General features: G+C 48.1%; 1 protein-coding gene across 1 annotated transcript; it reads right to left on the bottom strand.

Moving 5' to 3' along the window:
• Positions 1–5,376: 5,376 nt before the first annotated feature.
• LOC146776372 (B-cadherin-like) lies at positions 5,377–239,716 on the bottom strand. The gene is made up of 26 exons (XM_085639278.1): positions 239,420–239,716; positions 222,796–222,910; positions 166,535–166,743; positions 159,289–159,438; positions 157,607–157,762; positions 148,928–149,072; positions 139,826–140,001; positions 139,534–139,662; positions 133,440–133,589; positions 131,758–131,913; positions 116,488–116,632; positions 107,635–107,810; positions 107,340–107,468; positions 98,063–98,212; positions 96,359–96,514; positions 93,612–93,756; positions 84,361–84,536; positions 84,059–84,187; positions 62,380–62,565; positions 61,028–61,272; positions 37,246–37,391; positions 13,225–13,449; positions 11,824–12,042; positions 10,935–11,068; positions 9,324–9,473; positions 5,377–6,926 (listed from the first exon to the last, which is right to left on the bottom strand). The coding sequence occupies exons 1-26, from the start codon at positions 239,480–239,482 to the stop codon at positions 6,720–6,722; spliced, it is 4,167 nt and encodes a 1,388-aa protein (XP_085495404.1). The 5' UTR covers positions 239,483–239,716; the 3' UTR covers positions 5,377–6,719.
• Positions 239,717–288,358: the final 48,642 nt, after the last annotated feature.

Raw genomic sequence — 288,358 nt, forward strand, 5'->3', positions numbered from 1 at the left:
GCAGACCGTGGTGGTGCACGTCGCATCAGCAGGAGTAGCTGCTGCGTTTATATCCCTGACCACGCCCCTTCTGTTTTTGATGCAATTTCCAAGATGCATAGAATAGCCACTGAAATCCACCAGGATTCAGGAACATGGACTTTGCCTGGATGGCTATGGAACATGTTTACTGCATGGGGCTGGAAACATATCAGCCCTATATATAATGTTTGCTATTCTTTTCCCTTGTTGCTTATGTTTTCAATGTGGCCCAATGCTTTGTTCCCTATGTGTTTCTACTTGCACCTCATGTATACCAACTAAACAGAATGTTAATGTAAATGCCTGCCAAGCAATAGATCAAGAAATTAGTGAAATTATGAAGATTTATGTCCACGATATTTTTTGTACTCCTTCGAAAGCATAGGAAGGGGTCTTCAGTTTACGCTAAAAGGGTAGTCTGTGGAAATCTGAAATAATTTCCGTTAGCATAAGCTGAAGCCATCTTGGTTGTGGCATCCATTTTGTTAGCTATGTCATTTCTGTCTTCACTGTTGCTTGCTCTTCTATTCCGCTTGTGTCATCAGCTTTAGTTAACTCCTTCTGTACTGAGTCAAAGCAATGTACGTGCTGAGAAAAGGCCTGTAGCTGCTAAAATGCACCTGGTTAAAGATGTAACTGTCAATCATTTGTGCTGTTGTACACAGTCCTGTTCTGCCTCCCACTTTGCTAAGTGATTACCCATCTGCCCATGTCTGGCTGTAACTATTCCTGTGTAGGCTTGTACCTTCCATTTGTAACTACATGCTTACTCTGCAACAAACTGTATATAAGCACCATGGTCTGTGTATTCAATGTACTACCTCAGGCAGCACGAGAATGCTGTGTGGACGTAGTCCCACTCAGGAGTGATTAATAAACTTATTTGAATTCCAGCTTCAGTGCCAATCTCTATTTTGTTAGTCTACGGACCCGTGGACCAAGAAGGATGACCCCTGCACCGATGTGCTTATTAAAAGGCACATTTCCACAAGGCGTGCCTCCTGAGGGTTGTGCCTCTTCCGATGTGCTTGCTGGCCGGGTTTGCTGCATCCAGTGTGGAATGGAGGAAGGAATTTTAGATGTCCTTGCCCTCTTGGACGAGTGCCTTGGATCTCTTCTTAAAATTCTCCAGAAGGTGTTGCAGAATACCATACATTTCATCTGACTGCTGATGGCTTATAGTGGTTGAGGAGTGTGTTAGTGCCGGCAATGCTCCATTACATAGTTGCTTCCCTTTCATTCTTTCAGATCACAGGGTCAATCCTCTTGTTTTTCCTGTGGATTGTGCACTGTTCCTTTTCCTGGTTGTTGCCACGATAATGGAATCTGCAGGAACATATCCCTTGATGTACTGAGGGCCTTGTGGGGGGTGCTTATATTTATTTTACACATGGGCATTGCCAACCTTACTGTGGCTAGTTCTCTGAATGCTTCCTTACCCTGGTCCAGGATGCTGGGCAGCATAGGCAGATGCAGGTTTGCATTCTACGATGGAATGAGTGATTTAGAGGAGCAACCAAATCCTTCCTCTCCATGAAGATGGACCCCAGATGTTTCCATTGTACATGGACAGATCTGGTAGAGGGGTAGTTGGACACCCACAAGTGATTCAGGGTTGAGATTCTGCCACATGTCGATGAGTTGGACCTAATCCTTAAGTGTAGAGGATTCAACTTCATTGTATTCCAAGAAAACATCCTGCTCCTCCATGTCGTTCAGGCATCAAGGATTTCTCAATGTCCGGTTGGCAGGTCTCCATATCGCTCTGCTCCGAGGTTTACGGTGGGATGTGAAAACCCCTTAAGAACGTGAACTCCTTTATTTGCAGTGGTTCTGAAGTTTTGGCTTAGAGTCAGCGTTTCTTGCACTACCACGAGTGTTCATTGTTCGGCTTCAGCCAAAGACTGCTTTCTTTTAGAAGCCGGCAGTTATTTAGCCTTCAGCTCCCGGTCCTTGGCCACTTCTTGTGTGCCTGCTGTCGTAGAGGGTTGACTAAAAGTTTTGCCCCATTGGTGTACTTTGGGTTGGACCCCATGTGGTTTTGTTTGTGACTACCTTTGGTCGTCAAGTGTTTTGATGTCAACGCAGCGGTAACCTTCAAGGACATAGAGTCCGTGTCTTTTGCCAGCTCACCTTTTCTATTTAGCGTCTCTTCCCACCCTCCAGCCTTTCGGCATCTATGACTCATTCCTCAACGTCTGAGGCTCTGCCTCTTTGATGCTCTTGTTCTCTGGAGAGGCCTAGGTCATTCAGGGACTCCAGTGTCCTCTGGGCATGGTGTGGTGTGCCAAATGATGTTAGAGTCCTGCTTACATTGTCTTCGTGACAAAATTGGCACAGGCTTCAGAGTCTTCTGTGCTGTGATCCTTAGTAAGAGAAGTTGCAAGCCTCATGAGGGTCTCTGTGCAAACTTGTGGTGGCATATGGGGCAGAAAATGAACAGTGTATTCTCCATGTCTCTGCATTCTCAAACCACATTGTGTTCACTAGTGGGGTCCCCAGTCGGGACTGAAGGCTCCACTTCATCTTTTGATTTTTTGTGTCTTCAATTGATCTTTGGAATTTGTTGGGGAAAACGTTGCTGTTTGTCTTTTTGAAGAATTCTTCAAAGATCCTCCATCGTGCTGCGAGACCCACGGGTGGACAAAAGAATCTGAAGATGGTGACAGGGGTGCATGTCTGACTTCACACAGGGGATGGACTTCCCACCAAATGGTAGACAATGACACCCCAACATCGAGGAAAGAGAAGCAACACTATTCTGGACCCAACCACTAGATGGCAGAATAGATGCACAGCATGTGAATCAAGAGAATTCATAACTTCCCAATTGTAACATGCGCCATCAAGTCAGATTACAACAATCTCACAAATTTACAACATTTGAGCCAAAGTTGAAGGTCTCCAGTAGAAGAAACAAATCATCCCATCTTCGCAAATCACATTTTCAAAATGGGCCAGGAATTGAATCTGCAAAGGCCAGAGCATTGAAAATATGTAATATTGTGCCCAATGGCACATTTCTGCATAAAACCGGGTTATTCATCCGAGACCATTGAATTAAGGACCTTGGATAAGCCATTTGCTAGGGGTTGTGATTATTTTGACTTCCACGTTTAACAAGGAAATTGAATGATGTGAAGCACAGCAGTCAAGCGGGTGCTCAGGCTTGTGGCTAGTTGGCCTTCCATTGATGGGGCAGACGTTTCCCCACTCCCCAGGGCCTCAAAAATCAACCCCAGCAACTGACCAATGAGCTGTGAAGCTGGAAGAACTCACCAGGGAATTCATAGGGTCCAGGGGTTTTCCAGGGCTAAGTTGATGGAAGATCTCGGTGAGCTCTTCTTTGAAGTCCCCTTCCAGTAGGTCCTTACCAACTGCTAGTGTTCTATGAGCGAGGTCTCAAACAAACTTATCAGGTCATTAATTTCTGGTGATTGCCCCACAGAGTACAGATTCTCATAATCTGATGCGAACTCTCAAGCTTTGTTCAGATTCCCCTCCTAACCCCTTGTCTATAAGGGAAGCTATGAGTCATATCAGGATGGGTTAGTACATAGCCAATTAATAATTTTGCAAGCTATTTTTCTCCATTGATAAACTGAAGTGGCAAGCCGCGCCCCTCTCCTTAAAGCAACTACAGATGAATGAAGGACACTAGTATACAGGATGTTCAGAATTGTGGCTGGAGAAGAAGCAGCCAAGTGTAGTGCCTGAAGTTCCAATATTCTCTTAGAGCTCTACAGCATCCTTCTGGTTCCTCGGTCATTCACCCACATATTTGCTAATGAGATTTGCCTTGCATTGAGGCATTAAACACTTCTCCCAGGAAATTACAGGGAGTCTACAGGCTCGGTGAACAGGGTATCAATTGCATCTACAATGTATTTATTGTAGTCCGGATTAGTCAACCACCAGGCATCTAGCCAAGACGCTCTTGCACCGCCTGGGCCCACTCACCATCTCAGCTCAAGCGGAAAATGGTCATAGAGGCTCACAGTCAGTATTTAGACTAACTACTCTACGCATTTCAGTGTTTGGCACCAGGAAATAATCAAGGCGGGAGAATGCCTCCATGGGCCCCAGAGTAATATGTAAAACCTGTTCCCCTTAGGTAGAGTGTCCTTCGGCATCTTATGCCAAAATACTGAATACTTCTTGATAGGGAGAGTGGCTTTACAGCTTCAAACCTTAAGTGGGAACAGTTCTTTCCGCATGAAAATTCATTTATGGATCAAGATGGAAAACTTGGAATAGTCACTGAAGTCCAGAAATGGCAGCGATGGCCAGTAAAGAGGCAGACGTGGTGGCCCTTTAAAAAACGATGGGTGCAGAAGTGAACAAGAGCCACCTTTTTGCGAGATTTCACAAATCGACATAACAGCAGGTATAGCTGTGCTCAAGTCTTGAAAGACCAGAGATAACTGGGGTCCACATGTGGCTGCAGCAGCTTAAGGAGCTAGTGAATATTAGAAGCCCTAGCTTGGCAAGTAACACAAAGAAACACATTGAATGATACACTTCCATTCACTAGGACCACTTGACTGTGTTGGACTCAAATAGCACCTTGTCATTGCAGCTCAAAATTAAGTAGTGGGGAAAAAAAAAAAGTATCGATTGCATTCTGCCGCACCTCGGATTGAACCCTCGTTATTTAGATCTTGATGGTATTCCAAGAGTGGGTACCAGTGTTTAGGTGTAAAATGCCCCTTGAAACAGTCCCATGTAAAGGTACTTCAAAGCTGCCACGTCTCGGTCACTTCTTGATTTTTCTGAGCAAACTGTACAGGAAATGGTCTTGTACTTGAAAGGCAGGGAAGTGGGAAAAGAACTGTTACGGCAATGGATTGACACCTGCAAGTTTCTATATTGAATTTGCTTGGATGCGGAAAACCTTGGGTGTGAGGCTTAAGTACTATTGTCTACCAGATTTGTCAGACAAGAGTCCAAAGCACCGCAGACACCATCTGCGCGAGATAGATCCTGGAACTGTGACTGGCAGAGATGGAATACACTGAAACCAGTTTGAAGTGTAATCGGGAGCAAGATTTGTGGAAGAAAAAGTTCTCACAACTGCCTGTGCATTTAAAAGAAATGCCCAGCTCTCTTAAGCAGATCAAAAGGGCAGATATTTGTGGTTATATGCAGTACAAAAACTATTGTGGTACTCTGCACTTAAGGCATCTTTTCTGTAGGCGAAAATATTCACGAGTATTTGAAACTGGTCTTCCACATTTAAAGCCTTGAACGCGATCTTACTGCAAGCAAAACAAAAATGAACACCTACTTGTCACTCCAAACGTCAAAGCAATAATTAAAGACTTAACTGGTCAAAAAGCAAAACACACAAACGTATTAAGTACAAAACAAGTGGCATCATGCTCCTTTAATAAGTTCCATTAGGCACTTCACATAAGTTTATTTCTATTATCTCAATATTCTTCATAGCATACAATAAAACACAATATTCCCTATAAATAAACCATGGAGAAAAAGCAAGATATATATAAAACGTCAAGTTTTGCTAGACTGTCTAGCAATAAGAACAAATTTAAAGATTGACATGAACAGGTGATGATAGTATGGCTCTGTGTTCCACATACCACTTCGGGGATACTGGCGTATTCACAGAGAGCGGATGCCCTCGGCTATTCTTCACACACCTTTGCATCCTGCAAGCGCCACTGCACGCTCACAAGAGCTCTACAACTTTGCATACCATTCATGGGCAGACTTGTAAAATCCGTGAGTGTACCAAGATTCACAGCTCTGTTGTGTAGGACAGAGCCATTCCTGAAAACAGAATGGCTGCCTTCCCATTCAAGAGCATAAACCAGCACACTGTTCAGGTGGACTAAGCTATGTGGAGGCTTTCACAGCGCACAAATTGATTTTTAAACACATTTAATACGACTGAACTCCTATGCCAATGTAAAGAATGACGAAAATTGTGTGAGTGAAGAGGCAGGGAGCTGCCTTTGTGTTTTTTTGCCAAATTAAATCAGTTTGTGTGGCCGAACAAATCAAAGTAACAACTTCACACCCATCTCTGCTAAAATCATCAATGTTCTAGTACTAAAAACATGTTACTCAATGGTTAAATAGACTGACATTCCACGTCACAAAAAGTCCAGAGAAGTCCTCGCATGACCTGGACAATGCAACAAAGAGACCATCAAAGCAACTTCTTGCAGACATAAGGAGGTCCCCTAGACGGAAATGTACTGCCTGTAATAGCTAGGACAACCCCCTTGCTTACGGCCAGGCAATGGTCACTTTTATATTACAAAAATTACCAGCAATTTCTCGATCCAGGAGCAGTCACAGCTTTGATACATGAAACACCAGAAGCTGTTTGGACCAGAGACCACGAAAATGTCCACATAGATAGTAAGAGCATGATCAGCTTCTTTCAAGTGAGGACCGAGATAAGAAAAAAAAAATGGCAAAAAAATATTCCGAAGTTTTAAGAGAAATGCAATAAACTGGTGATGACAGCTTGCACGACATAACCAAAATTCATTAAAACTGTAGTCAAAAATAAGTCACGGTTGAAATAAGGACAAACGCCTCTAGATCTTGCTCCGGAGGATAACATTGCTCAGTTATCGATCATTCAACATTGTCTCCAGTGGAAATAAAGGCACCTGCTAAAAGTTGAGGGGCAAAATTAAAGTACCAAGGCATGCACCCTCCAACTAGTCCTCCTCTCCTGCGTACATGTCAGCCAGTTTGCGGAAACGTGGTCCCCAGTCATTCATGCAGTCGTAATCTTGGTCCTCATCGGAATTGGAGGAGTTCAGGGAGCTGAGGGACGCCGCCTCTGAGCAGCTGCCCTCATAGTCAAACACCAGCAGGGAGTCGTACGGTGGGGCAGTGGGGTCATTATCCGTAGTCCTTCGGTTCTAGATGGGTAAAAAAAAAGACAGGGATCACTGTTAAAACCTACAGCTCCAAATCTTGGTGGTAATTTATTCTAGTTGTAAAATAACATCTTTATTATCTTTCCTTCACATGAAATAGAGATTAGCAATAAAGTACATTTAGCCAGAAGCAAAACAAAGCACATCACCGATATGCCTTAAATGGAGGTCACAGAGCCTCGAGTGCACTAAATTAGAACATTACCTCCTACAGTAGACCATTCAGCCGACTCTGCACAAGACCAGCACAGACCTGCCATATAAGTGAGGGCCAATATGGTCACAACAGTTCCACCACCCACCATGAAGACAGAATCCTGAGCATACATATGAAGGCATCCAACAGCACTGACCACCACCAGCTACCCGATACATTTGCCAAACAATGGACATGCCTGCCAAATGAGAAAATATGTAACTTATTTGGATGCTCGAACACCACAACCCGTAATGAAGCCTCACAACTGTAAAACCAACATTCATCCTTCTGAACACATCTCTGCAAAATGCCACATGGGACCCGAATGTGTGATGGAAAGATTTCGAAGTTCAGACTACTTAAAGGTACTGTGATGCTATTATATGGCACCACTTAACAATACACTGCTCATAATGTTTAGCCACCGTTTCAAGCAGGTCTTTTTTTTACTCTTCCTTGTAGTATGTATATAGCTGATTTTAAGTAATTGATACAAACAATAAACACAACCATAAAAACAAAAAACTGAAGTAGAAATCAAAAATGAAAACAAATGCCCAGTTGGTGAATTTCTCATGGTTTAAAGCCAGCGAAGAGGCTGTTGTGTATGAGAAAAAGGAGGGCGGGGGAAACTGAGCAAATATGAAGAGTGCGAAACACTAGACTTTTCACTTCTCGAAAGGATGGGGGCACTGTCAGAAAACTGGTGTTCTGGGTATGTTGGATGTGTGCAGCTACACCTCACCCATTCTGCAAAGTTAGAGGTTTGTGCTGGTCCGCGTCAAGGGCTTCCTGCATCTAGGAAGGGGGCGATGCCACTGGGGGACACCTAAACCGTGGCAGGAAAGATTAAGGCCCAAGCCCATTCCAAACCCGCTTGGCAGCATGACCGAGGTGTAGCCCCACGAGTGCATTAAAGCACAAGGGATTAGTGAACTCCCTCGAGCATTAGACCGCTGCATTAGCCTGTTAATGCAGAGACACCATTTACCAGGAGCAAGCAATTTCTACTGTAATGGTGGAAACACAATCCATTAGAAGGCATCTCTCCGCTCTTACCAGTCACTCATTCCAGGAGCCTGATTGCTCATGAGGCTGCTTGTAATGGGCTCGGTCCATTTACAGGAACCTAATCTAAACTCTCCTCCCCCTCACGCAAGCTTTAGTGTAGATCATTAAAATATCCGATTATTTTCATTCTTTCGGGTTTTCCAGCATTTAAAACCCAGCCCTACCCCCACAGCCCTGTTCATCCTTATCCCTCATCTGTACCAATGCATTCCACAGTAGTGAGCCCTGCTCATCTTCTCAAGACACACCCACTGAGCCACGCCGCCCATATTTACATGGATGAATGGAGGAGTCAAGAATGGAAGTATGGATGGGCTGCTGGTGGAACCAAACAGGGTGACCCGCTACAGTGACTGGGTGGCTGCACCATCTTAAAAGAAGAGCATTCAACTTCTAGATTTATAAAAGAAATGAACCGTCCTGCGTTACTAGATGCACTGGCCACTTTGGGGCAAACTGCAAATACAACCTGGAGGAAGGTAAATATATGGGGCAGTAGATTGTGGCGAGCTGAAACCGGAAGTGCCATCCCTCTACTTAAAACTATCCGTTACCTTCGGCAAGGACATTGTTGCAAGGATCTTGTTGAATGAAATCCACTTTCATTTGCTTTATATTTTTAGCTGAGAAAGGAGGAGCGGGATTAGAGGAGAACACTGCCCTCTTAGGAAGCCCCACAAAATAAGCCCGGTGGAAGAAAAACAGAAGTACAAGTGATGGCTGCAAAATTGTGCAAGTTAAGTAAGCAAACAAGGTTCAGACTGAGATAACCTGGTTCCAATTCAAGCTATTACTTGACTACTCTCCATCCACCTTACCAACCAACCAGGACATGCAGACCCAAGCAGGCCACGCCTCCTTGGAACCTTCGTCCCTTCAGTCAGCCAAGCGGGGTTAAAACAGCTCTGCCCCGGCCAGATACCTGCCTGTGTCTCGAGTGCAGATAGAAGCTCCACAAGCGGGAGAACATTTCTGAAAGGGAGGATGCCGACTCCATTTTCTAACAAGGTTCCAAAGAGACATGTCCGAGTAAGACCATGGTTTTCTTGCACGCTTTTACTGGCTTCCAAATTGGTTAACCCGACCACCCTCTGGAGTACTCTACTCACCTCCTCAATGAAATCACCAATGTCACGAATGTTTCCAAATTCAGTGGGCGGACGGCGGGCCTGACCAGCAGGCATGACGATAGGGACATCAGTGCGCAGGATCTGAGGACGCGCATCAAGGCCTTGGTGGAGCTGGCTGAGGTCATAGTCCTTCAAGAAAGCAAAGCAAATTCAGCACAAGTAAGGCATAATACACAATATTTAGAGTTGGATGCATGTAAACTAAGCACCTTCATTTATAAATAAGTGTCAAAGGCTGTGAATTAAAAAGCAGCACGGGAGAATAAACGTGGTCTCCGTAAAGACCGCACCAACAAACATCAAGATTAGTTCATATTCACAAGAATCAGTCCTCCAAAAACCCTCAGTTTTAAAAGAAAAGTTGAAAATCCAACTAAAATCATTCACTGTTGCCCGCCCCAAGTTTTCCCCCTGAAGTTTCACAGCCAGCCTCCACTTTCACATTGCCCTTTCAGATTCCGCGTGATTCGAAGGCAGATGTCCAAATAAAGTTCTGTTAACTACATTTACATCTGACGAGGTCCTGTCAATCCAGAAGATGGATCATAACCAACCTCTACATCTCTGCCCAGTAATCAAGATTTTCAATAATAAGACGTTCGCTTTGTACACAAGTGTTAAGTCTGTAAATATTTAAAAGCAAAGACCAGGAACGCAGGCTAAATCCGCTCGAGCCACTTTTGCTGCTCCTTGTGTGTCTGTTTAAACCCCACAACCCCTCCAGATGCTAGAGAGCTCCAGACATTCGCCAACTTCCCTGTGAACCTTTATGTAAATCTTCACTTATTGAAAGCCTAAGCTCCTCTTCACTGCACTCATATCATGGGATGCCATTTATTCCTTTAATTTTTACCAGGGTCCAGGCCTCCATATAGACATAATACATATCAGCCACCGTGACAGGCTGCAATTGCCACCAACCCACCAACACTCGCTTAACACAAATGCCTGCCACCAAGCCAAGAAATCAGTCATACAAAAGCCTCTATCTTAAAGGGAGACAGCAAAAGCAGCATGGAGGAAGGAAGGCATGCGGTTTTGCTCCTTCACACAAGGACAGCCAAGGAGTTAGACTGCCCTCCAACCTCCTTATGCAACCAGACTCTACGCCCACAGTCTTCTTGAAATGCCACCAACTGGATTGAGTCCGAAGCCAAGAGCCAATATTGGTTTCAAGACACATTCAGGGCATCCAGAGGCCCCAGCCAGTGAGGAGTTTTACACCAGACAGCTGCAGCAAAAACTCTGAAGTCACTCAGAGTTTGTAGGAATTTACTGGAGGAGTGGGCAACGTTGGTCCACTAGGCTGAGCTGGATGAACGATGGGTTGCATGCAGATTTACCCTTCATGAACATCCTTTCTGGCGTGGCTCAGGCAGAAGTAAACCAAGATATGGCAATCTTAAAGCAAATTGAAAGCCAAATGAATCACAATGATAAAAATAACAGGATTAAAGTGATTAAAACAAATATTCCCATGTTAAAGATGAAAAGGACAGTACTTATCAAGTGCCTCTAACCACTGAGAAGCCAACAAGCAGCCATTTCCAAGTGCCCGCATCATGCTCTAGGCCGTAGTCTGTGGCTCACCTGGTCTTCTTCTCCACCACCTTCTTCTGCATAATAGAAAATGTTGTCCCTGGTGTCGTCCTCGGGTAACAAAGGCGGATCCTTCCTCACATTCTTTTTCTTTCTCAGGAACAATAAAAGGAGCAGGAGAAGGACTGCAGAGAGAAAGACCATGCTTAAAGAGCATTCTCCTATTAAACACTTTAGGAGATGCTTCATGGAATGCCTCTTAAACGTTGGACCGATTACAGGGAGTAGATTGAGCCGTGCGCACCGTACCATGTACTCCGATACTATGCGCATCTAAAGATCCCTCAATGAACTTAGCCTTTGGAAGCAAATCACACGAGGACCCTTTGCAAGCACCAAAGAACAGCCAAATGCAGTTTGTTTCAGCTCTTTTAGTGAAGTTAGGCACACCACTCATTGATAAGGCAGAATCGTGAACATCTAATACAAGTGCATGCAGGTCTTCCATGTGATCTAGGACAAGTATGCTTTATTTAAAGAGCGCAATTCAGAAAAGTTACTCAGTAGAGCGGCTCTTTGACAAAGGCTGAGGAACAGTTCTCAAACACTCATAAAATTTGCCTTTGGCCAAGAGAGCTTTCTGGCCTGATTCGAGGATTATGATCATCCCAATAACCCTTATGCCTGGTTTACTCTAAAATGATTGAAACCTTTCTATTCCTTGGCGTCACTATATAGAGCCCTTTTGCACCATACCGCTTTTATCATGAGCTGACGCAATGCTGAGCTTCAATCCTCGATACAAGTACTTGCTAAAACAGGCCACAAAGTTACTGCTTCAGCTTTTTTTTTCCCCCCCTCTATAAGTCATGGCTCCCTGGTGGGCACCATTACCTATGCACGCAGCGTAAACAGATCATTTTTTTTAATTCTTACTTACTCAGTAGTCCTAGAACAGACCCCAAGATTACGAGAATGATGGGCAGGCCAAATGCAGCTTCTCTCTTCCCAGCACACTTCCTGGTGCTACCACTACAGACGCACGCCGTTGCGTTGACTACCGTCAGCTGGTCCTTATTCTGGTTGTCATACAGCCGGAGAAAAATGTGGTAGTATCCTTCGTTTAAATCTATTGTTGGCTTCAGCACTACTGCAGTTCCTGTGATATTTAGATGCCGAGGGATCAAGGTGAAAGAGAAAAAACGCAAATAAGACTTAATTCCTTGATAAAGTCATGTGCACTAGATTCAAAACCGTGAGAGCTTTGTAAACCCTCTCCAAACCAGACCGAAAAGATTACCTATCCCGGCATCAGACACAGAGAAAAGGAACATCACAACAGCACATTTGCCCGTAGGGCTTAAAATGATTTGCAGGACTACCTCATAAGTTAAGCTAGGCATTCCTGTACAACCAAACCTTAAAGTGGCGATTTAGCTTTTTAAGAAATAAATACAATTTAAATATAAAATGAGCCACTGCAACTCATTGTCTTCCAAATAAGAGAAGCTGGGTCAAAGCACGCCAGAAGGAATTTCACTAAATTCTGAATTACCAATTATCTGAAAATATATAGCTGGACTAATTTCCACCAATACATTACGGAGGGATGCCCACTAATAGCATGTTTTATAGCAATCTACAGCATTATTGGACACTTCGGAACTACACATTTCAAAAATACTCCCCACACAGACCTATTCAGAACACCTTTCTACCAATACGAAATGAGTAGCTACCTCTTCACCACCCAAAAAGCACTAGGAGGCCTCGTGAGGGGTTAAATTCATGCTGTACAAACACTACTATACGAGTTACATAGACTAGGAGCAGATCTGCATCCTGCAATTGTATGTGCTAGGCAATGGCAAATTAGCCCAGTGGGATGGTTGTTCAGCTAGAAACTCCACAGCAGCAAAATACATAAAGGATGGAGAAAGGTGAAATGGCCATTTTGTGGTAGAATCCCCTTGCGCAATAACATGGACGAATGATCAGTTTTGCAAAACACCAGTAAAGGGTCAGTTTGCTTTAACAGGAGTATCCATATATACACCAACATGGCGACGAGGTTACAAATCGAAGAAGCAAACAAACAAGAAGAAATGGATCGTTACAATGGACAGTGTCCGAGGCCATGTGCTACTTCAATTACTAACAGTTTAGTGATTCACTTTGGTAGCTGCAAAGTATTTTTGCAATACAAGTACCCGAAGAGAGAAAAAAGGAAAGCATACAAACCTACTCCTTCAATAAAAGATAATGAATACTATCCACCTTGCTTCACTGACTCCGACCTTCGCTATACCTTGCCCACCCACTTCCGACAGTTCACAAATACCTTTCTCGTTCATGTGCACGTCCCAGGTTGCTGCAGACTCGTGCGTTAGTTCAACTCGAAATGGAGAGGTGTTTGGGGGTTTGTCCAGGTCAATGATATTCAGCATCTGAGCCTCTGCGTTCTCAGTGCAGACGGTGAACATGCGAGGATCGGGCTCCGGTCCATGGTCGTTCACATCAAGAAGGCGCAGCACAACAGTGAGCATGCCTGTTCCAGGTGGAAACCCTGCAGGAAACAAAGAATACCACTGATACACAAGGCAAAGTCAGCAGCTGCACACAATGCTGGAGGTTTACATGCACAACCAAAGCAATATAATACTTGGATCTGGAAAACACATCTTTCACGTACACTGCACCCTGCCCAAGGGGCTACCTTAGGGGTGACTTGCATGAAATAAAAGGTTTGTGCCTTGCAAGTGGGTATACCTGCCAGGTCGACATGGCAGTTTAAAACTGCAATTGATGACAATGAGGTGGAGGGCCCAAGACAAGTTTACAGGGCTACTCATGTGGGTGGCACAATCAATGCTGCAGGACCTGGGCACACACAGTGCACTTTACTAGGGACTTCCTTATAAATCAAATAGGCCAATCATGGATAACCAACCACAATTTACACAGGAAGCACTTGCACTTTAGCACTGATTAGCAGTGCTAAAGTGCCCAGAGCTCCAAAACCAAATGCAGCACAGTCAAAAATAGGAGGTCAGGGGAAAAACAAAGATGCCAGGTCTAACAGTAACCTCTTCTTGGCAGTATAGAGCAAGTACTTGCCTATATAACGATATGCCAAGTAGTAATGTCCACCTCGGTTATGTAGAAGCCCTTTTTTTTTTAATCTTATCTCCATCATCCCCACAACCCCCTCGCCAAATCCACATTACTGAATGATAAATGAGAAGCAAGTTCTGCGCAACAGCTCCCCCCGCCTCTGGACATGTAGGGCTAAAGTAACTCACTAGCTCATAGATGTGGATGGGTGGGTTGAGGCAAGAAACGAGATAAAAAAAAATGGCAAAGTAAATAAGTCTCGCCTTTTGAACCTATCGGCTTTGCCAAAGTGCCACTGGTCATGCAGATTTCTAGACGCATGCATGCGTCAAACAGGCACATGCCTATGGAATAACAGGATGACTTTGATCCAAGATGGAAAGATGGATCAGTAAATTAAAAAAGTTATTTCACTAGTGCGTACGCACTTTGATTTTTTTCAACACCTTGGGGGCTTGAGAGTGACTGGGATAAAAGCTTTAGCAATTTGCTAAAAAGTTAAAAAAGTTTTTTTAAAAGCTGGAAAACCCAAGCACTCATGAAGTGTAACCAAAAAGAAAAGTAGTTCCCTACAAGTAGGAAGAGGAAGTTTACAAATCAGCCAGTCAAAACTATGATGAAGAGTCCATGCTCCAGAGGAAGAAATGAAAAAAAAAAAAAAAGGCAAATCATCAAATAAGAAGCAAGCAAATAAGAGTGACAAAGTCAACCAATTGGCAGGCTGTAAACTACTGCAGAATTTTTTTGTAGGCTTACAACCAGTTGTCTGGTTGGCGCGATCTAAAAAAGGATTCCAAGTACTAGTCTTTATCTACCAATTAACATAGTGCCAGGGCGTTTCATACAATAGCCGCTTGCTTCACACTGTAACCGGGTAAGCAGTCGATATCACACTGTGTACACAAAATTAACTTGAAACCCCCTGAAGAGAGCAGACCTCCAGCAACTGTTTGGAGGCTCTCTGCAGAGGTCTATTCCTGGGCGTGAATCCTGCATTGTGCATGGGCTCAAAGGGTGGTTTTTATGAGCGGCATTTGCACAAGTTTAGATTATACATTGGTGTGGGGATGGACCTTGGTAGTGCTATCCTGTTCGCCCCTTCCAGAAATCTGATGACCGGTGCATCAAAGACACTTCTTCCTAAGACTTCCTCAGTGTATAGATCAATATAGCAGACAGTTGTATTTAAGTGAGGCACTGTAAGGTACCTCATAGCAACTTGGAAACCGTAGTGTCTTGTGTCCAGCTTTCTGAAGTCTTTCGGTTACACCAATATACAAACATATTTCACTATGTGGTGAAACACTTTGTGGTTGGCTTTCTGGCGTCTTTTCGGAGCTCCATGGTCCTTCGAGGTAACTTGTGTTTTAACCCCTGACCTCTGTCTGGGAGGGGTAGTGACTTGGATGAGCACTCGTGTAGCCTGGGGAGCCCAGGGGAGGCCTCGCGCGCTGGCAGCGTAATGGACACCACACAGTTTGCTAGTTGGGCGCGAACTGCTGTTCGTCCGCCCGTTCATTATTTAGAACACGCGCTCACGTCGACGTGAGCGCAACCTGCGCGCGTTGGGCAGCGCTCTAGCGGAAACGCTAGAGCGCTAACTGTAACATCCCTTCTCAACTCAGTCCTTGACAACAGTTCTTTTATTACTTTGCTGCGTCACTCACTTGGCACGCAAAGTCTCTCAGCCGACTGCTGGGCCTGGGGTTCTCCCTCAGCTCATACCTGGTGGCCCTTCGGGCGCCTGGGGCCTATGTTTCTGGTGGTACTTCTTGCCTTGGTCCACCTCCGGTGCCGTCGGCGCCACCTGGCTCAGAGTCTGTGTTGCTCCGTGGGTCGGAGCAGGATGTGTCCCCTGAGTCGTCTCCCACGTCGAGATCTGCTGTCTCGGGGTTTTCTGCGGGCCTCCTCACCACCTTGAACCACGATATGTTCCGGGTGACCAGGTCTCTCCCTCGATGCGCTGTCATCATGGTCCCTCGGCGGTGGACCACTCTCCAGTATCCTTTTTCATATAGAGTTTTAAACTTTCCTCCTGGCCGGCGCTCTTTGAGGACCACTGTGTCACCTGCTTGAACTTCTCGGGTTACGGCCCTCCGAGCCTCACTGACTGTCGTTTCGCCTTTGACGCCTTCGGAATGCTTCTTCCTCGCTGAAGGGTGGTGCTACCCAGCCTGGGGCTACTGGTAGCCCGTCCCTGCGAGCTCCTTGGAACATCAACGCCCAAGGGGCTTGTCGGGTGGAGCAGTGGGGAGTACTGCGGTATTCCCCTAGGAATCGCTGTAGTTCTTGCTCTGGGTCTAGTTGTTCGGACACAGCGATGCGTAGTTCCTTATTGATGGTGCGCATAAAACGCTCCACCTCCCCGTTGGCTTGGGGCCAATGCGGGGTGATGCGCCTGTGTCCGACGCCGTGTGTCTTCAAGAGTTCTTCGAACTCGTGCCCTTGGAACGGGGGTCCATTGTCACTCCGCAGTTCCTCGGGGTACCCGAACATCCCGAATACCTTCTCCAGGGCAGGTTTCACATGGACAAACGCGGTGGACGGTAGAGCTTCTGCAATGGGGTACTTCGAATAGCTGTCCATCATGATGAGGGTGACTCTCCCATCAGGTAGGCTCCCAAAGTCCACGCTGATCTTCTCCCAGGGGGCGTGCCCGTGCTCTTCAGTTATGATGGGCACCAGTGGTTGGGCTTCCCCTGTTAGCTGGCATGACTGGCAGCAGTGGACTGTGTCAGTGACGTAGTCGTCCATACCCGGGAACCAGACTTTCTCCCTCATCCGGGCCTTCATCTTCTCTGTACCTCGATGCCCCTTGGGTGCTAACTGGGTCGCTCTTGTCCGGAGTGCTCCTGGAATGACGATTCGGGAACCTCTTAGGAGTCCCCCTCTGGTCACGCTCAGCTTGTGTCGTACCCTCCACATGTGCTGAAGATCCTCTCGGTCTCCACTGGCCCACGAGTTCGCCGTTTGTAGGAACGATCGCCAGTCTCCCTCGAGGATGGTATTCTTGACCTTGCATATCACAGGGTTTTGGTCGGCTACCTCTGAGTTCTCCAAGCGTAATGGGGCACGTCAATGTCGCCACCATGTCGGTGTTCCTCGGCGTCGTCCTCAGTGTCCCTGTGCTCGGGTGCACGGTCGTGTTCTGGGTGGCGGGACAGGAAGTCTGCCGGGTTTTTGGCCCCTGGCCGGTATACTACATTCATGTGATATTGTTGCAGACCGATGGCCCATCGCTCTATGCGTGGGGGCGGGTGTGGAGCTGTTCCCCGGAACAACGGCACCAGCGGCTGATGGTCCGTCACCACTGTGAATGGATGCCCGCACACATAAAGATGGAAATGGCGGCAGCCCCACCGGATCGCCAGTGCTTCCCGCTCGATCTGGGAATATCGCCTCTGTGTCAGTGAGGGCCTTACTAGCGTACGCCAAAGTTGCCCAGTGTCCGGATTCCTGTTCTTGTGTTAGGACTGCCCCTAGCCCTACGGGGCTGGCATCCAAGAGGATTTCGGTTTTCTTGGTCGGGTCAAAGTAGACCAGTGTTGTCTGGTCCAGAAGTGCTTCTTTGATCGCTTCGAATGCTCGCTCTTCGGCGTCCGTCCACTGCCACGCCTGTCTTGGTGAGGCGTCTCAGAGGCTCAGCTAGGGTGGCCAGATTCGGGACGAACCTTCCGCAGTATGTGGCCATCCCTCGGAAACTGCGTACCTCCGCCATTGACGCGGGGGCCGCGGCTGTTTTGATGGCTAGTGACTTTAGAGGGTCTACTTGGATGCCTTCCTTGGTAAAAACGTAGCCAAAGAACTCTATCTTCTGCTGGAACAGCAGGCACTTCTCCCGGTGTAGGGTAACTCAGTGTTCTTGGAGGCGCATGAGGGTGGCCCGGACGTGTCGGTAGTGCTCCTCGACTGTTTGAGTAGATGAGGATGTCACTCACGTTCAGGACACCAGGCAGTCCGACCAGGATGTCTCTAATCGTGTTCTGAAAGATTTCGGCCGCCGACGAAATCCCAAAATTAAGGCGCTTGTATCGCCGTAGTCCCAAATGTGTGCTGAAGGTGGTAATGTACCGGCTCTCCTTCGCTAGGGTGAGTTGGTTCTCGAAACTGGACTTCATGCGGGGTACCACCATCGGGCACCGTTCAGGTCGGAGACAATGTCATCCATGGTCGGCGTGATGTGCCTCTCCCTGGTGATGGCCTTGTTCGGGAGGCGCATGTCGATGGTTTCTCGGCTAGGACCATTGGTGACACCCAGGGTGTGGGCACCATAACCTTTTCTATAATGCCTTGTTCCTCCAGCCGTCGGAGTTCCTCCTCTACTAATGGGTGTAGGTGAAACGGGATGCGCCTGTGCCGGAGGGCTGTTGGTTGCACAGCGGTGTCTATATGAAGTCGTACTGGTGGCCTCTTGATCTTGCCTAGGGCTGAGAAAAGGCCCTGAAATTCTCCCAGTAAGTCGTCGACTTGTCGGTCTTGGACCACTCTGAGGAATGAGATCAGTCCTAGATCTTCGGCCGCTGAGAAGTGTCTACTTCCTGGTTGATGACATTAAGGTCGATGACAATTTCCGCCTTCTGACTGTACTGCGACCCTCATCTTGCCCTTCAGCGGAAGCGGCGTGTCGCTTCCATAAGCGAAGATCTTGGCCTTCGACGGGCGGAGCTCCGGCCATGGTCTGAGGCCATTGTATTGCTGCACCCCCATTACGGTCACTGACGCTCCGGTATCTATCACAGCGTTCACCTCCGATCCGGCAATCAATATGTCGCAGCGCGGCTGAGGTCGCCGTGTGCTTTTGAGGGCTCTGGTAAACGATACGAGGTACGTTTCTCCCTCATCGTCGGACTCAGTGTCTGATTCTGGGTATTCCCTGACTGGTTCTCTTGGGCTGTGGCTGCGACGATAAGGATGTGTGAGATAGTTGCCGTACTAGCTTCCTCATCGGTTTGTCCCGCTTGTGGCTGCTCCGTTGCATCTTCCTGCGGCAGACGGACGCGAAGTGGTTGTCGATGCCACAGTTGGTGCATGTTTTCCCACTGGCTGGACACGCCTTGGGGGGGTGTTCGTCGTATCCGCAGTATCCACATGGCCTGGCTGGATCGGGGGCCCGTCGGTCGTGGGGCTTAGGTGGTCGCTCTTTCTTCCGGACTGCGTCCGCTTTCTCCACTTTGACCTCCACCTTGCTGGCAGCTCCTTTCACTAGGGCTAGATCCATTTCCTCTGCACCTGCTGCCGATAGGTCGTGGGTCCGGGCCAGGACGAGGCGGTCGTTCGTGATGTTCAGTTTGCGAAGTATCATGCCTCGTAGCGTCTTACTCCTGATCCCCAAAATCAGCTGCGCTCTGATTTCCTCTTTGGCCCGGTCGCCGACCAGGTGCGTGTCCGCAAGGACCCTCAGCCTTGCGTGGAACGCGTCAACCGACTCCCCCTCGCGCTGTTTCGCTTGGCGAAGCTTGAAGTGTTCGTAATCAGGGTTGACCTGGGGGTCAAAGTGTGCGTTCAAGGCCGCAACCGCTGCTGCGTAGTCAGTCGGGGGACCCGTGTCAGGCAGGTGCTTGAACAGGAGGTAGATCTCTTCCCCGCGTAGTGGAGTAGGAGAGAGCGTTTCACCGTTCCATCCGTCTCTCGGGACCCAATGAAGTAGTTTACCAGCCTCCCCAGCCATGTCTGCCACCTCGGTCGTGGGGTCTGCGACTTCGCTAAATGGAGGTAATACTCCGGACGCGGGGTGATGGGGCAGTGTCCCTGCTGGGCCAGGCGTCTCATCACCCATCGTGGCGTCAAAATCCCTGGTATGTGACCAGGAGTAGTCGTTCACTCACTTGGTGGGTCGGTCGCCGCACGTGGGCAGGTGCAGCGCGCTGCGCTGTCAGGCGAGACCTCTGTTGCTGTTCTGCCTAGCAGCAGGAGTTTCAGGGGGTTCAGAGGTCACCCCTCGTCGCCAGTGTTGTGTTTTAACCCCTGACCTGTCTGGGAGGGGTAGCGCCTTGGATGAGCACTCGTGTAGCCTGGGGAGGCCTTGCGCGCTGGCAGCGTAATGAGGGACCACACACAGTTTGCTAGTTGGGCGCGAACTGCCGTTCGTCCGCCTGTTTATTATTTATATCACGCGCTCACGTCCGACGTGAGCCCAACCTGCGCGCGTTGGGCAGCGCTCTAGCGGAAACGCTAGAGCGCTAACTAACAGTAACCACAGGTGACTAAACTCTAGGTCTTCAGGAGCAATGACACTAGGCTAAGAGTGGCTGATTTTAATGGTATACCTGACCCCCTACTATAGTCAACAAGTCCTGATGGGCTGGTTGACTCATAACTGTCCTGTGCCATCTCCACCAGACCAGAGAACAAGGTTTGTCTAGTCCATTGGGATATTATCAGGATAAAAGTTGTGTGCTTGCTTGTATTCCTCGAGCACTAGTATTAGGGGGGGGTCCCAGGCAATCGAGATCCTCCTAAGCAAATTTCCCCCTTCAGTGCTTTTCAGGTCACCCTCATGTTTTTGATCTGTTTCTCCAGTGTTGGTTACTTCCTCGAAAACACTGCCTTCTTCTCTTGGGTCTGGACACAGCTGAGAGCTCCAGATACAAATGGTAGATAAAACTATCTTAAGCCGGTGATCACGCTGCAGGGGCTTCCAGGAAGTCAGTCTATGTTAGACACAGCATCAAATAGTCGACAACTCATTGCCCCCCCCCCCACCCCAAAAGATTTAAATACAAAAATAAAAAAAAGAAAGAAAAGACAATTCCAGACCCAATCACTAGATGGCGGAATAATGTACAGAATGTGAATCCAGAAAATGATTTATGCTGCAAAACGAAGTCAGACATTTTGTGCACTCCTGCTAGCTGTCCAGGAGGGTGCCTACTTGACTCATAATTTTTGTGTAGAGAGAATGACCACTTTGTGTAAGAAAGTGGGGTGTGGAAAGGAATAGTCAATATCCTTTGTCCCAAGAACACCAAGGGGGGGCATTTTCTGCAATTGCGAACAGGTCCATCTATAGGGATTGTCCCCCCCCCCCCCCCCCCCCCTTGGGAAAGTAGCGGAGGACGACTTGTGGGTGCATGTCCCACTCGTGGACTTGTTTCTGCATACTGCAGACATCAGAAAAATAGTTGCCCATCCCTGGAAGGTATACCGCTAACAAATGGATTTTGTGGCAGAAAGTCCAACGCCAAACGGTTCGGGATAGACGAGACAGCTGTGGAGTGTGTCTCCCCCCCTCCCTTGTTTCTGAAGGGAATACATGGCTGTCATACTGTCTGGACAAGAACACTTTGCCAATCAGGTGAGATAAGAAAGCTTTCAATGCTAGGTAAGCAGCTAGAAGTTTCAGGTATTCGATGTGGAGGCCCTGGTACTTGGTCTCCCACTGACCCTGTACAGTAACATTCTGAAAATGTGCACCACACCCTGTTTAAGTGTCAGTTGTAATAATCTTCTGCGGAACAGGTCGAGGAAAGGCTGCCCCTTCAACAGGTTGTTGGTGTTCCACCACTGCAGAGACTGATGTGTGGCGGCCGATCAACAATAGATCATCCCAATGACCCTCCGTCTGAGACCACTGCTTCACTAAACATTCTTGCAACTGATGTATGTGAAGACTGACATGATGTACTATGGCAATGCAGAAAGCAAACCCTAGGAGGTGAATGACTATTAAGACTTGAATTGTTTATTTGGTTTGAACAAGGAAAGCAGTGCCCGATGGGATTGGATCCTGCCAGGATTTGGATAGGCTATGCCTACCTCCGAGTTGAGAATAGCCCCCCAAGTAAGATTGGATCTGGAGAGGTTGGCTGTGCTTTTTTGGGGTGTGGATGGTAAACCCCAAGCGATGAAGCAGATCTATTGTGGCCTGTGTGCGTTCATTGCACGGCTGGCGGGTGGCACTTTTGATAAGTCAATGGTCGATATATGGGACAACATGGATGCCGCAGGTGTGCACCCACCACCACAAGGCACTTGAGCACCCAAGGTACGTAGGGGAGCAGTATAAACTGGCAATACCAGCTGTGGACCACAAATCTGAGATACCAGCGATGAACTAGATGTATTGGTATGAGATTATGGGCATCCATGTGGCAATAAAAGTACCACTGATGGAGAAGCGGTTTGACATCCTGAAAAGTTACCATGTGAAAATGCTCTGAAAGATTGTATTCGTCAAAGGGCCCGAGGTCCAGAAAGGGCCTGAGGGACTAGCCTTTTTTGGATATTAGGAAGTACAGAGAGTACACTCCAGTACCCCGCTGATGACGAGGGATAGGAACAGGCACACGAAAAGTGAGGTATGAGGCAATTCTATCTGCACCTATTAAATTTGGTCAAAGGTTTTTTGTTAAGCTTGTTTAGGGTGCTAAGGATCTGAGATTCAATACCCCTAAATCTCCAATGAAATCATGAACAAATAATATGATCCAGCACACCATAGAATTTATATACAGTACAATTTAGTAGATTCCAACAAGAGTAAGTCCAATCAGCAGGTTCCGTTTAAAAATCCTTTAATTCTTCTTTAAAATCTGCGTAGCCAACGAGTTTCGTCCTTACGGACTTCAGGGCAAAATTCTTATTTCAAATTCTTCTTTATATGTTCCCACAAGTCTTTAGTCAAGGTAAGCTCTTTCTTATATGGACCAGAGTAGTTTGTAATAGTTGTGTCCTTTTATGGTATTCTCAATATCAGAATTTTTTCAAGGTTTTCAAGGTTTTGTGGTGGGTGTAGCTCCTTTTGGGGAGCTACCCTTGCCTCTGGCACGGTTGCCCCTATAGGAGCCTCTGAAATAATACCTGGGGGAGATTTGCTGACCCTGGGTGTGCTGATTGGACGAGGAGGTGATCTTTGAGCCTCCACAGTAAGGGGTGCAGCGAAAGGATCGGCAGGAAGCTGGTGTTTGCAGTAACCCTCCCTAGCTTCGGCTGTCTCTGTATCCTTTTTGATCTTTTCTAAAGCTTGGTGCACCTGTAGACCAAAGAGTAGATCACCATCAAAGAGAAATTCAGGCTTAAAGCCGGAGCTACGGAGGCATGCGTGTCAGTGTAGCAGAATGCTAGAATGACCCCTCTGGCAGGGGTGGCGGCTATGTCTACGGCACAGCGGAAAGAGGTGTTAGTTTGATGGCAAGCTCATATCCATCTCATACCTTTTTACCCATGCTCTTCATGGGGGATATAGGAGGAGCTCCTCCATTCCGTCCCAATGGACCCAATCGTATCATGCAAGAAATCCAACAGAATTAGCTATGCCTAGTGGTTGGCTGATTGCAGTCACCGGTTTACTTGCAGCATCTAAGCATTTGCTTTCCTTTTCTCGTGGTGTAGCATCCCCAGTGGTCTAGGAGCAGGCTCACTTACAAGCAGTGGCGATTACCAGAGTCTAGCAGGAGCTGACCGACAGTATAAATTGGGTCAGAAGGGGAGGTTTTTATTTTTATCCTCCCTAGGAGTTATAACTCTAGCCTGGACAGGCGTGTGAAGTAATATACCCTTGAGCATGGGAAGATACAGACTGTAGGAGAGGGTTTCAAAGAGAAAGTCCTCCAAGGGCTCTGTGTAGAGTTCCACCTTGTGAAAGGAGGGGGTCCTACCAATAAGTTCCTAAAAGATAAGGAATCATCCGGCGGGAAGGTTAATGGTAAAGAGTCTGCATCCCCCTGGAGGGTCTACATCTTAGGAGTCCCTTGGATCACCATGTGGAGTAGTGTCAAATGAGTCATCACGCCCACCCGTGTCAGATTGTGGAGAGCCAAGGTGCGATGTCAAGGGTGTCCCCTTAATGAGCAGAGAGGGCTGAGAACGGGGACAGGTGATGGTGGTGCAAGTGGTAAGGGACTGGTAGCCTTATCTGCTTTCTTGCCTGGTTTAACTGGAATCTGAATGTCCAAGGCCACTTCGAAGAACTGATGTTTCTTGGTTGGAGCAGCAGGACCCATAGTGCGTGCAAGGATGTGGCCCATATGGGGGTGAATAATCAGGTGTTTCTGCCTCAAGTCGAGCTGCTCCTGCACCTAGGGAGAATTGGCTCAACTGTGCTGGTGTCGGACTTGCTGGTCGACACCAATGACTTAGACCCAGAGGATGCCTTAGTTTATTTTTGGCACCAAGGTTCGGAAGGAACGGAGACTGATTGCTGCAGAGGGTCCGCTTGGTGCTGGTGTCGGGGTGGCCAGAGCCGAAGCAGTCAATCTCAAAGACTTTTTCAAGGCAGAGCAGGTCACGACGGGCAAGGCCCAAGAGGGGCTGTGGTCGACAGATCCCACTCGAGCCAAGTAATAAGAAGTCTACTCGCGATTGAGAGAAAGGGAGACATGATTGAAGTAGAATACCGACTGAGGGAAGGAATCGTGCGAACAGAAAGCAGCACCGCACCAGTGTTGACCCAGAGCACAGAAGTACAAGTCGGACCCCCAACAGCGGAAAGAAAAATCTGACAATGGAGTCAATGACCATGCACATTAGCAAGCGGAGTCACAGTATGAATATGCTACTTACCAGTATGCATCTGTTCTTGGCATGTAGGGCTGCTGACATTCATATCTGTGCATAGATCGCCGCCTAGTGTTGGGTCCGGATGTTTGCACGTTGTTGTCCTGGAAGAGTCTTCGAAGTATCACGAGATAGGTGACTCCTCCCCTGGACCACAGTGCGCATGGGCCTCCTCTCCATCCTTACATTGTTTTTCGCCATTGTGGCAGTGATGGAGTAGATACAGTAAGTGATGACCATGCTATACAGTAATTCTGAGAGCTGCAGCTGCTACAGGCGCCGGGGAGGAGGGAGGGCAATATGAATGTCAGCAGCCCTACATGCCAAGAACAGATGCATACTGGTAAGTAGCATATTCAGTTCGAGGCATGTGGGCTGCTGAATTCATATCTGTGCATAGATTACATAGCAGTACCTCCTATTAGCGGCGGCTACCAGTGCCAGCTGCAGCAGTCTGAAAAAGAGTTTTGAGAACAGCCTGTCCTACAGCTGCCTGCTGTTTTGAGTGTACATCTACACAGTAGTGTTTGGTAAATGTATGTATAGTGGACCATGTGGCTGCTCTACATATTTCCTGTAAAGGAATGTTTCCCAGGAAAGCCATGGACGCCCCTAACTTTCGTGTTGAGTGGGCTCGTGGGGGAATCGTTAATGTGCGTTTAGCCTTTTGATAGCAAATTTGAATACATTTAACGATCCATCTGGCTATACCTGCTTTGGAAATGGCGTTGCCCTTGTGTTGTGGAGAAAAGGCAACGAAAAGTTGTTTTGTTTTCCTAAAGTCCTTAGTTCTGTCTATATAGTACATGAGGGCCCTCTTTACATCTAGTGTATGGAGCATTCTCAGCGACATTTTGTGGATTTTGAAAGAACAGGCAGTTCAATAGTTTGATTCATGTGGAACTGCGATATTACTTTAGGCATGAATTTGGGGTTGGTACGTAGTACGACCCTGTTTGCGTGAACCTGTATGAATGGCTCTTGAATGGTTAGTGCCTGGAGTTCACTAACTCTTCTCAACGAAGTGATTGCCACTAAGAAAGCTACTTTCCAGGTGAGGAATTGAATCTCACATGAGTGGAGAGGTTCGAAGGGTGGACCCATCAGTCTGGTGAGGACCAAGTTGAGGTTCCACACCGGTGCTGGTGGGTGTCTTGGGGGAATTACTCGTTTAAGTCCCTCCAAGAAGGCTTTGATGGCAGGCACTCTGAATAAAGAGAGGTGCTGCCTGTTTGAGATAGGCTGCTATTGCGGTCAAATGGATACATATTGAGGTGTATGCCAGATTGCATCGGTATAGGTGTAAGAGGTAAGAGATTAGGTTTCGAATGGATGCGTCTAGCGGGTTAATGTCATTGTTGTTGCAGTAAATGACAAACCTCTTCCATTTAGCTGCATAGCAAGCTCTGGTAGTGGGTCTCCTGGCCTCCTTGATAATCTCCATACAGTCAGTTGGCAGGTTTAGGTAGCCAAACTCTAAGACTTCAGGAGCCAGATTGCCAGGTTCAGCTGTTGCGGATCTGGGTGCTGAAGGAACGCGTTACTTACCTGTAACTGCGGTTATCCAGTATTGGTATCTTTCATAGATTCACATGCCTGAATCATTCCCCGTCGTCGGGAATGGGAGTCACCGGTAAATAACAAAGTAATGTCCAGAAGACATAAGACAGTCATAGGCCTCAGAGGCCTTAGCTTAGTAAGCTATCCACGTCCTTATGTAAAAAGGACCAAATTTTGGCCAGAGCCAATCAGCTAACACCACCCTCTAGAACCTTCCTGGTAGGAGCTCTAGTCCCTCAGATTTTCGTGAGCACAGTGCTAAGCAGCTGTATACTGAGAGATCCGAGAGAGCCCTTCCAGGGGAGGCGGGTGGGTTGCATGTGAATCTATGAAAGATACCAATACTGGATAACCGCAGTTACAGGTAAGTAACGCGTTCCTTATCCAGTATTAGGGTATCTTTCATAGATTCACATGCCTGAATCAGAGTAGCAAGCAGTGAATAAAGCACATTTCGAAAGATATGGATAACATACAGGTATTAAATAACCACATCTATCCGAGATAAACAACAGTGCTACCGTAAAGCAATGAATAAGTAAAGCATACATTATAGTGCGAAATGTGCATAAACTGAGGATGGTGGGATGAAAGAAAGGGCTCACCTCTATTTAAAAAGATGACGTAGTACCGCTTGACCCACTGACGCATCCTTCATGATCTCCGCATCCAGGCAGTAATGCTTGGTGAAGGTATGCGGCGTCTTCCATGTGGCCGCTCTACAAATGTCCACAATGGGCACCCCAGCAAAAAGAGCCATGGAAGTAGACATGGCCCTTGTGGAGTGGGCACGGACCGTTGTTCTCAACGGACGTCCTGCCTGTTGGTGACAGAAAGAAATGGCCGAAGAAATCCAGCGGGAAATGCTCTGTTTTGTGAGCGGAAGCCCTCGTCGAGGTCTGCTGTAGGCTATGAATAGCGGATTTGATTTTCGAAAAGATTTCGTTCTCTCAATGTAAAATTTCAAGCAACGTTGAATGTCTAGTGAATGTAGAGTTCGTTCCGCCACTGTTTGTGGATTTGGGAAGAATGATTGTAAAACAATAGGTTCGTTGAGGTGGAAGTGAGATGGAACCTTGGGGATGAAAGCTGGATTTGTGCGGAGAAGGACTCTATCCTTTTTGAATTGCAGGAATGGGTCCTGGATAGAGAATGCTTGGAGCTCTCCCACTCGCCTTGCCGAGGTAAGAGCTAGTAGAAGTGCCACCTTCCAGGAAACAAATTTAAGGTCAGCTCTGTGGATGGGCTCAAACGGGTGCTTCATTAGTTGAGCTAGAACTATGTTAAGGTGCCAGGCCGGTGGAACAGGCTTTACTGGAGGGAATGTGCGAAACAGTCCTTTCATGAATTGCTTGATGAGTCTATGAGACCATAAAGAGGGGCCGGAAGAAGATCTTCTGAAACGTGAGATTGCAGCTAGGTGAACTTTAATGGAGGCATGAGCAAGACCAGATTCTGCTAGATGTAAAAGGTAGGGTAAGACTTGTCCTGGGGTGGAAGAGAAAGGATGCAACTTATTCGTCTTACACCAGATACAGAATCTTTTCCACTTGAGTGAATAGGTCTTGTTGGTACTATCTGCTCGAGCCCGAGCTAGAATTCGCCTGCAGTCTGGAGGAATGTCTAGGCCCCGAAACTCTCTGAACTCAGGAGCCAAGCTGATAACCTGAGAGAGGCTAGATCCGGATGTTGAATCTGCTGATCGCTGAGCGTCAGAAGAGATGGAAACGTTTTCAGCCTGATCGGAGGTTCCTGGGAGAGGAGGTGAAGTTCCGAGAACCAGTGTTGGCGTGGCCAAGCTGGGGCTACCAATATCAAAGTGCAAGGCTCCGCCTTCATCTTCCATAGTACCCTGGGGATCAGGGGAAATGGCGGAAAGGCGTATGCAAAGACGTTGCACCATGCTATCGAAAAGGCATTCCCCAGGGATCCTGGTTGGGGATGCCAGCTTGCAAAGTATTGGCATTTGGCGTTGCGTTGGGTGGCGAATAGGTCCAGCTGAGGTGTGCCCCATTGGGCGAAGATATTGTTGAGGACCTGCTGATCCAGCTCCCACTCGTGGCACGCTGCCTGCCTCCTGCTTAGATAATCTGCCAACACATTGTGGGTGCCTGGAACATAATCTGCTCGGAGAGAGATGTTGTGGCGGAGCAGCCAGTTCCAGATTTTCTGCGATTCGCGCGAAAGTGTCAGTGAACGAGTCCCTCCCTGCTTGTTCAGGTAGTGCATTGTCGTGGTGTTGTCTGTCCGGACAAGCACTACTGAGTTCTTTATCCTCGGGAGGAAAGCCACTAGAGCTAGGTAGACTGCTCGGAGCTCTAAAAGGTTGATATGAAGCATTTTTTCCGCAAGGGACCACTTTCCGCTTATCTGTAGCTCCTGAAGGAAAGCTCCCCAGCCTTCTAAGGAAGCGTCCGTGGTGATTATATGAGGAGTAGCAGGAAGCAAGAAAGGCAAGCCTTGCGAAAGGTTCTTGGGGCAAACCCACCATTGCAGAGCCTGTTTGATCGCCGGGGTTACTTGGATGACGTCGTCGAAAGACCCTGTACACTGGATCCACTGGTTCGACAGAGCCTCTTGTAGGGGTCGCATCCGCAAGCGGCAATGTGGGATTAACAGAATGCAGGAGGACATCATCCCGAGGAGGGATTTGAAGAGGCGCACCGAGAGTGTCTTTCTTGTCATTACCTGGAGTGCCAGAGATTGAAGTTTGTCCTGGCGTTCCTGTGACGGGAATGCTTTCCTGTGGATGGTGTCTAGTGTGGCTCCCAAAAATTGCATGCATTGGGATGGTTGCAGGACAGATTTGTCGTGGTTGAGAGTGAGCCCCAGTGACTCGAAGAGTGTCAGACAAGCGTTGGAAGAACTTATCACGCCTTCTTGTGATGGGGACTTGATAAGCCAGTCGTCTAAATACGGGAAGACTTGGTGGTGGAACCGGCGTAGGTACGCCGCCACTGGTGCTAGGCATTTGGTGAAAATGCGTGGCGCCGATTTGAGCCCAAATGGCAGAACCCGAAACTGGTAATGCCTGCCCGCCACCATGAAACGCAGGAACTTCTTGTGGTTGCGGTGTATTGGGACATGAAAATAGGCGTCTTGAAGGTCCACCGACACCATGTAGTCGTTTGCGTTGAGTAAATGCAAAACCTCCTGTATGGTAATCATTCGAAACGACTGTTTTTTCAGAAATTTGTTGAGATTTGAGGTCCAATATGGGTCTCCATTTCTTCTCTTTCTTTCGGATGAGAAAGAAATGGGAGTAGAACCCTCTCCCTCGTTGGCTGAGGGGAACTTTTTCTATAGCTCCCTTTAGAAGCATAATCTTTATTTCTTGGAGTAATGGGCGTAGGTTTTTGTGAGCCCTTTGGCGGGGAGGAGTTTGAGGAGGAATTTGTGTGAATTCCAGGGAATGGCCGAATTGTATTAATTGAAGGACCCATCGGTCCGTAGTTATCGTTTGCCAATTTTTGAGAAAATGGGAGATTTTTCCGCCAATCTTGTAGGGTGGAGACAAGTTTGAGCCCGGCTGCATCTGGAAGTCATTGCCGCCGCGCGGCACCTTTTTGTCTTCCTCCTCTGTTACGAAAGGAAGTTTTGTGGTAAGACGACTGTTGTCGCTGCTGAGATTGTGGACGGTACTGCTGGGAAGAGGAGAAAGAGGAACGCTGTTGAAAGTCTCCTCTGGAGGAAGTCTGGCCTCTTCCTCTTGACCCACGAAAGGAAGGGTTCCGAGATTGCAGAGACCCCAGGGCTCTGGCAGTGTCTGTATCTTTTTTGATACCTTGCAATGCCTCGTCAATAAGAGAACCGAATAGAAACTGGCCATCATAAGGCATGTCCAGGACTTTTGTCTGGACCTCCGGCCTGAAAGAAGTTGCCTTGAGCCAACCCTGGCGCCGGAGAGCAGCCGCACCAGCCAGCTGTCTAAAGCCTGTGGAAGCAATATCCATTGCACAGTCTATCAGTTCCGTGGCAGATCGCTCCCCCTCCAACAGAATCTTCTTTGCCTCTTCTTTTAAGTCAGAAGGCAAATCCGCTAGATATGGGGCAATGTCCGCCCACATTTGTCGGTTGTACCGTCCCAATAGTGCAGTAGCGTTGGAGGCACGCACTGTCAAGGCTGACATAGAGGAGAAACGTTTCCCTATGTTATCCATACGTCGCCCTTCTTTATCCGGCGGAGCTGTCAACAGCGCAGCTGGGTTGTTTGACCTCCTCTGCGCAGCCTGAGTGATAACCAAGTCCGGCTTTGGATGGCCTGTAAGACAAACCGGAGCAGTGTCCGGAGCTTTATACTTCTTGTCCAGGCGTGGTAGAACCGGTGGCATTGATGAAGGGTTCTGCATTATCTTTATGCCCTGGTCCCAAATATAATCTATTATCGGAATTGCCCGGACGGTCTTCTTGAAGGGTTCCTTAAAGTCATATAAGAAACAGTCCTGTTGATGCGAAGGCATCGGGATCTGGAAGCGCTGGGCCGCCCTTTCAATGATGTTGTGGAAACCGCCGATGTCGTCGGGCGGTGAGTCGGCTGTGGTAGGGACAGGCGAAACAGGAGCCGGAAGGATGTAATCGTCCCATTCATCTTGTTGGGATTGGACGTCCTGGAGTTCTCCTTCCTCAGGTTCCTCCTCCTCCTCCTCCTCCTCGTCGTCGTCCGTGGCGGGCCGAGGCGGAGGTGCCGTCCTCTCCAAACGCAGTGGAGGCGGTCGTGGCCGTGTAGCCTCCTTGGAAGGTCCCGCAGGCATCGGTGGAGGTGCCGGAGTCGGAAAACGCTGCTTATAGTCCGTTATTAAGAGCTGAAGGTCTGTGACCAAGGTTGCCGGTAGACACACCATGGAAGGTGGAGGCGGCATGTATTCTCGATGAGGAACCTCCTCATAATCCTGGGGATTGTCTTCGTAATCCGAGACATCCTGGTACTTCACATGGAGTTGTGATGGACTAGTCGCCGCAGGAAAGAGACTAGCGTCGTCCGAATCCTCCTCTTCAAAGAGGTGAGTGGGAGGCAAGGTTGAGACCTTACTGGGCGAAGTGAGGGCCGGAGTCAATGCACGCTTGGTTATTTGTACATGCACAAATGTACTCTGGTCGTCCGTGTCCATACTCCTCAAGGGGCTCGATGGTATAGCTGTAACCGACGTTACAGGTATCAATGCCGTCGACGGGATCGTCGTCGGGGTAGTCGTCAACGACGAGGATGATGAAGACGGTCTCCTCGTCGACGATGACGTCGACGACGGCGTCGTCGGTGATATTCTCGTCGACGGTGTCTTCGTCGACGACGGTGTCTTCGTCGACGACGGTGTCTTCGTCGTTGATAGCTTCGTCGACGATGTTGACGTCGGCGATGATGAAGCTCTCGTCGACGGTGTCGTCGTCGTCGACGCTCCCGTCGACAGCTTACTCGACGACGCCTTTTTTATGGCTAACGTCGACGGGATTGACTTGCCTGCCGTCGACGATGGAGTTGTCGTCGTCGAGGACATGGAATGGGATGTCGTCGTCGATAGAGTCGTCGTCGACGATGTAACTGAAATCGCTGTCGAAGGAGATTTTCTCGTCGACGCTACTGTCGACATTGTTGTCGACGAGGTGGCAATAGGCTTTTTGAAGGTGTGGGGCATCACCTTAGGAGACGAGCTCCCTGGAACAGGCGAATCCTGGACCTCTGAAGACTTTTTCTGCGTCTTCTTTTGAGGTGGCTGCGACGAAGGGCCCGGCGATGCCACCCTTGGTCTTTTAGATGAGGAGTGAGACGCAACTGAAGAACTCTCACTCTCCTCAGAGGCCACATCCTCCTTGTCCTTTAGCCTTTGCAGCCAGATTAAAAGGCGCCCCTCTCGGTCTTTCAAGGTCTTAGATGAGAAAGTCCGACATACCTTGCAGTCCTTAGAACTGTGACTGGGATAGAGACAATACAAGCAGTCCTTGTGTTGGTCGTCGATATGTAGCCTCTTTTTTCCACAAGAGGCGCAGGGCCTGAATAAACCCTTCTTAGGTGTATCAGCCATGCTGAAAATCCAGAATGTTGAGAAGAAATGCTGTCAAATCCAAAGAAATGAGCAGAGCTCAGTGGAGACTCCCTTAGCACGACGTGCGGTAGAAAATCTGAGGGACTAGAGCTCCTACCAGGAAGGTTCTAGAGGGTGGTGTTAGCTGATTGGCTCTGGCCAAAATTTGGTCCTTTTTACATAAGGACGTGGATAGCTTACTAAGCTAAGGCCTCTGAGGCCTATGACTGTCTTATGTCTTCTGGACATTACTTTGTTATTTACCGGTGACTCCCATTCCCGACGACGGGGAATGATTCAGGCATGTGAATCTATGAAAGATACCCTAATACTGGATAATTGCCATGGTTCTGCGTTAAGAGTGCAGGTTTGATCCGCAGCCTTTGATGCGGCACCACGGAAAGTTCTAGAAAGGTGGTGTACCATGGCTGGCACGCCCATGTGGGAGCAACTAGGATGAGTGTCAGTGAGTGCTGTTGCAGTTTGCGTGCCACCAGCGGTATTAATGGTGCTGGGGGGAAAGCGTACGCAAATCTGCCTGACCAGTTCATCCATATCGCATTGCCCTGCGACTGGATGTGGGAACCTGGCGGCAAAGCTCCGGCATTTTGCGTTTGTGGCGAATAGGTCTATCTCTGGATGACCCCACTGTTGGAAGTACTGTTTGAGAACGGACGGATGTAGTTCCCACTCATGCATCTGGTGGCTGTGTCTGCTGAGCAGATCCGCCATCTGGTTGTCCTTGCCGGGGAGGTGTTCCGCCATGAGGAATGTTCCTCTGAATGGCCCACTTCCACATGCTCTGAGCCAGATGAGACAACTGTGGAGAGTGTGTTCCTCCCTGCTTCTGTATGTAGCACATGGCAGTCATGTGGTCCGTCCGGATCAACACGACTTTGTTGCACAGGTGTACTTTGAATGCCTTCATGGCTAGGAAGATTGCCATCAGTTCCAGAAGGTTGATGTGCATCTTCTTTTGTTGCGTCGTCCATAGTCCCTGCACTGTATAATTGAGTACATGAGCTCCCCATCCCTGGAGAGAGGCGTCCGCCGTCAGTATTATTTGTGGAACAGGCTCTTGGAACGGTCGGCCCTTGCAAAGGTTTTGTGGATTCCACCAATGCAGAGAGTTGTATGCCCGACCGCTCACCAACACTAGGTCTTTTAATTGCCCGTGAGCCCGATTCCATTGACGTGCCAAGCACTCCTGAAGCGGGCGCATATGTAGTCTCGCGTGCGGGACTATGAAAATGCAGGAGGCCATCATGCCTATCAACTGCATGAACACTCGCGCAGGAAGGGAGTGTTGAGGTTTGAACTTTGAGATCAGCAGTTGCATGCTGTTGATCCTCACTAAATTTGGCTGAGCTGTGGCTGCCAGAGTGTTTATGGTCGCGCCCAGGTACTGTCGTAAGTGTGCGGGTTGGAGATGTGATTTTGGGTAATTTAGTGAGAATCCCAGACTGTGAAGGAGGATGGTGAGGGACATGTGGTTGGCGCATTGCTGGGCTGACTTTGCTTGAACAAGGCAGTCGTCCAGGCAAGGGTAGACGTGAATGTGTTGTCTCCGTAGCTGTGCAGCCACTGTAGCTAGGCACTTGGTGAAAACCCTGGGTGCGGTTGTCACGCCGAAAGGGAGGACTTTGAATTGATAGTGCTGTCCCTGAATAGTGAACCTGAGATATTTCCTGTGTGATGGGTGTATGGGTATGTGGAAGTACGCATCTTTGAGGTCTAGTGTGGCTAGGAAGTCTCCCTGGCTGAGCAGCGGGAGAACCTGCTGTAGGGTGAGCATATGGAAATGCTCTGACAGAATGTAGTGGTTGAGGGGTCTCAGGTCTAGTATAGGTCTGAGCGAACCGTCCTTTTTGGGATTAAGAAGTACAGAGAGTACACCCCTGTCCCCTGCTGGTTGACTGGCACGACCTCTATTGCACCCTTTTGCAGCACACTTAGCACTTCCTGCTGCAATAATGCTAAGTGCTCTACGGACATAGGACGGTGCTTTGGCGGCATGTTGGGTGGAGTGGAGGTTAATTCGAGACAGTAACCGTGCTGGATAATGTCCCTGACCCACCCGTCTGTGGTGATGGTTTTCCACGTGGACAGGAACCGCTGGAGTCTCTTTCCCTCCCCCCTCCCCCCCCCCCCCGACAGGTGTTAAGTGGTCGGGGGGGAAGGGAGAGGGCGTCACGGTTTGTTTTTGGGTGAGGACCTGGTGTTGCCGTAACCACGCCCTCTGCCCTTGGTGCTGGAGCCACGATATCCACCTTTGTTGGTTTTATCGTAGGTACTCTGTGTGCCCCCTTTAGTGTATTGCTGCTGTGACCCCTGGCCTCTAGCTGCTCCTCTATTCCCGGGGCGACGAAAGGAGCCACTACGAAATTGCTGCGTTTGCAGAGCCCCCATTGACTTCGCAGTGTCCGTGTCTCTTTATTTTTTCTAAGGTGGTGTCAACTTCTGGGCCGAATAAGTAGTCGGGGTTGACTGGTGGTTTGAATCCTGAGATTCTTAAGCAAGCGTGTCGGCGTAACATGACGCTGGTGTTAATTGCCCTTGCTGCTGTGTCGGCAGCATCCAGTGCGCACTTAATGGATGCGTTGGAGTTGTCCCTCTCTGATGAGGAGCTCCGCTGCCTCTTTGTATTCATCTGGCAGATGCTGGAGTAGCGATTCTAGCGTGTCGTAGTGTGAACGATCATAGCGGGCCAGGATTGGCCATGCGCCAGATGTTTGCTGCTTGAGCTGCAATTCTTTTGCCTGAGGTCTCCAGCACCTTGGACTCCTTGTCTGGGGGAGGAGCATCACCTGTTTGCGAGTGTGCTCGTTTGCGAGCGTTAGCAACCACCATGGAGTCCAGAGGTAACTGACCTCTAATGTAAATAGGGTCTCCGGGCGCAGGCTTATATTTTTCAATCCTGGGGTTTAGCACCAGTGCCCTGGTTGTTTCTTTGAAAATGTCCTTTGCAGGTTTGAGAACACCTTTCAACATGGGCAAAGTTTTGATAGTTCTCTCGGAGGAGGCGAAAGTGTCCACTAAAGTCTTCAACAGTGTCAGAGTGGAGTTGTACTCTATGATTGGCACCAGCACGTTCTATGAGGGCATTGAAGGCAGCAGTGTCCTCTGTGGGAGATGTTTTGGCGCTGTAAAGCTGCGTGTCCTGGGTATCTGGCGCGGTACCCTGGTCTGTAGGGTCATCCCATGCTTGATCTGGGTCCTGCTGCTCATCAGGATTGACATCCCCAGGGTAGGTGGTATCATCACCCATGTAGTCCTCCACTGCGTCTGTGTCGGAAGGCGTAGGAAAAAAGGACTGGGGATCCTGATAGGAGGTTTGCAAGCGTTCATACAGAACCGGTTCCGACTGCTGGCAGTCCAAGCCCTTCTCTGGCTTGAACTTCCGTTTGCGGAGCATCAGTCTGCCAGTGTCGGCGTCGATGAATTGTGGCTGTGAAGGCTCAGAAGGCAAGTGTCCAGTAGAGGGGGACTGTCTGGCGGACACGTGTTCGGATCTCGAACATCTTCGGCACCGTGGATGGCGGCAAACCAAAAGTGATGTTGGTTGGCGCCGAGGGTGCGTTTGGAGCCTTGTTCGTGTCGGGGCCCAACGTGGATCGGAGGGCTGCCCGTTCCCTGATGCGTTGCAACGACGCCGCGACTTGTCGCACCGAGAACGCCGAAGGTTCTTTGGTGCCGGTCGGTACTGTGGAGGTAGGAGTCGACTGCTTTGGAGCCACAGGGTCATCGATCCGAAGAGGTATCAGCAGTCGTCGGAGTCGATGACTTGGCGTGTGCCGCCGTTTTCGAAGTGGACGCAGATGGAGCGGCCATTTTTACTTTGGTGGTCGGGGCCGACTGCTTCGGTGCCAGGGGCCGAGGCGCTTTGGTGGGACCGAGGGCCTTCCTTTTCAGGTTGGTACAGATATCCGCTGCAGTGAGTTTGGCGCCGAAATCCCTCTTAGTGCGTTCGGAGCAGACGGTCTTTGTTGGCATCGAAGGAGTGGAGGTCTTCGAGGGCTTCGAGCCGATCACGGCCAGTTTCACTTTTGGTTTCGGTGGAACTGGTGCGACGATTGGTTTCGGTTTCGTAGAAGGGAATCCAGTCGTCTTTGGTAATGATGGCTCGTGCTGGATGTTCGAGGCCGGGGCCGAAGAACTTTGGGATTGATCTCAGGTAAGGCCCGGAGGCGATCCCTCGACCCGAGCCGTAGAATGACGCACTTTGACGGCCTCCGTATCGACGGGTAGGCCTGGCTCTTCGCTAGAGCTATCTTCTTCGGCCCCAAAGGCCTCATCGTAGTCTACCTCATCGATGGCTTCTTCCCTGTGAAAAAGCACTTCATTGGCGTCTTCCGATCGGGAATCGTGTTCGGAAGTGGGGCTGGAGTTTACTTCTTCCACGCTCTACATCCTCGTCCTCGGTGCTGAAGATGTTGGCCGGGGTAGGCGCAGATTGCTGCGCCTCTAATCTCACTGCCCGTCGATTCCGGAGAGTCTTCTTCGATCGGAATGGGGCACAGGCCATATATTTCGATTCGTCGTGATCCGGTGAGAGACATTTGTTGCATACCGGGTGGACGTCGATGTGTGGGTATTTGGCGTGGCATACATGACACCGTTTGAATGGGGTCCTCGATTCCATCGTTGATGTAAGGTCGATGTTCGGATCAAACGGATCCGAAAGGCTGGAAGAAGTTTCTAAACTAATCAAGAAAGCAGTCGATACCGAACGGGAACAGTACCGACGAAAACTAAAGGCCTTTTGGCCTAAAACTAAATTTTCCTAACTTGAGCTAAGATAAGCACATCCGAACCCAATGGCAGAAAAAAACAATGTAAGGATGGAGAGTATGCCCATGCGCACTGTGGTCCAGGGGAGGAGTCACCTATCTAGTGATACTTCGAAGACTCTTCCAGGACAACAACGTGCAAACATCCGGACCCAACACTAGGCGGCGATCTATGCACATATATGAATTCAGCAGCCCACATGCCTCAAACCCTACGGACTCAAAAAGTCTCCTTTGAAGGAAACAACTTGTACACATCATGTGCATCTACAGCCATACATGCCTTGAATGTAACTTTAACTTCTGTTTTAATTGTATGACCTATGTAGTAACCGAAGACTGCTTTTAAAAACATGTGCAGAAGCCCCTGTGCCAACAAAATCATACCATTATCCATAGCCAGAATTTCGACGGTGTACGTGTCATTGTTCACATATCTTTTGTCCTCGCGATCCAGGTTACCGTTTCCAGTTAGGATGCCCGTTTCTGGATCAATGGACATCCATTTGGCAGGGTCATTACCCATGATGTATCTGAATAGAAAAACAGACTGAATTAATCATTTGACAATAGTGCAAGGATTATCTAGAACAAGTTTAACACCACACATACACCGCTTCTTTAAGTTTGGGCAACACTTTATACTAACACAAAAAAACGAATTTGAGCCTTTTTTCCATGGCAGAAGATGCGGTGGGGAGTAATTAAATTTGCTTCACAAATCAAATTAAAAAAGCAACACGATTTAAGCCACAATGGCACTTCCTTATGGCTATATATCACTATAATGTAGATGAAATATCAAACGTCAAATGTAGCATCCACTATCCTGTAGTTCATTGTGCTCTACAATACATTTGTTATATTTATCAATTTCTCATCCAGGGGATACTCCTCAATAGTCATAATCTATGAATAATCCCCGCCCATGTGCGGGATCCTGGAGCATATAGAAAATACATATATGCATATGTGAAAACATACATGCAGCCTAAAAATGTTTCAAACATGGCAAGGCTGTAAATTACATAGGTTTGTATTGTAGTACCCCCTAACCCACAAGGAAAAGGAAGCACCAAGCCAATTGTCACACAACAATGCTTTGCCATAAAGCAAACCTGTAATTGCAGGCATTTGCCTGTAGGCTGCAGTAGAGTATCAAGAAACAAAGAAAACTGACACCTTGCCTTTAAGGCATTAGAGTAGGGGGACCGTGCCTTTAAGACCTGCAGGAGATCCCCTGCTCCCATGATGCACTACAGGTGGCAGTTGGGCCAGTTCTTTTTTCCGGCTCCTTCTGTGAGGATCCTAGAGCTTGAGCTAGTCAGTTTTTTGACTGAAAGTTTGGTAATTCAGATTTTTCTGATTGATATTTTCTGTCTCCTGAAGGTGTATTCTGCTGGTTTCCTGAAGAAATTACTAATTTTTTCCAGCAGAATGCCTGCTTTATTCAGGAAAAGCCCTTCCTGTGGCAATAAGATTGCACTGACGGATCCACACTGTATTGTGTGTTTGCCAACTTCACACAAGCCTGATCGGTGCCCCCACTGCCAGAAGTTTTCCAAGCGCACTCTGCGAGATAAAGAGCGCATTAAGCTACATGCCCAGCTGGAGAAGGAGGAGCCGTCGTGAAGGCGACCATTCATCCTCAAGACCACCTTCTTCAGCTTCCCAATCTCAAAAACGGCGACATACCACTCCTGACTACAGGAAGACCAAGGTTGGAGGAGATTGGCCGTCGACGGTACCATCGAAGAAGCAGATGACGACTTCTGCGTCGAGGGATTCATCTCGACGTCAAGATTCTCCGCCGCGAAGAAGTAAGTCGGCGTCGAGGCGCAGCCCTTCGGGCTCGAAGGCTGTTAGTCCAGTGAGATCTGGACTGTCTCCGTCGACACTCTCCGCCTCCCGAGGGGGTCGGCGTCGAGAGATGCGGAGACGTACGTCTCGCCGCGAGTGGGTCGTTCAACGTTAAGACAAACCCCCACTCGGCGACATGCAAGGTAGACGAGGTCACCAGGTCGACGTCGTGGACGGTCGACGTCGAAGTCGCCAGTGCGACGTCAGGAGAGATCGAAGTCGAGATCGCCAGGTCGCCGTCGTGAGAGGTCGACGTCATCAGGGCGACCTCAGGCACCTATTCAGCGACAGAGGTTGACGTCTATGTCTCTGCAACGCCGTAGGCGCTCGGCGTAGAGACCGCCGTCAAGGACTGAACGCCAGTCTTAGCAATTGGCACCAATGGTGACGCAAACGTCATAGACGTCGAGGGGTTCAACGGCGAAGGATCCAGCTGCAGTGGTAACGGAGAGAAGAGTCAGATCTAGATCTTTTGGGGATCGATCATCTCCAGGCCTGCATATCGTGCTCTGCCTGCCTCCTTGCCTGCCCGACCTCGGATCCCCGGCGCCCCAGCCGCCGCCCACCAAGCCCGCATAGGTTTTCCTGCCGTTCCCTGCCGCGACCCCACCCCCCCCCCCGCCTGCCGATCGACCCCGCGCTCCCCGCCTCCCAGCAGACCCTCCATCCTGGCTCCCTTCTTATGACACCCCCTGAGCGACCGCGCAGCGGGAGCACCGAAGGTGCGCCAAAGGTAAGCCCGTCTACGCCCGTCCGCGCCTGGACCGCACCAGGACCCCTGGCACACGCAGACCCCAGCCCACCAGCCGGACTTACGACGCCGCCACCCTCAACGCACTCAACACCGGCCGAATCCCAGGATGCTACCGAGCCACCCCGAGACGCACCCACTGACCCTTCAGCTGCCACTCCTGCAAGTTCACCTGCATGCGGACCTGCACTGCACCAACACTCACCAAGCCGAACACCAGCAGCAACCACCTGAAGTGCATCCTGCTCAACACCCGCTCCGTCCACAGACACGCCGTCCAACTCTGGAACCTCCGAGACCACAGCTCCCGACGTCGCCTTCCTCACGGAAACATGGATGAATGCCTCCTCAGCGCCCGACATCGCCATCCCAGAGCGCTACAAGATCACCCAGAGGGACCGCGGCAACCAGACCGGAGGAGGCATCGCCATCATCCACAGGAACACCATCCGCATCACTACCAACACAGACGACACCCTGACAACCGCCGAACACCTGCACTTCCAGATCCACACCGACCACAAGACCACCCTCAGAGGCACCCTGATCTACCGACCCCCGGGACCCCGCACACCATTCAGCGAAGACATCGCCGACTTCATCAGCCCGCACGCCCTCCCCTCCGCTGACTACATCCTCCTCGGGGACCTCAACTTCCACCTGGAGAACGACAACGACCGCAACACCACCACCCTGCTGGACAACCTCGGACTCAAGCAGCTGGTGACCACCCCCACCCACCTCACCGGACACACACTCGACGCAGTCTTCTCATCCAGCAAGGACATAGTCTTCAGCCACGCCACCGGACTCCACTGGACGGACCACAGCTGCATCCACTTCAGCTTCAGAAGGACCACGATCCACCACCAGCCACAGGTTGCACGAAGAAGCTGGAACAAGATCACAGCCGACCAACTCGCCGCATCCCTGAGCCAGCACCCTCCCGCCAGCTCAGCGAACCCCAGCCAGGCCGCCGACAACCTCACGAAGTGGATCAGCAACTGCGCGGACGAACTCGCCCCTCTGAGGACCACGCCCAGCAGACCCGGCAGCAAGAAGGCCCCTTGGTTCACCAACGAACTCAAATGCTCCAAGAAGAACTGCCGAGCCCTCGAGAAAGCCTGGAGAAGAGACCCAACACCGGACAACATGACTACCCTCAAGCTCGCCACCCGAAAGCACCATCAACTGATCCACGCCACCAAGAAAACAGCATTCAAGGACCGCCTGGACAACAACGCACACAACAGCAAGGAACTCTTCATCTTGAAAGAGCTCTCCAACCCCAACGCCGGAAACAACGACATCACCCCATCGCAAGACCTCTGCAACTCCCTCGCCTCGTACTTCCACAACAAGATCGCCGACATACACAACAGCTTCAGCACACAAACAACGCCCCCCACGACCGCACCAACGCCCCCCACCACCACCCTCAGCGCCTGGACACCGATCAACACCGAAGACACCATCCGCACGATGAACTCCATCCGCTCCGGATCCCCAACTGACCCCTGCCCTCACCACGTCTTCAACAAGGCAGACGCTGTCATCGCACACCACCTGCGGGACATCATTAACACCTCCTTCGACACCGCCACCTTCCCGGAGAGCTGGAAGCACGCCGATCTCAGCGCTCTAAAGAAACCAACAGCGGACCCCACTGAACTCAAGAACTACCGCCCCATCTCGCTCCTCCCATTTCCAGCCAAAGTCATCGAGAAGACAGTCAACAAGCAGCTGGCCGCCTTCCTCGAGACGAACGGATCCCTCGACCCCTCACAGTCTGGCTTCCGGGCCAACCACAGCACCGAAACCGCCCTCATCGCTGCCACCGATGACATCCGAGCCCTGCTGGACAACGGAGAAACAGCTGCCCTCATCCTCCTAGACCTCTCCGCGGCATTCGACACAGTCCGCCACCGCACCCTAGTGCAGCGCCTCAACAACGTCAGAATCCAGGAGAAGGCACTGGATTGGATCATCTCCTTCCTCGTTGGAAGGACACAGTTCGCCTACCCCCGTTCAGATATGCAGCAACAGAAGTCATCTGCGGCGTTCCCCAAGGCTCCTCGCTCAGCCCCACCCTCTTCAATGTCTACATGAGCCCCCTTGTGGCCATCGCACGCCAACACAACCTCAACATCATCTCCTACGCCGACGACACAGCTGATCCTCTCCCTCACCAACGACCCCGCCACCGCCAGAGCCAACCTACACCAAGGGATGAAAGACGTAGCCAAATGGATGAAGAACAGCCGCCTGAAACCGAACTCGGATAAGACGGAAGTCCTCATCCTGGGCTCCTCGCCCTCCGCCTGGGACGACTCCTGGTGGCCCCCCGCCCTGGGCACCGCACCCAAACCGACAGACCACGCACGCAACCTGGGCTTCATCCTGGACTCCTCCCTCTCCATGACCAGACAAGTCAACGCCGTCTCCTCGTCATGCTTCAACATCCTGCGCATGCTACGCAAGATCTTCTGGTGGATCCCCACCGAGACCAGGAAGACGGTCACCCAGGCCCTCGTCACCAGCCGTCTGGACTACGGCAACGCCCTCTACGCCGGAACCACCGCTAAGCTCCAGAACGCCTCAGCGAGCCTCATCCTCGACATCCCCAGACACAGCCACATCTCCAGACACCTGAGACCTGCACTGGCTCCCGGTCAACAAGAGAATTACCTTCCGGCTCCTCACCCACGCACACAAAGCCCTACACAACCAAGGCCCGAGTTACCTCAGCCGCCTCAACTTCTACGCTCCCAAACGCCATCTCCGATCGACCAGTCACGCCCTCGCCGCCGTCCCCCGCATCCGAAGAGCGACAACAGGAGGAAGGTCCTTCTCCCACCTGGCCGCCAAGACCTGGAACTCCCTCCCTCCCTCCCTCCCTACGCCTGACCCAAGACCACCTCTCCTTCAGGAAGAAGCTCAAGACCTGGCTGTTCGAACAGTAGCGGACACCCCCCCCCCCCCCCCCCCCAAGCGCCTTGAGACCCTCCGGGTGAGTAGTGCGCGTTATAAATGCCTTTGATTGATCTCTCCGGACGGCTCCCCTAAGGCACCAGAGAAGTTTGGACTTTCTCCTTGCTGGTTGGAGGGTGTGGGTCCAGGTGACTGCAGAAGTCCGGGCTCGGACTTTTCCCGCACGTACTCTCCCTCCAGGATCTCTCCACACAGGAGCAAGTCTCCTCAGGGTACTCGAAGGCCTCCTTCCCCACGCCGGTCTCGATCCAGGGACCGCTCATCTTCACGCAGAAGGCCCATATCTCCGTCAAAGCACAGATCAGGGTCCAGGGCTCGCCACAGCGACCGCCCCCTCAAGAGGCGGCACACCAGATCTCCCACCCGGTCTTCGTCCACAAGGTCTTCGGTCCGGGACTACTCAGACCTTCTCTTCTACACCACCGTCACGAGTGTCCCCAGTTGATGACATTACTCTGACGTCCTGGGTAGAGGTGCGCAGAAACTGAATCACGCTGCACACCCCTCTGGCATCCACTTCAATCATTTTTGATACATTGCATCACCGGTCAGCACCCAGACCTTTGCTACCCTTGGTGCCAGGATTGTTGTAGCCAGCTATGACCACATTTCTCACCCCTGCTACGGTGGGCTCTGTGCCCTCAAGAATAGCCAAAAAGTATAAGGCTCCGACTGAGGATCCTTTCTTTCTGAGGGCGGACCCGCCAGCGGACTCCGTGATCGTGGCTGCTGCCATGAAGTCCCATTCTGCCTCCGTGTCGTCTTCTGTTCCCCCGGAGAAGGACAGCAAGCAAATGGACTCGTATGGCAGAAGGATGTGCAACACTTCCGCCTCCCACATGAAAGTGGCTAGTGCTTCAGCCCTGCTACGGCGGTATGATCATTCCCTGTGGGACTCCCTCTCCAGATTTGTCAAAAAACTGCCAAGAGAAGACCGGCAGGATTTTACGGAAATCCTCCAGGAAGGTGGGCTTGTCGCCTATCAAATCAGTGCGGCTACTGATGCTTCAGATTGCCGCACATGGCTATTCACATGGCATATGCTCTCGACGCTCAGCCTGGCTAAGGCCGACGGGCCTCAAACCTGATGCGCAGAAGATCCTTAATCTGCCATTTAACGGGTCATCCTTGTTTGGGGCTCACGCGGATGATCAAATGACCAAAATGAAGGCGGAGTTGGACACTTAAAGCTGTGGGGCTGGAAAAGCGCAAGCGCTTTCGGCAGGGCGACAAGCGTGCTTTTCATCAGCACGTTCAAACACCTCAATGGTACTCTCAAAATCAACAGAGGTCCCAGTTTCAGCAACGGGGCCGTGGCAGAGGAAGGTGGTGCAAAGCAGCAACAGTCCTCCACCAAACAGCCCTCAAAGCAGTGAGATCTTACTTCCTCCGCGCTCGTTCGCCACTCCGGTAGGAGGAAGTATCAGTGTTCACCTGGCAGAGTGGGAAGCTATTACAAAAGACAGATGGGTGCTGAATATTGTGCAGCATGGCTACTTGCCGAGGTTCAAGTCTCCCCCTCCGCAGGTATCCCCACGGAGGCAGTACCTTCCTCAAATCCAAAAAAGACTTACTGGACGAAGTAGCCACTCTCCTCTCCAAAAAGGCCATAGAGGAGGTTCCACACCGGCAGAGAAATCAAGGAGTGTACTCCCGGTACTTTCTTGTTCAAAAACGAGGAGTGGTCAACGAGTACAGACCCATCCTTGACCTCCGTCTGCTCAACGGATTTGTCAAAAGAGAAAAGTTCAGGATGCTGGCTCTCCATCAGATCTTCCCACATCTTCACCAAGGGGACTGGATGTGTGCCATCGATCTACAGGATGCCTACTTCCATATTCCTGTCTCAGTGAAACACCGAAAATTTCTCAGGTTTCAGATCTCTCGTCGGCACTATCAGTACAGAGTCCTGCCATTCGGGCTCAAATCTGCCCCACGGACGTTCTCAAAGTGTATGGCGGTGGTAGCTGCCTTCCTCCGCAAACAGAAGATATTCGTCTACCCGTATCTGGACTGGCTCCTCAAGAGTTCCACTCCCGCTCTACTCCAGAGCCATCTCTCGTTTTGCCTCCATCTCCTACACTCGCTGGGATTACAGGTCAATTACAAGAAGTCGGTCCTCAATCCCACTCAGCGGATTCACTACCTGGGCGCCTCTCTGGACTCCGCAAAGGCAAGCGTGTGTCCTTCGGAGGAGAGGTTTTCATCCATGCTTCAGAAATGTCACATGCTTCTCACCGCTGCATTTCCCACAGCCAGGCAAGGGTCTTCACTTCTGGGGTCGATGGCTTCGTGCATTTACATTGTACCCAATGCACGTCTTCACATGCGACCTCTGCAACAAGAACTAGAGGATCAATGGTCGCAGAGGTCCGGCCGCTGGGAGGATCGCATTTGTCTTCACCAAGCTGCCAAAGACTCCATCAGATGGTGGATGAAACGCTCCCATCTACTTCATGGCGTTCCCTTCCATCAGGCGCCTCCGACACAGACAGTGGTCACAGATGCCTCCATGCAGGGCTGGGGGGGCTCATATGGGCCAGCTTCAAGTACAAGGTCTCTGGTCCAATACCGAACAGAGTTGTCACATCAACTTCTTGGAGCTGCGAGCAGTCCATCTAGCTCTCAAATCCTTGTATCTGTCCCTCCAAACCAACCACGTGCAGATTCAGACAGACAACACAACAACTATGTACTATCTGAACAAGCAAGGAGGCACCAGATCATGAGTCCTGTCCCTGGAAGCTCAGTCCATCTGGCGATGGCTTCTGGCGAGAAACCTGTCCATCATTGCTGTTCACCTGCCAGGGACCCTCAACGTGCAGGCAGACGGCCTCAGCAGAGACTTCGTCGAAGCGCACAACTGGGTGCTCAACGAAGACGTCGCTCAAGAGATCTTCCAGTTGTGGGGAGTACCGGACATAGATCTCTTTGCAGACGCGGCAAACAAAAAATGCCCCGTCTTCGCCTCCAGGTTCACCCAACGGGGATCTCAGGGGAACGCACTTTTGATCAGCTGGTCACGGAAATTGCTGTACGCTTTTCCTCCTCTCCCTCTCATCCCAGCTGTAATCCATAAATTCTACAGGACCAAAGCTCGGATGATCCTCATTGTACCGGAGTGGCCCCGTCAGTGGTGGTATCCGGATCTACTCCAACTGTCGGAGGTGCCACACCGGAGGTTGCCTTGCCTACCGAACTAGCTGACCAAGGACCAGGGGAGAGTGTTACATCCCAACCTCCCCTCTCTTCGCTTGACGGCATGGCTCCTGAATTCATCCAGTACGAACACTTGGATCTTCCAGCGGACTGTATGAACATCCTCCGGGAGGCTAAGAGACCCTCCACGAGGAAGTCTTATGCCTTCAAGTGGAAGAGGTTCTGCATTTGGTGCAGAGATAACGAATAGTTTACCTGTCGGTGTAGTTTTGTAGCTTGAAGATCTTTCTGGATTCACTATGCTGTGCATTATTCCGCGATCTTGTGGTTGGGTCCGGATTCGTAGTCTTTTTTTTTTTTTCGTAGCCCAGGTGGGCGTCGACGTACACCATTTGGTGCACCTCCCGTGACGTAGTCGTGCTTCCTGCGGAAGTCCCACCTTTGGGGCGCCATCTTCGGGTTCTTTTTTCCTTTCCTCTTTTTTTTTTTTTTTTAACCCTAGGCGATTGATTAATCCTTCTTGTCCCTTTATCTGTATGTTTGTATTTGTTTGATCTTTTCCATTTTACCCCCTCTTCCTCCAGCCTCATCTTCCTGGCGGAGGTGGGTGGGTTCGCTAGTGAATCCAAAAAGATCAAGCTGCAAAACTACACCGACAGGTAAGAAACTATTCGTTTTGAAGCGTGAATCTTTCTGGATTCACTATGCTGTGCATCGATTTTGTAGCGGTTTTCCTAGTTCTGTGGCGGCTGGGTGGTAGATGAGCGTTGGTCGTTGAAAATGTGCTGAAGCACCTTCTGTCCAACCTGTGCTTCCTTGTTCATCTGAATGTCCACGCAGTAGTGTTTCGTGAACGTGTGCACAGATGCCCAAGTTGCCGCGAGGCATATGTCCTGGATGGGCGTGTTCGCCAGGAAGGCCACGGTGGCCCCTTTCTTCCTTGTGGAGTGAGCCTGCGGCCCTTCCGCTAGCTCCTGTCCAGCCTGTTTGTGGCAGAATTGAATAGTGAGGGCAATCCACCTTGCGATGGTGCCCTTAGTCACTGGTCTACCCAAGAAGCTAGTAGCAAAGGACACAAACAGCTGTTTCGACTTCCTGAGTTCCTTGGTTCTCTCAATGTAGTGCATCACCGCTCTTCTGGCATCGAGGGTGTGCAGTGCCTTTTCTGCGTTTGTAGTCGGGTTTTGGAAGAAACTTGGTATCTGGATAGCCTGATTTATGTGGAACGCCGACACTACCTTGGGCATGAATTGTGGGTCAGTTCTCAGGACTATTCTATCTTTGTGAATCTGAATGTAGGGTTCCTGCAGCGTTAGTGCTTGAAGCTCGCTCACCCTGCGTAGTGAGGTTATGGCCACCAGAAAGGCGGTTTTCATAGTCAACGTCTGCAGTGTTGCCTTGTGAATGGGTTCAAACGGTGCCTTCATGAGCTCCGTCAGGACCACATTCAGATTCCATGCCGGCGGCGGCAACCTTTTCGGGGGGGGCCATCCTTTTGGCTCCCTCCATGAATCTCCTCACCACCTGCGAGCTGAAGAAACTTCCACCTTTTTCACCTCTGGTGTAGGCCACGATGGCCGCTAGGTGTACCCTTAGTGAGCTCGAGCAGAGGTTACTCTTTAGAAGGTGTGTGAGGTACCTCAGTACTGGAGTCTCTTGTCATTCTGTTTTGCAGGCCCTTTTTCCGGCACCACACAGTGAACCTCTTCCATTTTGCGCTGTAGCATTTTCGTGTAGTTGGTTTCCTCGCCTCCCGTAGCACTCGCATCGTGCTCGGCGGCAATCTTAGGTGTGCGAACTCTAGGTCTTCAGGAGCCATGCCGCCAGGTTGAGGGTCTCTGGCTCTGGGTGCAGGACCTCTCCGTTTTGCATTGAGAGCAGGTCCTTCCTCCTCGCGAACCTGTATGGGTCGCCTTGTGCCATTTCTTGAATTTGTGAGAACCATGTCTGCCTCGCCCACTGGGGAGCCACCAGGATCAGGGTCATGTTGCTGGTTCTGCACTTGTCGAGCACTCTGTGCAACAGGGGTATCGGTGGAAAGGCGTAGGCAAATGTCCTCGACCAGCTTATCCATAGGGCATTTCCCTTGGATAGCTGATCTGGTTGCCTGGACGCGAAGCTTTGGCATTTTGCATTGTGGCGTGTTGCAAAAAGGTCTATTGTGGGAGTCCCCCATCTCCGGAAGATTTTCTCCGTCTCCTGGCCATTGAGCTCCCACTCGTGTGATGCTGAGGTCTGCCTGTGGTGTTGTCTGTTTGGACCAACACCTTCTTGTTGAACAGGTGCCTCTGGAATGCCTTCAGGGCTAGCAGGATTGTTTTCAACTCGAGGTAGTTGATATGGCGGACCGCATCTGCTGGGGCCCATAGACCCCTCACTCTGAGGTTGTCCATGTGCGCTCCCCATCCCTTCTGCGATGCGTCCGTGGTAATGGTCACTGTTGGGATTGGTGGTGTCAGGCTTCTCCCTGCTGTTATGTTGCCTCTGTTCCACCAAGTTATCTCCTCCTGCACTGCGTGCGCAACAACCACTAGATCCTCCCAGCTTCCGTTTGCTTGTGACCATTGTTGTTGTAGCCATTCCTGGAATGGTCTCATGTGCAGGCGTACATTCGGCACCAGCTGGATACAGGACGCCATCATCCCCATCATTTTGCTCACAGCCCTCACTGTCAGAGCTCGCCCCTTCTGGTAGAGCTTCGCCTCCTTCAGTAGAGCCTCTGTCCTCCTCTCGCTGGGCACTACTGTACTGTTGCGGGCGTTGATCTTTGCCCCCAGGAAAATCTTCACCTGCTCCGGTTCCATCGATGATTTTCCCCAGTGGATCGAGAATCCCAGTTTTGTGAGGGTGTCTGTTACGCGTTTTGCGTGCCTCTCGCACTTTCCGCGTGAGTTTGCCTTGACCAGCCAGTCGTCCAAGTAGGGGTAGACATGTATTCCCTGCCTTCGTAGGTGCGCCGCTACCGCCGACAGGCATTTTGTAAAGACCCTTGGTGCTGACTTTAATCCGAAGGCCAGGGTCTTGAACTGGTAGTGTTCTTGTTCGATGTTGAATCTCAGAAGGCCCTTGTGCCTTCTGTTTATTGGGATGTGAAGGTAGGCATCCTTGAGGTCCACGGTGACCATGAAGTCCCCTTCTCTTATCTGTGGCAGAACCTCCTGCAGTGAAGTCATTTTGAACCTTTGCGTTCTGATGAACTTGTTTAGGTAACGGAGGTCTAGTATGGGTCTGAGGTCTCCGTCTACCTTCGGGACCACAAAGTAGTTTGAGTAGACCCCTTTGTTGCGTTCTCTGAACGGCACTGTCTCTATGGCTCCCTTTTGCAGGAGTTTCCGCGTTTCTTCTGAGTATTGCCAGTTCTTGGGCCGATCTCAGTCTTCCCCTTGGTTTCCTGTTTGGAGGTCTTTTCTCCAAATCTACGCAGTACCCGTACTGCACAACGTTCCGTATCCACTTGTCTGTGGTTATACGCCGCCACTCCTGAAGGTAGAACCTCAGTCTTCCGCCTACTGGTGTCGTATGCTCGTAGGCTCTTGAATTTTCTCCTCCCCCTGATGACACTTTTTTGCGCCTCACCCTTGGGGTCCTGACGAGGGTAGGCGTCCTCTTGCGTGCTGAGTCACTTTGTCGAGGGCTGTTCGCCCCCTCTCCTCCTTTGGCCACGTCCGTTCCCTCTCCCGCGAAAGGACTGGCCCCGAGGTGGATATTGCCAGTTTTGCTTCTGTTGACCTTGTCCGTGACCTTCACCCTGCTGACCTTGTTGGAACGCCTGGTGCGACGTCCCCTGCTGGCTTCCTCCCCTACCGTAGGGTCTTCGAGGGATTTCCTCGCCTCATTCCCCTCAGCTGTAGGGCCCCCATGGACCTCGCAGTCTCGTTTTCTTTTTTCAGCTGGGTGAGCTTGTCGTCCACTGTTGCTCCGAACAGTGTCTCCATTGAAGGGGGTGCCAAGGATGTTGTTCTGCACTTCCGGTTTGAATCCCGAGATTCTTAGCCATGCATGCCTCCTCTCTGTGACCCCTATGGCCATGAGTCTTGCTGAAGTCTCTGCCCCATCCAACGCCGTCTTTATACAGGAGTTGGCGATGTTTTTGCCTTCATCTATCAGGTGAGAGGCTCTCTGCCGGAATTCTTCTGGGAGGTGCTTGACTAACTCCCCCATCTCATCCCAGTGCTGGTACTGGTGTCTATTGAGGAGTGCATTTGAATTCGCCATGCGCCAGTGCATTGCGGCGTTCCTCTCGACCTTTCTTCCTGTGAGGTCAATCCTCCTGCTCTCCTTATCCGGGGGTGGGCCCGAAGTTGCTGGTACGTTGGCCCTTCTCCTGGCCGTGGAGGCTATGATGGAGTCCGCGGTCACGCTACCCTTGATGTAAGGGGGGGTCCAGGGAGGAGTGCTTATATTTCTTCTCTGTCCTGGGCGTGATCGACCGGCAGGTTGCAGGTTCCTTGAAGGCTTCTCTCCCCTGATTCATCACGCTTTGTAGCATGGGGAGGAACTGGCTCCTTGTCTGGATGGGGAGCAGTGTCTCGACGAGAAAATCGGCTTCTCCTAGTCGAGTTTGACGCCGAAGGCCATTGCTGCGCTCCTGACCACCATATTGTAGACCCCGATGTCGTCGGGTGGCGAAGGCCTCGAAGGGTACGTGTCCACGGGCTCCTCCGGGTTTTCGGTGTCGAGATCGTGCCATTCGACGTCGTTGCTGGTAGATGCCGCCGATTCGTAGAACGACCGTTGGTCTTCTTCCTCGGCTTCTCCCTCATAATAGGGCTCTTCCTCTTAGAGTTCCCTTGTCAGCCCTTCGGCATCGAACTCGTCTTCGACCTCCTCGACGTCCGCTGATGGAACCGTTGGAATCTTGAATTCCTTCATTCTGGCGTCGAACTCCTTTCTTTGAAGGATGTTCTCCATTTCGGCCTCGAGCCGCCTCTTCTTCTCCATCTCGGAGATGCTTTCGGCGTCGACCGCGGGTCTTTTCGATGAACCTTGCGTCGACGTCGAACGTTCTTTCTGCGTCGATCGGCCCGTTTCATGGGATGATTTCGACGACCCTTGCCTTTCGGCGTCTTTCGGCACCGGGGAGTCCTTATCTAAGGATCCGCTCGGCCTCTTGTCCGTGGTTCCCCCTTTGGACGTCGAAGTTTTCGGCGCCGGGGCTCCCTTCGTGGACTTTGACTCAGATTTTCCTCGAGTCACCCTCGTGTTGTCGAGGTACTTTTTGTTTTGCGCTCGACGATTCTCTTACCTAGTCTTCTTTTTTCTCGTCGGTCTCTACGACCGTGAAGTTTTCGGCTGTCTCGGCGACGTTGTCCTCGTCGTCTGAGGAGAGGCCCAGAGCGTAGAGCGTCGGGGGCTTCCCCTTGCCGTCCATGCTGGCGTTGGCCCTTCTCTGCCGCTCTCTCACCCTGAGTGTCTTCGGCGCGAAGGCTGAGCAGGCGTTGGTCGATACTCTGGTGATCGACCGGTAGGCAGAGGTTGCAGACCGGATGCTGGTCTCTCTGCGCGAACTTGTGGTGGCAGTTTGGGCAGAACTTGAATGGCGTCTTGTCCATTGCGCTCAGGGTCTGAGCGTGCATTCTCCAAGGCCGTCGAAGAAAAGGGCGCTGGTCCTCCTTTCTTCGCGCTCCTGATGAAATCTTTTCCTTTCCTGATATCTTCGTGTTTCTATCGACGAAACTCGCTTTTCTTCCTTCGAGTGTAATTCTGGAGCTTCCCGATGACGATCCAGACCCAACGGCGGAAAAAAGAATCTGAAGATGGCGCCCCAAAGGTGGGACTTCCGCAGGAAGCACGACGACGTCACGGGAGGTGCACCAAATGGTGTACGTAGACGCCCACCTGGGCTACGAAAAAAAAAAAAAAAAAAACAAAGAAAAGACTACGAATCCGGACCCAACCACAAGATCGCGGAATAATGCACAGCATAGTGAATCCAGAAAGATTCACGCTGCAAAACACCCTTGATCCTATCCGGGGTCAAGAACAGGTTATTCTCCCCTACTTGTTGTACTTGGCAAAGTCTGGGTTGAAGTATGCTTCCATCAGAGTCCACTTAGCTGCTATCACAGCTTATAGAAATCTCCTACCCAGGTCTCATTCTTCCAGATGCCGGTAGTCAAAGATTTCTTAGAAGGGCTTAAGAAAGTATTTCCATCAGTGAGGTCTCCTTCCCCTTCCTGGGAACTCAACATTGTTCTCTCCAAGTTGATGGGAGCCCCTTTTGAACCGATTCACAAGGCCTCCTTGCAGCATCTGACCTGGAAGGCTGCCTTCTTAGTAGCCATCACTTCTGCCCACAGGGTGAGTGAAATTCAGGCCCTCTGCTGCAAGGACCCTTACACTGTTTTCCATGCTAATACAGTGGTGCTGCGTACTCATCCGAGCTTCCTGTCCAAGGTGGTTTCGGACTTCCACATTAACCAGGTGATCACGCTGCCCACCTTTTTTCCTCAGCCAACCACTCCCCGGAGAGCTTAACATTCTCTTGACCTCCGGAGGGTATTGAAGTTTTATCTTGCTAGGACCCCGTCGCATAGAAAGTCCGACAGGCTTTGTCAATTACGGTCCCACGAATACCGGGCTGGCTGCCTCCAAGAGGTCCATTTCTAGATGGATTGTCTCATGTATAGCCTTGTCTTATCAACTGTCTCACAAGGTTTTGCAGGGTAGACCAAAAGCACACTACTCGAGGGAAAGCTTCAACTGTAGCTCTCCTTCGCAACGTTCCCATGTCTGAAATTTGCAAAGCGGCTACATGGCGCTCAGTACATACATTTACGCGCCATTATTGCCTAGATTCAGACGCACAGGCCGACGCCCAGGTGTTTGCATAACTGCTATGCTAATGTGATATTAATGCATGTTCTAAATGCTATACTGCTAGTCCGCGAAACTGGGTATGGGGTTGCTACTCTATTCATAGATGACTATTGATGAGTATCCCCTAGATGAGAAGGATTAGTTACTTACCTGTAATCCTAGTTCTCATCCAGGGGTATACTCAAAGTCATAAGCGACCCACCCACCTCCCCGACGAGCATTTTTTTCTCATTAACTTGTTGTTGCAGATCTACTCAGGTGCAAGTGCACCGTCAAATAGAACTGGCCCAACTGCCACCTGTAGTGCATCATGGGAGCAGGGGGTCTCCTGCAGGTCTTAAAGGCACGGTCCCCCTACTCTAATGCCTTAAAGGCAAGGTGTCAGTTTTCTTTGTTTCTTGATACTCTACTGCAGCCTACAGGCAAATGCCTGCAATTACAGGTTTGCTTTATGGCAATAAAGCATGGTTGTGCGACAATTGGCTTGGTGCTTCCTTTTCCTTATGGGTTAGGGGTACTACAATGCAAACCCATGTAATTTACAGCTTTGCCATGTTTGAAACATGTTTAGGCTGCATGTATGTTTTCACATAAGCATATATATGCATTTTCTATATGCTCCGGGATCCCGCACATGGGCGGGGGATTATTCATAGATTATGACTGATGAGTATACCCCTGGATGAGAACTAGGATTACAGGTAAGTAACTAATCCTTACTGTAACAAAGTAAAACAAGCATGCATTATAGTCCACAGCCCATAGCAGTTACAAGTCTCACTGTTGCTTTGTAAGTGTGTCAAGAAAAAGGGAAATTAACCCTCCTGACTTCTAGTATATATACACCATTTGTCGTTTACTTCTTGCATACAAGGCCAGATTACTCATGTTTGTACCCTAGTACATTGCTCTCCTAACCTAGATCTTCAGGTTTCTGGGAAGGCCATGTTTACTATGTCCCCAACCCCCACCCAGTCCTCTATTAATGCATACAGCGCCCTCCCCCCCCCCCCCTTTTAGATAATCTACTGCATTTTCATCTCTACTGGTCACGCTCACCCTCAAGAGGCTCCCCTGCCAATGCACATTCAGAAACATAATGCAGGTGCTTCGTGGGGCCACAAAGATAAAGCCAGGTAAGAAAAATTAGTTTTGCAAGAACTAGTCCCAGTTATGCAAATGTATATGGTGTCCTACCTCTTATTTTAGAATAATTCTCCATTGGCACTGCTTGGGGAGGAGGGGGGGGGGGGGGGGGGGGGAGATCTCTATACGGCTTCATGCCACCGTTACCTGTTGTGAAATTCCATGTAAGATGCATGAGGGGTCAGTCTAAAGTGTCTAGGGTAGGCTGAAGACCTCACAGGGTAGATTTTTCAGTTTTGGTGGCGTCAGATGTGTAATGCAGGAAGTTAAGGTGGGTATTAGAGGAAATGCCTTTAAACAAGGTGCATTCCACTATCCCATTCCCAGACTCTTAGCTTTTACCCCAAATCTTCTTCCAATAATCGTCTAGCTTTCAATATTTTTTTGTTGCCCTTTGGGCTTGGGATGTCAATTTGTGTCTCATTTGGACAGTTGTAATATTCACTCATGGGTATAAGTGGTAGATCATATGCATTTGGAAAGTCTGACCATTTCTCACAAGTTGATCTAGCTAATTTAGTATATTGCAAGAGCTATACTGGGCAGAGTGTTAAAGTCCCCAATGCCTCCCGAAAAGATATCTTGGTAGGCTAAAGGTCTCCCAACAGGTTGCATCTCCCCCCTCCCCCAGTGCATTTTTCGCACGCCCTGTGCTACATTCCAAAAGGGCTGCAATGCCCATAATCCCAGGTCTCTCTAGAACAGGAGTCTCCCATATTTTGTGCACATGCCCAATGACAAAGGAAGCTAGTCAGCATGCCACCTCCTCACGAGTAGGCCCAGAAGTAGCTTGTCCTTATAAGTTCCCATCATTCTTCTTTCCTCATTCTCTTACAAACAGCACTGCATAACATGTTGTAAGTGAGCACCTATGTAGTACAATTCCAAGGACCAGCAAACCCCAGCCCCCTTCCTTATGATAAAGTTTCAATATGCTCCAGGATGCACTACACTTCCTGGCCCACAATAGATGTTTGTGTTGACAGTGAGCACATACTATTTTGAATCATATATAGGTAGCATGGTAGGAGGATAATTTCCCTATGGCAACTCTACCCATAACAGGGAGCGAGAATGTATGACAAAACAGTAACTTTTCAAATTCTTCTGCTTATATCGTTTCTCGTGGGTATGTGCTATCATCATTCTTAAGTATCTACATTTTCCCTTTTCTAATTTAGTCAGATTCTGTAGATTTATAAAGGAAATATTCGACAAGGCTCCAAGTGGGAAAAATACAAATGCTCTCAGGCATGATATGTTGAAGAGGTTATTGAATTAATAAGGGGGCTACCGATGTTCTGGACTGCTTCAGGTATATTAATGCATCACCAGTGTAGTATCGCTCTCCCATTGCAGAGTGTGCTTCTAATTTTTATTGCTAGAGGTTCTACCACAAGGAAAAAAAGCCAACGAGGAAAATCCATGACTGGTACCACCTCTTCAAAATCAGCACACAAGTCTGATTTGGTGGATTGGAGTCAACATAACTAGCAAACCCAAAAAGTATAGGCCCAAGCACATTCATTTTAACACAGCCCTTAAGTAAGCCCAGTTTAGCGTAACAATGGCTTTTCCAATACCTAGGGTCACCAGTGAAGATTCCTCACTACATAGGCTCGTAGAGTGCATCACATGTATGAGCCTACAGATGTTCAGTAATGCATGGCAACCCGAAACCCACCCACATTGCTCTTCATGACCAAGGTACTTACAACCTTCAGTAATCCTTTAGAATCTTGGGTGTCTAAATTGATTACCATGAGGGGGCTATAAATTGAAGGGCCCCCAAAACCCTGATCAGGTTTTGAGATCATAACAGTTATACCTTCTCTCCTGGTATTCTTTCCAGTTGTCTGGTCTCAGTGAAAGCCTGTTTCTCAGACAGCGCAAATGTTTGAAAGAGCTCTACTGGAAAGTCATGTCTACCAGATGCTTTTTCTTTTGCCATTGACTGTCCAGTCTCCTTCAATTCACCCAACTGTAGCTTTATTTCCAGTTACTCTCACATCCATTGTCCTTTTATCTTTTAGATTGACCTTTAGAGGCCATGATCCCCAAACCTAGGTTTTTATGTGGGTGTTCAAAGTGTTGCTTTAGGAGTTTATTTATACCTGCTTGTGTAGTCACTGTATAGCCTGCTGATGTCAGAGCTACTACTGGGAGGTATTGAATCCTCTCTCCAATTATCAGACTAGAAATTTAACAGATTTGTCCCCCTCCCTATGAAGTATTTGCCTGTACTCTTTTTTTAAACTTTATTGGTTTCAGTCATAGCCATACATGCATGATTGTTGATAATTTTGAACATGTCGTCCAAACAGTCAAGCAGACATTTAATTCCTTTGTTCATATTAAACATTTCCTGCAGAACCCACCTGCCTATGCATCTCCATTTCGAAAACAGGCGACACATAGATCCCCACGATATTTATTCCAATGTGACCATTTCGAATCCCATTTCTTGGGACATCCCCTAGCCTTTAACACCTCAGTTTCTGCCAACATGCATCTGCCTATTTCTTTGGCCCACTAAGTTGCGAGTGGTGGGCCACTCCCCACCCCCCCACCCTCTAGCCAGCTCGTTTCACCAGCGTGAAGCCAGTGTGGTGAATTGCTGTTCAACTCCGTCAGATCAGTCTCTCACCATATGTTCAACAATCCCAGTTGCGGTGTTAATACTATGTCCTTCCCCAAAGCTTTGCGCAGGTGGTCTGAAGCTCCCTCCCAAAGGGTAAGTCCATAAGGTACGGTAAAATGTAGCCTGCCCTCCACATCCCTTAATACAACGACCGTCAGGTCTGGCTCCTATTGTCGCCAAAACTTTCCCTGCAATGTATGATCGATGGAGTATCCAAAGTTGAATCAGCCAGAATCTGTGTGATAGCCGCTTCTCGGGGGGGGGGGGGGGGGGGAGGGGGACATAAGTGCTGCCTGCCAGTCCTCGTCGTCTAGGGGACCAATGTCAGCCTGCCACCTCTCCCAGAGCTTCGAAAAGGTGTCCGGCAGATTATCGCTCAACTTCTTATAAGTTAGAGATATTGCATTCGAACTGAGGGGCCCTTCTAGTAAGCGATCCTCCAATGGTGACGATTCCGGTAGATCTTTGAGATGGAAACGCTGACTGGATCGCATGTCTGATCTGTAGATACCTGTACATTTCACCTTGTGCCAAATGATAATGGTCCTGGAGGTCACGAAAGGTGAGTATTGCACCCTTCTTAACCAGGTCCTTCACCGCCGATATCCAGATGAGGACCCATTTATAGAATCCAGGCTGATAGCACAGCATACCTAGCTTTCGGGTAACCCACAATGGCATGGCCTTCGAGAAGACGCCCGTCCATCCCATCCTGGAAGTAACTGTACGCCAAATTTCCAATGTATGTTGGGTAGTGCCAAATAATTTCCTCCTGTTTCCTACCAGTAGTGTACAGGGCCCCCAGATATCCTGAGAGGTCAGTTTGGCACCGATCAAGGGCATGTGCTGGATCATCCAGGGGATGATTTATCCAATGGTTGACAGTCACCAATTGCGCCGCCCAGTAGTAACGTATGTCGGAGTGCTATGCCCCCCGTCATATCAGCCTTTCGTCAATTTTCGCTGTGCTATTCTGGGGGCCCTGCCACCCCACAGCAGTGTGCAAATCTTCCCCTCAAATGCTTTAAAATACGAATCTGGGACCCTGTGGGGGCAATTTTGCAGTATATAGCAAAAACGAAGAATGGCCAGCATTTTAAAAAGTGCCGCCCTCCCCACCAACGTCAAAGGCAGTGTCCTCCAGTGTTTCACGTCCACTCGTAACCGAGCCAAAAGGTGGGGCCAGGTTGGAGCTGTAAAAAAGAGGCCGGATCAGACGTGACAAATATCCCCAAATAGCGAAACCCCTCCGTTGCGATTGCAACAGCGCATTCTGCCGGCAGGCGGGGAGCTTCACCCCTCAACATAAACAAGACAGACTTGCGCCAGTTGATCACGTATACCGAATATTTATCAAAGTTCGTAAATATGTCTAGAACTACTCTGATCAATTTGTATGGGGACGCTAGGTATAAGAGTATAAAGGGAGATTCGATCTTCCACTCCCTCTGTCCAGCGCAACCCACGTATCACGTCTCTACGGACCCAGTCTGCGAGGGGCTCCAGCATTAGGGAGAATATCAGCGGGGAGAACGGGCACCCCCGTCTAGTGCCTCTCCGCAACTCGAACGTCCTAGATGTGAAACCATTAACTCACCTGTCCCAGTAACCTAGTATACAGAAGCCTTACCCAGGCTATGAATTTGGGGCCCAGTCCCACCCTTCCCAGGACCTCGAACAGATATGGCCACTCTAGAGTCAAATGCCATGTTAGCGCCGAGAGAGCACCGCCGCATCCTCTTCAATATATTGCCTACGATCCATCACATTATGAAGACACCGTATATTAAGTGCCGTATTTCTCCCTGGCATAAAGCCAGATTGGTCTGGGTGGACCAAAGATGTAATAGCGGTCCCCAATCTATTTGCCAGGACTTTGCCAACACCCATGTCTCCACGTTAATCAGCGAAATTGGCCTAAAGGAGCCACATTCATCTGGTGGCTTACCCAGTTTATGGATGAAAAGGACGGTGGCTAGTTGCTGGTCTGCTGGTCTACTGGTCAACTACCCCCCTCTAGACTTTCTTCATACATGGCTCTCCGGTGTGGCACAATCCGAGGCCGTGGCTTTCAAAAACAGGATGCAGTTAGGCCCCATTGCCTTACCTGACTTAATCTGCCCTAGGGCCTTGCTGATTTCATTGTTCGAAAGGTCGGCCTCCAGGGTCTCTCGTTCCACATCCGAGAGGCTCGGCACCCAGCTATCGAGGAGAAGCAGACGAGTCCACCGTGTAGCATGTGGATGGGGAGTACACAGTTTCAAAATAATCCGCGAACTTCTCCGCTGTGTCTTAGAGATGAAACACTACCTCACCTCTGCGTCGTCAGTTTTTGTACCCATCTATTCCCCTGCTCGCGCCTTTCCAGCCACGCCAGTGTCCTGCCGGCCCTATCCCCAAGTTCACAGAGTCTACATTGGGTGGCATTGTGTTTAGCCACCATCTGTTCCCTTGTTTTTATCCTGTATTCATCTTGCTTCAGTAGGAGTCTGAGTTGTCCAGTGAGGGATCTTGTGAATGCTCCCGCTCTAGTTCAAGGAGGTCGGACTATACCTGGGCCAAGAGTTCGCGCTTCTTGGTGATATAGCCAGTCTTTAATGACACAGCTTGCCCCTTAAGAACCACTTTGTACGCTTCCTAGATTATTTGCGTGGAATCAGAGCCCACATTTTCAGTAAAATAGTTCTGTTTGCGTGCGGAGTCCTGATATCTGGTATGCGTAGGAGCCATGGATTAAGGACAATGGTGGTGCGTGCTGTTTGTTCCCAATGCATATATTCCATCCAGACCGGGGAATGGTCCGAGATGCCCCTGGGTAGAACTTTATACTGGGTGATGTTACCTATAGATGGCAGGTGTGTGAGGAAGTAGTCAAGTGATAAGCTACGGTGAACACTAGAGTAATACATGAATAATTTTCCCGTCGGGTGGAGCGCGCAACCTACATCCATCAAACCCAGTGCCCGTACAAAGTCAGCCATTAGGTCATTCGATTTCTCCCTAGATTTCGGTGGGTGGCGATCTACAGTGTCATCTAAGGTCATGTTGTAATCAATCCCCATAATAAGTGTGCCCTCTCGGAGTCTAGTCGGCCTCCTCCCCAGTTCCTCCAATGCCAGCTTACCCAGAGCAGGCGGTAAATACACAGAGGATGTTAATGTTCTTTCCCTCCCATTGGGCCTTGGCCCCCACGAAGCGTCCTCCTGTATCCGCCCATGTCTTATGTACAATGAGGCCTGTACTCTTTCAATGCGAATAAATCCTATCATCTTTCTCCTACAACCATTTTAACCTACACTACTTCTGCGTTCACTTAGGGGGAAGCAAGTTGTTTTTTGCAACTAAACTACTTTGTCCTCCTCCTGCAACTCAATCTGTATCTGCCTCCTTAAACCGCATACCTTGCATATCCATTCCCCGCCTTAAAACAGCCTTTATAGCTTCTTGTTAGTTTAGCCTTTAAGTCTAGGGGATGTTGTGCATGCACTGGCAAGGCAAGTGAGGTCTCAGAGTATCACAGGATTAATTTTCCAAATGGGAATTCGGCCGCTACTTCTACCATGGCCATACCAAACTTAAATCGGGGGAGTGATCTGACAGATAACTGCTTAAATGACTGGCTGCCTGCATTTGTGACATTAAAATAGTCGTAACCAAAATGCAGTCCAGTCCACTATGTGTTTTATGTGTAATTGAGAAGCAACAGTCCACTGTCCATTGAAGGCATTACTCTTCATATCGAGACAGCCCGTGTTATCCACAAAATGAGCCAAGGCATTTATCATGCTTGGCTTTGTGTTCTGGTTTTGGGGGGTATCAGAGCGCTTTACATAGTTGGCAGAATAGAAGTTACACAAGTTACATATAGGGAAGAATTACAGGTGGTGTGCATAGATATTTAGCAATTGTGCACAGGAAGAACAGAAGCAGTTGCATGACTTCCATATGGGTTGTGTACAATTGTATAAGTGTAAACAGATACATTGCAATATATACCAGAGAAAAACGATGGATAGTAGGAAATGTTAACAAAAAGTTTGGCGATAGTTACGTTTAATTGTTTTTGCGGTTTTAGGCTTTGCATTATGGCCAAACATTCTGAAAAGGTAGGAGTTAATTTAGTCATCTGTTCTTGCAATATCAAAAATCAGGCAATGAGCATGGAAGCATTCATTAATAAAAACCTAGATGCTGACCCAAACCAATACGAGTAAAAACGTAGGGGGATCTATCAGTTTGCCCCATCTAATACAGTATTTCGTACTGTCTGACCTCCAAACTAGAGTCCAATCTAATGCCTGAAGAGGGGGTAGTGGGGTCAGTATCCACACACCGCCCCGTCAATCCCAGAGAGGACCACGGCAACCACAAACTAGACACTCCTGGGCTGCCCAACGTATCTGGATATGGTCAATCTACTCAAAAAGGGGCAGTTAAATAATCATACTTGGGTATAGAGTTACTATTAACTCAACACCAACCTACCTCTATGAGATAGAGGTTATGTTCTTTTGTAGCTTGATATTTCGACCTTCATATAGTGGTAACATTTTCCTTACCGAGTAAGCAGCTAAATATGTGAACCAACAAGCTATCACTGAAAAGAACTTCCCTTAAATGTAGTGGTTAAAGGTGATCTCTTTCAAACCAGACCGACTCTTTCCTGAAGGAAGTGAATCATAATTATACCTGACCAACAACCAGAAGACAAAGGCTTGTCCAAAGTAGACAAACATACCCAGAAGGTTTCTATTGTACAATCCAAAGCACCAGGAATCAAAGTTACTTCTTGGTCTTCTTACCGAATTTTCTGGTTCTGCTTTGTGTCTGGGTCCTGCGCTCTAACGGTGGCTATCCTCTGTCCCAATTTCAAGTCTTCAGCGGCTTCAACATTCATGATAGGTGGATCAAAGAATGGTGGCTCGTTGGCATCCTGTACATTCACAGTGACCGTGGCAGTGGATGTCTGCACACCAGGAACAAAGGGGACCTCGTTCTCTGCAGTGATGAAGAGCACATGCTGCTCCTTTCCCTCGAAATCCAGTCCCTGCAAAGGGGTAAGGTTTGCATGAAATGATATGGCCTGCTTCTGCAGGACAGCTTGGAGATGGGGGAAGAACACAAAATGACAGCTGGTGGAGTAAGTTGTAACAGGTGAAGGACCAAGGGAAAACGACAAACGGGTTCAATGATGTAAAGTTGAATATGTTAAACAGAAACTGAATTAGTAGGTGGAATAGTGTCACAGAATACCACAATCAAGCCACAAATTTACAGACCTGGTTGATATGCCCAACTGCAAACGTAAATACATTAAAATAAAATTTATTTAGAAATGTATTTCTTTTTTTTTTAAAACACGCTGTCTTGCACACATTTGTTAGGAGAACCAAGCACTTTACAGTTCATCAAAAACAAATCAAGTTTGCTGAGTAATAACGTTATCATTTTGCGAAGGATAGGTAAAAACTACCTTCAAGCTATAATTATACAAGCTTGAACTTTACATGCAAACCCCTACCCTTTAAAGAGATGCAAGCGATTTCCATTTTTAGAAGTAGGATTCTATAATTTTCAGATAGATTTTTTGGGCACTCCCAAGAAGCAGGTTAACTTCAAGGATAGTACCTATCACTTTATCAAGGTAAGATTCAGATGGAGAACCAAATGCACTCAAACAATGCGCACTACATCAATTTTCTCAAACCAAAATTTAACTGAACATATTGCAGGTGTCCCATAACAGCACAAAGGCAGATCATCCAGTGTAAAGCTAAGGATCTCAAACCACAACTGTTACATAGGAGATTAAGCTCGTATTTCTCAACACATCTGTGTGCTCACCTCGAACTTGGTTGCAAAGGAAATAATCACACGTTTGCACTTAAACAGTCAGTCTTAAGTCATTAACAGCCGACTGGTTACACATTCCCCAATTATTCACAACACAGACTTCATTCAGTTAGTGTGCACAAATCCAATATCCCTTTAAGTGTCCTCTAACTGTGTGAGCAGATTGAATATTCTTTACACTGCATGCAACCCACAAGTATATACAGTAGGAGAACCCAACACTATTATTAACTGGAAGGTCTACAAATTAATCAGCATTCTCTCCATCAATCAATGATGTTTGTTTCCTTAGTATCAATACCTTTGCCGTTGTCAAGATTCCATCGTTGGTTGCTGGATCAGTTGTGATCTGAAAAAATCCACCCTCGTTTCCTTTTACAATTTTGTAGACTGCGTTCGATGTTTTAGTGTTAGCTTCATCGTTATCACTCACTGTGAGCCTTTGAACTTCAAACTCTTGCTCGTTCTCTGGGACAGTTGCTACGTACTGCGACAAAAAACGGGTTTAACAGATCATTACGCTTTCAGGAAGAAATATAATTGCACATAGCAAACAGGCAAGAACCTTGCTGCATAGTCCAATTTAAAAAGATTTATTCAGTTCTGCAGTATGTACCATCGACGAGCAACACTAACCAGTTTCAGAACAAATTCTGAAATCACATTTACGTCAGCTAGTGCAAGAGAAGCCAATATGCAGCAAATGTGGCATCTTGATCAGGCAAACAAAATAATAGTTCCTACTTGGACTGCAGCTACTCGATGTACATGCTAATGCTAAGACCTCGGAGGGTGGCTGCTACCAATATACCAAAAAAAAGGAAATTGCCCAAGATTACTCTAGGAACCAGATTAGGCCATGGTGTAAGTTGGGTTTTAAGACTTACCGATTAGAGCACCAGGGGAGAAACTTGAGGCAGTGGACAAACGCAATACTTTAGGAGTGTAAGGACCGTTGCAGGCATGAACTATACAATTAGAATAGAAAGTACTCATGGGAGGGTGCGGAGGGACAGCTGGAGTCAAGGGATTTGAACTCAGCACTTCTCTGAATCCAACAGGCAGTTAATAGCTCCTACCCCTTTTCTATAAGAGGTTCCACCCGAAAGCCTGCATTGGTCTGACCACAGCAGCCCAAAAATACACTGCGAGTAATAATCCCAGCTCCCTCCATTGCTCAAGAATAGGTTGTACATTAACTGGCAGACACTAGACAAGAACCCTACCTGTTGGGACTACATAAGTCAGACGTGATGTGCTCAGAGCCAACTTAATGCTGCAGCACACCAACTCAGACATACTTGCATAAAAAAAAAAAAATCACCCACTAGCTTCGAGCCCCATGCACAAAAACGGACGACAAAAGATATAGCAATTTTGCAGCATCCACCAAACGAGGCAACTTAACTACACATTTCAAGAGGCTCATGGCCACAAAGAATCACAAAACTTGAAGCCAGTTATTTTCAATAGATGCTTCCTAACTATGGTCTAACCCGGAAACCCACGGACCTGGACAAATTCAAAACACACCTCTTAGCTAGAACTAGTCTATATATAAAAATGAAAATGTGTGAAACTGTTTTTTTAAGTGCACTAAAATGTCATTCAATCTCACTTAGTGGTCTTGTTTCCCCAGAAACAGTCAGATCTAAATCTTTTATTATAGGTCTTAACATGGTAAAATATTCCAAGACGTTCTAGGCCATTAACGGTGTTACCACATCTAACAAAATAGAGAAACCATATTGGAGTGAAATGAACACCAGTCTTGAGAACCTGCGAGTGTTGGTCAGGATAATTGGGTTTACATGGAAAATCGACAGCAACAAGGACATATGAGATAAAATGAATGATCAGTGACAGCATATTCATAAGAAGCCAAGTATGCCCGTTTCTAAGGACTACTGGGGAAAGAATGATGAAGTCGACCATAGTAACTTCTAGACGATCAGGCCAGCAGTATGTGGAAGGGAGGCCACAGCCTTCAAGCCTATGACAATGGATAGAAATAAAGTACCGTAGAAGAAACGTTATTTACCATGAAAGCATCTATTCTGACATGCAGTACTGTAGATTCACATGCTGTGCATACTCCTGCTATCTAGTGTTGGGCCTGGATGGGTGCAGGTTATTTTTCTTCCAAGAAGTCTCCTCAAGTCACAAAGAGCAGTGACTCAACCTACTGCTTGTAATACGCATGGGCATCACCTCCATGGTTAGCTTGTTTTTACCACAGCAGGGGAGGATGGAAATTGAGCATAGAGATACAGAATAAAAGAGATAACCATGCAGACCAAATTAAAGAAGAAAAGTCTGCAACATCGAAAGGAGTCGGGGAAGATGGGTGGGGGGGCATGCGAATCAACAGCACTACGTGCCATTAAGAGGTGCTTAGACGGTAAGTAACATTTTCCGTTTGAGGAATGCGTGGCTATAGATACACATGCTGTGCAAAGACTGTAAAGCAGCCCTCCTAAGCAGTGACTAGCCTGAGGGTGTAACAGAGGACTGAAAAAGTATATGCAGTACAGCCTGGCCCACATTAGTTTGTTGGCATACTAATACATCTACACAATAATGTTTTGTGAAAGTGTGTAGTGTAGACCAGGTGGCTGCTTTGCAGACAGCCATGGGAATGTTCCCTAGGAAAGCTAAAGAGGTTTTTGAATAAAACTTTTAGCTACATTGCACTATCCACCCAGTTATGCCATGTTTTGACAGAGCTAGCCCCTTGTGGAGCTTTGAAAAGGCAACAGAGTTGTGGAGTCCTTTGTTCCAGCATATAGTGCATTAGAGCTCGCTTGACATCTAGAGTAAGAGTAGTCCGGTCCGCAACAGAGTCGAGTTGGGGAAAGAAGACTGGCTGCTCTATGGACTGGATAAGGTGAAGGAAAGACCACCTTATAAAGGAACTTAGGGTTAGTAGGACAACACTGTCCCGTGAAGGTGAAAAGAAGGTTCTTCCAACATTAAAGCCTGGAGTTCGCTGACCAGTCAGAGGAGATTGTGACAGGAATGGCCACCTACCACAAGACGAATTGAAGGTGGCACGAACAGACTGGCTCAAGGCTAGGATTCTTAGGTTTAGGGAAAACAATGTTGAAATTCCACACTGGGTTGATTCGAGGACCCGTGGCGGAATGACTTTCAAACCCTTCATAAAAGCTTGGATAACAAGGATCTTGAAAAGGGACACATGTTACCTCTTTTGAAGGTAGGCAGCTACTGTGGAAGTGTATGCTGGCCCACAGGTTTGAGTGTAGGTCATAGACTATTACCTGGACACTGGCTGCCAAAGGGCCAATTTGGTGTACAAGGCAATAGTGGGTGAAACGCTTCCACTTTGCAGCGTAGCAGGTGTGGAAAAGTAGGTCTGTTATCTTGCCATTCACTCCGCCATTTTGTGCTACACCCTTCATGACTGACCTTCTTTCACGATCACTCTGGAGCTCCACTTTTGACCTCCCACATTCCTGCACGGACGCTCACACCCTGTTTGTGCTTTGACCTGCCACAAACTGACCAGCCCATGCTCAACCAGTCGGACGGAGTTTTCCAGATGTTTATCGTCCTCACCCTGCACACTACGCCCTGCAGGCGTCCAACAGCTACCATCTGCAGGCCTATCAGATTGACCTCTGCTTGTTGTGTAATCATTTCTCGCCTGTGCCCTGCAGGGGTCCAACTACCATCTGCGGACTTATCTGATCGAGCTTGACTTGCCGTATAAACATGCTTTTCGCCTACACCCTGCAGGGGCCTCACCGCTACCATCTGTGAACTTATCAGATTAACCTTTGACATATCATGCCTTTTTCACCTATGCCCTGCAGGGGCCAAACAGCCACCACCTGCTGATAGTATCATAACTGACCATTGCTTGTCTGTAAATTATTGGTGTCTTATTGTTCACCTAGCACGCATAGGGTGGGGATGAAGGGTATAGAAGGTGCAGAAGCAAAGCACTCAGGAGATTGCCTCCTCAGACAAGCTGCGGGTGTCTGTTGCCGATGCTCTCCCCATCTCATGATTGTAATAAATATCCTTTCTCTCGGCGCTCCAGTGTTGGTCTCAGTTTGTATCCCGGACCCGTGGACGAAGGGTGGACCCTGCACCTTTGGGTGGTCCCCCAAAAGACCCCCAAATCCACAACTGCCACCAAACGTGAGGCCCGATCAGCGACATGGCTGCCCGGTCGAGGGGTCCTGACGAGGAAGTTGAACGGACGGTGGTGGGGGATGCCTACGCGAAAAAGACTCGTCCTCGTAGCCACCACCCGACCTTCACTACATTCAAAAAGACCCCTGCAAGTGGCTCCGGTCCTGACTCGGGCCCCCGATAGACTTGGACGATCTTTGCAGTAAAGAGACCGCCTGGAGAACGAGAAAGGATTCTGGTAGGGTCGCTGTTAGCGACACCTTTGTTATTTGTTTGGTTAGCTGGTTTTCTTCGGTAAGAAGTCACTCTTTGCAAAGAGTGATACTGGGCAGGTAATGTGGACTTTTGTCCGAACTAGAAATTGGTAGAGACGTTTAACATAGAAAAATATGTCCGCGTTTAGTAAATTTGCACGATGGTTTGATTGTTGTAGATCTCGATCGAGGGTGTTGGTAGATAGTCAGCCGGCTCCCCTGGAAGGTACCTCAAGTAAGGAGATGTACATAAAATATGTTATTTCTCCCATAATGTATAATTCATTATGGCATAAATACACGTCCAAGGATAAAGAGACTCCGTGGCCCATATATGGTTCTTTTGAATCTCACAAAATTGAGGCTGTAGAAATACAGCTCTTCAGACGAAGGTCGCAACAAGCTATGCTTGACGCCCTGGGCCAACGGAAAAAGGAGGGAGCTGAAGGAACGCGTTACTTACCTGCAACTGCGGTTATCCAGTATTGGTATCTTTCATAGATTCACATGCCTGAATCATTCCCAGTCGTCGGGATGGGAGTCACCGGTAAATAACAAAGCAATGTCTTAGAAGACATAGAGTAACAGGCCCCAAAAGGCCTTAGCTTAGCAAGCTATCCACGTCCTTATGTAAAAAGGACCAAAGTTTGGCCAGTAGCCAATCAGCTAGCACCACCCTCTAGAACCCTCCTGGAAGGAGCTCTAGTCCCTCAGATTTTCGTAAGCACAGTGCCAAGTAGTTGCATCACAGAGATCCAAGAGAGCCCTTCCAGGGGAGGTGGGTGGGTTGCATGTGAATCTATGAAAGATACCAATACTGGATAACTGCAGTTACTGGTAACGCGTTCCTTATCCAGTATTGGGGTATCTTTCATAGATTCACATGCCTGAATCAGAGTAGTAAGCAATAAGCACATTGACAGGTACAGTAAATATACAGTCACTAGATAATAACATCTCCATGTGAAAGATAAAGTAGCAGAGAACCATGACTCAGGTAATGTAAACATTACAGTGCGAAATGTGCGTAAAGAGACCAGGATGGTGGGATGAAAAAGGAAAGGGCTCACCTCTATTGAAATAGATGACAGAGTACCGCTTGACCCACTGCAGCATCCTTCATGATCTCCGTGTCCAGGCAGTAATGCTTGGTGAATGTATGCGGCTTCTTCCACGTGGCTGCTCTACAAATGTCCACAATGGGCACCCCTGCAAACAGTGCCATGGAAGTACACATCGCCCTTGTGGAATGGGCACGAACTGCTGATTGCAGTGGACATCCTGCCTGCTGGTGACAGTAGGTGATGGCTGAAGAAATCCAGCGGGAGATACTGTTTGGTGATCGGTAGCCCTTTTCTAGGCCTACTGTACGCCACAAAAAGTTGATTAGACTTTCGAAATGTTTTAGTTCTATCAATGTAAAACTTGAGGCAGTGCTTAACATCTAATGAATTAAGAGTCCTTTCTGCCACTGTTTGTGGATTCGGGAAGAATGAACGTAGTATGATCGGTTCATTGAGGTGGAACTGAGTCGGAACCTTAGGAATAAACTTCAGATTTGTTTGAAGAATGACTCGGTCCTGTTTGAACTGAAGGAAAGGGTCTTGGATTGAGAACGCCTGGAGTTCTCCCACTCGTCTTGCCGAGGTAAGGACCAGTAGGAGCGCAATCTTCCAGGATACATACTTAAGGTCTGCTATGTGGATTGGCTCGAACGGGTGCTTCATCAGCTGAGCCAAAACCGTGTTAAGATGCCAAGCCGGTGGTACAGGCTTTACTGGAGGAATTGTTCTAAACAGTCCTTTAAGGAATTGTTTGATAAGTCTATGAGACCACAAAGATGGACCTGTAGAGGATCTCCTAAAGCGAGATATTGCCGCTAGGTGTACTTTGATGGAGGCATGAGCTAGACCAGATTTTGCCAGGTGCAGGAGGTACGGTAAAATCTGTTCCGGGGTGGAAGAAAGAGGGTGTAACCTGTTTGTTCTGCACCAGATACAGAATCTTTTCCATTTCAATGAATGTTTTGTTGGTACTATCCGCTCGAGCCAGAGCTAGGATTTGTCTGCAATCCGGAGGAATGTCTAAGCCCTGGAACTCTGAACTCAGGAGCCATGCAGATAACGAGAGATGCCGGATCCGGATGCTGAACCTGTTGATTGTGGAGCATTAGCAGAGATGTAAACGGCTTCAGTTTGATTGGAGGTTCTAGGGAGAGGAGGTGAAGCTCCATGAACCTGTGCTGGCGTGGCCAAGCTGGGGCTATCAATATCAGCGTGCAGGGCTCCGCTTTCATCTTCCGTAGCACCCTGGGAATCAGGGGAAACGGCGGAAAGGCGTACGCAAAGACGTAGCACCATGCTATTGAAAAGGCATTCCCCAGAGACCCTTGTTGGGGATGCCAGCTTGTAAAGTGTTAGCATTTGGCGTTCTGGGTGGCGAATAGGTCCAGAAGAGGGGTGCCCCATTGATCGAAGATGCTGCTGAGGACTTGCTGGTCCAGTTCCCACTCGTGGCATGTTGTCTGCCTTCTGCTCAGGGAATCTGCCAACACGTTGTGGGCGCCTGGAACATAATCTGCTCGAAGAGAGATGTTGTGACTGAGTAGCCAGCTCCAAATTTTTTGTGACTCGCGAGAGAGTGTCAGCGAGCGCCAGCGAGCGCGTTCCTCCCCGTTTGTTCAAATAGTGCATTGTCGTCGTGTTGTCTGTTCTGACAAGCACCATGGAGTTTGATTCTTGGGATGAAGGCCACCAGAGCCAGATAGACTGCGTGTAGCTCTAGGAGATTGATATGAAGAGCCCTCTCAGAAGGGGACCATTTCCCGCGTATCTGAAGTTCCTGAAGGAAAGCCCCCCAGCCCTCCAGGGAAGCATCCGTGGTGATTATGTGAGGTGCTGCAGGAAGCAAGAAAGGCAAGCCTTTTGAAAGGTTCTGGGGATACACCCACCATCGAAGAGCTTTCCTGATCACAGGGGTGACCTGGATGACGAAGGACCCTGTACACTGATCCGACAGTTCTTCTTGAAGGGGTCGCATATGAAGACGACAATGCGGGACCAATAGAATGCAAGAAGACATCATCCCGAGAAGGGATTTGAAGAGACGCACTGACAGTGTCTTTTCAGACATTATCCAGAGAGCTAATGACTGAAGCTTGTCTTTGCGTTCCTGCGATGGGGCTTTCCGCAGTACAGTGTCTAGTGTAGCGCCCAGAAAATTCATGTGCTGAGATGGCTGAAGGACGGACTTCGTGATTGAGAGTTAGTCCTAGTGAATCAAAGAGCGTCAGACAAGCGTTGGAAGACCTGGATGCGCCCTGTAGAGATGGAGATTTGACAAGCCAGTCGTCTAGATAAGGGAAGACCTGATTGCGATTATGGCGTAGGTAGGCCGCCACTGGAACTAGAAATTGGTGAAACTGGTAATGTCTGCCAGCCACCATGAATCGTAGGAATTTGTGGTTGCGATGTATTGGTATATGAAAGTAGGAGTCTTGCAGGTCTAACGACACCATGTAGTCGTTCGCATTGAGTAGATTTAATACCTCCTGAATGGTGACCATACGAAACGACTGCTGTTTCAGATATTTGTTTAGATTTCTTAAGTCCAATATTGGTCTCCATTTTTTCTCCTTTTTCCGGATGAGGAAGAAGCGGGAGTAGAACCCCTTTCCCCTTTGATTTGGGGGGGGGGGGGGGACACTAAAGTTCCTTTTGGGAGCATAACCTTCACCTCCAAAAGTAACAGACGTAGGTTTTTGTGAAGCATTGGGTGGGGAGGGGTTTGAGGAGGGATTTGTATGAATTCTAGAGAATGGCCGAATTGTACTAATTGTAGGACCCAACGGTCCGTAGTTATTCTTTGCCAGTTTGGGAGAAAGTGGGAAATTTTTCCGCCAATCTTGGAGGGTGGCGAGAAGGTTGAGACCGGCCGTAGTTGAGAGTCATTGCTGTTGGGCAGCTCCCTTTTGTCTTCCTCCTTTACCACGAAAGGAGGATTTAGTGTATGCGGTGTGCTGTCGCTGTTGATATTGTGGACGGTATTGCTGGGAGGAAGAGAATGAAGAACGTTGTTGAATTCTCCCCTACTGGAAGATTGACCTCTTCCCCTGGAACCCCGAAAGGAAGGGTTCCAAAATTGCAAGGTACCTAACGCTCTGGCAGTATCCGTGTCTTTCTTAATCCCCTGTAATGCCTCATCAATATGGGTGCCAAAAAGAAGTTGGCCGTTGTACGGCATGTCCAGCACTTTGGTTTGGACTTCCGGTCTGAAGGAGGTTGCCTTTAGCCAAGCCTGGCGTCGGAGAACTGCTGCACCCGCTAGTTGTCGGAATCCGGTCGAAGCAATATCCATTGCACAGTCTATGATTTCAGAGGCAGGATCTTTCCCCCTCTAGCAAGATCTTCTTTGCGTTCTCTTTGGACTCCTCTGGTAAGTCGGCCATGTATGGCGCAATGTCCGCCCACATTGGACGATTGTAACGCCCCAAAAGTGCTAGGGCGTTGGAGGCCCGCACTGTTAAGGCAGACATTGAAGAAAAGCATTTGCCTATGTTCTCTAAGCGCCTACCCTCCTTATCTGGTGGAGCTGTCAATAGAGCAGCCGGGTTGCTTGACCTCCTCTGTGCGGCCTGCATAATGACAGAGTCCGGCTTTGGATGGCCTGTGAGACAAGCCGGAGCAGTGTCTGGCGCTTTATATTTTTTGTCGAAGCGTTGTAACACTGGAGGGACTGAGGAAGGATTTTGCATAATTTTTATACCTTGTTCCCAAATGTAGTCTATAAGTGGAATTGCCCGTACAGACTTATTAAAGGGTTCCTTAAAATCATAAAGGAAACAGTCTTGTTGGTGCGAGGGCATTGGAATTTGAAAGCGCTGGGCCGCTCTCTATGAGGTTATGGAAGCCGCCAATATCCTCTGGAGGCGAGTCGGCTGTGGTAGGGGCAGGAGAAGTCGGGCAGGGAAGGATGTAATCATCCCATTCGTCATGGTGAGATTGGACCTCCTGAAGCTCTCCTTCAGGCTCCTCATCTGTTGTGGGAGGAAGTGGCGTTGTAGCAGCCTCTGATTGCAGTACCAATGGAGGTAGTCTTGGCCTTGGTGTTGGTGGCGCAACTGGCATCGGGGGAGGTGCCGGCGTCAGAAACCGTTGTTTGTAGTCCGAGATCAGGAATTGGAGATCCATGACCAGTGATGCAGGCAAGCAAACCATGGAAGGTGGTGGCTGCACGTATTCTGGAGGTGGAACCTGTTGATATTCCTGGTCAATGTCCTCATAGTCTGAGATCTTGGTATTTCACATGTAGCTGTGAAGGGCTTGTCGCAGCCGGGAACATACTGCCGTTCTCTGAATCTTCCTCAAAAAGTTGAGCAGGCAGCAAGGTGGAGACCCTACTGGGCAATGTAAGAGCCGGAGTTAGTGCACATATGTACTTTGCGTCTGAGTCTATATCCGTCGACGGGCCAGTCGATGGTAGAATTGTAGGCGGTGTAATAGACATTTAAGACAGCGTCGACGAGGTCATAGTCGATGGTGTCGTCGTCAGTGAGGAAGAGAAGTTGTTTCTTTGTCGACGACGGTCTCGTCGACAGTGTTCTCATCGATGTGGACGTCGATGATGGCGCGGTTGTCGACGGACCCGCCGTCAACGAGGTAGTCGGCGGCTTAGCCGACGACTTCCTGATTTTCAGCGTCGACGAGATAGTTTTACCTGACGTCAACGATGGAGTAGTCGATGTAGTCATTGATTGGGATGTGACAGTAGATATCGTTGCCGAGGTAACAAAGACTGCAGTCGATGGAGATCTTTGTCAGTGAAGCCACCGTCGTCTAGGTTGTCGTCGGCAACAGGGTGGAAACTGGTTTTTTAAAGGTAATTTGGACATCCTGAGGAGAAGCAATTCCTGGCGGAGGCAAGGCCAGGACCTCTGAAGACCTTTTGTGCGTCTTCTTTAGGAGGTGGCTGCGACGAAGGGCCCGGAGATGACGCCCTTGGTCTTTTACGTGAGGAGTGAGAAGAAATGATAGAACTCTCACTCTCCTCAGAGGACACTACCGAGTCCTTGTCCTTCAGCCTTTGCAGCCAAATTAAAAGGCGCCCTTCTCGGTCCTTCAGGGTCTTAGATGAAAAGGTACGACATAGCTTGCAGTCTTTTGAGCTGTGGCTGGGGTACAGACAATAAAGACAGTCTTTATGCTGATCATCCACGTGAAGCCTCTTCTTCCCACAGGAAGCACAGGATCTGAATAGTCCTTTCTTAGGAGTATCAGCCATGACAAAATCAAGAATGTTGTGAGTAGAAAACACTGGAGATCTAGAAGCAATGAGCAAAGCTCAGTGGAGACTCCCTTAGCACGACGTGCGGTAGAAAATCTGAGGGACTAGAGCTCCTTCCAGGAGGGTTCTAGAGGGTGGTGCTAGCTGATTGGCTACTGGCCAAACTTTGGTCCTTTTTACACAAGGACGTGGATAGCTTGCTAAGCTAAGGCTTTTTGGGGCCTGTTACTCTATATGTCTAAGACATTGCTTTGTTCTTTACCGGTGACTCCCATCCCGACGACGGGGAATGATTCAGGCATGTGAATCTATGAAAGATACCCCAATACTGGATAAAGAGAGAAGGGCTCAGGCGAGGCTACAGAAAGGCTCGAAAGAGCACTAAACAGACATTAATAGAATTACAGCAGGAAAAAGTTGCATCCAATCTTGCGTGCATAGACAGCACACAGGTTGAATGTGTCTGGTCAGTATCCTGTGCGTCATACACCACTAGCGCAAGCAGACCCCCATGAAGAGGAGCTTCTCCTCCATCCATTGTCACGACCGTATCAGGTCCCTCCCCATCCTATCCCACGGCCGGCGGAAACGTACCCTCCGAAAATGCACAACCCCTGCCTCCCGATCCCACTGCCCCTCCCGCTCAATATGACCCAGAGACCACATCTTCTGCTCGATCCCACACTCCCCGCATTACATCCGCACAGAAACAGGCCTTGGATGGTCTAGTTCGCACCTGCCTGGAGGATCTTTTCACCTCTAGCCAAGTCCGTGCTAACTAGGAGGCCTATGCACCACCTCAAAAGGGCTACTTCCTACAACAATTTGCTTATGAGTATTCTCTTTATGAGAAACGCCACAAAGTGACACCAGCAGACCATGTTAGAGGATTGTATCGTAAGTTGACAGAGGGGAGAGGAAGTGCTGAGGAAAGCAACAGTTTGGTAGCACTCACGCTACAAATGATGGAGGGTCTAAGGAAAGACCAGGAGGAAGAGGAAAAGCCACTAGTAATGAATATGCTACTTACCAGTATGCATCTGTTCTTGGCATGTAGTGCTGCTGACATTCATATCTGTGCATAGATCGCCGCCTAGTGTTGGGTCCGGATGTTTGCACGTTGTTGTCCTGGAAGAGTCTTCGAAGTATCCTGGGATAGGTGACTCCTCCCCTGGACTACAGTGCGCATGGGCATCCTCTCCATCCTCAGATTTTCGCCATTGTGGCAGTGATGGAGTAGATACAGAAAGTGATGACCATGCTTGCAGTAATTGAGAGCTGCAGCTGCTACAGGCGCCAGGGAGGAGGGAGGGCGATATGAATGTCAGCAGCCCTACATGACAAGAACAGATGCATACTGGTAAGTAGCATATTCAGTTCGAGGCATGTGGGCTGCTGAATTCATATCTGTGCATAGAATACATAGCAGTACCTCCTATTAGCGGCGGCTACCAGTGCCAGCTGCAGCAGTCTGAAAAAGAGTTTTGAGAACAGCCTGTCCTACAGCTGCCTGCTGTTTTGATTGCACATCTACACAATAGTGTTTGGTAAATGTGTGTGTAGTGGACCAGGTGGCTGCTCTACAGACATCATGCAAAGGGATGTTTCCTAGGAAAGCCATGGAGGCCCCTAACTTACGTGTTGAGTGGGCTCGTGGGGGAATTGTTAATGTGCGTTTAGCCTTTTGATAGCAAATTTGAATACATTTAACGATCCATCTGGCTATACCTGCTTTGGAGATAGCGTTACCTTTGTGGTGTGGGGCAAAGGCAACGAAAAGTTGCTAAAGATCTTAGTCCTGTCGATATAGTACATGAGGGCTCTCTTCACATCTAGTGTATGGAGTGCTCTTTCTGCGACAGTTTGTGGGTTTTGAAAGAAAACAGGCAGTTCAATAGTTTGATTCATGTGGAACTGCGATATCACCTTGGGCATGAATTTGGGGTTGGTACGTAGTACGACCCTGTTGGCGTGAACCTGTATAAATGGCTCTTGAACGGTTAGTGCCTGGAGTTCACTAACTCTTCTTAAAGAAGTGATCGCTACTAGGAAAGCTACTTTCCAGGTAAGGAATTGAATCTCGCATGAGTGTAGAGGTTCAAAGGGTGGACCCATCAGGCGTGTGAGGACCAAGTTGAGGTTCCACATTGGAGCCGGTGGGTGGCTTGGAGGAATTACTAGTTTGAGTCCTTCCAAGAATGCTTTGATGGCAGGCACTTTGAATAAGGATAGGTGTTGCCTGTTCTGGAGATAGGCTGATATTGCGGTCAAATGGACACGTATAGAGGTGTACGCCAGATTGCATCGGTATAGGTGTAAGAGGTAACAAATTATGTTTTGGATAGATGCGTCTAGCGGGTTAATGTCATTATTATTGCAATAAATGACGAACCTTTTCCATTTGGCTGCATAGCAAGCTCTGGTAGTGGGACTTCTAGCTTCCTTAATGATGTCCATACAGTCAGGTGGCAGGTTTAGGTAGCCAAACTCTAGGACTTCAGGAGCCAGATCGCCAGGTTCAGCTGTTGCGGATCTGGGTGCTGAATCTCTCCATGGTTCTGCGTGAAATGCGCGGGTTTGATCTGCAGCCGTTGATGCGGCACCACGGAAAGTTCGAGAAAAGTGGTGTACCATGGCTGGCGTGCCCACGTTGGAGCAACCAGGACGATTGTTAGTGAGTGTTGTCTGAGTTTGCGAGCCACCAGCAGTATCAACGGCGCTGGGGGAAAAGCGTACGCAAATCTGCCGGACCAGTTCATCCATATCGCATTGCCCTGCGGATGTGGGAACCTGGCGGCAAAGCTTTGGCATTTTGCGTTTTCGCTTGTGGCGAATAGGTCTATCTCTAGATGACCCCATTGTTGGAAGTACGGTTGGAGTACTGATGGGTGTAACTCCCACTCGTGCATCTGGTGGCTGTGTCTGCTGAGCAGATCCGCCATCTGGTTGTCCTTGCCGGGGAGGTGTTCCGCCATGAGGAACATGTTCCTCTGAATGGCCCACTTCCACATGCTCTGAGCCAGATGAGACAACTGTGGAGAGTGTGTTCCTCCCTGCTTCTGTATGTAGTACATGGCGGTCATGTTGTCCGTCCGGAACACGACTTTGTTGCACAGGTGTACTTTGAATGCTTTCATAGCCAGGAAGATTGCCATCAGTTCCAGAAGGTTGATGTGCATCTTCTTTTGTTGTGTTGTCCATAGTCCCTGCACTGTGTAGTTGAGTACATGAGCTCCCCATCCCTGGAGAGACGCGTCCGCTGTCAGTATTATTTGTGGAACAGGCTCTTGGAACGGTCGGCCCTTGCAAAGGTTTTGTGGATTCCACCAATGCAGAGAGTTGTATGCCCGACCGCTCACCAACACTAGGTCTTTCAACTGTCCTTGAGCCTGATTCCACTGACGTGCTAAGCACTCCTGAAGCAGGCGCATATGTAGTCTCGCGTGTGGGACTATGAAAATGCAGGAGGCCATCATGCCTATCAACTGCATGAACACTCGCGCAGGAAGGGAGTGTTGTGGTTTGAACTTGGAAATCAGCATTTGCATGCTGTTGATTCTCACTAAATTTGGCTGAGCTGTGGCCGCCAGAGTGTCTATAGTCGCACGTAGGTACTGTTGTACGTGTGCGGGTTGGAGATGGGATTTTGGGTAATTTAGTGAGAACCCCAGACTGTGAAGGAGGTGAATGGTGCGGGACATGTGGCTGGCACATTGCTGGGCTGACTTTGCTTGAACAAGCCAGTCGTCCAGGTAAGGGTAGACGTGTATGTGCTGCCTCCGTAGATGTGCAGCCACAGTAGCTAGGCACTTTGTGAAAACTCTGGGTGCTGTTGTCACGCCGAAGGGAAGGACTTTGAATTTGTAGTGCTGCCCCTGAACTGTGAACCTGAGGTATTTTTTGTGTGAGGGGTGAATGGGTATGTGGAAATACGCATCTTTGAGGTCTAGCGTGGCTAGGAAGTCTCCCTGTTTGAGCAGTGGGAGGACTTGTTGTAGGGTGAGCATGTGGAAATGCTCTGAGAGAATGTAGCGGTTGAGGGGTCTCAGGTCTAGTATAGGTCTGAGTGACCCGTCCTTTTTCGGTATTAAAAAGTACAGGGAGTACACCCCCGTGCCTTGCTCGTGGACGGGTACGACCTCCATTGCGCCTTTTAGTAGCATACTTAGCACTTCCTGCTGTAAGAGCGTTAAGTGCTCTGAGGACATAGGACGGTGTTTTGGAGGTATTGTGGGTGGAGTTGAGGTTAATTCTAGGCAGTGACCGTGTTTGACAATATCTTTGACCCACCTGTCCGTGGTGATGGAGTTCCACGTGGACAGGAACCTTTGTAGCCTTCCCGACAGGTGTGGTCGGGAGGAAGGGAGAGGGCGTCACTGTTTGTTCTTGGGGGAGGACCTGGTGTTGCCGTATCCGCGTCCTCTGCCCTTTGTGCTTGAGCCACGATAACCACCCCGGGTGTTTTATCGTAGGAACGGTGTGATTCCTTTGTTGTAGGTTTGCTGTGACCCCTGTCCTCTACCTGCTCCTCTATTTCCGGGGCGACGAAAGGAGCCGCTCCGAAAGGACTGCGTTTGGAGAGCCCCCATGGACTTTGCAGTGTCTGTCCTTTTTTATTTTCTCTAGGGTGGTGTCAACTTCTGGCCCGAATAAGTAGTCGGGGTTGACAGGCTGGTTGAGGATGTTATTTTGTACCTCAGGTTTGAATCCGGAGATTCGTAACCAGGCGTGTCGTCGCAACATGACGCTAGTGTTTATGGCTCTGGCAGCTGTATCCGCGGCATCCAGTGCACACTTAATGGATGCGTTTGTGAGGAGTTGCCCCTCCCTGATGAGGATCTCTGCTCCCTCTTTGAATTGGTCAGGGAGATGTTGGAGTAATTGTTCTAATGTGTCGTAGTGTGCTCGATCGTAGCGAGCGAGGAGCGCCTGAGTATTGGCAATGCGCCATATGTTAGCTGCCTGGGCCGCAACCCGTTTGCCGGAGGTCTCTAGCACCTTGGACTCTTTGTCCGGGGGAGGAGCATCACCTGTTTGCGAGTGTGCCCGTTTGCGAGCATTCGCAACTACTATGGAATCCAGAGGTAACTGGCCTCTAATGTAGGTAGGATCCTCAGGCGCTGACCTGTATTTGTCGATCCTGGGGTTTATTACTCTTGCCCTGGTGGGTTCCTTGAAGATGTCCTTTGCTGGTTTGAGGACACCCTTCAACATGGGTAGAGTTTTTATATTCCTCTGAGGATGCGAACGTATCCATGAGAAAGTCGTCCGACGGTGTCAGAGTGGAGTTGCACACCATGATTGGCCGCAGCACGTTCAATGAGGGCGTTGAATGCGGCAGTGTCCTCTGTGGGAGACGTTTTTGCTCCATAGAGTTGCGGGTCCTGTGTATCCATAGGTGCACCAGAGTCTACAGGGTCATCCCAAGCTTGGTCAGGGCACTGTTGGCCTTCAGATCCATCTCTCCGGGGTAGGGGACGTGGTCACCTAGGTAGTCCTCCAAAACGTCTGTTTCGAAGTGTGGGAGAGAAGGACTGGATCTTGGTAAGAGGAATGGAGAGGTTCGTAAAGAACTGGTTCCGAAGCCACTGGCAGTTTTTTCTTAAGCGGGATCCGGCGGGAGTCCAAAGCTGGCTCGGAAGTTATTCTCCTCTTGTGGAGCATCATCCTGCCGGTGTCGATGTGTGATGGTGACATCTCTGCAGGAGAGCGTTCTGCAGGCGTGATCGTGGTGTGGGTGACCCGTGTTCGGATTTGGAACAGTTTCGGGGCCGTGGCACGTGGCCTGCTGCAACACCCACACAGATCTGGACTATGGCCCAATATTATGAACATCTGCAGAATAAGATCGGAGGAAAAAGATAAGAAAAGAACTTAAAGCAAAAGTAATGCTTTATCAAATAAGCATCAGCGGGGGAGGAAACTGTAGAGGTCCACAGTATAATTATACGCCCGCAACTACTGGAACACACCCACCCCCACGTCAACTGTCCCAGGACCAATACGCAAATTGTAAGGAAACCGGCCACTGGCACGCAGATTGTCCTCTTTTACAGCGAAATACAATGGGTCGGGGAAGGGGACTGGGTAGAGGAAGAGTCCCACCCTCCAACGGACAACGCCCCAATGTCTTCGATAACAATAGACAGGCTTTTGCACACGATTTTTCTGGTGACCACTTCCCTGACAATGAATTTGCATGAGACAGCCATGGACAGGGAAAGGAGCCAGCGGAACTTCCAGTTGATCAATCAGGGCCCTAGGTCACAGCTTCAGTGGTTGGAACTCAGAACAAATTCTTGGTCGACACAGGGGCCCCTAGAAGTGCCCTCACATAAGCTGAGTCCTAGGGCGCCCCTGTCTGGCTCATAGGTCACATCTGTAGGATGACGACACGCCTTCCACCAACCCCCTTTCTACTGAGGTGCCCCTGGACATACAGGGGAACGCAGTGATTGCCTCTTTTCTGCTCTCCCCAAACTGCCCAGACAATTTGATGGGCATTGATCTTTTAAAGCATTTCGGAGCCACCATTCGCTGTTCTCCTCAGAATGTCAGAGTCACTGTTTGATAATGATTGCCCCCTTGGTTATGAATCCTGCCTTTGTCTCACTGATCCCGAACAGCAGGATTTGTCCCAGTTACCGGACAGCCCGTGGGCCATCATGGACACCGACGTGGGGGGAGATTTTGATGGATCCTGTCCACATAACCGTAAAACAGAATGGACCTCTCGCCTCCCTCAGTATAAAATTTCTGCAGAAGGCTAAAAGGCTCTCATGACTATAGTACAGGATTTGATTGCAGCTGGGGTAGTTGAGGAAGTTCAGTCTAACATTTGCAATAGCCCCATCCTTCGAGTTTTGAAACTTACATCCACTTCTGAGAAAATATACCGTTTTGTCATGGACCTCCGCGCAATTAACTAAATAGTTTGTCCCACAATATCCTGTGGTCTCCGACATAACTATATTGACAATGATCCCCTCAACTGCTACTACCTTCACAGTAATAGATCTCAAAAATGCCTTTTTCTCCATACCAATACAGCCTGAGTCACGCTATCTTTTTGGTTTCACCATAAAAAAAAAAACAGATCATACAGATTCTGTCGGGCTCCTCAAGGGTATACCGAAAGCCCTAGCATCTACAGCCAGGCCCTTGAACAGCTCGACCAAATACAGTTACCACCCGGCGCTGTTCTCATCCAATAGGTCGATGACATTCTGTTGGCTGCAGACACTACGGCCCTGGCTTGTACTGCCTCTTACTACACTGCGCTTTTTGGCATCACAAGGCCATAAGGTATCCAAGAATAAGCTACAGTATTGTAGACAGCAGGTGACCTACCTCGGCCATCTGCGGTCTAAGGAGGGATGTACTCGGACACCTGACCGTATCCAAACAATACTACACCTTTCCTCTCCCACCACCCAAAGAGATGTTTGTGCACTAATTGGTCTGAGGATGAGAAGAGGGCAATGCTGGTATTTGACTACCAGTAGAATATGCTTCTCCAGCTTCAAAGCAAGGACACCCGCCAAGCGGACCCCACCGCTAGCTGTTCGCATTCCAGGACTAATGTGTATCAGAGGCTTAGGTATGGAGTACGTTGGGGACAGCTCGTGTCGTGACAACAACTCTGAATATCACATCTCCACCGCCCCTTGTTGCCTCCCCAAACACGTACTTCGTGTGTGGAACAAAGGCCTACACTTGCCTTCTAGAGAACTGGGGAGGCACATATTATAGCTTTCCTCCTTCCCCCCCCCCCCGTCTACATTGCTTCTCTTCATCATCGCACCCACCGCAGCAACAATGTGGGTGAACAAACAGACACAATCTCTCAACAGTTCCTGGATGCCATGAAGGGCATCCTTCCCTTCTGGGGACCAATGGCAAACAGCGGAGCCATTCGCCACCTCACCAGAGTCATGTAAGCCAGTCAACATCACAGCTGGTATTTTGGCCAACAACGCTGCGGAGCTACAAGCGGTACGCCTCGCCACTCTACAAAATCGCATGGTCCTTGATGTCATCCTAGCGGACCGCTGGGGAGCATGTCGCATCATCGGCACCAGCTGTTGCGTGTATGTTCCGGATCATTCATCATCTGTCTACGAGGCTATTTCAACACTCCATCAAATAGCCTCTGACCTCCATCAAGATACAGACCCATGGTCCCTTGGTTCTTGGATATGGCAACTTCTGCTGACATGGGGATGGAAGGTTCTAATGATCATCCCGATACCTCTTGCCCTGGTTCTCTTTTGTGGTCTTTGCCTTCAATGTGGTCCTCCACTCTGTGGCCTCTGCGCAAATGCCATCAAATCAGTCCCCGTAAATGCACAGGTCAAGAACGATAAAATAAGGACTTACGTGAGACACCGCTATTGATGAACATTGTAATTGACAAGACAAAAAAATTAAAAAAATGAATATGGTTTCGCTTATGGCAAAAGGAGGGACTGTGGCAAAGTAGGTCTGTTACCTTGCCATTCACTCCACCATTTTGTGCTACACCCTTCATGACGGACCTCTTTCACGATCACTCTGGAGCTCCACTTTTGACCTCCCACATTCCTGCATGGACGCTCACACCCTGTTCGTGCTTTGACCTGCCACAAACTGACCAGCCCATGCTCAACCAGTTGGACAGGGAGTTTTCCAGATGTTTATCGTCCTCACCCTGCACACTATGCCCTGCAGGCGTCCAACAGCTACCATCTGCAGGCCTATCAGATTGACCTCTGCTTGCTGTGTAATCATTTCTCTCGCCTGTGCCCTGCAGGGGTCCAACAACTACCATCTGCAGACTTATCTGATCGAACTTTACTTGTCGTATAAACATGCTTTTCGCCTACACCCTGCAGAGGCCTCACCGCTACCATCTGTGAACTTATCAGATTAACCTTGGACATATCATGCCTTTCACCTATGCCCTGCAGGGGCCAAACAGCCACCACCTGCCGATTGCATCATAACTGACCATTGCTTGTCTGTAAATTATTGGTGTCTTATTGTTCACCTAGCACGCACAGGGTGGGGATGAAGGGTATAGAAGGTGCAGAAGCAAAGCACTCAGGCGATTGCCTCCTCAGACAAGCTGCGGGTGTGTTGCCGATGCTCTCTCCATCTCATGAGATTGTAATAAATATCCTCTCTCGGTGCTCCAGTGTTGGTCTGTTTGTATCCCGGACCCGTGGACGAAGGGTAGACCCTGCACCTTTGGGTGGTCCCCCAAAAGACCCCCAAATCCACACAGGCACCTGTGGTTGATCCTCGCACTTTAAGAATGTTCATGCATTCTTGAGTAAGAAAGCTAAACTCTAAGACCTCAGGGGCCAAATTAGAAGGCCAAGCATCCTTGACTCTGGATGTTGGATTTCTACATAGCTCTGCGTGAGAAGGGCCGGCCTGTTGGAGCCTCTCATGCAGAAACACCAAGAGTTTGAGGAGTGTGGTGAACCAAGGATGTCTAGCCCAGGTGGGAGCCACTAGGATGAGCAAAAGGAAAGTCTGCTGAAGCATCTGAGCTACACTGAAAAGCATAGGCATGTATCGCTGACCAGTTTATCCATATTGCATTGCCACAGAAGTGTTCGGACAGGATGTATGTTTTGAAGGACCAGAGGTACACGATAGGCCTGGGGGACCCAGTCCTTCTTGGGAATGAAGTAGTAAAGGGAGTAGGCGCCCGTGCCAGGTAGGTGTGCAGGATCTTGTTCTATGGCACCCTTGTGGAGGGCATGAACCTCCACTTGCAGCAGGTGTTGGTGCATATCTGAGGGGTGGAATATTGGTTGGAGAGGAAGTGTGCTCGAAACATTAACAGTGTTTGATGATATATAATACCCACTGGTCTGAGGTGATCTGTTGATAAGTGAGGAAGAACCTTTGGAGTGGACTCCTGACAGGTGGTGTGATGCGGGGGGGAGGGGGGGGGGAGCAAATCACTGCTTGTTGAGACAGTTTCCTTGAGAGAACCGCCTTTAGAGAGGTAGTCAGCCTCCGAGTAACCCCTAGTGGAGGGCTGTTGTAACTGTTGGCCCTGGAAGGAGAAGGTAGCCTTAGGGAATGTGGCTGACTACCGAAAACACCAACGGGGAGGTGCAGTGTTTATTTGGAGGGCACTCCTATCTCTGTCTTGATTTTCTCCAGCATCTCATCAACCTGCAGGCCGAAGAGGTGCTCTCTGTCAAAGGGCAGATTGCAGCGATGCTGCAGAATATCCATCTTGAAGCCAAGACACGGAGCAAGGTGTGCCTGCAGTTGACGCTGGAATTCATGCAGAGAGGGGCAGTGTCAGCAGCATCAAGTACATACCTGATGGTAGTATTAGATATGAGCATGCACTCTTAGAGACCAGCTCATGTCTCCTCTTCTGGAAATCTGGGAGATGTTGGAGGAGCTCCTCCTTCTCATCCCAGTGAGCCAGTTAGTGCGACAGCAAGCTGAAGAAACTGCACAGTACCAGCTGTTGGCCGATTGCCCAGCACTGGGTTTGCCTGCTGCATCAGAAAAGCTTAGGCACATGCACATTACCAGGAATAGATGGAGTCACTGTACCTTGTGATTCAAGAAAACGTCTTAGAAGAAAAACATCTTTCACACCTTCGGTGTAACTCAGTATAAGGACAATGAGGGGGGGGGGGGGGGGGTTAGATGACCTCAGAAGAAGACACTAAGAGCATCAAGAGGTAGTGCATGTTCCAACAGCCACAGTTTGTAAAAATAGCCTCATTTCGTAACAATGTCCGTTACTAATCTTTAGCACAGAATAGGGACGCAGGAAAGTAAAATACAATGCCTAATGCTCAAATTGAAGATCGAAAACTTTAATACTAATGCCGGACCAAGAGTTTGGACCCATTATTGGGAAGTCTTCCACCGCCCCCCCCTTCATCCCTCCACCCAGGGCATTTTGGAAAACCATAGTTATTGCTCAAGATAAAAGCTTACCAAACAGGATTATCCTAGCTCAATGAGACCAAAGTCAAAGCAGGAGTGGAAGTTTAACCCCTTGAGTGCCCATGACGAGATAGTCTCGTCATGGAGCACGGTCGCGCTGTGCCCATGACGAGTCTCTCGTCATGAACCCCGCCCGCTAATACAACGCCCGGCACAGGGCGGGGAAAGGGTGTGGCACACAAGGGGTTAATAAATAAGCAATAGCAATCTACAGCTCCCATAGTGTTCCTGATTTGTATAGTTAGGAAGTACTGTAAAGAACTGGAAAGGTTTTATGCTTTTGCTTACTCAAGAAAAAAAAATAATAGTTACCGTTTTTGGGTCAAAAATGGGTGCATGGTCATTGATGTCCTTTATTTCAATTTCTGCAGTTGCAGTAGTCGTTAAGCCTTCTCCTTCCATGTCAGCAGCCTGCACAGTCAGAGTATACATCCTGACCCTCTGTAAATACAAGGGGTGAGCATAAAACTGGGGTCAACATGGACTGCTCATAGCAAAAAAAAAAAAAAAAAAAAAGAACTAACAAGACTGGCCCTATCGTGGCAAGAACCCCTTTACTGGAAGCAAAAACACTGAACCAAGGAGGACAGCTCAATAAATGTCCCTTTACTGACCTCTCTGTCTAGGCCACTTGCAATCACACTGATGACACCGGTTTCTTTGTTGACGGTGAACATAAGATCAGTCGGCTCCTTGGGTTCCTGGTTGAGGATGGAATAACCTAGTATTCCATTGGTTGTTTGTACGGTGTCATCCAGATCGGTGGCAGATATCACCATTACAGAAGTACCTTTGGAGAAGAGAGGTGAATGCAAATAATCACATACATCATTTACAGCATCACAATATGAAAATGGCTCTACTTTACTCCAACTCCCACAATAGACAAGGCATGCTAAAGGAATCTGTTGAAGGCTAGTCTATTAAGGGACTTGTGCCAACACTGCTATTAATAATCACAGTATTCTTGAAGCAGTTAACCTCAGGTGGAAGTCCGGCAAATAACCAGAATAGCAGGGAGTGAATACAAATGACAAACAAATCCCTTAATAACAAACAAACTCTGAAAACCAACTTTCCAAAAAAAACGCACAAGAGTGGAAGAGATTTTAACTTCTCATTAAGACATGAAACACATTTGAGGCAAAAGTTATAATATCCTAGATGAGGGACTGAAGTGAATAACGCTTAGTTCCAGTGTGGCTTATTAGTTGCACGAAAAGCTTATAAGTGTCACCAGAAGGCCTTTCATCCCACAGTCAGTTATGGGAGCGCAATGAGGAATACCCAGGAATATTCCACACTACAGACATATGGGGTAGGAAATCTGCTTTTTTCGTGCATGGTCTTCCCGAACTTTTTACCTATTGCTAGACCCTACATTTGTTACTGGCTTTAGGAACTCCGAGCTAAAGTGCACAGATAACTAGTTGTAAAGTGCCTGTACTCTTCCTTTCAACATGAAGAAATTGGTTGACACCCAATTAGCATAGGTAACTTACCCATTAGTCCCTAGTATATGGTACAAGATATACCTAGGGTCTAAAAGTTGAATTTCACCAGGACTGCAGTACCTATTATGCCACCCGTTACAGTGGCAGGGCAAACATGGCTTCAGGCCTACCAGTGTAGCATGGCTGCAGCAGTTTAAAAACTGCAATTCGAACAGTCAAAGTCCAAAAACAACAAGCATTTGCAATGCAATAGGTCTTGCATTTACGCGAGTTTGAGCTATTGACATTGCAAATGGCAATGCCATTATTCTAGTTTTTGAAACCTAAATAAAAGGCAGTGTCATTTGCAGTGTCAATAGCTCAAACTCGCATAAATGCGAGAACTATTGCATTGCAAATGCCAACGGCTGTCCTGCAGTTCCCCCAGGGCACAAGCAGGCATCCACTTCAGTGAGGACAGCTGATCTCAGCAAAAAGACTGAAGTGGATGCCTGCTTGTGCCCCAGGGGGACTGACAAAAAAAAGAAAAAATAAGTGAAGTGGCATTTTGTTGCTATGGCAACAAAATGGCGTTGGACTGTCCACAGTCCCAGGGACACGCGCATGCTGTTTGCAATGAACAAATGGCGAGAGCAGCCATCTTTGTCCATTGCACACGCATGCAGGAGAGCCCTCGCAGAATGGATTTCAAAAGGTGCTCTCCTGGCTAGAGCAGCGCTTACGCTGCTTTCGCCAGGCAAGACCTAAAAACCTTTTGACAGGTAAAAATCTACCATTTAATAAGCCAACCTATGTAGGTTTTGTAGCCCATGCTGCATGGCATGAAAAGGTAGGACATGTAGAAATGCCAAGTTAACATGTCCTTACAGTGACTATTCCCCATAAAGCTTTGTGTGGCAGGCGGAGTTGCCTAATGTAGAAAACGAAGATACAGATTACATTCAAAATCTTTGTATATCAGCAACGGGACTATCTAAAAAAAAAAATTTAACAATAAATAACAAATACTTAACCGGTCGGTGTAGTTTTGCAGCTTGAAGATCTTTCTGGATTCACTATGCTGTGCATTATTCCGCGGTCTGGTGGTTGGGTCCGGAATCGTAGTCTGCCTTTTTTTGTAGCCCAGGTGGGCGTCGACGTCCCACCATTTGGTGTACTTCTCGTGACATCGGCATGCTTCCTGCGGAAGTCCCACCTCGGGGCGCCATCTAGGGAATTTCTTTATTTTAAACCCTAGGCAATTCAGTATTTTTTCTTAATCATATCCTTTCACATTTCTCTTTAAGTCTTCTTGTTCTTCATTCTCTGTCCTTCCACCTTCTCATGCCTCATCTTTCTGGCACAGGTGGGTGGGTTCGCTAGTGAATCCAGAAAGATCTTCAGGCTGCAAAACTACACCGACAGGTAAGAAACTATTTGTCTTGCAGCGTGCATCTTTATGGATTCACTATGCTGTGCATAGATTTTGTAGAGGTTTGTCATCTTTGTGGCGGCTGAGTGGAAGATGAGCGTTGGTCGTTGAATACATGTTGAAGCACCTTCTGTCCTACTTGTGCTTCCTTGTTCATTTGTATATCCACGCAGTAGTGCTTAGTGAACATGTGATAGCCCATGTTGCCGCCAGGCATATGCCTTCAATGGGTGTGTTTGCTAGAAAGGCAATCGTTGCTTTCTTCCTTCCTTGTGGAGTGGGCCCGTGCCCCTTCCGATAGTCCTTGCCCTGCCCGTTTGTGGCAGAATTGTATCGTCAGTGCAATCCATCGCGCCATGGTGCCTTTCGTTACTGGTCTACCCAGGAAGCTGGTTACGAAGGACACAAAAAACTGCTTAGTTTTCCTGTGCTCCTTGGTTCTCTCGATGTAGTGCACCACCGCCCTGCTAGCATCTAGAGTGTGCAGTGCGCTTGTGGCTGGGTTCTGAAAGAAGCTTGGTATTTGTATTGTTTGGTTCATATGGAATGCAGACACCACCTTTTGCGTGAAGTGTGGGTCAGTTCTCATTAAGACTGTCCTTGTGTATTTGGATGCAAGGCTCTTGCAGCGTTAGCACTTGCAGCTCGCTTACTCTGCGCAGCAAGGTTATTGCCACCAGAAAGGCTGTCTTCATTGTTAACATTTGAAGGGAGGCCTTGTGGATGGGCTCAAAGGGCGCCTTCATAAGTACCGTTAGGACTATGTTGAGGTTCCACACCGGCGGCATCCTCTTTGCTGGCGCTATCCTTTTTGCCCCTTTCAGGAACCTCTTTACTACTCGTGATGTAAAGAAACATTCACCCGTCTCACCTCGTGTGTAGGCTACAATCGCTGCTAGGTGTACCCTTAGCGTGTGGTCTCAGCACCGTTGATTCCTTTGTCAACTTATTTTGCAGTTTATTTTTGCTGCACCATTGTGTGAACCTCTTCCATTTTTCCCCATAGAATTTCCGTGTCATCGGTCTCCTTCCCTCCCGGAGCACCCGCATAGTGCTTTGAAGTAGCTTAAGGTGTGCGAACTCTATGTCTTCAGGAGCCATTCCGCTAGGCAGAGGCTCTCTGGCTCTGGGTGTAGAACCTCTCCGTTCTGCATGGAGTGTAAGTCCTTTCTTTTGGTGAACTTGTGTGGTGGTCCCTGTGCCAGCTCCACTATTTGTGAGTACCAGGTCTGTCTTGCCCACTGTGGTGCCATTAGGATCAGTGTCATGTTGCTGTTCCTGCACTTGTTGAGTACCCTGTGTATCAGTGGTATTGGTGGAAAAGCGTAGGCAAATGTTTTTGACCGACTTATCCATAGGGCAATCCCCTGGGATTGTTTTTGGTTGTCTGGATGCGAAGTTTTGGCATTTTGCATTCTGGTGTGTTGCAAACAGGTCTATTGTCGGTGTACCCCACCTCTAAATAGCCTTTGCGTTTCTGGTCCATTGAGCTCCCACTCGTGGGACGCTGAAGTCTGCCTGCTGAGCCAGTCTGCTTCCACATTGTCCTTCCCTGGTAGGTGTATGGCCAGCAGGTCTATATTGAGTGGGATGGCCCCATCTCCAAATCTCCTGAGCCAGGTTGGATAGGGGAAATGATTGTGTTCCTCCCTGCTTGTTGATGTAGAACATCGTTGTTGTATTGTCTGTATCAACACCTTCTGGTTGTACAGTTTTTTCTGGAAGGCTTTCAGGGCTAGGAATACAGTCTTCAATTCCAGGTAGTCTATGTGTTTGACCGCATCTGCTTGAGTCCACAGACACCTCACTCTGAGCTTGTTCATATGTGCTCCCCATCCCATCTGGTATGAGTCTGTGGTGATGGTCACCGTTGGGCTTGGTGGTGTCAAGGGCTTCCCTATAATTATGTCCTCCCTGTTCCACCATGCTCTCTTCTTGCACGGTGTGCGTTACAACCACTACATCCTCCCAACTTCCGCTTGCGACCATTGCTGTTGCAGCCATTCCTGGAAAGGTTTCATGTGTAGGCGTACATTGGGAACTAGGTGAATGCATGACGCCATCATCCCCATGATCTTGCTCGCTGTTCTCATGGGCAGAGCTTGCCCCTTCTGGTAGAGGCGAGTCTCCTTCAGCAGGGTCACTGTTCTCTTGTTGCTGGGCATCACCGTTCTCTGCAAGGTGTTGATCTGTGCCCCCAGGAAGATCTTCACCTGTTCTGGTTCCATTGAGGATTTCCCCCAGTATATTGAGAATCCCAGCTTAGTTAGTGTCCTTGTGACCCGCTGTGCGTGTTCCTCGCATCTTTCGCGTGAACTTGCCTTTATTAGCCAGTCGCGAGATAAGGGTACACATGAATCCCTTCCCTCCGCAGGTACGCTGCCACTGCTGCCAGGCATTGTGAAAACCCTTTGTGCGGACTTTAGCCCGAATGCCATGGTTGTGAATTGGTAGTGTTCCTTGTTGATGGTGAACCTCAGATTGTTGTGCTGCCTGTTCATTGGGATGTGCAGGTAGGCATCTGAGATCCACGGTGGACATGAAGTCTCCGTCTCTCATTTGCGGGAGTACTTCTTTAGGAACCGTAGATCCAGGATGGGTCTTCGTGTTCCATCCACCTTTGGTACCAGGAAGTAGTTTGAGTACACTCCCTTGTTCCTTTCTTTGAATGGCACTGGTTCTATGGCCTCATTTTGAAGTAGCTCTTGTGCTTCTTCTACGAGTTGCACTAGCTCCTGTCCCGAGTGTTCCCTTCTCTTTGGATTTTTTGTTTGGTGCTTTCCTTTCCAACTCTATGCAGTATCCAAACTGTATGATGTTGAGTATCCATTTGTCTGTTCTGTTTTGCCATTCATGAATGGAAAGTCGGTCTGCCGCCTACTGGTGTTGCATGCTCGTTGGCGTTTGGTCTGTGTAACCCTCTCGTTTTGGATCTTATGTGCTCTACCCTTGGAGGGATCTTGTGGGTGAGCACTCTTCTCCGTGTGAAGTCACTTCGAGGTGGGTTGGTCTCCCCCTCTTGGGCCTCGTCCGTTCCCCCTACTGCGAAAGGACTGGCCCGAGGCTGGCACTGCCAGTTTTGTTTCTGCTGCCCCTGCTCTCCGTGATTGTCGCCTTGATGGCCCTGCTGGAAGGTTTGGTGTGACATTCCCGGCTGGTTTCCTCCCCTTCCGTAAGGTCTCCGTGTCGGGGTACCTCTTATCCCTCTGAATTGCAGGGCCCCCACGGACCTTGCCGTTTCGTTCTTTTTGAGCTGGGTGAGTTTTTCATCCACTGGTGCCCCGACCAGCATTTCTTCGTTGAAAGGTGTTCAGGATGTTGTTCTGGACTTCTTGCTTGAAGCAAGAAATCCTGAGCCAGGCTTACCTTCTTTCTGTTATTCCTATTGCCATCAGCCTGCTTGATGTTTCTGCTCCATCCAACGCTGTTAAGGCAAGAGTTCACTATATTCTTTCCTTCCTCCACTAGATGCGAAGCTCTTTGTTGGTATTGCTCGGGAAGGTGCTTGATTAGCTCCCCCATTTCGTCCCAATGTTGGTATTGGTGCCTGTTCAATAGGGCATTGGAGTTCGCCATGCGCCAGTGCATTGCCGCGTTTCTCTCAATTTTTCTCCCAGTCCGGTCCATACTCCTGCTTTCCTTGTCCAGAGGTGGTCCAGAGGTTGCTGGGACATTGGCCCTTTTTCTGGCAGTAGATGCAATGATGGAATCTGCTGTGACGGATCCTTTGATGTATGGAGGGTCCTGGGAGGAGTGTTTATATTTTTTCTCCGTCATGTGTGATGGACCTGCATGTTGCTGGGTCCTTGAACGCCTCCTTCCCCTGGTTCATGACACTCTGGAGCATGGGGAGGAACTGGCTCCTAGTTTGGATGGGGAGCAGTGTCTCCAGTAGGAAGTCTGCTTTCGGCCTTTCTTCCTCCAGCTTAACACCAAAAGCTGCAGCCGCGCTTTTGAGTACCATATTGTAAGCCCCAATGTCATCTGGCGGCGAAGGGCTCGAAGGGTAAGTCTCCACAGGCTCTTCTGGATTTTCGGCATCGAGGACCTGCCACTCCAGGTCCGGTCGTCGACGGCGCCGAGCCCTAGTTCGATTGTTATTCAGATTCTTCTCCCTCATAGTAAAGGTCCTCTTCTTCCTCTCCGGGAGTCTTCGACAGTTCTTCTGCATCAAACTCCTCTTGTTCCTCGACTTCTACGATAGACTGTGGTTTCGTTGGAATAGTGAATTCTCATCTTCTCGTTGAAATCCTTTCCTTTGAAGGATGCTCTCCATTTGCCTCAAGCCTCCTTTTTCTTTTCCATTTCGGAGGAGTGTTCGGCGTCGAGCGCTGGTCTTTGACGGAGCCTGCGTCGACACAACCTTCTCTTTCGAAGGTCGAATGCCCAATTTCTTGGCCTTGTTTCGACGACCTTTGCTTTTCGCCGGTCTTCGGCACCTGGGAGTCTTTCTCGAAGGATCCGCCGGGCTTTAGTCCTTGGATCCACTCGCGGTCATTCAAATTTGTTGGCGCCGGTGTTCCTTTCGAGGACTTGGACTGTTTTTCGAGAGTCTGACTGTTTTTCAGGGCCCTGTCGAAGGTTTAGTGCTAGACGTCTCTCCTACCTTGTCAGATGTTTTCTTATCGGTCTCTGCGACCGTGAAGTCATCAGGTCCCTCTGCGACGTTGTCTTAGTCGGTGGAGAGGCCCAGTTCGTACAGTGACAGGGCCTTTCCCTTGCCCTTCATGTTGTAGTTGGCTCTCCTCTGTCTCTCTCTCACCCGGAGTGTCTTTGGTGTGAAGGCCGAACAGGCATTGCAGTCCTTGCTCTTGTGGTCGACTGGCAGGCAAAGGTTGCAGACCGGATGTTGGTCTTCTGCGCGTATTTATGGTGGCAGTTACAGCAGAATTTAAAAGGTGTCTTGTCCATTCCTGCGCTCAGTGTCCCCGAGTGCGCATTCTTCGTTGGACGACGAAGCTAGAGGTTCTCCTCCTTTGTCGTCCAGGCTTGTTGGTCTTCCTTTCTGTAGTCTTCCTCAACTTTTGATGAAACTCGTGCTTTTTCCTTTTCAAAAAAACTCGAGCTTCACGATGACGATCCAGACCAAACAGCGGAAAAAAGAATCTGAAGATGGCGCCCCAAGGTGGGACTTCCACAGGAAGCATGCCGACGTCACGAGAAGTACACCAAATGGTGGGACGCCCACCTGGGCTACAAAAAAAAAAAAAACGACAAAGACAGACTACGATTCCGGACCCCAACCACCAGACCGCGGAATAATGCACAGCATAGTGAATCCAGAAAGATTCACGCTCCAAAACTAATTTAATGTTAGTGAGGTTTTTTTATAAATATTAAGAAAAAGTAACCTTTTACCAGCCTGAAGTTGCTGCAGATTAATATGCATTTGTTCTTAAAGGTCCCCCAAGTCAGGGATTTGAATAGATATGAAGGTCTGAAATGCCTCCCAAAAGCTAACAATAGGGTGACTTCAGTGGTCAGAGGACTCTTCTGAACTTAACAGACTAAGCAGTATACGGGCTGTGAGCATCCTTTTTGACATTAGGGTCAAATTCTGTTTAACTGAGCTGGGTTTAAATAAAAAACATTGAGGTGCACTTGGAAGACAAATCTTTGATCTACGAGTTTTAATTACAACACTGGGGCACACTTGAAAAGATGGAGCAGGGCGCGGAGACAATTCTTGCGCATCCACTATCTATTTGCTAGAAAGCCCTACTTTTGTTCCACCAGACGTCTATCTCTGGGTTTATTGGAGTACAGTGGCTGCTTCAAACTGGATTTAAGAATTTGATGTGGGAGTTTTTTTTTAGGATTACCATAGTACACTACCCACAATAAACTCTTCAGCCCTTAGAGCCTATATTAGATGTGGCCAAAAACGCTACACTTTTGCATTTTTTTGATGGGGAGTGTTGTCCCCCAGGAACCTTAAACCCGTTGGTTAGGATGTGCTAGTCATTCCACACACTAGCTCATGCCAGGCATATTCAATAGACTGAAACAGCTGTCTGACCTGAGAAGATTCCTGAAGGACTGAACCTGCTCCCTCCAATATCCAGAGCAAAGATGCAGACTCCAAGGGTCATAGAGTAGACCTTCTGTTCTAGCTAGTGGGATACAACAAGCTTTTTCGTGCAGCTGACAAGTGGCAACTGGACTCTATCGTAGGACTCTGCCTGAGTCTTTAAGTGCCTCCCATAAGGTCCTGGGGGACTTCAGAAGTATACACCTGTGGTAAGCTCAGAAGGTAAAATGTTTGACAAGAATGATCCTAGTTGGACTTTCTGATCTGTGCTTCATCACAGTTAGCGGCAAATTGCGCCCATGTCCTAGCCTAACAACCTCTGACTTTCGTTTGCGCTTCTTGGCGATACTCCTACTTAAAGGTTTAAGAATTCATCTCTGGTTTCACTTACTGGATTTTTATAATTTAGGAGTCATTTGACTTAATAGGATTCCATTTTACTAATTCTGTTTGGGATTTTTTCTTTATTATTTTGACTATTATTTTGGTACTGCATAAATACTTTACCTACTGCCCTAAATCTAGATGGTCTGCTCGGTGTTCTAGTTACCGGAGGGTTAAGCTCAAGTTAATTTTGTGAATTTGAGGGTTCACTTCAACAAGGGTTATGATTATTCCGAGGTGTGTAGTCTCTAACCCCAAATAATAACCCAATTTATTACATCTGGCTAAAAATTTAATGATTTATTAAGGAAGGCTTGAAACAATGCCTCGCTCCATTAGTTTTTATACACTAAGCTTATCAGCTACATAGACTACAAAGTATTTTTATACGAGCTTGTAAACTGTAAGCAAACAAAACATTTAGTTCAAAAACACTGGGGATTGTGAAAACTTTCTGTATTTCAGGTTACAGACCACCATTTTGCACATCTACCGGTTAGTAGGGAAGATGGACTCAGTCCGTTGCCAGATCTATGCGATAGACAAGATAATCATCTAAACGGTACTCAATAAACACATCATTACCTGGCGTAGCCATCTCAGCTACAGAACCCTTGAAGACCGATTCCGTGAACACTGGGCGGTTGTCATTCTGATCAGTCACCTTGATGATGATTTCCAAAGGTTCCTCGGCAGGCATCCCATTCTCAGAGACAGCATGAGAGTTCAGCTGCAGAGAACACACCAAGAGCAAACTAACGTATGTATATAGCACCCAAAGGGAAGGACTTGGATTGTGAAGTAATCCACGCCTTTTTAACCCAGTCCAATTGCAGTAAAATATTTAAGGCAGCAAGAGTGCTCAAAAGAGAACTGAACGGAAAAAATAGCCTGAGATGTATGCAGAAAGGACACGTGAGCAAGGTTTATAAAGCAAAGGATGGATCACAAACGAGTATGGAGTTATGATTAAAGAAGCCAGGTTTGGCATCATTTATGGCACCAAGCCAGGAGTCCAGGGTTTAAAATATAACATTTGCAATATACTTCCGTCATTAACACAACAGTTGTGTTTGCTCAAGCAAATAAACATGCCAGCACACTGGATAGGGAGACTTTTCAACTTGCACCTACAGACCGCTTCATCTTAAAACCAGATGAAGTAAATCAATAGATCTAGCCTTGGCAAATCAGTGTTTATGCAAACATACAATAAACATTAGAAAGGTAACAGAAAAATAAAATTGCTGCAGTCAAAAGCGGTTATGCATGTTAGCAAAAAAAAAAACTAAAAATGGCACTTTTCCAAAAATACATTAAAGCAAGCATTGAAAATGCAATAGGTCTCGCCTTTGATTAAGAAAGCCATTTGCTTTGCTAATGGTATTGTATAGTAAAGCAAATGGCTTTAACTTAAAAAGGCGAGACCTATTGCATTTTTAATGCTCAATATGTTTGGTCTCTGGTTTGCTGCGGTCCTGCCTGCCAGCGGGTGTGTGCAAAGCACAGCCATGTTTGTAGATCTGCATATCTGCACTGCAGACCAGAAAACGGCAAGCCTGTGAGAGCAGAGCTATCCATTTTACAACTTCATGTTGATATCAATATGAAAATGGATGACCATCTGCATCCAATTTCCAAACATATGGTAATGCTAGTCCGACCAATTCTGCGAGGGGTTATTTCTTTTATTGCAGTCCCGTTAAGCACGAATGGAGTGGACATGCTGGACTCTTCAACATGGAAATAAGCATAAGCAGCCCCGTGGTTCCGTTTGGAAGGAAAACGGTGGCTTCCGTTTTTTTTTTTTTATGTTTGGATTGCTTCTAAATCCATTTTAGACTGAAGTACGGCAGTGAAGTGAGAATGCTGGTGTGTTTCACACATTTCCTTTGTTGGATTCAAGGAGGGGCCCGACGGAAGGAGGGAAAGCGAAAACACGCCGCCATGCACGCGTGTGTGTTAACATCCCTACGCTAATTAATGTAAACAAAGGTGGCGTCATGCGGTCCACATGTGCGTGCATTTTTTTGTCCCTCCGTACGCATGCACATCTTGAATGGATTACAAAAATCCCTCGCATGGCAAGAGCAGCGCTGCTAATGCCAGGCGAGACCTAAAAAAGTGTTAAGTGAAAGGTTGGTCGACCAGCCCTGGTACTTAATTGGATAACTAGGTGACAAAATGGAATTATGCACAGTGTAGAGAGCCAATGGCTGAAGTAGGCTGACCAGCTGCCCCATGCAGCAGGTGGCGGTGGGTGAAAGGAAAATGTGAACAAATCCATAAATTAAGATGGCAGACGGAAAGCTCCTCTGTCCATCTACTGGTACGCATTTTTTTTGTAAAATATATATTTAGCAGACATCCGGACCTAAAGAGACATTGAGCAAGTGCATTTAGGGCGCAGACTAAGAGGTAGAGTTCACTTGGTGTTAAATGCTGATAAACTGTACTTTTATCACTAGAGTATCCCAAAGGGGTAAACAAGATACTAACTTATTCTGAGTTATATTAAATACTATCTGTAGTTCTCCTGCTGCTCTACAGAATCCAAACAGCAACTAGCTTAAGTATATAAGCTACCATTTTCTAACCCCAATTTGTGATTCCACAGCATTAGCCTCTTCCATAGGCTAATGCCGATGCTGGCATCTCAGCAGGATATTCTACCAGCACACCACGGAAGAACTAGTGCTGCTCTCCTGTTGACTTATTCCATCGCACAACATTGTGGATCAATGTAACACATGGTGTAACAAATCCAATATCTCTCGTTGGCCAAGCTGGTTTTGCAAGGAATTTATTTACTGTATTCTAAACCCTGTCCATTTCCATTCATTGGGGCATTCGTCAATCCAAACCCAGTAGGGAAAAGGAGTTGCTCAAAAAGGTTAAGACCATTGGAAAGTGAGGGAATTGGTTTAGCACAGCCAAGCACAATATTGCTGAATTCCAGCTTCTAAGGGAAGAATCTACCTACAGATTGAGCAATTCTAATGCACCTGACCTACAGGAACACATTCCATAAAGTGACAAAGCGGACGCAGATCAACACTCGATTTCAAGTAACATGCAGCACGAGTCCTCGCCAATGGGTACCAGGTCGAGAGCAAAAGAAGATTTCAGACAAAAGGATTTTGGGGGTGTGGGGACTTACAAGCACTGGGTAACAGGACTTAAGGATCACGCTTCAGCGGGAGAAATAAATGGCCCAAGGCAAAACCATTTGAAAGCGCACCCAGCAACAGCACATTGGGGCAAGGAGGCAACATGCAGCAGAAATAGGTTTATGGTCATCTCCCTCTGCACAGAGCAAGTTAGAGTCTCACCATATATTTATCCTTCTTTTCGCGGTCCAAAGGTCTGGTTACGGACAACCAACCGGTGTTCCTCTCACAAGTGAAAAATCCCTCAGGTGGCTGGTCTGCTCCTTCCCCAGTAATGCTGTAGAAGACCTTTGTTTCTTTATCCCTGCTGGATTTGATCTAAAGATTATAGTATAGAAACCAATTAACTGCTGGAAAACCATTTTGCAAGAAAGCATGTAAAAGATGTGCTGTGGCAAAGGACAAACAAAAGTAGAACCAGCCCCTGAAAGGAAGGGTTCAATAATCTTCATACAAGGCAGTAGGAGGAATAAAAGCATAAAACCATTTCACACCTGAAATTAAACATTCAGAAGGACTCAATTTGTATTTTTGCTACCTGCACAAATGCAATCACTCTAGAATAGAATACTCCACCAGTATTACTCAGTGTCTCTCCTGTGATCCAATAGGTTTCACATTTGAAAGAGCTGGCAGCCAACCGGTTGGCTTTGACAAAGATGATCGGCCAAAAAAGGTATTAAAATTAGGGGGGGGGGGGGGGGGGGGGGGGGAGGGGGTTGGCTTCATCTTTGCAATTTTAATTGAATTCTCCAAGACTGCGCATTCCCATCTTGGAGCGCTAAATTTAAAAAAAAACATAAGAGGTATCTGTTGGCTCCAGAGTGCGCTCTTTTGGTAAATCAACTCCAAGGACAGGATAGTTGCGGTGCCGAGATAGATATATCTATCTTGGGAGAGGAGGGATCATAGGGGCAGCTACTCAACATTACTGTGCAGCAGACAGCCACAGTAAGCTGGGACAGAAGGGAGATCAATGGTGGAGGTTATGCATAGTGGCGATGTGAGTGGGGAAACAGCACATAAGGGAGGGAGGCAGCAAGAAAACATGCACTCCCATGGAGAGCTCAAAGAAGGGGGGGAAAAAAAAAATCTGTTTCCTGATGCAACCTATGGAAGGTACAAGTTAAGCTGTCAAGAGGATGACAATGCAGCTATAGTTCAGGAGAGGATTGAACACAAGAGGGAGAAAAGCCATCAAATATGAAGCAGGCAAATGAGATGGACAAGAAAGCCACCTGATCACAAGAAAAGGGCTGCCATGAAGACAACGCCAAATATGGAGATTGCGCACAATAGACCTTCAAACAAAGCTAAAGCTGCGATGGCAAGATCCAAAAAAAATACTTGAAACGAGCCTCGTTAAGCGCCATTAAAAGGACATAGTTCACGAAAGAGAATTCACAATGAGCAAAGGAAGTACTGCAGGTGTATGACTGGAGGACTCGAGCATTCATTTTATATAAACAATATTAAAATAAGTCTGTTGCAAAGGACCACAACAAATTTTTGATTCATGCTCATTAAAGCCATGACAAACTGAAGACACCAATCAAGCTATTCTGCTATTCTCACTCAACGCAAGAACATTGCACACAAGCTAAGACTTGTGTAGTACGTCCTTGATATCTTGTAGAGTCAATCCAATGTTTAGCCCCTAAGCTTTTGAGTGATCATAATACAGATTCCTCAACATTAGTGTATTAAATAACTTTATACTTTCTCCCGAAGCATAAAATGGGTATCTGCAGGGACCAAAAACGGTTGGACAACTTCCCAGGAAAAGCTGAAATCTACTATCCCCATTAAAGTGCTAGTTATGCGGAACACTGCTCTACTGCGCCTCTATTAAAATGCTTTGCTTACCTGTACAAGTTTTTTTGGATATGTTCCCTTCTCGTTTTCAGTGACGCTGATAGGAGGGATGACCCAGTCTCGCTTCTTTCTGCTTAGTCCAGGTTGTGCCACCGGGAACATGATCACTGGCAATGCCCGCTTTTCTTGATCAGAATGCGCCTGAAAGGAAAAGAACTGCTTATGTGTACTGCAAATGCACCATACAGACGATCTAGTCCAATCACCAACAGTAGATAATTCCCAAATCAGCCAACATTGCTTAGTCGGCAAGCGCCTCCTGCCTCCCCCTCCCCATATGAAATGTTTTAAACCCTCTGGCAAAAGAGAACATCTTTGGTGTTCCATACATGGGTAGAGGTTTCCTACCAAATTTACCTTGGATGAAAAGGGATATTCAGACAACTTACAAGCCCAACAATGCAACAGAGCATTGTTGATTGCTCAAGCCTATGACAAAGTACCACAAAGTAAGGTTATGGGCTCAATTCATCAAAATAGGTTGAAAAAAAATTAAACATGCTGTCTTCTTAGTGGTGGTCATTTATGCAGTGGTTATTTATCCTGGTTACTAATTGAATGTTGTATAGCCCTTGGGTAACTATGGTCACTCAGTGCTTCAAGGATGAGGTTACAAAAGAAGGAAGTATAATCAGCCGGGACAAAAAGCAAATAAATCAGAATATAAGCAGGCCAAAAGACTGTTGGAAGGTATGGGTCTTTAGTCATTTAAGTTAAGGAAGCCTCTGCAACCAATATATTTGCATCTTGCCGGGTGAACAGACCGATTTAGGAAGCAAACTTACTTTCAGTGTGAGTTAGGTAAAAATTCTCCAACGTAGGAACTACTTAAACAAGAAAGTTACTAGACTACTTGCAACGACCATGCAGACCAGAAGAACTTTGGTTACAAGCTACTCTACAGGCAAGAACGTTTCTCTAAAGTAGGGCTGCTGGTGCGGTGGGGGAGGGGCAGACGGTACGTTGTCACAAAACTGCTCAGTAGATTAGAATAGCAGAAGACCGGAATGGTCAAATCCAAGTGTGCTCATCTTAAGAAAAATAGCCAAATAAATCATCTTAAGGTCCCTTTATGGAGGTTAAGTTTTATGTTCCACTTAAACATCCTGCACACAAAACGCATCTGATTTCCAACAATTATGGGTAGTCTTTAAACCTGCGCTATTCAAATACCCAAAATTACTCAAAGCAGTAGCTACAAAAAAAAGCCAAGTTATGTTGGTGGTGGGTTTATAGCAGCCGTCTTGATTATGTAAAGTATCCAAATTGTCAACAGCACTAAGGACCTGAGCCCCCAATCACTTATTCAAGTACAGATTACCCACCTTAACTAATTCAAAAACCTGCCCCCAACTCGGTTTCATTCCTTCTTCTGCCTCAACATTACTACTTGAGAAGATGGTGTGGACTTCTGGACTAGCTGCAGAATCTGGATACCTGTGCTCCAAAATCTTGGTTCCCCCCCTCTTGCCCCACACTGATAGTCAAGCCAGATTCATCACTCTGGGTCTAAATCAACTGCTCCATCAAAGAAACAGGAGCACTGACAAATTAGCTACATGCCAAGAAAGGGCCCCTGCTAGTCCTTCTGACCACTAGAACGGCCCTGCGAGTGGAAGGCAAGAAATCCTGGATCCATGCTGTGCACTGCCGCAAGATCCCCAGCATCACTCAAACTGATCCTACCTTGTCCACCTACAAGGAAGTTCTAACGTGCGACCCCCGTGTGTGGTCTCCCAGAACCAGAACTGGAATTATTCAAAGATAACACCGTGCCAACTAAAGAAAGTTACAACCTACGCACGGCCTCTGGAGCTCCAGCCACCGGACAGGGGAGGTGAGCCAAAAGTCACAGGGCGGTAGTATTATCTGGAAGGGTGGATTGGTACTCCAGGTAGAGGGGTACTGAGAAGCCTAGCCAGGAGAAGCAACCACCAGCTACCGGCGACGCGTAGGGCTCACCTTTTCTCTCCAACAGCTGTACAGCCCAAAAGAAGACTGATTCTGACAAACAAAGAAACCATGGAACTTTCCAACAAGATATCACTATGTCACAAACTGCATAATAACAGGTCAATAGCTTTGACGACAGTTCTCCTCCTCACTATTATCTTTGGCATCCTCTTCTGGATCCTAGAGGAAGGGGCACCAGCCAAGGAAACCATAGTGCCCACTGATGCCACGCCTCCTGAACATTCCCATGTCTTCTTGTCCCCTTATCTCCAAAATAGTAGACAAGAGTTTTGGAATACCTTCTTCCAAATGTTGAATCAACATAATGAGGTATTGAATAAAACGAACTGTTGGGTCTGTGGTCTCCTGCCTCACTCCACGGAGAACATTCCCTTCCTCCCTTACTCTATACACGCCTCTTGCGCTGCCTGGATGTCGCTCATCATGGGCGCCCATCGGTCCAGCAGCCTTGCCGACATCACTCTCCAAAAATTGCAAGATGAGTTCTGGCAGAACAAAACGGGCAATGTTGTTTGTCCAAAGAACAATTCTACATGCATGTCTGAGGATGAGAAGGGGGGAAATGCTGGTATTCGACTTCCAGTAGAATATGCTTCTCCAGCTTCAAAGCAAGGACACCCGCCAAGCGGACCCCACCGCTAGCTGTTCGCATTCCAGGACTAATGTGTATCAGGTTTAGGTATGGAGTACGTTGGGGACAGCTCGTGTCATGACAACAACTCTGAATATCACATCTCCACCGCCCCTTGTTGCCTCCCCAAACACCTACTTCGTGAGTGGAACAAAGGCCTACACTTGCCTTCAAGAGAACTGGGGAGGCACATGTTACATAGCTTTCCTCCTTCCCCCTGTCTACATTGCTTCTCCTCTTCATCATCATCATCGCACCCACCGCAGCAACGATGTGGGTGAACAGCGGAGCCATTCGCCACCTCACCAGAGTCATGGAAGCCACAGTCAACATCACAGCTGGTATTTTGGCCAACAACATTGCGGAGCTACAAGTGGTACGCCTCGCCACTCTACAAAATCGCATGGTCCTTGAGGTCATCCTAGCGGACCGCGGAGGAGCATGTCGCATCATCGGCACCAGCTGTTGCGTGTATGTTCCGGATCATTCATCATCTGTCTACGAGGCTATTTCCGCACTCCATCAAATAGCCTCTGACCTCCATCAAGATACAGACCCATGGTCCCTTGGTTCTTGGATATGGCAACTTCTTCTGACATGGGGATGGAAGGTTCTAATGATCATCCAGATACCTCTTGCCCTGGTTCTCTTTTGTTGTCTTTGCCTTCAATGTGGTCCTCCACTCTGGCCTCTGCGCAAATGCTATCAAGTCAGTCCCCGTAAATGCACAGGTCAAGAACGATAAAATAAGGACTAACGTGAGACACAGCTATTGATGAACATTGTAATTGACAAGACAAAAATTAAAAATGAATATGGTTTCGCTTATGGCAAAAGGAGGGACTGTGGAAAAGTAGGTCTGTTATCTTGCCATTCACTCCACCATTTTGTGCTACACCCTTCATGACTGACCTCTTTCACGATCACTCTGGAGCTCCACTTTTGACCTCCCACATAACTGCACGGACGCACACACCCTGTTCGTGCTTTGACCTGCCACAAACTGACCAGCCCATGCTCAACCAGTCGGACAGGGAGTTTCAGATGTTTATCATCCTCACCCTGCACACTACGCCCTGCAGGCGTCCAAGAAGCTACCATCTGCAGGCCTATCAGATTGACCTCTGCTTGCTGTGTAATCATTTCTCTCGCCTGTGCCCTGCAGGGGTCCAACAACTACCATCTGCAGACTTATCTGATCGAACTTTACTTGTCGTATAAACATGCTTTTCGCCTACACCCTGCAGGGGCCTCACCGCTACCATCTGTGGACTTATCAGATTAACCTTTGTTTGACATATAATCATGCCTTTTTCACCTATGCCCTGCAGGGGCCAAACAGCCACCACCTGCCGATTGTATCATAACTGACCATTGCTGGTCTGTAAATTATCGGGGTCTTATTGTTCACCTAGCACGCACAGGGTGGGGATGAAGGGTATAGAAGGTGCAGAAGCAAAGCACTCAGGAGATTGCCTCCTCAGACAAGCTGCGGGTGTGTTGCTGATGCTTTCTCCCCATCTCATGAGAATGTAATAAATATCCTCTCGGCGCTCCAGTGTTGGTCTCAGTTTGTATCCCGGACCCGTGGACGAAGGGTAGACCCCTGCACCTTTGGGTGGTCCCCCAAAAGACCCCCAAATCCACACAGGCACCTGTGGTTGATCCTCGCACTTTAAGAATGTTCATGCATTCTTGAGTAAGAAAGCTAAATTCTTAGACCTCAGGGGCCAAATTAGAAGGCTAAGCATCCTTGACTCTGGATGTCGGATTTCTACATAGCTCTGCGTGAGAAGGGCCGGCCTGTTGGAGCCTCTCATGCAGAAACACCAAGAGTTTGAAGAGTGTGGTGACCCAAGGCTGTCTGGCCCAGGTGGGAGCCACTAGGATGAGCAAAGGGAAAGTCTGCTGAAGCATCTGAGCTACACTGAAAAGCATAGGCATGTATCGCTGACCAGTTTATCCATATTGCATTGCCCCAGAAGTGTTCGGACAGGATGTATGTTTTGAAGGACCAGAGGTACACGATAGGCCTGGGGGACCCCGTCCTTCTTGGGAATGAAGTAGTAAAGGGAGTAGGCGCCCGTGCCAGGTAGGTGTGCAGGATCTTGTGGAATATGGGCATGAACCTCCACTTGCAGCAGATGTTGGTGCATGTCTGAGGGGTGGAATATTGGTTGGAGAGGAAGTGTGCTCGAAACATTAACAGTGCTGGATGATATATAATACCCACTGGTCGGAGGTGATCTGTTGATAAGTGAGGAAGAACCCTTGGAGTGGACCCCTGACAGGTGGTGTGATGCAGGGGGGGGGGGGGAGCAAATCACTGCTTGTTGAGACAGTTTCCTAGAGAGAACCGCCTTTAGAGAGGTAGGCTGCCTCCGAGTAACCCCCTAGTGGAGGGCTGCCGTAACTGTTGGCCCTGGAAGGAGAAGGTAGCCTTAGGGAATGTGGCTGACTGCCGAAAACACCAACCGGGAGGGGAGGCGCAGTGTTTATTTGGAGGGCACTCATAGCTTTGTTGTTGGTCTTATTTTCTCCAGCAGCTCATCAAGTTGCAGGCCGAAGAGGTGCTCTGTCAAAAGGCAGATTGCAGCAGAATATCCAGCTTGAAGCCAAGACACGGAGCAAGGTGTGCCTGCAGTGGACGCTGGAATTCATGCAGAGAGGGTCAGTGTCAGCAGCAGCAAGTACATACTACCATCAGGTATTAGATATGAGCATGCACTCTTAGAGACCAGCTCATGTCTCCTCTTCTGGAAATCTGGGAGATGTTGGAGGAGCTCCTCCTTCTCATCCCAGTGAGCCAGTTAGTGCGACAGCAAGCTGATTAAACTAGCACTGTACCAGCTGTTGGCCGATTGCCCAGCACCGGGTTTGCCTGCTGCATCAGAAAAGCTTAGGCACATGCACATTACCAGGAATAGATGGAGTCACTGTACCTTGTGATTCAAGAAAACGTCTTAGAAGAAAAACAACTTTCACACCTTCGGTGTAACTCAGTATAAGGAAAATGAGGGGGGGGGGTGAGAAAGTGCCATCTTTCTTGCATGGTATGCCCCCACTTTTTGCTAAATTGCTGAATGTACTTTGATTAAGTGTACCCTGGACTCCTGCCAATCAGGTGCCCAGGGCCTATATTCCTTCCTTAAAACACACAAACTCCAAATTGGCAAACCCTAGCCACATGTCAGCCCCTGGTAAATGGAACCCTAGGTACCCAGGGCCAGGGAAGGCCTCTAGGGGCTGCAGCACTCGTTGTGCCACCCTTAGAGGCCCTGTACCCTTACACACACACGCTGCCTTTGCAGGCTGAGTGTCTGGGTGCAGGACAAAACAAAGAGTCGACCTGGCACACATCTGTGTGCCATGCCCATCCCCTACACTGCCAAGGCGTATATCAGTCACCCCTCTAGCTGGGTGCCTTACGCCTATGGTGTGGGCACAGGAGCAGGAGCCCTGTGCCCCTACAGTACCCGGGTCCATTCCTGGGCACTGCAAGTGCAGTGCTGCCATTTAAGAGTACATGGTGCTGAGAGCTCGTCAAACACGAGCTCCACAGCACCATAATGGCAACACTGAAGACTGGGAAGTTTGGTATCAAACTTCTCAGCACATTAAACCCACACTGATGCCCTCTGGGGTGCTTAGTACATTAAATCCCACACTGGCATCTTAGAGATGCCCCCTTACAGCTGACCTACAATCCATGTCTGCTCTGAGGCTGCCACACAGCAGACACGTTGCTGGACCCCTGGGTGGGAGAGCCCCTGCTCTCCCGGGCCTGCAACAATGCACATCCTGGGTGAGGTGAGAAATCTCCTCCCCCAGGATGAGCAAAGGGAAACTTCAAAGGCATGCCGCCATTTGGAGTTTCCCCAGGCCACTGCAACCCCCCACTCTGGCGGGAAGCTTGGCCGGAAACCCCATACAAGGACAGGGGATGTGCCAGCCTGCCCACCCCACCCCTCAGGTGGGGAGGTGAGGTGACACCTCTCCGGGCTCTCGCCATCTTGAAGATGGGAGGCCCTACCCTATCCGGATTAGGCTACTGCCCCCCTCCCACAGGAGAGAGGCAGGATAGGGGGTGTACCCACCCCAGGACAAGGACCCATTGGTCCCTGGCCTTCACCTACCTATAACGCCCCTAAATCTAGTATTTAGGGGCACCCTGAACCTTCCTTCCCCAGATTCCAGATTCGAAAAACTACAAGAAGAGCAAGAAGAACAAAGACCTGACCTGCAGCTGCTAAAAAGGGAAGAAGACACCAACTGCTTTGGCCCCAGCCCTACCGGCCTGTCGACTTCCGGACCTGCACCAGCGCGGCATCTCTCGTGGCCAGCAACCTCACCAAACCCCGGAGGACCTGGCTACCTTTTGGCTCTAAGCCCCTGGGACTCCCATGAGTAGAGGCTCTACTCAGAAACCTATTTCTAACCCCTGGCAGCAGCCCGGAACCGCGAACCCAGCACACTCTGCACCAGCCAAGCCTGGCCAGTGCCGGAGTAGACAGACCCTGAGGACGACCCCACGGCGACTGTGACCCCAAGTCCGGCCCCCAAGGACCCCCCCCCCGACATTCCGGAAGAAGCCTGCAGCCTCAGAACAGAGTGCCACCCCAACCGCGATCGAGAGGGTAAGATTTCCGACATCAAAAGGCACCCCTGCACCCAGCGCCCTGCGGCCCCCTGTGCCCAATCCCGGGGTACCCACCTAACCTACAACTACCCAACTTACCTCTCGAAGTGGTGGTGGCACCTGAAGCATCCTCGCCCGAGCTTGCAGCCTTTTTCCTAACCGGAACATTCCCATTGAGCGCCAGACGGCTCAAAAGCACCCTGCACCCAGCCGCCCGAGTGGCCCTGGCAGTGCAATCTCTACACTAGCCTACTCCCCCACTTGCCCTGAGTGACCAGGAGCCCAGCTCCCACAGCCGCGTGGCCTGCTAGTCAACAGCCACCAAACCAGGCCCCCCCTATTCCTCATAGGCTAACATTGGGCCTAACTCTCTGCACCCGGCCGTCCTGAAACCGCTGAGGGTGAACTGACTGTACCCACCTGGCACTGGGAGACCCCCCCCCCCCCCCCCCCCGAGTCTATGCCCAGAACTTCAACTCTGCCAGTCGAGAACTTACCCTGAAACCGCGATCTTTATTTTTCTCATAGGGTAACATTGGCTGGCTTTTCCTTGGAAATTCTTCTAAGTGTGAACTTTTCAAAACTCAAAATATTCACCAAAAATCAGCCGAGTACCAAAAACGAATTTACTCAACTGCCCTTAGGTGAGCTCCCAGTGCTGGATCTTGGTGCCCAGCACCGACTCTGAAAAGTACCCACAACCACTTACCTGTAACTCCTTTTTCTTCCATAGGAAACCATTGACTGCTTTTCTGTGAAATTTCTTCTAAGTGTTGATTTCTGCAATCTTGAAATATTCTTTTAAAATCGTACAATTTCTGCAAACGTAATTACTTACCTGTTTCTGATAAAGACCCCAGTGCTGAGTCTAGGTACCCAGACCTGGATTACAAAAGTAACGATAAAGTACTCTACCTGCAACTTGAACTTCTTGCCATAGAGATCAATTTAATGTTTTCTTTGAAATATTTTCTAAGTGTCAACTTTTGAAATAGCTAAATATTATTTAAAAATCAGTACAGTAATTAGGTCGACTTTCACTACTTGATTCTGAATATTGTCCCAGGGCTGGATCTAGGAACCAGACCTGGAATTCCAAAAGTAATCTGAAAAGTAATTACAAATAACCTGAATTTACCATTGAGCTCAATGCATGGTTATGTTTAGGAAATAGGATTGTTTATTGCAACCAACTGTGACTATTTACAAAAATCCATTGCTTATTGCAAAAGTATTTATATTCAACCTCTCATTCTGAGAAAGTATATTTTTATTCCTTTGTGGTTCTAAAAATAAAACAAGCATATATTTTATATATATATAAACCATTGGCCTAGAGTTCTATTGAGTGTGTGAGACCATTTGCTGACTGAATGTGTACAACAAATGCTTTACACTGTCCTCTGGTACTGCCTTACTGCTCGACCAAGCTACCACTTTAGAGAGTAAGGTCATACCCAACTTTAACCTCTATCAGCCCCTGGGGGACTGTGGACTCTGTACACCCTGTACCTATTAGGGAACAGTATATACAGAGCCACTTTCTCACAGGGGGGGGTTAGATGACCTCAGAAGAAGACACTAAGAGCATCAAGAGGTAGTGCATGTTCCAACAGCCACATTTTGTAAAAACAGCCTCATTTCGTAACAATGTTCGTTACTAATCTTTAGCACAGAATAGGGACGCAGGAACGTAAAATACAATGCCTAATGCTCAAATTGAAGATCGAAAACTTTAATACTAATGCCCGACCAAGAGTTTTGACCCATTATTGGGAACTCTTTCCCCCCCCACCCATGGCATTATGGAAAGCCATAGTTAGTGCTCAAGTTAATCAAAGCTTACCAAACAGGATTATCCTAGCTCAATGAGACCAAAGTCACAGCAGGAGTGGAAGTTTAATACATAAGCAATAGCAATCTAAAGCTCCCATAGTGTTCCTGATTTGTATAGTTAGGAAGTACTGTAAAGAACTGGAAAGGTTTTATGCTTTTGCTTACCCAAGAAAAAAAGCAATAGTTACCGTTTTTGGGTCAAAAATGGGTGCATGGTCATTGATGTCCTTTATTTCAATTTCTGCAGTTGCAGTAGTCGTTAAGCCTGCTCCTTCCATGTCAGCAGCCTGCACAGTCAGAGTATACATCCTGACCCTCTGTAAATACAAGGGGTTAGCATAAAACTGGGGTCAACATGGACTGCTCATAGCAACAAAACAAAAAAGAACTAACAAGACTGGCCCTATCGTGGCAAGAACCCCTTTACTGGAAGCAAAAACACTGAACCAAGGAGGACAGCTCAATAAAGGTCTCTTTACTGACCTCTCTGTCTAGGCCACTTGCAATCACACTGATGACACCGGTTTCTTTGTTGACGGTGAACATATGGTCAGTCGGCTCCTTGGGTTCCTGGTTGAGGATGGAATAACCTAGTATTCCATTGTATGTCATTATGGAGTCATCCAGATCGGTGGCAGATATCACCATTACAGAAGTGCCTTTGGAGAAGAGAGGTGAATGCAAATAATCACATACATCATTTACAGCATCACAAGATGAAAATGGCTCTACTTTACTCCAACTTCCACAATAGACAAGGCATGCTAAAGGAATCTGTTGAAGGCTAGAGTATTAAGGGACTTGTGCCAACACTGCTATTAATAATCACAGTATTCTTGAAGCAGTTAACCTCAGGTGGAAGTCCGGCAAATAACCAGAATAGCAGGGAGTCAATACAATTGACAAACACATCCAATAACAAGCAAAAACAAAATCTGAAAACCAACTTTCCAAAAAAACTTCACAAGAGTGGAAGAGATTTTAACTTCTCATTAAGACAAACATTTGAGGCAAAAGTTAAAATATCCTAGATGAGGGACTGAAGTGAACGCTTAGTTCCAGTGTGGCTTATTAGTTGCACGAAAAGCTTATAAGTGTCACCAGAAGGCCTTTCATCCCACAGTCAGTTATGGGAGCGCACTGAGGATTACCCAGGAATATTCCACACTACAGACATATGGGATAGGAAATCTGCTTTTTTCGTGCATGGTCTTCCCGAACTTTTTACCTAATGCTGGACCCTATATTTTTTACTGGCTTTAGGAACTCAGAGCTAAAGTGCACAGATAACTAGTTGTAAAGTGCACAGATAACTAGTTGTAAAGTGCACAGATAACTAGTTGTAAAGTGCCTGTACTCTTCCTTTCAACATGAAGAAATTGGTATACACCTAATTAGCATAGGTAACTTACCCATTAGTCCCTAGTATATGGTACAAGATATACCTAGGGTCTAAAAGTTGAATTTCACCAGGACTGCAGTACCCATTATGCCACCCGTTACAGTGGCAGGGCAAACTGCTTCAGGCCTACCAGTGTAGCATGGCTGCAGCAGTTTTTTTTTCTTTTTTCTTTTTTGTTTGAGCAGATTCGAGAGATACAAAAGAACACATTGCGAGATTCGAGATAATAAAGCGTACAATAGAGTTTTGAGGATGATCAGATAATAAAGTCAGCGTATTGTAGATTCTACTTTCGTTCCTTTAAGGCATTAACATAAAAAGACAAAAAGAAAAAAGGTTCTTGGAGGTAGGGGAAGTCAAAGCATGGCTGCAGCAGTTTAATAACTGCAATTCAAATAGTCAAAATCCAAAAATAACAAGCATTTGCAATGCAATAGGTCTTGCATTTACGCAAGTTTGCCTTTATTCTTGTTTTTGAAACCTAAATAAAAGGCAGTGTCATTTGCAATGTCAATAGCTCAAAACTCGCATAACGAATAGTTTACCTGTCGGTGTAGTTTTGCAGCTTGAAGAGCTTTCTGGATTCACTATGCTGTGCATTATTCCGCGATCTGGTGGTTGGGTCCGGATTCGTAGTCTTTTTTTAGTAGCCCAGGAGGGCGTCCACGTCCCACCATTTGGTGCACCTCTCGTGACGTAGTCGTGCTTCCTGCGGAAGTCCCACCATTGGGGCGCCATCTTCGGGTTCTTTTTTCCCCCCCTCTTTTTTTTTTAACCCTAGGCGAATGATTAAATTATATGTCCACTTTTCTGTAGTATTTCATTCCTTCTGTACCTCTGTTTTTCCCCCTCTTCCTCCAGCCTCATCTTCCTGGCGGAGGTGGGTGCGTTCGCTAGTGAATCCAGAAAGATCTTCAAGCTGCAAAACTACACCGACAGGTAAGAAACTGTTTGTTTTGCAGCGTGAATCTTTCTGGATTCACTATGCTGTGCATAGACTTTGTAGCGGTTTATTATCTTTGTGGCGGCTGGGTGCTAGATGAGTGTTGGCTGTTGAAAATGTGTTGAAGCACCTTCTGTCCTACTTGTGCTTCCTTGTTCATCTGTAGGTCCACGCAGTAGTGCCTGGTGAACGTGTGCACCGAAGCCCATGTTGCCGCCAGGCATATGTCCTGAATGGGTGTATTTGCCAGAAAGGCAATGGATGACCCTTTCTTCCTTGTGGAGTGAGCTTGAGGCCCCTCCGTTAGCTCCTGTCCTGCCTGTTTGCGGCAAAACTGTATAGTTAGTGCAATCCATCTAGCAATGGTGCCCTTTGTCACTGGTCTCCCCATGAAACTTTATGCAAAGGACACAAAGAGCTGCTGAGTTTGTGCTCCTTGGTCCTCTCAATGTAGTGCATCACCACTCTCCTAGCGTCTGGAGTGTGTAGAGCCTTTTCTGCGTTTGAAGTTGGGTTTTGAAAGAAACTCGGTATCTGAATACCCTGGTTCATATGGAACGCCGACACGACTTTAGGCATAAAGTGTGGGTCCGTTCTCAGGACAACCCTGTCCTTGTGTATCTGTATGTAGGGCTCTTGTAGCGTTAGTGCTTGCAGTTCGCTCACCCTGCGAAGCGAGGTTATGGCTACCAGAAATGCCGTTTTCATAGTCAACATTTGCATTGATGCCTTGTGTATGGGTTCAAATGGTGCCTTCATAAGCTCCGTCAGGACCATGTTGAGGTTCCATGCCGGCGGCGGCAACCTTTTAGGTGGCGCGATTAGTTTAGCTCCTTCCATGAATCTCTTTACTACCTGCGATGTAAAGAAACTTCCACCCTTCTCCCCTCTTGTGTAGGCTACTATTGCCGCTAGGTGTACCCTTAGGGAGGTGGAGCATAGGTTACTTTTCAGAAGGTGCGTGAGGTCTCAGCACTGTTGAGTCCTTTATCATTTTATTCTGCAGGCCATTCTTTCCACACCATATTGTAAATCTTTTCCATTTCGCACTATAGCATTTGCGTGTAGTTGGCCTCCTTGCCTCTCGCAGCACTCGCATAGTGCTTGGAGGCAATCTAAGGTCCGCAAACTAACTCTTCAGGAGCCATGCCGCCAGGCTGAGGCTTTCTGGCTCTGGATGTAGAACCTCTCCGTTCTGCATGGAGAGCAGGTCCTTTCTTCTTGTGAATCTGTGGGGATTCCCCTGAGCCATTTCTAGAATTTGTGAGAACCAAGTCTGCCTTGCCCACTGTGGTGCCACCAGGATCAGTGTCATGTTGCTGGTTCTGCATTTCTCGAGCACCCTGTGTAACAGTGGTATCGGCGGAAAGGCGTAGGCAAATGTCCTTGACCAGCTTATCCATAGGGCATTCCCTTGGGACTGCTGATCTGGTTGCCTGGACGCGAAGCTTTGGCATTTTGCATTCTGGCGTGTTGCAAACAGGTCTATTGTGGGAGTTCCCCATTTCTGGAAAAGCTTCTGTGTTTCGTGCCCATTGAGCTCCCACTCGTGTGAAGCAGAGGACTGCCTGCTTAGCCAGTCTGCCTCCACATTGTCCTTCCCTGGTAGGTGAATCGCTAGCAGGTCCATCTTGAGAGGTATGGCCCATCTCCAAATCTCCTGTGCCAGAGTGGAAAGGGGGAACGACTGTGTCCCACCCTGTTTGTTGATATAACACATGGTTGTGGTGTTGTCCGTTTGAATCAACTCTGGTTGTACAGGTGCTTCTGGAATGCCTTCAGGGCTAGCAAGAAAGTCTTCAATTCCAGGTAATTGATATGTCTGACCGCATCTGCCGGAGCCCATAGACTCCTCACTCTGAGTTGGTCCATGTGTGCTCCCCATCCCCTTTGAGATGAGTCCGTGGTGATGGTCACAGTTGGGCTTGGTGGTGCCAGGCTTTTCCCTGTAGTTATGTTGTCCCTGTTCCACCAAGTTCTGTTCCTGCACTGCGTGTGTCACAACCACTAGATCTTCCCAACTTCCGCTTGCCTGTGACCATTGCTGTTGTAGCCATTCTTGGAATGGTCTCATGTGAAGCCGTACATTTGGGACCAGGTGGATACATGACGCCATCATCCCCATGATCTTGCTCACTGTTCTCACGGTCAGAGCTTGCCCCTTCTGGTAGAGGCGCGTCTCCTTCAGCAGGGTCAGTGTTGTCGCTGGGCATCACTGTTCTCTGTAAGGTGTTGATCTGTGCCCCCAGGAAGATCTTCACCTGTTCTGGTTCCATTGAGGATTTCCCCCAATGTATTGAGAATCCCAGCTTAGTTATTGTCCTTGTGACCCGCTGTGCGTGTTCCTCGCATCTTTTGCGTGAACTTGCCTTTATTAGCCAGTCGCCGAGATAAGGGTACACATGAATCCCTTCCCTCCGCAGGTACGCTGCCAGGCATTTTGTAAAAACCCTTGGTGCCGACTCTAGCCCGAATGCCAAGGTTGTGAATTGGTAGTGTTCCTTGTTGATGGTGAACCTCAACAGATTGTTGTGCTGCCTGTTCATTGGGATGTGCAGGTAGGCATCTTTGAGATCCACGGTGGACATGAAGTCTCCGTCTCTCATTTGCGGGAGTACCTCTAGTAGGGACGACATTTTGGATTTCTGCGTCCTTCCGTACTTCTTTAGGAACCGTAGATCCAGGATGGGTCTTCGTGTTCCATCCACCTTTGGTACCAGGAAGTAGTTTGAGTACACTCCCTTGTTCCCTTCTTTGAATGGTACTGGTTCTATGGCCTCCTTTTGAAGTAGCTCTTGCGCTTCTTCAACGAGTTGCACTAGCGCCTGTCCTGAGTGTTCCCTTCTCTTTGGATTTTTGTTTGGTGCTTTCCTTTCCAACTCTATGCAGTATCCAAACTGTATGATGTTGAGTATCCATTTGTCTGTTCTGTTTTGCCATTCATGAATGGAAAGTCGGTCTGCCGCCTACTGGTGTTGCATGCTCGTTGGCGTTTGGTCTGTGTAACCCTCTCGTTTTGGATCTTATGTGCTCTACCCTTGGAGGGATCTTGTGGGTGAGCACTCTTCTCCGTGTGAAGTCACTTCGAGGTGGGTTGGTCTCCCCCTCTTTGGCCTCGTCCGTTCCCCCTACTGCGAAAGGACTGGCCCGAGGCTGGCACTGCCAGTTTTGTTTCTGCTGCCCCTGCTCTCCGTGATTGTCGCCTTGATGGCCCTGCTGGAATGTTTGGTGTGACGTTCCTGGCTGGTTCTCCCCTTCCGTAAGGTCTCCGTGTCGGGGTACCTCTTATCCCTCTGAATTGCAGGGCCCCCACGGACCTTGCCGTTTCGTTCTTTTTGAGCTGGGTGAGTTTTTCATCCACTGGTGCCCCGACCAGCATTTCTTCGTTGAAAGAGGTGTTCAGGATGTTGTTCTGGACTTCTTGCTTGAAGCAAGAAATCCTGAGCCAGGCTTGCCTTCTTTCTGTTATTCCTATTGCCAGCCTGCTTGATGTTTCTGCTCCATCCAACGCTGTTAAGGCAAGAGTTCACTATATTCTTTCCTTCCTCCACTAGATGCGAAGCTCTTTGTTGGTATTGTTCGGGGAGGTGCTTGATGAGTTCCCCCATTTCGTCCCAATGTTGGTATTGGTGCCTGTTCAATAGGGCATTGGAGTTCGCCATGCGCCAGGGCATTGCCGCGTTTCTCTAAATTTCTCCGTCAGGTCCATCCTCCTGCTTTCCTTGTCCAGAGGTGGTCCAGAAGTTGCTGTGACATTGGCCCTTTTTCTGGCAGTAGATGCAATGATGGAATCTGCTGTGACGGATCCTTTGATGTATGGAGGGTCCTGGGAGGAGTGTTTTTATTTTTTCTCCGTCATGTGTGATGGACCTGCATGTTGCTGGGTCCTTGAACGCCTCCTTCCCCTGGTTCATGACACTCTGGAGCATGGGGAGGAACTGGCTCATAGTTTGGATGGGGAGCAGTGTCTCCAGTAGGAAGTCTGCTTTCGGCTTTTCTTCCTCCAGCTTAACACCAAAAGCTGCAGCCGCGCTTTTGAGTACCATATTGTAAGCCCCAATGTCATCTGGCGGCGAAGGCCTCGAAGGGTAAGTCTCCACAGGCTCTTCTGGATTTTCGGCATCGAGGACCTGCCACTCCAGGTCCTGTCGTCGACGGGGCCGAGCCCTAGTTCGATTGTTATTCAGATTCTTCTCCCTCATAGTAGAGGTCCTCTTCTTCCTCTCCGGGAGTCTTCGAATGCTCTCCATTTCTGCCTCAAGCCTCCTCTTTCTTTTCCATTTCGGAGGTGTGTTTGGAGTCTAGCGCTGGTCTTTGACGGTGCCTGCGTCGACACAAACTTATCTTTCGAAGTCGAACGCCCAATTTCTTGGCCTTGTTGCGACGACCTTTGCTTTTGGCCGGTCTTCGGCACCTGGGACTCCTCTAAGGATCCGCCGGGCCTTAAGTCCTTTGATCCACTCGCGGTCGTTGAAATTTTCGGCGCCGGTGTTCCTTTCGAGGACTTGGACTGTTTTTCGAGAGTCTGACTGTTTCAGGGCCCTGTCGAGGGTTTAGTGCTAGACGTCTCTACTACCTTGTCAGACGTTTTCTTATCGGTCTCTGCGACCGTGAAGTCATCAGGTCCCTCTGCGACGTTGTCTTAGTCGGTGGAGAGGCCCAGTTCGTACAGCGACGGGGCCTTTTCCTTGCCCTCCATGTTGTAGTTGGCTCTCCTCCGTCTCTCTCTCACCCGGAGTGTCTTTGGTGTGAAGGCCGAACATGCGTTGCAGTCCTTGCTCTCGTGGTCGACTGGCAGGCAAAGGTTGCAGACCGGATGTTGGTCTTCTGCGCGTATTTATGGTGGCAGTTACGGCAGAATTTAAAAGGTGTCTTGTCCATTCCTGCGCTCAGTGTCCCGGAGTGCGCATTCTCCGTTGGACGTCGAAGATAGAGGTTCTCCTCCTTCGTCGTCCCGGCTTGTTGGTCTTCCTTTCTGTAGTCTTCCTCAACTTCGATAAAACTCGTGCTTTCTTCTTTTCTTTGCAAAAAACTCTGGAGCTTCACGATGGCGATGCAGACCAAACGGCGGAAAAAAGAATCTGAAGATGGCGCCCCGAGGTGGGACTTCCACAGGAAGCATGCCGACGTCACGAGAAGTACACCAAATGGTGGGACGCCAACCTAGGCTACAAAAAAAAAACAAAAAAACACACAAACACTACGATTCCGGACCCCAACCACCAGACAGCAGAATAATGCACAGCATAGTGAATCCAGAAAGATTCACGCTCCAAAACTAATTTAATGTTAGTGAGGTTTTTTTATAAATATTAAGAAAAAGTAACCTTTTACCAGCCTGAAGTTGCTGCAGATTAATATGCATTTGTTCTTAAAGGTCTCCCAGTCAGGGATTAGAATTTGAATAGATATGAAGGTCTGAAATGCCTCCCAAAAGCTAACAATAGGGTGACTTCAGTGGTCAGAGGACTCTTCTGAACTTAACAGACTAAGCAGTATACGGGCTGTGAGCATCCTTTTTGACATTAGTGTCAAATTCTGTTTGACTGGCCTGCTGGGTTTACATAAAAAACATTGAGGTGCACTTGGAAGACAAATCTTTGATCTACGAGTTTTAATTACAACACTGGGGCACACTTGAAAAGATGGAGCAGGGTGCGGCGACAATTCTTGTGCATCCACCATCTATTTGCTAGAATGCCCTACTTTTGTTCCACCAGACGTCTATGTCTGGGTTTATTGGAGTACAGCGGCTGCTTCAAACTGGATTTAAGATTTTGATGTGGGAGTTTTTTTTAGGATTACCATAGTACACTACCCACAAAGAACTCTTCAGCCCTTAGAGCCTATATTTGATGTGGCCAAAAACGCTACACTTTTGCATTTTTTAGATGGGAGTGTTGTCCCCCAGGAACCTTAAACCCGTTGGTTAGGATGTGCGAGTCATTCCACACACTAGCTCATGCCAGGCATATTCAATAGACTGAAACAGCGGTCTGTGACCCGAGAAGATTCCTGAAGGACTGAACCTGCTCCCTCCAATATCCAGAGCAAAGATGCAGACTCCAAGGGTCATAGAGCAGACCTTCTGTTCTAGCTACTGGGATACAACAAGCTTTTTCGTGCAGCTGACAAGTGGCAACTGGACTCCATCGTAGGACTCTGCCAGAGTCTTTAAGTGCCTCCCATAAGGTCCTGGGGGACTTCAGAAGTATACACCTGTGGTGGATTGAGACTTAACGGACTAAGCTCAGAAGGTAAAATGTTCGACAAGAATGATCCTAGGTGGACTTTCTGATCTGTGCTTCATTGCAGTTAGCGGCAAATTGCGCCCATGTCCCAGCCTAACAACCTCGGACTTTAGTTTGCGCTTCTTGGCGATACTCCTACTTAAAGGTTTAAGAATTCATCTCTGGTTTCCCTTACTGGATTTTTAGAATTTAGGAGTCATTTGACTTAATTGGATTCCATTTTACTAATTGTTTGGGATGTTTTCTTTATTATTTTGACTAGTATTTTGGTACTGCATAAATACTTTACCTACTGCCCTAAATCTAGATGGTCTGCTCGGTGTTATAATTACCGGGTTAAGCTCAGGTTAATTTTGTGAATTTGAGGGTTCACTTCAACAAGGGCTATGATTATTCCTTGAGGTGTGTAGTCTAACCCCAAATAATCCAATTTATTACATCTGGCTAAAAATGTAATGATTTATTAAGGAAGGCTTGAAACCATGCCTCGCTCCATTAGTGTTTTTATACACTTAAAGCTTATCAGCTACATAGACTACGAAGTATTTTTATACGAGCTTGTAAACTGTAAGCAAACAAAACATTTAGTTCAAAAAGACTGAAAACATTCTGTATTTCAGGTTACAGACCAGCATTTAGCACATCTACCGGTTAATAGGGAAGATGGACTCCGTCTGTTGCCAGATCTATGCGATAGATAAGATAATCATCTAAACGGTACTCAATAAACACATCATTACCTGGCGTCGCCATCTCAGCTACAGAACCCTTGAAGACCGATTCCGTGAACACTGGGCGGTTGTCATTCTGATCAGTCACGGTGATGATGATTTCCAAAGGTTCCTCGGCAGGCATCCCATTCTCAGAGACAGCATGAGAGTTCAGCTGCAGAGAACACACCAAGAGCAAACTAACGTATGTATATAGCACCCAAAGGGAAGGACTTGGATTGTGAAGTAATCCATGCCTTTTTAACCCAGTCCAATTGCAGTAAAATATTTAAGGCAGCAAGAGTGCTCAAAAGAGAAATGAACATGAACTGAACGGAAAAAAATAGCCTGAGATGTATGCAGAAAGGACACGTGAGCAAGGTTTATAAAGCAAAGGATGGATCGCAAACGAGTATGGAGTTATGATTAAAGAAGCCAGGTTTGGCATCATTTATGGCACCAAGCCAGAAGTCCAGGGTTTAAAATATAACATTTGCAATATACTTCCGTCATTAACACAGTTATGTTTGCTCAAGCAAATAAACATGCCAGCACACTGGATAGGGAAGACTTTTCAACTTACACCTACAGACTGCTTCATCTTAAAACAAGATGAAGTAAATCAATAGATCTAGCCTTGGCAAATCCGTGTTTATGCAAACATACAATACACATTAGAAAGGTAATAGAAAAATAAAATTGCTGCAGTCAAAAGCGGTTATGCACGTTAGCAAAAAAAAAAAGGCACTTTTTCAAAAATACATTAAAACAAGCATTGAAAATGCAATAGGTCTCGCCTTTGATTAAGAAAGCCATTTGCTTTGCTAATGGTATTGTATAGTAAAGCAAATGGCTTTAACTTAAAAAGGCGAGACCTATTGCATTTTTAATGCTCAATATGTTTGGCCTCTGGTTTGCTGCGGTCCTGCCTGCCAGCGGGTGTGTGCAAAGCACAGCCATGTTTGTAGATCCGCATATCTGCACTGCAGACCAGAAAACTGCAAGCCTGTGAGAGCAGAGCTATCCATTTTAAAACTTCATGTTGATATCAATATGAAAATGGATGACCATCTGCATCCAATTTCCAAACATATGGTAATGCTAGTCCGACCAATTCTGCGAGGGGTTATTTCTTTTATTGCAGTCCCGTTAAGCACGAATGGAGTGGACACGCCGGACTCTTCAACATGGAAATAAGCATAAGCAGTCCCGTGGTTCCGTTTGGAAGGAAAAGGGTGGCTTCCATTTTTTTTCTTCATGTTTGGATTGCTTGTAAATCCATTTTAGACTGAAGTACGGCAGTGAAGTGAGAATGCTTGTGTGTTTAAGACATTTCCTTTGTTGGATTCAAGGAGGGGCCCGACGGAGGGAGGGAAAGCGAAAGCACGCCGCCATGCACGCGTGTGTGCACATCTCTACGCCAATTAATGTAAACAAAGATGGCATCGGGCGGTCCACATGTGCGTGCATTTTTTTGTCCCTCCGTACGCATGCACATCTTGAATGGATTACAAAAATCCCTCGCATGGCAAGAGCAGTGCTGCGCGCTGCTAATGCCAGGCGAGACCTAAAAAAGTGTTAAGTGAAAGGTTGGTCGACCAGCCCTGGTACTTAATTGGATAACTAGGTGGCAAAATGGAATTATGCACAGTGTAGAGAGCCAATGGCTGAAGTAGGCTGACCAGCTGCCCCATGCAGCAGGTGGGTGAAAGGAAAATGTGAACAAATCCATAAATTAAGACGGCAGACTGAAAGCTCCTGTCCATCTACTGGTACGCATTTTTTTTTTTTTTAAATATACATTTAGCGGACATCCGGACCTAAAGAGACATTGAGCAAGTGCATTTAGGGCACAGACAAAGAAGTAGAGTTCACTTGGTGTTAAAATGCTGATAAACTGTACTTTTATCACTAGAGTATCCCAAAGGGGTCAACAAGATACCAACTTATTCTGAGTAGTATTAAATACTATCTGTAGTTCTCCTGCTGCTCTACAGAATCCAAACCGTAACTAGCTTAAGTATATAAGCTACCATTTTCTAACCCCAATTTGTGATTCCACAGCATTAGCCTCTTCCATAGGCTAATGCCGATGCTGGCATCTCAGCTGGATATTCTACCAGCACACCACAGAAGAACGAATAGTTTACCGGTCGGTGTAGTTTTGCAGCTTGAAGATCTTTCTGGTTTCACTATGCTGTGCATTATTCCGCGATCTGGTGGTTGGGTCCGGATTCGTAGTCTTTTTTGTAGCCCAGGTGGGCGTCAACGTCCCACCATTTGGTGCACCTCTCATGACGTAGTCGTGCTTCCTGCGGAAGTCCCACCTTTGGGGAGCCATCTTCGGGTTCTTTTTTCCCTTTTTATTTAACCCTAGGCACTCTTAATTTTCCTTTTCCAATCTCCTTTAGTATTCCAATTATTCTGTTCTTCCTTGTCCTTCCACCTCTTTCTCCATCCTCATTTTCCTGGCGGGGAAAGAAAGATCTTCAAGCTGCAAAACTACTCAGACAGGTAAGAAACTATTAGTTTTGCAGCGTGAATCTTTCTGGATTCACTATGCTGTGCATAGACTTTGTAGCGGTTTGTTATCTTTGTGGCAGCTGGGTGGTAGATGAGTGTTGGCTGTTGAATATGTGTTGAAGCACCTTCTGTCCTACTTGTGCTTCCGTGTTCATCTGAATGTCCACGCAATAGTGCTTAGTGAACATGTGCACTGAAGCCCATGTTGCCGCCAGGCATATGTCTTGAATGGGCGTATTTGCCAGAAAGGCAATAGTTGCTCCCTTCTTCCTTGTGGAGTGGGCTCGTGGCCCATCCGATAGCTCCTGCCCTGCCTGTTTGTGGCAGAATTGTATTGTCAGTGCAAACCATCGTGCAATGGTGGCTTTTGTCACGGGTCTACCCAGGAAACTGGTTGCAAAGGAGACAAAGAGCTGCTTGGTCTTCCTGTGCTCTTTGGTCCTCAATGTAGTGCATCACTGCCCTTCTAGCGTCTAGTGTGCAGTGCCCTTTCTGCGCTTGTCGTGGGGTTTTGAAAAACTCGGTATCTGAATGGTCTGGTTCATATGGAATGCCGACACCACCTTAGGCATGAAGTGTGGGTCTGTTCTTAGAACCACCCTATCCTTGTGTATCTGGATGTAGGGCTCTTGCAGTGTCAGTGCTTGCAGCTCGCTCACTCTGCGCAGCGAGGTTATCGCTACCAGGAAGGCGGTTTTCATTGTCAGCATTTGCAGCGTGGCCTTGTGGATGGGCTCAAACAGCGCCTTCATGAGCTCGGTTAGGACCACGTTGAGGTTCCATGCCGGCGGCGGCATACTCTACGGTGGCGCAATTATTTGCCCCCTCCAGGAACCTCTACTACCTGTGAGGTAAAGAGACTTCCTCCTCTCTCCCCTCGTGTGCAAGCTACGATTGCCGCTAGGTGCACCCTTAGGGAGGATGAGCATAGATTACTTTAGTAGGTGTGTGAGATATCTAAGCACCGTTGACTGTTGTCATTTTATTCAGTAGTTTATTTCTGCTGCACCATATTGTGAACCTTTTCCATTTCTCCCCATAGCATTTTCGTGTTGTAGGTCTCCTTGCCTCCCGCAGCACTCGCATAGTGCTTGGAGGTAGGTTCAGGTGCGCAAACTCCAAGTCTTCAGGAGCCATGCCGCCAGGCTGAGGCTCTCTGGTTCTGGGTGCAGGACCTCTCCGTTCTGCATGGAGAGCAGGTCCTTTCTTGTGAATTTGTGAGGAGTGCCTTGTGCCATTTCCACTATTTGAGAGAACCAGGTCTGCCTTGCCCACTGCGGTGCTACTAGGATCAGTGTCATGTTGCTGGTTCTGCACTTGTCGAGCACCCTGTGTAACAGCGGTATCTGTGGAAAAGCGTAGGCAAATGTCTTTGACCAACTTATCCATAGGGCATTCCCTTGCGATTGCTGTTCTGGTTTTCTGGATGCGAAGTTGGCATTTTGCATTCAGGCGTGTTGCAAACGGGTCTTTTGTCGGTGTTCCCCACCTTTGGAATAGCCTCTGCGTTTCCTGTCCATTGAGCTCCCACTCGTGGGATGCCGATGTCTGTCTGCTGAGCCAGTCTGCCTCCACATTGTCCTTCCCTGGTAGGTGTATGGCCAGCAGGTCTATCTTGAGTGGGATGGCCCATTTCCAAATCTCCTGCGCCAGAGAGGAAAGGGGGAACGATTGTGTCCCTCCCTGCTTGTTGATATAGAACATGGTAGTATTGTCCGTCTGTAACACTTTCTGGTTGTATAGCTGTTTCTGGAAGGCCTTCAGGGGTAGCAGGACAGTCTTCAATTCCAGGTAATTGATGTCTGACCGCATCTGCCGGAGCCCACAGACCCCTCACCCCGAGTTTGTTCATGTGTGCTCCCCATCCCATTTGTGATGCGTCCGTGGTAATGGTCACAGTTGGTTTTGGTGGTTTCAAGGTCTTTCCTGTAGTTAAGTTCTCCCTGTTCCACCATGTTATCTCCTCCTGCACTGCATGCATAACAAGCACTAGATCCTCCCAACTACCGCTTGCTTGTGACCATTGCTGTTGCAGCCATTCTTGGAATGGTCTCATGTGAAGCCGCACATTGGGGACTAAGTGGATGCATGATGCCATCATCCCCATGATCTTGCTCACCGTTCTCACTGTCAGAACTCGCCCCTTCTGGTAGAGACGCGTCTGGTTCAGCAGGGCTATTGTTCTTCTGTCGCTGGGCATCACCGTTCCGTCTATGGTGTTGATCTTCGCCCCCAGGAAGATCTTCACCTGTTCTGGTTCTATCGATGACTTCCCCCAGTGTATCCAGAACCCCAGGTTTGTTAGTGTTCTTGTCACCAGTTCTGCGTGCTCCTCGCGAGTGCTTGCTTTGACCAGCCGGTCGTCTAGGTAAGGATACACATTAATCCCTTCCCTTCGTAGGTACGCTGCTGCAAGCCATTTTGTGAAAACCCTTGGGGCTGACTTTAGGCCGAATGCCAGGGTTGTAAACTGATAATGATCCTGGTTGATGTTGAACCTTAACAGGTTGTGTAGCCTGTTCATTGGGATGTGCAGGTAGGCGTCCTTGAGATCCATGGTGGACATGAAGTCTCCGCCTCGCATTTGGGGTAGCACTTCTTGTAGTGATGTCATCTTGAATTTTTGCGTCTTCATGAATTGGTTTAGGAACCTTAGGTCCAGGATGGGTCTTAGTGATTCGTCCACCTTTGGTACAAGGAAGTAGTTGGAGTACACTCCCTTGTTCCTTTCTCTGCATGGCACTGGTTCTATGGCCCTCTTCAGTAGTTGAAGTGTCTCCTCCCTGAGCTGAGCAAGCTCTTGACCCGAGCCCTCTTTGGTTTCTTGTTTGGAGGCCTTTTCTCTAACTATGCAGTATCCGTGCTGTATGATGTTGAGAACCCATTTGTCTGAGGCGATTTGTTGCCATTGTTGTAGGTAGAGGCCCAGCCTTCCGCCCACCAGTGTTGCATGTTCGTAGGCGCTTGTTTTGTGTAACCCTCTTTGTGTTCTTACATTGCGCTTCACCCTTCGGTGTATGCTGTGGGTGAGCGTCCTTGTGTGTAGTCACTTAGAGGAGGGTTGGTCTCCCCCTCTCCTCCTTTGGCCACGTCAGTTTCCCCTCCCTCGAAAGGACTGGCCTCGAGGCTGGTACTGCCAGTTCTGCTTCTGCTGTCCCTGCTGGCTGTGACTGTCACCCTGCTGGAATGTCTGGTGCGACGCACCCTGCTGGCTTCCTCGCCTTCCATAGGGTCTCCGATTTGGGGTGCCTCTTCGCATCCCTCTGAATTGCAGGGCCCCCATGGATCTTGCGGTCTCATTTTCCTTTTTCAGTTGGGTGAGCTTCTCGTCCACAGTTTCCCCGAACAGAGTTTCACCGTTGAAAGGGGTGTTCAGTATGTTATTCTGGACTTCCTGCTTGAATCCAGAAATTCTGAGCTAAGCCTGTCTTTCAGTGATCCCTATGGCCATCAGTCTGCTCGAAGTTTCCGCCCCGTCCAATACAGTCTTGATGCACGAGTTGGCGATATTCTCCCCTTCCTCCACTAGATGGGAAGCCCTTTGACGGTACTCTTCTGGGAGATGCTAGACTAGTTCCCGCATCTCATCCCAGTGCTGGTACTAGTGTCCGTTTAGTAGCGTGTTTGAGTTTGCCATGCGCCAGTGCATTGCAGTGTCTTTCTACCAACCTTCCAGTGAGGTCCATCCTTCTGCTCTCCTTATCAGGAGGTGGCCCCAAGGTCGCCGGCACATTGGCTCTTTTCCTGGCCGTGGAAGCAATGATGGAATCTGCAGTGACCGATCCCTTGATGTAAGGAGGTTCCTGCGAGGAGTGCTTGTACTTCTTTTCCGTTCTGGGTGTGATGGACCGGCATGTTCCTGGGACCTTAAATGCCTCCTTCCCTTGGTTCATCATGCTTTGGGGCATGGGGAGGAACTGGCTCCTCGTCTGGATGGGGAGCAGAGTTGCGAGTAGAAAGTCTGCTTTCGGCTTCTCCTCGTCCATTTTCACACCAAAGGCTGCTGCAGCACTCTTGACGACCATGTTGTATGCCCCGATGTCAGGTGGCGAAGGCCTCGAAGGATACGAACTATACTAGTAAGTATCCCTCTCGACCTATATTACTTTAACTTCACTATTCACTTTTTGTGGGTTCACAAAGAACAAAAATCACCAAAAGTGTATACTGTTTATCTATTATATTTTTTATAAATTATTTTCATTTTTTTGTTTATATACATTCTTCTCGAAGGATACGAGTCCACGGGCTCTTCGGTGTCGATGTCCTGCCATTCCAGCTCCCGACTAGTCGGCGCCGAGCCGTAGAACGACTGCTGATCCTCTTCATAACCGTCTCCTTCATAGTAGGGGCCTTCTTCCTCCTCTTCAGGACCTCTCGACTGCTCTTCGGCGTCGAAATTTCCTTCATCCTCGATCTCAACGACATCCGTCGACGTGACTGTTGGGATTTTGAATTGTTTCATTCTTTTGTCGAACTCCTTCCTCTGAAGGATGCTCTCCATCTCCGCCTCGAGCCTTTTTTCTTTTCCATGCTGGAGATGTGCTCGGCGTCGACTGCAGGTCTCTGACGGAGCTTGCGTTGACGCGGCCTTGTCTTTCGTCGCCGAACGTCCCACCTCTTGGGTCTGTTTTGACGAACTCTGCCTCTCGGCGGTCTTCGGCACCTGGGAGTCCTTCTCGAAGGATCCGCTCGGCCTTTTGTCCTTTGAACCACTGGCGGACGTCGAAATTTTCGGCGCCGGTGTTTCCTTCAAGGACTTGGACTCATTTTTCGAGTGTCACCATCCGATTTTCGGGGCCCTTTCAGTGGTTTTGTACTAGACGTGTCTCTTACCTCGTCTGGCGTTTTCTTAATCGGTCTCTGCGACCGTAAAGACATCAGGTCCCTCGGCGATGTTGTCTTCATAGTCTGTGGAGAGGCCCAGATCGTACAGTGACGGGGCCTTACCCTTGCCTTCCATGCTGAAGTTGGCTCTCCTCGGATGTTCTCACCCGGAGAGTCTTCAACGCGAAAGCGGAACAGGCGTTGCAGTCCTTGCTCTCGTGGTCGAACGTCAGGCAAAGGTTGCAGACCGGATGTTGGTCCTTCTGCGCATACTTGTGGTGGCAGTTAGGGCAGAACTTAAATGGTGTCTTGTCCATTGCGCTCAGCCTCCGAGTGCGCATTTTCCTATGTGCGTCGAAGAAATTCGAGGATCCCCCCCTTCGTCGTTCCGGCTGTAATACCTTTCTCTCTGTAGTCTTCTAAAGGTTCTCCTTCAATGAACTCGCGCATTTTCCTTCTTCCTTAGTCTAAAACTCTGGAGCTTCGATGACGATCCAGACCCAACGGCGGAAAAAAGAATCTGAAGATAGCGCCCCAAAGGTGGGACTTCCGCAGGAAGCACGACGACGTCACGAGAGGTGCACCAAATGGTGGGACGTCAACGCCCACCTGGGCTACGGAAAAAAAAAAAAAAACTACTACGAATCCGGACCCAACCACCAGATCGCGGAAAAAATGCACAGCATAGTGAATCCAGAAGGATTCATGCTGCAAAAGAACAATTGTTACTTACCTGTAAACAGGTGGTTCTCCAGTATTGGTGTCTTTCATAGATTCACATGCTTGAATATATTCCCCGTCGTCGGAGTGGGAGTCCCACGGTAAATAAAATAGCAATATATACATATATATATATGTAGTAAAATATATACATAAGTAATCATATAATTAGTGCATATAGGTGTAAAACACACATAGTGTACCTATAAGAGAAAAACTCCATAGGAATACAATGGAGAGAGACAAAAGACCTTTGTAGTCTATCTCTGTCATTATGTAAGTCTGAACTCCAGCCAATCAGGCGTCAGCCCCTCTCTAGAACCTTCTCCTCAGAGCTTCTCACCTCAGATTTTCGTAGCACAAGAGTGACTGTAAAGTGCATGAGGAGAAGAGAGCCTCTGAAGGGAGGAGGGAGGGTCGCATGTGAATCTATGAAAGACACCAATACTGGAGAACCACCTGTTTACAGGTAAGTAACAATTGTTCTTCTCCAGTATTAGGGTGTCTTTCATAGATTCACATGCTTGAATATAGAATAGCTAGCAGTAACAATCACCATTGTTTCCATGCCAAATAGATTCAACATATATAGATAATCAATCTTCTTATGCATAAAAACAGTATTGAACAACTGTAACATTGTAAATGCATAATATATATGGAAACAATATGGAGGCGGGAGGAAGAGGCTCACCTTACTTAAAAAGATTGCGCAGCACTGCCTGTCCCACTGCAGCATCCTCCTCGCTTAAAGTTGCCAAGCAGTAGTGCTTAGTAAACGTGTGTCTGGTCGACCACGTAGCTGCTCTGCAGATGTGTTGCAAGGAGACTCCAGCAAATAAGGCAGTAGATGATGACACTGCCCTAGTGGAGTGTGCCCTCACTGGAGACTGGAGAGGTTTATTTGCCCTTTGGTGGCAGAAGACAATAGCTGCCGAGATCCAGCGTGCAATCGTTGGTTTAGTAACCTGACGTCCTTTATGACAGCGTCCATAAGCTATAAAAAGTTGATCGGATTTCCTGAAAGAAGCTGTCTTACTGATGTAGAACTTAAGACACCGCTTGACGTCCAAAGAATGTAATCTTTGTTCAGCAGGTGTCTGAGGATTGGCAAAAAAGGTCTTTAATATTACTGGCTCATTAATGTGAAAGTCAGTAGGCACCTTGGGTAGAAATGATGGATTGGTGCGTAACACTGCAGCATCCGGTTTGAACTGCAGGAACGGGGGTTTGATGGTAAAAGCATGGATGTCACTGACACGACGAGAAGACGTTAGTGCCAGAAGTAGAGCTACTTTCCAAGTGAGATATTTTAGGTCGGCCTTGTGAATGGGCTCAAACGGAGGTCTCATCAATTGTGCCAACACAACGTTGAGGTGCCACAACGGAGGAGGACGCCGAACTGGCGGAAATTTCCGGAATAGGCCCTTAAAGAATTGGCGGATTATTCTTGAGGAACAAAGTGAACTTGATCCATCTTGCCGGAAACGGGAAATGGCTGCTAGAAAAACCCTTAGGGTTGCATGCGACAGTCCAGAACTGGCTAGGTGCAAGAAGAATGGTAGCAATTGCTCTGCCGTGGAATGTATCGGATGAACTCCGTTAGCAGCACACCAATGGCAGAATCGTTTCCATTTAAACTTGTACGTCCTGATTGTAGAAGGTGCTCTTGCCTGGGCCAAAATATCCCTACAATCCTGGGGGATGTCTAGGTGGGCGAACTCATGGTGTTCAGGTTCCATGCTGATAAGCTCAGTGAGGAGGGATTTGGATGACAAATTCTCCCTTCGCTCATGGTAAGCAGATCCGTCCGATGTTGCAGGAGGATTGGCTGGCATTGGGACAGGAGGAGCAGTTCTGAGAACCACGCTTGCCGTGGCCAGCGCGGGGCTATTAGGATCAGGTGGCAAGGCTGTCTCCTCATCTTCCAAAGAACCCGAGGTATGAGGGGTATTGGAGGAAAAGCGTACGCAAATAGATTGCACCAGTTTATCAAAAGGGCATTCCCTTGTGATTGCTTGTGGGGATGCCAGCTTGCGTAATTTCGGCATTGCCGGTTCTCCGGCGTGGCAAAGAGATCGAGTTGCGGACGGCCCCATAGTTGGAATATCCTCTCTAGAGTGGGTTGGTGTAACTCCCACTCGTGGGTCGACGAGGAGGACCTGCTCAGGGAATCCGCTAGGACATTGGATACTCCTGGCAGGTGGACTGCCGTAAGCAAGATCTGATGACAGAGACCAGTCCCAAATTCTTTGAGCTAGCCTGGAGAGACTTGGGGATCTTGTTCCGCCCTGTTTGTTGACATAGTGCATACAGGTTGTGTTGTCTGTCTGTATTAGCACTGACTCTCCTTGGAGCAAAGGCAGAAACGATTTTAGAGCCAGAAAAATCGCCATGAGCTCCAACCTGTTGATGTGCCAAGATCTTTGATGTGTGGACCATCTTCCCTTCACAGAGAGATCCTCCAAATGAGCGCCCCATCCTTCCAATGAGGCGTCTGTTGTGAGTGTTCTGTCCGGTGGCAGCGACAGAAAGGACATGCCTTCCGTCAAGTTGGCTGGAATTGCCCACCATGCGAGTGCTGACTTTATCTGATCTGTGACACATATCATGTCGTGGAAAGATCCCGTTACCTGACGCCACTGAGCATCCAGAGCTTCCTGGATAGGACGTGTCCTCAGCCGGCAATGAGGGATCAAGGCAATGGATGATGACGCCATCCCCAGAAATGATTTTAATAGTCTCACAGAAACTGACTCTCTTGATCTGATCAGAGCCACCAGTCGCAGCATCTTTTTGAGACGCTCCTGGGAGAGGAATGCCTTCGCCGACACCGTCTCCAGAGTTGCGCCCAGGAAATCTCTTTGTTGGTACGGATGAAGTTGGGATTTTTCCACATTTACGGACAGGCCTAAAGAGCGAAACACGTTCTGGCACAGAAGAGTGTGTTGTCGCAGGTGAGTGCTTGACTGAGATTTCAGGAGAAAATCGTCCAGGTATGGAAATATTTGCACTCCCTGGAGGCGCAAATACGCTATTACTGGAGCCAGTACCTTCGTGAACACTCGAGGGGCTGAGCGCAGGCCAAATGGTAACACCTTGAATTGGTAATCGTGTTGACCCACTCGAAAACGCAGGAACTTTCGATGCCGCTGTAAAATAGGGATATGAAAATAGGCATCCTGGAGATCTATAGTCGCCAGAAAATCTTCCTGCAAGAGTAAGCGCAAGATGTCTACCAGCGTCATCATACGGAAGGATTGGCTCTTTATATATTTGTTTAGTGCTCTTAGATCGAGGATGGGCCTCCACTCTCCGTTTTTCTTTGTGATCAAAAAGAACCGGGAATAAAAACCTTTTCCCTTCTGAGACACTGGTACCAGTTCTATAGCTCCTTTTTGCCTTAAAAGTCGGACTTGATGCAACAGTTCTTTCATGTGAGCTGGTGGCGGTCCGGAGGGTGGAGTGGGAGGAGGGAATTTGGTGAATTCTAAGGCGTGTCCCTTCTTCACAATGTCCAAAACCCAACGGTCCTTTGAGATGGAGGACCATTGGGAAAAGAACAGAGAGATTCGACCTCCAACCTTGTCTGTCCGGGAAGAGTCACTGTCTCTTTGATGCGGATCCTCTGTATGAGGATTTTCCTCTATATGACTTGGAGGTTTGCTGCCGTGATGTTTGCTGTTGCTGTCCATAAGAGTAACGGTTGGACCCTTGATTGTAAGGTTTGTATTGTTTATTGTCTTTTCGAAAACGAGGAGGTGCCGCGTCCGCGTGCACCACGAAAATTACTCCGCTGAAATTGAAGGTTTCCTAGTGATCTAGCTGTTTCAGTGTCTTTCTTTATGGACTGTAGAGCTTCATCGACGTGGCTCCCAAATAAAGACTCGCCGTCATATGCCATGTTTAAGATCATAGACTGAACCTCCTGACGAAAGGATGTAGATTTTAACCATCCTTGCCTACGCAGAACAGCCGCTCCGGCAAGCTGACGGAAACCCATGCAGGCGATGTCCACTGCACAATCGATTATTTCCGCCGATGCCGCTTCTCCCTCTTGGAGCAACTTCATTGCCTCCAGTTTAGATGGCTCTGGTAACTCCTGAACCACATCCGAGATATCAGCCCAAACTTGTCTGTCATATCGTCCCAGGATGGCCAAGGCATTAGCTGCTCTAACCACCGTAGAGGCCATAGAAGAGAATTTACGCCCTATGGCATCCATCCGACGTCCGTCACGATCCGGAGGCGAGGTGATAGAAGATGCCGGATTTTTCGCCTTACGTTGCGCTGCCTGCGTAACGACCGACTCAGGTTTAGCCTGACCCGTGAGGCATGCTGGGGTTCCTATCGGTGCCTTATATTTCTTTTCCAATCGAGGCACCTGAGCTGGCAAGGTATTCGGTGTTTGCATTAATTTCTTGCCTTCTTCCCAAATAAACTCAACTATGGGAATAGCATGAGTCTGTTTGTAGGGTTGATTCTTGAAATCATAAAGGAAGCAATCTTCCTCCCTGCGCTCCGTTGTTAATTTAAAACGGTGTGATGCCCTTTCCATCAGTTGGTGAAAATTGGCTATGTCCACTGGAGGTGAATCCCCTGTTACTATTTGTGAGGGGGATGGTGTTTGTGCCTGGTAATTGTCCCACTCCGCCATATCATCATCATTGTCATCTACATCCCCATCATCTGGGATTTCACCCTCTTCTGGGTCCTGAGGGCCTTCCTCTACAGGCTCATAATGAGGCAACACCCTTTCCGGAACCTGTCGTGGAGGTACAGGCGGCATCTGTGGAGCAGGATTTACAATAGGTACCGGTGGAATAATTGCTGGAATCACCGGGGTTGACGGAACCTCTGAACGTTGAGGGGATAGAGGGAACCGTTGGTTGTAGTCGTCCAACATGCGTTGGAGATTAGTAATGAGCGACAGAGGAAGAGTCGCCGTTTTATGCTTCGGAGGGGCCTGGTGTATAAATACCGGATCCTCATCCTCACTACTGACATCCTGGCACTTAATAACCAAGTCGGATGGACTTTGTGCCGTTCCGAAAGACTCCGGTAACCCCTCGGATTCCTGATCCGAATCTGTAGCAAATAATGGTGAGGGAGGCTGTGCAACTCCCAAAGGAATATTATGTTACTGGCTCTCCAAGCCCACAGTAGGAGGTAATGGTGTCCAAGAAACTCCTTCCCGTCTTGTTTTCTGGGTAGTCGCCACACCGCGTATTCGTACCCTTACGAATGTCTGTGGGGATGTACTCGTCGACGGAGCCGTCGTCGAAGGAATGATGGTCGACGGAATTATCGTCGACGACGTCTGTGGCAACAAGATTGCCGTCGACGAGGTCGCCGTCGACGGAGCCGCCGTCGACGGAGCCACCGTCGACGGAGCCGCTGCCGACGGAGCCGTCGTCGAGGTCTTCGTAGACAAGGCTTTCGTCGACGGAACCACCGTCGACAGTGTCGTCGTCGGGATCTTCTTTTTCTTCGCCGACGGAATGGGCGTCGACGAGCTCGACGACGTCTTCGTCGACGACAGTCTTAGTCGACGGAACCTTTACCTTCTTCGTCGACGTCGAAGTAATGGGCACAACAGAAGTCACTGCCCTTGAAGAAGTGATGGTAATCGTCGACGAGGATAACGTCGACATAACGCTCGTCGACGACGAAGCAGCTGACGTCGTCGTCGGGGTCACCGTCGACGAGGTAGAAACAGCAGATCTCGTCGTCGGGAGCATCGTCGACGAGGCTGACAAAGTTTTCCCCGAGGAATAGGAAGTAGACGCCTCAGCAGCCTGAGAACAGTGTCCCATAGGCGACAAAGCAGTAGGTGAAACCACAAGGGTGGCAGTTGTCAGAGGCAAAGCCAGCTTCTTTTTCTTCAGGAAAGGAGATGGTAACTCCTGCACACTACTGCGCTTAGAGGCTGGTTGAGAACGACCAGAAAAGAGACTTTCCACATCAGAGGGAGAGTTATCCTTGTCCTTCAGTCTCTGTAGCCATAAAAGCAGGCGGCCTTCTCTGTCCTTTAGAGTTTTTGTAGAAAAAGTTCTACAAAACTTACATTTTGCCACCTCATGGTCAGGATATAAACAGTAAATACACTTACTGTGTGGGTCCTCAGAGAACAAACGCAGTTTTCCACATGAAGAGCATGGTCTAAACAAAGATTTCTTACTAGAAGACATCCTCACTGACAAAACTGAGCAGAGCTCAGGGAGACTCCCTGTCACACGACGTGCGGTAGAAAATCTGAGGTGAGAAGCTCTGAGGAGAAGGTTCTAGAGAGGGGCTGACGCCTGATTGGCTGGAGTTCGGACTTACATAATGACAGAGATAGACTACAAAGGTCTTTTGTCTCTCTCCATTGTATTCCTATGGAGTTTCTCTTATAGGTACACTATGTGTGTTTTACACCTATATGCACTAATTATATGATTACTTATGTATATATTTTACTACATATATATATATATGTATATATTGCTATTTTATTTACCGTGGGACTCCCACTCCGACGACGGGGAATATATTCAAGCATGTGAATCTATGAAAGACACCCTAATACTGGAGAACTAGTGCTGCTCTGTTGACTTATTCCATCGCACAACATTGTGGATCAATGTAACACATGGTGTAACAAATCCAATATTTCTCTCGTTGCCAAGCTGGTTTTGCAAGGAATTTATTTACTGTATTCTAAACCCTGTCCATTTCCATTCATTGGGGCATTCGTCAATCCAAACCCAGTAGGGAAAAGGAGTTGCTCAAAAAGGTTAAGACCATTGGAAAGTGAGGGAATTGGTTTAGCACAGCCAAGCACAATATTGCTGAATTCCTGCTTCTAAGGGAAGAATCTACCTACAGATTGAGCAATTCTAATGCACCTGACCTACAGGAACACACATTCCATAAAGTGACAAAGCGGACGCAGATCAACACTCGATTTCAAGTAACAAGCAGCACGATTCCTCGCCAATGGGCACCAGGTCGAGTGCAAGAGAGAAGGTTTCAGACAAAAGGATTTTGGGGGTGTGGGAAATTACAACAAGCACTGGGTAACAGGACTTAAGGGAGGATCAAGCTTCAGCGGGAGAAATAAATGGCCCAAGGCAAAACCATTTGAAAGCACACCCAGCAACAGCACATTGGGGCAAGGAGGTAACCTGCAGCAGAAATAGGTTTATGGTCATCTCCCTCTGCACAGAGCAAGTTATTGAGTCTCACCACATATTGATCCTTCTTTTCGCGGTCCAAAGGTCTGGTTACGGACAACCAACCGGTGTTCCTCTCACAAGTGAAAAATCCCTCAGGTGGCTGGTCTGCTCCTTCCCCAGTAATGCTGTAGAAGACCTTTGTTTCTTTATCCAGGCTGGATTTGATCTAAAGATTACACATAGTATAGAAACCAATTAACTGCTGGAAAACCATTTTGCAAGAAAGCATGTAAAAGATGCTGTGGCAAAGGACAAACAAAAGTAGAACCAGCCCCTGAAAGGAAGGGTTCAATTATCTTCATACGAGGCAGTAGGAGGAATAAAAGCATAAAACCATTTCACACCTGAAGTTAAACATTCAGAAGGACTATTTGTTTCCTTGCTACCTGCACAAATGCAATCACTCTAGAATAGAATACTCCACCAGTATTACTCGGTGTCTCCTGTGATCCAATAGGTTTCACATTTGAAAGAGCTGGCAGCCAATCGGTTGGCTTTGACAGATGGGCCAAAAAAGGTATTAAATCTAGGGGGGAGGGGGGGGGGGGGGGGGGGTTGGCTTCATCTTTGCAATTTTAATTGAATTCTCCAAGACTGCGCATTCCCATCTTGGAGCGCTAAATTTAAAAAAAAACTTGAGGTATCTGTTGGCTCCAGAGTGCGCACTTTCGGTAAATCAACTCCAAGGACAGGAGAGTTGCGGTGCCGAGAAAGATATATCTATCTTGGGAGAAGAGGGATCATAGGGGAAGCTACTCAACATTACTGTGCAGCAGACAGCCACAGTAAGCTGGGACAGAAGGGAGATCAATGGTGGAGGGTATGCATAGTAGCGATGTGAGTGGGGAAACAGCACATAAGGGAGGGAGACAGCAAGAACACATGCACTCCCATGGAGAGCACAAAGAAAGGAAAAAAAAAATCATTTCCTGATGCGAGCTGTGGAAGGTACAAGTTATGCTGTCAAGAGGATGACAATGCAGCTATAGCTCAGGAGAGGAATGAACACAAGAGGGAGGAAAGCCATCAAATATGAAGCAGGCAAATGAGATGGACAAGAAAGCCACCTGACCACAAGAAAAGGGCTGCCATGAAGACAACGCCAAATATGGAGATTGCGCACAACAGGCCTTCAAACAAACAGCTAAAGCTGCGATGGCAAGATCTAAAAAATTCTTGAAGACAGTCGTTAAGCGCCATTAAAATGAGGACATAGTTCACGAAAGAGTATTCACAATGAGCAAAGGCAGTACTGCAGGTGTATGACTGGAGGACTCGAGCATTCATTTTATATAAACAATATTAAAATAAGCCTGTTGCAAAGGACCACAACAAATTTTTGATTCATGCTCATTAAAGCCATGACAAACTGAGGACACCAATCAAGCTATTCTGCTATTCACTCAACGCAAGAACATTGTACACAAGCTCAGACTTGTGTAGTACGTCCTTGATATCTTGTAGAGTCAATCCAATGTTTAGCCCCTTAGCTTTTGAGTGATCATAATACAGATTCCTCAACATTAGTGTGTTGAATAACTTTATACTTTCTCCCGATGCATAAAATAGGTATCTGCAGGGACCAAAAACAGTTGGACAACTTCCCTGGAAAAGCTGAAATCTACTATCCCCATTAAAGTGCTAGTTATGGGGCACACTGCTCTACTGCGCCTCTATTAAAACGCTTCTTACCTGTACAAGTCTTTTTGGATATGTTCCCATCTCGTTTTCAGGGATGCGGATAGGAGGGATGACCCAGTCTCGCTTCTTTCTGCTTAGCCCGGGTTGTGCCACCGGGAACATGATCACTGGCAACGCCCGCTTTTCTTGATCAGAATGCGCCTGAAAGGAAAAGAACTGCTTATGTGTACTGCAAATGCACCATCTAGTCCAATCACCAACAGTAGAAAATTTCCAAATCAGCCAACATTGCTTAGTCGGCAAGCGCCTCCTGCCTCCCCCTCCCCATATGAAATGTTTTAAACCCTCTGGCAAAAGAGAACATCTTTGGTGTTCCATACATGGGTAGAGGTTTCCTACCAAATTTACCTTGGATGAAAAGGGATATTCAGACAACTTACAAGCCCAACAATGCAACAGAGCATTGTTGATTGCTCAAGCCTATGACAAAGTACCACAAAGTAAGATTTTCCTGGGCTCAATTCATCAAAATAGGTTGAAAAAAAATTAAACATGCTGTCTTCTGACTGGTTGTCATTTATGCAGTGGTTATTTATCCTGGTTACTAATTTAATGTTGTATAGCCCTTGGGTAACTATGGTCACTCAGTGCTTCAAGGATGAGGTTACAAAAGCAGGAAGCATAATCAGCCGGGACAAAAAGCAAATAAGATCAGAATATAAGCAGGCCAAAAGACTGTTGGAAGGTATGGGTCTTTAGTCATTTAAGTTAAGGAAGCCTCTGCAACCAATATATTTGCATCTTGCCGGGTGAACAGACCGATTTAGGAAGCAAACTTAATTTCAGTGTGAGTTAGGTAAAAAGTCTCCAACGTAGGAACCACTTAAAGAAAGTTACTCGACTGCTTGCAACGATCATGCAGACCACAAGAGCTTTGGTTACAAGCTACTCTACAGGCAAGAACGTTCCTCTAAAGTAGGGCTGCTGGTGCGGAGGGGAAGGGGGGGGGGGGGGGGGGTCGGACGGTACGTTGTCACAGAACTGCTCAGTAGATTAGAACAGCAGAACACCGGAATGGTCAAATCCAAGTGTGCTCATCTTAAGAAAAATAGCCAAATAAATCATCTTAAGGTCCCTTTATGGAGGTTAAGTTTTATGTTCCACTTAAACATCCTGCACACAAAACGCATCTGATTTCCAACAATTATGGGTAGTCTTTAAACCTGCGCTATTCAAATACCCAAAATTACTCAAGGCAGTAGCTACAAAAAGCCAAGTTATGTTGGTGGTGGGTTTATAGCAGCCGTCTTGATTATGTAAAGTATCCAAATTGTCAACAGCACTAAGGACCTGAGCCCCCAATCACTTATTCAAGTACAGATTACCCACCTTAACTAATTCAAAAACCTGCCCCCAACTCGGTTTCATTCCTTCTTCTGCCTCAACATTACTACTTGAGAAGATGGTGTGGACTTCTGGACTAGCTGCAGAATCTGGATACCTGTGCTCCAAAATCTTGGTTCCCCCCTCTTGCCCCACACTGATAGTCAAGCCCGATTCATCACTCTGGGTCTAAATCAACTGCTCCATCAAAGAAACAGGAGCACTGACAAATGAGCTACATGCCAAGAAAGGGCCCCTGCTAATCCTTCTGACCACTAGAACAGCCCTGCGAGTGGAAGGCAAGAAATCCTGGATCCATGCTGTGCACTGCCGGAAGATCCCCAGCATCACTCAAACTGATCCTACCTTGTCCACCTACAAGGAAGTTCTAACGTGCGACCGTGTGTGGTCTCCCAGAACCAGAACTGGAATTATTCAAAGATAACACTGTGCCAACTAAAGAAAGTTACAACCTACGCACGGCCTCTGGAGCTCCAGCCACCGGACAGGGGAGGCGAGCCAAAAGTCGCAGGGCGGTAGTATTATCTGGAAGGGTGGATTGGTACTCCAGGTAGCGGGGTACTGAGAAGCCTAGCCAGGAGAAGCAACCACCAGCTACCGGCGACGCGTAGGGCTCACCTTCTCTCCAACAGCTGTACAGCCCAAAAAAAAAAAAAGACAGATTACGACAAACAAAGAAACCATGGAAGTTTCCAACAAGAAGATAGCACTACGTCACAAACTGCATAATAACAGGTCAATCGCTTTGACGACAGTTCCCCTCACGATTATCTTTGGAATCCTCTTCTGGATCCTAGAGGAAGGGGCACCAGCCAAGGAAACCATATTGCCCACTGATGCCACGCCTCCTGAACATTCCCATGTCTCCTTGTCCCCTTATCTCCAAAATAGGCGACAAGAGTTTTGGAACACCATCCAAATGTTGAATCAACATAATTAGGTATTGAATAAAACGAACTGTTGCATCTGTGGTCTCCTGCCTCACTCCACGGAGAACAACATTCCCTTCCTCCCTTACTCTATACACGCCTCTTGCGCTGCCTGGATGTCGCTCCTCATGGGCGCCCATCGGTCCAGCGGCCTTGCCGGCATCACTCTCCAACAATTGCAAGATGAGTTGTGGCAGAACAAAAACGGGCAATGCGGTTTGTCCAAAGGACAATTCTACACGCATGTTTGAGGATGAGAAGGGGGAAATGCTGGTATTAGACTACCAGTAGAATATGCTTCTCCAGCTTCAAAGCAAGGACACCCGCCAAGCGGACCCCACCGCTAGCTGTTCGCATTCCTGGAATGATGTGTATCAGAGGCTTAGGTATTGAGTACGTTGGGGACAGCTCGTGTCGTGACAACTCTGAATATCGCATCTCCACCGCCCCTTGTTGCCTCCCCAAACACCTACTTCGTGTGTGGAACAAAGGCCTACACTTGCCTTCAAGAGAACTGGGGAGGCACATGTTGCATAGCTTTCATCCTTCACCCGGTCTACATTTTTTCTCTTCTTCATCATCGCGCCCGCCGCAGCGATGTGGGTGAACAAACAGACAATATCTCAACAGTTCCTGGATGCCATGAATGGCATCCTTCCCTTCTGGGGACCAATGGCAAACGGAGCCATTCGCCACCTCACCAGAGTCATGGAAGCCACAGTCAACATCACAGCTGGTATTTTGGCCAACAACACTGCGGAGCTACAAGTGGTACGCCTCGCCACTCTACAAAATCGCATGGTCCTTGATGTCATCCTAGCGGACCGCGGAGGAGCATGTCGCATCATCGGCACCAGCTGTTGCGTGTATGTTCCGGATCATTCATCATCTGTCTACGAGGCTATTTCCGCACTCCATCAAATAGCCTCTGACCTCCATCAAGATACAGACCCATGGTCCCTTGGTTCTTGGATATGGCAACTTCTTCTGACATGGGGATGGAAGGTTCTAATGATCATCCAGATACCTCTTGCCCTGGTTCTCTTTTGTTGTCTTTGCCTTCAATGTGGTCCTCCACTCTGGCCTCTGCGCAAATGCTATCAAGTCAGTCCCCGTAAATGCACAGGTCAAGAACGATAAAATAAGGACTAACGTGAGACACAGCTATTGATGAACATTGTAATTGACAAAAAAAATGAATATGGTTTTGCTTATGGCAAAAGGAGGGACTGTGGAAAAGTAGGTCTGTTATCTTACCATTCACGCCACCATTTTGTGCCACACCCTTCATGACTGACCTCTTTCACGATCACTCTGGAGCTCCACTTTTGACCTCCCACATTCCTGCACGGACGCTCACACCCTGTTCGTGCTTTGACCTGCCACAAACTGACCAGCCCATGCTCAACCAGTCAGACAGGGAGTTTTCCAGATGTTTATCGTCCTCAACCCTGCACACTACGCCCTGCAGGCGTCCAACAGCTACCATCTGCAGACATATCTGATCGAGCTTTACTTGTCGTATAAACATGCTTTTCGCCTACACCCTGCAGGGGCCTCACCGCTACAATCTGTGGCCTTATCAGATTAACCTTGGACATAGCATGCCTTTCACCTATGCCCTGCAGGGGCCAAACAGCCACCACCTGCTGATTGTATCATAACTGACCATTGCTGGTCTGTAAATTGGTGTCTTATTGTTCACCTAGCACGCACAGGGTGGGTATGAAGGGTATAGAAGGTGCAGAAGCAAAGCACTCAGGAGATTGCCTCCTCAGACAAGCTGCGGGTGTGTTGCCGATGCTCTCTCCATCTCATGAGATGGAAATAAATATCCTCTCTCGGCGCTCCAGTGTTGGTCTCAGTTTGTATCCCGGACCCGTGGGCGAAGGGTAAACCCTGCACCTTTGGGTGGTCCCCCAAAAGACCCCCAAATCCACACAGGCACCTGTGGTTGATCCTCGCACTTTAAGAATGTTCATGCGTTCTTGAGTAAGAAAGCTAAATTCTTAGACCTCAGGGGCCAAATTAGAAGGCTAAGCTGGCACATTCTCACAATCCTTGACTCTGGATGTCGGATTTCTACATGCTCTGCGTGAGAAGGGACGGCGTGTTGGAGAGCCTCATGCAGAAACACCAAGAGTTTGAGGAGTGTGGTGACCCAAGGCTGTCTGGCCCAGGTGGGAGCCACTAGGATGAGCAAAAGGAAAGTCTGCTGAAGCATCTGAGCTACACTGAAAAGCATAGGCATGTATCGCTGACCAGTTCATCCATATTGCATTGCCCACGAAGTGTTCGGACAGGATGTATGTTTTGAAGGACCAGAGGTACACGATAGGCCTGGGGGACCCTGTCCTTCTTGGGAATGAAGTAGTAAAGGGAGTAGACGCCCGTGCCAGGTAGGTGTGCAGGATCTTGTTCTATGGCACCCTTGTGGAGGGCATGAACCTCCACTTGCAGCAGATGTTGGTGCATGTCTGAGGGGTGGAATATTGGTTGCAGAGGAAGTGTGCTCGAAACATTAACAGTGTTGGATGATATATAATACCCACTGGTCGGAGGTGATCTGTTGATAAGTGAGGAAGAACCCTTGGAGTGGACCCCTGACAGGTGGTGTGATGCAGGGGGGGACGGGGGAGCAAATCACTGCTTGTTGAGACAGTTTCCTTGAGAGAACCGCCTTTAGAGAGGTAGGCAGCCTCCGAGTAACCCCTAGTGGAGGGCTGTTGTAACTGTTGGCCCTGGAAGGAGAAGGTAGCCTTAGGGAATGTGGCGGACTGCCGAAAACACCAACGGGGAGGGGAGGAGCAGCGTTTATTTGGAGGGCACTCATAGCTCTTTGTGGTCTGCGTCTTGATTTTCTCCAGCATCTCAACCTGCAGGCCGAAGAGGTGCTCTCTGTCAAAGGGCAGATTGCAGCAGAATATCCAGCTTGAAGCCAAGACACGGAGCAAGGTGTGCCTGCAGTTGACGCTGGAATTCATGCAGAGAGGGGCAGTGTCCGCAGCATCAAGTACATACCTGATGGTAGTATTAGATAGGAGCATGCACTCCAGAGCAGACCAACTCATGTCCCCTCTTCTGGAAATCTGGGAGATGTTGGAGGAGCTCCTCCTTCTCATCCCAGTGAGCCAGTTAGTGCGACAGCAAGCTGATGAAACCAGTACTGTACCAGCTGTTGACCGATTGCCCAGCACCGGGTTTGCCTGCTGCATTGGAAAAGCTTAGCCACATGCACATTACCAGGAATAGATGGAGTCACTGTACCTTGTGATTCAAGAAAACGTCTTAGAAGAAAAACAACTTTCACACCTTCGGTGTAACTCAGTATAAGGAAAATGAGGGGGGTAGATGACCTCAGAAGAAGACACTAAGAGCATCAAGAGGAAGAGCATGTGTTCCAACAGCCACATTTTGTAACAATGTTCGTTACTAATCTTTAGCACAGAATAGGGACGCAGGAACGTAAAATACAATGCCTAATGCTCAAATTGAAGATTGAAAACTTTAATACTAATGCCTGACCAAGAGTTTTGACCCATTATTGGGAACTCTTCCACCCCTCCCTCTCATCCCTCCACCCATGGCATTATGGAAAACCATAGTTGTTGCTCAAGTTAATCAAAACTTACCAAACAGGATTATCCTAGCTCAATGAGACCAAAGTCAAAGCAGGAGTGGAAGTTTAATACATAAGCAATAGCAATCTAAAGCTCCCATAGTGTTCCTGATTTGTATAGTTAGGAAGTACTGTAAAGAACTGGAAAGGTTTTATGCTTTTGCTTACCCAAGAATAAAAAAGTAATAGTTACCGTTTTTGGTTCAAAAATGGGTGCATGGTCATTGATGTCCTTTATTTCAATTTCTGCAGTTGCAGTAGTCGTTAAGCCTGCTCCTTCCATGTCAGCAGCCTGCACAGTCAGAGTATACATCCTGACCCTCTGTAAATACAAGGGGTAGCATAAAACTGGGGTCAACATGGACTGCTCATAGCAACAAAACAAAAAAGAACTAACAAGACTGGCCCCATCGTGGCAAGAACCCCTTTACTGGAAGCAAAAACACAACCAAGGAGAACCGCTCAATAAAGGTCTCTTTACTGACCTCTCTGTCTAGGCCACTTGCAATCACACTGATGACACCAGTTTCTTTGTTGACGGTGAACATATGGTCAGTCGGCTCCTTGGGTTCCTGGTTGAGGATGGAATAACCTAGTATTCCATTGCTAGTCATTATGGAGTCATCCAGATCGGTGGCAGATATCACCATTACAGAAGTACCTTTGGAGAAGAGAGGTGAATGCAAATAATCACATACATCATTTACAGCATCACAAGATGAAAATGGCTCTACTTTACTCCAACTTCCACAATAGACAAGGCATGCTAAAGGAATCTGTTGAAGGCTAGATTCTATTAAGGGACTTGTGCCAACACTGCTATTAATAATCACAGTATTCTTGAAGCAGTTAACCTCAGGTGGAAGTCCGGAATAGCAGGGAGTTATACAAAAGACAAACAAATCCCTTAACAAAATCTGAAAACCAACTTTCCAAAAAAAAACGCACAAGAGTGGAAGAGATTTTAACTTCTCATTAAGACAAACATTGGAGGCAAAAGTTAAAATATCCTAGATGAGGGACTGAAGTGAACGCTTAGTTGCAGTGTGGCTTATTAGTTGCACGAAAAGCTTATAAGTGTCACCAGAAGGCCTTTCATCCCACAGTCAGTTATGGGAGCGCACTGAGGATTACCCAGGAATATTCCACACTACAGACATATGGGGTAGGAAATCTGCTGTTTTCGTGCATTGTCTTTCCAAATTTTACCTATTGCTGGACCCTATATTTTTTACTGGCTTTAGGAACTCAGAGCTAAAGTGCACAGATAACTAGTTGTAAAGTGCCTGTACTCTTCCTTTCAACATGAAGAAATTGGTATACACCTAATTAGCATAGGTAACTTACCCATTAGTCCCTAGTATATGGTACAAGATATACCTAGGGTCTAAAAGTTGAATTTCACCAGGACTGCAGTACCTATTATGCCACCCGTTACAGTGGCAGGGCAAACTGCTTCAGGCCTACCAGTGTAGCATGGCTGCAGCAGTTTAAAAACTGCAATTCGAACAGTCAAAATCCAAAAACAACAAGCATTTGCAATGCAATAGGTCTTGCATTTATGAGAGTTTGAGCTATTGACATTGCAAATGGCAATGCCTTTTATTCTGGTTTTAGTTTTTGAAACCTAAATAAAAGGCAGTGTCATTTGCAATGTCAATAGCTCAAACTCGCATAAATGCGAGAACTATTGCATTGCAAATGCCAACGGCTGTCCTGCAGTTCCCCCGGGGCACAAGCAGGCATCCACTTCTGTGAGGACAGCTGATCTCAGCAAAAAGACTGAAGTGGATGCCTGCTTGTGCCCCAGGGGGACTGACAAAAAAGTGTGAAGTGGCATTTTGTTGCTATGGCAACAAAATGGCGTTGGACTGTCCACAGTCCCAGGGACACGCGCATGCTGTTTGCAATCGACAAATGGTGAGAGCAGCCATCTTTGTCCATTGCACACGCATGCAGGAGAGCCCTCGCAGAATTGATTCAATTCAGCTTGCGCTGCTTTCGCCAGGCAAGACCTAAAAACCTTTTGACAGGTAAAAATCTACCATTTAATAAGCCACCCTATGTAGGTTTTGTAGCCCATGCTGCATGGCATGAAAAGGTAGGACATGTAGAAATGCCAAGTTAACATGTCCTTAGTGACTATTCCCCAAAAAGCTTTTTCTGTGTGGCAGGCGGAGTTGCCCAATGTAGAAAACGAAGATACAGATTACATTCAAAATCTATGTATATCAGGAACGGGACCATCTAAAAAAATAATTTTACAATAAATAACGAATAGTTAACCTGTCGGTGTAGTTTTGCAGCTTGAAGATCTTTCTGGATTCACTATGCTGTGCATTATTCCGTGGTCTGGTGGTTGGGTCCGGAATCGTAGTCCGTCTTTTTTTTGTAGCCCAGGTGGGCGTTGACGTTCCACCATTTGGTGCACCTCTCGTGACATCGGCATGCTTCCTGCGGAAGTCGCACCTCGGGGGGCCATCTTCGGATTTCTTTTTTTTTGAACCCTAGGCAATTCCGTATTTCTTCTTAATCATATCCTTTCACATTTCTCTTTAAGTCTTCTTGTTCTTCATGCTCTGTCGTTCCACCTTCTCCTGCCTCATCTTTCTGGCAGAGGTGGTTGGGTTCGCTAGTGAATCCAGAAAGATCTTCAGGCTGCAAAACTACACCGACAGGTAAGAAACTATTAGTTATTCAGCGTGAATCTTTCTGGATTCACTATGCTGTGCATAGATTTTGAAGCGTTTGTCATCTTTGTGGCAGATGAGCGTTGGTCGGTGAATACATGTTGAAGCACCTTCTGTCCTACATGTGCTTCCTTGTTCATTTGTATATCCACGCAGTAGTGCTTCGTGAACGTGTGCACTGAAGCCCATGTTGCCGCCAGGAATATGCCTTGAATGGGTGTGTTTGCTAGAAAGGCAATCGTTGCTCCTTTCTTGTGGAGTGGGCCCGTGCCCCTTCCAATAGTTCTTGCCCTGCCCGTTTGTGGCAGAATTGTATCGTTAGTGCAATCCATCACGCCATGGTGCCTTTCGTTACTGGTCTACCCAGGAAGCTGGTTGCGAAGGACACAAAAAGCGGCTTAGTTTTCCTGTGCTCCTTGGTTCTCGATGTAGTGCACCACCGTCATTCTAGCATCTAGTGTGCAGTGCGCTTGTGGCTGGGTTCTGAAAGAAGCTTGGTATTTGTATTGCCTGGTTCATATGAAACGCCGACACCCCCTTCGGCATGAAGTGTGGGTCAGTTCTCATTACGACTGTCCTTGTGTATTTGGATGCAAGGCTCTTGCAGCGTTAGCACTTGCAGCTCGCTTACTCTGCGCAGCGAGGTTATTGTCACCAGAAAGGCTGTCTTCATTGTTAACATTTGAAGGGAGGCCTTGTGGATGGGCTCAAAGGGCGCCTTCATAAGTTCCGTTAGGACTATGTTGAGGTTCCACGCCGGCGGCGGTATCCTCATTGGTGGCGCTATCTTTTTTGCCCCTTTCAGGAACCTCTTTACTACTCGGGATGTAAAGAAACATTCACCCGTCTCACCTCGCGTGTGTGCTACAAATGCTGCTAGGTGTACCCTTAGCGTGTGCGTGAGGTATCTCAGCACCGTGGATTCCTTGGTCAACTTATTTTGCAGTTTATTTTTGCTGCACCATTGTGTGAACTTCTTCCATTTTTCCCCATAGCATTTCCGGGTCGCCGCATAGTGCTTTGAGGTAGCTTAAGGTGTCTAGGTCTTCAGGAGCCATTCCGCTAGGCAGAGGCTCTGGCTCTGGGTGTAGAACCTCTCTGTTCTGCATGGAGAGTAAGTCCTTTCTTTTGGTGAACTTGTGTGGTGGTCCCTGTGCCAGCTCCACTTTGTGAGTACCAGGTCTGTCTTGCCCACTGTGGTGCCATTAGGATCAGTGTCATGTTGCTGTTCCTGCACTTGTTGAGTACCCTGTGTATCAGTGGTATTGGTGGAAAAGCGTAGGCAAATGTTTTTGACCGACTTATCCATAGGGCAATCCCCTGGGATTGTTTTTGGTTGTCTGGATGCGAAGTTTTGGCATTTTGCATTCTGGTGTGTTGCAAACAGGTCTATTGTCGGTGTACCCCACCTCTAAATAGCCTTTGCGTTTCTGGTCCATTGAGCTCCCACTCGTGGGACGCTGAAGTCTGCCTGCTGAGCCAGTCTGCTTCCACATTGTCCTTCCCTGGTAGGTGTATGGCCAGCAGGTCTATATTGAGTGGGATGGCCCCATCTCCAGATCTCCTGAGCCAGGTTGGATAGGGGAAATGATTGTGTTCCTCCCTGCTTGTTGATGTAGAACATCGTTGTTGTATTATCTGTATCAACACCTTCTGGTTGTACAGTTTTTTCTGGAAGGCTTTCAAGGCTAGGAATACGGTCTTCAATTCCAGGTAGTCGATGCGTTTGACCGCATCTGCTGGAGTCCACAGACGCCTCACTCTGAGCTTGTTCATATGTGCTCCCCATCCTATCTGGGATGAGTCTGTGATGGTCACCGTTGGGCTTGGTGGTGTCAAGGGCTTCCCTATAGTTATGTTCTCCCTGTTCCACCATGCTCTCTTTTTGCACTGCGTGCGTTACAACCACTAGATCCTCCCAACTTCCGCTTGCTTGTGACCATTGCCGTTGCAGCCATTCCTGGAAAGGTCTCATGTGTAGGTGTACATTGGGAACTAGGTGAATGCATGACACCATGATCTTGCTCGCTGTTCTCACGGTCAGAGCTTGCCCCTTCTGGTAGAGGCGCGTCTCCTTCAGCAGGGTCAGTGTTGTCGCTGGGCATCACTGTTCTGTAAGGTGTTGATCTGTGCCCCCAGGAAGATCTTCACCTGTTCTGGTTCCATTGAGGATTTCCCCCAGTGTATTGAGAATCCCAGCTTAGTTATTGTCCTTGTGACCCGCTGTGCGTGTTCCTCGCATCTTTTGCGTGAACTTGCCTTTATTAGCCAGTCGCCGAGATAAGGGTACACATGAATCCCTTCCCTCCGCAGGTACGCTGCCAGGCATTTTGTAAAAACCCTTGGTGCCGACTCTAGCCCGAATGCCAAGGTTGTGAATTGGTAGTGTTCCTTGTTGATGGTGAACCTCAGATTGTTGTGCTGCCTGTTCATTGGGATGTGCAGGTAGGCATCTTTGAGATCCACGGTGGACATGAAGTCTCCGTCTCTCATTTGCGGGAGTACCTCTAGTATGGACGTCATTTTGGATTTCTGCGTCCTTCCGTACTTCATTAGGAACCGTAGATCCAGGATGGGTCTTCGTGTTCCATCCACCTTTGGTACCAGGAAGTAGTTTGAGTACACTCCCTTGTTCCCTTCTTTGGATGGTACTGGTTCTATGGCCTCCTTTTGAAGTAGCTCTTGCGCTTCTTCAACGAGTTGCACTAGCGCCTGTCCTGAGTGTTCCCTTCTCTTTGGATTTTTGTTTGGTGCTTTCCTTTCCAACTCTATGCAGTATCCAAACTGTATGATGTTGAGTATCCATTTGTCTGTTCTGTTTTGCCATTCATGAATGGAAAGTCGGTCTGCCGCCTACTGGTGTTGCATGCTCGTTGGCGTTTGGTCTGTGTAACCCTCTCGTTTTGGATCTTATGTGCTCTACCCTTGGAGGGATCTTGTGGGTGAGCACTCTTCTCCGTGTGAAGTCACTTCGAGGTGGGTTGGTCTCCCCCTCTTTGGCCTCGTCCGTTCCCCCTACTGCCAAAGGACTGGCCCGAGGCTGGCACTGCCAGTTTTGTTTCTGCTGCCCCTGCTCTCCGTGATTGTCGCCTTGATGGCCCTGCTGGAATGTTTGGTGTGACGTTCCTGGCTGGTTTACTCCCCTTCCGTAAGGTCTCCGTGTCGGGGTAGCTCTTATCCCTCTGAATTGCAGGGCCCCCACGGACCTTGCCGTTTCGTTCTTTTTGAGCTGGGTGAGTTTTTCATCCACTGGTGCCCCGACCAGCATTTCTTCGTTGAAAGAGGTGTTCAGGATGTTGTTCTGGACTTCTTGCTTGAAGCAAGAAATCCTGAGCCAGGCTTGCCTTCTTTCTGTTATTCCTATTGCCAGCCTGCTTGATGTTTCTGCTCCATCCAACGCTGTTAAGGCAAGAGTTCACTATATTCTTTCCTTCCTCCACTAGATGCGAAGCTCTTTGTTGGTATTGTTCGGGGAGGTGCTTGATGAGTTCCCCCATTTCGTCCCAATGTTGGTATTGGTGCCCGTTCAATAGGGCATTGGAGTTCGCCATGCGCCAGGGCATTGCCGCGTTTCTCTAAATTTCTCCGTCAGGTCCATCCTCCTGCTTTCCTTGTCCAGAGGTGGTCCAGAAGTTGCTGTGACATTGGCCCTTTTTCTGGCAGTAGATGCAATGATGGAATCTGCTGTGACGGATCCTTTGATGTATGGAGGGTCCTGGGAGGAGTGTTTATATTTTTTCTCCGTCATGTGTGATGGACCTGCATGTTGCTGGGTCCTTGAACGCCTCCTTCCCCTGGTTCATGACACTCTGGAGCATGGGGAGGAACTGGCTCATAGTATAGATGGGGAGCAGTGTCTCCAGTAGGAAGTCTGCTTTCGGCTTTTCTTCCTCCAGCTTAACACCAAAAGCTGCAGCCGCGCTTTTGAGTACCATATTGTAAGCCCCAATGTCATCTGGCGGCGAAGGCCTCGAAGGGTAAGTCTCCACATGCTCTTCTGGATTTTCGGCGTTGAGGTCCTGCCACTCCAGGTCCTGTGTTGTCGACGGCACCGAGCCCTAGTTCGATTGTTGTTACTCATTTCTTCTCCCTCATAGTAAAGGTCCTCTTCTTCCTCTCCGGGAGTCTTCGAATGCTCTCCATTTCTGCCTCAAGCCTCCTCTTTCTTTTCCATTTCGGAGGTGTGTTTGGAGTCTAGCGCTGGTCTTTGACGGTGCCTGCGTCGACACAAACTTATCTTTCGAAGTCGAACGCACAATTTCTTGGCCTTGTTTCGACGACCTTTGCTTTTGGCCGGTCTTCGGCACCTGGGACTCCTTCTCGAAGGATCCGCCGGGCCTTTCGTCCTTGGATCCACTCGCGGTCGTTGAAATTTTCGGCGCCGGTGTTCCTTTCGAGGACTTGGACTGTTTTTCGAGAGTCTGACTGTTTCAGGGCCCTGTCGAGGGTTTAGTGCTAGACGTCTCTACTACCTTGTCAGACGTTTTCTTATCGGTCTCTGCGACCGTGAAGAGATCAGGTCCCTCTGCGACGTTGTCTTAGTCGGTGGAGAGGCCCAGTTCGTACCGCGATGGGGCCTTTTCCTTGCCCTCCATGTTGTAGTTGGCTCTCCTCCGTCTCTCTCTCACCCGGAGTGTCTTTGGTGTGAAGGCCGAACATGCGTTGCAGTCCTTGCTCTCGTGGTCGACTGGCAGGCAAAGGTTGCAGACCGGATGTTGGTCTTCTGCGCGTATTTATGGTGGCAGTTACGGCAGAATTTAAAAGGTGTCTTGTCCATTCCTGCGCTCAGTGTCCCGGAGTGCGCATTCTCCGTTGGACGTCGAAGATAGAGGTTCTCCTCCTTCGTCGTCCCGGCTTGTTGGTCTTCCTTTCTGTAGTCTTCCTCAACTTCGATAAAACTCGTGCTTTCTTCTTTTCTTTGCAAAAAACTCTGGAGCTTCACGATGGCGATGCAGACCAAACGGCGGAAAAAAGAATCTGAAGATGGCGCCCCGAGGTGGGACTTCCACAGGAAGCATGCCGACGTCACGAGAAGTACACCAAATGGTGGGACGCCAACCTAGGCTACAAAAAAAAAAAAAAAAAAAAAAAAACACACACAAACACTACGATTCCGGACCCCAACCACCAGACCGCGGAATAATGCACAGCATAGTGAATCCAGAAAGATTCACGCTCCAAAACTAATTTAATGTTAGTGAGGTTTTTTTATAAATATTAAGAAAAAGTAACCTTTTACCAGCCTGAAGTTGCTGCAGATTAATATGCATTTGTTCTTAAAGGTCTGCCAGTCAGGGATTAGAATTTGAATAGATATGAAGGTCTGAAATGCCTCCCAAAAGCTAACAATAGGGTGACTTCAGTGGTCAGAGGACTCTTCTGAACTTAACAGACTAAGCAGTATACGGGCTGTGAGCATCCTTTTTGACATTAGGGTCAAATTCTGTTTGACTGGCCTGCTGGGTTTACATAAAAAACATTGAGGTGCACTTGGAAGACAAATCTTTGATCTACGAGTTTTAATTACAACACTGGGGCACACTTGAAAAGATGGAGCAGGGTGCGGAGACAATTCTTGTGCATCCACCATCTATTTGCTAGAAAGCCCTACTTTTGTTCCACCAGACGTCTATGTCTGGGTTTATTGGAGTACAGTGGCTGCTTCAAACTGGGTTTAAGATTTTGATGTGGGAGTTTTTTTTAGGATTACCATAGTACACTACCCACAAAGAACTCTTCAGCCCTTAGAGCCTATATTTGATGTGGCCAAAAACGCTACACTTTTGCATTTTTTAGATGGGAGTGTTGTCCCCCAGGAACCTTAAACCCGTTGGTTAGGATGTGCTCGAGTCATTCCACACACTAGCTCATGCCAGGCATATTCAATAGACTGAAACAGCGGTCTGTGACCCGAGAAGATTCCTGAAGGACTGAACCTGCTCCCTCCAATATCCAGAGCAAAGATGCAGACTCCAAGGGTCATAGAGCAGACCTTCTGTTCTAGCTACTGGGATACAACAAGCTTTTTCGTGCAGCTGACAAGTGGCAACTGGACTCCATCGTAGGACTCTGCCCGAGTCTTTAAGTGCCTCCCATAAGGTCCTGGGGGACTTCAGAAGTATACACCTGTGGTGGATTGAGACTTAACGGACTAAGCTCAGAAGGTAAAATGTTCGACAAGAAGGATCCTAGGTGGACTTTCTGATCTGTGCTTCATCGCAGTTAGCGGCAAAATGCGCCCATGTCCCAGCCTAACAACCTCTGACTTTAGTTTGCGCTTCTTGGCGATACTCCTACTTAAAGGTTTAAGAATTCATCTCTGGTTTCCCTTACTGGATTTTTAGAATTTAGGAGTCATTTGACTTAATTGGATTCCATTTTACTAATTGTTTGGGATGTTTTCTTTATTATTTTGACTATTATTTTGGTACTGCATAAATACTTTACCTACTGCCCTAAATCTAGATGGTCTGCTCGGTGTTATAGTTACCGGGTTAAGCTCAGGTTAATTTTGTGAATTTGAGGGTTCACTTCAACAAGGGCTATGATTATTCCTTGAGGTGTGTAGTCTCTAACCCCAAATAATCCAATTTATTACATCTGGCTAAAAATGTAATGATTTATTAAGGAAGGCTTGAAACAATGCCTCGCTCCATTAGTGTTTTTATACACTTAAAGCTTATCAGCTACATAGACTACGAAGTATTTTTATACGAGCTTGTAAACTGTAAGCAAACAAAACATTTAGTTCAAAAAGACTGAAAACATTCTGTATTTCAGGTTACAGACCACCATTTAGCACATCTACCGGTTAATAGGGAAGATGGACTCCGTCTGTTGCCAGATCTATGCGATAGATAAGATAATCTAAACGGTACTCAATAAACACATCATTACCTGGCGTCGCCATCTCAGCTACAGAACCCTTGAAGACCGATTCCGTGAACACTGGGCGGTTGTCATTCTGATCAGTCACCGTGATGATGATTTCCAAAGGTTCCTCGGCAGGCATCCCATTCTCAGAGACTGCATGAGAGTTCAGCTGCAGAGAACACACCAAGAGCAAACTAACGTATGTATATAGCACCCAAAGGGAAGGACTTGGATTGTGAAGTAATCCATGCCTTTTTAACCCAATCCAATTGCAGTAAAATATTTAAGGCAGCAAGAGAGCTCAAAAGAGAAATGAACATGAACTGAACGGAAAAAACAGCCTGAGATGTATGCAGAAAGGACACGTGAGCAAGGTTTATAAAGCAAAGGATGGATCGCAAACGAGTATGGAGTTATGATTAAAGAAGCCAGGTTTGGCATCATTTATGGCACCAAGCCAGAAGTCCAGGGTTTAAAATATAACATTTGCAATATACTTCCGTCATTAACACAAGTTATGTTTGCTCAAGCAAATAAACATGCCAGCACACTGGATAGGGAGACTTTTCAACTTACACCTACAGACCGCTTCATCTTAAAACAAGATGAAGTAAATCAATAGATCTAGCCTTGGCAAATCCGTGTTTATGCAAACATACAATACACATTAGAAAGGTAATAGAAAAATAAAATTGCTGCAGTCAAAAGCGGTTATGCACGTTAGCAAAAAAAAAGGCACTTTTCCAAAAATACATTAAAACAAGCATTGAAAATGCAATAGGTCTCGCCTTTGATTAAGAAAGCCATTTGCTTTGCTAATGGTATTGTATAGTAAAGCAAATGGCTTTAACTTAAAAAGGCGAGACCTATTGCATTTTTAATGCTCAATATGTTTGGCCTCTGGTTTGCTGCGGTCCTGCCTGCCAGCGGGTGTGTGCAAAGCACAGCCATGTTTGTAGATCCGCATATCTGCACTGCAGACCAGATAACTGCAAGCCTGTGAGAGCAGAGCTATCCATTTTAAAACTTCATGTTGATATCAATATGAAAATGGATGACCATCTGCATCCAATTTCCAAACATATGGAAATGCTACTCCGACCCAAATTCTGCGAGGTGTTATTTCTTTTATTGCAGTCCCGTTAAGCACGAATGGAGTGGACACGCTGGACTCTTCAACATGGAAATAAGCATAAGCGGTTCCGTTTGGAAGGAAAAGGGTGGCTTCCGTTTTTCTTCATGTTTGGATTGCTTGTAAATCCATTTTAGACTGAAGTACGGCAGTGAAGTGAGAATGCTTGTGTGTTTAAGACATTTCCTTTGTTGGATTCAAGGAGGGGCCCGACGGAGGGAGGGAAAGCGAAAGCACGCCGCCATGCACCCGTGTGTGCACATCTCTACGCTAATTAATGTAAACAAAGATGGCGTCGGGCGGTCCACATGTGCGTGCATTTTTTTGTCCCTCCGTACGCATGCACATCTTGAATGGATTACAAAAATCCCTCGCATGGCAAGAGCAGCGCTGCGCGCTGCTAATGCCAGGCGAGACCTAAAAAAGTGTTAAGTGAAAGGTTGGTCGACCAGCCCTGGTACTTAATTGGATAACTAGGTGACAAAATGGAATTATGCACAGTGTAGAGAGCCAATGGCTGAAGTAGGCTGACCAGCTGCCCCATGCAGCAGGTGGGTGAAAGGAAAATGTGAACAAATCCATAAATTAAGACGGCAGACTGAAAGCTCCTCTGTCCATCTACTGGTACGCATTTTTTTTTTTTTTAAATATACATTTAGCGGACATCCGGACCTAAAGAGACATTGAGCAAGTGCATTTAGGGCACAGACAAAGAGGTAGAGTTCACTTGGTGTTAAAATGCTGATAAACTGTATTATCACTAGAGTATCCCAAAAGGGTAAACAAGATACTAACTTATTCTGAGTAGTATTAAATACTATCTGTAGTTCTCCTGCTGCTCTACAGAATCCAAACAGTAACTAGCTTAAGTATATAAGCTACCATTTTCTAACCCCAATTTGTGATTCCACAGCATTAGCCTCTTCCATAGGCTAATGCCGATGCTGGCATCTCAGCTGGATATTCTACCAGCACACCACAGAAGAACGAATAGTTTACCGGTCGGTGTAGTTTTGCAGCTTGAAGATCTTTCTGGTTTCACTATGCTGTGCATTATTCCGCGATCTGGTGGTTGGGTCCTGATTCGTAGTCTTTTTTTGTAGCCCAGGTGGGCGTCAACGTCCCACCATTTGGTGCACCTCTCATGTCGTAGTCGTGCTTCCTGCGGAAGTCCCACCATCTTCGGGTTCTTTTTTCCCTTTTTATTTAACCCTAGGCACTCTTAATTTTCCTTTTCCAATTTCCTTTAGTATTCCAATTATTCTGTTCTTCCTTGTCCTTCCACCTCTTTCTCCATCCTCATCTTCCTGGCGGGGGTGGGTTCGCTACTGAATCCAGAAAGCTCAAGCTGCAAAACTACTCAGACAGGTAAGAAACTATTAGTTTTGCAGCGTGAATCTTTCTGGATTCACTATGCTGTGCATAGACTTTGTAGCGGTTTGTTATCTTTGTGGCGGCTGGGTGGTAGATGAGTGTTGGCTGTTGAATATGTATTGAAGCACCTTCTGTCCTACTTGTGCTTCCGTGTTCATCTGAATGTCCACGCAATAGTGCTTAGTGAACGTGTGCACTGAAGCCCATGTTGCCGCCAGGCATATGACTTGAATGGGCGTATTTGCCAGAAAGGCAATAGTTGCTCCCTTCTTCCTTGTGGAGTGGGCTCGTGGCCCATCAGATAGCTCCTGCCCTGCCTGTTTGTGGCAGAATTGTATTGTCAGTGCAAACCATCATGCAATGGTGGCTTTTGTCACGGGTCTACCCAGGAAACTGGTTGCTAAGGAGACAAAGAGCTGCTTGGTCTTCCTGTGCTCTTTGGTCCTCAATGTAGTGCATCACTGCCCTTCTAGCGTCTAGAGTGTGCAGCGCCCTTTCTGCGCTTGTCGTGGGGTTTTGAAAAACTCGGTATCTGAATTGTCTGGTTCATATGGAATGCCGACATCACCTTAGGCATGAAGTGTGGGTCTGTTCTTAGAACCACCCTATCCTGGTGTATCTGGATGTAGGGCTCTTGCAGTGTCAGTGCTTGCAGCTCGCTCACTCTGCGCAGCGAGGTTATCGCTACCAGGAAGGCGGTTTTCATTGTCAGCATTTGCAGCGTGGCCTTGTGGATGGGCTCAAACAGCGCCTTCATGAGCTCGGTTAGGACCACGTTGAGGTTCCATGCCGGCGGCGGCATCCTCTACGGTGGCGCAATTATTTGCCCCCTCCAGGAACCTCTACTACCTGTGATGTAAAGAGACTTCCTCCTCTCTCCCCTCGTGTGCAAGCTACGATTGCCGCTAGGTGCACCCTTAGGGAGGATGAGCATAGATTACTTTTTAGTAGGTGTGAGATATCTAAGCACCGTTGACTGTTGTCATTTTATTCAGTAGTTTATTTCTGCTGCACCATATTGTGAACCTTTTCCATTTCTCCCCATAGCATTTGTGTTGTAGGTCTCCTTGCCTCCCGCAGCACTCGCATAGTGCTTGGAGGTAGGTTCAGGTGCGCAAACTCCAAGTCTTCAGGAGCCATGCCGCCAGGCTGAGGCTCTCTGGTTCTGGGTGCAGGACCTCTCCGTTCTGCATGGAGAGCAGGTCCTTTCTTGTGAATTTGTGAGGAGTGCCTTGTGCCATTTCCACTATGAGAGAACCAGGTCTGCCTTGCCCACTGCGGTGCTACTAGGATCAGTGTCATGTTGCTGGTTCTGCACTTGTCGAGCACCCTGTGTAACAGCGGTATCTGTGGAAAAGCGTAGGCAAATGTCTTTGACCAACTTATCCATAGGGCATTCCCTTGCGATTGCTGTTCTGGTTGTCTGGATGCGAAGTTGGCATTTTGCATTCAGGCGTGTTGCAAACGGGTCTATTGTCGGTGTTCCCCACCTTTGGAATAGCCTCTGCGTTTCCTGTCCATTGAGCTCCCACTCGTGGGATGCCGATGTCTGTCTGCTGAGCCAGTCTGCCTCCACATTGTCCTTCCCTGGTAGGTGTATGGCCAGCAGGTCTATCTTGAGTGGGATGGCCCATTTCCAAATCTCCTGTGCCAGAGAGGAAAGGGGGAACGATTGTGTCCCTCCCTGCTCGTTGATATAGAACATGGTAGTAGTATTGTCCGTCTGTAACACTTTCTGGTTGTATAGCGGTTTCTGGAAGGCCTTCAGGGCTAGCAGGACAGTCTTCAATTCCAGGTAATTGATGTGTCTGACCGCATCTGCCGGAGCCCACAGACCCCTCACCCTGAGTTTGTTCATGTGTGCTCCCCATCCCATTTGTGATGCGTCCGTGGTAATGGTCACAGTTGGTTTTGGTGGTTTCAAGGTCTTTCCTGTAGTTAAGTTCTCCCTGTTCCACCATGTTATCTCCTCCTGCACTGCATGCATAAAAAGCACTAGATCCTCCCAACTACCGCTTGCTTGTGACCATTGCTGTTGCAGCCATTCTTGGAATGGTCTCATGTGAAGCCGCACATTGGGGACTAGGTGGATGCATGATGCCATCATCCCCATTATCTTGGTCACCGTTCTCACTGTCAGAACTCGCCCCTTCTGGTAGAGACGCGTCTGGTTCAGCAGGGCTATTGTTCTTCTGTCGCTGGGCATCACCGTTCCGTCTATGGTGTTGATCTTCGCCCCCAGGAAGATCTTCACCTGTTTTGGTTCTATCGATGACTTCCCCCAGTGTATCGAGAACCCCAGGTTTGTTAGTGTTCTTGTCACCAGTTCTGCGTGCTCCTCGCGAGTGCTTGCTTTGACCAGCCAGTCATCTAGGTAAGGATACACATTAATCCCTTCGTAGGTACGCTGCTGCAAGGCATTTTGAGAAAACCCTTGGGGCTGACTTTAGGCCGAATGCCAGGGTTGTAAGCTGATAATGATCCTGGTTGATGTTGAACCTTAACAGGTTGTGTAGCCTGTTCATTGGGATGTGCAGGTAGGCGTCCTTGAGATCCACGGTGGACATGAAGTCTCCGCCTCGCATTTGGGGTAGCACTTCTTGTAGTGATGTCATCTTGAATTTTTGCGTCTTTATGAATTGGTTTAGGAACCTTAGGTCCAGGATGGGTCTTAGTGATTCGTCCACCTTTGGTACAAGGAAGTAGTTGGAGTACACTCCCTTGTTCCTTTCTCTGCATGGCACTGGTTCTATGGCCCTCTTTTTCAGTAGTTTAAGTGTCTCCTCCCTGAGCTGAGCAAGCTCTTGACCCGAGCCTTGTCTTTGGTTTCTTGTTTGGAGGCCTTTTCTCTAACTCTATGCAGTATCCGTGCTGTATGATGTTGAGAACCCATTTGTCTGAGGTGATTTGTTGCCATTGTTGTAGGTAGAGGCTCAGCCTTCCGCCCACCAGTGTTGCATGTTCGTAGGCGCTTGTTTTGTGTAACCCTCTTTGTGTTCTTACATTGCGCTTCACCCTTCGGTGTATGCTGTGGGTGAGCGTCCTTGTGTGTAGTCACTTAGAGGAGAGTTGGTCTCCCCCTCTCCTCCTTTGGCCACGTCCGTTTCCCCTCCCTCGAAAGGACTGGCCTCGAGGCTGGTACTGCCAGTTCTGCTTCTGCTGTCCCTGCTGGCTGTGACTGTCACCCTGCTGGAATGTCTGGTGCGACGCACCCTGCTGGCTTCCTCGCCTTCCGTAGGGTCTCCGATTTGGGGTGCCTCTTCGCATCCCTCTGAATGGCAGGGCCCCCATGGATCTTGGTCTCATTTTCCTTTTTCAGTTGGGTGAGCTTCTCGTCCACAGTTTCCCCGAACAGCGTTTCACCGTTGAAAGGGGTGTTCAGTATGTTATTCTGGACTTCCTGCTTGAATCCAGAAATTCTGAGCCAAGCCGGTCTCCTTTCAGTGATCCCTATGGCCATCAGTCTGCTCGAAGTTTCCGCCCCGTCCAATACAGTCTTGATGCATGAGTTGGCGATATTCTTCCCTTCCTCCACTAGATGGGAAGCCGTTTGACGGTACTCTTCTGGGAGATGCTTGACTAGTTCCCGCATCTCATCCCAGTGCTGGTACTAGTGTCTGTTTAGTAGCGTGTTTGAGTTTGCCATGCGCCATTGCAGTGTCTTTCTACCTACCTTCCAGTGAGGTCCATCCTTCTGCTCTCCTTATCAGGAGGTGGCCCCAAGGTCGCCGGCACATTGGCTCTTTTCCAGGCCGTGGAAGCAATGATGGAATCTGCAGTGACCGATCCCTTGATGTAAGGAGGATCCTGCGAGGAGTGCTTGTACTTTTCCGTTCTGGGTGTGATGGACCGGCATGTTCCTGGGACCTTAAATGCCTCCTTCCCTTGGTTCATCATGCTTTGGGGCATGGGGAGGAACTGGCTCCTCGTCTGGATGGGGAGCAGAGTTGCGAGTAGAAAGTCTGCTTTCGGCTTCTCGTCCAATTTCACACCAAAGGCTGCTGCAGCACTCTTGACGACCATGTTGTATGCCCCGATGTCAGGTGGCGAAGGCCTCGAAGGATACGAACTATACTAGTAAGTATCCCTCTCGACCTATATTACTTTAACTTCACTATTCACTTTTTGTGGGTTCACAAAGAACAAAAATCACCAAAAGTGTATACTGTTTATCTATTATATTTTTTATAAATTATTTTCATTTTTTTGTTTATATACATTCTTCTCGAAGGATACGAGTCCACGGGCTCTTCGGTGTCGATGTCCTGCCATTCCAGCTCCCGACTAGTCGGCGCCGAGCCGTAGAACGACTGCTGATCCTCTTCATAACCGTCTCCTTCATAGTAGGGGCCTTCTTCCTCCTCTTCAGGACCTCTCGACTGCTCTTCGGTGTCGAAATTTCCTTCATTCTAGATCTCAACGACATCCATCGACGTGACTGTTGGGATTTTGAATTGTTTCATTCTTTTGTCGAACTCCTTCCTCTGAAGGATGCTCTCCATCTCCGCCTCGAGCCTTTTTTCTTTTCCATGCTTGAGATGTGCTCGGCGTCGACTGCAGGTCTCTGACGGAGCTTGCGTTGACGCGGCCTTGTCTTTCGTCGCCGAACGTCCCACCTCGTGGGTCTGTTTTGACGAACTCTGCCTCTCGGCGGTCTTCGGCACCTGGGAGTCCTTCTCGAAGGATCCGCTCGGCCTTTTGTCCTTTGAACCACTGGCGGACGTCGAAATTTTCGGCGCCGGTGTTTCCTTCAAGGACTTGGACTCATTTTTCGAGTGTCACCATCCGATTTTCGGGGCCCTTTCAGTGGTTTTGTACTAGACGTGTCTCTTACCTCGTCTGGCGTTTTCTTAATCGGTCTCTGCGACCGTAAAGACATCAGGTCCCTCGGCGATGTTGTCTTCATAGTCTGTGGAGAGGCCCAGATCGTACAGTGACGGGGCCTTACCCTTGCCTTCCATGCTGAAGTTGGCTCTCCTCGGATGTTCTCACCCGGAGAGTCTTCAACGCGAAAGCGGAACAGGCGTTGCAGTCCTTGCTCTCGTGGTCGAACGTCAGGCAAAGGTTGCAGACCGGATGTTGGTCCTTCTGCGCATACTTGTGGTGGCAGTTAGGGCAGAACTTAAATGGTGTCTTGTCCATTGCGCTCAGCCTCCGAGTGCGCATTTTCCTATGTGCGTCAAAGAAATTCGAGGATCCCCCCCCTTCGTCGTTCCGGCTGTAATACCTCTCTGTAGTCTTCTAAAGGTTCTCCTTCAATGAACTCGCGCATTTTCCTTCTTCCTTAGTCTAAAACTCTGGAGCTTCGATGACGATCCAGACCCAACGGCGGAAAAAAGAATCTGAAGATGGCGCCCCAAAGGTGGGACTTCCGCAGGAAGCACGACGACGTCACGAGAGGTGCACCAAATGGTGGGACGTCAACGCCCACCTGGGCTACGGAAAAAAAAAAAAAACTACTACGAATCCGGACCCAACCACCAGATCGCGGAAAAAATGCACAGCATAGTGAATCCAGAAGGATTCATGCTGCAAAACTAGTGCTGCTCTCCTGTTGACTTATTCCATCGCACAACATTGTGGATCAATGTAACACATGGTGTAACAAATCCAATATTTCTCTCGTTGCCAAGCTGGTTTTGCAAGGAATTTATTTACTGTATTCTAAACCCTGTCCATTTCCATTCATTGGGGCATTCGTCAATCCAAACCCAGTAGGGAAAAGGAGTTGCTCAAAAAGGTTAAAAACCATTGGAAAATGAGGGAATTGGTTTAGCACAGCCAAGCACAATATTGCTGAATTCCAGCTTCTAAGGGAAGAATCTACCTACAGATTGAGCAATTCTAATGCACCTGACATACAGGAACACACATTCCATAAAGTGACAAAGCGGACGCAGATCAACACTCGATTTCAAGTAACAAGCAAGCAGCACGATTCCTCGCCAATGGGCACCAGGTCGAGTGCAAGAGAGAAGGTTTCAGACAAAAGGATTTTGGGGGTGTGGGAAATTACAACAAGCACTGGGTAACAGGACTTAAGGGAGGATCAAGCTTCAGCGGGAGAAATAAATGGCCCAAGGCAAAACCATTTGAAAGCACACCCAGCAACAGCACATTGGGGCAAGGAGGTAACCTGCAGCAGAAATAGGTTTATGGTCATCTCCCTCTGCACAGAGCAAGTTATTGAGTCTCACCACATATTGATCCTTCTTTTCGCGGTCCAAAGGTCTGGTTACGGACAACCAACCGGTGTTCCTCTCACAAGTGAAAAATCCCTCAGGTGGCTGGTCTGCTCCTTCCCCAGTAATGCTGTAGAAGACCTTTGTTTCTTTATCCAGGCTGGATTTGATCTAAAGATTACACATAGTATAGAAACCAATTAACTGCTGGAAAACCATTTTGCAAGAAAGCATGTAAAAGATGCTGTGGCAAAGGACAAACAAAAGTAGAACCAGCCCCTGAAAGGAAGGGTTCAATTATCTTCATACGAGGCAGTAGGAGGAATAAAAGCATAAAACCATTTCACACCTGAAGTTAAACATTCAGAAGGACTATTTGTTTCCTTGCTACCTGCACAAATGCAATCACTCTAGAATAGAATACTCCACCAGTATTACTCGGTGTCTCCTGTGATCCAATAGGTTTCACATTTGAAAGAGCTGGCAGCCAATCGGTTGGCTTTGACAGATGGGCCAAAAAAGGTATTAAATCTAGGGGGGAGGGGGGGGGGGGGGGGGGGGTTGGCTTCATCTTTGCAATTTTAATTGAATTCTCCAAGACTGCGCATTCCCATCTTGGAGCGCTAAATTTAAAAAAAACTTGAGGTATCTGTTGGCTCCAGAGTGCGCACTTTCGGTAAATCAACTCCAAGGACAGGAGAGTTGCGGTGCCGAGAAAGATATATCTATCTTGGGAGAAGAGGGATCATAGGGGCAGCTACTCAACATTACTGTGCAGCAGACAGCCATAGTAAGCTGGGACAGAAGGGAGATCAATGGTGGAGGGTATGCATAGTAGCGATGTGAGTGGGGAAACAGCACATAAGGGAGGGAGACAGCAAGAACACATGCACTCCCATGGAGAGCACAAAGAAAGGAAAAAAAAAATCATTTCCTGATGCGAGCTGTGGAAGGTACAAGTTATGCTGTCAAGAGGATGACAATGCAGCTATAGCTCAGGAGAGGAATGAACACAAGAGGGAGGAAAGCCATCAAATATGAAGCAGGCAAATGAGATGGACAAGAAAGCCACCTGATCACAAGAAAAGGGCTGCCATGAAGACAACGCCAAATATGGAGATTGCGCACAACAGGCCTTCAAACAAACAGCTAAAGCTGCGATGGCAAGATCTAAAAAATTCTTGAAGACAGTCGTTAAGCGCCATTAAAATGAGGACATAGTTCACGAAAGAGTATTCACAATGAGCAAAGGCAGTACTGCAGGTGTATGACTGGAGGACTCGAGCATTCATTTTATATAAACAATATTAAAATAAGCCTGTTGCAAAGGACCACAACAAATTTGATTCATGCTCATTAAAGCCATGACAAACTGAGGACACCAATCAAGCTATTCTGCTATTCTCACTCAACGCAAGAACATTGTACACAAGCTCAGACTTGTGTAGTACGTCCTTGATATCTTGTAGAGTCAATCCAATGTTTAGCCCCTTAGCTTTTGAGTGATCATAATACAGATTCCTCAACATTAGTGTGTTGAATAACTTTATACTTTCTCCCGATGCATAAAATAGGTATCTGCAGGGACCAAAAACAGTTGGACAACTTCCCTGGAAAAGCTGAAATCTACTATCCCCATTAAAGTGCTAGTTATGGGGCACACTGCTCTACTGCGCCTCTATTAAAACGCTTCTTACCTGTACAAGTCTTTTTGGATATGTTCCCATCTCGTTTTCAGGGATGCGGATAGGAGGGATGACCCAGTCTCGCTTCTTTCTGTTTAGTCCGGGTTGTGCCACCGGGAACATGATCACTGGCAACGCCCGCTTTTCTTGATCAGAATGCGCCTGAAAGGAAAAGAACTGCTTATGTGTACTGCAAATGCACCATCTAGTCCAATCACCAACAGTAGAAAATTTCCAAATCAGCCAACATTGCTTAGTCGGCAAGCGCCTCCTGCCTCCCCCTCCCCATATGAAATGTTTTAAACCCTCTGGCAAAAGAGAACATCTTTGGTGTTCCATACATGGGTAGAGGTTTCCTACCAAATTTACCTTGGATGAAAAGGGATATTCAGACAACTTACAAGCCCAACAATGCAACAGAGCATTGTTGATTGCTCAAGCCTATGACAAAGTACCACAAAGTAAGAGTTTCATGGGCTCAATTCATCAAAATAGGTTGAAAAAAAATTAAACATGCTGTCTTCTGACTGGTTGTCATTTATGCAGTGGTTATTTATCCTGGTTACTAATTGAATGTTGTATAGCCCTTGGGTAACTATGGTCACTCAGTGCTTCAAGGATGAGGTTACAAAAGCAGGAAGCATAATCAGCCGGGACAAAAAGCAAATAAGATCAGAATATAAGCAGGCCAAAAGACTGTTGGAAGGTATGGGTCTTTAGTCATTTAAGTTAAGGAAGCCTCTGCAACCAATATATTTGCATCTTGCCGGGTGAACAGACCGATTTAGGAAGCAAACTTACTTTCAGTGTGAGTTAGGTAAAAAGTCTCCAACGTAGGAACCACTTAAAGAAAGTTACTCGACTGCTTGCAACGACCATGCAGACCACAAGAGCTTTGGTTACAAGCTACTCTACAGGCAAGAACGTTTCTCTAAAGTAGGGCTGCTGGTGCGGAGGGGGAGGGGGTCGGACGGTCCGTTGTCACAGAACTGCTCAGTAGATTAGAATAGCAGAACACCAGAATGGTCAAATCCAAGTGTGCTCATCTTAAGAAAAATAGCCAAATAAATCATCTTAAGGTCCCTTTATGGAGGTTAAGTTTTATGTTCCACTTAAACATCCTGCACACAAAACGCATCTGATTTCCAACAATTATGGGTAGTCTTTAAACCTGCGCTATTCAAATACCCAAAATTACTCAAGGCAGTAGCTACAAAAAAAAGCCAAGTTATGTTGGTGGTGGGTTTATAGCAGCCGTCTTGAATATGTAAAGTATCCAAATTGTCAACAGCACTAAGGACCTGAGCCCCCAATCACTTATTCAAGTACAGATTACCCACCTTAACTAATTCAAAAACCTGCCCCCAACTCGGTTTTTCCTTCTTCTGCCTCAACATTACTACTTGAGAAGATGGTGTGGACTTCTGGACTAGCTGCAGAATCTGGATACCTGTGCTCCAAAATCTTGGTTCCCCTCTTCCCCCCACACTGTGATAGTCAAGCCCGATTCATCACTCTGGGTCTAAATCAACTGCTCCATCAAAGAAACAGGAGCACTGACAAATGAGCTACATGCCAAGAAAGGGCCCCTGCTAATCCTTCTGACCACTAGAACGGCCCTGCGAGTGGAAGGCGAGAAATCCTGGATCCATGCTGTGCACTGCCGCAAGATCCCCAGCATCACTCAAACTGATCCTACCTTGTCCACCTACAAGGAAGTTCTAACGTGCGACCCCTGTGTGTGGTCTCCGAGAACCAGTCATGCCCGATTCATCACTCTGGATCTTAGTCAACCGCTCCATCAAAGAAACAGGAGCACAGACAAATGAGCTACATGCCAAGATTGGGTGTCGCATCAATGGCAGAAGGCACCATTGGCATCCTTCCACAATTTTGATAGCGGGTTCGGCAGTTTCCATTATTCTAGTACAAGGGGGTCTTGTCATTCTACTGAACACTCAATCAAGGCCTTTCCTTCACATTATATCACAAGGTCTATCCAGGGCATTTCCTGTCTTGACAGTAATACATTACTGCAGTTCAGTCTTTGCATGTGTAAAAAAAAAAAAAATTCAGCTCAACATTATAGATCAAAGTCAAACTACAGGGACACACCACAATTCACCAGAAACTTCTGCTACAATTGTTTTGCGGCTCTGTAAGTGCTAAGACTATGGCACACAAATCTGTCTGGACAACGCTATTCATATCATCCCCGTCTCAACTACTGCTAGACCAGCACCGCATACACAGCAGAAAAGGTAATCACCCGGATCTACTTCCAGAGTAGGCCACACCTTTGGCGATCTTGAGGTACAGTCTGGAGGCCACGGTGTCCTCCTCCATACCTGCACAAAGCCCAACCTCCCAGGTAGTAGGCTGGGAGACACAGCTTAAGAGTCCAGGGATTAGCTAGAAAGGAGTCCAGTATCGTTACACCAACTTCTCAGATATCACAGCAGGACAGTCAAACTGGTGTCTCGAGCAACAGGGTCCTTGTCGGGCTGCAGCAGTTTCAAGCATTTGGGTTACTTCCACGGGGGTTCAAACAACTCAGGTAATTAAAAAGTTTAGGAGCTCAGACACAATTCGATTAGCAAGCGTTGGGACGAATTCTTTGGGTTAACCCATCAAGGGGCCTGTGAGGTTCATGCGGCAAATTTCCCAAGTCGGTGGAAGAAAAGCTGCTACACAGCCTGGTAGGGCACCTCCTACAATTCACCCCCATCTAAAAGATGTATTTAGTTTAGGTATCTGAAATTGTGCTACCAAGAGGCACATACAGTGTGAACATATGCAGACAACAGCAAGTTACTTTTAGCATTGCAGTTTAGCTTAGAACCTTGCACAGATCGGCTAAAAAAAAAAAAATATATATATATCTCCAAATGCACCTTGACGAAGCAGGCACCCTTCCAAGCGGGTCGGGGCTTCTTGGCGTCGTCACCGCCTCCATATTCCATACGCAAACCATACCGCAATTGCAGCAAGTAGAAGCCCACCATTCGGAGAAGTAAGTCAAATGTAGCTTTAATTTTCAAGGACAGCAGTCACAGAATGCAGCATTACGCGTTTCGAGCGTACAACGCTCTTAATCATATGCAGTCCAGAGGCTCAGCTGTTCCCACCTTAAGTATGCTGAGGTAGTGAACAGCGAGGGGGGACCACACACACCTTCGGTTTTAAAGTAACCATCAATGTTAATGTTTTGTTTGAGTACACGCACTTTGGCAATCAGAGTACATATAGTAGCTGAACTCCCATATTTATTGCATCGTGCAATTATTTCAACACAGAGTTCAAACTTTGCATCTCCATTGTCAGTTGGATAGCACTGACAATGGAGATGCAAAGTTTGAACTCTGTGTTGAAATAATTGCACGATGCAATAAATATGGGAGTTCAGCTACTATATGTACTCTGATTGCCAAAGTGCGTGTACTCAAACAAAACATTAACATTGATGAAGGTTACTTTAAAACCGAAGGTGTGTGTGGTCCCCCCTCGCTGTTCACTACCTCAGCATACTTCAGGTGGGAACAGCTGAGCCTCTGGACTGCATATGATTAAGAGCGTTGTACGCTCGAAACGCGTAATGCTGCATTCTGTGACTGCTGTCCTTGAAAATTAAAGCTACATTTGACTTACTTCTCCGAATGGTGGGCTTCTACTTGCTGCAATTGCGGTATGGTTTGCGTATGGAATATGGAGGCGGTGACGACGCCAAGAAGCCCCGACCCGCTTGGAAGGGTGCCTGCTTCGTCAAGGTGCATTTGGATTTATTAGTGAAAGGCACCCGCCGGCTGCATCTACTATGGCCCAGGATGGATGGTTCCTGCGGTGCTACCACCGAAATGGGAGGCTCCGCCACTGAATCGAGGGAAGGACCGCTGGTCCTGAAACCATGGAACATTTTGGGTTGCAGCCAGGGTTTGTGGAGGGTGACCTCCGCACTTAGGAGAAACAAAAAGGCAAAAAGAAAGGACACCAGCGAAGCAAGACACTGACTGAATGGTACCTGCTATGAGGCTGAGCGCTCGTGGAATGAACGGAGGAAGGATTGTTACCATCAAGGGAACTATTCCCTACAAGTAAGAAGGATATGGAAACTTTTTCCTTTCAAATAGATTAACAACTTTTCCTCAGTTATCCAAGACTTTAACATCTTAAATGTCGCAATTTAGGGGAAGGCCACACCGTGACTTGAACACCAAGATGAAGCATCATGGGTAATGGAGTCCGATTACGGATAGCACTGACAATGGAGATGCAAAGTTTGAACTCTGTGTTGAAATAATTGCACGATGCAATAAATATGGGAGTTCAGCTACTATATGTACTCTGATTGCCAAAGTGCGTGTACTCAAACAAAACATTAACATTGATGAAGGTTACTTTAAAACCGAAGGTGTGTGTGGTCCCCCCTCGCTGTTCACTACCTCAGCATACTTAAGGTGGGAACAGCTGAGCCCCTGGACTGCATATGATTAAGAGCGTTGTACGCTCGAAACGCGTAATGCTGCATTCTGTGACTGCTGTCCTTGAAAATTAAAGCTACATTTGACTTACTTCTCCGAATGGTGGGCTTCTACTTGCTGCAATTGCGGTATGGTTTGCGTATGGAATATGGAGGCGGTGACGACGCCAAGAAGCCCCGACCCGCTTGGAAGGGTGCCTGCTTCGTCAAGGTGCATTTGGATTTATTAGTGAAAGGCACCCGCCGGCTGCATCTACTATGGCCCAGGATGGATGGTTCCTGCGGTGCTACCACCGAAATGGGAGGCTCCGCCACTGAATCGAGGGAAGGACCGCTGGTCCTGAAACCACGGAACATTTTGGGTTGCAGCCAGGGTTTGTGGAGGGTGACCTCCGCACTTAGGAGAAACAAAAGTCAAAAAGAAAGGACACCAGCGAAGCAAGACACTGACTGAATGGTACCTGCTATGAGGCTGAGCGCTCGTGGAATGAACGGAGGAAGGATTGTTACCATCAAGGGAACTATTCCCTACAAGTAAGAAGGATATGGAAACTTTTTCCTTTCAAATAGATTAACAACTTTTCCTCAGTTATCCAAGACTTTAACATCTTAAATGTCGCAATTTAGGGGAAGGCCACACCGTGACTTGAACACCAAGATGAAGCATCATGGGTAATGGAGTCCGATTACGGATAGCACTGACAATGGAGATGCAAAGTTTGAACTCTGTGTTGAAATAATTGCACGATGCAATAAATATGGGAGTTCAGCTACTATATGTACTCTGATTGCCAAAGTGCGTGTACTCAAACAAAACATTAACATTGATGAAGGTTACTTTAAAACCGAAGGTGTGTGGTCCCCCCTCGCTGTTCACTACCTCAGCATACTTAAGGTGGGAACAGCTGAGCCTCTGGACTGCATATGATTAAGAGCGTTGTACGCTCGAAACGCGTAATGCTGCATTCTGTGACTGCTGTCCTTGAAAATTAAAGCTACATTTGACTTACTTCTCCGAATGGTGGGCTTCTACTTGCTGCAATTGCGGTATGGAATATATATATATATATATATATATATATATATATATATATATATATATATATATATATATATATATATATATATATATATATATATATATATATATATATATATATATATATATATATTACCTACTGGCGGTCGCCAGTAGGTAGTTATAGTTAGGACCCCTTTTCCATAGGAAATCCGCAACATTCTATTTTGAATAACTTTGGCGCCGGTCGATGAATCCTCGCGAATTTCTCAAAATAGGTGTGGCGCTACGCTCCGCTCCGCTCCTACCCTGAAAGTCTCGGGGGGATTCATCAAGCGGGGGCTGAGATAAAAGGGGGGTCCCAAAACGCGTTTTTCCCATGCATTTTTCCATAGGACCTTTAGACAGAGCTACAGCCCGAACGGCTGAACAGAATTACTAGAAATTTGGCAGAGAGGTAGTCCCTATGTCAAGGAAGTGCCTTTTGTAGGTTTAGTGTAAATCTGTTCAGTAGATTCTGAGAAAATAGCCTTTAAATCAATATATATATCTGAGCCCGCTTACGGTACGCTTACCGTACGCTTACTGTACGCGTACGGTGGCGTGCGCGATTCTGATTGGCTCTTAGATCTTAGTAAACATTCGAATCGGCCGAAACCAGGAAGCGGCGTCCGCCATTTTGTCTCTCGCACTGAGTGTTATTTATCAAACATGATGCCCAAAAACATGTTACGGGGCTGTTTTGACAACTCCCTCCCACATAGTCATGTTGAGGGAGTCCCCAAACATCCCCCAAGAGCAAAAACGGTTTTATTTTTTTTTCGGCAATTTTGCAGAGTACGCTTACCGTGCGCTTACCGTAAGCGTACGGCAAATAATAGAAATAAAAAAAACACTATCCACATTGACCCCACCCCCTGTGCTTTTGGTGGCCGAAGGCCACCAAATGTACAGGGCTTATTAAAGTTGATAAAAACCGTGCACGGAACGCACTACGTTAAGTGGGCGCGCACGCCTCGAATGGCGTAAAGTAACTTAGCATTTAAAAAACCGTACAAATTCACTGAAAAAACCATAGGTTTCACACACGTTATAGTTAGGAATTAGCATTTAAAAAACCTTGCAAATTCACTGAAAAAACCATAGGTTTCACACGTTATAGTTAGCGGAAATTTTACTGATAAAAAAACCAATGAAATTGCCCCGTTATAGTTAGTGCTGGCAACTATAACTCACGCGACCGCAATCTTCTGCTGATGACATGTGTCTTTATAAAAAAAAATATTTGTAATATATGTATAGCTAAAAATGTATGGAAGAAGACATGGGCAAATAAGTGTCTAAATACAGTATTAGCATCAGCAGAGGATTGCGGTCGCGTGAGTTATAGTTGCCAGCACTAACTATAACGGGGCAATTTCATTGGTTTTTTATCAGTAAAATTTCCGCTAACTATAACATGTGTGAAACCTATGGTTTTTTCAGTGAATATATATATATATATATATGAGTCAAGTGCCTTTACTTTCATAAACAAAATATAACCTTGACTCAAGGGGTCCCAAATTTCACTGGACCCTCAGCACCTACACCTAGCTCCAAAGTGTGACAGGGTGATTCACAAAAACTCATAGCAGAATATCTAAAAATGTAGGCGCTTTACAAAGAGCGAATGAGCATGGAGGCAAAGAAGGCTGAAGCCATACTACAGACACCTGGATGAGAGGAGGAAAGGGGTGGAAACCTCGCACGGATGATCTTACCCGTCTGTGCTCATGCCTGTGCTGTACGATGACCGACGTAGAGTAATTCATTCTTTTCACATCCCAGCCATGTACAGTAAATCGCAGCTCGTGTCCGTGTAATCGCACACGGCGCTTTACCGTGATGGTTCCATCCTTCCGCGCGTGGAAGCGAGAGTCTCCCGCACTGAAGAGTCCAAGGTTCCTTTCAGGGCAGTCTATGAAGGTCACTGTGTATTAAGGAAAACAAGGATCGGTTTAATGCAAGAGATTAAAAAACAATGCAGAACTACAAGCATTTTGGGCTAACAAGCACATTGGCGAGGAAAATGATATAGGTCAAAAGATCGATCTTTTCAAAACACTTGTTGACCGTTCCATAAGAAACATAGGTTTAACGGCTTTCAAATCTCTGGAATTCTTCCAGTGGGAGAGAGATCCTTGGCCTCATACAAAACCAGGGAGGATGCTGGGGCGCGAGTGCCGCGAGGAAGGATGCAGGGGCGCACGTGCCACGAGGACGAGACCGGACTAGGCGAGTGCAGGAACTAGACTTACCTGCTCATTGACACATCCTTCAATAGAAACACGTTCTACTTTCTCCTAAAACGTACAAAGTCAACAAACTACCTGAGCTGAATTTTAAACTGCACGAATGTGCAGTTTAAACATGTCAAATCAGGCGTGCAAGTAAACTCACAGCTGGAAAGTCAACCCTTAACCTTTCAAGGTCTCAGATGGACACAGAGGCACTCCCTGCTTCGGCAAACATTTTTTTTCGAAGCTATAAACTTACGAAAAATATGTCCTATTGACTGCTAAGAGGAAAAGGCGGTTTAAACCAAGGTACCCGCTACGGACGCAAGAGAGGAAGATTTTAATCTCGACTGAACAGCCAAAGAGTGAGCGGGCGTGCGAGTGAGGAGTGCTGCGAGACAGGCCATCTTCCAGTACCGAAAACCTCTTTTTACACCAATAAAGATGCCACAGCTGGCATCAATGATGCAACAGGGGCTCAATGAAACAGATTGCTATATTTTACAACCCAAACTATTGGGTTTTATTTTCCAGGTGCATTAGGGCACTTGGCACATGCTATGCCTTAGATGCAACAAAGACTAACCATAAACTAAAAATATGAACAAAGCTGGCGGCTCAACAAAAGTGAGGCAACTCTGGCTGCTGCACAGTGCCAAGACCATGACAGAGGGAGCGGGAGAGGAAGAGAGCCCGGTGAATCCGAAGTCATGGGCAAGGGAAGCAATGAACAAAGAGGGTCACAGTGATCTTCGCCCATTTAACACTTGCAGCTCAATGCTGATGAATGGCCATGAATAATGCCGGCCGTATACAAGTGGTTGGTTGTCTTGATGGCGATACCCACCTCTCTCCCCTTAGCCTCAATCACAGCCACAAACCTCACCGGTTAGGATCCAGAGCACCCATCTTCTCTAGGACCTGCTCACATGTCTGAGAATGCTGGAGCCCTAACAAACCAAATGTGACGCCGCCCAACCCCCAACACCCCCATCCTAAGGCTTCCACTCCCAGCCTAACTTCTGCAGATACACATTCAAGCACCCATAACTCTTGATGGTTTTAACTCGAACTCAGGTATAATAGGGTGCCCTACGGCATTGGGAAGTCCGATTGTCAGAGGGCCTTCAACCTGCCTCACCAGCTCCTTTTTTTTTTTTAACTGCAGCTCTCCATGCAGCTCAGGTCTGCCAAGTCCACAACAAACTACTCGCCCACAGAGCTTCCAGGAAGCTTTGCTACCCCCAGCCACTGTCCAGCCAGGTCAAGCAGTGGTCCAAATGCCACATCAATGATGCCAGACTCACCCGTAGGATAGGGCGGGAGAGCACAGCACACATTGGTAGAAGACCGATAAGAGGGGGCCCAAACATCACCACACATACCAGTGGGTCCACTGGTATTCAGTGCAGCCATGTTCACTCCCACTAAAAAGAGAACCCACTCTACTAGAGTACCTGGTTTGGAAAAAGCCTGTAGGTCTCAAAAGCCTGAAGAAAAAAAGAAAAATTCATCTGGGAGTGTCCTTGCTCTCAATTCAGGCCTACCTTCAACACACAAGTCCTGTAGTTTGCATTAAAAAAAACTAGGCAGAAAGCGACGCCCCCCAAATACCTACACATTACAGTGAAAGGACCAGCACTTCAGTGAGGTGTGACGGACGGACACAAATGATATCGGTTCTCTTCTAGGTTTAACATTATGTAGCAGCATACAGAACTAGGGTTCACAATGTATTTACATTATAAAAAGCGGTGGAACTATTCAATGTTATCAATACAATCCGTGCTTTGCTTACTTGTTGGTACAGATCTATGACCTGCATGTGTTTTGAGCTCCCCATTGGTGAACGCTTCACGTCCTAGTACACTGCGACGTCTGAAAGAGGGGCCTGTTGCCCGAGTATTCACCCAGGTTTTTTTTTTTTTAACTAAAAGTCTCTCAAGGAATGAAAGATGCGTTTTTTTCCCCCCAACCAGGGCCACAGAGCACTTCCAGGTCCCTCCGCTGGGCTTGGAGTCTGCTTGCCCCAAGTCCTGGCCATCAGGGAAGGAGTGAAAGCAGAATAGAAGGGAATGTGGAAGGGCTATTAAAAGCTTAACAGGTCACGTCTATGTATATGAGGTGGCAGGTTCAAGGGAGGTGACCTGGGCTAGACAAGGGGAGGCCAGAGGAGCAGACACTGTCCATGCCACACACATGCCTTTATCCTGGGCACCGACCTCCAGCGTGGGCTCGCTGTAGACAACCAGGCTATTTATGGAAACAAAAACACTTGAAAAATGTACTGATCGATCTGAAGCAAATCTATTTTCCGTGGGAGGGAGAAGGATGTAGACCAGAATAAATTACACATCTGGGTATAGCAGTCCTAAAATAAGAGAAACCAGGCAACGCTTCCTTCTTATCCTACGGAAAGACCAATGCCACGTTACAGCATATCTGCTTTTACCCTGAGAGCAGCGTCATCGAAGGTTAGTCAAGGTTCATGGTCCAGAAATCGCACTTCATCTACAGAAAGGGGTGCTGGAAGTAGGTGGGTCCCCCATATAATTTCAACCGCTCCAACAGTCCAAAATGGAACGGTTCAGCTCATTCAACCAGCAAAACACTGGTGGTTACACCGTACACGCTAGCCCTCTGCGCAGATATTCATTTCAGCCTTGAAGGAGTGACAGAGCACCAGGGAGATGAAGGATTAAATCCGGGGGAGACTTGAGGCTGCCCCTGTATGGGTTTGGAACCACACACTAAGCATGAAGAAAGGGCTTGATGCTTTGATCTCAGAGGAAACAAACTATTCAATGTGCTAACAACCTGCAGTACATCCGCTGTGGCTTCAAGTGACCCGCGAGGGCAAAGTGGCGCGAGAAGGGAGACTGTGGGGCTAGAACCCAAGATGGTCTTCTGGCAGGCAGACGGGGCACCTTGCTTTCCATTTCAGAAAGATCTAGAGGGACAGAAAGGCAAAGCCAGCGGCCTCCCTAGGGGCCAGCTGCGGTGGTGTGACCTGTCCAAGGCGTTCTCGGTTGTTCCCACCACAACTAGATACCCCTTTGTGTGCAGGACTAGGATGCCCCGGACTGGTCAAGCTTTTTGGGCCCTTCTGTGAATGAGCCACAAGCCTTGAAAAACGTACAATCAAACTCCAAGGCCACTCGCCATACTCTTGTTCCCAATCTCTATGGGACTAGATGCGCGTCTCAGCAGACAACACACTCGTCTACCAGCTTTGGCGACACTTTAAAGTCCCCTGCGATGACAGCTGAAGTACTCCAAGAGTGTGTGCCCAAGTTCATTTGCCACACACCAATACAGACTTTGCAAAAAGCAAGAGGACATGGACTCCCTCGGTGCTGCATGAAAGTGCCGGCACACTACACACATGGTTCATCTTTGTATTCTCATGTGCTTACTTAGGAGGAGCTGGACAGCTTGCATGAGACGTTCTGAAAGCTAACATACATCAAACATAGATTACATTTCACTGCATTAATCAAGCAATGTTAAGTTTTAACACTGCGAGGCTGTACTGAATTTGAACTGATGGTTGCAGGTGGCACCCACGTAACGGTCGAAGTGGGCAAGATCTGAGGGGCACGACGTGCCCATACTTTTTTTTGGTTTGTTTTTAATTTGAGAAAAACAGTTCCAAGTTTTTGTGAAAAGACAAAACCGTCCCCGGACGGTTAATTTAGAGTCAACAAAAAGGTAGGGAGTCGTTCTCCTGTGCTGTGAAACTAAGGGAGGGGGGTTGGGGGGGGGGGGGGGGGACCGATAGACAAGCCTTCTTGCAAGGATGCCAGCTTCCGTGAAAGAAACTTCAAGCGAGCTTGGAAGCCGGTGTTGTCTTTAATTGATGGAATCACTTGAAGCTTCCCGATGACACACATCTTTGAGGAGTATTGCGAGGGAGTTACCAGCCCAGCAGTGAAGTGTGTGCTTATAAAGGCTGTAAGAAAAAGAAAAAAAAAAAAACAACGTTTGCACCACGTACAGTCTTGGGTATTACTTTTTAGCTAAAACCTTTGTGCATTTTATAGCAGCCTATATTATACCATGTATAATGAAAGTTTAAAATAACGACTTGGATATTCAGTGCCTTTTTTCACAGTTTGGGACCTCGAAGCACTAAACATACACAAGTCACTATTCTACACTGCACCAACCAGGATTTAATTTTGTGGCTCCGTTTAAAGACAGACCTCTGCAGTGCAGAAAATAAAAGTTGCCTAATGTGCGATAGTGCGTGTCCTGATAATTTTAGCCACGCCTTCAACCCCGCCCACACGCTCATTAACCCGCCTTCATTGCGCACAGCATCACAGTTCATGTACTTTTATTCCATACACTTCGACTGCTGGGCCCACGGCACCATTTGGGGGACAAACATTTTTTCGTCATCAGACTGACCCAGAATAAAAAACAGAAAAGGTGGAAGAGGAAGACTGATAAACAGTGACAAAGAAAGCAGGGAGGATTAAAACCTTCAAGAGTTAGATTAAGAGAGCATTTTGGATGAAGTAGGATGCACGCGGTTGAAGTGAAGACTATACGGCTTTGGTATTCGGCAACCCAGACAGACATGTGCAGCGGCAGCCTCCCGAGGAAGACTCGGGCCCCAGTGCTTAGGCCTATACCCAGTAGGCATTGCTGCTTGCATTCCCTCTATGCAGACACGTTCAAAGGCTGCCTGGGTCCGAGTGCCGACCCCACACCAGGACTGCTGGAGACCCGCTAAGAGTGACCCGCCTGTAGAGCAGTCCCTGGCATTCACCCAGCTGGCAGCAGTATCTGGGTCAGTGGCTTCACTGGACAGCAGGCAGCGCTGGGTATAAAGAGTGTCTGGCTGCCTGCCTAAGAGCTACCTAGAGGCCTCCGAGAACTTGCCTGAAACTCCCTTCAACACAAGCACATGGGTTTGCAGTATAAACCAGCTTCAATCAACACAAAGTGCAAGGTATGAGAATGGGTTTTATTCCTAGTGTTGGGTGAAGGGAGAGGCAGAGAATGATCTTGCTTGCCACATGGCTTTGTAATTAGAGTGCCGGAAACATGACTACTGCCGATTCATCAGAACCATCACTTTGAGGGCGTATCTATTTCACAGAAAGCCACATTTGAACTATTTCATCACGGGTTCAATGCGATGTGTGTATACTCTAGAAAAGACAAGGGGGACCATAAGAAGTGTCCATGACCTCATCACTCAAAGCAGCTGGAGGCCAGGGTTTGAGGTCACAGTAAGCGGGAAGGATGACTCTTACCGAGTGGGATGATCAGGCGGATTCAGACCCTGAACTGAGGTGGAATCCAGAGACTCGCCCTCACTGGCCAAAGAGGAAGAGGCGCGACCAAGGATTGCCCTCACAGGCCAGACTGCCTCTGAAGATTAGTATCTCAAGGGTTCGCGTTTGACCAGCGAAGCATCATTTCTCCAAAACCCACAGAGGAAATCACAGCAGCCTGGAGGGCTTTACATCACTTTGATCACGGGTGATTCAGAAGACGTCAGACTGGCCCACGCGTCCACCAGGAAGATGCTGAACATATCCCTACACACATGTCTGGCAGCGCCCCAAGTCCAGCTAACACTGAACACACGCCCCAGCATCCCTGCCTGGAAGGCTGCACCACAGGCAGGCTTCTTGAATCCATGCCCATCAGCAGCGCCAATTAAGGCTCGTTTCCAAGAGCATGGCTCACCTTGGCCAGGAGCTCTGGAATGTATCGTCATTAGCAGCCAAGTTTGATAGGCCTCGCTCCCGTTAATAAGGTTAACCTTGAAGATTTACGAGGATGCACATTCCAAGAACCAGCAGCCATAACAAGGGGAAGGCACCAGCAGAGCGAAAACATCCAAAATTAACTGGCAAACTACACAGGCAAACACGCGGCTCCATGAGCACAGCAGAGCTTTTACTGAATATCAAGTGAAGCCATTTTAACTCCAGGCCATGTGGATCTTACAAGGTTTGCAGGTCCTCGCTTCCTAAAAATATTCCACAGCTCTTTTCGTTCAAGATTTGGACCACTTACATTTGGGTACTTTAAACAAGACAATGGTTTCAGGGTCCAGATTTCTAAGCTTCAGTATGTTTTCCCGCCCTCTGGTCAGAATATGGACACCTGTAGTTTATTAGCTCACACAGCCTGTGGGGATCCTCTAGATTTGCCATTAAAAGGGCAGAGCCATAGAAATTATGCAATAGGAGAGGACCAAATTATGTGTCCTGGTTGAATAAATTATGTGGCAAGAAAAGTAGAATTATACAATGTAATACAGTACATTTTATGATCGTATTACTTCATAATTGTAAATTATTTCAAATTTGACGGCGCAAAGGTTACCTCATTACAACCAGGTTATCATCCACATGCAGTAATCAACAGAAAGACGACCAGTCAACCTTTGCACAGGACCCTTCCCTCTACACTGATTTTAGTACCTTGATTTGTTTGAGCTGAATACCATTTTTTTGTCAAAATCTGCAATGTGTGACAAATGCATTATGTGGCAAATCTAGAATTACGCAAAAACCAAACAAAAACCCTAGCTGCAGAAATGCAAAAATCCAGTGGCCCTGGTCTCAGACACCCATTTCGAGCCAACACGATCGGCTCACAGTAAACTAGGATAAACCGAAGAAAAATTGCCATCGGAGCACTTCTGAACAGTGTTCAACGATGGGAGAACGACTGGTCACACCCAGAGTCTGAAACTGTTCCAGTCGAGATCTAAGGAGACCAGAAGCTTGCACCATTGTGGAATCTTAATAAACAATACTTTGAGATATTCCCATCGAGGAACCCTGCACAGCAGCACTTTCCTCCAGTCCAGGGCACATCGGCTAGTTTTAGGTGTCTAATTTTAAATGGTACTTACTCCGGGTAATGGAATGATCCAAGAAGAAAACCGAGGCCCATCCATGTGTCCAACAATATAAGGAAGAAGTGATGAAGACATGGACAGAACTAGACTGCCTGGTCCACATCTTACAACAGTCTACAATGTGGACTTTACTCACTTCAAAATTTAAAACAAGATTGATAGAATTTGATCTGGTTGTGAAAGTGCAGGAAAGGCACTTATAGGTTGGAAAATAGAAACCGGTTGACTGGTAAGAGAATAAAACAGTCTCTTGATCAGCTCATATTTAAAGTAGTATTTACTGTAAAGATAGGAGAGCAACTTGCTGTGGAACGGTTTTTGAATACATACATACACACACCAGCTCCACACTTCGATATTTCTTTTCATGCATGTGAATTGTACGGTCAGGTCTCGGTTTGGAACTGCTATGCGACTGGATGAATATTCAATCAATCTACGACTTGCTCTATTAGATGTCGGACATTAAAAAATGGAACGCGACCGGTCAAACAAGTATGACGAGTCCACAACAGATGAGCTCTCCTGTGCAGCCGGAACTCAAGTTTTCTTCGGATGTCGGGGCGGAATAAGCCTGCTTACCTGATGACCACTAGAAGAAAAGATGTGTGCGCCGAAGGTCTTGTAGGATAAGCACAGTGTAGAGAAAAGAACAAGGGAACCCGTTTTGGTAGCCTAGGGACCTCGGGTAATAACTTATTTTAAAGAACAAAGGTCCTTGGCATAAGAGGAGATAATTCGAATGTTTCAACATAGACTACAATGAGCACTATGGAGGTTCTTCCAATGTCCAGCCGGACAGAGGAATATTTATTCAAGTAAGATAACAGGATGGGCAAAATACAAAGCACAACAAAGATGGCGAACGGCACAGTCCTGTACCGAGCGTTTGAAAAGAAGGTATAGGGAGTATAGACACAAGAAGGAAACCGCAGGCAAAAAAGGGGAGAGAGAGAGCAAAAGGCGGCTTACATTTACATAATAATACTATGTAAGCTCAAACCAACAAACAACGCACTCATTTTGTCACAATGGTTAAATAGTGGTGTTTGTTACAAAGGTCGACGTTTCGATCCCTAGCTCTCAATACTATGGGATCATCATCAGGACTAGAAATTGAACTGTTGCCTGATAGATAGTGTCAAGGAGCCTGTAGGGTAGTGAGACAGGAAACAAAGAAACAACAAAAAATGATAAATAAACAATAAAGCAAGTCCACCTTACTATGAACAAAACTAGTCAGGAGACCGTTAGAGGGGTGTAACAATTCGCTACGTGAAGAGGGTGAGTGTATGTACATGCGAGGATACACATGCGGAAGAAAATGGCAGCGTTGTTGGGTGCTGTGGCGCACATAGTGATGATAAGACCGAGAGGGTCAATGACGGTGAGGGAACAACAGGAGACGTGAGAAGTGCCCGTAAGGATCAGTGGGAGAGGATGCTAACGATGCGTGACCAATTAAAAAGGATTGGATGTGTGTCCTACCGAGAGAGGAGGGTAAAAACAAAAATGGTGGAACGAAGGGGGTGGCGCAGTGCTGTTGGGAGCGAATTAGTGCTGACGAGGCGGGATCCGTGCGAATTAAAGGAAACAGGGCTCATGTATGGGGGGGGGGGTTGTCTGTGCTAACCTGGGAACCAGCTCGCAGTGGAACTAGGAAGTCTCGGTGGGTGCCAAGGACAGCTCAATGGGTGCCTGGAGTTCGTTGGAAATTCGCGAAAGCCTCACGAGGGCGTCAGGATGCTAGAATGAAGGATCTCCGTGTTCGTGTTAAGGGACCGTCGGCGACTGATGAACCAAGCGATCAGGAAGGCTGGAGCTGGGAAAGGCAAGGAAAGTGTTGGCAGGACCCCAACCAAAATCGACTAGTGATTTCCGGGGCCGTTGTAGGAACGGGCTTACCTTAAGGATACAACCAGGGCGCAGGGGGCCAGAACCGAGTGTTCAAGGGCCTGCGGTGGACAGTCTATGCAGCGGAAAGGGCTGCCGGACAGCGCGGGACCGGAGCTGAGGGAAATTGAATTAAAGTGATTATATGGGGGAGCACATAGTGTGCGCTCTGGCGGATGGCGTGTGGAGCAAGGCTTACCTCTCGAAGAGTAGCTGGCGGCCGGAGGGAGCAAGGGTCTGCTTCTCCGTTAGGCGTGATAGCAAAGAACAAGCGGGACTGTGGGTGTTTTGAGGCGGGCCCGGGGAGTGGGCGAAAGCAAGGAAGGACTGTGATAGAGATTGAGAAAGGCCGGCGGCCATGATGGAGTGGGAAGGAAAGTGAGGGGCTATGTGAGCATGCTTTTCGAAATAGCGAAATGTCACTGGAAGTTGAGAAAGGCCGTAGAACAAAGGGACACATAATTAGTGAACACATTTTACTTAGAGGTTGATGATAGCAAGTGTCAACATGGGGGGAAAAAAGGCAGCTGAATATTGTTTGCATAATTTTACAATTCAGATTTAAGCATGGAGTTCCAACAAGGGTAGTCAGACCAAATTAGAGTGACTGGGGCGAGGAAAACAGGTGATTCACAAATCGCACATGATTACAGTAAGGATGTCCAGTCTTCTGTCCTATTAAGTCCAGTGTTGATAGAATTAAACAGAATGATTGTCTTTAGTTCCTCTCTGTTTAAAAGTTGAGCCATATTGCCACCTCTTGGAGGTAACTTCAGTGATTTGAGTACAGTCCAGCGCAAATCATCTTCATTGTGATTGGCCTCAGTGAAATGTTCAACCAAGGGGGGCGTTCTGTGTATTGCATCGGATACGGCTTCTGTGCTGACAGATTCTGGTCTTGATTTTTTGGGTGGTCTGTCCGATGTATATTTTCAAACAAGGGCATTGGATAAGGTAAATGACATTGCAGGAATTACAATTTGTGAAAGCTTGACAATGCACTGTAATGTTATCAAATGTGAAACTTTTTCCTTCAATGGTGAACACACAGACATTGCACGTGCCGCATTTGGAATGACCAACGATGGGGGACAGACCCCAACTGGCAAGGAGAGTAGTATTGGGAGCGACGGGTAGTGCAGCCCTGACCAGATGGTCCTTCAGATTCTTGCTTTTTTTGAAGGCGAATAGTGGTTTGTCAATAGTGAGATTCCCTGCATTTAGAATGGGCCAGTGGTGCAGTATCGCTTTTCTCAATTTGTTGGATACCAGAGAGAAAGTGGTCACACAGGCAATTCTCTGCAGTTCTTTTTTGGGTTTAGGAGTCAAAAGCACCTCCCGGGGACAATACCAGGCTCTTTTTGAAGCATTTTTTACGATTCTTTTTGGGTAGCCCCTGTCTTTTAATTTGGAAGCCAAAACAGCTGATTCTCTGAAATAATCAACCCTACAGGAGCAATTTCTCCTTATTCTCAAAAATTGAGAGTAAGGCAATGAATCCCTTCGAGCCCTAGGGTGATTGCTGGTGTAGTTTAAAAGGGTGTTGCGTTCTGTGGGCTTGCGGAAGAGGCGTGTGAGTAGTTCACCATTGTCATGAAAAATCGTAAGGTCTAAAAATGCTATGGAGGCGGTGTCAGTGGTGGTGGTAAAAGATAAACCAGAGCAGTTGTTCAACCAATGTAAAAATTGGCGTAGAACATCGACGTGCTGTTTCCAAATGATGAAGATGTCGTCGATGTATCTACGCCAAAACACGATGCCTGGGAAGAACGGATTGGAGGCAGTCAGAATGACATTAGTCTCTAATTGGTCCATGAAGAGTATTGCCAGATTTGGGGCAAAAATAGCCCCCATTGACGTGCCTTTGATTTGCTGATAGAAGTTGTTATTGAAGCTGAAAAAATTACGGGTTAAGCAAAGTTCAAGAAGCTGTAGTATGAAATTGGTGGGGACGGCATGTGGGCGTGGACGTGAGTCTAGTGTTTTTTGGATTACCAGAAGGGCGGCAGTCTGAGGGATATTAGTGTACAATGACTCAACATCCATAGTACACAGAGTTTCAGTCAAAGGATTGCCTGCTGTTTCCTTCTTGTGTCTATACTCCCTATACCTTCTTTTCAAACGCTCGGTACAGGACTGTGCCGTTCGCCATCTTTGTTGTGCTTTGTATTTTGCCCATCCTGTTATCTTACTTGAATAAATATTCCTCTGTCCGGCTGGACATTGGAAGAACCTCCATAGTGCTCATTGTAGTCTATGTTGAAACATTTGAATTATCTCCTCTTATGCCAAGGACCTTTATTATTTGTAGGATAAGCACAGCACCACAAATCTGATGACGCAAGCAGAGTTCCAAAGGAACAATCAAATCAAAATGGCAGGACCCCTCCCCTGATCCCACCTGGCCTGCGCTTGGTTTGCCGCCCCTACTGCACTGAGCATGCATGCAGGGGGCTGCGGCGTGTACTCAGCAGCTGGATTTGAAGTACAGCTGTTGCAATCCAGAACGCAGATTTTGTAGGCAATGCCACTCAGTCATGGCGGTGCCGGCCCCATAATCTGCAACTACATCTTCAAGGAAATTAGTCGCCAGTGACCGACAAAAGAGAACCTGGGTGGAGTATAGGCCACAATAATAAACCAATACTGACTTGAGATTATTTATTTTAAACTTTTTTTTTTTAACATTATGGGTGATTATTTGATAGGAAGTCGCAGGATAGTTACCGATACATCTAGAACGGAACACCAGTCTATGGAGAATTTAAAATCAAGCCGAGTGTGTCAAAATCTTCACCTCGGGGCAAATAAATCAATCTTGTATTGGCCTGGGATAACTTCCAAAGGTACACTCAGCCTGCTGCATGGTGCGGGCCGCTCCAGCCCAAACTCATAAATAAATGAAACAGCCACTCTGCTTTAACAAGCCGCCTCCCATCGCATTCCCGGAGTGGAATCCTGCCAAAGGTCAAAGTGCTGCAGTCATACAGCCCAGAGATGACCTCTGAGCCCACAAGAAGCGAGACCCACAAGGGTCAGGGTCATTCTTGGGCCGAAGGTGTGGCGGGGGGGACGAGGATTAGCGAGACACTGGCATACATCTCGGAATGAGTGCCAAGGAGCTGCTGGAACCACTCGCTGCACGTGGCCAAGTCTGCGCTCGAAGGGCAGCAGCATTCGTCCTTTCTCGAGATAACTCGTCAGGCAGATGCGTGGCTTTCATGCAGGCCTATGCCCGATTCCACGCCGGTCTGCACCACAACAGCTCAAGCTCAGCATAAGCCAATCTTACGACCTCACCAATAAACCCTGCTTGAGGCACAGCAAATTCCGCCATCAGAAGACTACAAAAAACAAGCAAGGGTTTAAATAAATCAGTACGTCAAGCCAATAACTCCCCTTAACTATCACCACTACCCCTTTCAAGAAGCCAAATCCGCAAGGCCCTAAAAACATGGCTCTTCACAATTTAACTTAAGCTCCCTTCTGTGCTTTCTACGACCGGGGGCTCTATCCACAGCGCCTGGACACCTTAGAGCAAAGTTTGCGCTTTATAAGACTATTCATCATTCAATTGCCCTGGCATGGCCACCACGACCCTGTGAGGCTACGCAAACATACTGTTCAAATATATTTTTTTAGAAAATAAATTAGAAAGGCAACATGAAAACTTATCAGAAAACACTCAAGACATTTGAGACTGAATAGATGCTCGTAGATCTTTGTTGTAGATCTAGTTCTTATGTTTTGTGTATTTTCAAAGGTGCACAGCCAACGCGTTTCACCTTACAAAAGCTTCATCAGGGCAAGAGAAATGTATTCCTGGGACAGAATATTCTTCTTGGTATATAGAAAATAGTCTAGCCATCACTCATAACTGACTCCTGTTGACAACATATTAGCCCGATGTTAAAATATCACTCGTCAGTTTGCAAGTATTTGTAATGCGCGCCCAGAAAATGGAACCCACCACAATCCTGTAGTTCGCATGTGCCAGTCAATTCTCTTAGATTGAGTCAGTGTTGTATTCAGCTAATAGTATTAAGATAATGTAATCCATTACCGTAGCTAAAGTCTTGGTTCCAGGACACCTTACAGTCCCGAGAGGGCCGTGCACGGCACAATGTGCCTCAGTTTCGTTTACGAAAAAGTGATCACTATATTTATCAACTAAGATCCATGCTGCTAACACTAGCAGTTAGAACGTTTACATCAATGGCACAAAGACATCAATACTGCCAATAAATACATTAAATAATCTTGTTACATAATGACCAAGTAAAATGAGATGCCAAGCGATGAACAGCAAGAAACAAGTTTTAAACGGAAGCTTTTTTCAACACCCGGAGGACGTTTGGGTGAAGGGGGTGGGTTTAGGAAGAGGGCACAAAGGGTCTAAATGTTAGGTTATGGTGGCAGGGAAAGAACAACCACCGGCAAAACTATTGTGTATTGCCTTTTGTTAGACCTGGCACCATTGGCGCGAGTCTCCCTTCCATTTTTCGCTGCGTCTCCTCTGTTTTTGCTGGTTATAGATGCTCTGGGCGCTGTGCCACTGCCATTTAGTGCCACAGCACGAATGCTCCCTTTGTAAAGATGACATGTGAATTGGTAAATCCATGATTGGCTTATTTGGTTTACCTGTTAGTCCCTAGTAGCGTGGCCCTTGTGTGCCCAGGGCTAGTAAACCGAACGCTGCTGGTGGGCCTGCAGCACTGGTTTGTGCCACCCACAGAAGCAGCTTGTAAAGTGCGTCTCAGACCTGCCACTGCAGTGTCTGCGTGCAGTCCAGAACTGCCATCTTGGCTGTGAAGTGCACCCACTTCCCAGCCCCTAAACCTTCCCTTGTAAGCCCCCTTTATGATAGGGCGCATTGTATGTGTAAGGTAGGACATGCCCTGATGTGTGTAGCATGTCCTAGTAGTGAATTACACCCAATTTCGTTTTTCACTACTGTAAGGCTACCTGTTCTCCATAGGCCAGAATGGGAGGTCAGGGCTATTACATTCTATAGTCCTAACTGACCCACTGAACATGGTAGAAAAACGAATCTAGTATGCCTGAGCTCAGAATATTAGAACACATCTTTTCAGGAAGGTTATTATTTATATTCTGTGTTTGAAACTACCACTTTTAGAGTATAGGTACTTTCTTGCCCAAGCCTTCCAGTGTGCTCTGCTATTATGTGTATTGGCCGTCTGGTTTTGGAGGGACAGGGCAGGCTGAGTCAGACCTGGGTTGAATAGAGAGATCTGCCTTGGAGTGAGGGGAGGGGTAGCTCCTGTACTTGAATAGGGCTGTGCCTGGCAAGGTGAATGCTGGCTCCACCTCCCACTGTGCGTCTGAAGGCAGACCCCCCCCCCCACTTTCTGAAAGGAAGGATGCAGCCTGGTAAACAAAGTGCTCCAGGGCTGGGCAGAACTGGTTCTGGCTGGGTTCAGAGACTAGTGACTCCTAAGAACAAAGACTTTGGGGGTATAAATATTTGTGCCCAAACCTACAATTTGTATTGCTCCTGGACAAGAAGAACCTCTGTCCGTGTGACTACAGGAATCTGCAGGAGAAGGACTGTCCTTGTGCGCTGTTTCTGGGACTGACCTGCAGTGATTACTACTGGACTTGGAAAAAGAGGAAAAGGACTTGGAAGGAACTTTTATTTTTGCTACAGCAATTACCCATGGGCTAGAACAGAGCTAGCCTCCTGCTGGAGTCTCAGGCACATCAGACTCCACCACCAGCCTCCCGTTTCCTCCCAGCGAGGATTTCTATCTGCAGGTGAAGCTCCTGTGAGTTCCAGGGCCTCTAGTTCTACTGCTGAGAAGACTGCTGAAAATCATCGCTAGCCCCCGTTAGCGAGCCGCTGCAGCTGGTGAGCGTGAGGAAAAAACGCTGCTCAGCTGTCGCAGAGTGCTCGCTAACCCCGAAGATTATTGCATCATCCTTCAGCGGGCCTGAAAACGCCCGCTATCACGAAGATTGTCGCATTGCTTGTTAGCGGGCCCCAAAGCGCTTGCTAACCCCAAATCATCGCATCAAGCTCATCGCAGCGCGGACGCCGAGCGTTCGCCATTTTCCCCGCATCAGGATAGTCGCTCCCTTGCGGAGCGCCATTTTCTTTCATCGCAGCAAGATAGCACACGCAACAGGTTCGGTGCATCATCCTCCCTTAGCAGCAAGGATTTTATCGCATCACCGGCTTAGCGTGAATAAGTTTGTCGCTTTGTCCTGCCCGCAACCCAGCGCATCATCCTCCCTTGCGGGAAGGATTCAACGCATCGCTGGTTAGCGTGAGGAAATTTATCGCTACAACTCCTTAGCGACATTTTTGTTGCTTTGCTACGGAATCCAGATACTTTGTGAGTAAAAGGGTCGCAGAGACCACTGCATTGAACTGATCATCATTTTGTGCACCTTGAACTATTTTTGCAGCATTTCTAAAGTAATTATATTTTTCTAGTATTGTGGATTTTTACTGTTAATGGTCTTGTGATTAAGTCTATATAAAAATACCTATTTTTTATAACTAATTGAGTGGTGTCCATTTGTAGTGTTCCTCATTATATTACTGTGTATGGTCATAAATGTTTCACACTGCCTCGGAGATAAGCCTAGCTGCTCGTGCTACGTTACCACAGGGGTTGTCAAAGGGTGTAGGCTGCTTACTCTGACTTAGGAAGAAGGGTCCCTACTTGGACAGTGGTCAGCCATTGCCAACTAGAGACCCCCCCCCCCCCCCCCCCATTTCTAACACCTTTGAAACCGGTTAGCTTTGCCAATGTTTGTTAGTCATGCTGTACAGCATTGCAGCATGGCTTGCAGGAGTCTCATTTTATAGAGTGAACACGCACAGATACAAAAGAACTTTAGCGTCTTAGGTCTCGCCTGGCGAAAGCAGCGCATGCGCTGCTCTCACCATGGAGTCTTTTGGAATCAATTTAGCCAACGCTGAATTAACGCGCGTCCAAATGGACAAAGATGGCTGCCATCGCAAAGCTAGACATGCACACGTCGGGACAAAAAAAAAAAGCGCATGTGGACAGCCCAACGCCATCTTAGTGACCGCGCATTTTTGTCCCTGGGCGTGCTTTCAATGCTGAGGAATGCACCGCAAGCCCGCGTGCATTGCTTGTTTAATTTACTCAAGCTACTACTTCAAGGAGAAGTCCCGCGGCGTGCTGCACGAGTGGTACGCGCACAACCCCTACCCGTCCCCACGGGAAAAGCAGGAGCTGGCAGAGGCCACGGGGCTCACCACCACCCAGGTCAACAACTGATTCAAAAACCGGCGCCAGCGGGCCTGTGCAGCAGAGGCAAAGGAAAGGGAGAACACTGAAAACAACGGTGCCGGCAACAACTAGAACCAGCTCTCGCCCCTGGACGGAGGCAAGTCGCCGATGTCCAGCTCAGAGGAGGACTTCTCTCCCACAGAGCCCGGGCCAGGCGTCTGTGGTGCTGCTGCAAGGCGGCCTCGGACACCCGGGGGCACAAGGCTACTCCATGGGCAGCGGGTACGGTCTGCAGGGCCACCCCCACAAGCTGCAGGACACCCTGCTCGGGCCACTCACCTCCCGCCTGGTGGACCTGGGCTCCTAGAGGGGCCCGAGCCGGCCCACAGACTAAAGACCCTTGTGTACATAGCAGGAAAAGGGGGCTTCTGCACCGCTCCTCTCCTGGCACTTCATGAATAGAACACATGCATTGTCCGATAGACTGGAAAAATTCAAATTATGCGCTTAGAGTCCACCCTGACTTCTGCGAGGAACTTACCCGCGAGGACAGGAAGCACTGCTAGAGCCCATCCGCCGTCAGGGCTTCTTCCAACCCCCCCCCCCCCCCCCCCCCAAAGGAACTACAAAGCCACCTCAAATTCACTGTATTTTTATCCTTGTTTATGAAGACTTCCCTGTTTCAAAGAGCCGATCAAAAAGCAAGATTGCAGTAAATCGCAAATACCTATTGTCTGTTGGCGAACTAAAATATTAGAGAAAAGTTAGCTTTCGGTGGCCAAGTTTATACTTCCCAGTTCGCTTGAAGCAGGTTTGCCCAGTAATTGTTAAAAAAAAAAAACCTACAAAATAATAAAGAACGGGGTGCCCGGTTTGATCTCGAGCACGCACAAGCCTGACAATTGGGGCGACACTTTGTGTTGGAGAAGTGTCTGGAAAAACACCGATTTGTGAATAAACTTCCATATCTGAGGTTTACTCCTTTTTTCTTTCAATTTATGAACTATTCGAGCCTACTTAGAAGATGCTCTTCCACAAAATGCGTGCAGAACCGAGCCCTTTCGTTTGTTTCAGAAATAGCATGGTTATTTTTTTCCGAATGTGAACATAAATGTCATTGTAGAACGATATCAGATCTGAAAGACTTGTAATTCTGTAGACGGAGGAAGGGATTCTGGAGCCGTTTTTCATTTCACCCGAACCGTCTCGCAGCATTCTTAAATTAAATCTGTTGAAAATGGCCACATTTACATCTCAACACTGCAATAAAACGTAATTTCTTTAAAAAAAAAATAGGTTGCCGGTGGAAAAATTGGGAATAACACAATAGTCGATATGCAGGAAAGAGGCAGGTTCGAGGGCGTTGTATGTAGAAATGCCTTCAGCTGTTTGGGATTACCTAATTAACACGAACAGCGGTCGGTGGGGTCAGAAGTGTTGCGAAGTGATTTAATCCGAATTCTAAAACGCGTGTTGAAGTAAAACTCATGGGAAGCTAGTTGCAATGCGAAGTAAAGAAACGAGGAAACATGTTCATTTTCTCAACACGACCCACAATGCGCTTAGTAAGGAAGTTAGGCAAGAGTACTGCTATGTAAACAGAAATCGGCACTCTGGCGAGCAGTACTTTTCTGTGGAATTTTAGCTCAGTAGTTGTGCACGCTTTAAGTTTGCAAATTGACAAATACATCGTAAACTGCTTTCCCTGTGTAATTTTAAAGTCAAGTCCATGACTTTTGCGGATCTCTCTGAATCAGAAGCAGTGTCCGGCCGCGCCAAGTGCCGGATACAACAATATTGGGCGGTTACTTCTTGTAGGCGCAGCTCTGTTCGTGTCAGTTGTAGAGTTACTCCCTACACTAGGCACATGAGGGGTAAACATGTTTCTTAACCAGCTCTTAATGCCCATTGCCCAAGCTAAAGCGCTTTCCTGGTAGCCGAACTGCATTAATTATTATAGCGCTTATGCTCTTGACGAGTTTTTTTTTTTTTTTTTTTTTTTATCGACCAGAGAAGGTCTCCACATCTTCTCGGTAAATCACCACTTCTCTTTTTTTGTCTCAAGTTATCTTTACTGCTATATGGATTCATTTTTACTTCTAATGCCATACCAACTCCACTTTCACAGAAAAATGCATACAAACCTTTTATAATATTTCCTAAGTGCCGATGACAGCTCTGCCACCGTCCAGCACCGCGCCGAATACTGCTCGAATGCTGGCTACAATGGTTCTGCAGAGGCAGATCTGTGAGTCCTTAACTTAACAGTTTGTTCACGCGATAGTTTATCGTCATGAAGATGGCTGGGAGTTAAACAAGTTGCTGGTGCCATGGATTGAACCTCATGCATGGCAAAGGCTTACAGCATGGTCGATTCCTGCGAATGACTAACTACTGAGCTGGGAAGCAGCCCTGGTTAAGAGCACTGTGAGAATGCGCGCATGCGCACACGGCGCTATCGGAAAGTTTCCATTATTGAGAGTGGAGACACCCTCGGAAGTGGCAGGGAGTTGTTAAGGCTCCCAGTTGGTGTGCGCATCCCCGCAATTGCTCAGATTGCTGTACATTATTGTTGACACAAAGTGCACTCATTTTCGTTGTCACGTGTAAAGTGAAAGACAAGTGCAACAATTACTTATAGGTCTGGGCAGCAAAATACGCTTAAAGAACTCTGCACAGATCTGCCAGTCGAGGACTATGTAGGCTCCATCACCCACGTTTGCATATTTAAAGAAAATGCTTCCATCAGTTGTGAGGATTGCAGGTACTTCCCAGCAGAACGTGTAGACCTAGATTGGGGCACCTAAGTTGTTAATTGTAAACAGATATACACTTTGAGAGCTATCGCCTATATAGGTCATGCCTCTTTACACTGCAAAGCAAGTGTTTCAGTGCATTCATTGCACCCCAGGCCACATCTTTGGAATAATGCTTCCTGCTATGCAGAACCTGCAGTATTAAGATCAGAAACGCAGCAATCAACTCTAAAAAGAACAATAAAGACACAAACAGATCAAAAGGGCAACACAACCTGCCCAAATACACAGAGGGTGAACAAAGAATACACTCAGCTGGCATCAAATGTTTGAACACAGCAAATCTCAGAAACAACTAACGGAAATGAGTCTATGATTGAACCGTCCACCCAAACCAGTCTGAAACTTGCAAACTTCCAGCTAAAACGCAAGGACTAGGCCCCACAGCTGAAAGGAGCATTGGCATAGCCAATAGGTCTTGCCTTTGGGATCTTATAAGTAGTCATACAACAGTTGATGTTTTTGCACCAAGGATATTGTGTTGGATAACTTCACACAAAAGGTCCCCAAAGGCGAGACCTATTGGCTATGCCAATGCAGGTTTATCAATCCAAGATGAATCAGAAGATTCGAAAATATAATTTAAATTCATGAGTGGGATGGGGAGGTGGTGAGGGTAACACAGGGGGGCAACAGGGAGAAGACACTGACAAGAAAATAGCAATGTGGAGTCCAGGTAGCCGCGCAGCGCATTAGCGAGGGAGAGCAATACGAGTGCACGTGGGAGAAGCACATGCACTAGAATGCCACGTTGACGGGAGAGAAAAGTGCACAAGGGAGACAACTGGAAAACATACAGAGTACGTAAATTTTTTTGTTTTTGTTTTTGTTTTTTTAAAGCAGTGGTCCCCTAAAAGCGAGCAAAGTAAGCCAGCCAATAAATAAAGCTAGTAAAGGGGCTTTCCTTCTTAGGAGGGACAAAACACAAGATGGCCAGGTCAAGGAAAGCCATCCAATCGAAAGCTGCTACCTCTCCAACGTTTGCGCTGCAAACCATGAGCCACTTTATTGCTTCATAGACTACTGTGCTTGGCAAATTCTAGGCCCCTCAGTCGCCCCCCTGACTGCTCTTTTACTGGCCTAGGGACTTGAGTAGTGTAACACCTTAGTGCATTGTACAGGCTCTACCCAAAGCTGGTGGCCTCAGCTTGTACGATCTACCTCTGATCTACCAGTATCATAGGACTCCATACCCTCTTAGTCACCCCCACCTGATCACTAAATGTGCCTAAACAATGGGCAAGCAAACACTTCTTGGGCGGGAACACAGTGCTTGGGGCAATAATGCAACAGAGGACCTAGTTCTTGCCCAAACAATAATGAACTTTTCAGTTATGGGACATGCTAGTATTTACATTCTTGAGCATCATGTGGTCAAATCTCTCAAACCCAAGAGTCAATCACAATTTCAGGATTTCCTTTGACTTGCATGAGAATTTTATTTCGCTTTTTACAACTGAAGCAGCCTGGTGAAAACTGTAAGGACACCAGAAACACAAAACAAATGGCGTTAATTCGAGAACTGGTGTATTAGAAAGGTTTGTGAAGGCTTTTACACCACAACCGCACTGCAGAGTTTTTACAGAAGGGCACAACGTCCTTGGTTATTAAAAACGCACAGCAAACTCAAGCGGTAAAGCCTAAAAAGGGCAAGGACCCAACGCTAGAAAGGTTTGGCCTGGAAACACGATGAGTAGTTCTTACCAAAGCCAGCTAATGTGGCAAATAATGTCACCTTTGTTTCTAAACAGAGGGTACAAGCAGTGCCAAGTACTCCGTCACAGCCAGACAAACTGGTAAAAAAAGCGAAGCAGAGTTAGACAAACGCATCCACACAGCTTCCTAAAGTTGGGGAGCAGTTTCAATAGGACCTTAACATAAAAGATGACCCATACTAGACACCCCAACCTCCGAGCCAGCCAGCAACACACCCACACTGACCGCGTGCGCTCAAACCCACTACACCTGGACAGAACCAAAAGCTAGAAGCACAGGACAGATCTTACTTGTTAGAAGGCTCATAGCTGTAGTACCACAGATAACAATGCTACTCTGGGCTCCAACATCAAACTGCAGCCCAAGGAAAGAAAATGTGGGTTTCACCAGTAGATACAAAAACATACATCACTTAACTGCAACCTCTCTACACCAATAGCCCCAGTTTAAGGTGTAAATCAATTCCTATGCTTAGATAATCCACTTTATATACAGCTACATAACAATTCAATTTAAAAAGCCTTGCATAATTAATCAACCCATATCAATTCAATATAGCAGCGGTCTGAATAAGCCATCTGCGAGGATACACACCACCAACTTAAGATGCACCTTATAGCCAACCACAGAACACAGCACAGGTGTCCGAGATGTGTCATAAATAGCTACCCAACACTTCTTTCCCCCACCCCTACCCCCCAGCAATATTCACGAGACAACTCCTTTCCAATTCCACCTACCTCAAGCAGAATACGTTGACCCCATCAGGAAACCATGCGAAAACTAAAGCCACATGGCTGGCAAAGCGCAGCCATCCCAAAACTGCATCATTGTTCCCTCAACAAACCAAAAATACATCTTAGAATAGATCGGATAATACTAGCTTGAAATTTGCACCAGTTCAGGAACATCTCATTGTTGCTGTGTTCACTGCTTGTGAAGTACAACTAGATAACTACAAAGGCAAGGTAAAGATTCGTCAATCAGCCAGTTCAACGCAAAATGGCAAAGTCCTCTGGTACACCATCCACACACAAAGATACATATCTAGAACTAACCTCTTTTAATTACAACATAAACCATTAATAAATCAAGGCTTCTAACAAAAAAAACTCTACTTATCTAAAATTAGATTCCACCAAATACACACACCACTTTACTGGAAGTGCAGAGATTAAAAAAGCACTACATTGCCACACTGAAAGGAGAAGCTACTATACAAATGCTCAGAACATTAGTGAGTGGATATGTGTCACTTGCAGAAAAATGTTGGTTATTGGGGGGGGGGTCCTAGAAATATAGAATAGTAGGTACATGCAACTACGTAATTGGGGCAATAATGAGCCTTCCATTTGTGGCGATTCACCACAGATTGTAGGCAGAAAGAAATATTGAAAATGTTTACCTACAGAAGCCAACAATTGTAGAACCCTCAACCAAAGTGTCGGGCCAACTTCTTTTACACCAAGAGACTAACAAACATTGAAATAAACTAGAGTCTCCCCCACCCCCACAAATAAAAAAGTTTGGAGCAGTAGGGCAACCTAAACTAAATAGATGACAACTGAGGCTACTGAAGCAAAAAATTAAATAAATTCACTGAAAGTGTAGTGCGAGACAAGGAAACATTTGCAGCAGAAATCCGCATTGACTGGTGCAACAGGCTCCCATTTCAGTTCACCAGAATAAAGAGACTTGGCAATAATGAGAATACCATACAATTCTATTTATACATGAAAATGGCATAGTTAAATTATAGAAGAAAAAGGCCACCGCCAGGAGTCTTCCATAAGAAAGTGGTTCAATGCTAGGTAGAGATGTTCTATTATCTAAAACGAAGAGTGGCGGTTGTGGTTGTTGATTTAAAAAAAAAAAAAAAGGAAAAAAAAAAGCTGTTTTATGATTACGAGACAGCTAGAAAAATATAAGTACACATGATGCACAGGTAATGAGCAAAGGGAGAGCGAAAAAAGGAAAGGGCAAATCTATACTGAGAAGGATAATGTGTACGTGTTTGCCGTTTTCAGAGCATTAAGTATACATGAGCTGCGCACTTCCTGCAGGACTGACAGGAATCATCTAAATACGTGAGGGCATTAAATATGCATATAAAGCCATTGAAGGTCTGGGGATGGAAGGTTGTACCAGCCCATACGTCAGCAGGCTAAAACCAGGAGCTTTCACAAAGATTAACCGCTCCAAGTGAGGATTATGGAGTTAAGGCAACTCTGCGGCAAGGTGCATGTGGGCTAAATTCAAACATGGCCGAATCCGTAGAGGGCCCTTCTCTTGGTCCTACGGAAGAGGACAGCCCCACAAGAGGCAGAGGGGCAGTGGTTGTTCAAGTAACCACATTTTCGAAGAGTGATGTGGTTACAGAAAATCAGGGTGTTTTGCCATCTGCATTCAGCAGCTCGTGGACTGCCTGCTCCAGGTGTGATCAGAGGCACAACAAGTTCAAACAGTTCCATTGATCATTATTTTAGGCCTAAATACTTCAATTTGGACTAGATCCTAGCGTTTTGGGATCATCTTTATTCAATCACTAAGAGCATAACTTCATAGCTGCATTTAACCACAGTGTGCAAAAGTGGTTTTGATTGGTGGTGACAGTTTTTACTCGAGGTATGTTGGAGTCTGCCAGTGGGATGACCTGGTAAAATGCTAGGTTCTCAACCAGATCTTTCAACACTCAAATGTTCATACTTAAACTGTTGAAGTAATGATAACTAATTCCATAGAGTTTCAAACAATTACATGTCCTTTGTAATTAGTTACCTTGGTAGCAGACTCTTATCCAACTTGGATAACTTTGTTTATGTTGGTTTCTGGCATGTTTTATATTGCCCCATTCTGTAGTCATATAAAGTTTGGCTATTGTCAATACTGCTCTTTCTAGGGGTTAACATCAACCATTTGTGGCAGATCACAAAATCGGACCACACTCTAAACAAAGAACCAGCCATTTGAGAATGTACAAAAACAGGAGGATCTCTGCTTTAGTTATTCTTAGCGTTACCGACCAGATTAGTGCCTCGCTCTCTACAAGTGAACAAACTAAAATCATTCTGCTCCTCAAAAACACAACTGCTGACACACAAGGTTATGTCCAATGTTTCCAGGTCCCAACGACATCTACTTGCAGAGTGCCTTACATTTAGTATTACATCCCAGGTGCAGTACAGGAACCACCACCCTTAACGTCAGAGCGGAGTTATGTGCCACAAGGGTTGTGTGTGCATGTATACTCCTAAAGGTCTCTGTAGCATTTGACACAATCGATCATGAAATCCTCCTGGACAAGCTGGTGGTCCTAATCAGCTTTTCCAATCACTAATGCAGGCCTGCTTTTGGGCCCAGTTGATCATTCACCTCTTTATTTCACTGGGCCAGGGACAATGGGTTTGCTGCGAGTGCTGGTTTCGAAGCTTCAAAATGTGGGCTCTGACAGAAACGGATCAAGAACTCACTCAACAAATGTGCCTTCTAGTATGATCTGTCTCAGGACATCCCCTTTCCTCCAGTTACCCCAGGGGTTTGAGATAGTCCAGTGTTCTGTTACTGCACTTGAGTTATTTCAGCTGCATTCTTACTCCTCTCCCTGAACGATCACTAGAAAACACGCACATATTAAAAACATGCAGCAAGCTCAATGTTGGCCTAAGCCACCAAGATCAGATAAATCCCTACCCAGAGATTATCAAATAAGCCATCAATTAAAGAGATCTTGTTTTAAAATGCTGTGCATCATACAAGTCTGTTCCTACCCATGCCCTTGTTTTTGTTTGCCCCGTCACCCATCCAGGCACTAGACCTCATTTTAACTTGCTAGCAACTTGACATGGAAGTCTTAAGATATTGGGTGGTAGTTTTTTTATGTGCAGAACTTCTCCCTCTGGAAACACCCCTCTTCAGACTCAGAATGGAGAAGGAGTTCCCAATGTTCAGACGATGCCTAAGTAAGCACGTTTTCCATCCCCTCATATGGCCTAGTATACACTGGAAGCCAAGCCTCCTGTCCGACTCTTCCTTATACACACTGATTTGTACGTCCGAAGCCCCTCACTGGCTTATCAATGTGTAAAAATTTACCTTTTATGCATTTACATCACTGGATATATTTCACAATGATACTACTTTGTGACCTATGCTTGCACCTTCGGCACATCTCTGATGAAGAAACATTCTAGCAATCTCCCATTTTAAGCTCTTCTCTTCTGCCCTAGCACTTGGTGTTTAATGACTTTACAGGATGCTAATAAATCAATGACCACTGGAGCTGCTAGGGGACATTATAAGGGTTAAAGTGAACTCACTGCCTCAGTGACACCCCAACCACTGCAGGGTATACATTTAGCTGCTCGGTTGAAGATATAGCATTTAGCATAGAAAACGGGCGTTCCTAATGCAATCAAATACGGCAGCAGGGTTCGAAATTGACTGGGCAAAATCAAGTAACTAAGGGTGCAAGATTTCCACAGATATTAACCAGCAAACATTCCCGTCTTGCTTGGTTGGTAGAGTCCCCACCGAAACCCAAAAATCAATCTGACCTCTTGGTCAAGTTTGTTGAATCTCATCTGCAGACTCTCGACAACATCAGCTGTCCATTGTGCCCCACGTGAGTGCCCAAAGGCTGCTCTTGCATGGCCCCCAACCGCCCGCCAAACCCACAGCCCTGTGATGAGCACGGGATGTGTGAGGTCTTTGTTCAAAGAGTGCAGGGGAAAAAAAAATAATCAATTGGGGTCCGCAAGACTTTGAACTTCGCTACTTCAAAGTGACCTCAGTGCTGCTTCCAAGCGATTCAGAAAGATCTTCCATCTATGGTTAATGCATGTAATTGCGCCATGTTCAATGGAAGCAGAAGTGGTCAAAACACGCAGCTGAGTGCTCAGGACAAAAAACAAAGGATGCACGCTACAAAACAGGCTGACTGGGGGTGTGGGGGGATAGAAGCAAAGGACTCGTGGTGAATATGCACATCATGCATTCATTTTAAAGAGGAGGCCAGTGCAGAGTTTGTTATGTGCCGATATTTGTAGTCACACCGGTGTCTCTCCGACACGCCAGCAAGCTTGGGGCATGTGTGGTCAGGCTTTAAGATTCCAGATAGACCAGTGCTTCTGTGGGACTGGTATGGCTGAGGCAGTCCTCTTATACAGTGAAAAAGGTGGTCCTCTAAAGGTTGATCTGGTTGGGGGTACAACGCGTCAGAGCTTTTTCTAGCGTTTGAGTAGCCCAGACCTGTGGATACTGTAAAGTTCTTGGCACAGCATTGCTGGGCCGAGCTAGGATGAGGATGTGTGTCAATCATGTTATACAGTGATGGCTTGAATACCGGACACCTTTTTCTTGTGGGAAATGACTTGCAAGGTAATCGATCATACACATAGTTATGGTGTGGACGATTTTGGTGTCAGCAGCGTGTTCAAGTAAGCAGCTGTCTCCCACCCAGAGACACCGTGAGCTGTTCCACTGGCAACCAGAATTAATCTGCATTTATGTCTGACCTCAGCTGGTGACGTCCTCTTAGGGAGGGCACCTCTACAAGGTGCCCCTGTGGTACTTGCTGCAAACAAGATAATGGATAAATGCGTGTATGATTATTAGACCCTGGTGATCTGTCAGGGCTGCACTCCATTCTAGAATTTGTGCCCCACTATGCCACTCTAGACAGAGGCCCGCCTTTTGCAAATCATCCCGAACTGTCTGACGGTGGCACACTTTAGGGAAAACAAACCACCCCGCCAGTTTTCGGTTTCCTTGGGCTTGGTCAGTGGGACGCAGCTAGAGCCCCACAGCACGGAGCTCACGCCTAAGTGTTTTATGACAACAGGCAGCCACAGAATTCCACCTCTGGAGGGTGACCCCTCGATGGTCGTCCCGTGCGCGACATGGCCAGGTACGTGCGAGACTCTAGACTAACCAAAGGGGGGCTGGGGGGGGCTGGCTGGCCTGGCGCCGGCCACTTTAAATTTGGGCTTGTGTTTTGTAGCCCAAAAGGAGCCCAAGCATAAATGCTTTGGGCTCCTGCTCCCAGCCACCATTTTAGGTTTGGTAACCTGGTGGCTGGGAGTTTAGGCGGAGGTAGGTTTTTGTGAGGTAGCGTTTGTATACTTTGCGCCGTTTGAGTATAATTAGCGCTGCTTTTATTAATTGGCGCGTTTTCAATGGCGGCTCAGGATTACCGAGTGCTTGAGGCCCTCCGGCTCCTCAGCGAGGCGGGCCGGATGGACCTGGTGATTGGGGAAGTGGCGGAGCCATCACGCCCTGCAAGCTTTTGCCGGTGTGGCGGTGGCTGCATGTTCGTCGCCCAAACGTCCGCGACTTGTTCCGGTAAGTGAGCGGGGCCGCTCGCGTGTTAAAAAGTCGGCCCAGCTCGTGTTATGCAGGCTGTATTAAGGGGAGCGAGTGCGGAGGGCGGTGGTATTGTTAGCGGGGGAGGTGCGGCTCCTCGGAGCCTCCGGTAATGCGAGTGTCAGGTGAGCGTGTGTGTTTTCCTACCCCGCTTTGAAAGTGAAGCGCAGGGGAGGGCAGAGCGGCAAGCAGCGTTCAGCTTCGCTGTCTTCGATTGAAGTGGTTGCTGCGAGGTATGGGGCCTGGGGGGCTGGTGATGTAGGCAGTATGGTGTCAGGCAGGGGGGGGCAGCGCAGAGCTAGTTTTTGCAAGGGGAAGAGGGATTTCCAATTGCAGGGCGCGCGCATGATGTTGAAAGGCTTGGTTCTTGTGAGGTGGGCAGCAGGGGCTTTCAGCAGATAGGCAGAGGAAGGAATTTCTCGGGTTTTGTCCCTGACACACGGTGTTGGGGTAGAGACTGTGGCGGTTGGGGAGGGTGTTTCAGGGGAGGGTTTGTTGTCCAGCCCTCTTCTGTTTTCTTCTCCAATTTCTGTAGGGGGTGAAACAGGTTCTGTGGGGGCGGGGGGGGGGGGGGGGGGGTCTCTGGGAGAGGGTGTATGGGCACAGGTGGGAGGGTGGGGTAGTCACCAGAAAGTGATTTCTTCTGGGGAGCATGGGGGTTTTGGGGTTCATGCGCTCCTCGCGTTTGGGTTGTTCCGACAGGATTATGGAGGAGCAGTTTGGGGATGCTGGGGTTTCCGAGATTTCCGGTGAGTTGGAGCCTGCAAGGGGGGGCTGCCTGGGAGGGGTTAGATATTTTTCCAGCATGGGCGGAGGGGGTTTGGGGAGGGGGAGCAATTGGAGGATTTTCCGGCCAGGGGAGGCGAAGGGGGTGTTTGCGGGCTGTCTGTGGAGCAGGGGGGGGGGGGGAGCTGGTAGGGTTTGGGGGTACGTCCGCTCAGGGGAAGGGTCGGTGTTTAGGGTCTGCGGTGGTTCAGGCAATGTTGGAATGGAGTGGGGAGGATGAAGTGGAGGATTCTCCCCCGTGTTAGTAGGGTTCATACGGGTTAGTCTAGGGGTAGGTGGGCTAGGGATGCTGTTTTTAGTTTGCAGGGGGTAGGTTTTTTGCATAACATTCAGGGACCCAGCACACCAGTCCAAACTTTCTTTGCAGGGCAGGGAGCGCGGCAGTGCAGCGGACTCGGTAGGGCACGGCCCAATTGCGCCGAGGAGCAGGGCGGGTGAGGCCTTGCGCGGCACATTCCGTACTGGTGAGGAACCCCGTCGCGGCCAGCACACGAAGGTCTGGAGCGACCTCGCTGGCCCCAACAACAAGCAGGTCAAGATGGTCAGCTTCATCAACGGCAATGGATTGTCAAGGAGGTCAGCGCATGGGGAGCACCGGCGTGTACAGTCGGCTCCCCCGCAAGGTGGACATTCTGGGGCCGTCGGGGCCAGTGGCGTCTGGTAAGGGCCGCACTGTGGATTTTGCTACTGAGGTGCTCCAGGTTGAGGAGCCAATTTTGCTTGATTACGATGAAGACAGCCCCGAGGAAGAGGAATTGCGGGATCCGGAGATGGGGGCCTTCTCACGTGTTTTTTACAGGTTCCAAGTGCGGTGTTGCAGAATCAGGCAACACCCAAAAGAGCGCCGCCCATCAGTGAGGGCTCCTCATACGGGGGATGTATCTGAGAAGTTGGCACGGCGGTCGGAGTCCGTCCGAGCATCCTCAGAGCCAGGTGAGACCATTAGAGCACAGGCCAAACCAAAAAGGGTGTCTGTGGGCTCGGGGGGTGGGGGGGGGGGGGGGGGGGGGGGGACGACACAGGGGTAGGCACTGGTGATGGGGAGTTAGCGCTGGTTACCAAGGTGGAGAGTGGGACTAACACAGATGTAGCGGGGTAAAGGAGCCTTTGGCAAGTAAGGAATTGAAAATTAAGAAGGTTACCATATATGGGCGTCACAAAGCCTTTGGGGGCTCATCTAAGGAGCGCATATGGAAAGGGGAATACGTGGAGATATTAAAGCTCCTGCATAGGGAGGCGAGGTCTAAAGAGGGATCTAAGGAAGAAGAGTATGAATTGGCCAAGCGCCCTAAAGTCCCATTGACAATTGAGAACTGGACAGCAGTCTTTTTGATTTACGCTAGCATATACTTCGAGAAGTTTCCGGAGCACTGCGTGGCTATATTCAAGTATATGGATGTCATTAGGAAGGCCCAGATTACGGGTAGTGGTTATGCGTGGGCCCAATATGATGAAGAGTTCCGGGCTCGAATGGCGTGGGATTCGGAGGCCAAATGGGGAGAGTTGGACAACGATTTATGGCAGCATACAATGGGGCAGCGGCTGGGGGTAAGGCTATTTTTACAGCTAGTGGCCTGCCTTTAGTCTATCATCCCTTTCAGGGGAGGCCCACCTGGGGTGGGGTGCGCAGCCACAACACATACAGGAATTGGAGCATGTTGGGATTTTAATAAAGGATCATGCACATGGGAGTACTGTAAGTACTGTCACGAGGGCTCCAAGTGTGGAAAGCGGCAGCCCCTTGTTAACTGTTGGGGCGTCAGACCGCAGGGCGGACAACATTGGCAGCAGTCAGGGGCAGGTACATCTGGTGCTTCACAGCAATCCCAAGGTGGTTGGGGAGGTAAGTGAGCACAGGGTACTGGGCCAAAGAGCTCCTACGCCAGTTAGGGTGTCCAAACTGTGAGAGGCACTACAGGGGTATGAGGATTTGGGGCCAAAACAGGTACTTGGAGGGGATTTCATTTGGGCTACCGGGGACCAAGGCAGAGAAGGTGGGCAGATAACCTGAGGTCAGCAGCAGAGCAGTGCAGGACAAATTGAGTAAGGAAGTGCGCGAAGGGGGATGGATGGCAGGCCCTTTTGATGATCACCTATTGGCGTGGTGCCTAATGAAGAGGAAGGCCAGTTCAGACTGATTCAGCACTTGTCATGGCCAGAGGGGTCTTCTGTGAATGATTTAATTGACGAAGAGGCTGCTTCGGTGTCGTATTCTTCAGTTGACGTTGCCATGTCACTAGTGGTGACCGTGGGCGCAACTGCAGACATGGCAAAATGTGACATTAAGTCGGCATTTCGGTTGCTTCCAGTCCATCCAGATGATCGGAATCTTCTGGGAATCCATTTTGAGGTTAAATGGTACGTGGACAAAGCATTACCGATGGGTTGCTCTATGTCATGTGCTCTTTTGAATGGTTCAGTACTTTTCTGCAGTGGCATTTCATGCAGCACATGGGTCACACGCTGGTAACTCACTATTTGGATGATTTCTTCTTTGTCGGTTCCCCGGGCTCCGGAGTGCCAGATTGCTCTGGACACTTTCCATGAGCTCACGGAGGAGCTAGGAGTGCCTCTGGCTCCCGAGAAGACAATGGGTCCTACGACAGCCTTATCATTTTTGGGAATGGAGATGGATTCTGTGGCAATGCGGGCTCGCTTGCCAGAAGACAAAAAATTGAAAATGCTAGAACGGTTAGATAGAATGTTGTCCAAACAAAAAGTGACGGTGAAGGACATTCAGGTGTTAATTTCGCCTGCAGGGTGGTCAGAGCAGGGAGGACTTTTTGTAGGCGGTTAGGCAGAGCATTGGCAGGACAGCATTTACCCCACCACCATGTCCGCTTGTCAGCAGGGGTAAAGGAGGATTTGCGTATGTGGTCTGTCTTTCTAAACTCCTTTAACGGTGTGCCACTGGTTAGGGAGGAGGATGTCCAGTGGGATGTTCAAATGTTTCCCGACGCGGCAGGCAGTGACAAGTTTTGGCCTATATTGGCAGGGCAGGTGGTGCGCTGAGAAATGGCCACAAGAATGGAGGAATGGGGTGGGGGAAGAAGCATAACATTCCTGGAGCTTTTCCTGTTACTGGTGGCTTTGACCGTGTGGGGGTGAGGAATTGGCACATAAGAAGGTGCTTTGTGGACAACATGGCAGTGGTTGAGATCGTTAATAGCCAGTCAGCAAGGGATGAGCAAATTTTGAAGCGGATGCGTGTGTTTGTGCTAGGATGCCTTCGGCATGACATTTCATTCAGGGCCTTGCACATACCTGGTGTGGACAATGACATCGCTGATGCTTTGTCTCGTTCGCAGTGGGGGAGATTCCATGGACTGGCCGAGGACAGGACACCGACTCCAATGCCGGAGCACCTTTGGTATGTAGGCAACGTAGGGCGCTTCAATTGGTGGTAGGTTCATTGTCGTGTCTACGCGGGAGGCGTATGCTCTTGCATAGAAGGATTTCTTGGCATCTGGGGCTTGTAGGCGGGAGGAGGCATGGCGTCGTTCTGAGGATGGGATACAGTTTTAGACCTTGAGAAAGGCCTTTCCAGGGTTACCATAGCCGGGAAATTAGCTGGTATTTCTTTTATGGGGAAACTCTTTTGGGGCTATTACCCTTCTGCTGGTGAAGTAGGTAGGAGAATGCTGGGCTAGGGAGCGGAGAGGGGTTCTACTGTCCCGTTCCCCCTTTCCTGGCAGACTTTGGCTCGTTTGTTGGAGGTTTTTCCGGTTTGCAGAGATGAATTTGAAGTTAGGTTTTTTTCCACACTTATGGCTTAAGTTTTTTGGGGCGTTGAGTTTGAGCTTTTTTTTTTTTAACATATTTTATTGATTGTTTAACAAACAACCAGCACAGTTATCCAGAGATTATGGTGCAAGTACATCCCCCCAGGATACACATTGTGCTGATTTACCGCCCAACCCAAAGTCTGCAAACATCAGACTCCCACACCACCCACCCAGTGTCAACACGCAGTCCCATCCGTTTCCGGAATGGCATTGTTACTATTATCCTAAAATGTTTGTACACAGTCACCCCACACCTTGCATTTATCTCTGTCTCAACAGGCGTTCTATGGGATCCCCTGAATCATCTGGAGTAAGTTGTGGCAGGTCCACACCCATGTATATGGCCCATTTCCCCCATATCCTCCCGTGTTTCCGGGGGCAGCCGCGTGCCACAAAGGCCGCAATCTCCGCCATCATACATTGGTCCATGGCTTTCTTCCACTTGCCTAGGCGGGGTGGGGAGGTCTCCTTCCAGCTCTGCGCTATATCCCGCTTCGCCAACACAAGCCCCAGAAACAGTAAGTGCTGTTTATATCTGTTCCCCCCAATGTCCTCGGTGCTATGTAGTGTGAGTCTTGGCTCGAACGGGAGCTCTCAGGCTAGAACGCTCCCCAAACACCCAAGGACCTTGCGCCAATAGGGTTGTATCACTACGCAGAGCCATACTGTATGTAAGAACGTGCCTTCGGTCGCGCCACAACGTAAGCATATCGGGGACTGAATCACCCATTTTCCACAATCACGTTCTAGTGTAGAAGACCCTGCGTAAGTATTTATATTGGATCAGGCGATGTCTAGTGGAAACTGCAGTATAGCGGGGGCTCGCCAGTGCCTCCGCCCAATCATCATCTGTAAGGTCAGGGAGATCGGCCTGCCAACGCTCACGCGTCTTATGGAGATTGTGTTGCGCGCGTATTGTAAGGGTTTGATAGATTTGTTGGATCTTATGAGGGCCGAGGTCCCCCGTCAAAAGGCGACTCTAGGGGGCGATATTCTGGCAGGGACGTCAGTGACCGCACCACCGGCATCAACGCATGTCGAAGCTGTAAGTATCGGTAGAACTGGGATGTGTAGGTCAAATTCGGTTTGTAGTTGTTGGAAGGATTCAATTGTGGGCCCTCGCATGACATCCCCCAACGTGGAGATTCCCATTGTATCCCACTCCCGGAATCCCTCCAGGGCTGCCACCGGCCGGATGAAGGCGCCGCGCCATAAGGGTGTCATTTTGGTAAGTTTCCCCCACCAGCCCATCATACGCACCACGCGCCGCCAGATCTGAATCACCGTACCGCATGCCGGAGGATTGCTGGCCACTGAAGAGGAATCGTATAGTAAGTGTAGCAGCCGTGTGTGTGAGGGAGAGTCAAACGCTCTACCGCATACGCCGGATCTTGGAGCGACCCATACCACCAGTCGTTGACCACAAGCAGCTGGGATGCCCAGTAATAGGCGCGCATATCCGCCGCAGCTATTCCCCCGCAGTATGTAGATTGTACACAGGTCGCCAGGGCCACCCGTACGGCGCCCCCTTGCCAGAGGAACCCGTTCAGCAGGGCGTTTACTTGCGTGAACCACGTCTGCGGGATCGTGTATGGGTAATTCTGGAGGCGATAAAGCATGCGGGGCAGTGAAATCTTAAAGATCGCCGATCGGCCATAAAGGGAAAGGGGTAATTGTGACCATATCGTTGTGTCGTCCCACGCCGCTGGGAGAAGAGGGGCTATATTCCAGGCCCACGCCGTAGCTTGATCTCGGGTCACATAGACCCCGAGGTATTTAAACCCGTAGGTAGCGATAGTCACCTGGTTTGCCCAAGCAATGTGTCCCAGATCCCTGCACACCGGGAATAAAATATATTTAGAGGGATTAGCGCACAGACCGGACGTCTCACCGAAGATGCGGAGGATCTGAAGGACCCTAGGCCCCGAGACCCGTGGGTCAGCCATGTAAAACAGCACGTCATCCGCGTACAGGGCTATTCTGTCTGTGTAGTCTGGAGTCCATGACAGCCCACACATCACTGCGTCCCTCCTCACCCACTCGGCTAACGGCTCTATAGCAAGCCCGAATAACAGTGGGGATAGTGGGCATCCCTGTCGGGTGCCACGAAGGAGCGGGAACGAGGCCGACCGATGACCAGCCACCTGGACCGACGCATAGAGTTTGAGCTTTTAGGTAACAAAAAAAACAGGGCATTACTTAGCGCAAAGTGTTTTTCGCGGAGAACGGTTTGCATATCTGGCTGTCCAGTTCCAAAACAGATCAGAGAGGCATGGGGAAAGGTGTGTGGTTGGAGGCAGAGGCACCCATTTCTACTTGTCCTCTGCAATTGGCCAGTCACTGGAAGACTTTCAGGAGGGTCAGGGAGTCATTTGGCTTTTCAGCATATCAATGGTACCCGGGCTACCGCTTATCAACTGCGCATGGTTCTGCGTAAAGGCTTGCAGACAATTGGGTTGGACGAGGCGCAGTATGGGACTCATTCATTTAGGATTGGGGCAGCGACTGACGCTCACAGCAGGGGTTGGTCCATGGGGGACATTATGCAGCTAGGTCGCTGGTCCTCAACTTGTGTTTCAATGTTGAAGTACATGGTTAGGGAGTTGGCGGGGTTTTTTTCTTATGTTGGGGGCAGAAAGAGGGGCGGGTAGTTTCCTCCCCCCCCCCCTTCCTGGGTGGCGGGGGTTATTTGAATTTTGACGTTTGGGCACAGGTTGGTTGATTAATAATGTTAAGCTGGGTTATCGACAGGGAAAGATTAGGTTGGTTAGTTCGGTTACACAGGTTGGGTGATTGACAGCTGGGAAGGGGCAGGCAGGGGAGTTTAACGGTCGGTTTGTATTTATAGGTTTACATTGGGTTACACGGTTATGTAATGTTTTATATTGTTTGAAAGGTTGCAATGTACAGGTGGGGGGGCGGGTCCGAGGAAATTTAGGGGAGGGGCGGGGTTAGCTTGTGGTTTATTTAGTGAGACCTAGTTTTGGAAGGCTTTTTGCCATGGTTTATTAAATTCCAATAAAGCGGCCTTTTACACAGTTTGTCGTCCCCCCCCCCCCCCCCCCCCCCCCCGTTTCTGTTCATCAGGAATACACATCTTTAGAAACCTGTGCGCACGCATGTCATTCAGGAACGAAAGCCACGCACTTCCGGCCAGCACCAGCCTGGTAATTCCACTTTTGTTGGACTGCGAAAACAAACCACTCTGTGCTACCCAGCAGCCAAAAAGAACAAATGTGTGTATAAACGCAAAGCAAGCCTGTGAATACAAAACGGGAGGAAGAGCAGCCGGTTCGTCACAGCAACCTGGAAAAACACCAGAAGAGCTGGGACAGCAGAGAAGCCTCACGAGGGGTTTGTCAAAACGTTGCGGTCGACCTGTTTCAGTAACGAGGATACTCGCAATTTCTCATTACTTAGGGTGATTCAAATCGACTGATTGGACCTCAATGTGGGTCTGGCTGTTGAGTCTGCAAGTTCATGGTATAGTGGTCGTGCCTGCTGTGGAACTTGATAATGTCAGACCCAAATCCAGTTCTTCAACTTTAGGACAAAGCCGGATTCCGGGAAATAAACTCTCGGGACCTCAATTCCCCTACCTGCCCAAAACAGCTGCTTCAGGATAGCCCCCATTATTAAGCACTCAAACAAAAAGAAGGCTCCTTATAAGTCAAGGTTTACTTTCCAATACTCAAATTTCAATCAAGGAGTTTTTTTTTTTTTAGCTCCATGTGGCAGGAAATAAAGCAAGAAATCTACATTCCAGTGGGATGGTGGGGTGAAATGGTCACACTCCAATATAACGCAAACATGTCAGAGACTAGGAGTTAATTCCACAATCTGGCAAATATGCCCACTTTCAGAAGAAAGCCGAGACCACGAGGTAAGAAAGTACAGTGCATTTGCTGGGTGAGCCAATGTCAGAAGGTGAAATAGCAAGAGAGCCAACCAGGTTTGGAGCAGGTAGCTTTTGGTGACAGTTTTACAATGTCATCTCTCGAATGGACCAGAGGCCTCCATCACTGCGAATCTGCAGCTCCAAACATCACTAACTTAAGGAAACACAAAGAAAGCTACAGTAGAAAACGCTAGGAAAACCATTCAAATACCCAGCAGCAGCAGCAAACATAACTTTTCACTAAAAAGCGCTACATACATGCCAGAAGACAAAACACCATGTACACACTAGAACACAGCTCAGAAATGCCACAAAACTGGCTATCACCGTATTCAAAACAGCACTTCCGGCATCCAGGTCCTAACCCACAACAGAACACATTGGCCAGCAGCCCAAAGGCGTCCTACGCTGCCCACTTAGGATTACGGCTCGGATGAGTCTAGCAGAGCAGTAGCCCCGGGCTGGACACAAGTGGGAAATCTGGGAGTGGTGACGGCAGGCCTGATCTTACTGGCAGGGCAGTCCAACCAGTGAAACTACATGCGATCAGGCAGGGTCTGCGCGTGCAGAAGCGATCCGGTCCCCATCTGAACCATCCTGAGGGGGGGGGGGAGGGGGGGGGGGGCCGGGAACATAACAGAAGGCGCCCCTCTGCAAACTCACAGCCTGTCACCCCACGCCCATCTACCCCCAGCTCAGAAGAAACGATAGAAGCCGAATGGTTCCTACAATGGGGGAAAATCACGTTTAGAAGGACTGGTAATTTCGGGTCGTCTGGTTATTTCCAATGCTGGGGACAAAATCTCAATTTCATGATGCTGCGATTCAATTACGGGCTGTATCTGCTGATCCCACATACAGCGCGACTCGTACTTGTGGTTAAAGTTTGCTACCACTTACACAAAAGAACTCGCCACCTAGAATTGGCCCGCCCACCCACCCTATTCGGATCTGCCAGACAACGAGCAAGTCTACAAACCAACAAGGACCTTAAGCAAGTGAGATAGCGGTCTGGTCTCAGACAACAGAAACTCTCCGATTAATAAAACACCCTCACGAACAGTTCGGCACATATCAAAACGAAGTCCATCTCCGGACTGCCATGGAAAACTCGAATCAATGCTGCAAAGCAGCACCTGGATACCCTGACGGGTGACAAGCGCTCTACAAATCTATCGATTGATTGAAAGTCATCTGGACTGTGGCAGTAGCAATGGCAGCATTTGAGGTATACAAATGCCAATACCACACAACAGATAACTGGTCCTAGACGACCATGCATTTCCACCAGAGATAAGCAAGTAACTGTGGCTGGAAGCCAGGAAGAGCGCATCGGATGCATCCTCAGCTAGCAGAAAAACAAATAAACCATCGAATGTGGCAGATGATTGCTACAACTTGGACACAATTCTTCCTATACACCACATCCAAATCTAGCCAACTACTAAACTTTGCAGCCAATTATGGCATTAACCCAATTTGACCAACATGGAAACCGTTATTTGTCTGAGACCACACAGTATGGTCAAGCGAGAGATTGCATTGTTCGACAGCCCGTCCCTCAAACAGTACACTCTGGCTCTTTCGTTAATAGTGGATCCCCAGTAAAGGGTTGAGGGAAGGGAGAAGAGCTAGACAATGGAGAAAGGAAACATTTTAATGCGACAACATACCTTCCACAGGTCTAGCTCCTAATGCACAGCAAAGCTCCCATTAAACATTCATGCTGCATCTGCTCTTTGGCGGATTAGTGCTCGCAGATGACTGTACCTAGGTTTTAAAAGCTCAGAAATTTCAGAAGATGAGCTACTCCTGGGAGCCCATGGTATTAGTCAGTGATGGGGGTCACCTGTCGCTTCTTGAGGCGGTTTGTTTCTGGTCCAGGGAGGACCTGGCTTGGCAGTTCGGGAACAGAGTCAAGACTGATTGGCATGTGACTGGGTCCAAACTGGTCTGGCAAAAGAGCAACGGATTAAACCCAGATCTTTGACTGGGAGTGAATGTTCGCTTTTCTCAGCATTGGGGCCATCATTTGTTCCCGTGCCATCACCACACCTACAGAGCATACCACTGATCGGAGCAATGCATCTACGAAGGGTCAGCTATGCTGGGCTCTCTGTGCAGGACCGACACTGAACTAAACCAAGGTTAAAGAAGAATACTTGGATCCAGAAGTAATACGCTACTGGTAGTGCACACCGACGCAGAAGCTTTGCAGTTGACTTCAGTCAATGCACATTTGCACAGAGCCATAGTTTATGCAACGGGTAAGGGACATGAAATAATACAATAAGAACCAGGCAGAGGGAAGGGATTTGAAGATTATGTACGATATACATCTGATCGAAAGAAAGCAAGTGTGGATTCTAGCAACATGTAAAACACATCTGGATGAGCTCAACCTATGGGAAGCAAGCACCTGCGAAGTTAATAGGTCTCATTAACACCAGGGTGGTGTATAGGTATTGGTTGTGCATAGGCCTGCTTGGTGCACGGAGATTCTTTCAGCAGCTTTTGCTACACTAGATCACAAAAATCACTACAAGAATGCCACTGTGCCTATGCGTGCATACATACCTTAAGAAAAAAGAAACACCACAGGAAGTGATTTGGAGGTCAATAGAAACCTTCAAAACAGAAGACAATTCTATCCAGAAAGTCTGTTGCCGAAGTAGGGTTTACCTGTCCTGCTCTGCACAGGTTGAAATTCTTTACCAAGAAGCAGACAGACCGTGATTCAGCAAACTTTGCGCCCAAGAAGTTTCCAGCTAAATGTGGAGTGCCTTAGGGCTGAGCCCTCTCATCTAGTCTGTTCAATATCTAAAAGCAGCTACAAAGGGAGCGGATTAAAGCCTTTGGTTTTAAAGTATTCTAGTAGGATCCTGGTGCAGTTTGTGCACAGATTTGACAATCTGCCTCCCAGTTACATTGGTTGCGTTCGAGATTGCCTCACTGGTGTTCAGGAGTGGGAAACTACATTTTTTAAAAACTCAGTGGGCCAAAACGGGAATTTTGCTGGTAGGAAGCAAATAAGCAGTTTGGTCTAAGAAATATTGGCCGTCCACTACGGGGGGGGGGGGGGCACGGAGAGCGCGAACAGGGGTGCCTACTGAGGTTTATTCTGTAAAAAACAAAGTAAAAAAAAAAAAACCTTGCCCAGGATCTCTCCTTTAATGTGCAGATCCAACAAGTCAGGCTTGACAACCTTCAAGAATTCTGAAAGAATAGTCCTTTAAATCCACAAAAGGTTCATTGATAGTAGATAAAAGCAAACATAAGGAGATGGACGGAGCTCTGAAACTTTTCAGACCCTCACCCCCAGTCTCAGATCAGAGTTAAATCCATCATCTTTCTTTAGCCCACCTATATGCAAATCAGTCTTGACCCTGTACCTCATGGGAACAGTCCAGCCCGAACTGCCAAGCCATGTATTCCCTGGACAGGAAACAATCATACTGGGACTAGTTTCAGGCTAACAGCCCTCAGCCAGGCTAGCTTGAATCCAGTGGCAAAGTGAGCAAAGGACCCACGCCTGGGCATACCCAGACACCGGTCCCAGGATGCTTGTTTCCGGTGCAGTGAAGACCTGGATTGGCAGTTTGGGCTGGACTGTTCCCATGAGGCACAAGGTCAAGACTGATTTGCATATAGCTGGGTCTGAACTAAGGTGGCTAAGTGAGCTAAAGAATTATGGATTCATCCCAGGTCTGTGACTGGGGGTGAGTGTCTGAAAAGTTTCAGCGCTCCGTCCATCATCTCCTTGAGTTTGCATGGATAGTATATGCCATGTTTCTTTCCTGGCCAATACCAACAATATATAGTTACGTCTGCTTGATTATCTGTTGAAAAGGTTCAAGACATTGTTTCCAAAAATTTGCCCATGTCACTGCATCCCAGAGAGCTCTTCAAGGACTCCTCAAAGGATTGAATTCAAGGAGTTGCTTCATCAGACCAGTTAAAAAAATTCTGCGATATCACTAGCTACTTCTCAGGCCTTTGTAGGCAAGTTCTCTGCCTTGCCACAAACTATCTTTTCAAGAAAACTCACTTTGTGGGGTGAGCTTTTAGATTTCTGGGCCATGACTTTGAAACATTGAATTCTCTGCCTTCAAGAACGCACTAAAAATCACTTCCGTCGCCAATGTAAATCATTTCTACTCTCTCCTCTGTGGTTGGTTATTTTTAAGTTGATCCTACAAACCAATGTGAGCATTATCTGCTGGGAGACATTATGAGGTTACCAAGAACATACAGGGGCCTGGTGCCAGCCCAGTGCTTACATTGGTTGGCTTTCCTGTCACTCGTTTGCCTGCTTGTCATTCGTGTTTCAGGTTGTCAAACTTGTGCTAGTCTATCCCAAGCAAAAATGCCGGTTACCATCTGTTTTGAGTGGCCGATTTCTACGCTGCCACAGATTGCTGTTAAAACACTTTATCTTTTAGGTCCAACTTTCCTAAGGAGGACATGTATTTTCTAGCTGTCTCCCTCATGTATGGTATCTCCACCTGCACTCCATGCTGCCCTGTTGACCATAGGCTTCTCCCAGTCTGTTCCAAGGTGCACCTCACTTTCTTGATGTTGCTTAAGCCCTCTGTTCCCCATTAGCGGTGATAGAAAACACCACACACACAAAAACTACACATCTTTGGGTGACAGAATGGCAGAAAGTGCCCTATAAATAAATTGTCTGTATGGATGTTGTAGACTTGCAACAGGTTGATGAATGTAATATGCCAGGAGGGCTGGAGCAGCTAGCTACATCAGACGGAATAGCCCAATAAAAAAAAAAATACTGAAAGCAACAGTTGCAGTACACAAGTGAAAATATGGTGGTCTGCCTTTTCCGTTTTAGGGTAACGTGACGCCTTCTAACACGATCTTGCTATGCCTTTCCACTCATTTCCCAAAAGAACCTCACAGACCTACTCGGTGTAACCACATCTTTAAGTGGGCCGGTTCCTGCCAGTGCTCAGCACCGGCAGTTCTAAAAAGTAGGTCCTGAGGCTATCAGGCTCTCCATTTCCACCCTCAGGGGGAAACAAAATAAAATCTCAACTCTACAGCAGTACTGCCTTTGATGTCACTACAGAGACTCACTATAGTTCTTTATATTCTCATTTCAGAACTGAACCATTTTCCATATTCTATAAAACGACGCCATAGTTGTTGCTTATTTATCTTATGCAACTAATAACCATTGGCAAAACCAATAGTTCTAGCTTGTATGTATACTGTTACTTGTTGAATTATATATCTGGATGCAATGACAGAATCTGTCGGGCGGCACACTATGCTAAGCACAGATTGTTTGCATACGTGTTATTAAACCACGCCCATAATTACATCGAACACCCCCCTCCCCCGTTTTTTATTCCATTAATTTGTGCCTGCGACTATGTTAAAACCGCTAACAAGTTCAAGGCTCACGTGCAAAGGATCTTCCCAGTAAACCCCGAGGACCCCCGCCCCTCACGGAGCGAGCCTGCTTATGCAGCCGGTCCCTCCAGGACCACAGTTCGCGCCCGGCCTCGTCCATCTGACGTGTAGCATGGCCCCTTCACACGGACCCCGCCCCTGCTCACCCACTAGTGTGATGGGTTTCGTTTTCTTAGAAATGCCGTGACCAGTGGGCTGTGCAGCCGTGACCCGAGTGCGCTGGCGTGATGGGCGCTTCTCAAAGGAGCCTTTCTCCGCAGCGCCTTGGGCGCTTGTCAAATATTTCTCAAAGCAGGGGACGCGGAGGTGGCAGCGGCAATAAATACCTTCCAGGCGGCGAAGGGTTCATGGCAAGACGTTTGTGAGCCTTGCGGCTTTCCGTACCACCCCAGCGCTGTTAGAAAGTTGGGAGAAAGAACCCTCCGAAAACTCGTTTCACTTGGTTCAGCATTGTCCAGTTAGGACGGGGCAAGATCTCAAACCCACCAAAAACACAGTAAAAAATAAAGTAAACGATGTAGGTTTAATTGCTGGTAAAAGAATGCAGTTAAAAACTGGATGCACTATTTACTTGGCAGTCGTTACAGGCGGCATTGCCCGTGGGCAGTAAATTAATAGTTCCACGCCTAGAATGCGCTCTCGCTGGTCATTTTACTACAGTCTTCGGGAACGGAAGAACACGCCCATTATTGTTCACACGATTGAGAAGGGCCATCTGACATGCTATTGGTTGGTCCTCCGTCTTGAACTGAAATATTAATCACGTTAAATAATGACCATTTGTACTGCATAATGAACTGTAAGCTCTTGGAGGTTAGTTCTGTAAATACACGCAGACACAGCTACCACGATTTAAAGAGTCAAACATGTCCGGTTCATCCAATCAGGTTTCTGCTTTGTATGTGTAGCTTGTATCCATTTGCCGATGGGCAACATAGGTGTACGGAGATGTTGAAAATAAGACAGGAGAGGGCTGATCTCCCAGTTCATGTTTTGAGGACTCAAATAACTTATAATAATAAAGTTGTAATTTTATATGGCGATTAAGACCAAAGTTGTTACTTGCTTCTAGGAGATTCAAATAACATTTTAATGCAACTCAAAGTATACAACTCATAAGAAAAAGGCTGCGATTGCTACGCCAGGGTTTTCCCTTAGAATCTGCACGCTTAACTCGCTGAGCCATCTTGTCGGATTCAGGTGGTGGGGGGGGGTCACAGTTCAAAACATAACTTTTTGGCAACAAATAAGTTCAAATTAGCCCATCCCAACTGTGGCAAAGTTCCTGGCAAACAACTCCACAATGTCTATAAATCTATAAGCAAGGGAAGCAAAGGGTCCAAGTTGTAGAGACTTCTGGCAGAGTCACCATAAGGCCCTGCGACCCATCCACCAGCGGAGCGGGCAGGACTAATCTTAAACTTGGGAGGGAGGGGCAGCCCGCATGCAGCCCCAGCCCCCAGTGCTGTGTGCCCGAGCCAGGAGGGAAGCTGGTTAAAGTGTTTAAAGCTTCCGGCAGACTGGGGAGGAGATGCAAGCTCGCTCCTGCAGTTTCTTTAATGGAGGCATTCAGTCGGCACCTGGCTGTGGGGGCGTGGCTGCACCTCTTGTAGCACGTTTCAGGAAAAATAAAAAAAAATAAAGCGAATTCCGAAAAGGTCAGGCCTCAAAGAGGCAGCAGAATTGGGGGAAGACTCAGCCGCAGTTTAGCTGACTTTGCCCCTGCCCCACAGTCCTTAGAGAAGGCAGACTTTGTTGCCAAAAGACAAGCACGGCTGACCACGAGTCTGGTGGCAGGTGGATCATGTGTGCAGTGCACGGCCCTGGCGCCTTCACTTGGAACACCAAAGAGGAACAGTGCACGTTTCTGTGCACTCACGGCACAGCCCTACAACTGGCGGTGGGGCCTAAAAGTAGGGCAGGCCGAGGTCTGTGAAAAGACCAAAATAAAAAGCTTCTCGAAAAAGGGACTCCGACACATCGACCATACACAAGAAGTCCAACTAAATCTATTAGCAAGCACATCCCCCCCAAAATATGCTACAGATGACCACAGGTACCAGAGTCAATGCAATCATTTTATTCGGTCTAAACAATAGGCCATAAAAGAACGTAGAAATATTGCACATAGTTAGTCACACAAGTTTAAAAATGATCATACATTAAAAACAATTCGAAAGAAGTGCATCAGGTACTTTAGGGTTCTTCGTCGCAACGAAGAACCGTCACATTTCAGAGGTCATTATAATGTTGAAGGTGTAGGTAAAGAAGCACGAGGAGAGGATAGAGGGAATAAAAACCTCAAATAGGGTCCGCCATGTGCTCCTACTATCCCCAAAAGTAAAACCAACATCTTTGCCACCACCATATACTGAGCCACTATACACAAAATTATACAGATTAGCCCGTCATTGAGTGTCTAACCCCAAGTGCTGCTTTTAAAAAGGCAAAGACAGTGAGAACAATCTCAGGGGATCACAGGGATTGTGAATGAAAGAGGGCTAGTCTACAACGGCGGAGGCATAGCCTCAGTAACAAGGGTATCAAAATGTTTTTGCGCTAGGCTGTGCAATTTGCAGAAGAACATAAAGTGCAGTAGAGATTGTGCAGAATGATTATCACGGGGGGGGGGGGGGGGGAAGGAGACTATATTCCACTCTGGATCTAAAAAGTGCTTGAAGAATGGTGACCAGTAAATTGCCCCTGCTCTGAAGCAGAAAAGTGCCCGCTTCCAGTTTGACAGTTCCAGAGACTGATACAGGGGGGTGGGGGGGGGGGGGGAAGGGGCAGGTCTCGCTGAGTCAGCACGCATGCGCTGCTCAGAGTATGCGAGTTTTGAAAGTGCTGCTGGCTGGCAAGCTTGCGTTCTCGCGAGTGTGCATGCATGCACCCGGCTGCTTTACAATATGTACCCCCCATTGCTGCGCACGCATCCGTAGCATGCTTTCACACCACCAAAATGCCATGATAATGCTTGAGAAGGAGATCCAGAATATGATGAACATTGACCTAGGTGATGACTGAAAGTTGCCTCTTCATGGCAATAGGAGGGACTGTTGAACTATGCTTAAAATGGCCACTGAGACTCCATTTCGTGTTGCCATGTTCTCGGCAACCTGGTGAAGGATTGCTTTCTATGTCCCCGTTAGAACTTGCTTATCCCTCCTCGCTCCTTCCGGTTGAGCAGATTCCAGAAGCTGTTTGTGTATATTCCCCCCCCTCCCCCCCCCCCCCGGTTGTGCCAGAGACTTAGCCACATCGTGTCCACTGTTGGTAACTCAGCCTCTTACACTAACAGCTGTGCTCTGTGACCACACCACCTGGGCGCTGAAGCAAGAGGCTGTGTACATTGTGCAATCAGAGACAAGACACTCTCTGGCCACGATTACACCACTTGAGACTGATGAGGAACTTGTTGGATGTGTAAAGGGTGTGGCTAGTGCTATAATTGTGTGCGCTGCAGAGTGAAGCACCAGTCTCCGTAGAATTGTCTTTGTACCATTCTGGGATCCTGTCCTTAGCTCGAGCTAATAAAGTAATTTACTTTCCTCCACAGCCAAGTTGTCCTGGTCTCTTTTGGTAATACACATGTAATCAAGGTGAACCCGTAGATTTTTAGGTGTCCCTTGCACCGCTGGCTGACCCTCCAGTCGGGAGGGGTCTCCAAAAGCTGGTTCTACAACACCACTGTAAAATGGGAAGGAAACATACTTCTTCAGCATTACTTCATGTATCAAATCTAACCATGTCTGCCAGCAACTTATCACCGTCACAAAGCACTACCCTGATGTATATAGACTAGTCTGTGTAAACTAGTTCACCAAAACCACTCTCCTTCAAACCAAACGCCCACACAATCAATATATTACATATGGTCCTTATGACATGCATGACATGGAAGCGCTCTCCAAAAACCCATTTGTAGGTCTCACCCACAGACAACTTCGCTGCCTATTGGCAGCCGATTTGATGGCTTTGTACAGATCAGTTCACTGCTCCCAAAAGGATGGCTTCTTTCCGCATTCTTCGGTTTATTCCGACCAAGGACGAACTCAGTCTCGCTGCTTTGACTGGATATGCTGCATCTTTCCATTGCAGAGTTTAGAAACTTGCACCACTGTGCACAAGGGAGTATTTTCTCTCCCTCGTCGTCCCTCCCGATCTCCACCCTTTTGCACTGCCTTTTGTTTTGCATTAAGAAAAAGCATTGAAGACGTACATCATGTGGGAGGGGGGGGGTAACAGGCAAAATTAACATATATGTGCCCTGGTGAATCAAATAGCTGTGCCAGTGCTTGTTGGGACTTTCAGCAGTAACACAGCCCACAATCATTGCAGTCACCACTCAAGACACTATACTTTAGACATAAACCCACCATCACGCCTGCGCCCAGGGCAGCCCCAGAGCCCTATAATTGCCACAGCACTGCCTCACAACGGCAGTCCCCATGAACACAAACCAGCAACACACTAATAAAATCACCCCCTCGAGCGCACAATTTCCCCATGGTACTACAGCAACCAGGTTTGGGATTCTTATACTACCAGCATTGGCAAAGTCAGCAGGTCGATCTTAATCCAGCACACATTTGTTACCTACACCTTATAACAGATAAATGGAGCACCGAGGAGACCTGCGGCGGAACACAGCGGTGTAAACAAGCGGACGAGGGAATCCGCTTCCCTAAACCCGGGGAGGGTCAAGCCCGGACCCAGGCGCGTAGCTAGGGGGGGCGGTGGGGGCGGACCGCCCCAGGCGGCACTATATTTAGGGCGGCGGTCTTTATAATTTATTTAGGGACACAGTGTCACTAAATAAATTATAAAGTCCGCCGCAACGCGGGGCCGGGCGGCCCACTTTAGTGCAAGAAGCGCGTTGATCATGACCGTTAATCTGCCCGCCCCCCGCTCCAGGGCCATCAATCTTGGAGCGCGCCAGCGCGACCAATGACGGCCCTGGGCTACATTTTTGCCCGGCCCTTGCGATGAGAACGTAGCGGTGACGCGTCACGCGCGTCACCACTACGCACTCTCGAGGACCTGGCCTGGGGTACTCTGCTCTGCTGCGTCCGTGGATAATTCAGTGCAGTAGTAGGTAAGAGAATGTGTTTCTTTTCTTTAAGTGCATGTGTAACTGAACAATAAAAAAATCGTTAGGCTTTGTTATTCGGTCGCTAGTATACAACTTTCACAACCATTAATTGTGTTTACTGGAAGCTAGGTGGATAGTGTTCTTGCTGCAATGTACATTATTTTTTACATGTTTTTGTTTGACTAGACATTATATACGAGGCATAGCTTTATAACGCTAGGGTGGTACTTCCGTAACTGTGCTTTCTGCTGCAGTGCAAATACATTTAGAAAAAGATCTTCAGCAATATAAAGCCAATGCATCTGCAGTCTCATTGGGTGAGTGTTGAAATGTTTGCAATAATTTGTCCTCCCAGGTTTAAGATTCTAGCACAAAAAACGAATGTATGTCGAGTAATCAACTAAAAATATTAAGTTGTCAGTCAACGAGAAAACAATATTGCGCTGGCTTCCTGTAAACTGCACACCAGCTGGCTTGGAAAAGTATGGGACGAGTAAACATTTAAAGCTCTCCAAAACGAATCCAACTTCACAACCTTGCTCACTGCGTTTAATAAGTTAAGACAAATGCCTTCTACTTTACGCTTCTGGCGCAGTTTATTAATTTGGTTCTAGATTAAAAGACGTTCAACATGCAAGTACAGAAGTGCCGACTAACAATGTGAAGAACAGACACAGGGGTGTAGATTCAGGGGGTGATTAGGATGTTACACCCCCCAACAAATGTATTTTATGGTTAATATTTGGGTACAGGTACTGTTAGTCGGGTATGGTGAGGTGTCTGCCGACTTTCACCAGGAATTCTTACATAAACACAGACAAACATGCCCACACACGCTCTCCCCTCTGTACTTTGAAAGCCATCAAAAATATTGTTTTCTCTCAATCATATGCATTCGTATCCCTTTTCACTGCCCCTTGAGCCCTTCTCATGTGCCCTGCTTGTCGTATAATAAGTTTCAACATATGCCAGGGTAATTGTTGGAAAATCTGAAGCTCACAACCCCTTGCCCAATCTTACGGACCAATATGTGCCCCTGCACAGACAGCCAAACCGGCATAACCGCTGTCTAAAAAGCCAGGAAGGTACTTCAAGCACGGACTGGAACGCACGCGCTCAAATGCTGAGTCATGTCAGTAAAACGCGAGCCAACGCGAGCCTTAGGCCGCTCGCACAGGTTACCTAAGCTTTCAATTAACCAGAGAGGCTGAAGAAAAAGAATAGACCACAGAGCTCAGTGGTAAACTTTAACTCAAAATGCTTTTTTTTCTTTACATTTTAATATTTCGGTTTTCCAACTTACTACACAACGTTTGTGAAATGGCAGAGCCAATGTGAATGTAAAATGAATAAACTAGTGAATGTAGCAGAAAATATGCATTTCGAATAAGACAGCCATACAGCATATAATACTACAGGATTAAAAACGACAGATTAGGACCAATACCTTAGTCAAACTAATGTGCAACGTGCAGAGCTAAATAATGTAAACAGGTGCTCCCTTTCCATGTCAGATTTATGACAATGGGGACTTGAGGGGGGGGGGGGGGGACGCCGACCGCAAAGAGGTCTGCCCCGGGTTGTTTGGGGAAGTTGATGCAGTCCAGTGACCGCACCGGGGTTTTTTGGGCTACTTTGTAGCCCAAAGTATATATAGTCTCCATTTTAGGGCACCAGCCACTGTGTCACCAAGACAAAATGGTCCCTAGGCAGGTCGCTCATTTTTTAAACACATTTTGGCTCCGCGTAGTTTATGCGTTTGTGGTAGAGAGGTACTCACTGGGATGGCAGGCGTCAGTGATAATGTGGCCCAGGTGGTGCAGCTCCTGTCGGAGGCAGGACGACTTGACCTCCTCACCCAAGTGGTCCTGGTTCTGGGAGGCCGCCCGGTAAGTAGGGCAGTTGACGGGGTCACAGCCATGGTTCTAGCCTGTGGGTCTCCGAGAAGGTAGTCAGCACTGATCCCCCAGGTAGGTAGGAGGCGCCACTCTCATACTCGGAGAATGGCCCCGGGAAGAAGTGCGGGGCAGGCGCGTAGCTAGGGGGGGGCGGTGCGGGCGGACCGCCCCAGACGGCACTATATTTAGGGCGGCGGTCTTTATAATTTAGGGACACAGTGTCACTAAATAAATTATAAAGTCCGCCGCGGCCGCAACGCGCGGCCGGGCGGCCCACTTTAGTGCAAGCAGCGCGTTGATGACCGTTAATCTGCCCACGCCCCGCTCCAGGGCCGTCAATCTTGGAGAGTGCGCCAGCGCGACCAATGACGGCCCTGGGCTACATTTTTGCCCGGCCCTCGCGATGAGAACGTAGCGGTGACGCGTCACCACTACGCACTCTCGTGAGGACCTGGCCTGGGGTAGTCTGCTCTGCTGCGTCCGTGGATAATTCAGTGCAGTAGTAGGTAAGAGAATGTGCTTTTCTTTAAAAAAAAATGCGCAGGTCCAGCAGGACAGGTTCTTCGTGTGCGCTTTATTTTAATAGTTTTTAACATTATCATGGCCGATGCAGGACAACAATAAGACAATAAAAAATGCCCCAATAACGCTGGTGATTAATGATTCGCTGGAGAGCAATTATTTGTCTGTTAGTAGTTGTTAAATGCAGATGGACTGTATTTTGTGTGGAAGCTCAGTGGGTTGCTGCCTTTGCCACAGAGATCCTTGTGTTACTTGCAGTTCAGAAGTTACAATCCTAACATAGGGCAGTGACCAATGAACTGTCACCAAAGAGCTGCATACAAACATGAATGGTATAGATTTGTTTTGTGATATAGTTAGAACTTCCTCAGACTTTCATCATTCTAATGTTGCTAAAATGAGTATGTTTGGGCAGAGATACATTTGTTTCCTCAGGCCAAACCCTCTAAATATACTGCCCACCAGTATGGATGACATGTGATTCCTACACCTTGTAATCCTCATTAGCTTATGTGACATTCCCTGTAGACTGATTTACATACTTGTATGATTCATTGTCTCTGTATAATGTGTTCGTGGTGTAAAGTGCTGACACACTACACTGATGAGTAGCGCTAAACAACAAATGCATATGAGAGAGGGGCTACGGAGCGATGAGGGGCACTGGTGGAGGGTGGCAGTGAGGGAATCTGAGGAGGAGGTAGTTGGAGGGGCTGTGGAGCGATGAGGGGCACTGGTGGAGGGTGACTGCAGGGCTCGAGTCGGGGTACCAGGCGGGTGGATGGCGTCCCCTCACTCATTTTTTTAACGGGAGCTCGATTACTGGAGCAAATGGAGCCACACATTTACTCTTTGGCCTCTCTGGGGCGAGATCGAAGCTCATTCAGAACGCTGCTCACGCGCTGGCTTCCCTGATGCAATGGCATCTAAGGGGTGAGCGAGGGGAGGCAATGAGTCTGATGGTGCAAGCCACCTTTCGTGACATCACTTGCTGTTGTGACGTCAGCGTCCCCCCACTTCTTTTTTTAGGACTTGTGCCCTGGGTGACAGTGAGGGAATCCAAGGAAGAGGTCATGGTGTGGAGGGGGAGCTAGGGTGAGATGAGGAGCACTGGTGGAGGGTGGCAGTGAGGGAGTCTGAGGAGGAGGTCATGAGGGGGAGAGGCTACAGAGAGATAAGGGGCACTGGTGGATGGTGGCAGTGAGGGAATCCAAGGAGGAGGTCGGGAGGGGCTATGGGGTGATGAGGGGCACTTGTGGCGTGAGGCAATCTGAGGAGGAGGTCACTAGGGGGGCCATGGAGGGATGAGGGGCACTGTTGGAAGGTGGTAGTAAAGGTATTTACGGAGAAAGAGGTTATTAGTGTGGCGCCAAAAAAGACTTTCGCATCAGCGCTAAAGCCGGCCCTGTCATGGCCTTTCTGTTTGTTTATTTAATTAGCAGTCGGGTCGTAAGGGCTACTGTGGAACATACTTTAAAGTGCATGCTAATTATATTTACTGCTATATTCAATGTTTTAAGTTTGAAGGTGATTTTACTAAAGTTTTTACTGGGAAAAAGCAAAGTGGAGCCCGATGGTGCCTGATATGGGGCTGGGGCCCAAGGTCAGATGTGAGATAAGGTGCACTGGAGAGAGGAGTAGTGGATAATAAAGCCTGTAAGGGAGAGCGTTGCCGAGTCCGGGGTCAGGTGGAGGTAGTAATGAAGAGGGATCCTCCATGAAGGCTCGAACAGATGGAGCCTGAGTAGTATCACTTGCCTTGTACTCCCACCTCAGAAACCTCCTCTTCCCATCAAAGGAACATTACATGGAAAGTGATAATATTTAGAAAGAGATTTGGAAAAGAGCGAGTTTTACTGGTCCATATAAGACTAAGAAGAGATGTATGGTCATTTAATGTCAGCTGTAGATGAAGGTTACATGAACAGTGTTGTGTGTGCATGTTTGCATTGTGTTGAGGGGATTACCAGGTAATTGTTCACGCAGCTCTCTGATGGATGTCACATGCGGTTTTTCTGAGTCCCCAGATAGATCATGCAGTCTGTGTGTTCTCTTTTGTACTGCCAGTCACGTTGTATTCAACTGTGTAGCCTTGGACCGTGTCATGTATGTGCATGTAAGTTGCATGATCAAGGTAACTTAGCGGCGATACTACGTGTCTCTCGGACCTCTTTGAAGTGCATGCCTTCCCCCCCCCCCCCCCCTCGGGGGGGGGGGGGGCAATCTGAGGGATAGCCCCGGGCGCCACATGCTCTAGCTACGCCACTGCCCGGACCATAGTGGGCTTGGCAGCCATGTGAGATGTTTGCAAATAAAGTGTTCACGCCATTAACAAGTTTACCAACAAGCCAGAGGGTGACAGACATAACGGAAGGAGGGGTAACTGGTGAGAACAGCAAACCTAGATAGAGATCACCCCCCACCCCCTCCCCCGCATTCCTCCCACGGCTGAGGCCGGCGCATCAAGGCGCGACACTCCGCGAGCAAGCTAGGCGCTTAACGCCCAGATCATGACCCAAACGGTGGGCTTTGGAGGGGCGGGGCTTTAACCTTGGCACGTCACAAACCGGACTTTCCGTACCACTGTTGATTCTTGGGTAACAAGATCATCAATAGTGACCCATTTACAGGGTCTTTGGAAGGAGTGGGACAATAGAGCCCCAACAGGGGGGGGGGGGGGGGGCGACAGTTGCAGGGCCGATTCGAGCCCCTCTGGATTTTCTTTTCCCACCTTTAGGGTAGGATTAAAAGTGCACTGCCAGTGGTAGGTCTTCTGACGTGGCCGCCACTTCTGTCGAAAACACAACAACCGCAGCGTAAAACAGTCAACGGCCAAATGGCAGCAGTAATGGAGGGAGGGAGGGGTGCTGGAAAACAGCGCACTCATCTCAAGACCCGTTTTACAGCACCAAAAGGGACGGCCGACAGCGCGTCACCGCAAACTGAACCACTCGAGCATTTGTTGCACAAGGTTTTGTGACCAACAAAATAATGCCAATTTCAGCCACCCAAGAATGAAAGGGTGCGTTGGCCACGCCGGGATGCGCACCAGTGATGCATCGGTTCTTAGACCCTCCGCCGTTCCAGGTCGCTTCTTCCCACCGCCCGGTCCACGGTCCAGTGCCCAGCAGAAGAGCGCGCTCAGTGGACCCGTGAAATCCCCCCAGCTCAGATTACTCTGCTCCCGTCATTAATCACCGGTTCGAAGCTGCCGTGAGAAGCGCACCGAGGCCAGAGCTGCACCTCAGGGGGCGCAGTCTCCTGGGTATGGCCTCGGTTTGAACGACAGACCCAGGACACGTCGGAGCCCCTCCCCGGATGCTCCTATGAAGCGCACTCCTAGACAACAGGGTGGCCGCCTCATTCCAGGTTACTACTGACACCGACCCTATACCTGAACCTTTCACCCACGAATCGGGGGAGACCACATCCTTCCACAGCCCCATCACCGGGCCCCAACCCTGCTAACCTAGCCTGCCTGGACCACGCTGCGGGTGTGAAGCCCTGGGGTGCAGGGCTGACTCTAGGGCATCACGGGGCGTCCTTGAAGAGGTCTGTGGTGCCCTACAATAGTCCAGGGCGCATCTGATGTTGCATGTGTACGGGGCGGTGGAGGGGGCGACGGTCCTTTGCTTAGGGCAGCTCCAGCACTGCTCCAGGACGTGGACCAGAACACACGAGGCTTGGAGGCAGCAGAAGAGAGCGCGAGTGGCCTGGTTCAGTCCTCCAAGTCAGAACACGCCTGTGACTGCACAAAGAGAGAGGGAGTGTGTGTTTAATGGAGTCGCTCCTGTCCGATTCCACCTTGGCTCTGCCGGTCTGCAGTGAAAGCCACTGGCCTCCAGATACCTTTTTACAGAGGCCGCCTCCAGCCAACAATACAGACTTTGTCTCAAATGAATTAAAAGGAGCACAGCGAGGTGCGCTGCCAGGCCAGCTGGGTTGGAGAAAACTGAAGGATGTTGCGACACTGCAGACAATGCAGCGCCCATCTGTAGTTTACACTGCAGGTAATACCCGTAAACACGGCTGACTCTGCAGACAGACATGAACTAATCACCGGTGGCATAAGTACCGCTCTAAAGTCAACAGCTACAGACAATGCAAATAAGTGATGGGAAGCACACCAGGTGGGAAGCAGGCGGCAAGCTGCCACGTGACAGAAACCCCAAGTGCTGGCATGCCAGGCACCAGGCCCAAGTTTCGTCCTGTTAGACCTGGCCAGCTTCAGGTTACTGCAGGCCCATCCCCCAGCAGTGAAACACTCCGGGTAATTCAATAGCAGAGTCTCTCCACATGCACAAGATATCCTGGGGAACAAAGGGCTCAAACACCAGCACCTCCTCCCATTCCGCCCATAGTAGGGTCCCGCTCAAACACCACCCCCGGGGCGAGCCATTCACACCAGCGGCCCTTTGTCCTGGGGGAGGGCTCCCTGGAAGTGTCTTATCCAGGTGAGGCCGGCGAGTGCTGCTTGCGTGACAATGAGGCCGCGCTGACCCCAATCTACTCCCAGGGCGCGCTCAGCATTTCAAAGCCAATCAGTCCCATTAAGCAAACTCGAGAGTTTCACTCTGCGCGAGGGCGGAACAATCCCGCATTTCGTCACTTCCTGGCGAGATCAAAGGATTGGGAGGTCACCACTGGAAGGGTGGCAGACTGGTGCACCCCGGCCCGCACTCCTGTTTCTAGGCAAAGACGCCCCTTTTATTCTCTGGTTTAGGGTTTCTCCAACACTACGCCCTGCTAGACCTTTATTTTGATTGCATCACTAAGATGCCCTCCCTCGCGCTTCTCTTAGGCAGCACTTTAATGCTTTTATGACGCTAATCAGACCACGTGACTCAACCGACACAGGCCACGGATGGACCTCTGCATTAAACAGATCAAATTTTGAAGAAAAATAAAAGACTGGCGTTTACACAAAAAACGAATTGCTTCTTAATTGCCAACTAGAGACGAAGTTACATAAAGGACAGGAAAATAAAATTACAATGTAAGAAAACGAAATGAAAAATAAAATGTTTTATAATTTCATACACAAAGCATGCACTCATTTAGTAGCAGCTTATAATGGTTAAAAAAGGTAAGGTTAAAATAAAAAAATTAAAAAAAACACAATCAAATCAGGTAGGCTTTCCCAAGGTGGGCAAGACATGGGCTGCAGCATAACGTGCCAGCACGAGACTTTTCCATCTAAAGGCTGTTGGGAAGGGGGAAGAGAAATCAACAGGCCCAGCTGTGCTACGCAGAATACAAAAGGCAGCTATACCGCGCCAGGTCCTAAACGAACCAGAAAGGTAAAGTGCTGGCAGTAGAAGGGGCAGTAAATCTTGGTTTGAAGTCAGAGTGCTCGATAGCCCAGAGTACCTGCGCGCTACAAGTGCCGATACTCTCCCTTGCAATGAGAGCACCGGCCCCCTCGCAGCACTGTCAGGAGGGGCTGAGCGGTCCATTTAAGAGGATGCACGCCTTTTCAGAGAAAACAGTTTGGTCTTTTGTAGACCGAAAGGCTTCTTAGTGCTGCAGGTTGAACAACGGCTCAGTTTACCAGCGTTACAGCCAGTGCTCTAAATGGGCCGTTACTGACCGGTACCGGAGTACCGGCACTTTATTTTGAGGATAGTACCGGCACTTCAAGAGACATTTAATACCTTTAATTGGGGGGTACCGGCACGTCTCAGAAACAAGCAGGTACTCCGCTACGGAGTACCTGCACTTTTATTTTTCCATTTCAAGCACTGGTTACAGCCGAATGTTACCACAATGTGCAGATCAGGGTGGAGGAGAATTGATCGAGCGATGCGCTGGCACCATGCCCACGACCAGGTGCAACCTAGCATCTCTGAATGTTTATACAATGCACTCCATCGTGCCCAGACTCCCTCACTCTGACCCCCTGGACTCTACAGCCTTCTGCCCTTGAACCTTTGATGCTCTGTTAATTAGCGCCAGCTGGACAGTCACTTTGGGCGAGTTACCCACAATGAACTGTTCCTTCAAAAGATAGGACACCAGGCTTCTGGGAACGCCACCAGCCACAAGGCCACTCTTTCCCTCTCTGCAGGTCTCTCTTCAAGATGCTCAAATGCACTTCTATCGGTCACACGAACGAAACTTGGCATTCTTGTGTGTAAAGTGCACAAACCTACCCTACCGTAGGTTCTCACTGCATATTTCAGTTGACAAGTTAGACACTAAAAACATTTCATTTACGGTTCAGACAATACATTATACGAACTGACTAGCTACGGCAGCTTCGGATACATCAAGAAAAGATAAAGCCATAGTCCAATTACTGGGGCTTTAAACGGCCCCTTATGTTTTGCCAATCTTAGCTGTAATTGTAACTTGTAAGCACCATGGATAACCCTGAGGTAGTCTGGAGAATTAATACTGCCTACTGATGAACGAAGAGAACTAGTGGTGCCTGGTGAGCACTGCAAAGGCAGTTTCCAGGCCACGTTCCATGAACCTTTAACACTTAGAGCCCTCGTCTTCCTCAATGGAGTCATTATGAGTGGGAAAGGACTAGTTCAGGTAAGATGGACAAGGAGGTAAAGGCTTGGCGACTTTGTGGTAATCTTCATTAGTCCGAGTCCCCTTAGAGGGCCATGGGAACTCATACACACCAAGTGTAACACCCCCACTTTTTTGTTTTAAGATTTGGCATGAAAACTACCCTGGTTAGGTGTTTTCCAGACCACATCAAAACACAAAAAAAAAAAAAAGCAAACAGGATACAAGAGTTAAACCAGACTAACTACTTCACACTGATCCTATTCAGACATGCGTGTAATCAGCATCTATAAAAGCAGTGCAAAGTCAACGACAACTGGCTGTCTCCACAAACCACCATCTTCTCGGAGATGTGAGCCATCAGCACAAGCCTTCAAAATTTGGGGACATGGGTTAAAAACGCAGCCTCTGCGCTAAACCCCACATGCAATTTGCTTAACCTCCTGTTCCGTGAAATGTAATTTGTGTAAAATGTATTTGCATAATCCCCGCTTAATGTACATGATCTGGTAGATTATCTCCCAACCCCCCCCCCCCCCCCCCCATGTAAAGTATAAAGCCCTGTTGCATCGCAGCTAGGGTCATGCTAAATAAATTTAGCACAAACATCTTGGGTAGTATGCATTGCAACTAAAGCCAGGATAGCTCTGACATGTCATCTTACGGCAGGAGACCCCAAGTATGCCCCCGTGCCACACCCCTACTATGAGTATTGGCCTGCTAGACTGCATTCCTTTAGAAAACCAAAACTCCTTGTTGACCGTCCTTGCATTAGTTCACACACACAAAACTTCAATATACTTTTAAATTTATAGTATAGATGCAAACAAAAAAGACTCTAAAGTACAAAACTCAGGCTATTAGTGACTAAAGCTCTCCTATGCACAATAAAGATAGAAAAGTTACCTTTTCCCAACTTTCTTCCAGGCTCCAGGTCCCGTCTGGTTACGGAGAAGATATAAGTCTCAGATCCAAAGCCAGGCCGGCAAAGTTCAACTTCATCACACAAGCTTCTGGACACCTAACCAAGGGCAAAAAAAAAAAAACAGTTGATCTACAGCTAAGACACAATAGTCCAATCAAGAGAAAAGACTGGTTATCGGAGTTCACCTCTCACACCCTGAATTTACTACACACTCATCTCAAATCAGGCAAAGCAACATCCTTTCCCCTCAGCCACAAGACCGCCAACTTTGAGACAACCACTTACCTCCCAACAGCTGCATTCATCTAAAAGACATCACTACTACAAGTCACACACAACTATGCAATCATTCACAAGTTCCCAGCCAGGTTTGTGTAGGCAACTATTTTCAATCAACACAATCCACAAAATATTAATTCTAATCTTGCCATATCCCACAGTAAGACAACATACCCAACTGTTTCCAATGAACACCCACCCACCCCAAACATACACCCATGCTACGAGTTATATGCCCAGTGTTAATCACCCGGAGGGTTACAAAAATGGATGGAATGCTCCAATTAATATCAGCCACTGGTGATTACTCAACGCTGCATCCCAGTCCATTGTTTTTTTGCCCACCATGCAATCAGTTTGGACCCAGCCATCTGCGAATCAGTCTCATCCCTGCTCCAAAGGAAACCATCTGGCCCAACCTGCCAGGCCCTCTCAGAACTGTAGGGCACGCAACCCAGGACGAGTTTCTACCCAGTTGGGCTTCTCCACTTTGGTGCAGCTGGGTTCCAGTGGCACAGAGCAGGGGACCCATGGTCACTTAGGGTGCGGCTCGGTGAAATTCAGAAAAGCGAAGTAATGCTGGAATTAATCTCACCCATTGATAATTTGAGGGTGCACTGTTCCATCAGCTAACAAAAAAAACCGACCCAATCCGACCCTCCGTGTTTCCGTTTACCACCAGCTGAAGTGGGTACACCATGAACAGTGAGAAAAAACAGCAATTCTACACTCATGCCCTGGATTGGAAAGCAGCTGAGTGTAGGGGTTAAGTGTCTAGCTACCACGTGCTACATACAGTATTGGGGGAGCAAGCCAACCACGTGCTACAGTTTGAGAGACGCGAACTGACAGTAAATCGTGCACTGGAACACACCGTTCGGGGGTTATTCCAATGGCTCTATTCTGGTTAGGGGCGGACGAGGTGCAACAGCAAATAGAACATTTAGTTCTGCCATCACGAGGGCCATTCCGCAGCAAACACAATTAGAGCAGCCAATCGATGCGAGCAGCAGAGTTTTCTTGTAATGTTGCTGTGATGGCGGAATGCAGTTATGAAGTCTGAAGCTGCTCCCGGCAGGAAACCAATGGACGTAAAGACTAAGCCGCAGGTCTAACCAATCAATACATGTGGAATCAGAAAAATGCAACACGCATGGTATGTGTGAGGATAATCAGAGTACCAGTAAAGGAGAATGGGCACAAACGGCGGGGGGGGGGGCAGGCTCATTTTGGACCCATCAGAGAAGTCCACACGTACACTTAAAGGCGGCAAAAAATTGGTGCCAGAAGCACACCAAGTGTGTATATAGCTCCTACATAGCCCGTCTCCACTAATCCCGAACGCATCTTTAAGCGCTACTTGGTTTGAACGCCTTCCTTTACCTATAGAAGATTCAAAGTGGACTACATGACATAACCAACATGCAGGGAAGACGTCCGAGGTGACAGTAGTGCACAACTATTGCATCGAAAAGTGAATTTTAAGGGGAGGGCACACATTGGGCCACACAACACTGGTGAGGCCACATACAAAGTGTGTGTATATAAGAACTAGACAAACTGTATTATGTTTATGAATTGCAGCAAATGCACTTTAAATACTAGATGCACTTTAATATAAACCTGAACAGACATCTCATACGAAAAACTGCAATCGTTTCTTTGCAATATATAAAATTGCATGTTTAAATTGTTTGCTACAATAAGCACAGATTGCACGTTAATATTTAATATCGACTATTCCTTGCCTAAATTATTGAGTATGGAAAATAAAGAAATGTCAAGAACACATTAGAACAGAGTGCAAGAAGCACTATGTGGAAACAGTCGAGAGTGGAAATGCAATATTTATTGATAATTGTTGGTTCTGTAATGGTTTAAACATTACTTTGAATGTTTGCGAATGAACAAACAGAATTAATCTTTTACAGGCTTATGATGAGACCCCTTCGAAACATCAACTAGAGGAAGGTAAAGACTTTGCAATGGGACACGCCTCCACTTGAGAAAATATATATATATATACACATGCAACATAGCAAAAGGCAGCACACAAAACAAAAAAGAATGAATTGGTCTACACTCCGAAATGAATGGTTTAATAAACTGGGTGGTGGTAGTAGGGGTCAGCCCCTTTAATAAGACACTCCTGACAACTCTATGGACCTGTGGAAGGCTTCTACTGAAACGCACAAGCCACGTGATAACTGCACGATGCACTTTACTTGTCAAAATAAAAATAGATTTGGAGAATCTCAGAGTTGTACCGTTTGTTACCCGGACCAGTAAGTATTGGAGTTTGAACTGGTTTGGAGAGCCGAATTTCATACAGAGCCTTGCTTTCATGGGTAGCCTGGTGGCCAAGTCTGGTCCTAGCTTCCTCAAAGCTTGTGATCCTGGACAGCTCATGACATTCTAGGGGCACGTCCCCGATCTACTGAAAATGGGAGCATCCAGTGAGCACAAAACCAGCCTTTTAGTGTCACTTGATCATGTAGAAACAGAAAGGATCTGCACGGTTCATCTTGTGCAAGTGCATGCTTAAGACTGGCACTTTAAGGCATCCACTCACCACCCAACTGGGACAATTAAATGTTAACTGCCACGATATTCTGTTCCTAAAGTAGCCTTAAACTGCACTGACATTACAAACAAAGCATCGAACAGTGTCACCAGACACGCACAACAGACAAACTCGGCCATGGCAAGGGATGAATGCATGCATCACTACGCCATCGCCAAGAGTAACAGTTCGCCTTTTCACAGAAGACATGGGCGCCCTCAGTTCACTTCAGAAGAAAAGCAAAATAGACTCCTTCTGAAGACCAGCAAAGGATCAGGGAGAGGAAGATGTGCCCCAGTAGCCACTTCGTTGGCTTTGTACCCACAGCTTTCCCACTTAACCATACATACTGTGTGATCCTGGACAGATAGTTTACTTTTCATTCAACTAGACCCAATCTCACACTAAAGGGGACCCCATTGGAGCGTGTACGCACTTTCGACTATTTGGAGATTACTCTTAAGGAACGGCTAGACTGGCACACCAACGTAACCCAGTGCAGGCTCAAACCGGAACAAGTACAATCATCAGGCCCTAGGTGCAGCTCTATATGGCGTAGAATTATGGGGACAAAGGGAAGCGAATTCACTACAGCCAGCGAAAAAAAAAAACAAAAAAGATTGATGTGCCAGCTGACATGGTTGCATATCAGCTTCTCTCCCTCAGATTGGACCCTGGGCCTAGACACAATTTCAGAGAAGATTGGATTAAGACCCATCCTCTATCGGAAAATAATCTGTGCCACGCCTGAATTGTGCTCTTATCGCCAGAGTTTAGAAGAAATACTGCATATTCCTGGATCATGCAACATACCCTGGCTGAGATATTTAAGTGACCCTCGCAAAGATTGTGCGCGAGAGTCTCTGGAGTAATCCAGAGAAGGCTTGTATAATTCCTGAGACATTCATTAGGGTCGGACTATTGGCAATTTAACGATTACTAAATACATTTCCGAACAAAGCTTGGTTCTCCAACTGATGCATTGCTCACAGTAAAGGACTCTTTTCTTAGAGAACAATCTGTGGAAGAGATAGAGCCTGCAACAGCAAGGAGGCGGTTTCTGCAGTGACACTATGGGACTTTACCCGTCCATTCCTTAACTTCCAAATGGGTGTGTGGTACCAGGGCAGAAGATGGCCAGTGCCCTTCGTGTGACAATCCTAGAGAAACGCTTGAGCAGGTTACATTTTTCTGTCCAGCTTATCAGAGCAGGCGGAAGACGTGGATATTTCCTTTGTGCTACAATCTGGGCGTCAGATCGAAGGTGGTCTTGAGAAATAGGACTAGTGAAATACTGGTTTTAGCACTCACGATATCTAATGTTAATTTGGAGAGTTAAGGCAAACTGTGTGCCTCCCCAGAGCACTACAGTAGCACTGTTCTACGTAAAGTACTAAATCTCCCTTATGGATTTTAATTTTACAGAGTTTTTTTATAGCGCGAACTTGACCAAGGTATCAGAGCACTTTACATGAGCACCAGTAGCGTTACATAAGCACATTCATTTTTTTTTCTTTTGTTAGGCACGGTGAGATTAAGTGATTTGCACAGGATGTTGCGCGTCCTCCCCTCCCCAGGAGACTCGAACCCAGTTCCCCAGATTTTAGGTGGACGGCCCTAGCCGTTTGGCCAACTCCTCTCCCTAGTCCTCTGTGACTTAACTTCACACAGCCATTGGGTTAATCAATTTGTGTGACTGTTACGAATTAAGCATGATTTCATAAAGGCTTTATTTATAGATATATGTACTTTTATGCTTATAGATTTCCTATTATAATCTGAATGTTTTATATTGATGCGATTTCATCCGCCAATGTGATTTTTGTTTGTATGTGCTTTTATGACATTGCCGAAATAAAGCTTGATTTTGATCATTTACTTTTCCTCACAAACATTTGAGCTCTAAAAACAGACTGAAGGACAATAACCGCTTTTGTCTGTTTAATCAATTTAAGTACAGGTTTATTTTGGTTAAGATACAATAAAAACGCACATTGGCTGTTCATAGACACTACAATACACCTTAAACTGCTCAAAGCGTCCATCAAACTTCAACGAGGTCTCTCTTTTGTACAGTCTCTCATGATGTGGCTCAAGATCTCCAGGACCCTCTGAAAGCCAAGTTTCACTCACCATGGCTCCATGAAGGCTTTCACCATCTACCACAGTTGCAGGGGTTCTCGCCTGCCTAACCATACTCCCACCACTCTGCGCAGTTGTACCCCTACTACAACATCATATACACCATCCAAGACAAACTGGTGACTAAAGGACTCAGAACTGTACCACAACATCTTTGGACTATTCAATTCAAGAATCCCCTGGGCCCCGATAGAATCTCACCAACCACTGATCAGAGAAACGTGACAAGTCACGACACTGCTTAACAAGGAACTCTTTGGAATGGCACAACAGTACTGCACAGTCATCCGTCTTTACAAGCCAACTAGACTGCCAAAGGCAGTCTCCATACAGTCAACCATTCAGATACAAACAAGTGGAAGACCACTGCAGGTACAGGTCTTGGATGAACAACGTACAATATGTGGACGCTGTCAGCAAGGGCAGATTTCATTGCTGCTTTGCATTGTAAGTACTAGTTAAAGGTCATAGTTTTTTTATAGTTAAAAACATAGGGTGGTTTACTTTCTCACCACTTTATTAAACTGTATGAAAAACAGAGATCCTTCTTTTCAGCCTTAAAGTACCTAGAAGGCTGTTTATGATATAACGTTTCACTGTTGAGTTTTCACTCATAAGCCATAGCACCAGGAGGGTGATAAGCGCATAATATACAATAATGGCATAATAATATACAAGTCTAGAATGACATTGCTTAGGGAAGAAACTGGCATTTAGGCTCCAACTAAACATGTGCCATGTTCAGTGTGATTTTTATCTTGTACAGTGTCGGGAAGACCTACAGAAAGCACTACCTGAAAAATACCATATTACAGGGATAAGGATGGGAGTAAATCAGCAGAGGCGTGTCTGGAAAAAAAGCATTGGCATAGCCAATAGGTCTCGCCTTTAGCACCTTATAAGTGTTTAGTTCTCCAGCACAATATCCTTGGTGCAACAACATCAACTGTTGCATGGCTAAACACTTATAAGGTCCCAAAGGCGAGACCTATTGGCTATGCCAATGCTTGTTTGAAGCAGTCTCCGTGCATAGACGCCGCTCTGGTTTGAGGATGAGACTCTAAAATGGCTTTTATCCCCATCTTTTGAAATTGATAAAGTGGTGTTTATCCTTTTTAATCCTCAGCATACTAGGATGACAAACTTATTCTAGAAAAATTTACTTTATACCGAGTCTTATTGCAATGATTTTAATGCATTATGCAATAAAAACTACTCTGTCCCTTTACATCACTTGTGCAAGTTCCTGCGCTCTCCCTCCGACGGGTTTCCTGCGGTTCTCTTCCATGTCTTTCCGCTTTGTGCGTTTACCCGCTTTAGCGCTGGGAAAATGTCCAATGTAGAAAAAGTGCGGGTTGAACCCACAGCTCAATTTAAGCAAATCTAGAAAAAAAAAGTGATGACTGGTATACTGTAGTTATGCAGGGAAAAATCCAGATGCAAGGTGCTGGAAAAAAGATGGCGTAAATCTCAGTTTGAAAATGAAAAACTTAGTGTTGTCACTTACTTTTGGCCGCTTGGTTCTTCTTGCCGCACGCTCCTCATGCCCTGGTGGGACAGGAGCCCCAAGGCTAACTCGTCGCCTGCCACTCCCGCGAGGGGACCAACAATGCGGAAGGGGACTACAGCTCCTAGAACTGTTTGCTGCAGACAGGTGCTGCCGTGAGGGGGAGGCGCCCATGACCGCACATATAGCGCTGCCTCTCCCACCGCGGTGCTGGACGCAGTCCGGACGAAGGGCGGGCCTGCCTGGGACCAGAGGAGGCTGGGCTAGCCTTCCGATGCCCAAGTTTGCTTGATGGTGTGACTTGGAGCAGAATCTAGGGGGAACTTTGCAGTGGTGCCAGGTCAAAATGAACAAACGCAAGACTGCAGCGGGTGTGGGGACATTGGATGCGTTGCTTTGCAGGGCAGAATCAGTGCTAATTCACCAAATACAGCTTACCGAGCAGAGGTAGTCGCTCGAACCAGCAGTTCCCTCAAGTACCCCTGGTTTATCCCCACCCCTCCCACGTCGTGAGTCAAACTATATTGAAGCCACAGATCAGCCTAGTGGTCTGCCTCCCCCTTCCCACTGTGATCAACCAATAAGCATCTCCCCTAGCCAAGGAAACGTCCCAGTGCTGCCCCCAGATGTGCGGGAGCACTGGTCAATGCTAAGAAATGCACTACACTTGCTGAGTGCTAGGACAGTTATAAAGGAACCTCTCTTCTGTGAGTTAAAGATGGTCCGCAGAGTTCCAAGGGTGGGAAAATCCTACAAGTCCCTCCCAGGTGATTGTGTGGTTCTTGGTTTCAGATCACCATGGATGGACCAGCACATATTGGAGAGGGCGGGAAATTGTTTTGTCTGAGGTAGACATCAACATTGTCCCGTTGGGATTTTTCTATAAAACAGCAGGTGCCACTGACTCACTGGGAGAAGGGGCGAACTAAACACACATGTCCAACCCACATTCCTATTAGCAATCAATTTGGCGCTTTAACATCCATGGAAGAAATAGACTGAAAAAGCATCAGGTGGCCCGATTTTAGCAGAAGTTCAAGGATTGAAGGGTCCAACCAGGGCAGCCATGGGCTCCTCCAACTCAGTCCTTGCTGGGCCCACTTGCGCACGGGATGTTTCTGTCTCCGCTTTTGTCGACCCAGGGACTGTTTGTGGTATTGGGATAGCTAAAACTCTGGAGGTGGGGGTTGAGGGACTTAACTCTCCCTCAGCTAAAACCCGCTCCCACCATTACGCAGTCAGACAACCCCACAGTCCTCTTCACAGGCTAGTATCCACGGGTAATAGCAGTATGGGTGCAAATGACCAACCTAACCAGACCGTTGAGCGGTCTGTACAGCCCTCGATTGCCTTTTGTTTTTGGAACACTGCAGGGCTGTCCTCTAAAATTGCCTCAACTGAGTTTGGCGGTTTTTATAGAAAATGACGACATCTGGGTCTTCCAGGGAACCTGGTCATTGACCCCCATCTTTTTTCCAGGATATCTTAACTTCACAAAACTGGCGCGGGGAGGTCAGAAAGGAAAGCCGTCTGGCGGACTTACATGTTGGGTTAGGCAGTCAGCTGGATGCCTGGTGCAGGAAGTATTTGACAGCCCAACATAATGGTATTGCAGTTACGGATGGCTGACGCACTAGACGTTCTGGTAATTAACGTCTATGCCAGAGGGCAGAGCATCATCTGTAGTTGCCGACTAAGACACGTTTTTAGGAAGCCAGGGAGGCGGCAGTAATACGATACTAGCGGGCGATTTTAACTGCACATTCGAGCCCCTCAACCATAAAGACAGTAATCTTAGCCTGGAAGAGGATGTACAATGGAATATTCCGCTATTAAATTTAAGCCCAATTAAAAAATGGCTGAGGCTGCATTACAATTGAAAGGGCTGTGTTTGGAAAGCAGCCAACGGGAGGACGCATTCTGACAGTAAGGGCACCCATACTTTTAATAATGGACTGAGAAGTAGTCGTATTGACTATATATTTCTTAAAGTACAAAATAGGAATCTTATCATAGACATGGTGGTACAGGGGAGGAACAAAAGCGATCACAACCCGCTAAAGGTTCCCGGCCTATCTCGAAGTGTCCCCGGGGTCACTGACGATAAGTTAGCGGAGGCCTTACTCACTAATGATATGAGGAGAGTTAGGTGGGCTGGGATTGCTGAGAACGAGGGGTACGTTGTTAAAATGAAATTCCTGGTTGGCCACTCGCTTTCTATCTTGCATAAGTGCGATTCCCAAGAAGCAGTTAATTGCATCATACCAGTTATTCACAGCGAGTTGTTTGGGAAGCTCAATTTTTTTTTTATTATTAAACCCAACAAACTAGGGCTTCGTCCACAAAGGCAGCCTCCTGGTATACAAATCGTGCAGAGAGGCTTACAAGTCACTGGCTAGGGCCATCAGATCACATGCGGGTGTCCCATTTTGTGGCTCAGTTCTCCGCTACTAACTCTGGAGACCCTATTATCCACCTACCTACCCCAGTTTCCAGTGCATTTTTCACCTGCCTAGAGGTGGAAAATGTGCTAAAATAGATTCAATGTGGCCGGGCTCCAGGCCCAGACTGTATTCCGGCTGACCTCTTGTTTTGGATAAACTGGGTTCCCTACATAAAATATCTTGCAAATGCCATAGCTAGCGGCGCCTCCATCCCTGAAACCTGGTCCGGCGCCGAAATTTTACCCATACATAAGGGCGACCGCTCCCAGCTAGGCAATTACAGGCCAATAAGCCTTAGTGATTCCATCCAAAAAAATAGTCGCGAGGCTGGTCTTAGTCAGAATTCAGGCTTGGATAGACGAGGGGGACATTTTAGCCCCCTACAGGCTGGTTTTCGTCCCCATATAAGCACCATTGACCAGGTGTTTAGGTTTGTTCTCGTTTATTGAAGGTAGTTGCCATTGGAGGTGGTATGATCTACGCAGCATTTGTGGATCTTAATCACACGTTTGATCTAGTTCCAGGTACTAATTTGTGGAGTGCCCTTCTGGCCCTGGGGATGGCCCTAGAACTACTGAGTATTCTGGTAAAATTGCATGACACAAATTATGCCCAGGTTCACTGGGGAAACCAGGAGAATGTTACAGAAAGGTTTGGGGTAACCAAGGGGGTCTGTCAACAGTGCGTACTGGCCCAAACCCCGTTTTCACTCTTCATCAACAGGGTGGTTCAATACTTTACATCCCAGACCACCGACGCCCCTACGCTGGCAGGAATGAAGATACCGCTGCTTATGTCCGCGGACGATACCCCGTTGCTTTCCAGGACTCAGAAAGGATTGCAGACAGCCCAGGAGCGTTTCAGGGTCGTGAGCATGCGCTAGTGGTAAACGTGGACAAAACAAAGTTTGTCTTCCACAGGTCCAAAGCACATGAACAATGTACCTTTGGAGCAGACCGACACCTTCACCTATCTAGGGGTAACATTGGGCAAGTAACTCAGCTGGAAAAGACAGATTGATCTGTTGACGCTCAAGCACTCCCAACTTGCAGGTGCACTGCTAAAAGAGCACAGGCTTTCTAAGACCAAGCCCACTGGTCCAGCGCTAAAAATGTACAACCTTAAAGTAGGCTCATCATTATTGTACGGAATAATGTGGTTTCAGTGATTTAACTTCTCTTGCAGCTGCACAAAACAAATTTGCGAGTGCATTGACTGGCCTACCGCAGTCTACTCCTCTGCGGCCTTTATATTTTGACCTGGGATGTAATAAAATTGCGGACCAGGCACAGTTTAGACCGGTAGCATTCTGGAGAAGGCTCTTGATTACTCCAGAGCTCACCCTGTATGCCCAAGCTTTTTCTGAAGTTAGGTCACGGGGTGGTATAACCAGAATTCCCTGGATTAGGAATTTAAAACACACACTGACCGACATGGGGGATGAGCAAGTTGTGGGAGGATCCAGCGGCCGCCACCTTTCCTGTGAGAGGATTTGAAATCAGCGTATTGGAACATGGTCAGTTTGCAGCAATTTACCCATCACCAAAGCTGCCCTTTGACCAGTGTTTTCCATGAGCACAAACATGAGCCAAAGTCAGAAACATACTGGGACACCATCACCAGACCAACCGATAGGAAGCTGTACCACCAGTTTAGGGTGGGTTCGCTTCCCAAAGTATTTACCAGTAGTTGGCATCATCCTACGGACGATAAATGTCCCTTCTGTCCAGCCGAGATAGAGTCATTGGCTCACATTTTCTTTGTATGCCCTGCCTATAGGCCCCCCAGATACAAATGGTTGAAACCAATTTGTAAGACCATAGGCATTAGATTAGCTATGGAGGCTTTAAGGATTCTGAAAACTGAGTACTGAGGATCCTATTGTGATATCAGTGCCCACATTTTTGAGCTGGATGTGGGTTATCCGAGCAAATAAGAGGAGTATCTGATTGTATGACAACACATTATGTATAGTTCTGGCCTCTTTAGTTGTAATAACCATCAACAATCCACACTAGCTTTAGTATTTGTAATATACCATGTTTATAAACAGCCCATTGTATTTTTATGAAACCTGCTTTTATTACTTTATATAACATGAATAGCTTTTATATACTATTCAATACATTGTCTGACCACTGTTTGTCTTTCATCTTTTTTTTAACGATTGTAGGAACGTTTGCCAATGTATTAATATACAATATTGCAGTCTAAGTCTTGTGAGGGGCGAGGGTACCTTCTGCCAGAAGGTTAGTCCTTATAAGGGCCCAGGTGACCAGTACGTGTTACAGAGCAGACACTCAGAGGACCAGTGTATCAATGTTACTAAGAAAAAGAGAACTCACTGAACCAAAGCGTGCAGTCTCATTCCAGCGAACGGGTATTCACAATGGACAAGAAAGGCACTTGGGAACGAAGCAGCCAATCAAGGAACTAGAGTGTCCCAACCGCCAAAGCAGCTTTACACACACACACACAGGATTATCGTTCTCACAGATCAGAGTACAGAGGCAAATATTGCTTCGTCTTCTGAGACTAGAGACATTCACAAGTGCAAGGGTGTTGCTTTTCCAAAATTGCAGACAGAGAAACAAAAAAAACTGGAATTTGTTGTGGCACAGAGAAGAAAGTTCATGCTCATGCAGCAGAAACAATTATGGAACCTGTACATTGTGTATGCAAAAAGCAGACAAGGAACAGAGCAAAGAAACTATGGGAAGTGAGAACCACAGCAGTTCAATCAAAGTTAGCAGAGTGCAACAGGCAGCACCCCTCTCAACGAGCACCGAAACACAGGTCCACTACCTATAGGTGGGAGAGAAATACACAGATACCTTTAACGCTTCATTGTCACTGAGAAGAGACTTCCTGGAAACAATCGCAGTTTATTCACTCACTGTTACAGGCACGTTCCAACTAGAAGCGCATTATCAGAGACAGGAAACAAGTCTTCTCTCTGACTCAGCAAAAACAGCGCATCTTGTGGTTCACAGCGTTTATGCACATGATTGAGCGTCTCATTAAAAACAAGCGCGGCCGCACCGATTTGAAACAAGTACGGCCACGCTAATTACAAACAGATGGCCCCTGCGCACCGCTGCACGCTCCCGCAAGGTGGATGCCGCCACAGGCATGAGAGTGTGGAAAAGAGCAAACCAATTTCTAAAAGGTCATCTCCTAGGGCAGCGCATGCGCGCTGCGCTAGGCTCGACCTAAACAAGGCGTCTTGACTGGCACCACAATCACACGTTAGAGAAGCGACAGACCAACATCACCATGGACTGATTTCCTTAACTACACAGGAGACCAGAATTAATTACAGCCTCCCTTCATGTCAGCCCTTTACAACTCACTTACTGGAAAACCGCAAGCTATTCAAACAAATCTGCCACAAGTGTGCACACTGTATAACTGGACAACGCAAACTATCTAGAATCCACAGGACATGGCCATTGCTTCCAAGCAGCCAACTCATGGATGAGTAATAGCCATCTCTGAGCTTGAACTGTCTGAAAACTGTATAAGTAGTACTAATCTTACTGGCCTCGGTCCTCAGAAGTCTTGCCTGCGACATCAAGATCGCCAGCCTTTTCCTAGCTCCGCAACTGACCCATATGGCAAGGATCACTTCCAATAGCATGCGAACAGTCCAAAGCATCTTTCCTCATCTAGGTTTGCCTCAGAAGCTATAGGCCACCATGGCACCAATCGTGTGTTCAAGTAGACCGTGCCAAGGATTAAACCTGCAGGAGCAAGGTTTGTTTCAACTGCACCAGTGCGCCAATCACTTCACTGACTGCCAAGGTGATCAACTTCAAAGGACTCCAGTGCCAGTAGAGCCATCCAAGGTAAGTTCTTATCCTTCAACCAAGTAAAATTACAGACACTCAAAAAATGGAACCCTATACTACAGACTGGCACCTGGTCCTTCCCCACCCCAAACACAGGAAAGGCAATGGCAGAACCTCATTCACTGTACAGACAATCTGGTCATCCATCACCTCAAAACAACCTCCCAGCCCTAAAAAGGCTCTACTCGCAATCTACACCCTCCCAAACCAAAGTGTGATATAAAGAGCAACCATTCCATCTCTTAACCCCTCTCTGCTCCACTACACACTGGCGTGTAACGGAAACAAGGGAGACACTACTCACAAGGAACCAGAGTAAGTATTATAAACACAGAAACAATGGTTCCTGTTGACAATGTAATTAATTACGACAGAAGTAAGCACAATGGCAGTGAAAAAGGGTTTGATGGAGGTCCAAAAGAGAAGAAAAAAAAACATGCCACTCAATGTTTTATAATCAACAGTTATTTATACATACAACAAAATTATATTCAAAAAGCACTGCAGGGTGTCTCCAGTGAACATGGAACCTACAAAAATAGTGACATAGGAAATTGGTTTCCAACAATATTAAAGTCGACCATCAAAAGTAATGTACAATGATTACAGCGTCCTAATTTAATAGTAGGGGCTGGTGAATGGTTCGCTTCAAGTTGTGTCAACGGCGTTTCGACCCCCTTAACAATAGGGTCTCTTCAGGACCTAGTGATGTAGGGACATCTGAGATGCAGGATTGCGGTCAGAGTGACATATGTGCACGACAAGGTAGTGAAAGTGTAGTTAGGGTACTCACATGGGACCCAGCCGGGAACCCAGTGAGGGGGAGGAACTGGCAGTCTGGGCAAATACGGTCATCAGCAGAGCCACTGTATTTAGTGTGTCAGGAATTCTGAACAATGGGAAATACACGACAATCTGTGTACGTGGAGGTCTCCGTGCTAAAGCAATTAATGCTTGGTACGATGATACACCACTGCAACCAGCAGGGGTAAACAACCATCCAAATGGTATGAGGACCGTTGCGCTCTCAGGTGCCCCTACATCACTAAGTAGTGAAGAGACACCTTATTGTTAAGGGGGTCGAAAAGCAGCCGACAAAGCGTGAGGCAAACCATTCATCAGCCCTACTAATAAATTAGGAAGCTGTATTCATTGCACATTACTTTTGATGGTCGACTTTAATATTGTTGGAAACCAATTTCCTATGTCACAACATGTCACTATTTTTGTAGATTCCATGTTTACTGGAGACACCCTGCACTGCTTTGTTATATAAATGTGATGTTATATGTATAAATAACTGTTGAGATTATAAAACATTGAGTGGTGTATGGTTTTTCTCCTCTTTAGGAAATCCATCTAACCCTTTTTTCCTGCCCTTCTGCCTACTTCCAATTGTTATCCACTACACAAGACATCAAAAACAGCCCCCACACCGCAACTCAACATCCAGCAAAACCCACCCAATGGCACAGCATGCTACCCGTCTGCTTATGTGTCAGGCACGTGAAAAGCTATTTGTATAAACCTGCAATACAAGAAGCTGCCACCATATCACCCCGCCTCAAAAGAAGCCGCGTAAACTGAAACAGTAGGTAAAACGATCGACGAGGTAGCCCGAAGGAAGCCTGCTGCTTTAATGTTCAGAAATGCAAAACAGGGCTCGAGGCAGTTGGCAAAAAAAGTAGCATCGAAATTAGTACAAAAGGAGTCTGAGCCGAGCTGGAGTAAGTCGATAGTTTGAGGCGCTTTGCAATTACCACGGAGGAATGTGCCTGGTTCTGCATGAATAGAGAGGCAGGTACAGAAGTACCCCCTCTCCCTCCCCCGCCCTCACGCACAAACAAGCAATCTTACTTCATAGAAAGCCAGAAGAGGAGCGAGCTGCAAGGCTGCCGGCCACACCCAGTTTGACCCACTTTAAAGGTCTGGCACGAACAACCCCCAGCAGAGCCTCAAGTTACATATTGAAAACGCGGTAAATAGTTTTTAATCCCGTCGTCATAACTTTATAAACGAAGATAAGGCCATAAAACATGTTACATGAAAATAGAGTGAACACTCCAGAGAGCTGCAGCTCCAACCTCCCCCATCACTCCCTCCAACAAACTGGAGAACACTAGCCTTCTTTAACAGGGTCGTCTAGCGCATGGACAGCAGAAGATATTCGCCCTACACAGAACCATAAAGGGCACAAATGGAGAAGAAAAAAAAAGAAAAAAAAACCCACACACGACCTGGTCACTAACTTCCCAAGGCGCCTAGAGCCTGCAGCAGCCCAAATACCTCGACTCCCCTCCTCAAAGAGAAGCACCACGCTATACATTTAAAACCGAGTAAACGCCTGCAACAACTACACAAACCTTACACCTCTTAGGAAAGGCCAAAAAAATGCATCTTCGGAGAGCTACAGTTAGGACCACAGGGAAAAACACGCGATTCTGCAGTTTCCATGTAAATACGATTATCACACGCGCCACTTAATTCGGCATCTAATGCACAATAAGCAGAAAATAACTGTTTGCAGCTCACACCCACCGGAAGGTGGTAAAAAGATTAATATTGCTGTGCACCATGGAATGTTATTTAATACAATGGTTGGACATCTAAAGTGGTGCAGTGTTAACAAACGGTGTCAATGACTCGTTGAGAGAAAGGTCTTTATTTTTGTTTGCAGGGGCCATATAGCCATAAACGTGGAACGTCCAAAGATGCGCGTAGCCTTATTGAAGTGCGCACACTACATAAAGAGAGGAGTTTAACTAAGTGACAGTTGCCAAAAACATGGAGGGGCGCCCATGATAAAAGCAGACACCTGCCGCCGGTGCGATATGGGGGCTGGTACTCCAGGACCAGGCATGGGGACAAAACCAGAAGAGGGGGGGGGGGGTGTAATTGCATTTCAGATAAGTGGACCACAGGTGTTAGAGAGATGAGGGACTTCTACGTACGGGGTAAGCCCTGCAGTACTGAGAATAGACGGGCCAAGCTATGTAAGTGAGGGGGGACGCCAAGTGTGAACCTCACTGTGAGGCAGAGTGGGGGATACAGGCCTCCGCAGCGCTGGAAACAACGTTAAGGGGGGGGCATAGCAACGAGGAGACAAAACCTACGGGATGAGCTCCCCACTGAGGGAACAGGCCAGGGGTTTGTGTGAGAGACTTACAGCTGGGGGAGGGGGAGAAGAGGGTAGGAGGGAGCTTCACACGAAATGAGATCAGAGGAGCGAGATCCACAGGGAGGAAAGGGACCAGAGATTGGGGGGCAGTCTCACACCGAGGGAGTGAGAGGAAGGGGGGGGGGGCGAAGGCCAGACCCAAGGGAGAACTATAGGGTAAGGGACGAGACGAGACACAGGGAGGGTCCCCACACATTAAGGAAGAGAGATGGGGTTGGGGGTAAGCCCCTGATTGAGGAGTGCGCAGGGCTTGCGAGTGTGCCCCTCTGTGTATACAGGGGTGGCTTGTGAGCGACCCCTTGATTAAGAGTGGACTCCTCGGCGAGGAGTGGGCAGGGGGTGTGCCCCTAGGCGAAGAGTGGGCAGGGGGTGTGGGTGAGCCCCTAGGCTAAGAGTGGGCAGGGGTGAGCCCCTCGGTTTAAAGTGGGCAGGGGTGTGGGTGAGCCCCTCAGGAGTTGAGAGCGACACTGCACTGGGAGTCTCGGGCGAGGCGGATAGCTCCGGTGGGGTTACTTCTGGAAGTGGGGTGCGCCCCAGAGTACGAGGTCCGGCCATGCGTGAGGCTAGAGTTTGGGAAAGCACGGAGCTAGATAGGCGAGTGATTGGGTTGCACGGGCTCTGGGCAGTTGGTGCTCCGTTACCTGTAGCAGGAGGCAGAGGAGGAGCCCAAAGCCCCCGGGCAGGGGCCGGTGCTGCCGGCCCATGGAGGCTCCGTCCAGGTGCGTCGGTCAGCCCGGCAGATCCCGCTGTGGGTGAAAGTCCTCGGGGCCCGCGAGCCTCTCCGGGTCAAGGCGTTAGGGGCTACCCGCTCGCAGGCTTCTCCCTCTCGGCGCCGCGGTCCCCTGACTGCCCTTGCTGCTCTCCGCTCCCTTAGACACGGCTAAAATCACGAGCTCGTCGTCCGCGGACTCCTCTCTAGCGGGCGGATAGCGATACTCTGAGGCCCCCGCTCTAAATCCCCGCCTGACCCCTCCTTGCCCCGCCCCGTGCTAGCCCCGCCCCCACAGGTGAGGACGCCCCTCCCGGCTCATCTCCGGGGTGAAGGGTGAGGGGAGGAGACGCAAGGAAGAGCCGACTGTGCCGGAAGTGCAGGGGGCACCGTGGGCAGGGGGCAGCAGGCACCTTCCAGCTATGAGCAACCTCCTTCAGCACAACCGCCCCGTGACCGCCCATCTCCTCCCTCCGACCGCTTCCGCTGCTCTCCAACATCCAGCAGACTCTTACTGTACCAGTGTAGGGATTAGAAAACGAGTTTGGCAAAATCAATGTGTCTTGCCACAAGAGCTATTGACTTCGCCAATGTATTTTAGCCATATTGTACACCAGCGTGGCTGCTGTTCTGCACGGCTAAACGTTAGTTAAGTAGACTTATGTACAGTGGAGTGAAGTTGAGTGGTGGCACATGGTGGAGTAGAGTGTCGTTGACTGCAGTATAATAAAGTGTTGTGTAGTAAAGTGGAAGGGTGTAGAGTGGAGGAGCGGACTGTAGTGTCATAGAACGAAGTGGCACGAAGTGGATGGAGTACAGCGCTCAGAGTGCACTGACGTGCAATGGAGGGACATAGAGTGGAATAAAGTGCCATAGAATGGAGTGCCATAGAGGGGAGTGGCACAGCATAGAGTGAAGTAAAGTGTCAAAGAGTGGAGTGGCATAGAGTGTTGTAGAGTGGAGTGTCATAGGATGGAGTAGCATAGAGATGGAGTAGAGTGAGAAGGAGTAGAATGTCATGGAGTAGAGTGCCATAGATTAGAGTGGAGTGGAGGAGAGTGGAGTGGAGGAGAGTGGCCTAGAGTGAGTGACAAACGATGGACTGGGATGTGCCACAGAGTGACTGACAGTAGCTGAGATCCAAAATATCCCCTTATTGTTGTGAGAAGCTACAAATGTCATATCTTTCCATATATATATTCCTGGAGGGTTTTGTTAATTTCCGAAAATCATAAATCTGCACCCTTGCATAGAGTGCGGGTACAGGTGTCGTTTTACAACTTTTCTCAATGACTTGGACCAGTGCAAATTACACAGACATCCAGATTAATTTACCACCACCAAGAGCCATGCGCTATTACACAGCTAACACCCACAACCCACCAACATTACTTATAATATACGTTTATTTTGTTTATGTAAAAAACAATTAAAAATAAACCTGACATATGCAATCAAACACAAAAAACAGTTGGGTTGTATTCGAGGCCCTATTCACCCCAGGGAATAGGGAGCTAGAGAGGCTGCTGACATGGACAATAATTCCATACCTAAGGACATGAAGTGCAGCTTGCTGCCACAGATTACAAAATTAACCAACCCCGCACACAGATCTGATGAAAGGCAGTCTTGATAAACATGGCAACCACATCAATGAGACTGAACGTAGGATCTCTGACTTTGAAGATGGTACACACCGAACTAAAGAACAAGTTCCTTCAAATGGAAAAAGTACTTGGCAAGAATCTCTGCAAATAATAAGGATTTAGAATCTTACTATTGCAGGGACAATGTATGCATAGTTGGACTCCCGGAGTCCACTGACCATGTAAAACCTAAAACGTTTGTAGAGACTCTTCTTGCCGACCTGCTGGACAGAGACAATTTTTCTGAGCAGTTGTTTGTTGAACGCATGCATAGATCTTTGGGCCCCAGGTCGCCGCCAGGGGCCTCTTCCCAGCCGATAGTGGCATGTCTGGTAAACTACTGAGATGGTGACACAGTTTTATGACTTGCCAGAGAGAAGGGCCCATTGCAATATCAGTATACAAAGCAAAGGGGTAACCCAGTATACCTCAGAACCTGGGCATGCATGATACAAACAACAATTGGTTCTGTCGGGTCGTACAATTTCTTTGTAAGTATACGCATTTAAGGGGGGGGCGTGGCCAAGCCGGCGGTAAAGATGGCCGCATGCTAGAGAAGCTCTCCCTGCTAGACCGACCCAGCGACAAAATTCCCCCGCACCATGCGATGCATTCCGCCCCATTCGGAGCAGTACTGATGGCTGATGCAGCGCTGCGACACCGGAGTTAAGACCAGCGCTCCAGCTCCAGCGGGACAGTTCGCAAACACCGACGGCTGCGGGGACCGGGCCTGCCGGCGCGATCGCCTCGAGCGCCTGGACGGGCCTGCATTGTGTGTTCCCCCCCCGCGGCCGACTGCCGAGCTCAGCCTCACTGGAGGCTAAAAGGAGGTAGGCGGATTACATCGGTCCCCCCCTTGCCGGCCGGCGTCTGTCTCCCGCGTCCCTCTCTCAGCTGGTGGCTCCCCCCCCTTTCTACACGGAGTGCAAATCGGGCGCGGCGGGGGACAGGGACCCCGTGCCCGACCCATCGGGGCTGGAGCGCTGGCCTGAGGTAGGGGGCGTGCCGATGGGATGGGGCTGAGGAGGGAGACTACGCGGTGCCCCTAGCTGCCTCGCTGGAATAGATGCACTGGGACCCACACGTGCGGCGGTGGAGCCGCGGACTGTGGAATACTGAACTTGCGGCGCACCACCTTTAGGATCGGACCCCTCCGCTGACAGCACCACACCTCCATGATGAACAGTGCAGCTCTGCCCAAAATTCACAGGGGAACTTTGCATGTGGTGCACCCGCCGTTTGCTTGCGGATACCATTCCAGCTGGCCTCCTGCGCACTTCCGCAGCCAAGGCCTCTATAGACTGTGCATTACCGCTGCTACGCAGCCAAGATTCTCCCTGGAGCAGGCGGAGTACGGGGCCAGAGCAACTAGCCCACGCCATATCCACAACCCTCTAGTTCAGTGGGGCCCACTCCGAACACGGCGCCATCTTGAAGACATGGGACGCAAAGATCCCAGGCAGAGCACCCTGTCTTTTGGGAAGACGACGGAAGGAACCACGGCTCCCCCCCAACGCGATGGCGGACAAGACGCACGCAGTGGAGGCCCCGGAGCCTCCTGAGACCTCTGCAGCATCGCTGCTGCTCGCGATGAGGGCAGGTTTTTGATCGCTGGACTCTCGATTTGACTCGCTGGAGCGCACCATCTCATCGCTGGGCACCAAGGTCCAGGCCCGCGACCGACGGCTGAATGTGGTGGAGGCTCGAGTATCGGATTTGGAAGATGGGACCGCCCAATCGTTGAAGCGCCTAGAAAGAACGGAAAACCTGCTCAAGGAAGTCGCCATTAAGAACGAGGATTTGGAAGCACGCGGGCGACGCAACAACGTCCGCATCATGGGAGTTCCTGAGCCGACACCAACAGGCCGGATGGACCTTTTTACGGAAAAGCTCCTTACAGAACTGTTTGGCAGCGAGGTGTTCACGCCCAGATTTGTCGTAGAGCACGCGCACAGATCACTCAGCCCAAGACCAAATCCAGGCCTCCCCCTGCGGCTTATCATTGCACGGCTCCTGAATTTCCGTGACCGCGATGCAGCATTAAGAATGGCGAGGGAGCGCGGAGTAATTGAATGGCAGGGATCGAAGCTGTCCTTCTACCCGGACTTTACCCAGATGGTTCAGGAGGCGAGACGGAAATTCTAGGGAGTGAAGGCCACGCTTCGCAATCTTGGGCTGAAATATGGAATGCTATATCCGGCGAGGCTGAAGATAGACTTTGATGGCAGGTCCAAAATATTCGATACCCCCACAGAAGCTCAGGAAGTTTGTCGCACATACAGGGCGCGGAACACACAGACCTCGGCGGAAGGCGTACAGGCCTCACCTCCACACAGCGGGTCAGATGCTAGCGCTGATCTTTTTTCGAACTCTGGAACTGGTTGAGGGTTTGATTGCATTTGTTGACTTGCTTATTGCATTTACTGTTTTTCTTATTTGCGATGGGGATTTTGCATTGTTTAACGTTACATGCTGTTATTTCACTTGGTTGGTTTAACTCGAGAGCTGCTACCCCCTCTGGGTGTATCCTTAGTGTTTAACTCAGTACATACAAGGGGTCCACCTTCTGGTTCCCGGTCGTTAGCCTTATGGTCCCTATGACCAACGGGCAGGCGAATTTTGAAAGGGTAGGCCACCTTTGGGATGGAGAGCGGCTGGGTGGGGGGGTGAGGGGGTACAAATACACATTGTTGTGGTTATATTGCACACTTTATTGGAACATCGCTTGCCATGTTGACGCTGCGAACAAGTCCTGACACATTAGAGCTCATACACTGGCCAAATGTCACGGTTAAGTAACATTCAGGGGCCCTCGACCGTCACTTTTATGTCCTGGAATATCAGGGGGCTTAATCACACTCGCAAACGGGGGCAGGTGATCCACTATCTCATGCGGCATAAGGTTGACATTGCATACTTGCAGGAGACACACCTCCCGTTACTGATTCTGCAAATTTCGGCGCTAGTTGGGCCCCGCATAGATTTTTTGCCAATTACAGCAACCACGCCAGGGGCACAGCCATATTGATCCATAAGAGGGTTCCTTTCACACTCACAGACGTGATCCACAACCCTGAGGGTAGATACATGATGGTCGCGGGCACCCTGCATAGACACACGGTCACCTTGGTAAATGTGTATGCACCAAATGTAGATGCCCCGGATTTTTTCCATGACCTAAACGCATGAATTACAAAATTAAGTCCCCATGCATTACTCCTGGGAGGTGACCTCAACTTTCTGATTCACCCCGCCCTAGACAGCACCTCTAGGGCGTCGGACGCCATGCCGCGTGCGTGGCGTGCCTTGAGACCCCTCTGTGAACAACACACTTTAATGGACATTTGGCGGCGGCGCATCCCTGCTCTTACTGCCTATACCCATTACTCTAGCCCACAAAACACCTGGTCAAGAATTGACTACTGGTTGATCTCTCCTACAGCTGTGGACTGGTTTGCATCCCACACCACGCTTCCTTGCACGCACTCCGATCACTCTCCGGTAGTGTTACACTTAAACCTCCCACGCCCAGAGGGATATGAGAGGCAATGGCGCTTCCCGGTTAGAGCCCTTCAAGACGACCTGTTCAAGGCCGAAGTCAGGGAAGCGATAGAAGACTATTTCAAACTTAATACTGGATCAGTGGACACCGCGGCGGTTTTATGGGAGGGGTTCAAGGCCGCGATAAGTGGGTGTGCATTTCAAAGGAGACGGGGTGCTTCGAGATCTCAGACGTACGATGTCTCGCATTGAGCAGGAAATAGCGGGGATAGACTCCCAACTTGCAATGCTCCCGGACACAGTTGCTCGGGCCACGAGACTGACCCTGTTGGCTGAGTATAGGGACACAGCGGAGCGCGAGATCCTGTACATGGGGAAATACAACACGGCTAGACGGTACGGGAAGGGGAAGCAGCCTGGCAGAGTCCTGGCACAAATGCTGAGGCCTCCTTACAGCAAGAACTATATCAGAGAACTACACTCTGCCAGCGGCACTACCCTTACTTCCACAGAGTCTATCCAAAATGAATTCCTAAATTACTACACCACTCTATACATTTCCAGGGCTAACCCTGATGGTACGGCACAGACTGCATACTTAGACGAAATTGCACTGGTCTTCCTTGAGAAGCATATGATTGATTTCATGGCAGTGCCAATCTCCGTGGCAGATGTTGTCCTTGCCATAGATTCCATGCGGGGATCCACCGCCCTGGGATTGGATGGTTACACGGGGGACTTCTATAAGGAATTTAGGGATATTTTGGCCCCCCAGTTGATCGAGGTGTACGCTGAGGCCTTGGAAAATCAGAGCCTTCCTCCCACGATGCGCGAAGCGGTGATTATTCTGCTTCAAAAGCCGGGGAAAGACCCTACACAGTGCGGCTCCTACCGACCGCTATCCCTGCTTAATTGGGACTACAAAATCCTGGCGAAAGTGCTCGCTAACAAACTTTCGCAGCTGATAGAGCTTATCATTTCCCCAATGCAGTCGGGCTTCGTACCCAAATGCTCCACTTCCTTTATCCTCCGTACACTGTTCGCTGTATTGCACAGAATCCAATCGGAAGTTCCTACAGCAGCAGTATTGCTGGACGCTGAGAAAGTGTTTGACTCTTTGGAGTGGCCTTTCCTAGTGGAAGTAATGCAGCGCATGGGCCTACCTTATAGTTTTATCGCGATTGTCTCATTGCTGTACAGTGGCCCTTCGGGCCGACTACGCCTCAACGGCACTCTGTCCCAGTCGTTTCATTTGCACTGTGGGACTAGACAGGGTTGTCCTCTTTCCCCGCTATTATTCATTTTAGCTATGGACCCACTAGTCCGGCATTACCAAGAGCGTCATCTGCATAGAGGTTTACAATTCAGGACAGGCCCGCTTTTGGCCTCCCTATACGCAGATGATACAATCCTGTATGTTCGGGAACCTCAGCTAAATCTGGCTCCTTTAATTCGGGAAATAATCCGCTTTGGCAGTTTCTCGGGGCTGGGCATCAATTGGCACCAGTCTATTATATTTCCACTAACAGAGTCCACGGCCCGATGGGACTATGAATTCCCTCTGGAATGGTGCCAAGACTCTGTGAAATATCTCGGCATTCACATACACTTGGACACCACCCAAATCATACGCTTGAATTATGGGCAGACCTTTCAGAAACTAGAGGAGCAGGTGGACAGATGGCTAAGACTACCAATGTCTCTAGCTGGCAGAGTGGCCATCATAAAAATGGTGGTGCTCCCCAAATTGTTATATTTGTTCAATAATATCCCTGTGCCCCTGTCGGATGGTTTCTTTCGCACTTTACGGTCACCTATGATTCGGCTGGTGTGGGGTGGCAGGCGCCCCCGAGTTCGCTGGACCACTTTGACCCTGCTTTATGACAGAGGAGGTTTCAGTGTCCCAGACTTTCAATTGTACTATTTGGTGGCGCAGTGCCGCTACGCGCATGCCTGGTTTCACCCCGACACCCGCATCCCGTATCTTAGACTGGAGGCAGACTTGATTCTCCCAGACAAATTGAGCAAGATTCTGCCAGGCAGTTTCCCTCGGGACAAGCAGGATATTCAGACAGTGTCAACAACTGCCTGGGTCTGGGACAGACTGCGCAGGCGTACGAGGGCCACAGCTTTACTCTCCTCTGCCCTACCCTTGCCCAACACCAGATGGTTCCCACTTACTGGAGAGCGGATAATACAGCACACATTAGCAACAGCGGACATAGCTAAGATAGGTGACCTATTTCCAGGGGGGCATGTCTTCTCAATAGACGAAGACTACAGATTCCTAGATTGCAATTATATGACCCGCTTCCTCATGTGCAGACTGAGGGCTGCCTTACGAGCGGAGTTTCCCTCGTTCCCGGTAGAGCCGGAGGTATTCCCCCCGCTCGGCCTGGTTCTGGAGGATACGGGTGGTGCTCGCCTAGTTGCTAAAATGTACAGGACTTGCGCTCAGATTCTTCCTGTGGACGACTCCAGAGTCAGGAGGGAGTGGGAGGCGGACGTCGGCGGGGCGATCACAGATGACCAATGGAAGAAATGCTGTGGGGTCACCGGGGACATCTCACTTAACAGTCGTCACAAGTTACTACATTTTAATTTTCTCTGCCGCATTTATTACACACCTTCCAAGGCCCACAAAATCAATGCTTCCAAACCTCACAATTGCTTGAGATGTAACGCCCCACATGCTGCTTTCCTTCATCTGGCCTGGACCTGCCCTCGCTTACAGACCTTTTGGGCGGAGATACACAAAGTATTGGGGAAAATCATTGAGATCCCTCTAGTCCCCCTTCCTGAAATCGCCCTCCTGGGCTACACAGTTCAGATTCCCAAGAAGACTAGGAGATTGGCATCCCTGGGGCTGCTGCTGGCGAAGAGGGAGGTAGCCATCCACTGGGGTAGGAAAAGAGTCCCCAAGTTACAAGACTGGCTGCGTAGCCTGGTGTATTGCAACACTAATGCAGAGTTATACGTCAGCTTGATGCAGCCAACGTCCCGTCCCAAAGACATATGGGGACCTCTGCGAGCATACTTGGATACGGCCAGGCTAGCCTCTGCCTCACAAATTAACGATGGCATAGTGCCGGAGGGTGTGGGCTGAAAGACAGGTGCTACACACTTCCACACAACACGACATGGCGTAAGTTTGTGGTGAGGTTGCGACCTAGTATATCCACAGGAAGGCGACTGTTTAAACTTTGTAAGATGGTATGGGGAGGGTGGGCGGGAGCAAGGGAGGGGGGTTGGAATTTGGTGCCTAATGGGCGTGGCCACTGTGTGAATCAATATTTTCCTTACATTTTTGTAGTATGCACTGTCAGGTACGATTTGTTCCTTTTTGAGTGTGCGATAACTATATGCAATGCAATGTGAATTGCTTTCTTTATTTGGAAAAAATAAAGTGTTATAATAAAAAAAAGTATACACATTTAAGTAAAACAATGAATCTGAGAATGGCGCTAGAACACAATTACAGTAACAAAGTTAATCATGATTTCAAGAAGAGGTATGTTTTACTTAAACTTTCAAAGATTCAAAATAAGACTCAAAGCAATAGAAGGTTTTGGTTCACAATACAAAATTACCATAAGAGCAGGCTGTCTGGTAATTCAGTTAATTAAGCGGCGCAAGTGAAAATAATTCAGAGTGACATGGTAAATAAAGTGACAAGGTGACCAAATCAGTGTATTATACACGTAGGTGACAACATCAGTAATGTACAAATATGTACAAGTGAGAAAGTTTGAACACAGGTCCAATTTCGTAATGTAACAAAGTGTCTCAGGCTCAGGAATCGATCCACAGTGATTTTAAGCTAGGAGACCTATTGAAGTATGGACAGATAAAACTGTCGACGTTTCGACCATGACAGGAGCAATAATGGGGTATTGTCAATGCGGGTCTTCTTCAGGACAAGAAGTTAAATGGACAGCCGTTTCTTCAAATTAATCGAAGGACACGTGTTGAGTACTTAATGCCTGGATTGGGCTGAGTCCAATCAGGTGCGTTGGGCAAAATGATTGCAGCTCCTGGCAATGAGCTGGAAACCAAGGGATCCTGCACTCCTGGAGAAGGAGTGGGGTCTGTATTGCCTCCTATTTTACTGGCAAATAACGGAGTCACGAAGAAATCGTGAGAAACATTTGTTGCTTGTTAGTTGAAAACCGCAGATACTAGGATTTCATGAGGGCTCTAGATGTTAAGCGTGGTTGGCGTGAAACCCACGGAGTCACGATTGAATGGTGGCAATGTAATTACTCGTTAGCTGCAGACCGACGGCAGAATTCTGCATTCTGTTACATTACGAAATTGGACCTGTGTTCAAACTTTTTCACTTGTAAATATTTGTACATTACTGATGTTGTCACCTACCTGTATAATACACTGATTTGGTCACCGTGTCACTTTATTCACGATGTCACTCTGAATTATTTTCACATGCACCACTTCATTAACTGAATTACCAGACAGCCTGCTCTTATGGTAATTTTGTATTGTGAACCAAAAACTTCTATTGTTTTGAATCGTATTTTGAATCTTTGAAAGTTTAAGTAAAATATGCCTCTTCTTGAAATCATGAATAACTTTCTTACTGTAATTGTGTTCTTGCGCCAGATTCATTGCTTTGCTTAAATGCGTATACTTACAAAGAAATTTTACGACCTGAAACACCCAATTGTTTGTATCATTTCAATATCAGGGCACTACAATCTTCCTAGTCCATACTTCACAATGACAGTGCAGGAGGCCAGAAAAACGTACATGGGGTGACAAAACTGTTGAGGCCTCACAACATCAAATATGCAATGTTGTATTTGTCTCGACCTCGAGTCCAGTACAGAGATCGTGTAAACACCATACTGTTTGTTAAAGCTTGTAAACGGAAAATAAAGGGAGGAGACAGACTGGGATTACCTACACTCCAGGATTCTGGCACAGACCATGGCTGAATACTTTAATGGATGGTAAAATGCCAGCTTGATATGTGAAGGCTGAGTTCCTTCTCCAATATTGGATTGTTTATCAGATGTTTAATTGTTACTGAACTTTTTCGAATAATGGTGGAATATACACTTTGTATCCATGCTGCTTTTCTTATTACTACATATCACAAGTCTATACTAACGTTGTTCAATAGTCCTCCCAAGGGCAATTGGTTTAATAGCTTGAACTGCTGAATGGTCACTGGAGTGAGAAATTGTAGCTCTATTTATCCAAAGGAGTTTGGGGTTGGAGGGTGATGACTGACCCCTGGGCAAGATCCCACTACTATGGCCCATTGGCCGTTGATGGAGTTCAGCAGTTTTTACCCTCAATGTGGTTGTGGTGGGGGAAGGGATGCGAATACACAGGCATTAAATGTAACGTGATATAGCATGGGCCAGAGGCACTGTGGAAGTGCTCAGAAAGGTGCAGGGTGTCAGGTGACAGAAACATTGTAGAAGACCTTGAAAGAATGAAAAATGGAAGCACTTAAAGCAATAACATGGAACATTAGTGGCCTATGCAATCTAAAAAATATATTGACCTATTTCATGAGGCATGGCGTGGTGACTATGCTGCAAGAAACGCATCTGGGAGGCAGAACGTCCAGCCCCTTTGCCTTTGGCTCTGGGTCGAATAGATATTTTGCCTATTCTAGTTCATACCATTTTAGTGTACCTATATCTCCAATATAGATTCCCCAGAGTTCTTTGAGGGAGTTGTGACAATCTGCAGACAATGGAAAGCGCAGTAGATCATATGGAGAGGTGATTTTAATATAAATCTTCAACCCTCTTTGGATAGTGACAATCCATGTAGGGTCGATCACATGGGATCTGCCAGAACACTGACATACGTGCACTATCTTTATGTCCTCACTTGGTGCGGATCGCTGCCCTGAGTGCAGACATAAAGATAGTACTCATAAATGCACTTTGTGAATTCCCAAAGTTGTAAACGTAGACGTTTGGTCTAAGTTTAGACCAAACGCCTCTTTACCTTTGTGAATCGGGCCCACCGTGTTCTTAAACTCAACCCCTTTTATGGTCATGCCAATATATAATGACTTGCGTATGCATGAAGATGCAATTGATTCTCAATTGCAACATGGTTGCCCACACATTAGGATGTATTTGATTCCCCATTCTAAGATGGCCAGCCGTGTTATGTACGCATGGCTTTCTTAAACGATGTAACCACCATAGCAATGCAGGGAGAATGCCAGGGTATTTGTGAATTCGAAATGTTCAGGAAGGAGTAGTTTCTTTTCTGTAACTCCAGTTCTGTAGTAGGGGTATCCCTGTTATAGTCATAATCTAGTGAATAGTCCCGCCCATGTGCGGGGACCCCGGAGCAATAAAAATAATCTCTTAAGTTGTCAAGCCATGCAGACCTGCATCTACACTTAAGAGAGAATTTCAAAGACAGATAATGCAGCCTATATCCACAGGCTACACTGTCCAGTACTTCAACTAGAAAATTCCACCAACATCCACAAACAGCACTGCCTGCCCAGCTTTTCCCACAGAGAAAAACCTTCCTCTACCAGCAAAAGCCTCTGGAATGATAGAGAGGGAGGAATGGACAGACAAGCCCCATAGGCTGCCATTATGTGGCTCAGAACAGGATACTGTGCCTTTCAGAAAACTTTCCAGAACTTTTCCAGTATCCCAGAATGCACAGCGGGTCCCTTTTACTTTCAGTTCTTTTTGAAGGCGTAGCACGCCAGATCTGTAGCATTCCTTACATTAACATTTATCTCTCCACCGGGGAGGCGGGCGGGCGCTTATGACTATAACAGAGATACCCCTACTACAGAACTGGAGTTACAGAAAAGAAACTACTCCTTCTGTAGTAGGGGATCTCTGTGTATAGTCATAATCTAGTGAATAGAATGGCAAGCCCATCCCCACACCAAAACGGCGGTGGAGAAGACTACAAAACAATACCACTACTGTGCGAACAAATTTCGCAGCAAATCCTGCCCAACCTGAGCATCTGCCCTGGCATCCGTGTCCAGACAGTAATGCTCAGCAAAGGTATGGACCGACCTCCAAGTGGCCGCCTTGCAGATTTCTGCAATCGGAACATTACGCAGCAAAGCAGTCGTGGCAGCTTTGCCCCTGGTGGAATGAGCCTTAGGTTTACCCCCTAAGGTCTTATTAGCCTTTTGGTAACACAATTGTATACAGGACTGTGACGGGATGTCAAGGAGGGACGCTAGACGAGGTCTCGGTATCTTAGCTTTTATTGGTATGAGCTTTCTTTTAGTCCGGCTGGTTAGTCTTTCCCTCGCAAAGGCGGCGGGATCCGTGGTGCCTTGACACCCGTAGGCTTCTTGGATACGCTGGGTCCCCTGGGTCGGCTTTTCCTCCGGTCACGACGTCAGCTCCCGGTATTCCCCCAGAACAAAAGAAAGACAAGGGACGATATTAGTCTCACCATATAGGCGTGACGGTCCAAGTACCAGGGCCCGGGAGTGAGGAATCACCTTCAGTGTGCAAACCAAAATGTACAGTCGAGTGTCAATAAAGGTGAGGGGTTGAAATAATAAAGAATAAGGGGGACGGCCTCAATCGAGGGAAGGTTCGGTTAACGCGGCACTCCCGCCTTCCTACCCAGCCCGCTACCCGGTCCCGTACCTGTCCAAGCCATGCTCCTCCCCTGGGAACGTGCCTGGGTGCTTCGCCGTATCCGGAGCCTCTGATCCTCTCCGCTCTCGGTCCTCCTTTCTCTCCCTGCTCCCGCTCTCCTGCCTCGTCCGTGTCTTCGTCTCCTTCACCACTCCGTTTGTCTCTGTCTTTCCTCCGGGGATCGCCGTCCGTCCACTTCCTGGTTCCTCCCTCTTGTGACGTTCCTGGCTTCGTGACGTCCTCTAGGGGCGGGGCTTGTTGCCCCAGGTCTTCCCAGTTAAAGGGCACCGCATCGGCTATTATTTCTTGTAGACGTTCTTCTGTGTCTGATGCCCAATCGTCCTGTTGAAAGGGGAGAATGTTAGGAACACGCGATACCGGTGTCCACCAGTCCGTACTTCCTTGTACCCCCTGATCGGAATGTAGTGTCCCGTCACATACCACCCCCCCTGGCTGCTCCCACTCGGGGAGAGGCGAGGATCTAGAGAGAAAGTCAGCATTACCGTTGTCCCGACCTCTGCGGTGGAGCACAGAGAACGAGAAGGGCTGTAAGGACAAAAACCACCGGAGAACCCTGGGATTATTGCTTTTGTTCCGATACATCCACTGCAAGGGGGCATGGTCCGTGTATAGGATGAATGGCTTCCCCTCTAGGTAATAACGCAGTTTTTCCACCGCCCATTTGACCGCTAAACACTCACGCTCAATCGTGGGATATGAGCTTTCCCTGGGAAACAACTTGCGACTAACGTAGAGGACCGGGTGTTCGTGCCCATCTTCGCCTATTTGGGACAAAACCGCCCCAATCCCGGTTTCCGATGCGTCAGTGGCAAGTATAAAGCTTTTCTGAAAATTGGGGGATACGAGCACCGGGGCCGAAGTGATGGCTTTCTTCAGTTCACTAAAGGCTTTCAGCGTCTCAGTAGTGGGATGCCTGAGTGTATGTGTGGAACAGTCCTTTCGGAGGAGATCAGTTAAGGGGGAGGCCAGGTCTGCGAAAGAGGGGATAAAGCGCCTGTAGTATCCTATCAACCCTAAAAAACCCCGTAGTTCTTTTTTTGTGGACGGGAAGGGAGTTTCTACTATAGCGGTGGCCTTCTTTTCTTGAGGAGATATGACCCCATCCCCTAGGACATACCCCAGATATTGAACCCGGTGGAAAGCGGCTCGTGATTTACGTGCATTTATGTGTAAACCTGCTTGGCGGAGGGCTTTGAGTACTGTCTTAATGTGTTACAGATGTTCATCCCAGGACCGGCTAAACACAACTATGTCGTCCAAGTAGGCTGAGCTAAAGGAGGAGAAGGGCAACAACACTTTGTTCATCAGCCTCTGAAATGTTGCCGGGGCTCCGTGGAGCCCAAACGGGAGGACCGTAAATTCAAACAGCCCTAGGTCGGTAGAAAAGGCGTTTTTTTTTCTGTCTTCTTCCCGGAGGGGCACCTGCCAGTACCCCTTTGTGAGGTCAAAGGTTGTTATGTAAGTGGCTTCTCCGATCCTTTCAATTAGTTCGTCCACGCGAGGTATCGGGTAGGCATCGAAGGTGGAGATGCTGTTCAATGCTCTGAAATCCATACAGAAACGGGATGTTCCGTCGGGTTTGGGTATCATTACGATAGGTGATGCCCAAGGACTGGCGGAGGGTCGTATGACCCCCAACCGTAGTATGTCTTCTACTTCCTTCCGAATAGCTTCTCTTTTAGCAGTGGGAATTCGATAGGCCTTTTGTCTCACTATCTTTCCGGGTAAGGTTTCAATGGAGTGCTCCGCTAGGTGTGTTTTCCCTGGGGAGTCCGAGAAGACGTCTTCGAAGGGACGGAGCGCCTCTCTTAGGTGTACCTTTTGAACGTCATGTAGGTCTGGGTTTACCACCAATGAGCCCACTGTGGAGGCCTTCTGGCTATAGGATGGTATTAAGAAATGAGCTGTTTTCGGAGGGGAACCTAGCCACTTCTTGAGGAGGTTTATATGATAGCTTTGGGTTCTGGATGGGGTCACTTGTAACTTATAGGTTGAGTGCCCTATAGTTTCCCTCAACAGGTAAGGGCCTTGCCATTCACTCTTGAACTTACTGGTGCTGGATGGCAACAATACTAGGGCCCACTCACCCACTTGTAGTGTCCGGAGTTTTTTTCCTTGGTCATAATATTTCTTTTGCATGGCTTGGCTTCTTTCCATGTTGGAGTGTGCCAGATCCCTTAGTTTTCCGATTTTCGACTTTAACTGGGAGGTGTAGTCTAGTAAAGTCCGGTGGTCTTGGCTGTCTTCGTTTACCCATGCATCTCTAGTCATCTCCAATAAGGATCTGGGCTGTCTCCCATATAGCAGCTCAAAAGCCAAATACCCCGTACTGCTTTGTACTTGTGCCCTCAACACATATAAGGCCAGGGAAAGAAGCTTGTCCCACTCACGTCCTTCTGCCGTCAGCATTTTCTTTAGGGTGGATTTTAAGGTGCGGTTGTATCTTTACACCAGCCCATCCGTCTGAGGATGGTACACGGATGTATGTAACTGACGGATGTCTAGGGTTGCACAGACCTCTTTCATCAGGCGGGAGGTAAAAGGGGTACCTTGGTCCGTCACCACCTCCTTCGGGAACCCGACACGGGAAAACAATTCTATCACTTTTTCAGGCACGTTCTTAGTGGTTGGGGATGTTAGGGGAAACGCCTCTATGAACCGGGTGGCGTAATCCACAATAACGAGGGCGTGTAGATGGCCTCTCTTGGTTCGGGGAAGCGGACCTATCAAATCCATACCCACCCTCTCGAATGGGACGCTTATAATGGGCATGGGTTGTAGGGGGGCGGCTATTGGTTTATATGATGACTTTTTCTGACAGGTCTCACATGTTTTGCAATAGGCCTCTATATCCCTAAACACCCCTGGCCAATAGAAAAACCGCAGTACCCCACTCGTAGTTTTTTCTCTCCCTGAATGACCAGCTGTGAGATGTGCATGTGAGAAGAAGAGGATCTGGTCTCTAAAGGGCTGGGGTACTAACAGCTGACGGTCCTCTCCTTTCTTCCCTTCTCTGTATAATAGCTCGTCCTTTATTACAAACCGAGGGTATGTTTCTCTCGGGTTTGTCAGGTTGAGGTGCGCGCTTTCCCAGGCATTAAACAAGGTTCGGTCATTGATCTGTGCAAAGCGGAAACTTCGATCTATGATCCAAGGTTCAGCAGTGACGAGACCCGGGGTGGGCGTATCTAGTCCCTTGTTTTCTAGCTCCGCTGTATGTTTGAACATGGTTAGAAACTCTGGGTTGTCCACCCCCAAGATTACATCCTCCGGTAGGGAGTCCACCACCCCCCACCCTCAGCGTACAGGCGGGTCCATTTAAGGGAGTCATGGGTACGAGGGCTAAGGGATAGGGCCTGACCTCCCCATGTATACACCTTATGTGTACAATTCGTTGGGGTAGATACTGGTGGGGCAGCACTAGCTTTTTTCGGACCACCGACTGTCGGCACCCTGAGTCTAGAAGAGCGTTAACTATGATGCCATTCATCCCCACACGTACGTAAAACGAGGCACCCATCTCAGCCGAGTACGAGACGCTTCTTGGTAGGTACCCCACATCCATGGGTTCTTCGGTCCTTTTTCTGGGGCAAAGTCTGGCGATGTGGCCCCACTCGCCGCACTCGAAACACTGGGGGCCCTTAGGCAGGGGGACTCCGGTGCGAGGGGTCTTGGGTCGGGGTACTGTAGGAGGGAGGGCCACCTTTCTCTCGCCTCTGCCTCCTATCGGATGTTTATTAGATTTCTCCGCTTCCAGGGGATATGAGCGTGGTTGGGCCCTTGTGAAATATTTGGCCATGTCCACCGCTTGTTCGGGGGTTAAGTGGGGGTGTTGTTTCAACCACCTTTGTGTCCCATACGGTAATGCTTCCAAAAATTGCTCCATATAGATTTTGGTCATAATCTCCGCTTTCATGCTAATCTCTGGCTTGAGCCATTTGTCGGCGGCCATTTTTAGACGGAAATATAAGGTCTTTGGGTTTTCCCCCTGCAAACCCCTTTCTTTTCTGAATTTACTTCTGTATGCCTCGGCATCCAGCCCCAGATGTTCCAAGATGACCTCTTTAATGATTTGATAGCCGGTGGTACCGCTGGGGTTGGCCACTTGATAAGCGGCCTGGGCTTCCCCTGACAGGAGCGGCACCAGAAATAAAGGCCATTTCTCTTCGGGCCATCCGCAGGCGCGAGCCGCTCGCTCGAAGTTGGTCAAAAAGGCGTCAGGGTCTTCCCCACCGACATACTTTTGTAGGGCCACTCCTGCCGAACTGGAATAGGGTAGCCGCCGTTCTAAGGGTACTGGTACACCATGCTCCGGTGCAGCCTTTTGTAGAGAATCCAAGTGGGCTTTCATAGAGTCTTGGAAGAGCTCCCTATCTGCTTGGGCGGATGTCATCTGTCTTTCAACGGCCCAACTGAGTTTCTCCTGGCCCTGGATTAAGTGTTGCACAAGGGCCTCCATCTTTGGATAACAGACGGAGTGAGATGGTGATCCCACTTCTGATACCAGATGTGACGGGATGTCAAGGAGGGACGCTAGACGAGGTCTCGGTATCTTAGCTTTTATTGGTATGAGCTTTCTTTTAGTCCGGCTGGTTAGTCTTTCCCTCGCAAAGGCGGCGGGATCCGTGGTGCCTTGACACCCGTAGGCTTCTTGGATACGCTGGGTCCCCTGGGTCAGCTTTTCCTCCGGTCACGACGTCAGCTCCCGGTATTCCCCCAGAACAAAAGAAAGACAAGGGACGATATTAGTCTCACCATATAGGCGTGACGGTCCTAGTACCAGGGCCCGGGAGTGAGGAATCACCTTTAGTGTGCAAACCAAAATGTACAGTCGAGTGTCAATAAAGGTGAGGTGTTGAAATAATAAAGAATAAGGGGGACGGCCTCAATCGAGGGATGGTTCGGTTAACGCGGGCACTCCCGCCTTCCTACCCAGCCCGCACCTGTCCAAGCCACGCTCCTCCCCTGGGAACGTGGCTGGGCGCTTCGCCGTATCCGGAGCCTCTGATCCGCTCCGCTCTCGGTCCTCCTTTCTCTCCCTGCTCCCGCTCTCCTCCCTCGTCCGTGTCTTCGTCTCCTTCACCACTCCATTCGTCTCTGTCTTTCCTCCGGGGATCGCCGTCCGTCCACTTCCTGGTTCCTCCCTCTTTTGACGTTCCTGGCTTCGTGACGTCCTCTAGGGGCGGGGCTTGTTGCCCCATGTCTTCCCAGTTAAAGGGCACCACATCGGCTATTATTTCTTGTAGACGTTCTTCTGTGTCTGATGCCCAATCGTCCTGTTGAAAGGGGAGAACGTTAGAAACACGCGATACCGGTGTCCACCAGTCCGTACTTCCTTGTACCCCATGATAGGAATGTAGTGTCCCATCACAAGGACACAATCCACCGAGAGATGGACTGTTTGGAGGTAGCAAGACCGGTCCTGACTGATCCATAATTGATAAACAACTGGTCTGACCTACGATTATCTTTGGTCTTATCAAGATAAAACTTCAACACCCCCCTAACGTCCAGGGAATGTAGAGACCTTTCCGCTGGAGAAGAGGGATTCTGAAAAAACATAGGTAAAGTTATGGTCTGGTTGACATGAAAATCAGATATAACCTTAGGAAGGAATTTAGGGTGAGTACGCATAACAACCTTAGCAGCATGAAAAACCGTATAAGGTTCTTGGCAACACAACGCCTGAAGTTCACTCACCCTGCGGGCCGATGTAATGGCCACTAGGAACGCCGCCTTCCAAGACAGGTGCTGCAACGAAGCCTTGTGAATAGGTTCAAAAGGCTCCCTTATCAATCTGGACAGCACCACATTCAATTCCCATGAAGGCGAGGGAAGTCTGACAGGAGGGAACACTTTCTTCAAGCCTTCCAAAAAATCCTTGATCACAGGGATCTGAAAAAAGGAAGTCTGTGAAGGGCATTTCCTGTAAGCAGTCAAAGCAGCGAGATGAACCTTAATGGAATGGAAATTAAGGCCAGACTGCGCCAAATGCAAAAGGTACGGAAGGATGACATCTTCCTTACATGTCGTCGGGTCAAAGTTCTTGGACTTGCACCAGATGCAGAATCTCTTCCACTTGTAAGCATAGGACGTCCTAGTGGAAGGTCGCTTAGCCTCCTTCAGTATATCCATACAATCTGCTGGTAGATTCAAATGGCCATATTGCACTATCTCAGGAGCCATGGCACCAAACTCAAAGATGAGAGGTTGGGGTGCACCAACTGCCCCCCGAACTTCATGAGAAGGTCCGGCCTGCACGGCAGCCGTATGTGAGGAAGGAGAGACCCGTGAAGCAGGTCCGTGAACCACCACTGTCTGGGCCATTCTGGGGCAATCAGGATCATCCGCGCCCCGGACTGGGTCAGCTTGATGAGCACCGCCGGAATCAGGGGAATGGGTGGAAAAGCATACAGAAAGCTGTTCGACCAGTCGATCCATAGCGCATTCCCCAGCGTCCCCCGCTGGTAGTACCTGGATGCGAAGTCTCGGCATTTGCTGTTTTCGGCGGTGGCGAACAGATCTACGTCTGGAGTCCCCCACCTTGCGAAGACATCCCCTAGTACTTCGTCGTTTATGACCCATTCGTGGTTTTCCTGAATCAGTCTGCTCAGTGCGTCCGCCTGAACATTCTGCACACCTGGCAGATGCGTGGCCGTAATCGTCAGTCCTCGGGCCAGAAGCCAGTGCCAGATCGACTGCGCCTCCTGCAACAGAGTGCGTGATCTCGACCCCCCCTGCTTGTTGAGGTAATACATCGTGGTTGTATTGTCCATCTGTACCAGCAGCGAGTTGCTCTGGAAGGACGGATGGCAGGCCTTCAATGCCAAGTAAACGGCTCTGAGTTCCAAGAAATTGATGTGGTACGTCGACTCAAACGGGGACCACTTTCCTTGTATCTGTAAGTCTCCGGAATGCGCTCCCCAGCCTTGGAGAGACGCATCCATCACGATCCTCTTCGTGGGAATGTCCTTGTGGAAGGGAACCCCCCTGAAGAGATTTTCCGCCGAACACCACCACTTCAGCGACTGAAGAGCATGCAGAGACAGCCGTATCTTGTCGTCCCAAGAACCTGTCCTCTGATCCCACTGATCCTCCAAGCACTCCTGCAGTGGTCTCATGTGCAGCCGTGCGTGAGGAGTGAGGAAGATACATGAGGCATCGATCCCAGCAGCGAAGACACCTTCCTCACTGTCGTCGATGGGGCGGTCATAAGAGCCCGAGCCTTCCAAAGGAGTGATAACCGTCTCTCCTCCGAAGGAGACACGCTTGCTGACAGCGTATTGATGGAGGCCCCCAAGTACTGTATGCACTGGACCGGAGTCGGGACAGACTTGGACATGTTGACGTGCAACCCAAACTTGTTCAAGAGAACGCACGTCTTCTGGAAGTGCGCTTGTGCTTCCGAGAAGGAGGCGGCCTTGATCAACCAATCGTCCAGGTACGGGTAGACAAACACCTTGTTCCTCTGCAGGTGTGCAGCTACCACCGCCATGCACTTCGAGAAGGTCCTGGGCGCAGACTTTAGCCCAAATGGCAGTACTGTGTATTGATAATGATTGGCGCCGACTTGGAACCGCAGGAAATTCCTGTGCTTCCGTGCAATGGGCACATGGAAGTACACATCCTGTAGGTCTATGGCACAGAGCCAGTCTCCCCGTTGCGGCTGAGGGTAAATCTGATGCAACGATAGCATGCGGAATTTCTCTCTATGTGAATCCATTTGTTTGCTTGCCGCAAATCCAGATTGGGCTTGAACTCGTTCTTGTCCTTCTTGCGAACCAGGAAGAACCGAGAGTACAGACCTCTTCCCCTTTGAGACAGAGGTACGTCTTCCACCGCCTTTTTCCTCAACAGGATGTCTGCCTCCGCCTGGAGCTCTCGCAGTTGATACTGTGAGCTTACCGGCGGAATCGCTGGAGGCGGGCTGATGAACCGAAGACTGTATCTATTGCAAACAATATTCAGCACCCATTTGTCCTGAGTAATTTTTCTCCACTCTGCCAGAAAAAATTGAACGCTTCCCCCTACTGGAGTGGGTAACGGTTGCAGGGGAAGTAATCGCTCAGGGCCGAGACCCAGCCAGGCCCTTGGTCGCTGTAGCGGACTGCTGGCCTCCTCTACCCTTCTGGCGCTTCTGGAAGGGTTTCCGGAACTGCTGCTGCTGTTGTTGCTGCTGTCCCGAGGCCTGCCTGCACCCTCTTCCTGCCGCCCCGAACCGTCTCTGGAACGGGCAATTTTTCCTCTCAGGCTTCTCTAACCCGACAGCCGTCAGGGTCTCTGCCTCCGTCTTCATGCGGGCCATTTCGTCGTCCGCATGCTTGCCGAACAGGGTCTCCCCCGAGAAAGGCAGGTTGGCCACTCTTTGCTGGGCCTCCGGTTTGAGTGAGGTAAGGCGAAGCCAAGCGTGACGCCGTTGGTTGATGCCATGACAATATCCATGTGCCGCTAACAGAGACACATCGGCCGCCGCGCTGATAATCTGATTCGACACCGGCATCCCCTCAGGCAAAGTCTCTAGAAAGTCCTCCTTCTTGTCGCGAGGCAGCAGCTCCGCATACTGCTGGAAAGACTCCCACAGGGCACGGTCGTAGCGCCCCAACAGAGCCCCGGCACTTGCCGCCTTCATGGTGGTAGAAGCCGTCCCACAGACCTTTCTGCCCGCCGAATCTAGCCAACGGCTATCCTTATCAGGCGGCACTGTCGAGGAAGGAGTGGCAGCATGCTGCTTCCTTGCCGCCGTCACAATGACTGAGTCCGGTTTCGGGTCCATCCTCAGAAAGGTCGGGTCCGATTCAGGCGCCCGATACTTCTTCAGGAGCCTAGAGGGGACTGGTTTCGTTACCGCCGGAGTGAGGAACAACTCAATAACTCCGTAGTGGGCTCCACCAATCCCGGCACTAGTGGCAGCAGGGGGCGAGACAGGTGATTCTGGTGCAGCGTCTCGAAGATCACGGACGTCGTAGGCGTTGGCACCGTCACCGTGATCCCTAGTTTGGCCGCACCCCTCAGTAGCACCTCCTGGAAGGAGACTATATCGTCGACAGGCGATACTCCCGTCCTTGGCGAGTCCGACAGCGTCGGCGAGTAGTCCCTGACAGACGATTGGGTGCGGGATCTGGCGCTGCGCCTCCTGCGGCGTCGCCCAGATGTCGACGATGCCCGTCCACGGCTCCGTGACCTTCCTCTCCGTCCGGAGCGGGAGCGCAATCTGCTTGGCTGCGGCCGCCTCGGAGTTCTCTTCGGCGGCGTCGGATACCGAGGCAACGACACCGACCGTGGCGGGGCCACAGGTGGGCCCGACGGTTTGTGAGGCGGAATGTTATGAGGAGGAGGAGGAGGAGGAGGAGGCGGAGGCGGCGGTGGTGGTGGTGGTGGTGGTGGAGGCGGCGGTGAGGGCTCCCTTGACAAAGGAGGAAAGGGTGGCGACCTCGGCTTAGGAGGGGTATACACCACTGAGTACACCGAGCACGGTGACTCCGTTCTCTCCCCTCGTGACCCCGAGGAACTCCCGGCGTCAGGACTCCTCCTGCGCTGCCTCGGTGTCGATGAACGCCTCCTCGACGGCGAACGCCTCCTCGACGGCAAACGCCTCTTCGACGGGGAACGCCTCTTCGACGGCGAACGCCTCCTCGATGGCGAACGCCTGGGACCGGTCCTCGACGTCGGGGATCCCCTCGACGGTGACCGTCTCCTCTTCGCCGACGGCGAACGGTGACCTCGCCTCGACGGCGAGCGCCTACGCCGGAGCTGTTCTCGACGCCGTTAACTCGACGGAGAATTCGACGGCGTCGACGAAGATGCTGATGTCGTCGACGGCGGGCTGTTCAGCTCCCTCGACGGCGAGCGTCGACGCCGTTTCTCCCCAGAGCCCTGGGGAGACGGTGAGCAGACTGCAGCCATCCCCCTCGACGCCGTAGTCGACGTCGACGGAGAATGGGGACGTTTGCTGGGCTTCCTACCCCAGGGGCCTCAGCATGGGCAGAATCAGCCCGTCCTGACCCACCTTGTGCCCTCAGCCTTCTGTCCTCCAGGCCTAGAAGCCTGATCTTCATCCTTTCCTTCAGGGTCCTGGCTGAGAAAGATTGGCAAATGTCACACTCCTCTGGGACATGGGACTGGGGAAGGCAGACGATGCACACCCTGTGTGGGTCCGACTTGGCCTTCTTTCTCTCGCACTCTGGGCACCTGTCAAACAAGCCAGGCATGTTGACCACACAGAGCACACACAAGAAGGAAGGCAACAAGGTACTTAATATAGCACTTGAAAAGTGAACAAATCCAAATAAACCCTTGAAAAGGGAGAGCTCAATGCTCCAGGGTCCTGCTAGCAGGAGCCGGAAAAAAGAACTGAAAGTAAAAGGGACCTGCTGTGCATTCTGGGATACTGGAAAAGTTCTGGAAAGTTTTCTTAAAGGCACAGTATCCTGTTCTGAGCCACATAATGGCAGCCTATGGGGCTTGTCTGTCCATTCCTCCCTCTCTATCATTCCAGAGGTTTTTGCTGGTAGAGGCAGGTTTTTCTCTGTGGAAAAAGCTGGGCAGGCAGTGCTGTTTGTGGATGTTGGTGGAATTTTCTAGTTCAAGTACTGGACAGTGTAGCCTGTGGATATAGGCTGCATTATCTGTCTTTGAAATTCTCTCTTAAGTGTAGATGCAGGTCTGCATGGCTTGACAAATTAAAAGATTATTTTTATTGCTCCGGGATCCCCGCATATGGGCGGGACTATTCACTAGATTATGACTATACACAGAGATCCCCTACTACAGAAATGTTGGATACTTGATCAGCCCATGATTACCTCCAGACCATATTGTGAGGAATGGGTAAGGGCCGGTAGACTGTTCACGGATGCTTCAAGAAAGGTTCATGAGTTAATCAAAATATTGTATTCCAGGTATCCCATGAATTCTTACTATTCCACACCCCGGGGAAGTGAGATATTTTTGTGGTAGAAGTGCACCTAAAATATAATGAATATTGTGACCAGTGGTAGGCCGCTGCCTTGTTGTGTACATAGGAATGTACTAAGGAATCGATGATAGCTTTACTATGGATGTGGTAGTCACAAAGGAGGGCATGCAGGTGCTGGTTCAGAGGCTGATGTTCATTAAAAACAGGAATTTGAAGTCTTCATGCACACATGTGTGGCCATGGCTCAAGGTGCTCATTCTTGAACCTTGTTGTGAGCCACAGTGTGATTAAAATGCATGTTTTTGTTACAAAGAGCACGTTTAGAGTTAGTAGAAGCAACAGGCCCATACTAAGGGCTCTCAGATTGTTGATCTTAAACTCCCTGCACAGATGCCAGTATTATTGAACATTTCTTTTGCTTGCCATGAAATACAGGAAGATCTAGGTAAGCACTTTGCCTTGGAACATGGATGATGCTACGTTGTTGTGCCATGTTCACTGTTGTGGCAGCTTGCCAGGTGCTATGCTGCAGGAAGAGGCTCTGCTGTTGAGAGGATTCACTTTGCTCTGCTTGTCAATATGTAAATGTTTTTTTCCTTTTGATACATTTAATTGCTAATAGAAGAAGTACAAATTAGGTTGCAAAGTCTGGATGTGAGTCTAGAACTTGTATGACTCCATACATCCCATATATGTAGGCTTGAAGGCTACCTGGACTTTCAGGAAGTGTTTAGTTTACACCCCCTGTGTTAGCTCAGTCAGTCAAAATGCTTTATTCGGTTTGTACAAGTACAACCATATAGCAACATACATCAAAACAGTTAAGAATCAAATTTATGAAAGTTAAATAATGAAACATTTAAAATTACATCACTATCCATGCCAATATTGTTAAATCAATAAAGTATATCACTTTTGTGTACAGAGTTAAATTTGGTCACTGTATACATTTTAGCAGTAGTTGTTGAGGAGGGAGTTAATTCAGTTTAGACATTTTAGCAGCAATTTGTTTGTAATAAGGGTTTGTGCAAACGCCAGTGCAAAAATAAATACACATACAAACAATGTAACTCAACAGTAAATCACCAATAGTCATAGAATGTAACAGCCAACGGGTGAACGGGGATAACGAAAGGAGGAAATCATATAATAATTGATTTCCTGTGCCAGATGCATTTTAGAATGTAGGTGGCCACACGATAGCACACATTCGGGGAAGCCAAATCAAACAACAATTGTATTGCGGCTCTTGTATTGTACATCTTATATTCTAAAAATATTTGCTTCAAATAAGACTTTCTAAAACCAGTATAAAAATTACAAAAAAGTAAAAAATGGCAGATGCTCTGTTTAGATTTCCCATCGCATGGACACAGACATAACCCGGGTTTTTTTACGGTTGGGAAAGCCACCAAGTGGTGGACTATTCCCAGCCTCAGGCGTGCTAGAACGAAGCGATGAGAATTAATGCTAACGAATGTAAGGTAGGATGGGAGTCTTGTGCTAAGGTTGTACTCCATATATAATTTGAACGTACTTTGCATTGCATACTCCTTCATTCTGGTCCCTTTTGCATGATCCAAATAAGTGGTTTTGAGGTCACGCTTTGTTAAAACCGATTTTGTTAAAATATCTTTAAAAATATCCTGACCAAAGAGAATCTTATACCAGGAGTGAATGTGTTTTAGCCAGGGAATTTTCGAATGCCGATCAAGTTTGATACAGTCCAAAATTACTTCCTGGGTAAACCTGGTTTCTTCTTTGGCCCATATGGACCGCCATAGGGACAGGGGACGCAATGCAATCAGGTCTGTGACATAATTAATGCCTAGCTCTCTGTGGGTAATCTCGTTTGAGGCAGAAGCGGGGAGGCATAATAGTCGTTTCAGGTACTTATTTTCCTCTTGCTGGATGGACAGGGCAATCTGAGGATTATATCCCCATATCCCTGCTCCATACAGGGCAGAGGACAAGCACCTTGAGTTATAGATGGAAATCATCTCTCGGATTCTACGACCCCCCAGTTTAGAGGCGAATCTGAAGATGCAATTTGTATTTCTGGTCATCTTCAGACCAACACAGGATTGCTCGTTTACCCATCTCCCATCTCCTGAAAAGGTAATACCTAAGTAGCAAAAATGTTGGACAGCCTCAAGTTTATCCCCATCTAAAAAGAATGACTTGTTTTTCTTTATTTTCTTACCACAAGTCATAGTCATAGTCTTACCCTTGTTAATTTTAAGCTTTCTGCCCTGAATAAAAATATGAAACTTCTCAATTAACTTTTGCAACCCATTCGCGGTCCTGGAAATCAACAAGAGGACACACTAGATCTGCTCCCAAAACAAATTACTCCACCACTGTTCAGGTGCTGTTTGGGCATAGCAAGCTGGAGAAAGGAATTTCTTTCCCCCAGAATATCCTACCTGATTCATGACTATGGTAAAAAATAATGACATCATACATGTCTCCAAACTGTGGGGTGAGCCCACTAGGTGCTTGGAGCCATGTCGGGAGCACAAGATGTACGGATAAAAAACTCCTGTGCATGCTTTAAACACTGTGGGGGTCATTCAGGGTTTAGTGGTGCTGGAGCTCTGCCATGAACTGGTGATGCTTCAATTTTCTTACCCCATTTAATAGCGGGAACCACTTAATATCGGACAGTGGAGCCTAAGCTGGCTCCTCCTGCTCCAAACCTTTAAACTAGTATCTTACCTGCCACAGGGCAGCTGGGTGTCAGTGGTGAATACGTCACCGTGTTTATGACGGGGGGATCTCCCACTGATTTTTTCCTGCTACAGACCGTGAGGAATGACAGACCCGGCAGGGTAATTAAAAAACATAAATGTCCCTCAAACACAGAAAACTCCCTACATGTCAAGGGCATTCATTTTGGGGGTTTGCTTCTGAAATAAAGCAGAGTAGGCTGCAATGACAAGGTGGCTTGCTCAACATTCAGCTTTGCCCAAAGTGCATCTGCTGCCCTGGCAGATGAACTTTTGGCAAGTAGATCTGGTAGTCAGCCCTCTGTTCGGCGACGGAAGCGAGGGCCTCTCCTGACCAGATGGGCCACCCAACAGCATCTCAGTGGGCCATATGGGGTTCCACTTATCAAGCAGTGCAAGGATTAGCAAAACCAGAGAGACGCCCCCAGTCCTCTCTTAAATTACAGCCTACATATTGTATTGTAGCATTTATATAGTGCTTCCGATGCCCAAGTGTCGTGTGAGATGTAAAGAAGGGGTCATAGGGTGTAGCTAGTTGGGACCTGCAGTGGTGAACTATATTGGTGTCCTCTGACTGGCCAGTAGTATGTGACAGATCTCGAGTTATTCCATGCCTGTTCAGTTGGTGATGGCTGGTTTATTGGCTGGTACAGTACTGAGTAATGGACAAGACCTGTGGCAGATAGGTTTTACATGAGTGTAAGAGGAGTAAGCTACAGTTCGCTGCCAAACTCTGAGTGTTATGGGATTCGTGATATTGTGGGCCAAAAGGGTTATATATAAATTGACATTACTGTATACTACCCTAGCTGACCATATGTCAGCCCTACTTTGCTTACCTTGATATAGAAAGTAGTGTGTTGGTTGGGTTGCTCAATATCTGTGGCTGTAAACTGTAGATTGTATTGGAGAGTGTTATTATCTTTACAGGTTCTGTCCCAGGTTAGTGGGATGATATGCAAGCATCTTGGAAAATAGCGATGTTTTCAGCTAGCTTCTCGTTAATGCTTAATATCTTGGCTGGTAGTGAGCTCTAGAATTTGGTAGCTTGTATTGAAAAAGCAGTGCCGCCTATCGATTTCCTATGGTAAGGTGGTATGGCGATCCTCGGTGCAAGCCTGGAGCGCAGTGTTCTGCTGTGTTTGTATTGTTTGGATTTAATTTGCAAACAGTGGTGGCCGCCACAAACAATAAGTAGTTGGGAGGGGGCGCAGGGGAGGTAGTTTAATAATAATTTTTAAAAAAGGAAGACTTACCTGAAGCTGCCGGCCGCCTCCTAGGTGTTCTTTTTCCTGGTTGCACCACAGACTCCCTGTGCAATCCACGCGCTGCTCTCATGCTATGAGAGCAGCGTGGTTATTGGCCTGAGCGGGCTGCTTTGACCCTCTGCTCAGGACAGGGAGTTTGTGCTGTTTCTCCAACCCAGCTGTTCAATACAGCTAGGTTGGAGAAACCTAAGTGCACGTGTGTTTGGCCGGCCTGAGATGGCCGGCCAAACACACATGCACACTTAGAAGTGCACGAACCAGTCCTCTTCCCCCCTCCCATGGCTCCAGCCCGCCGCTCTCTACGCACATTGGCTCAGCTACCAGGTGAAAAATAAAACGATGAAAGAATATCATTTCACTTTTCAGCTTCTGACTCTGAGCCAGTGGGGCTACACTCCTCCTCCATTGCGGAGGAGCCGCCTCTGCTTGTAGATATGGTGGTCCTTTTCCTTGGCAGGATATGTGGACAATGCAGAGTATCTTGAACATTGACCTTTTATACATGACCCAATTATCAGTCAAAGGCAACCTAGACTTTCACACCTGAACGCCAGAATCAGCAGGAAATAATTGGAAACAAAGGCAGGTTGCCTTGCCATGTTCCAACTGTGGGATGTTATGTACACATAAGTTAGTAATGACCCTTCTCATAACACTCTCTTCAAACTCACATTTTTGACAAACATTATTTCTACCCAACTTGATGCAATTATTTGTTTTACATGTAAATAACATTAATCATATCTGCACGTGACACGTCTGTGTGTAAACACACATACCCACATACATGTATGTATGTACGGTGTGTGAAAAAAAGTTGCTGTGCTCCATAGAGATTTGTCAATTTCCCACGGGCAGGGCTTAAAGTCCAGATGTTGCTGAAGGCGAAGGCGGTGCGCTAGAAGTAGCCGTTTAATGAAGTGTCTGGCTGCACAATGAATGCAGTAGGTGCTTTTGGACTCGGTGAGCTGATGAGCGGAAAGATGGCTGGCAGAGAACCTGGATGGGGGTGCTGAGGTGTACAAAAGGGGCTAAGGAGCTAGTTGGAGGTTCCAAAAGGCGACTACCAGAAGTGCAATGAGAGGTTTCAGAGGCGCAGTTCTGACAGGCCAATGGAGTGCCATTCAGGGCTGCATTGAAAGTTGTAACAGCCAGTAGATGAGGTCTCAGGTCTTCTGGTGGCTGGTAGGCTGCAGGTTAGGGTTTGTGAAGGCCAGTTTATGTCTCAGAGGGCCAGGTAAGGTCTTCTCAAGGTGAGGTAAAGCTATATAAGGACCAACTACAGGTCTTCTGGGCCCTCCGATGGCCAATGGAGGGTACAGTATGGTCTAGTGAAGGTAGTTTAAGGATGACGGCGGAAAGGCAAAGGCTCAAAAGAGGGGGATTATCATAGTGTGCCGGAGCTGTGGCAGAATGGATGTGAAGAACCGATGGAGGGTGCCCAAGCCCTGGCACTGTGTCACTGTGGAAGGCTGGGGACTCACATATCACTTGCAGAGGTCTAGCATCTTTAAGGACTAGCTGAAGGTCTTTTGGGGCTATATGATGGTCTGTGTAATCTGGCTGAGTTAACGTGAGTGCTAGCTAAGAGTCCCGTGACAGCCAGAAGGTGATTTACAATGACACAGTGAGGGCCCTTTTACCAGGTTGAAGGCTGTGGGCCTCCAATAGTCAAGTAGAAGTGTAATAGGGTTACTTTCTGTGAAGGAGCGCTGGGGAATAACTAAAGAGTTGTGGGCGTTGTCAGAACCCCTAAGTTTCTCAGCAGGGCCATGCACCCTCCTGTATATACTGTTGTGCGGGAGGACCTCAGCCTCGCACCGTCCCTCCAATGCACCTTGTAATGGACAGAAGGGCTCAGAAGCAAATCTCTGATCCACCACTCATGCCTCGCAGTCAGAAAGGCCCAACACCCGCCACCGGCTGTCCTGCTTCGCTTTCTTCTGCCTATGTTATATATGCTCTGTCTTTGAGGTATAATTGAATTGCTGCTGTCGCTGCTGTACACTTTTTGTGTATAAGAGAATCTTGCACTGCTGTCATTTTTGTTCATTTGGGAGAAAATTGAATTCCGTAGCATAGCCACAGCAACTGTGCAATGGGCTCTGTTGCATGCAACGAATATGGCACCCCTTATGCCTGCTTGAACAATAGAAAGAGCCATGACAGGGGCAGTTGGCCCCTCCAACACTTGCTGCACTACTGAAACCAATGGCCCTGCTAGCAGATCGCTGCCCCCAGCTCGGTGACTTTTCAGTATATGTGAGACAAGCTTGCACTGCTACTGCTGCCTGTTGACATATTCATTGTTGAACACACTTTTCATTGGATGTTTGGAGGCAGAGGTGGAGATATGTACCTCTGAATGTTTGTTCTGATATCTTAGAGGTTTTCCAATAAAACACCCCTTGACTGCTAACAAGACATTCTACTAGTTTTCAACATTCACTGTCAAGCATTTTAAGAGGTTACATCACTTGGTGTGGCCTGGAAATATTTTTTATTCAAGCGGGTTAGGCATTAAATAGTAAGAAGTCTATTGATCTTTGATGTAGAGCACTTCGAATGAAGGAACTGCGGGCAGCTGGCTACTTTTTGCCACCAAATCTAGGGTCCATGGCAAGAAACCCCAGTACTCCAAGCCAGGCACACGTTCAGGAACAGTCCATCAGTACGGGTCAGTCCGGTTGAAAGGGGTATCCATGCTTGTCAGTGATCCAGGATGACCATGAATGTTGTTTTCCTCTGTAGCAGGGCTTTAATGCAGTCATGGTGGGTCCCTGCTCGGAACCACCGCAAACCTGGATGTTCACTCCTTCCCCCGCCTCACTCTATCAGGGGCCTCCTCTTTCTGCTAGACTCATGCTCGGCAGTGTGGTTCAGTGCTCCAGAGCTACATCTCCGCCACTGGGTGGTCGCTGGCAGGACCTTATGGCTGCATTATTGTTTTTGACCTATAGTCCTTTGTGGCCCAGGGTCCCCAACAGGAGGCAAATCCATCCCACTTTCTTCATGTAGACTCCACTTATTACTGTTTTGAGTTGAATGGCTGTAGTCCTGAAGAAGGATCCCTGCTGAGTAATTATCATTTGGGACATCATACTTCAATGTCATGTCTTTCATCTGACTAAGCTACTCCTTCTAGGAAGAGTAGTGTCAGGTACCGAGCTTTGGACACAACACATTGACCTCAGTTCTCCCTACTTCTCCTCCACCACCACTCCAGATAATCTAATCACTCCACTATTAACCTTGCATTCTGTGGATATGGAAGTCTGACCTCAGACTGCATCAACATGGCAGGGGTGTGTACGGTTCATGGTCCCCACGTCACTGATTGCTTGTTTCATTGTGAATGTCACGGTCTCTCGTAGGTACTCAGTTTATTGGTAGCAGAATTGTGCAAGGTTCTGGGTGAGACAGGACGTCGCTGAGATTGCTCATATTTCTTGGTGGTTGTGTGGTTAACCTGGTGCCTTCATAAGAGGTTAATTTGTTCTTCTGTGTTCTTGGGTTTCAGACCCATGGATTCATTCATCTCATGTTCTGACAGTGACCTGCAGCTTCGCAGTGCATAACTCACCTCCCAGAAACCTTCATGTATACAGCTGCCCATATTTCCCCTTACTTGAGGCGTTCAATCTTCCTTAACTTTCTACCATTTGCTACTGTTTGGTCCTGTCTCTGGCCTCCTCCCTGCTGCGACTGGCCTGACATTCTGGTATTTACATGGCCTGAATCTCACCAGGCTCTGCTTGCTGTTACTGGATTCTAATGTGGCCTCCTGGTACTAACTCTGATTTGTCTGTGCCTGCAGTTATTGAACTCTTGTATGAGCTGCTGAAACCGATTCTGCCTGACTGACCACCTGTGCTTGTGCTTCCTAGACTCCTTTACTCCTGTCTTATGCCTGCCACCTATACATCCAAAATGAAGAACCCATTGACTGCTCTGTGTTATGCTCACACCCAGCCTACTCAAATTTCTGCAACTAAATACCACTAAGAACAATTTAGTAATCTAATCATAGAACCTGACCTGTGTTCTTTTTCTTTGCAGCCTTGGACTTAGTTTTGGTGCTGAGGTTCGCCTTCTTATTGGATAAAGGATTTGCCAGCCATCATCCTGTCTGGTTGAGAAGCAGGTCTCACCAGGTTTGATGCTTGCTTTGGTGAACTTACAAACCTGCACGCATTTACTATTCTAGTGCCTCTTCTCGCTTTGTTACAACCTCTTCTTGGTGGTGTGATCCTTTACAGAGATCCACCTTCTGTAGTCTAGGTTTATACCGTTACCTCTCTGCAAAGAAGTAACATCTACATCTTTTTGTTTAGAGATGTGTGTCACTGATCTAATTCTTGTTTGAGATATTTTAAAAACTCTCACTGCTCCCTGAGTGGAATGTCCTAGCCCCATCAGGAGCAATAGCTGTTTCCATATATTCCACTGCACCCTACTAACCTAGTACCTCTTCTGATACACTCTACTATTCTAGTACCTCTTCTAATATCATGCCCTCTGCTATTCTTGTACCTCTTCTAATATCATACCCTCTACTATTCTAGTACCTCTTCTAATATAATACCCTCTACTGTTCGTTTACCTCTTCTAATACCCTCTACTATTCTTGTACCTCTTCAAATATAATACCCTTTACTATTCTTTTACCTCTGCTAATACCCTCTACTATTCTAGTACCTCTTCTAGTGCCCTCTACTATTCTAGTACCTCTTCTAATATAATACCCTTTACTATTCTTTTACCTCTTATAATACCCTCTACTATTCTTGTACCTCTTCTAATATAATACCCTTTACTATTCTTGTACTTCTTCTAATACCCTCTACTTAACTAGTACCTCGTTTAATACCCTCTACTATTCTTGTACCTCTCCTAATACCCTCTACTAATCCAGTACCTCTTCTAATACCCTCTACTATTCTAGTACCTCTTCTAATATAATACCCTCCACTATTATTTTATCTCTTCCAATACCCTCTACTATTCGTTTACCTCTTCTAATATCATACCCTCTACTATTCTTGTACATCTTCTAATACCCTCTACTGTTCTAGTACCTCTTCTAATATAATACCCTCTACTATTCAAGTACCTCTTCTAATACCCTCTACTATTCTAGTACCTCTTCTAATATAATACCCTCTACTATTCTAGTACCTCTTCTAATTCCCTCTACTATTCTAGTACCTCTTTTAATACCCTCAACTCTTCTAATACCTCTTCTAATATAATACCCTCTACTAATACCTTCTACTATTCTAGTACCTATTTTCATTTTGTTATCGTCTCTTATAGTGGTGTGATCCTTTCCAGAAACCCACCTTCTGAACCTAGGGTTAAACGGCTACTTGTATTCAAACAAGTACAATTTAAATGCTGTGTCTGGAGATGAGTGTGTTTGTGTTGTGTTGGGGACTGTATGACTGAACGTTTACGCCCACTGGATTTAGAGATATTTCAAATAATCTTACTGTTCCCCAAGGTAGAACTTTGAATGGGCAGGTACTCACAGGTACCGGGTACCTGCACTTCTTATATTTTGAAGGGAGAGTACCAGCACTCTGCATAGCACACAGGTACTCTTGGGCAATTAATCCCTCGACTTCTTGAGTTTAATTTCAACCACTGCCCTGAGAGAAATGTCCTACCCCCATCAAAAGGAAGTTGGTTTCCATGAATTCACCTAGTCCTCTATTTCCACCTGCAATCTGTGTCCCTTGACGACTTGTAAATGGTACACAGACAACATCCACCAATGGAATTGAAAAGGTAGAGCCCCAGAAAAATGGTTGGAATAAAATTGAATCACTGATTGCGTAGTCAGCTGTTGTATGTTCCAGAGCCTATGAACGACCATGTGCCAGACAACGGAGGAACACATCTGGACTTGCATTGCTAAATCTGCATACTTGACCAATAAACTGTGTCAAGTACATTAGAGATTGTGTCACCTCCTTCTTCATTTTCTAGCATGTCAGAACCCTCATCAAACCTCTGGAATAATGCTCTGACAAACTTCAGCAAATAAATCAACTCTTTAAGAGTTCACTTTACCACAACTGCTACATAAGTCAGAAGCCTAGCACACTATCATCCAATTATGCAACCCCTCTCTTTGAGTTTGAGCTCTCTCTTAAGTCTACTTTTTTCCCAAAGTTATTTTATTGGGATTTTTATTATAAAAAGTACATAAGCAATACAGACAATAGCATATAATCTGAACTCTCTAAGGCTGCTTAAGCAATATGGCGACTTCCTTCAAAGAATCGTCACTTCCTAGTGACATCAGCAAAGTCAAGATAATCAGCCTGGGTCTCACAGCTCTTACATTGAACATCACCCACCTAATCCATACCTCACTCTCAAGTGGAGTCATCCCTCAGGATTTCAAACATGCATTCATAACACCTTGTCAGGGTTGCACTAACTTAGTAACCTGTGTCCAACAGGAGCTATGCTAATATCCATACTTCCCTGAACACACTTCCAGTCTTGCAAAGGATAATCCTGCTGGTCAACAATAGACCAGGGGAATGGGGAACGGGTCAAAGGAGAGAGACAGCAGCAGTTGATGTCTTCACTGCCTGTTCTTATGGCTGGACAATGAGTAGAGACCTCACAACTCGCCTCTATATTGGAGCAAAGGTTATACACTAAAAATGCTGAGAAACAGAGATATTTATTGTCCTATAATCAGAAAAGAGAATATGCCTGGTTGGTCGGACTGGAATATCTCGTTGCCAAAAGTCTACGCCTAAAATGGAAGAGCCATTCACAGTATTCATCATAATTTTTAAAAGTTAACGCTTGGGTATTTTAAAAACATTCTGTGCATAGCTACTCACGCTAATGCTTATTCTTTGAATTCTACAGTGGTCACTGGCTCCTTACCACTAGTGTGCCCAGCACTGTACCTCCTGATGTGAAGCACTCCTGGGACCATGTGGCTGCTAACAAAAATCTTCCTGTCTCTGTCAGAGACATTTTCTCTTGGTTTTCTTGGGGCAATCAGGTGCCATGTGAAAATATCCTTGTGCAATAAGCAAATAGCCGTGTTACTCCCACTTGGCGATTGAATCTCCTGTTGACGGCAAAGTCAGGCTGTAAGCCAAACACTGTAACAGCGTGTGTGCGCTGGCTGTCGAAAGACAATATTACAAAGGGCCTCAGAGACAATGCCATTCTATGAGTAACCCATTGAACTTGCTTGACACGTAATCCCTGACTCGATGGTTCAAAGTTGGCTGTGGATTTTATTATTGTATTTCTTCATACACTGCAGAAGTGCCAGGCACACACATAAAATGTATCCAGTTGAATAGGATTTAGAACTTGAGATGTTGATGGCTCCTTTGAAGATAATGGTGTAGCTTCGGGCTTAAAATGGCTGTTATAAGCCTTCTGCGCCAACATTACAACGTTTGTCTTTCTGTATCTCCCTTTTTAATTTAGAACATTCTACCCTCAGTGGGTGGAAAACTCTAATAGCCTTATTGCCTTTCTGCCTCAGGTGATACCAGTTGTTAAAGGCCCTCTCCCTTATTATATTCAAGGCCTTTAACCCCTTGGATGCTCATGACGGAGCGGTTCCGTCATGAGCATCAGTTGGGCTGTGCTCATGACGGAACCGCTCCGTCATGAGGACAGCCCCTGGGGGAAGCGCTGGCGCTCCCCCCCTGGGGCACCGATCGTGCCCCCACAGACGGGGATGGCAGCGGAAGAGTTTCCGCTGCCACCCCCGAGCCCCCCCACGCTTCCTGGTGACGTCAGCGCGCACAGCGCGCGCTGGCGTCATCAGGAAGTGCTCGGACGCCTGGAAGCCATTTGCTTCCAGGCGTCCATAGAGGAAGGTGAGTGGTGTTTGCTCCGGTGGGGTGGCGGGGGCCTTGTAGAGTGTATTGAGGCGTCGGGGGAGAGGAAAGAGTATTTCCTCTCCCCTGATGTCTCAATACAGGGCATTCCTGCTCCACGATCGCGCACAGCGTCGCGATCGTGGAGCAGGGATGCCCCACTAGACACCAGGGATGTGTTTTTTTTTATTTTGGAAGCGACCCCTTGGGTAAGGGTCGCTTCCTGGGGCCAATTATTATCTGTAGACTTTTCTGCCCCCTCTGGGGGCAGATCGGTGTTTTTTTTTCACCGTTTCTGCTCCCAGGGGGGGCAGAAAAGCCCACTAGACACCAGGGATATTAGTATTTATGTTGGAAGCGACCCCTTGGGTAAGGGTCGCTTCCTGGGGCCAATTATTATTCTGTAGACTTTTCTGCCCCCTCTGGGGGCAGATCGGTGTTTTTTTTTCGCCGTTTCTGCTCCCAGGGGGGGCAGAAAAGCCCACTAGACACCAGGGATATTAGTATTTATGTTGGAAGCGACCCCTTGGGTAAGGGTCGCTTCCTTGGGGCCAATTTATATCTGAAGACTTTTCTGCCCCCTCTGGGGGCAGATCGGTGTTTTTTTTTCGCCGTTTCTGCTCCCAGGGGGGGGCAGAAAAGCCCACTAGACACCAGGGATATTAGTATTTATGTAGGAAGCGACCCCTTGGGTAAGGGTCGCTTCCTTGGGGCCATTTATTATTTGAAGACTTTTCTGCCCCCTCTGGGGGCAGATCGGTGTTTTTTTTTCGCCGTTTCTGCTCCCAGGGGGGGGCAGAAAAGCCCACTAGACACTAGGGATATCAGTATTTATGAAGGAAGCGACCCCTTGGGCAAGGGTCGCTTCCTAGGGCCCCTAAATATTTGGAAGACTTTTCTGCCCCCTCTGGGGGCAGATCGGTGTTATTTTTTTGCCATTTCTGCTCCTGGGGGGGGGGCAGAAAAGCCCACTAGACACCAGGGATATAAATATTATTGTAGGAAGCGACCCCTTGGGCAAGGGTCGCTTCCTTGGGCCCCTAAATTTTTTGAAGACTTTTCTGCCCGGGGGATCGGTTTTATTTTTTCGCCGTTTCTGCTCCCACGGGGGGCAGAAAAGCCCACTAGACCCCAGGGAATTAGTTCAAATAAAAATAGAAGTGACCCCTCGCTTCCAGGGTGCAATTTGTTTTCTGCCCCACCTGGCACACAACCCGATTGACCATTTGGGTAGTGACATAGCATGTTAGAATGTTTATTGTTATATTTTTTGTGATTTCCAATTGTAATGTTTTTTTTTTGTTTACTTTTTTGTTCTAGGTGAAGGCTTTTCTTCTTTTCACGTTGCCGTTTTGTGGCTGGTGGTTCTGCTGTTTGTGTAGTTTGGTAAGAGACTTATTTTTGTACAATGTAAATGTGTTTGATTTCTCTGCCTGTTTTTTTTTTGCAAATGGTGTAATAATAGCAGTATGTTTGGTTTTTGAGTGTCAAAAACTTTTTGCATTGGTGCTCGATGTGTATTTTGTTGTCTTGTGAGTAATTTGTTTTTTTTTCTTCTTTCTAGTTTGATATCGTTGGTCTTTGCTGTGTCACTGCAGAGTTTATTTCTGGTGAGTGCAGCTGTCTCTTGTAATTGGATTGTATAGTTTTTGAGTACATTGATCTTTGTGATAAAGGTACACAATTCTTTACTTACTTGGTGTGCACATTGTTGGTTGTTGTTGACTTGTTTGTGCAGTCTTCCATCTTAGTAGGTATAATGGCTAGCCGCAGGATGACTGCTCAGCAGGTTGTTGGTTTGCTGTTTGAGTCTTCCTCTGATATTGGGTCAGAGACTGACTCTGCTTCTGAGGGAGAGGGGGCAGGGGAAGATTCTGGCAGTGAGTTTTCTCTCCGTATGGGGTCATCGGATGATGAAGATACTCTTAGTGCGGATGAAGTGCCTGTGTTAGAGGAGGAGACTGATGTGCCGATAGTGCGGCAAGAGGCATCTGGGCTGCAGCCTGCGGCTGCAAGGCTTCCCGTTGGTGTAGTGCGGCAAGAGACATCTGGGCTGCAGGCTGGGACTGCAAGGCTTCCCGTTGGTGTAGTGCGGCAAGAGACATCTGGGCTGCAGGCTGGGGCTGCAAGCCTTTCCGTTGGTGTAGTGCGGCAAGAGACATCTGGGCTGCAGGCTGGGGCTGCAAGTCTTCCCGTTGAAAGTGATGACCTCTGGGTTGCCCCTGGCATGGTGCAGCCGGAATTTCCTGAGTTTACTGGTGTTCCAGGGTCTAGAGTGAATACCGAGAACTTTTTGCCTGTAAATTTTTTTCAGTTGTTTATGGACGATGTGTTTTTGGCAGAGATTGTTGAGCAGACTAATTTGTATGCCGAACAGTTTTTGAGGGACAACAGTGCCAGTCTTAAGCCACACTCTAGAGCTACCCGGTGGACTCCCACAAATGTTGAAGAGATGAAGAAGTTCTTGGGTTTAACTTTTTTGATGGGCTTGCTAAGGAAGCCATCATTGGCTTCATATTGGTCTAGCAGTCCCTTGATGGCAACGTCTATTTTTCCGGCAGTCATGAGTCGTGACAGGTATTTGCTTCTGCTTCGGATGATGCACTTTGTAGATAATGGTTTAGCGTTGCCACGAGATCACCCTGATTGTGACCGTCTTTTTAAGATTAGGCCTGTCCTTGATCACTTTGTTGATCGATTTTCTGAGATTTATGCCCCTGGTAGAGAAATTGCAGTGGATGAGTCTTTGGTGTTGTTCAAGGGCCGCTTGGTTTTTAGGCAATACATTCCTAGTAAGAGGGCACGCTATGGAATAAAGCTGTATATGCTGTGTGACAGTAGGACTGGATATGTCTCCAATTTCAGGGTGTACACCGGTAAGGAATCTAGGTTTAACCTCCCTGGTTGTCCGTCCACTTTTGGAGTGACTGAGAAAATTGTTTGGGAACTTGGAAGAGGATTTTTTAACAAAGGCCACCATTTATATGTAGATAACTTCTACACTGGTGTACGGTTGTTCAGGGAATTGGCCAAAGTGGACACTTTTGCTTGTGGCACAGTCCGCTGTAACCGTAAAGGTTTTCCGAAAGAACTTGTTTGTCAAAAGCTTGTGCGGGGACAGTGCAGTGCGTTGCGTTGCCAGGAGCTTCTTGCTGTGAAGTTTACAGACAGGAGAGATGTCTACATGCTGACTTCCATCCATGATGAAAGCACTGCACCTGTGACTGTTTGGGGTCAGGTCGCTGAAGCGCGCAAACCTGTATGTGTTTTAGACTATAATAGGTACATGGGTGGTGTTGACAGAGTAGATCAGAGGTTGGAACCTTACACTGCTCTTCGTAAGGCTTACATTTGGTACAAGAAGTTGGCTATCCATCTTTTCCACTTGGCAATGTTTAATGCTTTTGTTGTGTTCCAGGATTCTTGCCCTGAGTCAACGATGACTTTTGTTAAGTTTCAGGAGTCTGTAATAGGCAGCCTTGTTGTAGTGGAACAGGCAAGTGTTCCTAGAGTTGGACTGGTGGAGGATGTTGCTAGATTGAAAGAACGCCACTTTCCAGATCACATTCCTCCCACACCCGCAAAAGATTTTCCCAGTAGGAGATGTAGAGTCTGTTGGCGAAGAGGTACGCGGAAGGAGTGTCGTATGTACTGCCCCGATTGTCCCTCTCATCCTGCACTGTGTCTCTCTGCTTGTTTTAGAGCGTACCACACGCGAAAAAATTTTTGGGAGGATTCTTGAGTGGTAAAGTGAACTGGCTGGTCTGTATTCTTTGGATAATTTGATTCTGTTTCAAGGTTGGTGTTAGTGCAATGTATTTAGTTGCTGATTTTCTGTTAGAAAATTTGTATCTATTTGCGATTTGTTTGTGTTTTTATTTTTTTCTAAAAAAATCCAAAATGTGATGGCGGTGTGTGTAGGCTTGCGCTTGGCTGTTGGTGTGTGTGGACTGGCACTTGGTTGGTGGTGTGCGTGGAATGGTGCTTGGCTGACGGTGTGCGTGGACTGGCGGTGTGCATGGACTGGCGGTGTGCGTGGACTGGTGCGTGGCTGGTGGTGTGCGTGGCTGGTGGTGTGCGTGGAATGGTGCTTGGCTGGCGGTGTGCGTGGAATGGTGCTTGGCTGGTGGTGTGCGTGGAATGGTGCTTGGCTGGCGCTGTGCGTGGACTGGTTCTTGGCTGGCAGTGTGTGTGGACTGGTGGTGTGTGCGGACTGGTGTTTGGCTGGTGGTGTCCGTGGACTGGAGCTTGGCTGGTGGTGTCCGTGGACTGGAGCTTGTCTGGTGGTGTGTGTGGACTGGAGCTTGGCTGGCGGTGTGTGTGGAATGGTGCTTGTCTGGTGGTGTCCGTGGACTGGAGCTTGGCTGGCGGTGTAGGTGGATTGGCGATTGGCTGCCGGTGTGCCTGGACTGGCGATTGGATGGTGGTGTGCCTGGACTGGCGCTTGGCTAGCGGTGTGCGTGGACTGGCGTTTGGCTAGCGGTGTGTGTCGACCGGTGCTTGGCTGGCTGTGTGTGAGTAGTGACTTTCTGCTGGTCACTACACACACTGCTAGCTGAGTGCCACTCCACGCAATCCTTCTGCCTGTGTAGTTGCTGTGTCTGGATTGTGGGCGTGTGAAAGTGATGGGCCCTTGAATGGCGCTGTGTGCCGGTGTGAGTTTTGTTATGTGATGGGCCCGCGGCTGGCGGTGTGAATGGTTTTGTATGTCTCACACGTATGAAAGGTGTATGAATGGCCTGTAAAGAGGTTGGTGCCTTGTCGTGGCTTTACAGCTCACGAGCTGTGAGTCAATGGTTCAGTTTCTTGCCCTTTCAATTATTACCAGTGCATTTCATTTTTTGTGAAATCACTTGGTAATACAATTTTATCTACTGAACCATCACTCACCCTCGTGCCAAATCCAACCAGTATGTGCGTGTGCTTGCGGGTTAGATGACTGTGCAGTAATATTTGTTTTTTTGAAGCAGGGTGTACCTTGTCCCTTTTTGGTGATTTTTGTACTGTGTTGCTTTTGTACCTGGTGGTGCGAATGGTCTTGTTTGTATCACGTATGAAAGGTGTGTGAATGGCCTGTAAAGCGGTTGGTGCCTTGACGTGGCTTTACAGCTCACGAGCTGCAAGTCATTGGTTTGGATTTTTGTGAATTTAATTATTGACAGTGCATTTCATATTTGTGAAATCTCTTGTTAATAAAATTTAATACACTGAACCATGACTTGCCCTCGTGCCAAATCCAACCAGTATGTGTGTGTGTTTGAGGAATAGATGGTTGTGCAGGAATCTTTTTTTTTTGTTTCTCTGCCAAGGTACACTTTCCATGTAAGAATAACCCACCAACTGTAGATATTGTCGAAAACCTTTGGGAGTTCATGGTGATGTCTCTCTAGTGATTTGAAAAATATTTTTTATCCCCATTGTCCTGTAAACCTCAAATTGTCTGCCACATTTTCTTTGCAGTATTATTCCTAAATTCTCACGCTGTAGTAACAATAGGTAATCTGGTTATGCAAGGGGGTTACTTTTGTTTTTTGCCCAGGGCTCGGCGGCCATCTAGGGAAACCTACCAAACCCAGGCATTTTTGAAAACTAGACACCCGGCGGCTTCCAGGGAGGTATGGCTTGCGTGGATCCCCCAACGTTTCCTTACCCAGAATCCCCTGCAAACCTCAATTTTTGCCCAAAAAATCACTTTTTTCACACATTTTGGGGTGGGAAAGTAGTGGCATCACCGGGCTCACACAAATTTACCACCACCCAGCGTTCCCCCAGGTCTCCCGGTAAAAATGGTGCCTCACTTGTGTGGGAGGCCCAAGTACCCGCGGCAGGCAAGGGCCCCAAAGGTAGTGAGGCCACCTCAAGATGGCCTATCGCCAAACCACCTGGTTTTGCAAGGGGGGTCACTTTGGTTTTTGGCCCGGTGCGCGGCGGCCATCTAGGGAAACCTACCAAACCCAGGCATTTTTGAAAACTAGACACCCGGCGGCTTCCAGGGAGGTATGGCTTGCGTGGATCCCCCAACGTTTCCTTACCCAGAATCCCCTGCAAACCTCAATTTTTGCTCAAAAAATCACTTTTTTCACACATTTTGGGGTGGGAAAGTAGTGGCATCACCGGGCTCACACAAATTTACCACCACCCAGCGTTCCCCCAGGTCTCCCGGTAAAAATGGTGCCTCACTTGTGTGGGAGGCCCAAGTACCCGCGGCAGGCAAGGGCCCCAAAGGTAGTGAGGCCACCTCAAGATGGCCTATCGCCAAACCACCTGGTTTTGCAAGGGGGGTCACTTTGGTTTTTGGCCCGGTGCGCGGCGGCCATCTAGGGAAACCTACCAAACCCAGGCATTTTTGAAAACTAGACACCCGGCGGCTTCCAGGGAGGTATGGCTTGCGTGGATCCCCCAACGTTTCCTTACCCAGAATCCCCTGCAAACCTCAATTTTTGCTCAAAAAATCACTTTTTTCACACATTTTGGGGTGGGAAAGTAGTGGCATCACCGGGCTCACACAAATTTACCACCACCCAGCGTTCCCCCAGGTCTCCCGGTAAAAATGGTGCCTCACTTGTGTGGGAGGCCCAAGTACCCGCGGCAGGCAAGGGCCCCAAACGTAGTGAGGCCACCTCAAGATGGCCTATCGCCAAACCACCTGGTTTTGCAAGGGGGGTCACTTTGGTTTTTGGCCCGGTGCGCGGCGGCCATCTAGGGAAACCTACCAAACCCAGGCATTTTTGAAAACTAGACACCCGGCGGCTTCCAGGGAGGTATGGCTTGCGTGGATCCCCCAACGTTTCCTTACCCAGAATCCCCTGCAAACCTCAATTTTTGCTCAAAAAATCACTTTTTTCACACATTTTGGGGTGGGAAAGTAGTGGCATCACCGGGCTCACACAAATTTACCACCACCCAGCGTTCCCCCAGGTCTCCCGGTAAAAATGGTGCCTCACTTGTGTGGGAGGCCCAAGTACCCGCGGCAGGCAAGGGCCCCAAAGGTAGTGAGGCCACCTCAAGATGGCCTATCGCCAAACCACCTGGTTTTGCAAGGGGGGTCACTTTGGTTTTTGGCCCGGTGCGCGGCGGCCATCTAGGGAAACCTACCAAACCCAGGCATTTTTGAAAACTAGACACCCGGCGGCTTCCAGGGAGGTATGGCTTGCGTGGATCCCCCAACGTTTCCTTACCCAGAATCCCCTGCAAACCTCAATTTTTGCTCAAAAAATCACTTTTTTCACACATTTTGGGGTGGGAAAGTAGTGGCATCACCGGGCTCACACAAATTTACCACCACCCAGCGTTCCCCCAGGTCTCCCGGTAAAAATGGTGCCTCACTTGTGTGGGAGGCCCAAGTACCCGCGGCAGGCAAGGGCCCCAAACGTAGTGAGGCCACCTCAAGATGGCCTATCGCCAAACCACCTGGTTTTGCAAGGGGGGTCACTTTGGTTTTTGGCCCGGTGCGCGGCGGCCATCTAGGGAAACCTACCAAACCCAGGCATTTTTGAAAACTAGACACCCGGCGGCTTCCAGGGAGGTATGGCTTGCGTGGATCCCCCAACGTTTCCTTACCCAGAATCCCCTGCAAACCTCAATTTTTGCTCAAAAAATCACTTTTTTCACACATTTTGGGGTGGGAAAGTAGTGGCATCACCGGGCTCACACAAATTTACCACCACCCAGCGTTCCCCCAGGTCTCCCGGTAAAAATGGTGCCTCACTTGTGTGGGAGGCCCAAGTACCCGCGGCAGGCAAGGGCCCCAAACGTAGTGAGGCCACCTCAAGATGGCCTATCGCCAAACCACCTGGTTTTGCAAGGGGGGTCACTTTGGTTTTTGGCCCGGTGCGCGGCGGCCATCTAGGGAAACCTACCAAACCCAGGCATTTTTGAAAACTAGACACCCGGCGGCTTCCAGGGAGGTATGGCTTGCGTGGATCCCCCAACGTTTCCTTACCCAGAATCCCCTGCAAACCTCAATTTTTGCTCAAAAAATCACTTTTTTCACACATTTTGGGGTGGGAAAGTAGTGGCATCACCGGGCTCACACAAATTTACCACCACCCAGCGTTCCCCCAGGTCTCCCGGTAAAAATGGTGCCTCACTTGTGTGGGAGGCCCAAGTACCCGCGGCAGGCAAGGGCCCCAAACGTAGTGAGGCCACCTCAAGATGGCCTATCGCCAAACCACCTGGTTTTGCAAGGGGGGTCACTTTGGTTTTTGGCCCGGTGCGCGGCGGCCATCTAGGGAAACCTACCAAACCCAGGCATTTTTGAAAACTAGACACCCGGCGGCTTCCAGGGAGGTATGGCTTGCGTGGATCCCCCAACGTTTCCTTACCCAGAATCCCCTGCAAACCTCAATTTTTGCTCAAAAAATCACTTTTTTCACACATTTTGGGGTGGGAAAGTAGTGGCATCACCGGGCTCACACAAATTTACCACCACCCAGCGTTCCCCCAGGTCTCCCGGTAAAAATGGTGCCTCACTTGTGTGGGAGGCCCAAGTACCCGCGGCAGGCAAGGGCCCCAAACGTAGTGAGGCGACCTTTGGGATAGGCAATGTTGATGTTGCCTAACTACGTTTGGGGCCCTTGCCTGCCGCGGGTACTTGGGCCTCCCACACAAGTGAGGCACCATTTTTACCGGGAGACCTGGGGGAACGCTGGGTGGTGGTAAATTTGTGTGAGCCCGGTGATGCCACTACTTTCCCACCCCCAAATGTGTTAAAAATGTGATTTTTTGAGCAAAAATTGAGGTTTGCAGGGGATTCTGGGTAAGGAAACGTTGGGGGATCCACGCAAGCCATACCTCCCTGGAAGCCGCCGGGTGTCTAGTTTTCAAAAATGCCTGGGTTTGGTAGGTTTCCCTAGATGGCCGCCGCGCACCGGGCCAAAAACCAAAGTGACCCCCCTTGCAAAACCAGGTGGTTTGGCGATAGGCCATCTTGAGGTGGCCTCACTACGTTTGGGGCCCTTGCCTGCCGCGGGTACTTGGGCCTCCCACACAAGTGAGGCACCATTTTTACCGGGAGACCTGGGGGAACGCTGGGTGGTGGTAAATTTGTGTGAGCCCGGTGATGCCACTACTTTCCCACCCCAAAATGTGTGAAAAAAGTGATTTTTTGAGCAAAAATTGAGGTTTGCAGGGGATTCTGGGTAAGGAAACGTTGGGGGATCCACGCAAGCCATACCTCCCTGGAAGCCGCCGGGTGTCTAGTTTTCAAAAATGCCTGGGTTTGGTAGGTTTCCCTAGATGGCCGCCGCGCACCGGGCCAAAAACCAAAGTGACCCCCCTTGCAAAACCAGGTGGTTTGGCGATAGGCCATCTTGAGGTGGCCTCACTACGTTTGGGGCCCTTGCCTGCCGCGGGTACTTGGGCCTCCCACACAAGTGAGGCACCATTTTTACCGGGAGACCTGGGGGAACGCTGGGTGGTGGTAAATTTGTGTGAGCCCGGTGATGCCACTACTTTCCCACCCCAAAATGTGTGAAAAAAGTGATTTTTTGAGCAAAAATTGAGGTTTGCAGGGGATTCTGGGTAAGGAAACGTTGGGGGATCCACGCAAGCCATACCTCCCTGGAAGCCGCCGGGTGTCTAGTTTTCAAAAATGCCTGGGTTTGGTAGGTTTCCCTAGATGGCCGCCGCGCACCGGGCCAAAAACCAAAGTGACCCCCCTTGCAAAACCAGGTGGTTTGGCGATAGGCCATCTTGAGGTGGCCTCACTACGTTTGGGGCCCTTGCCTGCCGCGGGTACTTGGGCCTCCCACACAAGTGAGGCACCATTTTTACCGGGAGACCTGGGGGAACGCTGGGTGGTGGTAAATTTGTGTGAGCCCGGTGATGCCACTACTTTCCCACCCCAAAATGTGTGAAAAAAGTGATTTTTTGAGCAAAAATTGAGGTTTGCAGGGGATTCTGGGTAAGGAAACGTTGGGGGATCCACGCAAGCCATACCTCCCTGGAAGCCGCCGGGTGTCTAGTTTTCAAAAATGCCTGGGTTTGGTAGGTTTCCCTAGATGGCCGCCGCGCACCGGGCCAAAAACCAAAGTGACCCCCCCTTGCAAAACCAGGTGGTTTGGCGATAGGCCATCTTGAGGTGGCCTCACTACGTTTGGGGCCCTTGCCTGCCGCGGGTACTTGGGCCTCCCACACAAGTGAGGCACCATTTTTACCGGGAGACCTGGGGGAACGCTGGGTGGTGGTAAATTTGTGTGAGCCCGGTGATGCCACTACTTTCCCACCCCAAAATGTGTGAAAAAAGTGATTTTTTGAGCAAAAATTGAGGTTTGCAGGGGATTCTGGGTAAGGAAACGTTGGGGGATCCACGCAAGCCATACCTCCCTGGAAGCCGCCGGGTGTCTAGTTTTCAAAAATGCCTGGGTTTGGTAGGTTTCCCTAGATGGCCGCCGCGCACCGGGCCAAAAACCAAAGTGACCCCCCTTGCAAAACCAGGTGGTTTGGCGATAGGCCATCTTGAGGTCGCCTCACTACGTTTGGGGCCCTTGCCTGCCGCGGGTACTTGGGCCTCCCACACAAGTGAGGCACCATTTTTACCGGGAGACCTGGGGGAACGCTGGGTGGTGGTAAATTTGTGTGAGCCCGGTGATGCCACTACTTTCCCACCCCAAAATGTGTGAAAAAAGTGATTTTTTGAGCAAAAATTGAGGTTTGCAGGGGATTCTGGGTAAGGAAACGTTGGGGGATCCACGCAAGCCATACCTCCCTGGAAGCCGCCGGGTGTCTAGTTTTCAAAAATGCCTGGGTTTGGTAGGTTTCCCTAGATGGCCGCCGCGCACCGGGCCAAAAACCAAAGTGACCCCCCTTGCAAAACCAGGTGGTTTGGCGATAGGCCATCTTGAGGTGGCCTCACTACGTTTGGGGCCCTTGCCTGCCGCGGGTACTTGGGCCTCCCACACAAGTGAGGCACCATTTTTACCGGGAGACCTGGGGGAACGCTGGGTGGTGGTAAATTTGTGTGAGCCCGGTGATGCCACTACTTTCCCACCCCAAAATGTGTGAAAAAAGTGATTTTTTGAGCAAAAATTGAGGTTTGCAGGGGATTCTGGGTAAGGAAACGTTGGGGGATCCACGCAAGCCATACCTCCCTGGAAGCCGCCGGGTGTCTAGTTTTCAAAAATGCCTGGGTTTGGTAGGTTTCCCTAGATGGCCGCCGCGCACCGGGCCAAAAACCAAAGTGACCCCCCTTGCAAAACCAGGTGGTTTGGCGATAGGCCATCTTGAGGTGGCCTCACTACCTTTGGGGCCCTTGCCTGCCGCGGGTACTTGGGCCTCCCACACAAGTGAGGCACCATTTTTACCGGGAGACCTGGGGGAACGCTGGGTGGTGGTAAATTTGTGTGAGCCCGGTGATGCCACTACTTTCCCACCCCAAAATGTGTTAAAAAAGTGATTTTTTGAGCAAAAATTGAGGTTTGCAGGGGATTCTGGGTAAGGAAACGTTGGGGGATCCACGCAAGCCATACCTCCCTGGAAACCGCCGGGTGTCTAGTTTTCAGAAATGTATAGGTTTGGTAGGTTTCCCTAGGTGCCGGCAGGGCTAGGGTACAAAATCTACAGCTAGTCACTTTGCCAAAAAAAGGGTCATTTTTCACTCCAAAACCACGTTGCGTTTTGCGCCGTTTCCTGTCGCGGGCACTAGGCCGACCCGCACAAGTGAGGTACCATTTTTCTCGTAGGACTTTGGGGAACGCGGGGTGGGTGGAAATTTGTGGATCCACGCAGATTCCAGAACTTTCCATCACAGAAATGTGGGGAAAATGTGTTTTTTTTGTCAATTTTTTACGTTTGCAAGGGATTCTGGGTAACAGACCATGGTGGGAGGCAGTCAAGTCACCCCATCCTGGATTCCCCTGGGTGTCTAGTTTTCAGAAATGTATAGGTTTGCTAGGTTTCCCTAGGTGCCGGCAGGGCTAGGGTACAAAATCTACAGCTAGTCACTTTGCCAAAAAAAAGGGTCATTTTTCACTCCAAAACCACGTTGCGTTTTGCGCCGTTTCCTGTCGCGGGCACTAGGCCGACCCGCACAAGTGAGGTACCATTTTTCTCGTAGGACTTTGGGGAACGCGGGGTGGGTGGAAATTTGTGGATCCACGCAGATTCCAGAACTTTCCATCACAGAAATGTGGGGAAAATGTGTTTTTTTTGTCAATTTTTTACGTTTGCAAGGGATTCTGGGTAACAGACCATGGTGGGAGGCAGTCAAGTCACCCCATCCTGGATTCCCCTGGGTGTCTAGTTTTCAGAAATGTATAGGTTTGCTAGGTTTCCCTAGGTGCCGGCAGGGCTAGGGTACAAAATCTACAGCTAGTCACTTTGCCAAAAAAAGGGTCATTTTTCACTCCAAAACCACGTTGCGTTTTGCGCCGTTTCCTGTCGCGGGCACTAGGCCGACCCGCACAAGTGAGGTACCATTTTTCTCGTAGGACTTTGGGGAACGCGGGGTGGGTGGAAATTTGTGGATCCACGCAGATTCCAGAACTTTCCATCACAGAAATGTGGGGAAAATGTGTTTTTTTTGTCAATTTTTTACGTTTGCAAGGGATTCTGGGTAACAGACCATGGTGGGAGGCAGTCAAGTCACCCCATCCTGGATTCCCCTGGGTGTCTAGTTTTCAGAAATGTATAGGTTTGCTAGGTTTCCCTAGGTGCCGGCAGGGCTAGGGTACAAAATCTACAGCTAGTCACTTTGCCAAAAAAAGGGTCATTTTTCACTCCAAAACCACGTTGCGTTTTGCGCCGTTTCCTGTCGCGGGCACTAGGCCGACCCGCACAAGTGAGGTACCATTTTTCTCGTAGGACTTTGGGGAACGCGGGGTGGGTGGAAATTTGTGGATCCACGCAGATTCCAGAACTTTCCATCACAGAAATGTGGGGAAAATGTGTTTTTTTTGTCAATTTTTTACGTTTGCAAGGGATTCTGGGTAACAGACCATGGTGGGAGGCAGTCAAGTCACCCCATCCTGGATTCCCCTGGGTGTCTAGTTTTCAGAAATGTATAGGTTTGCTAGGTTTCCCTAGGTGCCGGCAGGGCTAGGGTACAAAATCTACAGCTAGTCACTTTGCCAAAAAAAGGGTCATTTTTCACTCCAAAACCATGTTGCGTTTTGCGCCGTTTCCTGTCGCGGGCACTAGGCCGACCCGCACAAGTGAGGTACCATTTTTCTCGTAGGACTTTGGGGAACGCGGGGTGGGTGGAAATTTGTGGATCCACGCAGATTCCAGAACTTTCCATCACAGAAATGTGGGGAAAATGTGTTTTTTTTGTCAATTTTTTACGTTTGCAAGGGATTCTG

The sequence above is a fragment of the Triturus cristatus genome, chromosome 12 (assembly GCF_964204655.1).
Source record: "Triturus cristatus chromosome 12, aTriCri1.1, whole genome shotgun sequence".
Taxonomy (NCBI): domain Eukaryota; kingdom Metazoa; phylum Chordata; class Amphibia; order Caudata; family Salamandridae; genus Triturus; species Triturus cristatus.

Coding starts and splice junctions, on each gene's coding strand:
- LOC146776372 (XM_085639278.1), bottom strand. CDS start 239,482: ATGGGCCGGCAGCACCGGCCCCTGCCCGGGGGCTTTGGGCTCCTCCTC. Junction 133,590..139,533: donor CCATTTTTGAACCAAAAACG/GTAACTATTACT, acceptor TTTTCCTTTCAG/GCGCATTCTGATCAAGAAAA. Junction 107,811..116,487: donor AGCTGAGATGGCGACGCCAG/GTAATGATGTGT, acceptor TCTTCTCCAAAG/GCACTTCTGTAATGGTGATA.